The following is a 288,358-nucleotide window of genomic DNA, read 5'->3' as shown; positions in this document are numbered from 1 at the left end:
CCCACTTGGAATTACAGGAGGAAACATCATCTAAATTAAACTGCTGTTGAGGACACAAGCCATCAGGCTCCCTTGGTTGTTTCTACCCTGGACTCTATGCACCACTTTGTGCCTGAAAGTCTTATCATGGAAAAAAAAATCAAGTGCTAAATAATACAGCACGGGAACATGCACCATTACCAGCGCAGCCACAGCCTGGATGGAGAGATCTACCCATAAACAACAACAGAGGAAATAAACGTTTTGGCTCAGAGGATTCCCATGGGATGTAACTAAGGGCCATAGCACCAGGAGCCACGGTGCATGGTGACCAGCTGCGATTCCCAACAGAAGCCAATTCATTCTATCCAAAATCTTGCCAAGAGCCAGGCCCAGCTGCTCCAGAAAAGACAACTTACTGATGAGCAGAGAGCAATGACGGCGGCAGCTTTACCTGTGCAAGTGCATAGAGCCTGGCCAGCCAGCTGTGCTCAAAGGGATGCACCAATGTCTGGAAATTTACAAAACAAATGTTTGATCCAATAGACCTCATTATCAAATTTTCTACAGGAACGTGCAGGATTGTTACCTCCAGCCCTGAATGTTTGATGCTGAGAATTTGAGAGTAACTCATTTACACAACAAAACTTGCAAAACTCTTCTTTTCCTTTTTTTCAAAGGGGAAAAAACTATTATGATAAGAGTTCCTATATATTCACATTTTTTCATCTTACGCTGAAAACTCGTATTTTAAACTCCCTCTAAACTTCAAGAGTTTTTATACCTTAGCTAGAAATTTAATCCCCACTGCTGCAGAAAACCACCACAACAATTATATTCTCATATTCTCATCTTTTACACCAAGACATCTTTACTAAACCACATTTTAAAGTAAAGTTTTACTCTCCTCCAGGGATTAAAAAAAAAACCAATAACTTCAGTTGTGAAGCACTTAACAATTTTCTTTTCTGAAAAATTACCAGGCAACAAAAAATCAACTAGAAAAGTTTCACGCTAACTGCATTTTTAAGGAACGAAAGAACAATTCAGTATAAGCACATGTTATAATATCATCATAAGAACTCACCATCGATAGATGGAAAGAAGTATTTTTAGAAGAAATTGCTCTCCAGCTGTATAGTCATCCCATTCCCACAGGTCTTTCAATGGGAAATGGGTGTCACAACCCACAAACAGCTCTCACAGCCCTCCTTCCATCAGGAGACCCAGCAAGAGAGGCTCTTGTCTGCCATACAAGCTATTCATCCCATTACAGCCAAGCAGTTCTACATAGGTCACTCCAAAACTAATGCCTCCTATTTATTTCCGTGGAAACTACAACAGATACAAGGAGCACAATACCCCTATTTGATTGAGCACATTCTCAGCTACAAAAGACTATTTCTCAATGTAGCCACCATCACCAGCATGCATTTTCACCAGCGATGAACAAGAGCCTGTATGCTGCACTCACGAAATGCACCACCCAGCACCTCACCGTGCTCACATCCTCCGTTTGGTCTCCAGAAACATTCAGCAAGCGTTGATGAATGTCAGTGGGTGCCATTTTTTCCACATGGAGGAATTCAACGACACACTTTTGCTTCATACGCACTTTCACATCAGATGCCATTCAGTCAGAGTGCCCCCCTGCTGCCATCTGTCACACGGCAACAAAATGTAATGGAACATTGGTGGGAAGGTTCAACCTCTGCTGCCATATCACCAACATCTGCCCTGACATTGCAGGCCGACATAATAACATAGGAGGCATTACTTTTGGAGCAGCCTTGTGCAGTGAGAAGATAAATAGAAGCATCTGTGTTGCAAAAGGATTAAGGGTGGATCTAACACAAAAACCTTGAATCCATATCTGCCTCTGGACAGAAGATCTTTTACACTCGGGCATTTTCAGATTAAAGCTTTGTCAAAGCCACCTTCTCCCTGGCACGCAGTGCTGCAGGTGAACAGCAGCCTGGAATACCAGTACTCACTGGTGGCTCAATGTACTCAATGGCTGCCTGCATGCACACACACCCCTGAGCCCACATCTGCACATCCAGGAGGAGGAACATGGAGACACAGGCAGTAGCTCAAGTTTTGCTGGAAAAAGCTGCAATGCTTCAGATCTGTGAGCTGCTACAGAAGCACAGGGCTGCCCCGTCTCCTCCAGATGCCTTTGAAAATCCCATGCCGAACCTATTTCTTTTGGTCCATGACAGATACTTACAGCACAGTACTGCCCTTGGTTTCGGTGCTCCACTGTCTCAGTTTGCTGAGAACTTTGTGTTTCTTTCTTTCAGAAGCACCCAAATTCCCAGGAAAAGTCCTGAGCCCTCTGTAACACAAGCCTAAGTATTCGATATACTAATTTCTGCACCACTCATGCACTGATTTTTAACTTTTATCTTTTATCTCTAGACAACTTGTTTTGTTTTCTACTGTTCTTGGTGCCTCTGAATGAAAAAAGAAAAGCAAGTTTTAATTTCAATATAGAGAATTCCTTAAGTCCTTGCAGCTTTGACTGTTGATTATTTTATAAAGCCACAGAGAAGAGTTTACAAGGAACCAAGTGGGTAATCATTATCCCCATCAGCAATGAGCTGTGACTTGTGTAAATTGCATAATAAATTAGGTATTTTGAGATAAATGAATTTACAATAAACAATCACGGCCTGAAAAGCTTTACTTCTTGTCTCCAAAGGCACAAGCTCTGGTTAAAATCAGCCACAGGTAGTTAAGTGATTATAAACTGTAAAAATAAATCAACCTGATATAATTGCTCCAAGGAAAAAATTACCAACATATTTAAAATTTCAGCAGTGCACCTTTTCCCATATCCATTTGGCATTATCTAATTACCTTCACATTTCATTTCCATCAATGATATGACCTGTATTTTCCTTTTATAACTGTCAGGGAGGGGTGGGAGGGTGGAGTGAAGGACCACAGTGATAAATCAACCTCACCATTAGGACCGAAATGGCTCATCGCTGCAGCTCTAAATCCAGGATTTATAAAGATGTCTAGGCCATATAGCACACTTGTGGACACCATAATAAATTCATGAGCACATTGCCAAGGCAAACTACTTCATTATGTGGCAGGCTGCTAGCCATTAATCTAGCAGAGAGAGATTCCTGGGAAACTGAGACTGCCTGGAAATTTATGCAGGCCTAAAGTTACCCATTTCATTATGGATTTAATCTGCTCTTTCTGCCAGAGTGCATGAAAGGTTTTTACAGTTTAGATCAAGTGCTTGTAACTCCCTATTTTATATTATTTCTTCAACAATAATGTCCTAATTTTCTTCTCAAAAACTATTCAAACTGAATGCCTTCACGCTTGCCTTCCTCTAATATTACACTAGATAAAATATTTATACAATCAATTGACAAAGAGCAATTTTTTCCCTTAAATGTTCCATTAACATGTAAATTTTCATATGATCTTTATCTCATAGGCAAAATGTGCTCCGCAATGCCTACCTTCTTCCAGGCAGTTAACCCTTTTGTTGGCTGTAAAGAATCCAGATCAAAACAGATTCAGCGGCCTCATTTCTAAAGCCCCTAAAGAGGTCCTGTCTTTAAATTACTATTCATTGAAAAGAGATGTCGCTGCTCCTAAAGTAATTTGCTTTCCTTTGCTGGTGGCTCATTCTCTCCCACTCATACACATGCACAAGCAAAGACAGACAGATATGCATTTTAAGTCGAATTTCTTTAACTAAGGTATTTCAAATCACCATTTTCAACTTCATAATAGACTTTAATAAAAGTGCCACTAATAAAGTAGAGTACTCCAGATGATGCTGTGATTCTGACATATGGAATTAGATTAATGAGACCAACTATAAAAATATTTTATGCTGCACTGAGTAACTGCAGATTACCATCTTCTGTAAATAAAGATTTCTCCATGTTCCAGGTAGCCCTCATTAATTTATGGCCATCCTACTTATGCTACTGAGAGAAACTGAGGCCAAAACGTCTTCAGTGATTTGACTAACATAATGACTCACAATGAGAAGACCAAAACTAGAAGCTGGAATAATAAATGTGTGCAGAAAACTTTCTAGTACTCCATTTTCTTTTACCTTCAGTATTCTTCGCTGTTAGCTGATGAGAACTCCAAGCCATATATTTGGGAACACACTCTGATGCCTTGCTGGAAAGGGGTCTAAAAGGTTACGTTTGCTTGTCAGGGTGGTTCTCATTAAAGATCTGAAGCTAATTTTGATGGATCCTTTGAAACGATGATGGCGAACACTGTCTGTCATTCCTCTTACCAGCCCTGGTATCCTAAAAGCACACAAGATCTACTGGTTAATAAATCCATCACCAGCTGAGAGGCAACCAACTGCCATGATTTTAATAATACAACTTTATCTTCCACATCAATCTTAATATAAAAAAATATTATGGAGCAAGAAAACACGCGAGAACAAGTAACATATGTAATGTCTTCCTCTTACTGAAATTTTTCATCTTTCCCTTGTCCTGGGTCAGAAAAGTGGCAGGTTGTCTCACCCACTTCAGCAAAACAATTTTTTTCCCATCAGAAGCATGTGAGTTATAGGACAACTGCAACTCCAATATTAAACAGGTGTATTTTGGTGATGACTTACTTCCTAGTCTTTCAGATGTGCAGACTTCATGAATAAAACTTCCACCCACACTAACATATATCTCTGCTGAGATTTAGCATCTGTGGGATAAAACTTATATTTGGAATGGAAAACCTGTGAGATGCCTATTTAAAAAATGAAACAACAACAACAAAAGAAAACGGAAAGCACAAACACCTTATTTTTTCTCAGCAGATGAACTCAAGTCTACACTGCAGAAGGAAGACCAGATCCAATTTTTATACCTAATAAAGGGAAACTACCTTTTATATAATTCATTATTCTACTGCCAAAGAGAATACTGAACTCGAAAAGTGCATGATCTCCATATCACAGTGGGAAAAAGGTTCCAGTGCAAAGAGATAGAGGTTCAGATTCAGCAGCTCTTTACATCTCTCTGGCTTACTGAGACATCACAGCCTACCTGAGCTTGGTTTCCATGCCCGTGCTAATCTGCATATTCCTTTGACCCTTTCTTTCCCCCAGGTATTATCTGCTTTCCTCTGACAATGGAGGAGACATGTTTAACATGGGGACCAACTTTGTTGAACTCTGATACGAAACTCTCATATGGAATTACACTGATTGTAAAAATTCGATAAAACAGCATTAGTTATTCATTTAGTTACTAACTTAAAATTACATAATAGATATACAATGTAGGTGGTTGATCTGAGCACAAGAAACTGATTCGGGAACATGCAAGGGCCTAGATGATGGATTTCCACAGGTTAGTAAAATTTCACTGTTTTTCCAGTAGAAACGGAGAACAGCGTCAACCACGAGGTTAGGTCTAAAACTATTTTTACTATTTCTTTTATTAATATCATTAATAATACTTCCGGTTTCCTAAAAGTGAGGAAATTAAGACATCTTTCACAGAGTCACCCTCAATCTGAATCAGAAAAATCCTTAGAATCTGGCTGCATGGACCTTGACTGTGGTCTATCACATTAATAATCACAACATCACTGCGCTAGTGTCTCACAGACCTTTGCAGTTCCAGTCCCAACTTAGATACTTCAGACCTCCTAGAACAGCCAAGACCGTCTCCAAATGTCTCTAGAGGTACTCTTGGCACTGCTGACATGACAGCAGACATATTTTAGGAATGAACAATAATGGCATTCTTTTAAGATAAGAAGATTACTTTTTGCACTGCGGTCAGATCGTTCTCCATCTAATCAATCTACCTTGCACCTTGGGAAACAGTTCATATAAGCAACTGGGATGCATTAAACCTGAAGGAAATGACCCTTCCTTCAGATCCTCACTGCTGCAAAAATAGATCTGTAAGAAGCACAGAGGAGAGTTCCTCCTACAGATAATCACTTGGGAGAGAAACAGTTTGAAACGTTACATTTAGCGGAGCTAACGAGTGCCATATAATTGAATTAAGTCACTTCTCAAATAGGTTCTAACATGGAAGACCAGGGTTCTCAGCGTATAAGGAGGGCACTTTACCTCTGTAAGAAAAAAGTTAAATCGGTTCAGTGACTTTGCTTAGAAGTCAGTGAAGATCACCTGTTTCTGGGTACCTCTGTCTTTCATCATTTCCCTGTATTTTCTCTTTTATTTTTTTTTAAATAGAAATTTTCTAATATGCCTTATCTTGAGGGTAGTTGGTGAGGTGAGTGGGGGTAGATTTGATTGGTTTTCTGTCGTGTTTGTTTTGAAGTACAGCTTTAACTTACTGGAGGCAGGCACTAAGGCCCAGACTCAAATATACAGGTGCTGACTTCAGATCTGGCCCAAATCCAGCAGTCTCCCAATTAACTTCAGCAAGATTTGAGCACCCGTCTGAAGTGCACAGCAAGAACACCGACCAGATCTCTGAAACACACCCAGCAGCCAGCAGGTCCCCACTTCTCTGCAGGCTCCACCAGCCCTGAGACTAGATGGGACGGGATCTCACCAGAGCACAATGGTGTTCCCCTAAAGCCACAAACCATCGAGTTCACCGTGGGTGCAACTTCTCACACAAGCGTTTTAGAGGCTCTCAGAAACTCAAGTTAAATAGAAGGGTTTTCTTACAGCACTTGTAATTCTCATCTTCCGTACTTTTGTGGCTTTGGGCCTAGCTTCTGCAAAACCTTGTAACGCTGTGGTCTTTGTTGGATACTTTAAGCAAACAAGCAACCTATTCTCCACACCCTCTCTTTTTTTTTTTTTTTTCCAAGACTTCATATGTATCTGGCTATACAATAAAAATAAATTTCTACCAGAAAGCTGAACAAAATCCAAGGTTTTAGCTGAATTCAATCCACTTAGGCCAATGCAAATACAGGAAATATAATACAGCTAAGCAGTGTAAAAGCATATAAAAGCTACAAAATATTTCTGGAGGCAGTGATCCATGCCAAAATGCCAAGAATAATATGTCCAGTAATACACACACCAATTTTTAATGTAGACAACACAATCCATGAGAGTCACATTTGTATATCTAAATTGGTATCACCAGTACTGTCTATTCCAGAGCACAAAGGAGATTAGTTAGAAGCTATGACATATGTATACATCAACAGTGAATTACATCTGAGTAGAGCAAAGTGCTTGGCAATAAGATATGCCTGAAGACAGCCAACTCAATAAAAATCATGGGCCCAGATAGTGAAGGTTGTGAATGATTTCTTCAGTCTTACAACTTGATGAACATACCAATTGTAATCAGACTGCTGCCTACATTAGACAACCCATTAAATGGAAGGCCAAGAGCTCGAGTGCACTTTCAAGCTCCCAACAATGTGGCAGTCTTAGTAGATCAACAGTCGGATTATTTAACATTTTGGCTCATGCCTACCTTGTCCCTCACTTGCCCATTAGCTAGTAACACAAGCCCAGATGTAATAGGCACTAAGTAGGGGCCTACAGCTTCTTGTCCCTGTACAGCACAAGAAGTGTATCCATAGTACTTGCCAGCAACACGCTGAGTATATTCAAGATTTCTGTGATCAGGGTTATGTTCTTTCAACTAACACTGGTTAGCCAGATCTCTCTAACAGGGCAAGAAAATGTGAAACCGATGAGCCCACCAGCCTGGGGAGCTGCAAGCCTTGGCAGCAGAATCTGTAGAGTTGTGTGCGGAACCTGAGCTTGGTTAGTGCTGACTGGTACTGTTAGTTTCTTTGTTACACACTGACAAAAACAGCAAAAGACATGTGCTTTTAAAGCAAATAACCAAAGTCAAGCTAAAGCAGATGTCTGATGGCAACATCTTAATTGTGGTTATCCCATCTAAACTACTGGAGACTGCCAAAAGACATTTACAGAGATAGATTATACACAGAAAAAAAGAGATTTGATAAAAGTTCGTCTTTCCAGAAGCCCTATCATCCAGCAAGAAGTAAAAGAAGTAACTCTGATCAGCTCTACAGCAAAGGTACCTCAGGCATCGCTAGCCTTGCCTGTGCAACTTTGGGGAAATAAGAGTAGATGATCTGAGCTCCAAGGTGAAAGCTGCCAACACTTTCTTACCAGGGGGTAGAAAACCATACGAGCTTAAATACTTCATGTTCAATAAGAGCTATGCCTTTAAACTGTTGGCACAACTGATCCTTCAGGTTGCTGAAGTTAAACTACATTGGCATTGCCAGAAAGCAGCAGCAGAGTGTGCCAAGGAATCAGTCCCTGAGTAGGCTGATAAAATCTAGTGCATGCAAGCAGCAACACCAGCAGGAGCGAGGCCACTGAATGGACATGGCACTACAAAGAAGAGTAATAAGGCTAGAAAGAATGACTTCTATAATTTCAGGTAATTCTTGGAACAGAAGAAACAACTGAGCATATGAAATGGCTATGTATAATGTGATTGAATAGTATTACTGAGCTACAAAGCTTGAATGCCAAGGGGATTTGAAATTTGCACCAGATTCTGGTCTTGGGCAAAACGGCATGATTGCACAATGGCAAATCTTCCTGAGTATTTGGCCTCTTACATTTAGATCTGGATCATCACTTCATAATCATTTACCTCCTGTTGTTTGTGTATTAATGTTAGAGATAACCATTTTCTTCAAAGTATATTTTAAAATGCAAGAGAATTTAATTTAAAGAGCCAGAATTTAATCTGTAAATGCGTTCAGGCATCTAAGTCAATGCAAGTTGAGCAAGAACACATACCAAAAAGATTGTCACCCTCCTGCCTTTAAACTACCTGGTGTATTTTATTTTGTCTAGGAGGCAGCAATGCTACCATATATGTTCACGCATCACACTGTGTTGCAGACTCAGCTCATGAGGGGAATCCTTAAATGTGCTCATCAGAGCCCCATTTGGAATCTTCCATCAGCTACAGCATAGAATTATTAACTTTACTCAGATTTACACCGATCATAGCCTAGCAAATTTGTTAGAAAGAATGAAGGCCTGATCTTTCAGCCTTGACTTTTTTTAGTTGGGAGAGCATGGTTAGGTTCTCCCTGATACCATGTTTTCTTTTCAGTCACATCAGAGATCCTGGAAAGAGCCTTCCCTAAGAAAACCACCAGGAATGCACCAGGCCACAAACATTCAGTTCCCTCCATAAATGTTTTCTGTGAGGAGCAACCCAAAGCATCACTCCCAGCAACGTCTGTGGATGCTCCTCTCCCCGTTCACCAGGTGAGGTTTCCAAACCGTCCTTGAAGGCCCCGGACAGTGGCACGGCTGCGTGTGCTTTTCCAAGGCCATGGTGCCAGGAACTAATGATATGTGAAATGCTCCATCCCTGCAGGTTTTCCTGCTCAAACATCTTCTAAATAAATAAATAATTGAAGACAGTGGCGCGCGCTGCATTCCAGCCCCGAATTCCCGGAGCAGCTCAGGTCCTTAAACTGAGTAATTTGCCTCAGCTTGCGTATTGCAAAACCCATTCAGCAAAAGATTATGGGCCTTTAAGTGCCATCCAGGCCTGAAATATTACTCTAGGGCTTTAGGATGTCAGAATTGAGAATTGCTAGTGAATATTCTGTTCTGGCAGTACTAAAACTATCGTTATTTAGCAACATGGAAGCAGGCAAATGGGGGCAGGGGAGAGAGAATCTGACAGAAGGGAAAGACTATAACTTAACACAAACAGAGGTGCAGTTTTCATATGTGGCCACATGAATTCTTTATGGAATAAAATGCATTTGTGAATCAAAAAGCAGATGCAGATTTATATTCCCACTTAAATCTGCCAAAAGCGAGTAAATGAATACTGAGAGCTCATTTTAGTTCAGGAAACAATTTATGAGGATACACGGGTGGGTGCAGGTACTCTACATGAGCAGTCTCAAGGGGAATTAGCAGCTGCTTCTGCTCCTCGTAACGAAGAATAAATAGACTAAACTGAAAATTAGCAGCACCTCATTAAATGTAAAACCATCCACATGTAAAGCAACTAGGACTCAATCTTTAAAAAATTCAGAAGGTGCAGCATAACATGAAAGCCAAAGGAGCTTTTGTCTTTCCATCACAAATTATTTAGGCTTAGGCTGTGGCATCAAGCCGAAGCTCAGAGACCGAGCAGTTTGAGCCTTTTCCTGGTACAAGTTGCTTTCTGACCTCAGGTCTTTCAGCCCTCTTCAGCACTCCATAACCTCTGCCCCACCCTCCTTATCCTTGCTGCAGGTTCACATCCCTATCAAGGAGACCTGGTCCTGCAGACTCTGCCTGGGATCAGGCAGTGCTTTGGGTCCCCAGTTGCCTCCAAGAAAGCCCAGAAGCTCCCATGAAAGTTTCTGCAATGCATTTACAACTCTTCCTATAATTGATCATCACTGGAGCTCAGCTCAGGACCTAAATGCATCCATATACCTAACAGAAACCATTTCCCATGGTGCTGTGCATGTAAATGTTAATTTGGCACCAATTTGCAGCTTCCACTCTTACTCCACTTCCCCTTTTCTCCTGTTTCTTAGATGTTAAGGGCTGAATTACTTACGAGCCACTAGCAGAGCAGCTTGAGTTCAGAGCCATGCTGCAACAGCACCAGCACGCATGCAGTTTTAATGGTCTAGAGTCAGAACTTCTGCTCACATTCCCTCCTGTTCCTTTTCAGATGGATGGTAGACAAGGAAAGCCAAAGCAGTGGCAAAGGGCTGCCAATTCTCCTTCAGGGCTTTACAAATGGAAGTCTCTATTAAGCATGCTGTAGAGCTTCCCTTCCACCTACAAACCACACTTTTTGAACTTGTGGCAAGGATTATTGGTCTTCACAGCATACTAGATATCCTTCATGCATACTCTTAATGGACAGTGATTGTAATGGTTTTGTTGCATTATTGGAGTATTGATTATTCCGATACTATTGACCTTTAGAGGATATGTTTGATTTTTCATTATCATTAAGTCTTAATAAGGTTAATAAAAGGAATAACAAGTCAAAAAAAAACCAACAAAAAAAACCCAATAACCCACCAACAGCTCCATCTAAGATTCTATAGTAGAGCTGCCTCTTCTGCATATAAAATACCACATAAACATTCTGGTTATAAAGGAACTTCCCTATGCCTTTGGAATTTGCCTGTATGAGTGAGTGGTTTTATAAATGACTTTTTGGAGCATGAAACAACTGCATTTCTGAGTAAAAATTTCAAATTTGGACACTATCTTTCCTATCTGAAACTAGATGACCAGTTTCCAGTTATTTCTTTTTCTTTTTGAAAATGAGGATATTTTCCTCATTTTATCTTTAAGCTCCTTTATCCACCACATTTTCCAAAAGGAGTGGTGCAACCTTAATTGCCTCCATTTCGGAGACTTCAACCTAATGGTTACTCATTGGTTGGACTTCCAGTGATCTACAAACACACACTTCTACCATCAGGCCCATTTTCAGGACCTGCTTCAGTTTGGGTTTATGAACTATAACAGTCAGATTATTGCCAGGGTTGACAATCCAGACCTCCCAGGTGTTCACAAGGGCATAATACCCAGTTAGAAGGTAGCTATACCCTCCAGCATCACACATGCCTTACAAAAGCCACCTTTCCTAAAGCCTTGCCACAGCACAGATTGCTCCCTAGTCTAAAGAGCTCTACCAGGAAGGCATTTACTAAGTACAAACAGTGAGCTATGGGAGCCCCAGAGGAAGGGCAGTACCAGGAGAGACATCTTTGGTACTATTTCCTTTCTCATGTAGGTTTCCCTTGGAGAACCAATATCCAATCACGATGCTTAGCTTACGAGATTGGGTGGGAATTTCAACAATAAATGATTCCTGATCTACAAGTAATTATTAAGAGATTTATTCAGAAAAAAAAACCAGAAATACATACAACTATCAAGAAAACCTAAGGTAGAGAATACATTAGGGTTTACATCCAATCTTAAATTAATCTTCATAAGAGAACCAGTAGCTCTTAGTTTTATATGCTTACAAACAAGAAAGTCATTACATTGGCTCAGTTCTGACTGCATATTAAACTGAATCATAGAAGACAAGATCTGTTCCTCAACTTTTCTGTATTACTGTTGTTTTGAGTTTCCTTTCAACCCCTACAATAGGCTTTTCAGAAGATTGGTTTTTGACACTATTTCCTGACACTGATGCATCAAAGCAGCTAACCTAGGAGAGGCATCAAGGGAAAGGCACATCTTACAAACCCCTAGTCATTAGCAACATCCTCAGGTGACAGAGAGCTAGAACAGTGTCAGCTCCCTTGCGGAGCAGATCCAAGGCATGCAAGTGAAATACCACTCCAAAGCTCATGTTTTTACTGGGATAGGAGCAGCGGAGAATTAGATGTGAAAAATATTAGCTACTATCAAAACCTCCTCTCCCTTTAGTAACTGTTGGAAGTTGTAGATACAACATGTGAGATGACAGAGTACGAATGCCTTCGCTAACGGGCTGTAAAACAAGGCTGAGAGCCAGGGATTCACGTTGCAGCAGACAGAAAGTTTCTTGCATGTCCAAAGACATCTTCATTACATGGCTTCATGCTGCATTAACAGCACATGTCTAAATAGACACGATCAGGAGAATCAAGGAGTAACCTAAAACCACCCCTTACAAAAACCACATGTAAAAACTTTTGTACCTTTCTACTTTAGAAGTAAATATTTCTGTTTAAAGAAATAGGGATAGATATTTTGGGTTTGAATTTCCAAATATTTAGAGATATAACCTTACTGAGCCCTATGTTTAATGTTATTGAAGTCACCTACTGTATGCTAATACGCTCAGCTGCCTGAGTGTTTGCAGGATGAGACCCTTTGCTCGCTACATTCATAAATATGAAGGCCAGCAGGGACCATTACAGCCTGGGCTGACCTCCTGCATAAAACAGCCCTTCAAATTTCAGATGTAATATAATTAGGGTTCTCAGGTTTAACTGATAACAGCAGCAAATACCCCACGGACACTTTAAAAATGTGTCAGGCAAATTTACACATAGAAGGTATGCTTTGATGTGTGTCACCGAACATCACCAGAGCTCAGCTCATTCATGCCCAGAAGTTTGCCTTTCGTTTTTATTTTTAAAGCTATTCCTGACAGCCTTCCTGCTCCTGCTCCGGGGAAAGCTGCGAGGACTGTTTATTGTTCTTGTCTTTTCTTAATATTTTTAAGCCCCTCTCCAGGCAATGGCCTAAGATATTTTTCTCTTTGTTATTTACTTGCTGGGAATGACTGTGGATACGGTGCCTGAGGGTGCTGCAGGCTCTCCCAGGACAGAAACTGACACAGCATTTTTATTTTTTTAACTCTCACCAATGCCGATAGCCTCAATTATGTTGGTTTTTCTGTTTTAATTACTTATAGCTAAGCGGCCTTGAAAAATAAAAGCCCTCCAATTAACCCTTGCTAAACTATTTCATTTTTTATTAATATTCAAACCACTTAATCACTCATACCATTGCTCAGATTGGCTATATATTTCTCCCTAGTGAAAAAAGTTATTCCTCAATAATCATTAGTGCCAAATTGCAATTCCATGGAGAGACAGATCAGATGAATATACCACTGAGTACAAAAATATAAGAGATGACTGGCAAGCTGCCCCAGACTTGCATCTATTTTGGTGTATTTGTTCATGTAATGCTGAAGGGCATGTGCGATATTGGGGTAAGTGATGAATGTGATAGCATCACGAGACATGAGATACATGGTACTCCCACTGCAGAGGTATTGTGGGCAAGAATGTGGAAGCTGGTATAGGGAGTTGAAAGCAGCAAAACCATGTGAACTATATTAGCTCCCACCCATTACATATTCATGAATGGGGGCTGGTATTCATGAATTTGGCTCAGATCAAGCTGCTCTGACTGGATTCAGTCTTCCAGCCAAACATTTCTTACAACTAAACATTTTCCTAAATGTGACATGATTTATTTAAAGAGATGTTTTCAAAGTGATCCAGTTACTGAGACTCTATGTATCATATTGCAGCTTTAAAAACTTGGCACTCTCCCTTCTCCCCCAAAATCTGCCCTGGTTATGAACTCCAGGAAACATAGTTTATGGTGGCACTGCTGAAACACGGCTTCAATTAGGCTACAGTGGGGCTGTCAGGTGCTGCAGCCAATTATCTAAAATGTAAATGTTTTAAGAAAGGCCGCACTTTTTGTCAGGACCAAAATGATTTCCAGCCTCCAGTTCATTGTTTCAGAACCAGAGGCACATAACTCAGAGAAACATAAGGCGTACAGTAAAAACATCACATGTTGATTTACACACTGTATTGACCAATACTATCGGTGAAGTATTTATCTTAATCAATATTAAAAGATTACACCAATGATTTAAATGTTGTCTCAAATCCGTTGCTATTTTCATTCATAAACATGTGAATATCTGGGAGCTGTCCACTTTTCCAACCAACTTCACTCACCAAGGGAAGAACATTCCTACCAAACTTTCTCTTATCCCCAGTTACATTCAAGAGTACATTGTTTAAATTAGAATTCTAACTATTAACCTCTGCATATAGCCACCTATGCAAGTTTTACATAAAAAAAGCTTTCTTGGAATTCTGCTGAGGGTTAGACCCATGCCTAATGATGAAGAAACACAGCCTGCAAAAGGTTGTACCCAACCAATAGGGCTGGTTGGGTACAACCCAGGCCCCCAGTGAGTGAAGATTTCCACCTTACACCCTAATCCATCTCACCTCCGAGACCACTGCAATGGTGAGCTGCAATGCCAGAACTGCAGTGCCTAGTTTTAGGTGTACCTTCACCTTTCCTTCAGCTGAAACTCCACGCAAATCATCCATCTATATCATACCTGTTTCTGTAATGTTTTCCCTTCAGTATAAATGTTACCTAAGTTATCAGTCATCATAAATACTCTGCATGAGAAAGAACATATCTGAGTTTACTCAGTTTGTAACATTTAGTCAAAAATCAGTTTTAATTCTAAATCAGATGAGCATGTTACAGCTTCAGTTGCTGGACTGGACTATGACAATTATAAATACGCTAGTTAGTTATCAGAGTCATGTTGCTATTATTTACAACATGTGTTTAACAGATCCTTTTGTTGTTGTTTTTTTTTCCCCTACAGAGAAATATCTGCTTGCTTCATGCACATTTGTATATTTTCAAACATAACCACAACATAGAGGCAAATAATAACAAACTGAGAAAAGAATTTAATAGGATCTCTAGTCGCAAGTATGGCCAAAGCTTTAGCTGCTTTTCCTGATAACCTGCATACACAATTACATGCCCGGGTAACAGATGCAGTTCTTGTGGCCCAGCACAGAACCATAGCTGACTCTCCACTGGAAATACAAAGTTGTCATGCTAAATTCCCTACCTTCCCCCCACCCCCCAACTGTCTATGCTTTGCTTGGATGCCTATTTAAAGCTACCTAGTTTTGCTCTTGCTGAAATTTATACAAGGTAGACATTAACTGAACAGGCTGCTTTCAACACCACCATGTAGTTTCTTCTACTCTTTAACAAGCACAGATCAACACCATATCCACCTTATGCCTATTTTTTTTTTTTAAACATATATTGAATCCTGCTACTCCCACTGATGTTCTCATGAAAAATTAATCCGGTCTGTTTAGGAACCAAACATTCCCGAATACTTTGCAGCCCATACGCCTCACAGACACAGAGTCCTGTAGTTTCATGCTCTCTTCAGGGTTCAGCCTTATACTCCTGTCTCACTTACACAGCAGACATGAAGCCCTTGACCTTGGGCCATGAGGGCTCCCCATGCCTTCAAGCTAGGATTGCACAGTGGAGTTTCACGGCCTTGGCAAGTACCTCCTTCTTAGAGGAACTCAGAAAAATGAGGTCTTTTCTGCCTCCTCACTCCAACTTGACGTTATTGGGGATATTTTATAAGTCTCAACGTTATTAGATTTCTGGCTCCAAGCCCAACCAGGAATATCTTGCCAGGTAGTACCAGGGAAGTTGTTCAATCAAATAGCCTTACAGCATTTATCCAAGGAAAGGAGAAACAAGAAACAAAAACAAAGAAAACTTAATGTTTTCATGTCATTGCCAAGATGCCATCCTGAAATGCTGGAACCTCCTGGAACTCCAGCAAGTCAGGGACCCACTGCCTCTGAAAACATTTACTGGTGAATGTGACCTGGGAGCTCGTGACAAGAGCCAAGTAGGGAGCTGAAGTTTGAACACAACTATCTGGGACAACAGAGCAACTTTTTTGGAACAGTTAACCATTATGTGCATCCAAATTACAACGTACCACACTTCTTATAAAGCAAGCTACTTTCCTTGCATGAGCTCACTGGTGAGCCATGAGCTGCAGGATTTGATTCCACACTTTATGTTCTGTGGGCTTGTTTGTTATTTCTGACAGGCAACTTCTTTACAGGACCACTGTTAAGCCGTGTAGCTTTCCTGCTCAGACTTCCTCTCTTGGTGCTACTTCTTCTCCCAGCACATGCTGCCCACCACCTCAGAAGCATTGCTGCAGCAGCACGGGATGAGCCTGCCTCCACACGTCCCACCTGACACACAGGCACTAATGGCACAAACCTCACCCTATAATTGGAGCTCTTGGAAGCGGTGAGGATGCTGACATGAGTAGTGGTTTGTGGAACTGCCCCCTTAAACTTCTTCTTAATCTACTTTAACAAAGCTCCTTATTCTCCCTTGATTTAAGGGACTGTTACGCACTGCAGCTCTCAGATACATTAGCCTGTGAGCGAGGGGAGAGAAGACTGATAAATCACAAAAATGGATTTCACTGCAGGTAATTTACATGGGCGAGGGAAGCACGCTCCTTATTGTCCTGAAGGGAACGCAACAGGAACGAGTCATAAATCTTCAAAACATTTGATTGTGAATTAGGTTCCAACTTTAACTGACTTTACAACTGTAAAATGAAACTATTTATACATAATGAAATTAACTCTTGTAAAGGCAAGATTTACTTATTCCTAAATTAGAGTGTCCTTTCACTTTGCATTGCATTACTTGCAAATAAAGAGAATTTCCTGCTCAACTGCTATGTAGCAGCAGGGCTTGAAAATATCACCTATTTATTATAGACAGAGGCACAGTATATTATATAGCATACACAGCAACACAAATTATGGCCCAGATCTCAGTAAGCCTTTCAGGTGAGTTTTGGTAGAGAAAATTGGAGTTTTGCTGTTTTAGTGAGTAAACTTCACCCACATCTCCTTGCCAGGGACTTGTCACTTAAGTATCCTTGGATCTTTCCTCACTTTAGACCTAAAAGCAGAAAAATTGTCCAGATTTAGCAAAGCATACACCAAGAAAAACTAAATCATAGTTTAATTGGGTGCCTATGCTAGATACTTGGCAACACATCGACAAATCTGAGGTCTGAATCTTCAACATCTATACACATCATGAAATCATTCTGCCAGCAGTATGGAGTGAAAAGTGGCTATAAAACGCTCCCATATCACAAAGATAATAGCTCACAGCACAGCAGGTACTAAATTCAGTATTAACTACTTATTGCACAGGGGGAACAGGCTAAAAATATCTTTTAAAGAGGAACAGCATGTTTCCAGCCCCATACCGGCACACGGCTGCAAGTCAGCTCACTTACAGATCTAAGACAATCAGGCAGGAATGGGATGAAGTAAGCCATCTCCAATCATAAGGAGTAACCTCAAAAGTAGTTATGAGAAGGGAGGGCATAGGAGGTAATCTCAGGTAATCTTCAAGAAAGATTGGGAATATTTATTTCCATTCAGCACAGAAAGAGACCGCAGTACGGGCACCTGAACTGGATGGGAGGGTGCATTCACAGTAGAGTGTGCACATGTATACTTTCTCCTGGATTTGGACCCCAGCCCCATGCAGACTCAGCCACATCCCTGCAATTAGACAGTGGAAATAATCCTTTCTGACCCCAGTGAAGCTATGGCGCATGCAAATCTTTGAGGCCAGGCTGTGATCTGCTTGCTGGCACGCTCATCTCATTCCTGGAGATGTGGGAGTGGGAACTAGGAGACTTGGAAAGGACAATTAAAATTCTCCATAGTCAAAAGGCCTACTTTGTTGCTTGCAATTGCTGGAATTACTGTGGAAACATCTCAGCTGAAGAGCAGCCGGCCCCACAGCAGCTGGCTCTCCCAAGCCCCAAGCAGTGAGGCTGAAGCTCATGGCGTGCTCTGGGCACTGAGTCCCGCTTGCTGGAGCACCGTGAGCTTGGGGACATGGCTGCAGCTATGCACACCCTGCTGCTGCCCCAGGTATCTGGGAACTCCTCAGCTCAGAGGAGACGGATGTGGTCTCTAGACAGATGACTCCTTAATATGAATAATATACATGCACCCGTTTATAGCAGGTGTTTAACCCGCAAGGGCTTTTCTGGCCAGTGGAAATTCTATCGCATTCTTTCTTCCTTGTCACCGTTACAATACTTTTAAATGTTGTTTTTTCCTTCGCCCGTTAAAAGGAAAACATTTCTCAGAAACAGTAGTGGGCTGTTAGGGCTATAAAACAAGTTTGCACAGGCATGTAACACGTTGAGTTGCAAGACACGACAGAGCGTGTTTTATGGGGCAATTAATACTTGCCTTGGGAGCGCTGTGAGCTAAGAAGCACCATCAAACACACCCTGGTACATCCGAATGTAACTTGTAAGGCTGCATTTTGAGCCTTGGAAAATAATTGTGAATTAGTTGCTGATTTTTAACCTGCACTGGTTGAAGAGCAGCGCCTTCCCCAGGAGCCATGCTCAGCGCCAAGGGCAGGCAAGAGAACCAGCAGCAGACTGGCCTCACCTCCAACCCAGCCGCATCCCAAAAGCATCTCAGTGCAGGGCAACATCCATCTGCCAGGAACTGCAGCGCTGAACAACACATCATCACAACACAGAGCAGGAAAGTTGTAGCAACAGATTGACTGGCAAAGCACAAGGACCGTGTTCCTCCCCACATGTATTACAATGGGAGAAAGACAAATGAAGTGATAAGGTTGAGTTGCCAATGCCAGGTCTGCATAAGCAGCTCAGAGCTGGATCCTCACCTGGTGTAAATCAGCACCATCCTACAAAACTCATATTTACCTTGGAACTAATGTTCTGGGCTGTCACGCCTAGAGTCACGACCCTCACATACTAGTGTTTTAGACTGATCCTCCAGAGCTGTTAAAAAAAAAACTATTTTTTTCTTGGATTTCCTTTAAATTCTTGGATTGCATCTAAGTCTCTGCTAGTCTTATTTTTTGAAATCTAAAGTTTTGTTTTTTTTTTTAAATCTTTTTAATACAATGGTTCTTTAAAGCATTAGAAACAAGTATTAGAAGGCCTTTGATATGAGAAAACACACTACACTGTTTCCAACATTTCATCAAATGCAAAGAATTTTTCCCTTTAAAAGACGATTTGATGAGTATGAGAGGCAATACAAAAATGTTAATGTGCCAGTTGTAGCCATACCTACCAGTTTTAAGTTAACCAAGCCCTTCCCTAACTTGGTATTTTAGCAGGGACCTTACATTTGAAGTGAAGGTGGTTTGCAATGTAGTTCTATAACACTTTTCAGCAGCTCTAATTTCTTGTCTGGTTGCGAGAATGTCCTGCAGCATGTATTACTGCAAATGCTCTTATGCCAAAAGAAGTAGATACAGAGGTGCAAAAACAAAGGACCCGCACATAAGAATTGCTTTGTTTCTCTCTTAAATTGGAGATTTAATACCACCAATTCCACTTTTGAAAGGAACAATTGGGAGAAGCTGCTACTAACATTTCTTAGTTTTTTTCTCTTATCGAAGCAGCCTTAAAAATAGAGACTGCTGACTTGCTTCACGGCTGCGTTCATGACTCGGTTTGTAAACTACGATGTGTGCATATGTGACAGCTCCTGATACCTTCATTTTTTTCTGTCACATACTTCAGGAAAAGTTTCCTAAGAGCTCCTTGCAACTCTGACCTATCACGCTACATGCAAGTAGCTGTACAGCTCATTAAAGTACAGCAAAGCAAACAAAAAGCGAAAGTACATTTTATATTACTGTGTCAGTCCATAAAAGTGAGGTCTACTTTTCCAAAGAGAATAAGGTGAGTAGGGTTTGGGGACCTCAGCACCTCCCAGTTCCCACCATGATGCCAGTGGGCAGACTTCCCAGGGAAGTCTCTCCCAAGATTGGCTATCCTTTCAGTACTTAAAATTCAGTATTGACCAGCTATTCTTGCTTATTTCTATGGAACTTTTATTGATGTTTGAGACATTCTCTTTAGAAAATGCACCAAGGGGTACTATTACAGTAGCACAGGCAGAACTTTAAATGTGGCAGGGTCTCTTACGCTAAGTTCTCTCAATATCCACTTGAAGATAGGATGCTAGAGATGTTTGCTCTTAGTCATTTTATTTAACCAGTCCCCACCTTTATCTTATTTGAGGCCTGTACACTGACCTCTACAAGTAATAGCAAGGTTACGAAGACAGCAAGAGCTCCCAAATATAGGTATTTATCTCCATTAATCTGCCAGAACTGCTCACTAATCACGGTCCCGTTAAATAGATGTCAGAGAACATCAATTTCTTTGATTTCTGAGATCCAATTAAAACATAAGAAGTAGGCATAACAATTACAGTACTTTACATAATAACTTCGCATCTCCATTCCTCCTGTATCCTATTAAACATTTTAGCACCTATTAGGGATGACACACTGTGTACTAAGGAGGTCAAAAACTTAAAGGAATCCATCCAGAAGTCCAAGAGTACTGAAAACACTGGTGGCATTTGACATAATTTATAGTGCTAAAGAGCTGGGGAACAGGAAAAGGTTGATGTAGTAATAACATTAGCAGGAACTATACAGTCCATGCAAGGCAGCGCTAAATAAAGTGCCAATCAATAGCTCTTTTATTAGCAGGTACAATCAATGTACAGCAGGCAGGCCTGGCCAATTAAGCTTATCGACTGACCAGAGAGTAGCAGGAAGCATTCTTTCCTCGGTTTTGTTTTCCTTTCTGTAAGTGAGCAACGAGTTCCAGTTTTATCACTGGATTCCCACCAAGGCATCTCCAGGAGTTCCTGTGGAGTGGAAGCGCTGACAAAAAGCAGGCTAGAGCTATCTTGGTATCCTTTAACCTAGGGTCAGCCACCAGAGCCAACGTAGTCAAGGGTCACTTACAAAGTAACTTCTTTTTCCTAGTGACTGTATGAAGTAAAAATGTTGTTCGAGATGAAGGGGAGAGAACTGGTAAGGGAAAAAAGCACAGCCACCTAGCAAGGCTTAACTATTAACAGTCCTGAGAGACCTACGGAAATTAAGCCTATCTGTTTCCATTTCATGTATTCAGTGCACAAACTCGGTAAAATTCCAAGTGTAGAGAAACTTGAGTTACTTTTCTTGGAAGAAAAAACACCAAAACTACAGCTTCAGTAAAAATTAAACTGAATTTCCCTCTCACATTGTAAAGACTGCTGAAAATAACAAGGGCTTTACTATACAGCTGTGACAGATGCAAATAGGATACTTATCCCCAGTACCCCCCTCTCCCTCCCTACTCTGATCTCCTCTTCCTCTGTTATCTCTTTCAAAAGGAAAATGCTCGAAGACCCGATAAGCTGTGGGTTCTCAGTGTGCTCAAATAAACACTGTGCAGTGGTCACAAAAAAGAAAACACGTTGTAGGAACAAACGGTAAAGATTATGTTTTACGAAGACTCACATCCAAAATTAGCAGCCCCGATACCAGTTTCCCACTGATGGAAACTGGCTGGGATGGCTGGGGCCTGGCCTCCCAGCAGGCAGCACACAGCATCCATCCATCCCTGCAGTTGGGCAAGCTACATCAGTCTGCTCCTCCAGGGTTTGATCCTCCGGCTTGTTATTGGAAGTCAGTGAATACAGCCTAGTTCACCAGGCTTATAGCCCTCAAGGTCTGGCACATTCAGAGCTTCAGTTATTAACACCTTAAAAAATGCTGGGGGAGGAAGGGCGTTCTCAGCATGTTTGACCACAGGCAGATGGGCCCTGCAGGATAGGTCAGTCTTCAGCTTCATATCAAGCAGCTCCCTCAGCTGTATCCAATTCAGAAAATATTTTAGCAATCTGCAAAAGCTGCCTTAAGTGTCAAACAATCCACCACTAAAGCTACGGGGGAAGTATCCCACTTGTTATATTTATTCTGTTTGCTGGCATTATTTGCTCGCAGATGATAACATATAAGCCTAAAGAAAGCAAATCAAATAACTTCACGTCCTATCTAAGCATCACAAGCCCAGTCTTACCTGATGCAACTCAGAACAGCTCAGACTGCATCAACCGCACCGGGTGTTGTACAATCCTGCTTTTAGCGCATGGCCTCTGCTAAAATTCATTGTAGACCACATGGGCATGAGTTTTCTTCACAAGAGAAGCCAGCCTAGCAGTAACCCAGCTTTGTTCACCTACCTTCATAAGACATGAAATTCCGTAACTCTTGGCCCACTGTATTACGTCAATGAAACACAAAGCGCCGCGAAGTGAGAGACAAAAACAAAGCAGATATTTCATCGAACCATGGAATCAAATGGATTGGAAGGGACCTCTGGAGATCCCCAGGCCAAGCTCACTGCTAAAGCACGTTCCCCACAGCAGGTTGCACAGGAAAGCATCCAGGCAGGTTTGGAATATCTCAAGAGGAGATCCCACAACCTCTCTGGGCAGCTAATTCCAGTTTCCATTTGGCTTTCTTACATGGCAGTTCACAGAAGGTGATGGAAGACAGCACTAACAACCATAAGCAGTATAAAGGAACTGAATTTTTCAGAAGCATTTCGCACTCAGCCCTATGGTTCAGCTTTCCATGAGCTCAGAGGCCACAGGGCTTCCAAAAAAAGTAAATCACTTGCTTTTGGTTGAGGAAATGACTTAAAGACAAACTGAGAAACAGTCTCAGCGATTTTGTTCAAAAAACAGAATTTTGTTCAAGATCCTCTTCTTTAATCCCGTGTGGCTACCAGGCTCAAAGAGTTCAGCTCACCTTTCAGATAGAGGTGGTTTGCTCTCTGATGTGCTTCTGCAAGTGACAATTCAGGCCCACATTCTGCTCCAAAACAAGGACTAATTGACTGTCTCACTGCTTTAAGTCAAGCACAGCCCACACTCAGTGGAAAGCTTATAATCACTATTCAGCTCATCTGAGCATGGCTTTACTTCAGCGTTGCACTGTGCACATCCAAGCACTACAATACAAACCTAGACAACTATCTCTGGAAAGCCACAGGAGCAGGGGACAGCTGGCTCCAAACTTTACCCACCTTTCAGAGCTGCCCAGTGCTGCTTCCTTCTTGCTCAGCACGTGGTCACATCGCTGGTGGAGGCGTCCAGCCAAGCCACTTCACAGCATCATTTTCCACTGCTGCTCCCTCCTGTCCTCAGAGGTGGAGCTCATTCCTCTGTGAGTGTATCTGCAATGCAGAAGACAACCTTCAGTTGGGTTGAATGTCTAAACTAAGCTGAATCGAGATAAAATAAGCCAGAAGGCTTTGTCAAGGCAAAGCTTCCAATGAGATGCGTGGGAACTTCTGTCTTCCAAGTTTTTGAAAAAAATCACACCTTGAGGTCTTGGTGTGCTGCTAGTCTTTTGAGGCTCCAAGGATGAGCAAGTTATGACTCAAACTACCAGGACGGTCATCCTGGTGCTCCCTCGTAAATTTACAGGTTAGTCAGGGCTCTTCGTTTGTGGCAGTGTTGTTTGGTTACAAACCCCATCCTAAATATTGAACTAGAAAGAAGTTAACCTTCTCTGCTGAGTGGGAGGAATCAGTTTTGGTGGCAAGCAAGGCTTGGTAACATTACTGAGCAAGTGGGAGTTGAAGACATATCTCAGGTTTGGGGAGGGGGCTAACATATATCACATACCAGCACCAGAAACATCTTCAGAACTCCAATTTAGAAATCAGCCCCTTTGCCAAGGGGCAGCAAGTTCTAAGATGCAGGACTACATCTTTCCACTCAGCACGTTCTCAACTAAAATCCCCAAAGCAAAAGCAGGACACGTGCTATAAATAAATCCCACTTGGTTGCTCAGCAAAATCACTTTGAAATTCCCTTTTTATGAATCCATTTTAGTAGAGGGAAGAGAACCAAGAAGCCAAAGTTTCCCATGAAGACCCTCATGTGAGCACAGAGGTGGAGCCCATGGAGAACTCCTCATGCTCCCTGTGCCTCTTTTCCCATTGTGTTCCTTTCTCAATCATGCAACAGATGGCAGCAGATTGTTTTTTAAACATTTTCTGATTTCAATTTTTCATGTGCCATTTGAATCTAGCACAATACCATTCTCTAGCAAAGCAGACGTTATGTTAAGTCTAATTACCAAAGGCTGAAGCTCAGCAAGCAATCAATCATTTAGTGACATGCTCATGCTTTCACTGATTTGAAAAAATATTTTTTTGTGGCTATTGAAAAAAGAAAAACTGTCAGAGACAAAAACAGAGTCACTTACTCCGCAGTACATCAAAATATCAAGACTGTAGGGAGATGAGTGAAGAATGTTCATTTGTTTTCTCTGAAACCAAACCCAACTCCTTGGCACATGAGCCTGGAAGTCACATCAGATGCCTTTTATTGTAAATAATCTTTCTGCTGAGGTTTGCATTATAATTAAGGGTGATTTGAACTGTCACAAAACTGGCATTCCTAAACTACTTTTCTTAAGAATCAAAGTTCTTTAGTTTTCCTTACTTCCCCTCTTTTCTTTTCCTTTATTTTACTTTATTTTTTACTGCCAGATAAGTGCTCCAGCAGCCGCATTCCTGGGGAACACTGACATCCAGTGGAGAGCTGGGGTCATCCCCAGAGCCACTGAACTGGACCCCAAGTCAGCAGCTGGGAGAGCAGCGCCCCAGGAGCCCACCAGCCACAGGTTGCACTGCGAACCAAGCCAAGCCTCAGTAACAGCCTGGCTGACCTTGAGCCACAACGGTTATTTTGTCTTCTGCATTCTCATTAAGGTGATCACATTTCTACCCCTCTTATTTCTAGTGGTTTACTCGTGAAGCTCAGATGTGGGTTGGTTTCTTTTTTTTTTTTTTTTTGGTTGAGAAAATGTTGAAAGAAAAACCACTTATATCCACTGATTAGCAAATACACCATGCTTGCATCTGTTTTTTTCAGCGATACAGGATGATACGGCTTGTGTGTTTGGACAGCATTGTATTTCCAGTGATAGCAGAGAGTCAACGATTAACATTGTTTTCCTTGGGAGAAACAGAGCCTCTAAGGTCACTCATGTTATCACCTAGCATAGAGGCATCTGATAGCACCAGCTGGCTCCAACCACCACGGGGATGTGCTTGAGAGCTGGCTCAGTAAAAACCTACCTAAAGTCAAACATGCAGCCTGGTCTAGGAATTGGGTCCATAAAGCCCACGCTGAGATGTGACCATCTCCTGCTCCTTGGTAACAGCATCAATTTCCAGGAGTTCTCATTTTAAGACACTGCTTTGGCAGGAGCATAAGGGATACAGTAACAGTGAATGGCTACGAGAATCACAGTGCTGGTAACATTGCCTCCAAACCAGAGTAAGTAACATCTGAAGAAAGAAAACAGTTGTACTGCAAGCTACAAAACAAAAACTGTTTCATACGGAAACATTTGAGGTTTCTAAATTGGTTTTCAATCCAGACTGCAATCCAGGATGCAGCTTCAGAACATTACATCCTTCCATCCCCACGTGTGGCACATCCACCCCATCATAGCCACAAGCTCAACCACAAGCCTGATCTCAGAGGGACTGGGTTTTCCCAGTCCCACAGAGAGAACTGGAACCTGGGACACTCACATCCCAGGCGCTCTCCCCATGGCTGCTATGAATGACCAGCCCCAGCTTGCTCTCTCCTTTACCCTAGATCTGACATTCATCAGGCAGATTCATTTTTCATTAAGATTGTTTCATCACAACATTTCCAAAGAAGTCTTTGATCAGAAGTTACCAGCTACCTCCATTGGCTGTACTAACCTTCTGGCCAATAAGCCACACCATGCTCCATTTCACAACACATAGTTTTAAACCAACTCCAAAAGGTTTTTGTAAAGTTCCTACAGATTTGCACCAGAATAAATGATATCAAGTTGTTATACGTATTCCTTTGCTTGCAATAACACAAAACAATCCATTTAAAGGGACAATTATCCTTTACATCCTATTCAGTGTGTGCACTCAATCGCATCCATCAGTGCCTTACTATTGAGAGCAGCACCTCAGGGTGGTCAAACCTGAACCTTTGCTTCAGAAGGACTTGAGCACATATTCAAGAACAGCAGCAGGGAATGGAGATGCTCTGCCTTTGGAAGGATGCACCAAGGGCAATGCTAAGGCAAGCCTGTGCTCACATGCTTGCCACAGCTGGGACCAAAGACCATGCCCAACAGGCAACCTTTTTCTAGAGCCTCTGCTTCAAAGGTGAGCATGAGAAACCTGTTCACTTCACTCCTGATAACAAGATTTATAAATCTCCCTAAAGTTCATGCTATTTTAATCTATTTTTCAGAAGTATACATACAGATTGTAGTGCTATTAAAGAAAACGTTCCTTTTTCCCCTGTAGCTAACCGTGTTAGTCCTGTTTTAAGGCAGGATATCTCCTTACTGCCTGTTTGATTTTTGTTACACAGGTTAAGTAAAGAATATTTTTTTAAAAAAAAAAAGTTCTTAATGCATCCTTCCAAAGGAAATAATAGGGAATGGCTCTTGTTTCTACAGCTAGCAAACTATGTGGTTTCTTTTATGAGCTAAATGAAAGGAACATACAGAATAATCATTATGGATTTGTATGAAATTACTAGGTATGGAATGCAGTAAATCCCCAAACAAGCTTTAACTATAGGTTGTAAGATATAATAATCAGGTAAAACTGGAGACTATCCTTTTGTAAGATGCAGTAGAAACCTAATATTTTATCGGAAACCTTGATTTATGTTTAATAGCTCTGCTACCTACTAAAAAAGATCTTGTATTAGCAAATGGGTACAGATCCAGTCCATTAGCTTGGGACAACTGAAAAACTCAAGGGTTTTGTGAACTAATGCAATAAAATATCATTAAACACTGTAGCATGACAAGACAGACAGAAGGTTTGAGTTGAAAGTCAGGAGAAGTGTTTGAAATGAAGTAAAATGTACAATAGATATGTTTAGGTACATCTGGCTTACATTTGCAGTAGGTCGTCAGAGGACCTTAGTGTCTGTGATGTAAATGAATAACAGAGCCCTCAACAATTTAACTGTCATCAGTATAAATGCTTTAACTGGCACAGTAAAGCAAAGCTCTGGGCCTCTTTCTAAATCTCCATAAGCTCCTGGTCTGAATTATAAACTGGGGCTGCATTACCTGAAGATGAAAGCAGCCAGGTCAATTCACTTAAAACCAGAGAATTACCACGGCGAGGCTGTGATGAGCTGCACAGCAGCATGTGTGCGAGTGTGCACTTGGGGTTTCCATGTACAGCCTCATGAAGACAAGAGGAGCATCTGACTGGCTGGGCATTGCAAATCCAGATTTGCAACGGGAAGGAAATGTGTGTTTTCAACAAGTCAGCGTTTCCAAACAGTAAGGCCAAAGATAAACCTCCAGAATTAAGTCTCTGCTAAGAGGAGGAACGCTACTTAAAGGAACAAATAACTCCTATGTGATGTGTTGAGCCCATGGCTTGCAGGCAGCTCCCACCAGGATGCAACTACCACGCTTACAGCCAGGATGATGAGCCTGGCTACACAAGCTCTGCTGTTAGCTTTGGGGCCTTTAACCAGATCTTTTTCTCTCTTCTTGCTCACATTTCCTTACTTATCTTCCGTCAGCCTCGAGATCAGCAATTCTGGGCAGCAGAGGTTATCCCCTGAGTGCTGTATGCGTGTGACACAACAGATGGATTCCAAGGCTCCTAAACCAGACAAAACCCAGATACCACTGCTACGAAGCTTGACGAGTTGGAAATACTGAACAATTCGGCTGGGTAAGGGCAACCAAGCTCAGAAAGCTGCAAAAGCAGACTGAGCACGCTTACTGCGATGTGGCCAAGTTAGCGTCTCGTCACATAACCTTCTGGGCTCAAGATGAAATTATTTCCCTCCCCCTTCAACAATTGCATAGGATGTTCTCCTTTATAGTAAATTCCAAACAAATTAATGGATTCCAACATGCATCATCAAATTTATATTTCCTCTTCCACAGAGTCCTACCCCTGTAAGTAATCCTTAAAATTCGTCATGAAGCTTTCAAAACAATTTATGCAAACAAACATCAAGTGGAGCTATTTGTATTGGCAGCACATTTCACTTAACAACCTACAACAAGGAACAGATGGTCGGAGCTCTGGAAACAGCTACAAAGAGAACAGTAGGAGCAAGTCCATCAGAAGCACTTTTTTCCCTCAATTTTGTGAAGATTACAGACTTGTTCATGTTTATTTCTTTGATTAGGCTGTTATTTTATGTACTCATGAATCCTTCCCTTGCATTTCATGGAATAAATCCCCCAGAAGCACATTCCCCAACTGTGCCTAGTTTACAGAAGTGCTGTTTTATAAACCGAGCTATCTGTTCCTCACTGATCCAGCACGTTCTGAAGTGGTGGGGAAGGAAGCGAAACAACATGCAGATGTTATGACAAATTTAAGGCAAGCATCTTAACAATTCATATTTGTCTTTACCCCTTTGCCCAGCCCTGGGTCTCTGTATTAAAGCAATCAGAAGGAAATGAGCTGCACAGCTGCCTCTATCACACACACCACTTGTACCACTGCTGGTGCTGTAAGCAACAGAATTCTGAAAGACATCAGTGAAACATCATGAAAGTGAAGCAAAAGGGACTCTGATTCCATTTGTGATGGAATTGTAATTCTAATGTTTTCCCCTTGTCAAAATAAGGAAAAAAATTGTTAGAAGCAGAAACACTACTCAACTGTACAGATCTTTTAAAAAGAAGCAAGTCTGTCTCTGATGGCCAGTAATGAGGCACTGCTCATTATTACCACCAACATTAAAAATCGCTGTCAGCTCTACTAGTATCTGTGCTTAGTTCACAGGCTTTTTATCAGTTTATCTGCATGAAGACTCCCCCAGCCCTGGGCTTAATTTGAGCAGAGACAGCAGCCCTGCTGCCCAGCTCAGCCCCCTCACTGCCACACCTCAGGCAAACGCATGCCCTGGTGCTGCACAGGGACCGACATGGGCTGTGATGGTAAAAATGAAAACCAACAAGTCCTTTACTCCCAGAGAGGCCATCATGACGTCCTGAAGCAACAACCACCACAAAAAAATGTTTCTGAAGGGCATTAACCTGGGTAGGGACAGAGGTCAGTTCAGAAGGGGGCGGCTTTGAGAACTGAAACCATGTTAAATCCTGGTGCCGCACAGCCAAGGACAGAGCAGACTGGTCTGACAGCTTAATAGCACCTTTGAGCATCGCAGTAGAATAAACTTTGTTTGACACACCACCATGTAATTTCTGCTCTGCTAACAGTATGAAAGCAGCTGGATAGCAGGATGGCTGCAGAGCTGTTTTCACTGGCTGCCTTGGTGAGCCATGGCACCAGTCCTTACATACCCTGTGCTTCTGCCGTGCCATGTAACACAGCAAAGACTAAAATACTGCTCAGGGACAAACCCAGCACCGCAGAACAACACCCTGCCTTACACAGCACCACAGGTCCCAGTTTTCTCCTTGGGGCAAACTGCAGCTGGATGCAGCAGCAGAAACCCACACAGCCAACATACATACCTTCAACGCAGCATTTCCCAGAGCTCAGCTGCAGGAAAACAAACACACACACAATAAAGCTGAACTAACAGTGCTGCTGAGCAAAAGGCGCTTTGGGGAAATCAGGTGGAGCAGAAAATCTGGACAAGTTTTGTCATGTAGGTATTTCTCTAAAATTTTACTTGTAAATAAAAGTAAAAGTACACATGAAAGCCAGTTTTTCAGAACTTGAGCTATCTGACTGCAGTTTAAACCAATTTGAGTGTAGGTACAACTCTGAGTTCACGATCCGACCCCGTAACATGATATCCAAACCCAACAATCAGCCTGAAGTTCACTTCAGCTTTCTTCATTTGGAGGATTATGACGAAGCGTTTCCTGAGGTACCACACTCTAAGCAGCTAATGGCATGTGACAACCAAGTGCTCTTATGATGACATTCTAGAATTGCAAGCACTTGGCCTCTCTCCTGCGCAGAGCAGTGAGGAGCGGTGCCCATCAGCCTGATGCTGGGGCCATGCTCTTGCTCAGTGACTTTCTTCCTATGGTGCACAGGCAGTCACACAAACAAAGCCATGAGATGAACTCCCAAAGCACCAGGAGATATAGGTGCCCAAGCCCTCTTACATCTCTGGTGCCCACCCCGAGGGGTCTTCAGAGCAGACCACGTAAAATAGCATCATTCAACAACGAGTAAAGTTTTCTGTTTGCTTGAATCTTTCTCCATTTAGTTCCCAAACCTGCATGCATACTGCTGTTTAAATCAGGAGAATAACTTCTGAGCCACTGCAGCCTGAAGAGCCTGCTCTGCTGCTGCGGGCACCAAGCAGGAGGGGTCCCAGCATGCACCCTTTGCTGCAGGACAGTAGCAGCTTCCTGGGGGCAGTTGCACCATCCCAGCATTGCCCAAAGCCCCAACACAGCTGCTGAGGTTCAGTCTGAGTACTGGAGCCAGCACTATTCTCAAAAGCTGTTAAAAAAAAAAAAGAATCAGGATGCTTGTTATTAAGCTTCAAGTTCCCTTCTAGGGAAGAAATGCTGTTTCAGCTGAATTTGGTGGAATTACAGGAGCTGGTTAGGTTAAATGCTGACTGTGTTTCCTGGAGGGCACCTGAGACAATGCCCTGACCCAAATTATTTAATCTTGATCCAGACTTGAACCATTTAATTTTGAGCTTCACAACTCCAGGAAGCAAAAAATGTAACAGAGGCCTGAGAGCTGCTTTCAGGTCTGAGGGCTGGGAAGGGCACCACGACCCAAAGCCCAGAGAGACAAACCTTGACAGAAAGGGCTGCAGAGGGGGCAGGGGCTTCATGCCAGCTTGGCACCAGCTGGCTGCTCTGCACAGCGGTGCAACTTCTGTCAGGAATTTAGCTTCAGGACTCAGGTGAAATTTCTGCTCAAAAATGCAGAAAAGAGGCAAAGGAGCTGCTCTCTGGGCTCCCAGACTGGGGCGGCCTCTGGCATCACAGCCTTGCCCCTGCCACATCATTTACCCCCTGTGCAGCTCTGACTATGAACCCCAGCCTGGCCCTGAGATATTTCCCAATCAAAGCATCATTAAAAAAGTTTCCCCAATTACTTCTGCTCAGGACATTCATTTTTCAGACTGAAGGAAGCCAGCCACGCTTTGTCAATAATAATGAACTTATTAGCCTGGAAAAGATAAAGTATTGATCAACCTACTCACACCTTTCAAGAGCTTGCTGAGTAACAGCATTGGGAAATGAAATTAAAGGAAAATACCTCAACCTTTGCATGAAAGGGATTTAAAGAGTACACACGAAGCATACAAGAGTATTGCTGAACTGCACAGTGCAGCAGCATGCAAAGCTCTTATAGCTCCTCATCCAAAGCTCACCGAGGTACATGAAGCTGCACAGCTGCGTTAGTAGGACCCTGACACCTGCTAATTCACTCAGATGAGAAACAGCATTCATTAATTCAGACCAAAGGGCCCCATACCTCAGCTGGACCCAAGGCAATTTCATATACCTTCCAATTGCTCAGTGCTCTGCTACATGCTTTAAAAAAAAAAAATTGTCTCTGGAGTCAGCTCAGCACAGGACAACTTAGTCTGGGCATTTCACCACCAGCCACACAAGGGAAGGGTCATATGGGCAACAGCAAGAGTAGCACACACATCAGCAGCGTAGTCAGGGCACCTGGCATGGGATGCTGCAGCACGTCCCCAAGAGCACCATCTCCCTGCTGCTGGAGGAGGGCTCAGCAGAGCAGCACTGCCCCGTACCAGCCCCTCAACCCCTGCACAGCCTATTACAGCCCATGTCTAATTACACCTGGGCAGCACAGCACAAGTCCTGGGTACACAGGATGTGTTTCAGCAAGGGACAGTAATTTTCAGCCTTCCCTCTAACGTTTGCTGGGCAATTCCAAAAAAAGCATGTCCTGGAAGGGCAGCTGAGCCCTTCCCATACACTCCTGACCTACACACATGCTTAATATGTTAATTTTTGTTTTGGTTTCAGAACAAAACCTGCCTTTTAAAGAATATTTTAACAGATTTTAAACCAGAAACACTGCACTCCCCTGAGGCATTAAAAAATGCAAACTGAAGACTTCCCATGTGTCGAGGTTATTACTTATTTCCTTCCAAAAACAGAAGAAGTGTTGCAACAGTTGTAATGCTCCAGCTCACTAGGCCAAGAAGATGTTTTCTTTCTGCACACTCATTAACCATAGTGTGGAACTCAATAACTGGTCTAATTTCCTACTTTAAATGTTTTTCTTCCCTCCGGTTTTCATTTTATGTTTTACATTTACATAGAACTACACTCGACCACTTACCTTGAGAGTCTAGATGCTGTCAAAAACAATAAAAGGAAAGGAAAAGTGTCTGAAATCACAGAAGCTTTAGTGTTGAAAATCGTAATTTAATTTCTGTAAATGAATTTAAGCACTCAAAGCTTTCTTTGTCAGCCACAGATGAGAAACTGATAGGCTTTGAAGGCAGGCAATGTTTTTTTAGTCAAACCTCTGAAGTAAATATTTACATTAGATATAATAAGAGATGTTATTTCACACCACAAATTAAATTGCAGCTAGTTATTAAATCTGGTAGAAGGCTAGAGAGCTCCCCGCTCCTGCTGCCCACAATGGGTGCTCTGTCACTGGGCTGGGAGCCCCAGGACAGCTCCCGAGCTCCCTTCCCACCCCCAAGCATCCCTCAAGGTGCTTCCATGGCCTCAGCAGCCCTCACACCAACCCCAGCTGCTGTATGGCACAGGGGCAGTCACCTCACCTGGTTCCAGTGATCCATGTGGATCAGCAGGACTGTGGAACCCACAGTGCTAGCAGGGGCCCAAGGACAGGACCCTCACCCCAGCACCACAGCTGGGAGCAGCCCTGCCCACAGCCCCCATCCTCAGCTCCACCTGCATGCTCACCTCCTGCCAGAGGGCACGGAGCAGGAGTGGGCACAGAGGCTCTTTCCTTTATTTGGAAAGTGGCTATTCGCAAGAAAGTTTCAGAGCACACTGAGGAGCAGGATGACAACACCTCATAAGTGAAAAGATGCTTCATTTTTCCTTTTGCTCTAATAACTATCGAGGGCGCGTCACTCCTCCCATTCTGCCTGCCTTGCTGTGCCTTACTGCATGTACTTAACAAGACTGCTTGTTTAGGCATCCACTGTGCTGTACTTCTAAGGCAAGGTCATTAACTTTGGATGTCTCACCTCACCTTTCATTACTGCACCATTTCTGCCTGCTACCTCGCCGCAGCGTGAGGGCAGCAACCAGCAGACCCAGGGCAGCAGCATTCCTGCACCCGCTTCTCTGGTGCTGGTACAATGCAAAAGTTGCTTTGGCTTGGGTGGGCACATGTCATGCCAAAGCATCTGAAAGGGAAAGGTCTGTCTGCAAGGGGGAGAAGAATTAAACCCTCAGGTATCACCCTAACCCCAGCATGGTAAAGGTTCCCAGGCTGGTTAATGGAGCCAGGCACCTCCCTGAGCATATGCACAGCCACGCAGACCTGGCTTGGGGAGCCAGGGAAGGTACCAAGGTCAGAGGGCTCGTACAGCCTCCTCTCATCCCAAGTGCCACCAATCTGGGAGAACTTGTTAGCAAGATGATGCAATCCCATTAAATTCCAGGAGCACCAGGGAGAGGTGGAAAATAAGGCACGTTCTTACTACTGGCAGGCCACTGTAATATTTTCCTCTGCTCATCAGCGTAATAAAACAGAGGGTAAGGCTCTGCAAACAAAATTAAGCCAGAAACCTAGCTAAAAGGGACTAGGAATAGTACTGCACTTCACCAGATATCCACCAAAGAAGAATACAAACATGTAGTTTCCAGGAAAGAACACAACCACAGTATGCTAACTACAATAAATATTAATTAAATCATTATTAGCAATCAATCTAATTTCTGTCACTTTCTGATATCTTAACTAAAGGCGTATTTGCAATACTATTATAACAAGTTACAGCTCAAGCAATAGAGCTGCTTGCAATAATTCAGAAACATGTACACTTTCATATGAATATATCATGGCTAACTAATGAGATTGCTCATTTCATAACTTCAGTTCCATTTTTATTATTTCATAAAACTGGAAGTCCTTATCCATTTTATGAAAAACACCAAACCTTTGTGAAATTCATTAAATAAGCATAAAAAATTCATTAAACAAGTGAATTGCATTCATGGCTGCTTTGATGCAAATGCCCTTTAAGCAATGTAAAACTCCATATTGATTTAACCTTTCATGTTCTGATATTTTCATGTGGAGATATATATATATATAAATCTTTATTCAAGGAATGAAATTAAGTTCTGATCCCTTGATCTCCAGCCAGGGTGAGGTAGATTGGTCAATTTAAATAGTCGCTGCTGATCAGCAAACAGCTGAGTTTGTACTAAAACAGGGCACTAGTATTCCCGTACCTCCTCGCCAGCAGATAAATACACAGATAAGATCCAGGGCCGAATCAATAGACAAAACTTCAGGCATCCTATAGAAGAGAGGCAACACTCACCCCTGCTGGGCTGCCTATCGCAAGGCCAAAGTGACCTGCTGAAGGGTAGCTACCCATTCCCACTGAAAACTGCAGCAAGCTGCACAGCCAGCAGGCCAGGTTCTGACTCCACCTGCACCCAGGAGCCACACGGTTTTCCCAGGGTTACTCTGCACCCCTTTGCCCAGCAGATGCAATACTTCATTTTCTCATTTTCTGCCTTTGAACTCTGTGGAAACCACAACCCTCTCCAAACTTGAGGCAGATAGAAGGCACCGCAATCCCTAGTCTGGTAGAGTTATTTTCTTCAACGCGTTTACAGTGTGTAGCGCTACACAGGTGGCAATGCGATAAAGACGTTCCCACAGCCAATGCATGCACCCGGTACACAAAATGTGTCTGCTTAGACCTGGAGCTGCCATGGACCTGCAGTCCTCCAGCCATCCCCAAACCTTCGTTGATGGGAAGCAGCCATTTCCTCAGAGGGTTTGTAACAGTCTGACTGCAGCAAGCCAGGCAGAGGTGGAAGGACAGCGACCATGCACAGACACAGCCATGCCTACAGCTGGGATTTGTGCTCATCCCACCATGAAGGTACCAGCTTGGACAGCAATGAGCAAACTCACCACACTGAGCCTCACTGCAGCCCCAGGAAATCAATAGGACTTCAAGGGGATTCAAATGATGTGGTTAAATACCGTATCAAACGCTGCTGAACCGGGCCTGAGGTGCTCAGGTGCCAGAGGAGCAGAGCTCGGTGCCATCTCTTGATGCTCCCGCACCACGTCCCCTGCAGCCCTGCTGCCCTCCTTCCAGGTGCCTCTGCAGGATGTGTCCTTCTCCTCAGGCTCATTGAGATCCAGCAAACTGAGCCAGGAACAACTATTTCCATTTATAACCATTTAAATTATAAACAATAAATTTTACACACCAAAACAGGTCTTTAATCCTCATATTTCTCTCCAAAATACACCCAGACATCCTAATTCTCAGTTGGCTCAGCCAAACAAAACAAATTAAGTCTCTAGCCCAAGTTTTCCAGGAGTTAAAAATGAGCCCCAAAGCATTAAAATAAATTTTAAAAAGAAAATTACAGCTAACATATTCAAAGCATCATCACTTTTAAAGGCCTCCTCAATTTTTACCCAACTTCCCAGAAAAACACTGCTTCAAAAGGAAAGCAGAGGGTTTTTCAGAGAAAGACAGAGTGGCATCCAAAGAAGCTTTGTAGAAGGGACCCAGCCTCTAGCACACAGGCAGCTGGCAAGGCTGCCCTGCAGCAGGGAGGAAGGAGGGCACAGCCCAGCCACCTCCGTGCCTCCCAGCCTCACCCTACTGCAGAAGAGCCCAGGACGGGCAGCTGCCAGCCAACCAGCCCCAGAGAGCGCCCGGAGCCCTTCAACTTCATCATTAGGTTTTAGTTCAGGCTGCCCCTGGCACCACAGGACAACGATAGGGCCCATGGGGACCCTGCAGGTCCAGGAGCTGTGGGAGGGCACATTCCCAGCACAACAAAAACCTGGAACTGGCTTTGTCATAATTGTAGAAGGAGGGGAAAAAAAGTGATAAAAACCTAAGGAGCTTTTTCCATGATTACTAATTTAACATACAAACTATGTTTTATTGATAGTTCCAATAGCAAATATGCCTTCCGCACAGACTACAGCTGATGCCTAAAATAAGATGTGCAAGAAGAGAACCTTGTGCCTAAGGCTTTTTTTTTTTTTTTTTTTTTAGGGTAATACGCTATGAGAGCTCAAACAAGTCAAGCAGGAGATGTTCAGTAGGGAAGCGCTGGGCATGGCTGCCCATGTGCTCCCAGGCCCCACATGCTGCTGTGACCACGCGTTGGGTCACCAGTCAGGGTCCCAGTTAAATAAACTCTTGGTGCAACAGCACACCAACTTGTAACATTTGGCTCTGTACGTGTTATTAGAAATGGAGGTATAGACTCCAGAGAGTCCGCAGCACAAACATAGCTCATTTGTCTGGAGCAATATTATTTGGCAGGGAAGTAAAAATTAATACTGTATGTTTTGGAAAGAAAAATGATTTTCCCTAGATCTCACACATAAATAAATGAGGCACATGGAAGAGAAGGCACAGAGCAGCTCGAGGGTAGTGGGGCCACTGCAGCTGAGAATGTGGCCTGGGGGCTCCCCATGGCCCCACACTACAGTGTTACCTCCATTGGGCTGTGCTGCTGCCTGTCACCCAGCACAGCTCCCTTCCCAAGCACATGCTGCCCCATCAGCTGTCAGTGGAAAACTTACAGCAGCTGCAAATAACCACAGTGCTGTTAATGTGTAAACATAGCTTTCTGCAGCCTCTTCCTTGCATTTAAATCAGTTTCACTTGAGGAAAAAAAAATTATGTTTGTTTTAGCGAGGCTAACCAGTCAGTGATGTGTTTGGCTGGGAACTTGTTATGTTTTGCTACTTTATCATGTTGCTATTTCCATGTTCAAAGGCTAGTTAAATTATTTACACTACACTTCATATATTGTGTACAACACTTGCCTTGAAAAGAACAGCAACTGCAGAGCTGAGATCCTTGAGCCCATGCTTTGGAATGCAGTGCTGCACCTCTCGGGCGCAGGAAGCCCCAGCAGCAGCACTCCCCAGCTGGAGGGCCACATGGAAACAGATTTAATTCTTTAGGATATTAGAGGACGTGAGGTATAAGGGGAACAAACTGAGTGCTAGCTCTGCAATAGAAGCCGGCTGCAACTGAAGTCACCATGACATCATTATACGTAGGTCACTCCAAAAGTAACATCTCTTATTTTACCCATGGAAACTACAACAGATACAAGGAGCACAATGACACTATTTAATAGCGCGCATTGTCAGCTACAAAACATTTTTCAATGTAGTCAGCACCACCAGCTCCGCATTTCCACCAATGATAAACAAGAGACTGCATGCTGTGCTCATATAAACCTGCACCAGCAGAGGTGATCCACTGTCATTGTCACCACAGCTGAAACGCACCACCCACCTCCTCACTGTGCCCACATCCACTGGTTGGTCTCCATAAACGCCCAGCAAGCATCAATGAATGTCAGTGGGTGCCATTTCTGGCACACATGTAGGCGACAAGGTTCAGTTTCTACTGCCATACCACCAACATCTGCCTCTGACACCAGGGGCCAAAGTAATAAAATTGCTCATCAGCAACCAAACTGGACACAGAAGTCAGGCAGCCAGTTCTCCTTGCCAAGTATCAATGCTCTACAGCCTTAGCACTCATCCCAGTCTGAGGCCTCATCAGCACAGTGCACTCAACAGCATCATTTGCAAGAGCTAAAATAATTTGCGCTAGTAAGGCACTGACCCACGTAGTCTCTAATGACCTCTTAGCTTTGGCAATACTCTGCACCACTGTCGAGTCACCTGAAGTTGGGTTTTCCAGCAGAAGACCCTACATCAGATGGAGGACAACATGGTAACCCAATCACAAGGCTCAGAGTTTCACTCCATGTAAATTCATTCCAATTATATAAACTGCCAAATTAAGAAATGAGGTATTTAAAAACAAAGGGGTTATAACAGAGCCACAAATACACAAACAAACATCACAGAAATTCGTAATTCCATTTCTTGCCTTGCTTGCCTATTGAAGTGCCATATGCTGCTGCAAGCGCTGTAAAAATATCATAATAAGATCGTAATTATAAGGTTTGTTGAATTATAGAGTAAACAAACCACTTATTTACATTTAAATACAAACACTGGTAATTGAAATGTCACATGCTTCTCTGTTCTCGGCTCCAGGAAAATAGTTATCTGCTGACAGCTTGACGTGCCTCTCACCAGCAGCCCAGATCCATGATGCTATCCGTGTCAGCCCCTGCTTGCTTGTGTTATTCCATTTCTACCTTCCAGCCCCGGGGCTCAGCACCATGGTGCCAAGGGGCAGTACACAGCTGGCAGTCAGCGATCCCAGGGGCTGACACGGGAGAAGCCCCACAATAGCTTTGAGAAACCAATTTTAAGATTGGTTTAAGATTCATTGAAGTGATGCAAAATCCAACCACAGATGCAATGATACCAATCAGGTCTTGTTATGAGCCCAGCTCAGACTGAAGGTGAGCACAAATCTAGAGGGCCTAGAAGCCAGAGTCAGCTCTGCATAAGCACAAGAGACATACCAGAATTTTGTACATAGTTTCTGCTCCCACATACTTTATTTCTGGTAGCTCCCCACACCTGGATTGAGTCACAGCCTTGCCCCAAGACTGCTGCTCCCCTGTCTCATGTGGAAGCCAAGGTTGGGGGGGGGGGGGGGAGGGTGTGGAATGTACCAGCTTGGGTTAATAGCCTCATACTTCAGCATGAGTTAATGGTGAAGCTTGCAGTTAGCAACAGCAGCTCTAGGCTAATGCTAAACCAGAGGATCTCAGTCACCTGCTCTGCTTCCCTGCACCTTCCCCAAAACACTCCCCTTCTTCTGGTTTAATAATTAAATGTCCCAAGGAAAAACAACTCAGAATGCAGACAGGTGCCTGGAGTTCTGCGAGAACAAGCACCACTCACAGGGAAACACAAGAGAAGAAACTGCTCTGGGGCAATCACAGCTCAAGAGAAATTCCAAAACCCAATGGCAAGATGGGCTGCGTGGCTGGAGTGACAGCAGTACCTCTGCACTGGGCCAGCATCATGAGATGCAACAATCACTTCCTTTGTAGAATATACGTTAAAATTATTAGGGGAAAAGTGCTAATAACAAGGACAACATTTCCATAATTCCACTCTGTTGTAGGCCCTGGCTTCATACCAACCTAACAGTGGCAGCACCCTGCCACTGAGACCGGGCAAAGATCTCCCCTGCTGGGTTTGGGACCATGCAGATGCAACACCACAGTGCATTAATGACCAGGTCTGGTTCATGCAGGATCCTAGCTTTTGTGCTTTTTGGATCTCTTGGGTATCAAAGATCTTCCCAGCAACACTCAAGTGGATCCTAAAGACCCCAACAACACAGCTCCATTTCTTCACCATGCTGCAGATTGGGCTGGAAGAGCAAAGGAGGGACAAATCAGCAGCACAAGAGCAAACTCACCTGATTCTGTCTAAAATAAATAAAATGCCATCCTACAATACTGTGGGGCCTTGCTTCCTACACCAGTGCAAGACATCTCCTCTACAGCTCACATACTGTGCTTACAAACATGTTTTTTTGTTTGTTTTTAATCCAAGCTTTAGATCCTGCCCCAGCAGCCGCCCAACCCACTCCCAGAACCACAGTAGGCAGCAGTGGGAAGGCACCAGGCCCAGTCCTGGCTCCAGCAGGGCCACCTGAGCAGGCTGCTGCCACACTGCAAACCAATGGCATTAGACCCCGTCACTCCACAGACCACACAACTTCTCACAAAGGGGAAGAGACAGAGAAGAGCACCCCTTCCCTAGGAACTGCTAAAACAGGCAGAAAACACCTTCACATTAACCTCTCCCCTGAAAATAAGAAGTATAGCACATTCCCATCTTTGTTTCATTTTTGGATACTTTGCTTCATATCCTCTTTATAAATCATGAAGAATTCATAGGTGGATAACGGACTGAGAATAATGTGTGTGCGTATATAAAAATACATCAGCCAGCACAAGTCAAGACGAGGATAAACTCTTCCCCAGCACAGTAAATTAACAACTAAAGTAGTAAGTCAAATTAAAAATAACAACAACCAAGCCATATTGTTTGATATATAAAACTGTTCCCAGAGGCTCTGGTGAGCAGCCATCACAAGAAGCTTCACCACATTGTTGTCTGTGCAGCCTTCCCACTCAGTACAAGAAGAACACTTGAGGGAGTTTTCCCTGTGTCTCCAGAGGAGAACACACACAGTGTCACTCCTGCCTCTCCCCAAGCTGACACAGCACCACAGCACTCCCCAGCCAAGGAAGGCAGCAGCCCCTACCCTGGCTTCAAGCCCTCAGGAGGCATTCTCCACCTCCACTCCCAGGATGCACCCCAGGAACAGAGACACCCACCTTGAGCAGCCCATCTAAGAACCGCATGGTCCCACACTACTGCCTCCTAGCCCAAGTGCACCAACCCCTCCCCCCCCCAATCCAGCCCTCCTACAGGGTCTCCTCCCTTCTCCAACAGAGGTGGAATTGCCCTCACCTGAGGGCAATCTGCAGTTCAAGTGGCCTGGACCCACCTGTGGCTGCAATCACCCACATCACAGCTGCATGTAAACCTTATTTACAAAATCCACAGGGAAAACCCAGGCTCTTCTTTCTTAATTTTTGAGGACGAAAACAATCTTCTTTGGAAAACGCGAGTGCCATTGCTCTGGCATTGTGACCACCTCTGACACACAGTGCAGAGCAACCTCACGCACAAGTGATAAAGCTCTCAAAGCGTGGCCAAAGCTTTTATGTAACTCCACCTGGGTGACCACTTCACTCCTCCATAGATTCTCTACTGCTTTTTTTTCTTTCTTGTTTTTCTTCTAAAGCTCACCTGAAGACGCTATCGCTGCTGAGGTGTACGACCAAGGAACCCCAACCCCACTGGTGATGCAGGGAAGCCATTGGCCCACAGACACAGCGGGCTGCCAGGAATGAAACCACACAGAGGGCTCAGAAATTGTGCCCACAGATAGAGCTTTTAGAAAGGTCACTGCTGATTGTTGCTTCCTATTGGTCATAATGAACCACCTCAGTTTGAAAGTCACTTTGGGAAAACCAGCACCTTTGTATGAGTTGGACTGGCTGGAATAACTTTGAACTGTTACTCAACTCCTCTGAAATTTCTTTCATGGGATTGAAGGTTTTTCTCATATCAAATTATCTGGATTTCTCATGGATTATGCATTTCTCCAAAACTCGCTATTTGCAGATTAAAGAGAGAGAGGAAAGTTAGAAAGGACACAATAGAAAAAAGATCAGTAAAGAAAAATATTTTAAATATTAATGACCAAGGGGGAAATGGAAACACATTAAAGGCAAATGTGAGAGCTTTTAAATATGTTATTAAAATTGATTTATAAATGAGACTCTTCTTTAACCAAGCGCTTCAGCCTTCACTGCTTATTTCCTTCTGCTGTCTCTCCAAGCATTGGTGTCACCACCCAAAGCCCATGCATCAAGGAAAGATATCTGCAAAATAATTAGGCTGGCAATGACTGCGTGCTGTTCAAACGGGAAAACATCACCCTGTTTGGCTCCTCGGAGAGGAGGTGAAACGCTGCCTGCCACCAGCCACTGCAAGAGTACACGAAGGGCAGCACCCCGTGCCCCAGCGCTGCTCAGCACCAGCCCCAGGGGGAGCAGAGCAGGCAGGGCAGGGACCTGGCACGCCCACAGATGCAAGCACCTATTGGTTACAAAGGTAGAAAGAGACGTTTCCCGTTTTTATCCTCCTTGATGGACACAGCAGCAGATGCGCATTGCACAAACCATTCGATTAGCGTACCCCAAATAGTGGAAATTATCCTTGAAAGGAATAAATCTGTATAAATGCAGAGAAAGCACTGGTATATATTTAACAAATTAGTCTCTCTATATTTAATGTTCATATAGATGGGCAAAATGCTTTATTTTAGTGCTGCTATCTGCCATAAACCACCATAACGTTAGAGGTGAAAACTCCAAACAGAAATATAAAACATCACCGAGAACCACAGAGCTCGTAAGTTTGATTTTGTGGTGAGAATGGTCCACAGAACTCATTCTGAATGTGCTCGTAAGATCCTTTTTATAGCAGGTTATGAATCATCACATGATATCTTTAAATGGATGATCAATACTATATTTTCCCATAAAACGTTTGGTTTGAAATCCGATTTTAAGTGCATTAGAGTTTTTGTGCACTGAATGAGTGAGTGTCATAATAAATTGTCATCAGATACGAAAGAAATATAGCTTAGATTAATTGCCATATTTATTTATGAGTCTATAAAATACATTGTGAAAGTCCTGGCACATTTTTGGGATACCAGCTTGAACTTTCAAGAAAGTTAAAAGCATTAAGTGAGACTGAGAGTAGATTTATTATTGGAATGTTTTTAATTGCAGTTCCAACCAGACACAGGTATTAGAATGGTTGTGCCCTTAATGGCCACGTCTCATGTGTTTTTTCTTTAAAAATGATATACTTCCCATATTTTCATTGATTTTATGAGATTTATTGTAGATTAGCGCTGCCTGTGTGTGAACTCCCCAGCGGTCCCTGCCTCCCCAGGCACACCGCAGCTGGCCCGGCCCTCGGCATCCCAGAGCATGGCTGGAGGGGCCGGGGGCTGGGGGGCATGGGGACACGTCCTGCATGCATGGCACCGGGACCATCGAACCTCAGGGTGACAGCAGGGGTCCTGCTCACTGCTCCCTCCTCCAGGTGCACGGCAGAGCTGATTCAGACTCAATTGGACCAGGAGGCTGAGCCCTTCGCTCAGATTTGAACTAAGGGAGAGGCTCCTTGGGGACCGCTGATTTGATGGGTTGGGATGAGGTGTCCTAGGTTAAGTGCTTTTGTTGTTTGGTGTGAGCTCTCAGAGCAGCTCTTTCTAACGCGCAGCAAACACAGCCACGTTTCGGTAAATTACAAAATAAGGCGGCAGCTCCAATCCCCATGTTTAATGGCACACGTAAGCTGGTGATAACTCACGGAAAATAAGGCACCATCACACGTAACCGGCACACTAATTAAAGCATAGATCCTGGAAATTACAGCGAGCAGACTAGGAAATGGAATAAAACTGTCATTCACTGCCACAGAACAAAAATGACGAACGATACCTACGGTAACACGGATAAGAGCCTCCAGCTCGGAAGCAGCAGCTCGCCCTGGCAGCCCCTTCTCGCCAGCAGCACAGCAGCTGTGCAAAGGCCAAGGAGACACGGCACGGCGCGGAGCTCGGCAGCACCAGGTGAGCCTGGCATCCGGCTCAGCCGTGCCGAAGGAGCGTTGGGTCACCCTGCTGCTGAGCTCCTTTACCAAAGCAGCCTTTCCTCAGTGGACAAGCAAAGGACTCAAGGCCACCGCAGCGCCCATGGCTCCATTGGTTGTCACTGCCCCCCCTTCCTGTGCTCCCCATGACTGTCCCAGCACCGCGGCAGAGTCCAGGAGCATCCGACACCAGTGGAGCAAAACCATGCGGCTCCTCAGATTGCCATAGGTGCACGGCTCTCCCGGAAGCCAGTGACACCTTTTTGATGTTCCCTTTTGGAGGACGAGTGTCCAAAGATGACCAAAGTTATTCCCACCATATTTCAGAGGTGCTCTAGAAAAGCCCCCCTGCCCCTTGGGTTTCTCCCCCAGCTCACAGGGCAGCGTGTTATCCTGGCAATTACACCTCGCCCCACACCAGCATGTGTCCCACGCTTCGCTGGGCCAGTTCTCCCCTCCGTCCTGAAAACAGTTCTATTTTCTGCTTGTATGCTAAGCAATTAAAATGCTTTATCTCCAACAAGATATTAATCTTAATATTGTCCTAATTTGTTTCATCTTTTTCTGCCTCTCATGCAGAAATCGGTCTTGACAATAGCCACTGAGATAAGGACAGTGCCCAGCGAGCTGCACAATGCACCATCATATACACTATTTTAGTTTGTCAAAACAATTAGTGTTCATTTTGGCTTTATTCAGTTAAATCTACAATGACTGATCAGTATAAATTATGTATTAGGCTGCCCAGCTGTACTTGTTTATTCATGCATGGACTTGAAGAATTTTCATTTTCTCAGTACAAAAAAAGATGCGGCCAAAAGAATCCCCCCATATTCTAAAATATAAAGAGACTTTATTCTCCACCACATTTCTGCTGCATGTTTTTGAAGCTGCTTTGTTCCTGCCCCTCTCAGAACGTTATTCTTCCTTCCCAGAGCCGCTGCTCTAACGCTTATGTCAATTAACCTATTATTTCCTTCGCAGCTATCGGCGGCTGCGTTTGTGTTGCTGCAAAGCACGCACTGCTACTCTCACCCCTTCCAATTACCTCTAAGCAAAGCGGTATCACAGCTAAAACAAACGGTGCTGGTTGTAAAAGCACCAAAAAATCACACTGTGGGCTGCATGTGAACTCCTGCCTTGCTTCAAGAGGAACTGCTTGGGAAAATGTGTACTCCTGCGCTCCCTTCTTTCAAGAACAGAAGTCTGTGAATTGAGGGGATCGCTGTGGCACTGCCCATGCTCAAAGCCACAGTCCTGGCTGGGACGGCTCAGTAAAGGCACTGAGCTGGGCACTTGCGCGGACAGCTCCAGTGGGGCAGGGATGGCACGAGTTTGGATAAAGAGAAATCTGCAGTGATCACCTACAGCACCAGTTACGCTTCTCTGAGAGGCAGCAGAATGGAATCGAAGCTGTTTCCCTGCAATGAAAATAGCAAATTGCACAGTGCTTCCCAAAGCACTGAACCGGACTGGGCTCAAGACGCTGCTCACAGAGAGCTGGGGGGAGGCACAGCCCTCATTGCTGCCGGCAGCAGCCCGGGCCCCGGCGCCTAAGGGCAATTCATGAGGTGGCTCCTGCGCACAGGGAGGAACAAAGTGTGCGGCAAAACGCTTCCGCAGGGCCAAGCACTGCAGGGGCATGGCCACGGCTCAGAGCTGGGCTCAGCTGAGTGTACCCAGTGGTCAGAGACGCATTCCCAAGTTGGCTGCACACCTAAAGTCGGCGAATGCAATTGCCTGCTTCTTTGGCAGACATCACGAGACATGTGCTGGTAAAAAATTAAAAACTTTAAAAGACTCCCACAAATAAATAAATAAACAAATAAAGGAAAAAAGAGGGGGAAAAGAAAAAAGAAAAAAAAAACCCTCAATTTTGCTGAATTAAGTGCTTTAGAACAAGTGGTTTTATTACTTTATAATTAGCATAATTTCCCCCAGAGGGATTCTCGCAATTAAATAATTAGCAGTAATGTTCCCCAAAGGTGCTCCGTGAGGACGCTCCCAGCCACCCCCGCTCCCCGCGCCCCGCCCGGCCCGGCCCGGCGCGCAGCTCGGCAGCGCCACCCGTCGGGAGCGGGGCGGCACCGGGCGGCGGGACGGGCAGTGCGGCCGCCGCCCGCCGGGCGCAGCGCCGGAACGGGGAAAAGTTGTCGGGTTTTCTTTTTTTTTTTTTCTTTTCTTTTTTCCCCCCCCCCCCCTTTTTTTTTCCTCTTCCTTCCCTTTTTCTTTTCTCCCTTTTAATTTGTTTTCTTGTTTATTTCCCTCTGAAAGCAAATCGCACCCGGGCCCGCCGCAGGGGCATCCCCGTTTACCACCCGCGGATGTCGCCTCAAAGGCAAACCCGCGCTATGTCCGCTGCCGGTTACACGAGGGCACTGCCGTCAGTTGATCGGTGCCATTGGGCGCAGCGGCGCGGGCAGGGCCGGGCTGCGGGCGGCCGTCCGTCCTTGGCCGCCCCGACCCCTCCTGCTGCCGCCGGCAGGGAGGCACGACGCGGGGCCGGCTCCGCTCCGCCGCGGGGGTAATCGGGGACGGGGCGGCAATAGGATCCGCCCCGGGTGTCAGGAGGAGCAGCTTCCTCGCCGCCTGCCTTCCGCCCGGGCCCTGGGGGGACACGGTCGCTCAGTGCCGTGATTTTCCCCTTTCTCACTTTTTTCCCCCCGAGCCAAATTTGGATTGTTTAAAAAAGAAAAGGAGCGGGACCAACCGCTAAACACTCGCTGCCCGCCCCTGCCCCAACGGGACGGCACCGCGGGGCTGCGGGCGCTGCCGGTTCCTGCCCCGTCCCTTCCCCTACCCCTGTCGCTGCCTCTGCCCCTGGCCCTGCCCTGCCCTCCCCGCCGCTCCCTGTCCCTACCCCTGCGGCTGCCCCTGCCCCAGCCATTCCCCTGTCGCTGCCCCTACCCCTGCCCGGCCCTGCCCGCCGCTCCCTGCCCGCCGCTGCCCGCCGCTGCCGGCAGCCCGTGACGTCAGCCCGCCCGCTCCTCGCCCACCGCGGAACGCTCGAGACCTATAGAGCAGAAAATAATACAACAAGCGGGCTCCGTGTCTTGCAAGCCCGACGTGATTTCCCCCCTCCTTCAAAAAGAAAAAAAAAAAAAAAAAGCCCCTTTGCACTTAAACTCTTTATACATGTGGGGTGGCTTTTTAAACTCTCTCTATCCAAACATATTTATTCAGAGCGATGGGAAGCGGGGGGCGGCCGATTTTATTTTTGTTTAATCCAGGCAGGGAGCCCCCCCCGCCTCAGATGTCGGGCTGCTTTTCTTAAGTGCAATCATCTATAATTGAGCAAAAAAAAAAAAAAAAAAAAAAGCCATACGTGGAAATGTGTGTGTGAGAAGGTGCATCCTGAAGCGGGGTTTAGTTACAATCGATCTTGGGGGGAAAATATTGCCTATGGTCCAAAAATAAGGAGCAGCTATGTCTTTCTCCCAGTTCGGATACCCCTACAGCACCACTTCGCAGGTAAGGCGAGTGAGCAGCACTCACTTTTGTTCAGATTCCGCTGCTGCTGTCCAGATGTCTGTTCCCCCTCCCTTTTTTTCCTCCCTTTCCCTTACTTAGAGTCTTTTTTTAAAAGGGCACATCTGGAGCCTTTTTTTAAAAAATGTGCGTGTGTGTTTATGTCTCGTTCGTGTTGTGTTAGGCTTAAACAAATAGCTCGCAGTTCGCACAGCGAAAGGCGTTTGGGAAACCGGTGCTTCCTGCCCCCGCTCCCCTTCCACCGCTCACTCGGAACCAACAAACAAACACACGCGCGGGCAGCGCTCCGTCCCTCCGTGCCGGGCTCCCCGGGCGCTGCTCCCCGCGGAGCTTCCGACGGACCCCGCACCCCGGGGCGCCCCGCACCGCCGCCCCGCGCCGCGCCCCGGGTTGGGTGGGACGGTTCGGGCGCCGCAAGCACGGCGAGGTGCGTGTGCCTTCCCCGCTTGGGAAGTTCGCCGTCCCTTTCAACTTATTGAAATCAAGTGCCTTCGATTGCGTTAGCTGACATATTTACTGCTTTGTCTATTGTCGAATTAACTGTAATCGCAACTTCTTGCCTTGAAATCGATGCAAACGGACCGAGGGGGGCGGGCAGGGGGGAGCCGCGCGGATCTTTCGCCGTTTTCCAGAGCGACCGTTCCCTCCAAGTTCCGCCCGCTCCGCTCCGCGCGTCCCCGCTCCCCGCGCCGGGAGCTCCCCCGCCCCCGCCCGCCCCCGCCGCTCCGTCCGCGCCGGGGCTGCCCCGCGGCCGCTCAGCGCGCCCCGTCTCTCCGCCGCAGTTCCTGGTGCCCGGCAGCCCCGGCGCGTCCTGCTGCGAGCCCGCTCCCCGCTCCGGCCCGGATGCGTCCTCGGCGCCGGCCGCCGCCTCGCTGTGCTGCGCCCCGTACGAGAGCCGGCTGCTGGCGCCCGGCCGCGCCGAGCTCAATGCGGCGCTGGGCATGTACGGAGCCCCGTACGCCGCCGGCCAGGGCTACGGCAACTACCTGCCCTACAGCGCCGAGCCCGCCGCCATCTACACCGCGCTGGTGAGTGAGGGAACGAGGGAGCGCCCGACGGCCGCGGCGGCGCGGCTCAGCCCTGCGGGGCCGTCGAGGGCCGGGGATGGGGCTGGGGTCGGGCTCGGGGTCCCACCGCTGCCGCTTGCCTTGCAGAACCCCCAGTATGAGATCAAGGAGGGCGCCGGCACTCTGCACTCGGGGATCGCGCAGCCCGCCGCTTACTACTCGTACGAGCACTCCCTGGGGCAGTACCAGTACGACAGGTAACCGCGCTGCCGGAGCGCCCGGGGAGGCGGTCGGGAGCCGGGCGGGCAGGGCCGGGGTAGGGTCGGGCACCCCTCACGCCGCTCCCGCAGGTACGGGCCGGTGGATTTCACTGCCTCGGCCCGGCGCAAGAATGCCACTCGGGAGACGACGAGCACCCTGAAGACGTGGCTGTACGAGCACCGCAAAAACCCGTACCCCACCAAGGGCGAGAAGATCATGCTGGCCATCATCACCAAGATGACCCTCACCCAGGTCTCCACCTGGTTCGCCAACGCGCGGCGGAGGCTCAAGAAGGAGAACAAGATGACCTGGTCTCCTAAGAACAAAGCGGGGGAAGAGAGGAAGGAGGACAGCACGAGGCACGACGGGGAGTACGGCGCGGGGAGCGACGGCCGAGGTAGGGCAGGGCGGGACAGGACGGGTCGGGCAGCGCGGAGCGGCCCCGGGCCCAGCACCTGCCCTGAGGAACCGCCGCCCCCTCCCGCTGTGTGTTCGAGCAGAGCAGAAGAGCTGCAAGGAGGACAAGGAGCTGCGACTCAGCGACCTGGACGACCTGGAGGAGGAGGACGAGGAGGATGAGGACGAGGAGGAGGGGGGGAAGGCGGCGAAGGGCCGGCCCGGCTCTCTGCAGGAAGCCCCCGGCCCCGGCGCGGCTCTGCCCGGGGCCCCGCGGAGCGCCTGCAGCGTGCCCGGACCGTGCCGCGCCTTCGCCTGCGCACGGGCCCCCGCCGCGGCCCCGTCCCCCACCGCCCTCGCCCCGCCGCCCTACGCGTCCCAGGAGAAGCCGCGCATCTGGTCGCTGGCGCGCACGGCCGGGGCCAACGCGGCGCGCAGAGACAGCCCCGAGGGTCGCGGCACGGAGGAGGGCGGCGGGGCGGCTGGGGAGCTGCCCCCGGCCCCAGAAGCCCCGTTCCGGAGCTCCGCCTTCAGCCCCCAACCCGTCCCGCGGAGCTGCGCGTCCCACCGCGGCCTGGGGCAGCCGTGCCAGTACGCCGCGGGCGAAGGTACCCGCGCCGGCGGGGGCGGGGGGGACGGGGCGGACGGGGCTGCCGTCGCCGGCGCGACCGCGGCCCTGAATCGTGCCCGGTGCCCCGGGGAGCGGCGGGGCCGGGTCGGGCAGAGCCCCAGCGAGCTGCGTGTGTCTGTGCAGGCTTCGGGCGGGGCGGCGGGGGCGGCCCGGGAGGCGCCGAGCCGGGCGGGACGTGCCTGGAGCGGCTGCGGACGGCCTTCAGGCCAGTGCTGAAGAGGTGAGGTAGGTGAGGAGCCGCCCGCTCCGCCCCGCTCCCAAGCCGGGCCGGGCACGTCGCGGAGGTGCCCGTCCCGGGCTGCTCACTCCGCCTCTCCCCCCACCCCCCACCGCCCCTCCCGCAGGGCCGCCTGCCCCTTCCTGAGCGCCGGTGGCGGGGTTCGGGCTGCAGCCCGGTTCTCGCCCTGAAGCAGGACGCGGTACTGCCCAGCGCCGAGCCCCCGGCCCGGGCACGGCGGGCCCCGCTGCTCGCAGGGCGGGCGGAGAGGCCTCGGCCTCGCTGCCGCTCGTTAGACACCCGCGATTGATGTCTTTAGCAAAACCAAGACTCAGCTTTTCTCCCGTTTCCCCACGTCGTGCTTTTGTTGTTATTTCCCCCCCAAACCCGCTGTTTCCATTGCTCCGAGCAGCGGAGCGGCGGCGCACGACGCGCGGTCCCCGGCAGCACCGTCCCGGCCGCGCCGTGACCCCGCGGCACTCAGCGCTGCCCCGGGCCGGGACGGGGGCGGCGGCGGTCGGGCGTCCTCGGTGGGTCCCGGCCGCCGCCTCCGCCCCGGGCAGCGCTGCTCTCCGCGGGACAGCCGAGAAAGGGAAACCGCATCTCTGCATTCTTTCTGTTTAATTAAAAGTGTCATCAAACACTTTGTGTTCGGACTAATAAACCAAGCAGGGATGAGGAAAGAATGTTTCTTTGTTCCCGTTTCTAGAAGCAGTGGCAATAATTTAAATTAATAACTGCGGTAATTAAGAGGTCATCTATAGATCAAGCCGATACCTGCCATTTCCAAGTTCACCGGGGTCAGCATTTACATTCAGTCATTTGTGGTCAATAGAGTCCAATGAATTCTGCCTTAATAAATCAGGGAAATCAATCTTGAATATCGAGTACACTTCTCTATGTTTACCCAAGGTACCAAAGGCAGCGGAGGGAACTCCTGGGGGTGCGGGCTTGGGGCCCCGGGCAGCGGAGGCGCAGCGGGGCCGGCCCGGGCCGAGGCGGGGTGGGAGCGCGCGGCCGCGGGGCTCTGCGGTCCCGGGGCGGCCCCGAGCAGCGCGGAACCAGCGCGCTGCGCCGCAGTGACCCGCAGCTTAGGGTAGGGGAAATTAAGCTGCGAAAAGATAAACATTATTTCAAGTGGGATTTGGAGGATTAGGGCTTGTAATAAAGAGTATTAGGCCCTTTCGGAGGGTTCTCGCAAGGCGACTTGGCCGCTCCTCCTGTGCCACCGGCGGGGACAGGTGCCGCCCCGAGGAGCGCAGCGCGGGGTCCCCACGCGGGTCCATCCCTGGCTCTGCGGGGACGGAACGCCCGGAGCCGCCCGCGGGAGGCGAAGCCCCGGAGCCCTCCCGGCAGCGCCCCGAGGGTCGGCCGGGGCGAGGCGGGGCCGGGACTACATGGGCTTTGGGATCCTTCTAAGGCAGGCGCGAAGGTACCCTCCGGGAGCCTTAAGACTCGTGTTTTTTATTACTTTGCCTCCCTTTTTATTAAAGGTCAAGCGAGCGAGATGCAGATTATCCCGCCCGCCCAGGACTCCTCCGCAATCTGTCACGCCGGCAAGATATGTATCGCAAATCTCTCCAAATATAATCTCCCGGAATCATATTCCGAATACTGTTTTGATTAAAAACCAGAGCGCGGATTGACGGAGAACAAATACGGGGAGCGGAGCACGGAGCGGGGGAACGGGCTCCGTGGGCTCCAGAGGAGCGCACCGTCCCGGTGCGGCAAGGCCCGCAAGAACCGCCCGGAGCGAAGAGCGGATGCTACCGGCCTCCCCCCGGCAGCTCCCAGTGCCGCTGGCCCGGCCCGGCCGAGGCGGCGGGGGCCGCGCACACTCCGCTGCGCCCGCTCAAAGGCCGCGCCGCGCTCGCTAATGAACTTTTCTCCGAGACAATTAGAGGCTCGGCGGGGCGGGGGCCGATGAAAGGCCGCCTTTGTGCGGTGGAGACGGCGAGGCTCGGCCCGGCCCCCCCAAGCTTCCTGCGGCCCCGCGGTGACCCGCCCTGCGGCACGGCCCGGCCCGGCCCGGCGGGGCAGAGGCTCTCCCCGGGCGGTCCCTTCGCGCTGCAGCCCCGCAGATGAGGGCCGCTGTCCCGCTCCTTCCACCCGGGGGCCGCTGCGGTCAGCGAAAGCGAGGACTCGTTACGGGGCGGCCACCGGCGGAGAGAAAGCCGTAGAAAGGCGCTCCGGGGAGATGTGAACGAGGGCTCGAGCTCTGCGGCTGGGTGTAAAGGAGGTGGGGGAGAGCTGGGGAAGAGTAGAATCCCCAACCACTTCCCCCAGGTCCCCCCCCTCTGCCCTCGGGCATCTGCTCGCTGTGCTTCTGTCCCTCCTGTACCAGCAGCGCAGCACAAGCGCTCCTGTCGTCCTTAGGGTCGTGGCATGGCCCTGGGCACGAGGCACGGCCTGGCTCAGCGCCTCCTGGCCTCGTGCTTCCCCTTGCAGGAGGGTGGGAGAGGAAACCCTCCCTCACTCCTGCACCCCACACCAGGACAGTGGCTGTGACAAGGAGTGGGATGTCAGCCCTTGCCCCAGCTGGTGCCCTGCTGTCCCCTCCCTGAGGGGCAGAGCTGCCCAGGGCAGCAGGGACAATTCTGCCATCCTGTTCCACAGGATGGAGAAACCCAGCCCTTGGAGATCCCTCCTCAGAGGAGCAGAAGTTGTAGAACTACATGGCTACTGAGGTAATGAAGCAGTGGACTGCAGCAGTTGGTTCAACACAAAGGCAGCTTAAGAAGCTCTTGGGCCAAGTGCCATTTCTGGCCCAAAGCATCTGCTGGGGAAAGGCATTGTATTACTTGTGGCTTTTTTTTTTTCTTTTTCTTTTTTTTTTTTTTTTTACCTAATGTTCATCTGAAAATAAATTGCAGGCCAGAACAGGTGGATAACATTCTGGAATGATTTAATGATTTATTTAATCTGGATTCTCTTTCAATCTACTTAGCAGGATGAATACTTTTTTTAGCCCGAATCCAAAAGCTGGGTTTTTCATCTAAAGAAGAGAAAATACCCCAACAGTGCTCTGCTGCACCAAGGTGTACTCCCCAGCACTGCCAGCAGCACATCGGTCATGCTGGGGCTGCTGAGAGCCCTGAGAAAACCCGAAGATTTTCTTCCTTGCCATCTGCACAGTGCTTCAGATGCGATCTGTTCTTTGTGCAGCGTCTGGGCAATAAAGCAGCTGATCTTAGCACCAAGCACTGCGCCTTCAATCTGACTATGGGCAGGTTTCAGCCTGTGAAGACAGCCGCTCTCCAGCTCTCCCTCTCCCTAGGGCGGCCTGATGCACCAGCGACCAAAGAGTGACCGGAGTGCAAGTGCTGCAGCACAGCACCAGCAGACATGGAAGCAGAGTTTCCCACCTCCACGTGCTTGGTAGGGCCTGGGAGCCTGGCCAGGCTGAGGGACTTCCAGACCCTGCCGTCCTGGGGACAGCATGGTCACCTGCCACCTGCAGCAGCCTCCCAACTCCGGGAGTACACGGGAAGAAGCACAGGAGTTGAGTCATGCTTAACCCCAAGTCTAACACTGCAGCCACGAGCCCTCGCCTGGCTTGGATGAAACCATGCAAGTGGATTCACTCCTGCATTTTAAAGGCACACATCATCCATGTAAAACATCTACAAGATGCCCTCCATAGCTAGCTGCTTAATGGAACATCTTAAATTTATCCACCAGCCATGAAACAAGCAGTGCTCGAGCTCCCTGCTGCCACAACTGATCCCACTGCTGCTCATTATGGGTAGCAGAAAAATATAACCTCCACATCACTATGTTCAGGTCTTCCCTGCATGAACCACGAGAGGCACGCGAGGCACTGGGCAATGACACGGCAGGTAAAAGTTCACACAGACCAGGATAAGGTAGTGTCTATAAAGAGAAATAATTTCTCAATACCAAATGCCAAACGATGGATTTTTTTTTAATCAGACACTTGTATGCTAAATATTCCTGTGAGCCATCAGCACCCAGAGTACTTTAGGTAAAGCAGTGCTAGCTGCCTTAGCTGGGGAAGGCAGCTTCTGCCGGCAGGACTTCAATGTCCCACTCCTTAGCACCTGGCAGAAGGAGCTGACACACTCCTGTTCCCCCCGCATCGTGCCCTCACTGGGGCATCTCACAGAGGCACTGTATCTGGGGGCCCATCTGCCTATCAAGGGTTACAATTTACCTGTAGAAAAATCAATTGCCAGTAAAACTCCTCAAGTATCCTGTGGAATTCAGAAATGTAACATATATTACTATTCTCCCTGAACTTTCCCATAAAATATTGGCTTACTCAGTATTCTGTGGCAGGAAATTAATAAGACTTGTCCTAGTTCCTCTCAATTGCAGCAATAATATAACCTCACTTTCTCTTCACACACATTTAGAACTCGAGCTACAAATATAATACATGGTATTCCATAAATGAACCAGATGTAATTACAGAGTAAGAATGTAGTCGTAGGGGCAATTGTATTTGGAGCCCAACTCCAAAAGTTAGTAACAGTGATGGTCTCTCAATCCCTCTCTCACTCCACATCACAGACCCACACTGCAGGTCTGCGTTGCATTACGCGGTGCCCCAAGCATGGGGAGCTGTGTCCTTCAGCCTTTCCTGGCAGAAGATGCTGGGCCCAGGATTTGCTTTCAGAGTGCTCTGGGTTTTGTTGGGTGAACTAAAATTTGGGGCCAGATTCCTTGTGGAAACAGTGCTCCTATAGTCACAATGAGAGAACACGACCACCTGCCCACCATCTCCTGATTAGTTCAATTAAATGATGTATCTCAGCCAATTGCAAACACAAGTGTCCATGCTGCTGCCTCCTTGAATAAATGGCAAAAGAAGTCTGTGCCAACTGCAACCAGAGCAGCCCCAGAGCATCCTCCCCAGAGGCCCAGGGACTAAAATGGTTCTTCAACAAGTGTTCACATCAAAAGTAGAGGAGTAAGAAACGAAGCCCACGCACCAGAATGGTAAGGAAATTTCTGCTGCAGAGCTCTCTCACTCCTTTAGCTACCCAGACCCTGGCATGCCAACATGTCTGTAATGCTCCACTAGCAGCAGTTCTTAGCCCGCACCCTAGGTCACAACTTTACACTGTACAAAGTGAGCAGCAGACCCAGACCTCCTCCTCCATGGGGGATGCCCAGAGACACGAGCAGGAGCTGCAGGCTGCAGCTGGCTCGCAGCAAGCACTCGCACAGCCCGCTCCGTGCCAGCCGCACCGCCTGCCGGAACCTGCACTGCAGTCGTGTCCCTGTGCACAGCTGGCTTCCTTGGAGGGAGGGCTGGGCTTTGTGAAGGATATACCTGTTTAGTATGTTGATAAATTACACATTTTTTGTACTTGATTTGTTGGGGACTGAGTGACCTGGCAATAAAACTGACTTCATATTGCTGCTTAACTCTTATTGATGTCTTGTTCAGCTTCTATCTGCATACATGAGAAGCAGAATGCAAGCCCTGCTCCTGAGCAGATGCAGGGGATTGTCTCCTGAGCACTGATGGGTGCAGCCTGGGATGAACTGCTCACAGCTCTGTCCCTGCACGGTGACTGCTGCCGCGCTCCCATACCGCCAGGTCGCAGCTGGGGTTTGTCTCACTGCTGCAAAGATTGCAGCATCCCACAGCAGCACTTCACTTTACCATATTTTAAAATTAAAAACAAACAAACAAACAAAGCCACCGAACCTGAGGACCATTTTGTGTTGCTTAATTCCAGCAGGAGAAAACCCCAGTGAATACGTTGACAGGAACTTCCCCCACTCCTGCCTACTTCATGTAAGTGAAACTTCTGCCAGAGGGGGCTTTGCCAGGACCAGAAGAAAATCTCTGGAGACTCTTTCCCAGAAACCTGATCACTGCCATAAAGTCCTGGTAACTGACCCTGAATATCCAAATTTAAGACATTTCAGATCCAAATCCGTACTACTCACCCCATCTTTGCAGAAAAATCTGGTGCAATTAAATGGAGGAGAAGGATAACATTCATTTCTATTACACTTCAAGGCGCACTCTGCAGTGGTGTTTTATATTAGTCACATGTGTGTTATATATATATGCACATTTATATATTATATATATAAAAGAGAGAGAGATAGATTTACATTTATCAGGCACTTCCGAAATCTTAGAAGAAATTATTAGTGTCTTTGTCATTCAGTGGGGTTTTCCCGCAAGACAGCTCTTCTCCTTTTGTTTACGTGTTGGGAGGAAATGCCAGCAGTACAAAGAAACGGTGCTGCACAAAACAACCACCCCAACAGAGATGCTGCAGAACAACAAAAGAAATGAATACAACCAGGAGAGAGCTCTGTAAGGGGGTCCCTGGTGGAAGGAAAGTGAATGAATGGAGTTTTACATACACACACACACTCTCTTATCATTTTTGATAATCAGAAAGCTATTGTTTTATTCTTTCTTTCTATTCTCGTCTCATGCTGGCACCCACTTCAGGTGCCACCCAGCTTCTCCCATTCAGCAGCTCACCTGATTTAAAGACCGAACCAGGATTTAAAGAACAACATGAAGAAAAGAAACCCTAAGCTTACTCAAGTCTTCCTGTGACAATAGCTTTGCCTTGACCTACAAAAACTGCAAAAGATGGCTGAAAACACCTGCATTTACATTCAGACATATAAAAATTCCTATTTATGGATAAACTGTTATGGAAAGGACAGGGGCAGGCCGGGGGAGTTCTCACACAGCCAGCACCTGCAGCAGCCCGCCCTGCAGCACTCCGTGCCCAACCCTGCGCTGCCTCTGCCGCTTCTGTCCCCAAGCGGGCTGGGTGAAAGCCACCACAGACACACTGCATGCACTGACACCTCCTGCCAGGACTGACTTCTTGACACCTCCAAATCAAGACTGGGCATTTCTCTAGAAGACACATTGCAGCAGTTCCATCCAGTTCCACCTGGCCCGTGGCTGTCACAGGAAGCAGATACACAGGGTATGTGACGGTCCTTCCTTGGCTGAAAATAGCTTTAAAGCAGCCCCTCAGTGCCTTTGGGGAAGCCAACTGTCCTTAATCCTGAGATACAAACATTTTAGGATTTGTTTTTTTCTGATCTGTCATCCAGGAAGCTGCATGTACATTACAGAACACCGGCACTCCACACCCGTGTGAGTTAAGAAGAGATTACTTTGCAGGGCAAATATTGCAAGCACTTTCCACTTCGACCTGTGCATGCAGTCTGCTGGACGTTTCTGCAAGTGCTGCAGCAATCCCCAATAAATGGCAGGAACATCCGTGGGAAGAGCAGCACTCAAGCACATCATGAAAACCCCAACGGAAAGCAAGTTGTGAATGCATACTTTTGCCCATTAGCCCTGGAGTCACATTTAGCCATGCAGAGAACAACAACAAAAAAGATCTAAACCAATTGTTTACTGCTCAGATGACAGCCTATTAAAATGCCCCTCGTTACTGCAGCAATAACATGCGTTTCCAGGGATTGTGGCTGATTTTGATCAGTCATACCAAGCCATGCCTCAACCCATTTCAAAATGATTAGAGCCCGGTCATATTTTAAGTGTCTATGAAATTATGCAAATGGAATCTGTACCAGAAAATCAGATTGCCAGATAATTGACCATTAATCTTTGATAAAAGTTTAAAAAAATTAAAGCAATCAGAAATCAGCTTAGCATACAGTCTCTCGGGCCTTATTTTGGTCCAGTAAGTCTGTACACTAAGCTGATTTCTGATTGCTTTAAGTTGTAAAAATTGCTTTTTAACCCACGGATATCAATGAGATTGCACCTGGAGTAAGTCGGGGCTGCGCTTGATCCGCCGTGCGCCTTAATCACAGTATATTTTTGTTAAAACCCAGTATTTGTGTGGATCTGGGGATGCTGATTTGTTCGAGCGCATGATAATCTCCCCTAAGCCCGTCAGGATACAGCAGGTTAATAATGCCGTAAGGAGAATCCAATTTATTCATAAAGCGCAGCGCCTGAACCGAACTGTTCTTTTGTGGCCGCGCCGCTCCGCATTGGCGGCGGCAGACAAAAGGCTCCGTGGCAGCCAATGGCGATGGGAGCGATGGCACGGTCGGCCACGCGGCCGTGTGCCTGCAGCACGGTGCTGCCACTTGACGCGCTGCTGCCGGCACCCGGCTCCTCGTTAGTGACACCGTTCAATCGGCACACAGCTGTTTGTCAGAGTGTAGCGAGCACATGCTGTCAAACTTTCCTTCCTCTGTGACCAACGAAGTCGAGATAAATCTGGAAGTTAGGCTTGCTTTGTGAGAATGAAAACCCAGTGTTTCCTCCTTGAAGACCTCCTGTGCAAACCACCTGCGCCCCGCCACCTGTCTGCGCTCCTCTGCCTGCACCACGAACCTCTACCACCAGCCCCAGCTCCTGCACCAGCTGCTCTGGTGTCACCTCAGATGTGGAATGTCTGTAACAAGGGAAGAGTAAACCTATGCCGGCCAAAATGTCCAAACCAGATCAGTGCTGTAAAACTAGTCAAGTCAAAGGGGACAGCCAGGTTACTGGCCCATTAAGTCAGCAAGAGGGAGGTTTATGGGGAAACTTGGGTTTTTAATTAAGCTGGATTTTAGAAAATGAACCAAACGTAGATGTGCAGTCCTGAGCTGCTCATTCACATGCAGGGCTGTGGAGCTCTCATGAGCCACGTCCTGCAGAGGGTCCTTGCACATGTCTGTGGGCCATTCCCCGCTGTCGAGCACAGCACAGCTCCTCTTTCCAGAGCTCCCCTCTGCTGCCCTGCTCAGAACCATGGCGACAGGGTGGCAGGACGGATCCCTGCAGGGTGGGCACCCAGCGGGTCCACCCTTGCAGAACATCCCCACTGCTGCACAGGCCTTTCTGAGATCCCCAGGGAAGGGAAATGCAACAGCAGCCAACGCACAGCTTCAGATTCACCCATAACATAGGCGTCTGATAAAATTACTGGTGAAGATAATTAATATATTGAGCAGATTGCTGAGAAGGAGATCTGTCATCCGGCGTGCACCAGAATTCCTAGAAAATAAACCATTCAGCATGCTTCAGCTCAACTCAAAGCTGCAGGTGCAGCAGTAAAAAGATGAGACCCAAATCTACGTTTATGTTCCACAGGCGGCCAGTCTGGATGCTCTGAGCATTTCCTCCCAGGACAACAGTGACTTTGCTGATGCGATGGAATTTTTGCTAAAACCATAAGTGAAATCACCTTCATCTCCCCAGGATGCTGCAGTAATGAAGTCTGTCACGAGCTGGTAGGGATCCAAATGCTGTAACTGCTGCTAGGGCTGTGCCCACGGACACCAGCGCTGCAGGTCAGCATGCGTGAACACAGCACCCGAGAGCTGTTCGTGCTTCAAACAATTCCTAAAACAACGGCACTTTTACAGGTGCTTGCCAGAAGCGTTTTCTCATATGTGCAGCAGAGACTAACATGGAAAATGCTGTCAAACATTGCTGAGACCTCAACACCTCAGCACTGGCAACTGCCGATTTCAAACCACTTTCCACATTCTCACCAACACAGCAATCTTATTCCACCTCAGCTGGGTTGCTCCTTTCCCTTCCTTTGCAGAACTGTCGGGCAATCCTACAGCAGCAGGTCTGTGCACGGAACAGGAGGGGACTCCCTTGCTGCTGACCTGCAGGTGTTTCAGTGAACAAAGGCAGTACAAACTTGAGCAAAATTAGGCAATTCAGTGAAGAAGAAGGCAGCTCAGAATTGAAGTAGGAGTCAGAAGATCCCTCTGGTCCACCAACAGCAAAGCACCATATTCAGTAATGGCAACATCGGCTCACTGAGGCCAAGTGGGCCTTGACCTGCAGGACACAGGGTGATAAATTTGGACAGAACCCACGGTATCTTGTTTTATTTTTGCAGAAAAGCTTCTCTGCTTCACGAAAATCTTGAGGGACAAGTCATCTTGCCCTGGACAAAGCACGTATCTCATGGGTAGGTCCTACTGACAATTTGAAAACCGAGGTTATGAGAACACACAAGCCTTCGCACACCGAACATAAAAATAATTCTCCAAATGCACAGACATGGGGAAAATAGCCATATGAGGATGAGGTGAGGATGGAAACATTGCCACAACCACCTGGCCGTGTCTGTGTATCCTCAGGCATCTCTTGGCTAATTCCAGTGCTGGGCTTCAGCTTGCTGAGCGCAGCCACATGCCCACACTGCCATCCTGCACTGCAGTTCTCTTCTGCAAACTCTGATGGAGCAGTTCACCATTCTGCTCTTCCAGTTGTCTTAGAAGGGCAAAAAAAGCCTCTTCTAAAACTCGTTCCTGCTGATAAAAGAGTACAGGATGGCTGCGGGAAGGATTAAGGCACTTAGAAACATACTTCAGAATTGTCAGGGAGGCATTCCTGGATCAGCAATGCAATTTGACCCAAAAGTTTCAAACTGTCAGAATTTTCATAAGGAAGTTGCTTCTTTCTAGGTTGTTTGCCCATCCCCTGCCTTTGCCCGTGACCCAGGGGCTGTGGGACTGGTGGCTCTCCCTCTACCAGAGCAAACTCACACGAGCAGCATGGCTTTGATGGAAAGCTTTGTTAGAAGAGAGGCCATAAAGTGAAATTTTACAGGCAGAGGAAAGGGCTCCCTGGATTTACGTAAGCCTGCTTGGCAGCGAATATGTTAACAGCTGACCGTAAGGGTTTGGAGGGAAACAAGCTGCTAGGATGCTGGCAGCGAAAAGACGGCTTCATCCAATTCTGCCGTGCCAAGCTCCTCCGCCCTCTCTCAGAGCAGCATTTAGACAAATGCCAACATTTTAAAATTAAGTGGCCCCATCATTATTAATTCATTTGGTATTCATTGTAACAGCATTAATCATAGTAAACTGCGGCAGCTTTATTACACATGTAATGTGTACTTTCCCTGGATTTCCCTGTAAAATCTCTGACATTGCTAACAATGTAAAGACAATGAGACGTTACAACCAAGCAAAACAATAATAAACACACAACTTAATAAATCAGTATTCTGCCCGCAAGTATGTTAAAAAATAAACACGTTTCAAAACCAGGGGAAAAAAAACAACACGCAATAAGTGACATCAGTGAGTTTGAGGCTTTTGGTTGCAACAAAGAAACAAAACAGCATGCTAATATGACATTTACAAATAATACCTAACCGCAGCCTAATTAACTTATTGTGTGCTTACTAAACTAGCATACATATTATATTAAAGAAAAACACTTATTTGTTCTGTTGCTAAGAAACTTCAGACATTTGCATATTTAACAAATTGTTAGAGTGTTTTTAACCAGAACCCATCACTATTTATAAAAGACAAATTTAAACATGAGATCAAAGGCACAACATTAATTTTTCTTTTGTCAACTGTCTTTGTTCAGTGGCTCAAAGAAGCAGTTTTATAGCCAGCTGATACATAATGAAACATCTGGTATTATTCTGAATTACAGCGGAACCCACTAATAGTCAGGGGCTTCTCTTGATTTCTCGTACAGCAGCCAGCACCCTACAGGGAGCAAGCCGGCAGCTCTCACTTGAGGAACAGGCCTTTGAAATCTGGGCGCACTTTTTTTGAGCAGCGTACCAGGTATCACCACAACCATCAGCAGAGGGAAATCTCACAGCTCCGAGCCTTCCCTGCTGCTCACCGCTCCGCTCGCCTGCCTGGTGTTACAGCACTATCCCTGCCCTGTTCTACCAGTGCCCTGTGATACCAGGACAAGACTGAGGCCACCAGCCAGGCAGAGTGCTGCCCACAGCCTTCCCGTTCCCAGTAAGCAGCCGAAGCTCAGCTATGCTATAAGCAGTTGAAAATAGGGCATGGCACGGGTGGCGGGCAGCCCTAATGAGAAGCGGAGCCAACAGACTCCATAGTTAGAAAGCACACACAAACGTAAAGCTCTTGCTAAGAACACTGAGGCACAGTGCTCTGGCTGTAGCCAAAACTAGTTCTTCTGCTCTGTTGAGATGCGAGAGGGAGCTGGTGGAGGGAAGATCATCTAGGGGCATTCTGTTGAAAGTAATAACAGCAATGAAGTGTGGGTAGGTACAGATGCTCCCAGAAGGCAGCCCATAAACCATCCAAACTTCCAGTGCCACTGTGCCCACCACAGCCCTGGGCACTGCCTGGGTACAGGCAGGGAGCTCCGGAGCTAGCAGGCCCCACGTGCTTGGGCAGCACAGCCTGACCCCATCAGCCTGAAGCTCAGCAGGGGCTGCACACAGCCAGGCTCTGCCCTGTGCCCTGCGTGGCACTCTGCTTAATCCAGAAGGGATCAGCACACTGAGAATAGCTTCAAGAAGTTCCAAGCATTTCATTCCGGATTTTCAGTATACAGTATTGAACAACCTGACATGTTTTGAAAATAAAACAAAACAGCTCTATGTCAGATGTACAGGTACAGAAGTAAGCATCTCAGTCATTCTGGTAAAGAAAATGGGGTTTCAGTTTCCAAAGAGCTCTACTTCCCAATAACTCCTGAGCACTGGGAGCTCAGTGCAGCTCTCCACCCACTTGGCACCTTACATGGAAGGATAAATTTCCCTGCATAAGAACTTACAGGATCTGTATTAGTACAAAAAAAAAAAAAAAAAAAAAACAAGTACCCATTGACACTGAAGTAGCCTATGGCTTTCCCTGTCAATAATCCACTTTATCAGACCTTGAGTACAGAATATATTTTTCACAGAGCTCATAAGCATACATCCCCTAAACTGACCACTGTGGCTCCTTTATAATAGCCAATCTCAGGTGGGTCTACCTATTTTGTCAGGATTACAGTCTTCCACAGAGATTTTATTTTATTTTAGCCTTTTCTGAAGCTCCAGCCAGCCACAGTAAATGCAGAGCACCAGCACAGAGCGAGGTTTGGTAGGAGCAGCAGCACTTGGGGCCGAGCACTTGGGCTCGCTCTGTTCCTGTTGGCTTCCTGCAGGGCAGCCAGCTCTGCACGTGCTGCTGTTAACATCACTGCTTCAGTTTGAGGTGGAAAGCCTGAAAATGTGGCTCTGCAATTACTAGTAGAAAGGAGCTTTGTGGTATTTTCACTTGCACTCCTTCCCTTCAAATGATATTAGTATGATCCAAATCCACTTGCACAACAAATTTGCAGCTCCTTAGGACAAGCACAGTGAAATTCCTTTGTGAAAGCTGTATGGCTGTGGGTGCTGCTCGGATGCACCAACACAAGAGAAGGGACAACTGTCACCCAGAGTTCTCACTGACTATTTACAGCACCCTGCCCCATATACCATCCCATGCCAGCTAAGCCACATCCCTCTTGCAAGCCCCTAATTACTACGCACTAATTGGTATTAACCTACATGCCCCTTAATCAGACCAGTTCTGCAGTTGCTCCTGCAGTCTCAGGTGAGTACAACACCACAGCTGCAGCTGGAGGAGCTTGGAGATGAGATCTGCCCATGACAGCAGCACAGCTTATTGCTTCTCAGGAAAGGAATGGGATGACAAGCTGGATTTAATCAACTTTCAATAAAAGCCCAAAATCAAACATCTCTAAGATTAGCCCCAAATACTCAGGCCATTTCATCCTAACAAAATGCAGCATCCAGTAGAGAAAATCCCGCGGAGAAAAACAGAAATTCTGGGGTTGAATTCAGACAGCAATACTGGGATGCTCCTTGTCAACTTGGTGCTTCAGCAAAAAGTGCTCTGGGTCTGCTCCTCCACCAAGAACAAGAGCAAAAATGCACTAGCAACCCCGAGAGTGCACTGGGGCTGCTGCTCCATGGCTCTGCATACACGGCAGCACAGCTGGACTCAGCCCTCCGCTGCACAACCTAGAGCCATCTGGGGATTCATTTATCCCCTCAGTGTGAGCAATACATTTTGAAGAGGGGCTGCATCTCAGGGCAGCATGAGGCATTTCCTAGAAGCCTGCCTCTTTCCTAGAACCAGCTGTGCCCAGGCCTGCGTGCAGCAGAGTGCTGCTTGGACCTCCTTGTCCTGATGGCATGGGAAACTGGGTCGCCAGAGTCCTCCTAGCATGGGAGGGCAACATTTACAGCAGCACAGACAGTGGAGTGAGGGCACTTTTATATAGCACATATGGAAGAAGATTGAAGTGGAGAAAAAATTCCCTTGGGATACTGAGGAGAAAAGAAAGGTGAAAAACAGCAAGCAGGAAATAGAGTTGAGAATTGCAGGAGAATCCCTGGGCAATTTTGCAGGGGTCCCCATTGCTGTATGTTGCCACCAGCACAACACAGACAACAGGCGGGTACTGCGGTCGGCGATGGCTGCGGGGCAGGCGGGGACACATCCTCTGCACCCAGATTCCTGCATATAAGGATTAACCTTGTGCACACATGAGCAACCCCACATTCCAGCCACGTCTCCTGGCAGGACACTTTGGCTTAAAATCCCTTGTGACAAGCTTCCTGTGGCTCCCCATCAACCTAGACAGGTAATACGAGTAGAGTCGGCCAACGTTAGAAATGGAGATTCTGGAAAATTGCAAGTCATATATAAGGCACATGGAGTGTTTCTGCTCATTTATTGTTATTATGCATAAACAAGATACTGCATTTTTATTGCAATTGGGAAAAATCATTTTCATGGCATGCACAAAGAATCAAAGATTCCTGAGCCTCTTCTCCTCTTCCCACAGTAGCCATAAGATGACCAAGTTCCTCAAATGTGCCTGGGGTTTGGTGGTTTGGTTTTTCACTATGAGCAGCTTCTAAACATTCTTTACTCAAGCTTACTGTGAACATTTAAAATCAAAATGCTGTTGTTCTGTTGTTATTCTGCAATTAAAGGCCACTTGGCAAATCCCTGAGTTTCACCAATTCACCTGCGCCTTAATTCCCCATTCTGCTTGCACACTCATGTGCGCGTACACAGCTTGGAAAATTGCCCTCTGTGTTTGTCAGGACAACCCAACAGGCTGTTTGTAGGCACAGGGCAGCAGGGCATCAACACAACAAAGCCACGTCCATTAAAAATCTTGAAAATTTGAGAACAAGAGGTGCTGCTGATCATCCATCCCTAATCTCCTCACAACAGCCATTCCTTGTTTTTATTTATGCAGTTTATGATGTTCAGTTTTGTTGAAGCTTTGCATAAACCAGGAAGTAAATATAACTTTATATTAAATCAATATATTGAGAGGTTATTCAATCATTCCCTTTGGCAATATCATCCATACTGGGCCTAAAGAGCTACCAGCCAAGAGAATTACGCTTCTTGTTTGGAAATGAAGAGCCATGCTGCACATGTAAAAATATTCGTAATGAAACCTTCATTATAGAGGCACACATCTCACCATCCATCATCTCCAGGCATGCAAGCTTGGAAACGAAAACCTGCCTGCGCTTAACCTGATGCACGTACAGCGTTCCCATCCTATATCTGCGCACACATTTGAGCAGACCCAGGTGAACACAGGAGCATCAGGTCGTCTCCAGCCCCTGGGAGCACACCTCTGATGACAGCTGAGCCAGGCGCACTTGTTCCCTGCCATACCGAGGGCTCTGCTGCCCACTCCAAGCAGTGTGGCACCGCTGTGCTCCCCTTCCACACCCACTACGATGTTGTTTATTTCCTTTATTTATTTATTTTGAATGTATTTCCCCAATTTTGTTGCTAATTTGTTTCTTTGTGGTTTCCTGGAGTCCTTCTGACAAAGCCACATATTCTGTTCCTGTCCCCTATGGCACTGGAGGGCACTACAGAACACATGAAATTTGTTTCTAATTTTACATCTGCCAAAAAGCATTCCTGGGTTACGAATACACGCCTGCAAAATTGGTAGGGCCTATCCCACTAATGCCACAAGACAAACAAAGCCAAAAGGAAATCAAAAAGACTAAAATACAGCACAAATATTTTTGCACTTCTTTTAGCTTGTGAAACTTTTCCTTCTTCCCCTCCTCCCACATTTTACCCAAGTTAAGCTTTCCGGTATTACATATTTATCTGCTTATATTTAGAAACAAATAATTACAATACAAGAAAATGAGATGGAACATTCTGCTCTTCCTCTTCTGCAAGCCCCAGATGCAAGGGGAAAGCTGGAAACACCTTCAGCCCACAGCCAGCATAGGACAACTCCCCCCCCAGTACACCAGGCACTGAATGCTTCGGTTCCAAGGAACCCCAAGGCTTCAAAATCAGCTGCCATTTACATGCGCAACATGCTTCACAACAGCTATTTCTTTTCATCGTGGCAGTTCCTTAAATGATAATGTAGCTAGGTTGTCCCAGGCTTTGTAAGCGTGGTATGCAAGCAGCATCCCCAGTGAGACCAAGCCTGTCAGCAGCGCTGCCCAGGGCTTGCAGCAGGGCAGCCACAGCCCCAGTGATGTGCGTGGCAGGTTTGGAGCTCGGCTCCTCTGTCAGTGTCTGGCTGTATGCTGCAGCAAATTTACCTGTGCATAAGCAGCAGCTCCCAGCCCAGCTCAGGCTGCATGAGTAAATGTCAACAGAGCAAGGAACACAAGTCTGGGTTTATTTTCATTAGCAGTAGCACAGTGTCATGATATTTCAATGCTCTGTAAGTGCTAATTAAAGACCTTGCCATAAGGAACCCAAACATCTCAGAGCTGGGTCTAACTGCAGCTTGGGTTTTTTTGGATTGAATGCAATAGCACAGATACTTTAACACTCTATACAGTCCAAGGAGAGGATTCTCATTTTTCACCCTCACAGAATTTTGCACTAGATTAAAATTCTATAGTTTCCAACAGAGAGTATCTGCTCTTGCCAGTGGAGCCAGGGCCGCACACATGGGCATGGCCCCTCCAGCACAGAGAGGCTGTCAGGCAGCGAGAGGCAGGAGCCGAGTGGTCATCTCCATCACGGCCACTGAGGCCATGTCACAAAGACCCAGACCCTTTCACTGGAATGCAGTGAGAAACACCTTGCCCGAACTACACAAAATTCATCAGCTTGTGCACGATCTCCATTCACAACTTCAACCAGTCCTACCAAGTCTCCCCAGACACCGGCAGATGCGATCCAATGTCAATATTTAGGACCAGGTCGGAAAACTGCGTCATTTGCAGATTGCATTAGAGTAATTTTGCAAGCCCAAACTGAAAAACTTTTTCTTTTTTTTTCAGTTGCGTTTGTCCCTTCATGTTTTATATCCACTTCCCCAGCAGTTCCTCTTGGAGAGAAATTTCAGCTATGCAGACTGCTAGAGACTAACCCGCCTGCGTCCACACATGCACGGCATAGCTTGTACCGTACAAATGTCTTTTCCAATACGGATTATGGGCTAATAAGCTATATGGTTCTGCAAATCTTCCTGGCCTTTACTTTTTAGCTGTTCTATAAGAGTCGTATTTCCTAAAAGGAGAAACATATGGATTGTATCTACCCAGCACTAGATGATCACAGAGTCTGCTGTTAAAACGCATTTGGAGAAAAATGAAGCCATCTATAGGAGAAGTGTGAGAAGAATTGACTTCTTTTTGTTTTCTCCTGCTTCAAGAATACCGAAGAGTAAAAATTACAAAGGGTTTGTGCTGGAACAGACTGACCCTCCACATCCAACGTTAGGGGCTTTATACCCTTTTAGGAGCATTTTCACTGATCTTTCTAAGATTCCAAAGTGAAAGTGTTATTTCTAAATTCCTTGTTTGCAAAACACTCCAAGCTTCTGGGAAACAGAACTTCTTGCTCAAAGCGATCCAGCAGATCTCCCCTGCATTTTTACTGGGTTGGACTTTTCATACGAACTTTGATGCCAATTTCTGCCCTCCTGCTAACCGTTCCTCCCAGTTTTCGGGCCGGTGCTGCAGGGCTATCGATACAGGCTATCGATAAGGCTATCGATACAGGCTATCAATACAGGCTATGGATACAGGCTATCGGTGCGGCCGTGGAGCGGATCAGCCCGCACCGCGCCCCGCCCGGCCAAGCCCAGCTGAGGGCAGCGCGGTGCCCGGTCAGGACGGGGCTGCACGTCGGGAATACGCAGCGCGCAGTGCCATCTATTTGGCAAGGAAAACGTGACAAAGAAATGAGACCGTTTTTTAAAATTACGTTTCTTTCAACGCTTGCCTCCACATCCTACTCACTCCATCTCTTCTCTCACGACCCGCTAACAAATTTCATCGCGTTTTGTTATTTTTAACTAGCATCTAAGGGTATCTTAACAGCAGCCCCAGCCTCAGCGCCGGGTCGGCTTACTGCAGCCGCGAGCCCTGCAACAGACGCTTTTTTATTGACATAGATAAACGTGATTTGTAAGACGAGTCCAATTAACAATCGATTACGGCCTAATTTGGCTCTAATCGACACGCCCGCTGAACGAAGGCAAGGCGCGCCCGCTCCCGGGGGCCCTCCCGTGTCCCGCGTCCCGCGGGCGCCGCCCGGCCCCAGCCGCCATTGGCGCGTCCCGGCTGCGGCGCGGCGCGGAGCTCGGCTGCCCCCTGGCGGCGCGGCGGCGCGCGGCGGGCGGTGTGGGCCGCGTTCTCAGCGCCGCGCGCTGACGGTCGCTCCGAATGGGCGGCACTGATGCGGCTCTTACGCTGCTGCAAAACGGAGAGCGAGCGCTTACGTTCATTTAAAGCATTCGTGGAAAAAAAAAAAAAAAAAAACAAAAAAAAAACAGAACGTGCCGCGGTCTGAAAATGAGGCAGCAGGCCATCTGCCAGGGACCCAGCCCTTGGGCACCAGCCCCTGGGCACGCGTGGGTGCAAGGAGGGCGCGGAGGGGTGAGCGGCTCCGCCACCTGCTTCTGCTTGGAAGGACATGGCTCAAGGCCTGGTGCACATGCAGAGAGCACACAGGTCTCCATGCCCAGAACTTCAAGAAAACCCAAACAGAAGCGATGGAACTGTTGCAAGAATGCACAGTTTCTAAATCCTAGCAAAAAGTAGGAGAGAAGGCAGCAACTGCACATTTCAGATCGCAGTTTTGTAGGGAGAGTGCCTTGAAGGCACAGCAGAACATGAGTGGAGCTGCTCCCACTCACTAACCCTGACACCCAGGGCTCCAGTGACACAACAGCAACGTGCATGTCAAGGAGAGGGGCTGGATCACAGCACTCCTGGGCTCCTGGAAATGACTCCACTGAGTTGAGATCTGCTGCCTTCTGAAAGTAGTCCATAACAGCATTAAAAAATAGTAAAATACTATGATAAATGAAAAATATCTCTAGAAAGAGATCTGATCAGGCAAAGATGTGGCTGTGGGTTTCAGTGGAACCCAGTGATGAAGGCAGGGTCCCACCAGGTCAGGATGCCTGTGCCATCCCCAGCGTCAGGTGAGTGCCATTCTCCGGCCCTGCTCAGACACATCCCATGTGGCAGGACACCAGGCAGAGGGGCCAGGCAGCTCCTGCCAGAGAGCAGCATCCGTGAGAGCGGAGCTGGCACTGCCCATGGGGCAGCTCTGGCAACCAAAGAGTCGCTTATCTGATGTATGCTCCAAATCTGCTCTGTCTCAGGAAGCTTGCCCCAATACATGCATGACTGCTGGAAATGGATGCCTTCTTCCCTTATTACTTGCTTCAGAAAATACATAATCCCCTTGTCTGTGTTTATGGGCTTCCCACAACTACAGCGACAAGGCAACACTGCACAGAAAAGCAAATCTTATGTGAGTGTCAACCAGCACTCCTGCAGCTGGCACTTGGGAATGGGAAATCTGAAGATAGGTGACAAATTCTGCTCATGGGGGTGGTGGAGTGATTATGGTGATTAAAGTGCAGATATAGAAGACACTAGTTTGGTTGGGTGTAGCCACAGAATACTCACAAAAAAATTACATTTAAATTACTATGAAGGGCATTGCAACCCATAGAGACCTACAACTATGCAGGCAAAAACTGGTCACATTTATCATACCCCTGTTCTTGCTGGTGCTGGGCGATACCTGCCTCCTCCAGCTCCACTCTCTGGGCACGTTTTGCATACTGTTCTCATGGCTAAAAAGGTGAGAGCTTTGTAAGCTGGGAGCAGAAGCCTCTTGGCTCGTTTGCTTACTGCTGGACCTGCAGGATATTATTTTGATTTCTCTGGCAATGATAAACTTCAGTGATGTTGGTGAACTCTGAACCTGTGTGTACAAATATTTTCAAAAGACTCTCACTGTAAGGACAGGGAGGCCAATTAGGATCGAGCAGAACACTATGGCATAGAAGCAATGTGTCTATTAAAAAAGAAATCTTAAATTAGCAGGAGAAAACATTTACAATCTGCTGCATGAAAACATCTTACCAACGTAAGTTTAGAGAGAGTTAACTTTTTCTACAATACCATTTTATTTACTAATGTATCTTTTGTTTTGTGTTAACCCTAGGTACCTTGGCTAGCTACGTGGGATATGCCAATTACTTCCCAAATCAGTTAGTGCCGCATAACACCATTTTAGGACACTTTCTTCATTAATCCCTACAGGCAGCTGTCCTGCCTGGCCTGACCCCCCGTGCACTCTGTGAGCATTATCCCCGGGATAAAAGGCCTGCGAAGTGCTGGCGAGTGCTCATCTGTGGATCCTGGGGTCCCGCTGCAGGAAGGCTGTGTCCCCATGGCCCTGTTCTGCAGCCCCTCTGCTTGAAAAACAGAAAGAGCACCATGTGCTGCTGTAAGAAATGGGAAGTTCAGAGTTACAACTGACAGTTTGATCAAACTGATCTGAGAAATGAAGCCAAAGCTGAGTAGTGACATGACAGAAAGATGAAGAGTCAGACTGCAAAGCGCTGTTTTGTCAATCTCAGTCAAGCCCTTATGACGCTTAATCCCAAATTACTCATATTGAAGTAATAAATAAATAAATAAATAAAATGAAGAAATAATGATTTCATAAGTGTTTACATGGGAGCACATCTGTAATCGATCCATTTGAAGAAATCAGAGCACTGCAATCTTTACATGAGAGACACTTCTCTGGGAATGTGGCAATACCCGAGCAACGCCGCTTACACCCTTACCGAGGGATCACTCCTGCTCCATCCTGCCCTGAGCCTGCACAAACCCCACGGAGATCAGCCATGCCCCTTGCTGCCTGCCGCACACAGCCCATCGCTGCCACTGCTCCACCGCGCTGATCCCACCGTGAGCACAGGGGCTGGGTTGGGATTCCACCCAAATCATCGTGCTCACACTTCCTGAGAGCACAGCCACGGGCCCACGCATCTGATTTTGCTCTTTGATTTTCCAGAGGTAGTCCTTGGGCATTTCACAAGTATTTGGATCATGTGTTTATTACTTAGCAAATCATTCCGTTGCTGTATTGATGGGGGGAGATAAAGATCATCCCAGCTTTCATGCAGCTGCCTCTTTTTCACATGGTTAGAGGAACCTCCTGAAAGAGTCCATTCAGTTTCACCACTCAATGAATATTTGTATTGTTTTAAAGAGAAAGAAAACTTGAGAGCCTTGTTTTGCAAGATTAAGCAATAAATGTCTTATATTTCAAATGAACTGCTAAGACTTAATCCTGCAATTCTTTGCTAATCCGAGTAGTCCTAAGGACTACCATGAGATCAAGGACTCCTGACAGGGCTGTGTTTGTGGGGTCAGGGCTGTCGTTTGTGCAGAACGCATGCAGCTAGCCCCTAGGCGAACTCACTTTGCCTAATTTCTAATCCACTAGAGTATCATGAGTTTGAAAGTTCAGATAAAAATAAAATTAAAAAAAAAATCAAACTCTAATGAAGTTCCTTTCCACTTAGACAATGAAATAGCAACAGAGAAGATGAAACAAAAAGTATTCCATGAGAACGTGGTGGAGCATGCAGTAGGAACCACGACTGGTGGTGCTGCTCTTGAGAGTAAAGTGAGTACAAATTGACCCCTGTGCTATTCCTCCCAGAAAAGAACACAGGCACGCACCCATGGCTGCTCACACACGTTCAAAACTCAGAAGAGCTCTGCAGGAGCTGCCAGCAGTCCTGCTCCCTGCTCTCCTCCCCACCGTGCCACCACGGCTCCTCCTGCTCTGGCTACATAGCTGTACCCGTCTGTACCTTTGTAAGGGCTACTCCACCTGTGGAAGTTGACTGCAATTGGCCAGTCTTTTTTCCTTTTTGCCATTTCATATCAATTTTTTTTGTCCCAAACTTGTATTAAATCAACAGAATTGTGACAACCTGTGAGATGTTCATGTTCCTTGGTCTTTTGAAACATAAAGGAACACATAGGTGGCTCAGCCTGAGCCTGGCCCCGGAGTCACCCTGAGAGCACAGCTGGGTCACGGGAAATTCATTAATTAGAGTATGCAATAAATTGTTATTGATACTGTTCTGTTGTTTGTCACAGCCCCACATGGTCAATAATTGTCAACAACATTAAAAGGAACGTGGCAAAAGCCAACCAAAGCTCACATAAATTAATTGAGGAAAAAGAGCACTCGAAGATGGTTGCAGCCAGGGTGTGGACGAGGGGGAAGAAAAGAGGTGGGCAGAGGTTTGTGTGTCCTGAAGGCCTGCATCCAGCCATCACCTCAACTGGCACTTCCCGGGGCCCCACGTAGCAGCAGGAGATGGGTGCTGGCTCCATGCAGGTGCATGCAGGGCCTGGCCCCAGCAGCCTCCCCTCCTCACCCCACCTCCACCAGTGAGGCCAAAAGCACAGCAGCAAATTTTGCAGAAACAGACAACATCAGGGCCTGGTTCACTCGACTGAAAACCACTACAGCCAACGTGGGGATCAAACAATTTGATGTATGCATTTTAAGTTTACCAAGAAGCTTTTTTTTCCCCCATCAATTACATTCTTTACAGTTCCCAGAAGGAAATGATAGGCAGGAAATCATAGGCAGAAATAGAATAGCCTGTCATAATCACTCAAACCTAATGAAGAATATTTATTGCTGTCACCAGCGGCTTAAGGTCTAACTATCCCATCACATAAAAATAAAAAGAAGAATGTAATGGCTTAACTGATCTGTTGCTGTTAAATCTGAAGTACATGGAGAATTTGGACTAATTCACACATTAAAATTGATAAAGTATGTTGGACTGACCTCCATGGCTACAGTGTGGAACACTGGGAATACTGGATACATACACAAGCATGTACTTGAACATAATTTTTCTAACACACTGCCAGTTGACCTCAGTTTGTTCCCAGAAAACTTCCAAGCCGCAAGGTTCGTTCACTAGGCCGAGCAGCGCGCATTTGAAAATCCCGCCCATGCATTACAAACACAGCCACAGTTTTGAGGGGGCTGAAGTATTCTGATGGGTTTGTGTTTGGGGTTCTTGTTCTTGCTGTTGTTTTAAATGTACAATGGAAACTATTTACACAGATAAACAGTTCTGTCTTGCATCATTTTTTTCTTAGCAGTAGCAATACTTCTAAGGTGCCTATTTCTTCTGCTTTCACTTTTTTTTTGTCTCTGTCTTTCATCATCAGCGTTTGATCAATACTTTATTTGAGATGATAACTTATTTTGTCCTGTCAGATGCCCATATCTGTTTACGTAAAAAGCTTTAGCTTAGTTGTGTACATACACACACATAGAAGTACTAAGATTTTTTGTCCCCTGAGGTGTCAGGAAACCCAGAAGACCTTCTACACTCTTACCCTTGGCCAAGATTATCCACTCATTTGGAGAGTTTTGATGCATGGAAGTCAAAGCACATTTGATCAGAACAGTAAGTTACTTTACAGCTCAGAGCCTTTGGTGGACTTGCCTTCATTTTCCATTGGTCTCCTGTGATGCCAAGCTCTGAAATACATACACTGCTCTTGTTCTCTGTCATCTGTTCAGGAGCAGAGTGACACCTGAACTCTTTTCATCCTTTTACCATACATGTCATTCCCTTTTATCTCTATAAAAATATTTTCCTGTTATTTTTAGCTCAAATCACAGCTTATTTTAAAGGAAAAAAAAAAAAAGTCTATGCTGTTTTTAGTACTGCCCAAAACTTAATTTCCTGGGCTGAAAAAGGAGAAAACACCGTTGACTTTTGATCTGTTTTAGTTACAAGCCAGGCTTCCCAGCTGCGGCTGAAAGTCCTCCCTCTTTTAAGCACCTCGAGGTAAAGGATGCAAGTCCCAGCTATGTCAGAACACACTTTGCTCACCTCTTCTCCTCCCTCCTCCCCCAAACCATTTCTGACCCTGCTTTGGGGGACAATATTGAAAACAGTGAAAATATAACCCTGCTAAAAACATGAATCAAAAAGTCGCTGCTTGTGGACATGTTTTTAAAATTGCTTAGTTGCATGGAAGTCCCTTTAGTGCTTGAAGGACTTTAATAAAATTGATTTTCTGAGTATAGCCTTTTAGCAGCTACTGTATAAGCTTGAAATATGAACCCTTCATTGTTGAAAGTGTTTCATTTTTTCCCTGTAACTAATGATCAAGGGAAAGAATGTGTTCAGAATTCTCCATGGTTGCCATTTTCATAATTAAATCGTGCTAATAATAAAGCTTTGCAGACTTTAAACAAACTAGCACTGGAGTGGAATGTGGTTTGCGGTGTTTCATTTACAGACCTCTGCAATTAGCCCTTAATGAATAAGCATACCACAGTGATAAGTAAGACATCTCTGTGAACTGGTTATTTACCAAAGCACAAAACTGTGATATTCCCATTCCAGTGACTGAAAATTATTCTCCAGATTTCTTCTGAATGGCTCTTGAGTAATTTGGGAAGTTAAAGCCCATTAATTGTCTTTAATACCTGATGTGTAATGCAGCAGCAGTCTCTCCATTGTTCATCCTAAGTACAGTGGCTCAAAACTAAGCAGCCAAGCCAGCTGAACACGATGCACACATTGCTGCTGGTGCATGCCTACTATCGCTAAGCTGCTCAGAACTTAAAAACCCTAGAATTGCCTTCATTGCAGAAACAGCTGCAGGTTATGCCTTCCTCTCCTGCTCTGTATGCTTACATTAAAGACTGTTTCTTATATTTGCTTATTAATAAAACATCCCTTTTGAAAACAACCCAAGCCATACACATCTCACATTCTATGGCAGAACTGGAAGCTCTGCTGACTTCCAGCAGCGAGGAAGGGAGCCCTCTGTGACCAGATGCACAGAACTCGAGACTCAGAGCAGGCCTCTGCACATTTCTTACATGTGCAGGACATACTGCCTGTGGTAGGGACTCATCATTTGCTGGCAAAACTCATTTCAACATTGAACAAATCCAGAGCCTTCTCTTCTCTGGGCTAAACAAGCCCAACTCTCTCAAGCTTTCTTCACAGGAGAGGTGCTGCAGCCCTCTGATCATCTTCTTAGCCCTCTTCTGGACCCATTCCAACAGCTCTGCATCCTTCCCGTGCCAGGGGCCCCAGGCCTGGATGCAGTATTCTAGAAGGGGCCTCATGAGGGCAGAGTAGAAGGGGACAGTCCCCTCCCTGCCTGCTGCCACCCATCTGTTGATGCAGCCCAGGATACCTTTGGCCTTCTGGCCAGCATGCAAGTGCACACTGCTGTCTCATGCAGCTTTTTGTGCACCAGGACCACCAGGTCCTTCTCTGCAAGGCTGTTTCCAATGAGTTCTTCTAGTCTGGGATTGCCTTGCCCAAGTACAACGCCTTGCACTTAGCCTTGTTAAACCTCATTAGATTCTCATGTGCCCACTTTTCAAGCATGTCCAGGTCCCTCTGGATGGTTTCCCTCCCTTCCATTGTGTCAACTGCACCGCTTAACTTGCTGATGACACTCTTCTCCCTTTTCTCTGGTGTTTTTATTCCTAATATGTTTGAATTCAGTAAATGTAAACCACGTTTGTTAAATGCTGACTTTAGTTTAAAGCATTCAGGTATTAGAGCCTCTACTCAGAAACACACAGAAATGATGAACTGTAACTCAAATACCTCGAGTTATCACTGAAAAACTGGCAGTGCTGCAACTGATCAGTGTACTTTGTGACAAGGAGAGTCATAGCAGTGGGGATTGGGACAATGTCCTGGCTCCATTACTCCCCGGGCAACACATCCAGTGACCTCTTCATCCCTGTTATAATGTACAAGCACTTTTCTTTCTATTTAAACTTCATACGTCAGACTAAAATATTTAGCACACAGAAGTGGGCTGTGCAGAAGTGTTTTTCTTAACCAGAAACCTCACACACTTGTTCCTAAAGCAAATCAACTGTAGCCAGCACAGAGAATACACCTTCGATAGGCCCAAACACAAAAAGCAGAAGCAATACACAGTGTTCATTAAAGCAATCTTAAAATTAAATTTAATACAAAGTACCTGAGACAAAAACCCAAAACTATTAACCCCAAAGCCACTAACTATTCATTAGCCAACTCAATTTTGCATCCCATTATCATTCACAATGTGTAAATTCCCATTGAAATTGATTTAGTAAACCAGCCCTTTGATGGGTCTGAAATTAAAAGGATAGAAGAAAAGATACAACTAATTGAAGAACATAATTTGATGCTTGTACAGGGTGTGAAATTCACTGCGAGCGGACTGGAGCTTTAATTAAAGACAATGGCCCAAGCTCACATCTGGGATAGCACTGAGGGATTTTGCTGAGGTTAGACCTGCAGCCACGCGCAGTGGGCTGAAACTCAGCTGCTGGTGGTAGTCTGCTTTGAAAAGGAACAAGGATGCTCCTGCTTGAGCTTCCAAGCTGCTTGCACTGAGAAGACCAGCAGCTTTCCAGGAGGACCAGCAGGATAAATACGAGTCCTTTGCACTAGGACCAGAGAAATCAGAGCATGCACTAAGCCAGAGCCTCACAAACAGGGCTTGACATTCCCCTGCCTGCCACCTACACAACAGGGAAGTTCGAGCTGTTTGAAAAAATTCATAGCTCCTCTTTTGTCTTTAAAGCTGCCTGAGCATATCAAGTTTTGCAACTCCTTTGTGATGAACAGTTCTCAGAATATTCCTGCTTGGGAACCTGATATATTTACTGATTTGACATAATCCGGATGTTATCCTATGATTGATGTCACTGTTATGGAAAAAAAATACAGCTGAAGAAATGAGGATTTTCTGCACAGTTTTGTAAAAGAATATACATCAGGACATGAAGATACTTTACAAATATTTTCCAAAGAGTGGTAGGACCTAGGACAATACTACAACTAGCAATTATAGAGTATGAAGACTAGGATTAAATATTATATTTTGGTTGCTTCCTTACTGAGAAGGAGAGGCTTAAGCCACACTTGCTAATTTCAGTGTGTGGCTGTTTATACTATTCACTGCAGATGTAGATGAGGAATTCTACCTTTTTTCTTTTTGCAGATAGACTGTAAATAGGCCAACATTATCTCTTGACTTGTGAATGATAGATATTTTTTTAATGAAATAATGTACCTAAGTTCCAAATTAGTCCATATTAAAATGGTCATCAGCAGAAGTCGCTAATTATTAATTTCTGTGGCTGCTTGGCTGCTGAATTCTCAGGTACTGCTGTTCTCACAAATCAGCTCTGTTCTCAGGGAAGAAGTTGTGACCAACCAACCAGTGACAGCACCAAGAGGGAGAATCTGTGGCTGGCACAGCCTGTGTTATAGTAAAGCAAGATAGCACCATGTTGTTTGAAGTTAAACAGAAGATTTTAGCACTTGCCTTTTCCTGTGACTTGTCAGAATGAAGTTGAGGAGCGAGTGTCTAAAATGGCATAAGAAGAGCTAGGAGAGAAGCATGAAGTACTGTCCTGCCGACAGAAACGCTGTGTGTTGGTTCTTTGGCTCACTGTCTGCTACTTAACTGATATAACATTGAGCTTTCTCTTGCTTAAAGGCTGGTTACAGATTCCTCAGCTGGGTCTGTCTTGCCCAATGAACTGGAACGCTCCAGTAAAGACCTGTGTGATAATCTGCTTTAGAAGAAGGTTCTTTTAACAGTAATGGTACAGAAACAGAGGATTACAATGCTGAACCTAGAAATTTCAGGAGTAGTTAAAGGCTGAGATACTATCTGCAGCCACATCTCGGTTGCACAACGCTTGGACAGGTGGACTGGGGCAATGCAGAGACATGAGCTAAGTCCCTCCTCACACACATTTATTATGCAGGAATGGTGCAAGATGACCCGGATTCAGTTTTGCCCATACTGTTTTATAGATTATTATTTAATTGCCCCGTTGACACCAGAGGCCTTAATCACGTGCATGCTAAGCAGCAACCAGCAGTGGATCAAACAAGCTGTAACTGCCCTGTGTAGCTTCGAAATACCCAGCTACATTTTCAGGGATGCAGGCCCAGAAGTTGGAGTGGCTGGAGCACAGCTTGGGGGCCTGGGCCTTGCTGCACGGAGCTGTGGTGTCACGGGTGTGTTCGCACATTTATCTGCTGGCGGGGACTCATCTCCACAGTGAAAGAAGGCATTCTTACCCAGAAATTATTACCAAAGTTAGGAATGGGTTGAAAGGAAGTCAAATTCAGAACCAAGCAATGTCTGTTTGAGCTCTATCAACAACACCCGCATAAAAGCTGTTGTGCAGAAGTAAATAAGAAAAGTTGAATTCTTTGCCTAGTGTAATTCACTTCATTTATTGACTTTTTTTCCTTTCGTTTGCCAGTGGTTCTGAGATGCCTGGCATTCAGGATGATTTGTAATGTAAATTATATAATTGTACTTTCACATATTTTAACATCAAATGGAATGATTGACTACAGAATTTGAGCTGTCTACAGGTGGGGGTCAATTATCATCTGAATAATCACACTGCCACACAAGAATAGCATGGCCATGGAGTGTGACATATTTTTATCTCTATGCATTTCAATGAAGTCAGTCTGGTACATAAAAGGTTATCACCTAGGAAACATATTTTCCTAAGCACAAGTTAAACATGCAAGCGAGATCAGCATAGATATTCAATTTAGCCAGTCAACCCTAACCTATTAATATTTTAACAAAATCCAGTGAGGATAATTTTTTTTCTTTGATCCCATTTCATTTGAGCAGCCTGGAAAGGGAAGAAAAATTAAAAACAAAATAGTCAAGCATACAGAATGAGGTTATGTATTAAGTGGGCTATTTAATGTTTTTGGCATATTATAGCCCTAGGGAAAGTGTGGATGGATTTAACAATCAAGATCTGTGTTCCCTGGGCCCACAAAGTTCGAGAAACATAAAATAATCTATACTTCCGAGCTGACAAATCTTACCTGACACTCTTCTTCATCTCACTGGGACTCTCCAGCTCAGCATTAATCATATGTTACAGGGAGTAAAAAGAAAAGTAAATCACACTAAGCTGGAAAGTGAGATGGAAGGTCTTTGGGCAAAGCTTTTAATCAATAATATGTGGGATAATAACCAGGAGCTATTGTTTGAATCTTCAGATATGAAAAGGTAGCAATGCAAAACACAAAGCAGCTACAAACTGCTGCCGCTGCAGAGGGGTGCGATACAAACAACATCAGCTCACTTTGCCCCAAACCCACCTCTTCCCTTTCTTCCTCTTCCTGGTCCATTACAATATTCTGCATTCATCGTTCACTAGGATTTTGATCAAACTCCAAAACTGCAATTACAACTATCTATCTCATCCTAGAGATGGAGGATGGAGTGGTATCATATGCATTGAATTTGGGGTGTATAAACCAAGACACTTTGCTGGCCATTGAGACTCAGAGAACGTACCCCAGAAGATCCTATTGCTCATGTCAGACAAGTCCTCTCTTTCCACACCGGCCTCTCTTCATAGCTGCACTCCTAACACAGAGACAGGTATTATTCTGCCCTAATTCTCCCTCATTTCCCAAGTATGCACCTAACCTCCCCAGCTACTGCTTCCCTTCCCTCAGCTCATCCTCGTACATTAATGAAAGGGGGAGGAAAAAGAAGCGCTACTTGTCTATAAACACTGAAGAGCCCTTCACCGTGCGTGTTTCTTAACTAACTCATTCACTGGGTGGCTGAAAGGCAGCCCCGAGGGCTGGGAGCAGGCATGGGGCTGGCGTGGCCATGGCCGGCCTGACCCAAAGCTATTCATGCGGCTCAGTTCGCGACCTCTCACTTTCCTCACCCCCTCAGTAATGTATGTAATAATATTTGGTTTGCCGGGTTATGAACAGGAGGTGGAGACGCTAGTCCTATCTCATACTTTTGTAATTATTATTATTATTTTAGCAGAAGGAGAGCGAGAGTTACAGCTCGGGGTGAAACCTAACCCAAATCCAGTTCAGGCTGTTCATTAATGCAAAACAGCACTAAATCTGTGAATGGAGCTCCAGTAATTCCTGCGCTGCTGCTCAGCGGGAGCCCAGCGACACACAGCATGCACAGCCACACTAAAACAACGGGTCCTCGCCAGGCAGGCACTGCGGGGCTGTTTGCACAAGCAGCCCTATCGGCGAGGCTGTATTTTGGTACCGCTGAGTGTGTGGCCGCATTCTCTTCCTTTCACTTCGTCTCTTTTTCAGAATACAATAGATTTGTTCTCCCTTTGGTGTTTTTTGCATGTGAGTAAAATTAAAAGATACTCAGTCCCGCTCTGCCCCAAAATGAAGAAAATAGAAAAAGACTTTTTCTGCTTTAGACAGATCAATATTTGTAGAGTTTAGTTTTTTAATAGCTCTTTTATTGAAGTCCAAAAATATTTCAGTGTTATAATTTCAATACGTACTTAACCCCCCAACATCCTGAGAAATACTTGCTCAAAACAAATAAAACAATAACCAGAATTTTCAAAAACTGTTTAATCCATTGGCTTATTTCTGGAGGGGCTGCAGAAAGCACCTGCCTCCCCTTCGTGGGCTCTGGCTGGACACAGCCAAGCTTGTCACTCACTGCTTCTTAACCTGGAACCACCTCACTGGCCTACCCAGCCCACTTCTTTCTAGAGGGTGAAAGTAATTTCTAGCAAAGGGTTGGCTCTGGAGTTTTCTCTGCTCAGCATCAAACTGTACCAACTCTCGGGAGCTGCCCAGCTTCAGGAAAGATGTGGGATCCCAGTTGCTTTATTGTTCTCCCATCAAATAACAATCTCCTGCAAGGTCTTTTCTATTGATGGTGAGCAACACAAATCTGCACGCACACTGAAATGTTACCAGGTGAAACACACGTTACTAATTTTGGTAAATTAGAGCTAGACATGAAAATGTCAAAGGTGTTGGGGCAACGTAGAAGCCTGCAGTTCTCACCTGCTGCATGGCCCCGCAGCAGTGATGGCTTGGGTCAGAATGCCCCCCAAATGGGCAGCCAGCTTTTCCATTAATTGCAGAACAAGTTGCACACAGGGAGCCCAGTGGGAATGCACAGATACCTGTGGATGGGTCTACCCAGCACACGGCACTGCTGCCTGCCACTGCTCCACGAGCATCTCTGCAGCATCGCTGCTGCTGAGAGATTTTATTTAAAGACAATGCAAAAAGAATGCAGGCTTGAAATCAAACAGCAAGTTCCCAGCCATTTCTCCCTCTTGTATTTGTCCTACTGTGGTTCCTATTATAGAGTCATCGTTTCTTACCGGGTGCTACAGAAATCTGCTTTGACAAAAGGAGGTATCATTCTCTGAAGCTGCATTACAGTAAGAGCTGGTGTCTTCACAGCTGCTATATATTCAAAGCCACTATTTCTTAATTTGCTGATAGCCCAGTTGCATTTGTAAGGAAACTGCAGCCTGCAGCAAAGCAGTTGAGAGCACATGTAGGCAGCGGGTGTGGGCAGAAAACCCATCCAGGGTTTGGCAGGTTTTTATTCTGCAGAAAGGAATACCTAAAAATCACTGATGTCTCTAGAACCAGTGAGCTGCTTACAGTGAATGGATGCAAAAAAAAAAAATCATTTCTTTATATCACAAAGAGCTTTTGTATGACCCTTGAGGAAAGTGATAGCGCTGTCTGCCCTGGCTGCAGGTCCGGGAGACGCTGAAACAGTTAAATGTAATGGTGCTGCCTGCTCTGATCTCTGCAGAACTGGACTCGGTACGGACTAATGAACAACTCTTTGAACCTCCAGGTCTCACAAGGTTTAATTTGTTATTTCTGAGGAAAAAAAAAGCATGAATAAATAATGAGACTAAGGGACGTGGAAGCAGAGACAACTCACCAGTGTCATTTACATAGACGGCAGCGCTACCGAGTCCTAGCGTTACTCATTACCACAGTCCTACAGAAACAATCACCCCAAGTCCAGGAAGACAGCTAAACCCAGGGCTGCTCTGCCCAAGAGTTAAACAGAAAGGTTCCCAGTATCCTCTGATGCTATCTTAATTCTGTAAAATTCAGACCGTGGAGAGTTAACAGTGGGTGGGAAACCCAGACCCACACTGTGGCCCACAGTGTGTTAGGTCAGAGTTCACCTGGGTAGGAAAGGAACAGAACAACCCATCAGATTGCTCAGAAAATACCTCTATGCAGGAAATCAAACTTTCACAAGAACATAGCAGTTCTGGCTGTGCCTTTTGCAGGAGAGTTTTGTGAGGTGTTCAGCTGAATTTCTTTTCTCAGACCCAGAAAGCACATCAGTTGGAACAATTGCTCAAAGCGTGACAAATCCGGGTTTAAGTCCTCGATTCAGAGCAGGGACTTCAGCTCGGATCTCTCCCATCCTATACAACTGCACCAGCAATTAGGCTTCTGTGTATTCTGGGCTAGAATTAAGCTTCTCTTTTTTTGTTTTGGTTATTATTAATTTTATTATGTTTTTATTATGTGTCTTTGTTTCACTCTCATAAGAAATTCTTGCTATTTCAAAATTGTTTGAAGACGTGGAAAGCATTTCCCAGGAAGAGCGAGCAGCGTGGTAACGGCAGCACTGGAGCTTATTTTTCTTTTATTTAAATGCTCTGTGAGGCAGAGAAAAACCACAACATTACAATAATGTTGTAGGAAGTAGGCTTTGCACACAAAGCAAATTTTCTTCCTGAAGAGCAGTTTATTGCAATGTACAGAGCTCACTAATTGGATTTACGACAGGCAAGCAGCAGTGGCGAAAAGGAATAATGTGAACAGGGAAAAATAAATGGATATTAAATCTTACAGACACCCACACGTTCCCCGTGCTCTCCTGAAGAGATGCTAAGGAGCCAGTGCTCCCACACTTGCCCTGGTTCTTTGTTTGCTCAGCAAAGGGCTGCGGTTACACTGGAGGTAGGTAAGTGACACACAGAGCCACCCACCCTCAGCTCATCACTGAGCAGAGCTCCATGGAATGCGCCGTGCTGCGCTGCCTGGGCTGGAGCTCAAGCACACACTGAGCTGCTCTGCTGACCCAGGTGAAGTAAGGGGTGTAAGCAATCACTAATTGCAATACCTGCGCAGTCTTAACGAGGCTCTCCTCACAGTGTTCTGCCAGTCTGGTGTTCATTTGCTCCACGTGACAGCCATCTATACATTACACCCTCATTTATGCACCGCAGCAGAGGTGCATCACCTGCTGAAGTTGAGCTTTTCTTTTGAGGCTTCTGTGTTTCTCCTGCTCGGTGTGGGAACTACGGAGCAGCACAGGGCAGTTTGTTAGCTGGGGCTGCGCTATAACCTATCTAATCCTGACAGGCATAAATGTTTAAAGCACAGCTGAAATTCTGCAAAGTGTGCTACTGAGAGAGTGTTACTGCAACAGTCACCCCTGAAACCCCGCACTTATTTCTCACTTTCATTCAGCGTCATAAAAGACCTCAGCATCAATCATTAACAAGCTATTAACACATGCAGCTGATAAAAGTGCCCAAAGCCTGTGCAATAACAATGACGGAAATTCCTGCTTTGCAGCCGGTTTAATCGGAGCGCAAGGAGCCCACCTTGGTTATGTGCTTGGCTAAAGATCACTTCTTGGTGCCTTTGCTTTCATCTCTGCCTGTGTAACAGCCCCGGTGCTGTGTTTCCTCCCTGCCCTGCAAATGCAGCCGCTTCATCCCGGGAAGTGGCTGTGAGCGAAGTCAGGAAACCATTCCCTTCGATCACCAGGTGATTTTCATATGCCATTACCTTGTAGCGAAGGTGCTATCAAAACCCAAAGAATGAGGAATCTCAGCCCAGTTTGCAGTTTGTAAACACAGTAAATAGTGCCTATTAACAATGAGAACGGAGCAGGCTGGCGGTCAGACAGCATGCCGATACGGTGCCTCCTTCCCGTCCCCTAAATTGTACCATAACTTGGCCGAGCTGCCCTAAAGACTTCAGCCACCTGAACAGAAACATCTGAGCGTTCTGTGCCTCGCTCTGTGCGATGCGTGTATTCAGTGAATTCTGATGCCAAGGAACCTGAGCAGCTGCTGACAGGCGCACGCTGCAGCCGTCACCCGGGCTGTGGGCTGTGCACAGCGCTGCTGGGGTTGGCATCGCCCCACTGCCCCCAGCGCCCGCCAGTAATCGCATTCAGTCGGCAGCAGCTTCTCGTCCCTGTGCAAAGGGATTTAAGGATGGGATCGGTAGAAATGACTCCGTAGACCAAGTAAAGGCTTAGAAAAACACAGACACCCAGCCTCCTCCTGCTCCAGTGCCGTCCACTTCACAGCTCCCATTTCCCACGTAAAACAGAACATGATTTATAATTGATACTTTGTTGGTGCAGTCCTTCTTGGAGAAAAAAAAATTCTTTGATGAAATACTGGCTTTATGTTCTAAGGCTATGGAGAAAAATCACAGAACATTTGACAGTTTACCTCCACTACCACATCTCAAGTTTGGGTATTTATATCTCCCGCACTTTTTCAATAAGCTGTAGGTCTGAGCACAAGCACAGAGTCCGAGTGCGAGTCCGTGCTGAACCACAATGACAGCAAAGTACTGCAGGTATTTATGGACCTCCGGCAGCATTTCAGGCCCAGTCACAATCTGAACACGCTGTGTAGGGTGCAACTGCCGCGTTCCCCTGCTCCCTTTAGAACCTGTGGCACAGGAGCAGCTCGCAGAACAAAGGCAGTGCTGCTCAGGGCCCCGCGCTGCCCTCACCTGGGAGCTGTGGCTCTCTGTGAGGGGACACTCCCCGGCAGAACAACCATCCGAAGGCTGCAGTCGGACTGCGGCTGGCTCATGGGCCGACAGAAATTAAGGATTTCTGTGAAAAGCCACTTCAGACCTCCAGGACTATTTATTAACATAGAAGACCCAGAATCAAGGAGCAAGTGGGGATGCAGGGTGTGGAAATCTGCAAGGATCGCCCTCCTGAACGTGCAGCATAGCCACACGATCCTTTACTGAAATTGTGCTACTTCCAAGGCTCCTGCTCTGTGCTGTCTCTGCTCACGGTGGGTCCACCAGCACCACATGGCACAGCATGGCACGGCTGGCGCACGCCGCGCTCCCCACTTGCTCCAGCCCGTTCACCACATGCACTGCCCCGGTGCGATGCACTGTGCATGCACACATGAACTCCAGGGCTGTGCTGAGCATGCACCCACACTCAGAGAGGAGCGGGCTGGAGCGAGCTTCAGCTGTCTTGTCTTCTGCCTGTGACAGAAGGAGGCAGAAGAGCTATTTGGAAAATGTCACAATATTGCGGGTCGGTTGATTTGATGAAAAATGTTATTTTCATACAAATGGCACACTTGAAAAGCATGAATTAAATTTCCTTTAGTGGATCTGCAGATTTGTGATGAGATATCACCCTTTCATATAGCCACCGAATGAAGAGATGCGAATTTGCTTCCCTTCTGGACTGCCCAAACCAAACTGTTTATTTACAGTGAGGAAAATAAATACACAGTGTAAAAGGTCAAAAGCAAAATTCAAAAGATACCACTTGTTTTAGCCCGACTTCAGAGGAAATTTTAACTTTAGTTTGTTCATTTGTTTGTTTGGTTTAATTAAAAAATTAAAATTACATAAGCCCTTTAGACTGGGGGAGAAAACTTTGGAACGTGGATCTTCTGCAGCCCCGCTCTGCTGGCAGAGCCACAGCCCTTCCCTGCTCACCCAGCACCATGCAGGCCATGAGGGTGGGCTCCTGCAGCACTGCCGCTATGCTGCAAGGCTCTGGGCTGAGCCCAACATGGCTGAAGATGATTACATTCCTCTGACACTGTATCTTGCTCATATTTTACAATAACATCTCTTTATCAACACAAGGAGTTGGGAAGTAGATGAGGAAACCCTGCTCCATCTGGCAAGAGCTGGGTTTGCCCAGATGGATCCCAACTCTCATGTATGGGGTGGGATTTCCTAAGGGTCCCAGAGGACCTCCACACCCAAACAATGGTGTCTGCAGGCCTGGTCACAGCAAGCAACCAAACCAGTGTCCCGGGAATTCTGTACCCTTCATTTGGAAGCTGCCACCTGCTCAGCTGGGGGCCAGGGGCTGCTTTTCAGGCTTAGCCCATTGCTACGTGAAGTAAACCAGACTCACAAGTGCTTTCATTTTGCTTTGAAATCGCATCCGCAGTGCAACCTACTGCAGACCCTGTGAAATCGGTGAAACTCCTTGGAGCTGCAATAACCTGGTAGAATTAGGTGTGAGGAGGCCAGCCAGCCTGGAAAATGAGAAGGTGAGCAACTTCTGAAGCCAAGGATTTCATACGAAACCTTTCAGCTTTTGTTTTGTGGGCTGGCCACTGCTCTGCATAAAGATAAGACAAGGATAGGATTCTTGCTCTGCAAATGAGGAGATTTTGCAGCAAGGCACAGAAGCAATCCCTTGCCTAGTGAGACTGTGATGTTCACACACAAGCAAAAGCAATGTTGAATTTGTTAATTTGATGGGCAGCGCTAGAAGAAGAAAGAGTTAAGAGATAAGAAGAGGAAAGCAATAAGAAAATGCTGCCTGAACCTCTGCTTAACCTCAGGTGCTCAACCTCTACTGCCTTACCCAACACCCACCTCCAACACTGTGGGCCAACAAATAAAATAGGAGGCATTACTTTCAGAGCAGAGGGGAGGATGGCATGGAGGGTGGGCAGCCGCACTGCTGGGAGTCTTTTGGGCAGGTATAGAACTCATCAGCTGCAACACAGTTTTCTGTAGCTTTTTTTTTTTTTTAATTACCAATTCCATCTTTCATCTGCCTTCCTGCTCTGCTCAGCTGCTTTCTGTGGTCTTTTGAGAGCTTAAGCCAGAACCAAAGTCACAGGGAAATAAAGCAGCAGTACTTGAGCTGAGGTTGCCAGCCCTGCTCCGAGGCCATCACAGGGATTTTGTAGAAAAGCTGGGCAGCCCACTGTGCAGCAGGAGGAGAGCTTAGAGCTACCTACCCGAGCACTTTGAACTTCAAAGAGGTTTTGTTCAGGTGAAGAAGAGAGCAGCATTTCTGCCATTTGCTTCCTTTCAAAATAAATTCACTATCCGGGGTAAAAATGTAATTTTTCTTAAAAGCAAGGCGACATCTGAAAAATATTACTAGCCAAAGGCCAGATTCTTTAAATATTTTGTGAGAGCTAATACTATTATGGTTACTGATGTGGGTATCCTTGTCACAGGGGCGACAAGCTGAGCTCCTCCAGCTGCATCTCAGCCCACAGTTGCACCAGGCAGAAGCTAAAGCCCCAAACCTGCTCCCTCACACCTCCAGCTCTCCCCGATTTTAAACGGGTGCACTTGTAACTGAAGGCAGGGTTTGCTCCTAGCTGAGCACAACTATAATCCACGCTCTAAGATGCTTAACTCATTTGGATCTTGAGTGTAAGCGGTGGCTCTGCCCACACAAAGCCATGCTGCTCCTTTCGGAGCTGTCATTTCAAAGAGCAGTTCTCCTTTGTATCCATTCCAATGCCTCTAACTTTCTACATTCCCTTCTTTGCTTTCATTTTATCCTCCGCCTACACTGTACCTGGCAGGTTCTGTGACACAAACACCCTGCTAGAGCTGATTTCATATGCTTGGACAGGGAAACTAAATATTACCAAAAAAAAGAAAAAAAAATCTGAGAAACATCAGGCACGCATAAGCAAAGACAACTGATCTAAGTCAGTCCTTCTGATGCTAATCTGACTGAAAATAATATGCGGGGTACATGAGAAAATGTCAAATCCACGCTACCTCACAATCGCTGGCTTTTACTCCATCTTGAAACTAATCCAAACGCAAAAGGCTGAAAGTTATATCGTTACTTAGAGAGTTTAAAGGGAATAAAAATGTAGCTCCCATGAAACCCTGTTAGACAAATAATCTCACAAACTCCCAAAATAATATCGGTGTCTACGGCTATTAAAGTTTATAGGTGCGTAAAGAATGCGCTTAAAACAGGTTATATTGAAATCAAAACATTCCTTCCAATTTAAACGTGGAGAAATATCTTCTGCAACAGGGAATGCTCCGTGCAATTATTCTTCAAAACTGGAAGTCTGTGATTAATAAAATAAACGTAGACTTTCACTGAACACCAACCCCTTCTGACATGCATCAGACATGCATCCAAGCCCCTTGCCAAGCGCAGCATCATGTTTTTAACACAACCCCATTCCCCAGAACACAATGGAAGGCGAGTGTCTCGGTCAGAAAAATCATAGCACGTAAAACACTTTCAGTTTTAGCATCAAAGATGTGTTTGCTGCAAACACAGAAACGTAAGGGAAATGAAGTGGGGAGCAGGGCTGCAACAGAGTTCTAAGGATTTATTTTTAGAACTCGTGCACTGGAGCCCTACGACCCACGCCGGTTTCCTGCACGGCACACAGCACTCTTCCACCTCCCCTGCCAGCGGGATGCTCCTGCACATTCCCGGTCCCTAGGAAGTTTTACAGGGGCAATGTGAACCTTCTGCAGCTGCCCTGCTCTGCTGCCCCTGTGCAGGTCCCATCCTGCCCTGTGCTGCGCTCCTGCTGCTGCTGGGCAGGATGGGCCCCTAATCACTGCCAGCTGCCCTGGAACCCTAGCAGAGATAAAAAGTACAGAGACGCTGCTGGTTCCAGTCTTCTTATTGAATTTTCATTGCTCCTTTTATTGTAACTATGAATTCAGTCCATAATGTCACGTGCTCTTTGTTCTCCAGCATGACATACATTTTAATACACCGCGCAATATCTTTGTGCAGATGAAGTGCGTTCATGTGCAGGGGAGTTAACACTTTGCTACAAACATGGTTACAGTTAGAGATTAAAAGCAACACTTTCCATGGTTCTGGGCTCAGTACTTCCAGCTCCCCTCTCCTGCTGAAGGTCCTCCTCCCTGCAGAAATCTCCGCCAAGAACTGCTGAGCATACAAATTGTGTCACTGACATCTGGAAAGAGACACAACTACCTGAGTCAAAAATAACCCCGGCGGAGGTCAGGGCCGTACCAGGCTGTCGCTCTGTATTTAAACTGATTGATTCATACAAAGACAAAATTATGGAGAGCGTTGGAATCAGCAGCCTGGGACTGCAGGCACAGTCGTGTTTACGGGAAATGTACTTTAAAGGTTACATCTGCCATAAACTAATAGATGCACTGGATGTTACGATACACAACAATTTAAACTTAAATTGTGAATAACAGCTGCCCGTTTCCCTACCTAGATAGTAACAACTTTCTTTCCACTATACATGATCATGTATCATTTCTCAGGATATTCTTTGCATAAAATCTATTGGTTATGCAAATAAAAGGCTTTGGAGAATAATGTACAGTAACTAATTTGTATAATCAGTTTCCCTCAATTCAGCGTGATAATGATATGTAAAGCACATCACTACAGACTGTCTGTGAAATGAATTCTGTCTTAATATGCTAGTCAACTAGCCACTCGACCTTTGCACAGGCTCACTGTAAGAAGAGCAGAAAAACCCACACACATTCTTTCAATTTCTAAAGGGAAATTCGACTCTAGCCGTAGAACAAAGGAAGAAGAAATAGAAGTAAAAGAAAATCAAAGAAAAAGTGATTTGGATTCAAGGGGATCAGATGTTTCATTTATTGCAGGTTGGAGACCTTCAATCAGTCAAATGAAAGACACATTTGTATTAAAATACCTACAAGGCAGAGAGAAAGCCTTGATCAGGTGTATTAGATTTAAGTTACAGCTCTCTTGCCGAGAGATGTGAACCTACCTTCCAGCCTATCTGTTCTCAATATTGAAGGTTTTCTGTGTTACAAACACAAGATGAAAGGCACCTCGCTTGCCTTCCCACGTATCTGCAGGACGTGAATCGCGCGCCTGAAGCACGTGGAAGGGGGAGCAACGCGCTCGGGCTGTTCCCAACAAGGGACACCGGGATGCGACGTGGAGGAAGATCAGTTAGATCCAGAGCACGTTTTTTTGCATAGAGATGGAGGCACGGTCACTGCGGGTCACATCTCTCCTCTCAATTTGGGAAGCCCGAGGCTGAGCCTTGCCTTGCTTTACCTCAGCAAGGAGCCCCTGCTGCAGGGCCCACGGTCACTATCACTGCAGCACTGCCTCTGCTGGCAGGGCACCACCACCTCCTTCTCTTAGCAAAAAAATAAGTGGAATTCAGCACACCTCCATGCAGAATAACCAAACCCAAAACAGTTGCTCGTTTGCTGAAATGGAGCTCTGCTACTAGCCAGGGTTTTGGAGAAGCTAAAAGACAGACTGTAAGTGCAAGAAGAGACAACCTAGAAGAGGATGGGGTCACACTTCCATGTGAAGTCCCCAGTAAAGCCTGGAGGTTTCTCCCGCTCTGTTTGCTGGTGGGCATCTCTATATGCTACTTCAGCACGCCCTGTAGCAACTCTAACCTTGTCTGAATTTAAGGGACCTAAGCACAGTCCACACTGGAAGAACTGTCCCTCAGCCCGCGCCCACCCAGCCCCATGCCCCCAGCACCCAGCCACGGCCAGCACAGGCTCGCATGGGAGCTTCACCCTCACAGACTGCTCACCCCAACCCAAAAGCAAACCTTTTCTGCCACCATCCCGAGCATTTCAGGAACATAACAGCGAGCTGCCAAAGCCGGGCCCTTAGCAAGAGGAATGGCACAGATGCCACCAGAGCTTCCTGTGTCCCTGTGCTTTGAGGCAGCTGTGCTGGGCAGCCTGGGGTGTGCTGCTCCTCGGGCTTCATTGCCACGAACTACAGCTAAGCTCTGACAGACAGCCTGCACACACAGTGCTGGATCAACAGCAGCTCCTGGCGTCTGACTGCCCTTCGAAGCAAGCCTCAATAACACTGAGCTCTGCTTTCCTGTTCACATATCTGAAAAGGCTGTGCAGTGGTATGAGAATTTTAAAGCCCTTCTGCTTTTTAAATAAAAGCTGTCATTCTAAAGTTTAGCTGCTCTTTTCATTTATATATCCATAAATTCTCTGGTAGTACAGAAAAAAAAAAGTTATTTTCCTTTTGTTTTCTTACTTTTAATATTTTCTTTTGGAATAAAAATAAGTATGATGTTTCCAATAGCATTTGAATAACGCAGCTTATCAGTGCCATGTAGCCCCTCTTCTGGAGCTGGTCAAAGGGTGAGCAGGCATTAACAGACAGAGGACTGGAATAAAGTTCATTTTCCTTCTCTAACAGCTATATTTTTTTTATTAAATGAAGGCCTATAGCAGGGTGACTTCCTCAGCTGAATGAGGGAAATCCACCCAGATATTTGTATCCTCCTTTCGCAAGATAACACATCATACAATTGTCACAAGTGGATTACAAAGCAGCAGCTCGTACACAGCCGTACAGCTGATAGCCTGAGATAAATTCCACATCTCAGATGCCGTGTTTTATGTATAGTTAAAATCTGCTCGGAAGGAAAGCAGCTATAAGGCAAGCTCCCCTTTTAACAGGATGAACAAAAGGACCCAATATTGTGTCATGAATTCCTCTGGGGTTTCACTCTATTTATAGTGAAATCTCTTTCAGCGCACAGACATTTAGTGATTTAGCTTGATACATCTTTTTTTTCCCCCATTTACCCATTATCAAAACGTGCATTTCTCTGTCGGAAGAGCTTTGTGTTTGGGATGGGGGGATCGGCCACGAATGCAGAACACGGGAACCCTCGGAGGGGCGCAGGCACCTCGATTCAAGGGATAACATCAGCAGCAGTTCTGGAACTGCACACAACGTCCCGAAGCAGTCTTTCAGTTTCTCAAGCAGACGCATTATTTTCACTCAGGTTCACACACTGGGCAGAACGACATTTCCTGAATAACTTCCCCAAGTTGTCTGAAAGCCTTATGAGGCTGTTACCTGGAAAACACAAGGCCATCCGCCTGCCAGCCTCTGCTGCTAGCCTAGGAGCACCACAACCCCAGACAGCCCAGCAGCCCCAAGCCCTGACCAGCAGCCACGCTTAGCACACTGATAGAGAGCTCACTGCGCACGGGCAACACCACCTGTGTTCCAAGCACTTTGCACTGCACATAGGAAGCAACGCTTGCCTTCCGAGGGGGATCAACAAAGGCTGGAGATTAGTTAATGCAACAAGGAGAAGGTCTCCCTGCTGTAACTGTAATACAGATAAGCAGCAACCATCCTGCGACTGTTGAGATGTGTAAGGAGGGCTCTGAAAGCCCTGGTTTGGAGCTACCTGCAGGCAGCCCCCGCAGAGGAGCCCCAGCCAGTGACAGCTACTGAAGGCTGTAGGAGCTGTGTCCTCCCCTACCAGGCAGGAGAGCTGAAAAGCAGGTAAGAAGCGATTTCTAATGACCTTCTGGCTCTGAGCAAGGTCACTTAGACCTGTGTTAGGAGATCAGAGTTTTACTTGGCTCCTATGTTTTCAGCAGGGAGTATGAAATCCTGACTCAGGCTCCATTCAAAAAGCAAAGTGTAGAAGAAAGGGTTTGCCTGTAGGGGAACCTCAGATTTTCACTCCATTTGGACTTCTCTCAATTCACATTCGGTGCAGTGAAAGGAAGGCTGTTGTCAGGGTTTTCAGTGGCTCGAGTTTATCCCACCACCCGCTTCCCAGCTTCAGGAGCAGCAGAACGTGGGAAGGGGAAGATTGTGCATTTGGCAACTTTGCTTTACTTTCATCTCGAGGGGAAAATCTGCTTCAGTCCCATGTGGGCACTGATTGCTGGAAGGATGTTTTCACAAACAAAATGCTGGAGGCCATGTAATCTTCAGCCTCCCTTTCCTTCCCAGCTCTCAGCAAGCCAAATGTAACACATGAAACAGCAGGGATGTAAGCTGGCAAAATGTCCTCAAATACAAAGATGTGCAAAAACATATCATCTGGAGTAACATGATCAGCACTTCCTGCTAATCTGCCCTCATCGTTCCAGAATTCAGTGAGATGTTAAGCATGGAATAATGTTTTTCTAATCACAGGCTGCCAACACAGGACAGAATGACAGCTCAAACTGAATCCGTCATCTAATCTAAGGTGAATCCTTTTTTTCTTTCTTGTTTAGTGGAATATTTAAGACTTTTAGGAGCTTGTAACCTGCCCTGAAATATGCCTCCAATTTTTGGTATATAATCATAGTAATCTTTGCTTTGCCACATAGAGATACGTGATAAGTAAGAAATACTTTCCAATTCCACTTTGTTAAAGTAGAAACCAGACTTCCCACCATGTCAAATCGCTGTATCATATGATCATCTCAGAAATATCTGGAACTCCTTATAATGTAAGGGCTTTAGCTAGGCAAGGTTATCATCTCACTTGTGGTCATTTAAGAAACAGACTAAAATGAAAATTAAATAAAGGTATCAGAACTTATGACATAGGCAGTGTTAGACCTAAGGAAACTAATTTATATCTGAAAAAGAAATAAAAGTCCTACTGAGAAGTTGCAGGAGATCGTTGCCACCACTCAGAGCTGTCAGGTGCTGTCCTGTCACTGCCACTGCCACGTAGAATGTCACATCTCCTGTACATAAGAGATACATTGCATAATGTTACAGATGGCACAGCTCATAACAGCCAGGATTACATTTATTAAAATCAGTTGGGAAGGTTATTACTCAGATTCTACAGTTTTCTATGCAAGGTGACCTCAGCTTCCTTTTTTTTTTTTTTTTTTTTTTTTTTTTGAGCAGGACCACGATAAGATTTTCCTGCTGCAGAAAATAGCTGCAGGTAGACTGTAGCTGTGATTGTGCACTGATACCAACCACTGCAGACATCTGTTATAAAACTACATTCATAAAGATCTGAGCTTACTGACGGATTGGTTTCTCAGTGTCACTATTTTATTTACTCTCAGCACAATGACTCCTGCACTTTTGTTCATGTGAGGGCTGCAGCAATGGCTGCTAGTGTCACCAACCATTATTCACATCAGAAGCGTGACACCTGCGTGCCAGGGGTGGCCTTTGCCGTTACGTAATCTCCACTTAAAATAGCTGTGGACAAAAGGGTGGGGGGAACACTTACATAGCTGCGTTTTTATAACAGAGGGGTAAAGGCACAGAAGTGGTAAAGGTCTATATGCTGTGCAAAATAGCCTGCAAGGCTGAGACCGTGAGCATGCAGAACGGGATATTTTCCTCTGAAGACAGGAATGGCTGCTGCCCAGCCTTGTTAGGTGCATGAACATCAGTTCACTCCCATTGCTATGCACAGGAATGTGTGCCCCAAAACCACAGGCACCGCCCTGCCCGCAGCCTTAGGAGCTTACCCAGCCCCACCGCCCCAATAGCTGATACTTATTTCTCTCTCTTCTCCTTTGCAGTGGCTGTTGTAAATCTACCTTTCTTGAAATTCAATAAAAAATTAATTGGGGGAAAAAAAAAGGCCATTTCATCCCTAACAATAAAAGACCAATTGACTTCTCAATTTTCTAGTGGGCAGGCGAAGAAATCAGGCGTACAGGAGAGAGAAACTCAATTCTCCAAAGCTTCCCCCTTCAGGACTTCCAGAGCAGAAATCTCAAGGGTGCTGTGTCCCCTGCTGCTCACGGATCCCAGCCTGGTGTTATTTTCTCCGCTCTGAAGGCAGCAAGAATTCATTCTGCATTATTGATGACTTGGAGCTCAGCAGCTACAGCAGCCTTTGGAGGAGCGCTTTCTGCAGGTGCCACTCGCCTGCTCCCAAAGCTCCCATTGTGCCGAGGTGCACTGTTTGCTTTTGTCTCTCCCCCAGGCTCTCTCAGGCTCCCTTTTACTAAAAGCTGGACTGAGGGATGTGGCACGGTGGCGAAGCTCTCCCTGTGGAGCACTGGCTGTGTGAGCTCACAGGCCAGCCATGTTCAGGTGGCTGCCTCTGCTAGGATGGCAAATATAACACTGAGCACCAGCCAGAAACAAATGGGCCAAGGCAGCTGAGATCCCTAATCCTTCTGAAAGGACAAACCTGGCCCCAGAAACAGCACCCACTGGGATCAGGCACGTGGCAGGGCAGGGGTAGGAGGACATATGCTCCTGATGGACCTCCCTGCCTCTTTCCCTTCTTGTTGCAGAGCTCCACTTGCTTTCTGTCCTCTCTGTCATAAATAATTATTTCACGACCGTAACTTTTCCTTTGGGAATCTGAGCATGTAACAAGCGCAGAACCAGACTTCCCTACAGACAATGAGGCTGCCCTATGGTCATTAAGCCTCGGTGTGCCTCAAGCAGAAATTCTGGACACCAGTGGGACTTTGATTACTTCAGGGAGCAGCAGGAACTTTCATCTGTAGGCACTGATGGTGCAAAACACATGCACACATTTTGCAGGTCAGCTCTGTCCATCAGTGCAGAGTAGAGCTGCAGTGCAGTCGAAGCTTGGTTCCCAGGATTTCACAGATGGCCCCTGACCCCCCCATCCCATCCTGCCTAGCACAGCCTGCCTGCTGGCTCAGGCCTTTGATCCGCAAGTGTAGCTGTTTACAGCATATATGCCACTTTCCTTGGCTCTAAGAAAAACAAAACTAGCATTGTCAACACCTTTGAAGTATGAACAGGTTCACAACAAAGGAGCAACTGCAGTAACACACCTCATCTACTCGAATTGAGAGAAGTCTCAAGTTGATTTTGATGATATAGCGCTAGCGTGATGATTTTGGTGGTAGAGGTCTATGGGGTTTTTTTGCAGTCCTCAGAAATTTTAGGAAGATTGTCTTTAAAAAAAGGTATAGGAGCCCGCATTCATCATGTTAGATTGTAAGTTTCAGGTACCGCAGGAAGGAAATTAAGAATTTGTGTTCAGGTTCTTACTTTTCTCCTCCTCAGAGCTAGGGGCTTTGAGTCAGCAGCTCTGCTCCTCCTGTAGTAGTGCCAGAAAATGACTTTTAAGAGTTCCGTAGTTACGACTTTATTTCTGGGAGCATACCGTATCAGCTAAGACTCTCTCCGTTATTATTTACCATCACAAACATGGAGTGAGAATAACAGTAGAAGCCCTCCTGGTTGCCCAGTTTGGTGATGACGTACATAACTGGCTTCTAACTATTTGCGAGGGAATCCTCAGTAGAGCTGTGTGCACTTTTGCATTCCTACCCCCAGTGCACTCTTAGCGTCCTACACAACATCTGAGCAGCTTGGGACTAACCAACCTCTGAACCTCCCACCAAGCTTCTGGCGTCATCAGTTTTAACCCTCAAACATGGATAAAATGGGGAGAGGCAGGAGTTATCTGAGTGTTCGCTGAAAGACAGCAACCTAAACTTTACAGTGAAATTCAATCTCACTCCAACAGTTTCAACGATTGTGAAAATACACCTAAAAAAAAAAAAAAGTTAAGCAATTTCACACAGTGGAAAACAGCCCAGGGCACAAGCAAACTAAAACCAAACAGTTTGCCGTCAGTGCTTCAGACTGTGTTCAGTAAAAACAAAAGATCAAACAAGTTCTGTAATCATTATATAAAGCACATTTGCTATGGCATGTGAAGAAAACATACTTCCTTCCTAATACTAATTAACATTAGAGAGTTGTGGGCTGAAATGCAGGATAAAAATAGCTGTTTAAACTAATCACTCAGCAAGATGTAAATGTTACATACAAAGTATACCTAACGGGTTGGAATATTTATCCCAGAAGAAAGCTTTCACTACTTATGAATTATAAAAGTTTCTCTTCCTGTCTCACTGTGACAATATATGGACTCTTCAAAAATATGGGACTGCTCTTCTTACACTGTCTAAAATTGTCTTTAAGTGCTAAAATGTAGCAAAGTTGTGGGAAGCAAAGGGAAGTGTCCTAAGCAGAGGAGCTCTTACCAAATTGTTTTACATATAAACAGCACAAACATTTTCTAATGGAGTGAGCCGCATAAACCCCATCAAACAATGCACAAGTATAAGAGTCGCAGATGAGCAGAAAATGAGCCCCCAGCCCATTGTAGGACCACCACTTCCACCTGAGCAGCACTTACATGTTCCATCAAAGCACACCACCAACACAACTGGCTCTGCAGAACACGGATGGCATTTCAGGTTTACCTATTTTTTCCTGAGATTATTTCTCCTTCCGTATGTGCTCCACCCTAAGACAAATAAATCCAGGATTTGTTTATTTTATCTCAGGAGTTGGCGCTGAGTGCTCATGGTGCCAGGACACCAACCAGCCCACCACAGCCTCCAAGATATTCCTAGGCATAACCTGTATTTAAAAATTCAGGATGCCAAGAGTTCTTGAAATAACAATTCAACAACTTCCTAGCAATTACATTTTTAGTAATTTCCTCTAGCAAGAATTCAATACAGGATAACAACAGGAGAAAAGGCCTTGAAATGTGCAGTGCTAAAACCTCAAGATTTTTAGCCACTTGAGGAACTCCCCATCCAACACAGATACCAGTGTCAGGTACTCAGCAGGATTCAGCTGAAATCTGTGAGCAGAACACATGCAGACATTTCCATGACTCCTGCCCCTCCTGCTGAATGTTCCAGCTTCGGGCTGGATTCAAGAGCACAGCAGAAAATTCATCAGAGCAGGATGCACTAGGCATTGGTTACACCCACCAAATATGAAGCAAACCATCAGGAAGGCAAGGCTGTCCTTTGTGTGCTAGGCTAGTGAAGAAGAAAACTGACTTTTTTGTCAGACAGGGCAAAAAGAAAATTCTCTAAGCAACACTGTATAATCCCAAGCCAAAATCATATCCCAAACTGAAGCTACCTAGCACTCCAATGATGTACATCACACGAGTACAATTTCAGCCTATAAAGATTAAATAAAAGAAAACAATCCTTGGAGGACAGACAGTGCAACCCAGGAGAGCAGGATCTTACATCCTGCACCAGCACTTTTGTCAGCAGATGCCTCAGACCAAGGGCACGGAGGAGCAGGAGCTGTGATGGCAAAACTTCAGGACCGGAGTCGTAAACCTGTTAGAAAGGGAAAGCAATCCATGCAGCAGCACCGTGTTAGATTAAACCAACACGATAGCTCTAAAACAATCAGGTCATGTGGACTGAGTCACAAGGCTCCCAGACCAGCCACAAAATAATAATAATAAAAAAAATCACATCAAAAAGGCAATTAGTTATAGCGAGTCCAAACCTCCCCTATGACAGACTGTGCACTGCAATTGAACTGTTCAGGGCAACACAAATACCACCTCTGCTCCATCTTAGCACATGATTCATACCACTAAGTGCTTTGTTTCCCTCTTGTACATGTAATGTTTGGACTTCTTAAAAGGGTCATACTGAATTAACAGGTTCACCTTGAAACCACACAGCGAAACAAAAAGCTGTGTGCCAAACTACACTCCAGAAGAGACTGGCTTGCAAGAGTGCAGTTCTCTCCTGTTCAGTAAGGAGAGGAACAAGCATAATGACAAGATTTAAACATCCAGGCCCAAACCACAGAGCTCCTCCCAGGTCTATGCCTTGCAGGAGAGCATCCAAGGCATGCAGCACGTGGAGCATGGGGCAGGATTGCTGCGGGGAAGCGCAAGGAGAGCTGGCTATCTGACCACAGGCATGCTGCATGGATCAGCTCTCAGATGCTGGTTATACGGCTGTCACAGATCATAGGACTTCTTTGTCTTTATCCACTGTAAGCATTTAAAAGACAGCCCTGTGCTCCCGTGTCTAAAAGTATTCAGTAAAGCTCATATATCATTCAGCTTTGAAGTGGGAAGGAATTGGAAAGGAAACCAACAAAAATCCAACTTAAAATAGCATTAAATAGTAGTTTTCTTCACTTGAGAGCTGGTTGTGGAGAGGGTGACAGTGGTGTTAACATCTTAGAAGGACTGAACTTACACATGACCTTCCTGGTGCATTGTCTCAGCCATGCGGTGCGTGGGGAGCTGGAAGGATAACACTGCTAAAAAGCATCAGCCATTTCAGCCTCTCTGATACAGCTAGGAGCAGCTCATTGGGACTGCACGGGAAAATTTTTCACCAAAAGAAGCCTGAGCCAGAAAGCTGCGCCGAGGAGGAACTCTTCTCAAACTGTGATGCAGCGCATCACGTATGAAAACAGCCCCCGCATAGATGTTCTGCAGACCACAATGCTCAGCTCACTCCTGCAAATGCAGAGGAATCTAATGTGCCTCAATACTGATTTCTGACACTGAAGTCAGGCCCTCTGCTTCCTCACAGCAGGAAACACTCCGGATTCTTGAGTTTTTCTGCATGTTACAGGATAAAGAATAAATTAGAAGAAGCATTTCAGTGAGGAAGCGATCTGACTCAAAGGGCCTTGGCTTTTGGGCTTTCCCCTTGTGCACGCTTGTGCAAAATGTGCAGGTGCTTTAATGCACATCTTCTTTCCTGAAAGTTCAACAGATTGATGATAAATGTGTAGAGTCTCAAAGTTTCATCAGAGCCTGGGATTAAATGAATATGTGGTGCAGCAAGACTTCCCTAGTCATCTGCTTCTAGTTCCCCTTTCCATGTGCTCCAGCAGCACCTGTCTGTCATGGCCTCGTGCTCCCAGCAAACTTCCCAGAGCCGCCAGAGTGCACGCAGGCCCTGCATAGCGTGAAACCACGAGTGAGGGCTGGCTCTGTGATCTACATCAGCTCTCAGGTTCTGCCTTTGTCTGCAACCCAAAGTAAGGGTGTGTTAGTTGCTTGATTGCAGTGATTAGGAAGCACATAGTGCAAGAGGAGGTAGGAACGTGCAGACGCGAGCCCTTGCAAGATGGAAGAGCTTAAAGGGAGAAGAGAAGACAGATTTGCAGGCTTCCGAGGGAAATCCTCCTCACTGCAGCTAGTCTTCACTCCACAGCTATTTCTCCACTTCTGTCCTTCCGCCTTATTTTGCCCTTAATCTCACAGCACATTCTTCCTCCCAACTCAAAGAGCAAACCCACAAGGGAGCCAGATGTGCTGACCGTATGGATATAAAACAGCAATCTGCATAACAACAAGAACCATGTGAAATAATCTCATTTTTCCCATCTTGCTTCTATTTTTTTCCAGCAGAGAAAAATAAGTATCTACTTCATGGCTTGTTCTTTTCAAAGCAGTCTCATTTTCTTTAATTCTTTCCTCCACCTTTCAGGGTTTGGATGCAAAGTATGCCAATACAAATACTTCCCATCCACATACATGCATGCATTACTGTTCTGCAGCTATTTTGAAAAGTCCCTTTCTCTCCAAAGGATATAATCACTCGTGGAAGAAAAGTGTCCACCAGGACAAAGCAAACACCCTATTGCTCAGCCTATAGTTGTACTTCACAGAGTCCTACTGTTCCCATGGGGGACCACGGATAAACCCAAGAACCCAATCCTATAGTAGCAGCAGCAATTCATTTCTAGCAGTTTTGAAGAGAGACAATCTAGAAGGATGGAAAAAGAGAATTAAAGGTCTGTTAATTAATTGTAAAAAAGATAAGTCTGTTTTGATCTATGGTGCTAGAAGGCCATAGGAGAACCTAAGTAGGGAGAGATGTCTCTAAGTCATGATACATGGATATGGAAATGCAAATACTACTTTAACCTAGACCACACAATCTTAAAAATCATATTCTCTCCTATTACACAATGAATGGGGTCCACCAGCTTCCTACCCTCAAAAAGCTGAAACTAGGAGCAAAGGGAATCTCCTCTGAGGAGAGTTTCACCCAAGGTTGTTCTCTTCCCAAGAGAGGAAGGATGCTCAAGAGGCAGAACAAAAACTAGATGCTAAAGCCAGGTGCTGTGATTGGTCTCTGGAAGCTATTCTCTCTCTGCCTATTACAGACTGGGCTTTGCAAGTAACATCTGAGCAGCACCATGGACTGTTAAGGGCTGAGCATCTATAAAAATCCGGCCTCAGCTGTGGGTGTCAGAGACCTTCAAACTTATCCAAAGAAAATCTGGTCTGCTGGATCTGACCCAAAGCCAATTGAATCAAGCCTTGGACTGGGCTTTGAGAATTTTTGTTACAAGACGTAAGAAGCTGGACCTTCCCCTTGTGCTATGCACCGTGCAACACACCCCAAGATGCAGCCAGCTCTGCACAGAGCCAGCAGAGACTGAGGCACAGGGACAGGCAAGGAGCTACAGTCACAGCATGCTGGTTGCATGGCCATGGACGGGAGGGTGTATTCAAAAAAAGATGCTAAAACATTAGGCTTCAGTGCTTCTGAGCATTTTGCTGTTACAAATGTGCTGCTTCTACTTCCAGCCTATCACGCTGTTTGTTGCTCACAGCAGACCACCACTGAAGTTGTCATTTTAAAATATTTTCCACTGTGATTAAACAGCTGTTGTAGTGAAGTAGTTCCATCTTCTATCAAAGTTTGCAAATCACAGTATTTTAAAAGATGTGAGAAGCAAATAATCTGGTCTACAATAGTTATTTGATTTTTTACATATGTGTAGAGAAAATAAGCACATTAGATCTCTAGCCTTTAATTAAAAAATAGTTGGGGGGAGGGAGTAATATCTTAATAAGGAACATCTGACCAAAAACTATTTAGTAAATCATACCGTAAGCGTGGCCAAAAACGGTAAGATTTACTGCAAGTAAATCATTATTGCTATCTGAGTCTGAATAGCTTCCATCTGATTTCTATACAAAAATACACTCTGTGGAAGCACAGCCTTGAACTTCAAAGGATGTGCAGGATGCTACTAATTTCTGTGTCTGACAGTGTGATGCAACGTTTGGATTTGCATCTCGCACTTCAAAGTGTGGCACTCTCTAGATAAGGTCTCCATTTTTTTTGTCATGAATTCACAGAGGTGGACAAGAAGGCACCACCCCAAATGGACAGTAAAACGTCCGCAGAACAGAAACAACAACAACAAGAAATTTAAAAAGCTGCTCTGCTTGCTTCTTTCTAAATTCAGTAATGCCCTGGAGAACACGGATTACAGAAGAAGAGTACAAGTGATGGTTGCAGCACTTCAAGTAATCTCCAGTGTCCAAAACGCAGTGTCAACATATGGTACTCAAATGCAGATTTAGAACATCTTTGAAGTAATATTGAATCTGACTAATGGGTAAAATGTAGACCTAGCTGTCTTTTCTTTTTTTTCTCCCATACTGAGGTTGTCAAAATTTCAAGTAGGGCAGCCAGGGATTAGTGCATCTTTATCCTGTGAATTACACAAAATTTTGTCTAAAAATTACCACCAAGATGAATTCCGAATGTTTGCTTTACTTTCTGCCCACCTGGCAATGCTGGGATGCTATACTGTATCGATACAGAAGCACTAATGATGCTATAACGACATTTAAAAATTCATACTGGACATGAGCACGATTATATTATGTTATAGACCTAAAACATCTAAATGATGGAATACGATCACAATTGCAACACAAACCTCGTTCATTCCACCAGATATATATCAGAAAGTCTTATGCAGCTATAGCTCCTAGAACTGTGCACACTTCCCTTGTGGAAAACATCAAAGAATTTTCAATACCAACAGTTGCTGACCAGGAGCACGTATACCACTGTTATTTATCATTAATTAAGCAGTGAACATGCTCAGCCTTTGAGACAAAAACATATCTTAAAAATCTGAGGGAACAGAGATGTTGAGGGGCACAAGCATAAAACCTTCAAGATGAAAAGCCAGGAGGGAATGAGGGGCGCTCAGGAGCCGCCAGTAAGGCAGGTGGCAATGGCTGCACCTACAGCCGCATTATATAACATCGCACTGTCACCAAGGCTTCTAATTGAGGAGTAATTATCAAGTATCCCATACCCTAGCTATACGCTGTCCTTATAATTAAGTTTGCATAATATGCCACTACATTAAAAGGATTGCCTTTGTATTTAATTATCTTTGATTATTATTTTTTTACGAGAAAAAAAATCTATCAAAGCTAACAGGACTCAGAAGATTTGTGTAATAAATATCATATGCAGATTTTTATTTCCCAATTCAGCTGGAGACCAGTGTAGTATTTTGAAGTTTGATTAAGGCAGTTCAGCCTCTCCAAAGTTCCTCTTTCAACACTAAAAATAAGTTGTGCGGTACTATAGCATTAATTTTTTTAAAGGAATAGCAAGTTTCATTTGCTCCATTAAAAGACCAAAACCCAAATACCGTTCAAAGAAAGAATTCAAAATGAGTACGCTGCTGCTTGCTCACTGTTATTAGTTACCATTTGCTCAGTGCAACATTCACACATATAGCCAAATCCCTCAGTCCTTCCTCAGGCGAAAAAGGTCAGAGGGAGTTTTGACTAAGTCCTCCAGGATTTGGCCCATATTGAATTAGAAACCTATATAATTTCAAACATTTTATCTATTATATAGAATTCTTGCATACTTAAGCAACTTTGTATTTAGAATGAATCTCGGACCTTAAACGCAACTCGCATCTGGATTGTAGTTTGTGCTTTGTATTATACAATCTGCAGTTACTGGAAATGTTTGTATTCTTTACTGAGAAAGAATGATTCATTTCATAGAAATTTTCATCTGCTATTAATCTTCCAGGATATAGTTAGTGTTCTGATATTTTCAGATATTGTTTTATGGAGGGATTTAAAGTAGCTCTCCCTTGGCAGCCTGCAAGATTACTCAGTGATTATAAGCAACTCAATACTGTATGACAGCATTTCCATGCGAGGGACTTACAATCATGTTTCATTAATTCGGCTTGAATGAAGCCTCATTTCAGGCCTTGAGGAGCTTAAGATTTATGTGAAATTAATAACATAACAGATGTCTTCACAATTTGGTTCCTCTGAAAAAAACTGATTACTTTGAAAACTTCAATGCTTTAAAATGCAGACTGAGGGAGTTTTTACTCTAGGGTAAAGAGTTATTCGTTTATATCAACCGTATCTCAGAACTAAGTAGAATTTAAATGTCAGATTTATATTAAATAGTCATATTCACCATTATTACACGTAATAAACAAAAGCCTATTACTTTCATTAATAAGCCGTGTTGGACATTTAAACTAAAGCTTAGAGAGAGAGTCAGCACCTTTGCTAAGCAGTAGGAATAAGCGAGACACAAGGGAGGCAAAAGAAGAATATCCAGGAAGCCCTGTTATTTTATCTTTGTTTCTGATAATTTAATCATCTTTTCCTCATAGGAAAACAAAATGCATCTGTGCTCACACAAAACTCCCCACTTTATAAGAGTTGAAGCCGTCTCTTGTGGATGCACATGCCTAAGGCCAAATGCCTCCTTTCTTCCACAGGACACTTTAAACATCGGCTTCTCTTTTTTTCATTTTTTCAGAAATCCAATTCTTTTATCTGGGCTCCAGCCACATGAAGTGCCTTGCAAGCTGAATCTTAACGCATGCATGAGCAAGGGTTTATCTTTAAGGAAACTGTCTATGCGATTACTTCTCCAAGTCAAAAAAAATAATTGAAATAAAAATTATCTCTTAGCTTTGCTTTTTGATCCGATATGCTGAAGGGCAGAGGGAACAATGCATTTTTGATTCATAGACTCGAGTACAGCTGATAGGATAGTCACTGCGATGGCTCGATATGCAAATGTGCTACATTAAGGGTTGAAAAACTGACACCGAGCAGGATATTACAGCTAAGACACTATCGGCGAAATCATAACAATTAGCTGTTTGATTGCCGCAGACACGGTTCATGCACCAGCCTCCCATCTCTAATGAGGTAGTCCCGTTCCCTTTCTTGTCTCACCCCACCCTCAGCACCGTGTCCACACTGATACGATGCTTTGCCAAGAGGTAAGGGCGCCGAGATAAAGACGAAATATCAAAAGCATTAGTATAAATTACAATTGTACATTATTAGCTATTTAATTACATGAGATATCGGAGTGGAGCTTGCTGATTTCATGCTTGTGTTAAAAGTTACCATGGCAGTGTTCCTCCCCTGTGAGACAGCATAAGGAATTATTGGTAGCACATGCTAAAACAGACAAAGCAACGTATTCTCGCCACATTCTCTCCCTGTTTCTCCCTAAGTTTAATACCGAGGAATTCCTTAGGCCCATAAAAAAAAGCACACGTCTGGCATGGCGCTGGGAGCCAGGAGATGTGGATGCGGAGATAAAGTCGGCATCCTCGGCCCGGGGCAGGCGGTGCATACGGGGCTGGCTCTGCTTGCAGGGGAACGCCTGCACCCCGCGGCCAGCACTGCGCTGCTCTGCTGCCAGCTGCTTATCGGGGAAGGAGGGGCATCAACGGGAACCAGGAGAAGAAGGAATGAATGAGGATGATGGGGAAGAGGAGAGCTGAATGCTACCCAAACATTTATGTAGACAAAGACTGATGAGGAAGCACATTTGTAGCACTGATTTCTTCAAATGTACCAGTGTGTAAGATAATGCCCAAATATGCATATCAGTGTACCAGAGACAGAGGAAACCAAAATTTAGAGATGGTTTTTGGTGTCTTGCTTCTTTTGAATGGAGGGAAATCAAGATTTTATAATAAAAATCCAAAGAATTCCTCCAAGATGAACCATAACAAACACCGGAGCTGCAGAGTAAGTTTTTCCACCAAATACCCAGCTGGCACCAGCTTTACAAAGCCACCCTCAAAGGTGCTGGGAGCCTCCTAATCTGGCAATGGGGAACTATGTCAGTGAGCCTCAATGGTAAAGGCTTGAGTTAACATGAGGGTTTTACTTCTCATTGGTCTTCTGCAAGATGTTTCTATGGATGGTTTGGTAATGAGGACAGGCAACGACAGATGTTCTCATGTACCATGGCAGAAACGTTTCTGCTCAAAGATGGACATAAAGCCAAATTTGCAACATGAATGGAATTGGTTACTGAATCCAGAGGCTGTCCTTAGCCCTGTGCCAGTGAAGTATTCTTACCCCTTTCTGGGAGAACTGTGCTGAAGCACATTGAAAATCTCAACTGGAAAGGAATCATTTCATCCATCACTGGCCTGCAGACCAACGGACCTAAAGATTCAGTTCTCATTTTAACTCATCAGTTTATCAGTTTTTTTGAAGGTTCATATTGCATTAGGATGGGAACGGAGAGTAACATAAATATAGTAAGTGGTAAATTTTAACGTGGGAGTGACATGACCTCAGATTCCAGCTGTTTCATTAGGGACAAGGCAAGATCAAAGGGTTTGAAGCTGCTGCTGGGATCTGCCTGGTGCCTAAAAGGTTTGATCTTTACCTGAAGCCCTTGCCCATACAATGTGGCTGTAGGAGTACAGAACATTTCAAACCTAGTCCCAATAAAGGAAGAGAAACCTGCAAAAGGACAAGACAAGCTATATTCCTGTTTTGCAAGACCGAGGTCTAAGGGGAACAGCTTCACAGTTCCATGCCAGTGTCCTTCCTGGCCACTGAGGCAACAAGCATGGCCAATACTGAGGTGAGAATCAGCTCAAGATGGCCCTTTCATGCCCAGGTGATTCAGCATGCCCCCGGATATGGGTGTCAGAACTCTAGCTTCACAGAAGTGCTCATCTTGCTTTGTTGTTTGGAGATTGCTATCATGTTATGGAGGATGACTGCTTTTACTTCTTATTCTCATAAGAATAAGACTTCAACTCTGTCAACATCTGGTTTTGACTTGATCTGCTATACGGAAGCAGACTTGAATGTGAGAAGAATTCTATAATAATAATAATTACAACAATAATAATAATAGTAATAACGTGGGTACCAACGATCAGCTTGACTTCACAGCATGCTTTGGTGCTCCCACAAACTGCCTCCCACGACTGCAGTGAGCGGGGCAGGTCCTAGACACCAGGGCATCTCACCCTAGTGCTTTCCCACCTCAAACACATTAGAGCTGCCTCCATTTAGCCCTGGACTGCTATTCACGCTTTCTCGTGTTGCTCATGAGTGGGTTTACAACTTCGTGTTACTCCAAGTCTTCAAAACATCAGAGTTAGAAAGCATCATTAAACTACATTTGTCAGCCCTTTTGCACACAGTGCGGTTCCTGGGTCCAAAATGGGACAAATAATCTCCTCTCTCTTGGCTTGCTGGAGTCCCCAGATATTAATACTAGATGCCAACGTGTCTATTTAAAAAGAAAAATATCCACAGCTATATCAGTGGTGCAGTTAAATGGAAAAGAATCCATTCAGATCAATATTATCATGGGAACAACATCCTCTCAGCTCCAACAACTTTTATTAAAAAAAAAAAAAAACAACAGCAAACAACCACCCCAGCCCACTGTAAATGGAGCCAAGTGATTTCTTCATATAATGCTTGTTATATTCACTTTAAGGGGAAAAGTAAATGAAGACTATAATAGGAAAAACAAAAACAGGCAGATCTAACTGTACAATAAATACCAAACGTGCCCTATTTAATCTGCTTACAGTAAAATCCACTGAGCAAAATTATAATTTGATATGGCTCAGCTTAGCCAATAGAAACTCATAAAATGTCTTAACATCATAATACATTGTACAAAAGAATCACTAAGTACCATAAAACATATGGGAATATGGGTCTGTATTCATCCATTACTCTTTGCCAGTGTAGCATATTAAAATGGTTTCTATTTAAGTGCAGAGATCCCTGAAGTATACTACAGTCTTAATTAAAATGTCAATAAAATGCAAAAGTGCATTGGGGACCTTATCTGATTTTTTTTTTGTTAACTCTTTCAGAGAGTTATTTCTTAACGGCTTCATTACACTACCAAGGTTTGGAGCAATTAAAAATAAACACAAGTAAGCCATTTTTAATAATTAGCTGCCATGAAGTCTACAGATCTGAGCATGAATTGTATCCTTTCTCTCCAGCACAATTCCCCGCAGGAGTCGCTGGCAGGTTAAGTCAGGACTGAAAAAGTAGGTCCTTATCCGTGGCCAGAAAACAGCTCGCAGGGGATTCTCACTCCCAGATTTAATTTCATTTCTTTATATTTAAAAAAAAAAAGGAGCAAGATCTTTTGCAACCCTTCTCTGTGACCAGATACCTCCAGCAGGCAGCGAGTTGCCTGGCTTTTAGTGTTACATGACATGGGTGGCTTTCCCTGGGCTTGGCATACACTGACCTGTGCAGCAATTTGTCTCACAAGTTCCCATTGGGTATCAAACCACCATAAATTAAAAAAAAAAGATCTGCAGGTGGCCAAGGGGTGACTACTTTTTTTTCCTTTCAATGAATTTAAGATTTCATTAGAAAAAATTCTTCCCTTTTAAAAACCAAGGCAGTAAATGCAATGATATTTTTTCAAAACTTGAAACAAAATTCAGTTCTTGGAAGGAGAAGATTCCACCCTTACTTTTTTCATCATTGGAAGGATGATATTCCATACTGAAAGAATGTCAATGCAAAAAAGCTTTTTTTCTTTCCCTCTCTTCCATTCTCCCTACCTCTTTCACCAGAAGTATTTTCAAAGTTCATTTTCCCCACTTCCCCAACATGCTTAAATATTTCTCTAAAGTCTGCAATCCCATTTGGAAAGAAAGTGCATCTTTGGAATGGAGTTCTTCTAGTGCTAACACAGACCAAGACCTCTGCCAAAAAACCCACGACACTGGGAACGCAAGCCACCAGCAAGGACTGGGGTGCAGGATGGCTTTCCCGTGCAGGGTGAGCATGCCAAGGCTGCTTCTGTTTGGGTATATAATCTGCCCTAAAAATAAACGGAGGGATCACAGCCTGTTCTATGATCTTGTGGTACTTAAAGGCTGAATAAAATGCTATTGACTTGCTACTAGCTCTTTAGGCAGGAGCAGCACTTACCTTCCCCATATCAGGATAATACAGAAAATAAAACATGCTGCTGGTTTTGAAATCTCTGCTTAGTTTCTATATACATCACATTCCTATCTTTTTAGTAGGCTGAAGAGGCAAAGAAAGGAAAAAGAAAAAAAAAAAGAGAAAACCAGAAATAAGACAAAAATGTTTACCAGATAAACATGCCTTCAGACTGCATCACGATCTGTTTCTCTTTCTACTTCATCCCCCTCTAAATCCACTTTATGTTAAGTGACAAGCAGTTGGCAGGTTTTGCAGATATATTGACAACAGCAGACATATGATACAGCTGCGAAGATTTGTCTTACCAGGGTTTCAGCTGGTTTCTACTAGCTAACAGCCAACAGCCAGATTTTGGGGGTTATGACCTCTAGTTATTTGAAGGAACACAGGGGGAGGAGGCAGGCAACACATTCTATGCATTGCTGTGGTGTTCTTTTAATACTTTAGGACTTGCTCACATAAAACTAATTCCATATAATGGTTTAAAAAAAAAAAGTGATTGGAAAGGACTTATCTTGTGAACAGAATTAGGAAATTTAAGTAATTATGAGGCCCTGCCTTGTATGGTGCTGAGCAAGCACTTTGTGCAGCGTGCTGAATGTTCTTACCTGCTGGTGGGTTGTATGCAAGGAGAAGGTATTTAGCTCCATATATTGTATTCCATTTGGTAGGGGCAATCCATATTATGTTTCTCAGTTCCACCAGGATTTTTATTTTATTTTTAAGCTGAAATAATAAACAATTCGGGCTTTTAATAGCAGAGATGCTCTACTGTCTCTTTCCCATCCAGCTCATATGCACCACATACATTTCTTGGTGCATATATATTCTGCAGTCCTAATGGTCTCATTTGACATTACCATGGACATCTCTTTTATGTGATGTAGCTGTGACTGTTTGGTGGGCAGAGGGAGATGTTCTAGTATGTCCAATGACATCAGTCAAATTCTGAACCCAATTTGAGCTTAAAAATAAATCACATGATGAGTGATAAACACTTGTACAAGGTCCCACATCATGACTTGACTAGGTTACTCCTGAAAAGTGTAAAAGAGGTGGAAAACTTGAAAAATATATTAAGTGTCCAACAGATCATTTAGCTTTCAAATACTGGATTTAAACATTGGATTCGGCTCAATATAGCTTGCTTACCCACTTGGCTCTACCAGTGTAAAGGGAAAAATGTAATGGCTGTTGTAAGTATAATGGCAGAGGAAATCTTTCTAACAGCTTTAGCTCCTCTTCCTTGATTAACAACGTCTTCAGCCAAATGGAAATTCTACCTTCTTGTGTCACTGTCACATGCAAGGTTTTAGTTATTTTCTGCTATCTGTACCCACGCAGCAATGCCAAGTATTGTCCAGTGAAGCCCAGAGGCAACAACTTGGCAGGAAGGCAAGGGGAATGTAGCTCACTCTAAGGCACCGAGCAGGTTGCAGATGTTCCTTCCTAGCGTGGGAGCTGCTCTGGAAATGAAGTGCTGGATGCTGTGATGTGCACTTGCATTAGAGATGAGGAAATGCAAGACTCTAAATATACAAATAAGTGACAGACGTCAGAAAATCCCTCCTGAGTATAAGCTCCTGGGAATGGCAGTTTGAAGGCCTTACTGGTGGCTGCTTTGCAGAGGAGAGTTGGCAACTTGTGAAGCTGGTCACAGTCTTGTTTGATTAATAACAAAATACAAACGTATTCAATAGGAAGCATTTTTCTGGGACCTGCTGAGCTTTTAGAAGACAAGGGGGGAATTAAAACTGAACAAATGCAAAAAGGAGGAATCTCCTTGTTTTTCTACAAACCAGCCAACTTCTTGTTCCTTGTTAATGCCAAGAATTTTATTATTACTATAGGAGAAGCATACCAAAACAATTACAAATTTTCAACTGAATTAGACTTTTGGAGACTAGTCTACAGTAACAGATTTATATGATTGGCTTCTAATGTTGTAGTTAATAAAAAATAATTTGCTTGCAGCTAGCACATACACATCTATATTTAAATTTGACTTTTTGGCTTACTGAGAAGTGGATCAGCAAAGATAAAATTGCTGTTATATAATTTTTATTAACAAACAACCAAACTAAAAACAGTGCAAATTTGTTCTTGCATCTTTTAATACCCTGCAGTTGAAAGCATTATAGCTAGTATGTCATAACATTATTCAGGAATGGCTTATGTGCTAATTTATATCCCATTTATATCTGAATTAACACTCAACAGTAGATAAGTGACCAGAGACCTGTTCTGAAATCTCACAATCGTGAATGCCATCTTGCCATATGACAAAACAAACAGAGAGCCCAGCCACAAGAACCTGCCGCTAACATCCCACTGATGCTTATCCTGTCTTGAAAGACCTCCACAACAAACACCCAGCAGCAGCTGTTTGCTGCATGAAACACTGTCAACAGCCAGAGCTTTCCAGTCGGCACATTGCCGACTGGGAAACAAAAATAACCACTAGGAAACTAGACTCTTCTCCTGTGCTCTTCCTTCCCAAGTGCAGTAACAATTTCCTTCACTGAATTCCAACAGCAGATTTTAGGGACTTCGTGCTGATAAGTCTGAGGAAGGGATACTTGCACAAATGCTTGCCAAGACACACAGTACAGCTGCAGAAAAAGTTCTCACCCACTAACTGGAAAATATGTCACATGTTCCCCGGCCATATCAGATTTTTAGTAGGCTTTGATTTGAAAGGCAACATCTGTAAGTCAAACACTTCAACTTCTTAAGAAAACAGATGCATACATATCCCAGCAAAAATAAGGAAAACATTGTGAAGTTCAGAGGAAGAAAAAAGTTTGCGAGCATTTTGCCAGGGTGGAATTTTTAACATTTTAGAGTGCTTCAGAAGGTACGAATTGCCTTGATTTGCCCTTGATTTTTCTCCAGTACTCAAATAAATAATTGACAATTTCCCCAGAAGAGTATGCAATGCTCAGGAAAAATATATGTGAATTCCAGATTAAAAACAGAAATATTTCTTTTTCTTCCAGACCTGTTTCAGGAAGATAAGTATATTCATTCTTTGGTGGAACCTTTATGATGCCCCAAAGGATGATTCGCATCCTGGTCTCTGATACATGAAGGCTGGAGCCTCAAAGTCCTACTGAAATCAGTGGGACTCAAGTTTGGTACAAAGTCTAACTGCAACACGTAAATAGTCATGAGGGCAACTGTGACACATGTTTTTGGACTTAAAAAAAATTCTGTTACACACTATGATCTATTGTAGAGAAGTAAAGGTCTTAGCTTCATCAGAAAACTTAGCAAAAGAGTTTTCAAGGTTTTTGTTGTGTTTTTTGTTTTTTTTTAAATTGGTTTGAGAGTCTCAGCCTCAGGCTTTCAAAGAGTTTTTATCACATAACTGAAAGACAAAGTATCTTAAAAAGCCCAAAACAGTAATGCAAGATGAAGCTATGATGGGGACAGGAAAGAAACAGGAACTGGTGTAGAAGCACTAGTTGTAGAGACACAGAAGCACCTGATCTCAGGAACAGAATGCTGCAAGATGCTGAAGATCTTGTGAATATTACTGCAATTTGTAGGCATCCTCTGAAGCTGGAATGAAATCAAATGACTGGCAATTGCTCAAAGCACAGTGAATGTGGGGACTTTACTTCATTTACTGTGCTTTACCGAGAGCCCTTCACTGTTAAGTAGATCTCCTGTGTTATTGGTTTTTTTTAAGGCAAATTACAAAAGGAAAAGAGAAGAAAACAAACCAGAACCAGATAAGAAAGTCCCTAAGCAACTGCAGTGAGTCCTAGCAGTGATGATTACCTTATTTGTGCAAGTGAAAGAGATACTGTAAAACTCTCTGCTTCACCCCAGCCTGCAGGAAAGCTTGCACTCTATGCGGAGCGGCCGTCTCAGCTGGCACCCATACACATTCATGCCCAGGGAGCCAAAGTCTTTCAGTCACCTCAGCCACATGAACCTGCACACAGGCCGGTTTCCAGTATAGCTGTAAAACTGCTGACGTGCCTTGTCACAGTATCCTATACCCTTAGCAAGGTATACCTTAGCAGGCTGTCAAGTTTTGGAAGGGTGAGTCTCTGGAATTAAGTATTTGTATTTATATTCTATTGTGTTAGCATGCATCTTCAGGGAGATTGGCAAATTTTAAAATATTTACATATATTTGAGACACTGTCAAATGCATTTTGGTTGGTGGGTGGGGAAGGCACATCTGCAATCCATTTTCTGAAGCACGAACGCTTACAAGAGGAAAAATACATTTCTGTTGTTGCTGAGGAAAAAAGACTGCTTCAACAGATACAGCTATCTCCTCCATCCTGAGGCATTGCTAATGTGCATCAATTGCCCGGCTCCTGGGATGCGCGTGAGTTATTTGTTCTGTACTTTCTGAAAAATGCTGTTCTTCAGTGATATTCTTTTTTTTGGTAAAGCCAGATTAAGCAGCACAAAGCAAGCTATTAACACAGTATTTCCAACACATTTCTCGTATGAGAAAGATCTCAATGTCTTTTCAAGAAGCCAAGGCAGGTTTTGAGAATTTGGAAGGAAGAAAAAACCAAAACCACACAAGCCTTATAACAAATTTAGCACTATGATGTGATACATTATACGTTCAGAGAAAAAGAGAAGAAGAATGTGATCAAAAAGGAAGTAAAGCGATACGGCACTATCACAGACGAGACATAAATAAGGATGGATATGATCCCATCTCTATAATTTCCATACACACGTAACAATTCAAAGCTCACTGTATATTTGTGAGGCGAGAGCCGAGCGCTGATTCACCTATCAATCATCCCGTGCTTGCGTGGACTGGAGCAAGCAAGCACAGATAAACTGAGAAAATATATAGCTGCATCCTTCACAAGCCCCGCTGATACACATGAATTCCCAATTATTCACACCTTCATGGTTGTTTTTGGTGGTGGTGGTGTTTTTTTTGTTTTGTTTTTAAGACACCTGATTCTGCAGCTGTCTTGTGCACATCGCTTCCTCCTCAATCCCATCTCTTCTGATGGGAACAACTGCTCCAGGAGTTCAGGACTCCCCTTAGAAACCTCCTGAGCAGCAGCACCCACAGCTGTTAGTGCTTCTACAGAATGCTGTGGGATCTACGTGAACCGGCTCTCAAATTTACTTTATGTGGTATACTCCAGAAATAAAGCCTTATTTTAATTAAACCCATTGTCCAGGGACCATATTCCTTTGCCATATCTTTAGCTATAAAAATTAAGAACAATCTTATCATCCGTATAATAATTCACATTCAAAAACAAAGCAGAGGGCATGGCTCATTGCTCATTCATCACTCTACATTTTCCTGCATCTTGAAAGCAGAAGGCACAAAAATAGAACAATTTTCTGGCTGAAGGCTAAGCTGCCATCCCCCCAGCTGGCATGGCTGCACCACATCAAAGATGGGAAGGTGCCATATTCTGTTTCTGCCATCAGGTGACTGGGCAGGATGACAGGGACGGTCCAAACTGTAGATCTTAATAGTTGCCTTTCAGCTGTTGTAATGCCATCATGGTAATGCCTGTTTTTAGTAACGGCAACTGTATCTTCTAATGACACTTTCAGCTTCCTAATTGCAAGGACAGATTAACATAGATAAATATCCATTCTTTCAGAGGACTAATTAACACTTTCATCATGTGGGATGTGAATACACCCCAGCTAGAAGCTCTCCCAAGAAACGCAGCCTCAGGTGGACTGGCTCAAGTTTTTCCATCCATTTTTTGGTGAAAAATACTTTTTCAAAACTTGATTGACTACGAATAAATACCCCAGCACTTTCTACTGCTTATCCTGTTCCTTATCACTACAGGGTTATTGGCTAACCACGTAACTGATTTTGATTTTACTTACACTGCACAACGAGAGGTTTATTAATGTATGTCATTAGGATACAAACTCAAGACTGCACAGTGAACACAAGAACAAGCTGTCCCTAAATGACCTTGGTTTTCATCCACAGTTTTGCTTGCAGACCAGCATGCATTAATTTGGGATGCTCCATCGATCATTACAAATAGCCCCTGAATTATTTATTTACTGCATTTGGCTGCTGTCTATTCTCTCCCAGACTTTGAAGAAAGTAGCATGTGGAGGGGCTGGACAGTTCAGTACACGAGGATGGGCAGTTATAAATCCAGGATAACAGCTAATTTACCATGACACTTCGCACAGGTCCCTTTACTTCCCTGGGCCACAGTCTCACGTCTCACCTTCCAGCTTTTCTCTGTGGGGATTATAAATTCTTTAGGGCAAGGACTGTCCTTCAGCAGATGCCTGTCTCTACTCTCGTGCCAAAATAAGAAAACTACTGATCTTTGCTGTGGGTAGGGAAATCGTTCAGCATCATAGCTCAACTTTGAGCTTGGCATCTTCATGTAATGGGTCACAGGAGCACCCTTCTCTCTTCCTCTCCTGATCCTTCCTGGATCAATGCTTTCCATCTTCTCACTCTCTTAAGCACAACCCCCTCCGAGAAAGCATCCAGACCTAACAGGAGCAGTTTCTAACCCTGTTCCAATCCAGCTGCCTTTGCACCAAAGCACACCTAAGATTTCAGGCTTATTTTCAAGGAAAAAAAAAACCTTTTACATCCTTTTCAACTGGTAACACATTGAATTTTTTAATCATTTCTCATAGATCTCCAGTTTCCAGTTTGATTTGGCACAGTTCAACTGTCTCTTGCCCATTTTCTCTTTTACTACCTTCAGTTGGGGAGGCAAAATCAGACTGAAGGACATAATTTTACACGGAAGCAAAATGTTGCTACTTGCATAGGGGAACAGAAAGTTAAAGAACATTAGCTGAATGGCTTAAAATCTACCAAGGGGAGGTAGTTAAGTAAAGCTGTGGCCCTGCCCAGCCCAACAGCAGTTTCTGCACGTGAACAACCTGCTGTCACTGTAAAGGCTTCATAGCCAAGACTGTAGTTTCCCATTGGCTTTGGGCCATCCCACAAGCTTCGCAAGGGAAAGATGATCTGCACAGCTTCATACGTACTGATACAATTCGATACCTACATATACCAAAAACCACAGGGAATCAAGCCCACAGCCCAATAGCTAGATCACACTTATTCAAATGAGTTGTATAACTTAAAGTCTGCAGAAGGAGGATACTGGGAGGGACAGCCACTTGGTGAACATCCTTCCTGCTCTTACAGGTGAGCGGCGAGGAGCTGACCCACTGGCTTTAAAGCTAAAATTGTAAAGCCTGAGCTTCTGCTTTAGTGAAATAATAGCGCAGGTCTGATAATAATGGCAAGGAGTACATCAGGTTCTTAGGTGTCTTATTAATGAGAAACATTAAGCTGAATAAGTGATACACTTTAGCTTTTATTGAACCAACATCCACAAATAAATATACTCGTTCCCACAGAACCGGATTAATTCTTCAGTTGAATGAGCCTATAATTTAATCCATTGTTACATCCCAACCAGAGCCAATATTTAACATCTTTTCTAATCGAGCTATAATTTAATACTTTTTAATTTCTTTTAAATTAGTTGAAATCCTTTCATTTTTTCTTTTATGAAGGAAAGTTCTCCTTTTTGCCTATGATTGAGTTTGATCTGGCTTTGTTAGAGCTCTCTTAAGATATACAGTACATATTTTTGTTCTTCTTATCTAAGTTTCCAGGACTTGATCAATAGTGGAGCATATTTTTCTATCCAAGAACTAACCAAATTTATTCAACAGATTATACATTAATTTTACCATTAGAACATAATATGAACAGATAATCCACAAAAATGCTCCAGATTTTTTGAAAGTGAATTTAATTATAACTAGTAATGTGCATTTGAGAATTATAATTATGAAAAGTCATGTTCTATAAATCTGAAATGACAGATTATATTTCAAAGCCTTATTGCAGAGGAATTAGAGTACTGATTTATTAGTTGTAAATGTCTGATTATTGCAGCTTTGCTAAAAAACATGATCACAGCATATTCTAGCTGGATTTAACATGTTTAATCCTTCCGACAAGAATCATATTTTGAACAGAAAGCGGCACTGTGTTAATTTGTTTATGAGACAGATTTAGACAACTAATCTTTGTCTTACGATCCCCAAACAGTAATAATTTTAAAACACTTTACATACTTGTATTCTTTCAGCTGCAGACTACAGCTGATTATGAAATTTACGTTGCTGCATAAGCACCATGATTGTCATTTGCCATTAGGAGTGGTGCTTCACATTATTTGCAGTTTCTCTCTTACAAAGGGATAACCTGTACACACACGGCCTGAACCGCCTCTGCTAAGAATGATCTGGTCACTTGGAAAAAGCTGCGGAGAGCAGCCACAGTTTGGGATGCATCTCTCCTGCCCCATGGATGCACACTCCCACTTCCCAGCAAACCCAGAAGTGACAACAAACTTGGTGAGCTGGCATGGACCAAAAATAAGGCCCTGTGTTTAATTAACCAAGCGAAATGGGGTATGGTGTAGGACAGGTTTCCCTCAAATCCACTACTGTTACAGTTTCTAATCAGGTTCCCTCGAGGGAAAGTAGTGCTATGTTTTATAAAGAAAATTGTCAGTCCTGCATCTATCATCTAGGAAGGCTTTTAATGAGGAGAGCTACTGATCCAGAATGACTTGCTACTGAAATATATGATGTATATATAAGAAAACCTTCCTACTGGACTCAATGTTGATATCACACATTGTGGTTAAAATTGGATTTGTTTCATCATATATCTGAGGTGGGGGAGCCAACCGTTTTGTGAGATGCCCAACATCTGGATTTTTGTTAGGAACTGTAGTTCACGTCAAGAGATTTTTTTAATACATTTTGGGAACACCTCTCTGGCTATTTCCTGACAGTGCTGACATCACTTTGGGTATAACCTCTTTTCATTTGTGGGGAACTCCCCACCCTTAGGTGATCTACAGCCAGTGGGACCAGCTGCACTGGGCACTGCTGTCCAGGGCAGAAATTGGTGACTTGGTGGCACAGATCTCCTGCAGGCTCCCTGGCTACAAGAGATTCCCACCCACATGCAGGTCTCTGTGGTCCAAGTGGATGCAAATCAGGGGATGGAACCATGCTAACGTGGGTTTACAGATTTTCTGCCCTCTCCAGGCTGCTTTCAAATCCCCACTCAAAATGAATGGCCACAGAAATGCTGTACAAGTCCAGGTATATTCTAAATTCTGCTCCTTTCTGAAAACAGAAAGCACATTGCTACTGCAGCAACTAAAGTAGTAAAATATGCTGGTAAAATCAGAATTAAAAACAAATAAAAAATAAAACAAAACCACCAGACTTTATTCAGTGGCCATGCCACTCAGTTGTCTATCAGTCTGCTCTACATGGCACACATTCACTTACTCTTACATCGTATTTACAAATAGATGAATACATAAAAAATCTGATCAGACAACAGCCTGAACTTCAAATAAAATCTCACTGTAAGTAAAATCTGGCAGCACTTGGCAATCATCAATTCTGGTCATTTACCACGGGTGCCACAAACTGAACTTCCAGTGTAGTAAACTGACAGGAGGCTACAAGCAGTCCAGCAAGGTTTTTTTTTAGAAAAAACAATATTACAGTAGTTCATCAGTTAGCCATTCCCAGTGAAAAATCAGGAGCAACAGATCATTTACCCAGAGAGTGAAACAGAAAAGCCTGCATCCTTCTCTTTAACCAGTGTAAACCACTCTTCCCACTCAGAGGACTACCTTTTCAGGTTCTCCAGAACAGGATGAATATGAGAGCCTGACCTTTTTTCCTCTTAGCATAAAATTTCTTCAGCATCCTTTGGCAAAGACAAAGGCTGTACCCCCACACCTCGGCTGGCATAAAACAGCAAAACCAAGCTGTGAAGCCAGACAAGTAGTTTGCCCCGTGCTGAGCTGCATGAGGCCATGCTTACTCCCCCGATTTACCACTGGCCAGTTGAGTGTGTATGAAGTACAGCCCTGCATGGCTGTGCAGCCGTACCCAGAGGAACACACTGCGCTGCCTGAGAGTTGCCAGTCCAATTCCTGCTAACAAAGTCAAGGGTTTCACTAGCAAAAATATAACTGAAGTTGAGAAAGTGTTATAGACCCACTTTCTTTGCCAGCTTTAAGGGACGTGCTCACCTACCTTCATTCAGAGTCCAACCTTTTCTCATGCTGAAAAGTTTTAAATACTTGGTACGGTGTGAAACTAGTAAAAATGCAGTAAGTTGATGTTAACAAGGATTGTGTGTGATTCATATGTTATATTCAGCATCTCTCAGAGTAGAAAATAGGATGGAAAAGCTGTTACAGTTTTTCTCAATACATGCAATTGGGCTACTCTGCTTCTCTTCAGAGTCCAAATGTATGCATGGTAGGCCAAACTGCTCCCTGGGGTTGTTTTATTTGCTTCAAGGGACAAACTTGGCCAGGAATATCTTAGGACAGTCTCCAAGTACTCTAATTCTGCTTGCATTATGCTCCATTTGCTTATTTCTGCGTTTTCAGTATTCATTTCATCCTTCTCCAGCTTCTTTTTCCGGCTCAGCAGTTCTTACAATGAGCTGCTCAGTGTTTTGCTGTGGTACAAATATCCGTCCCCCGATCTCTTTCCGCAAGTCAAGAACTGAAAGAAGCAATGATGCCATGGCTTCATCCCTTCCGCAGGGGAATTCAAACAACTAAAGCCAGTTTTGTGTGGGAAAAGATGGAGCCTAAGGGGGAAGAGATCTTACGAGTGCCTCTTCCAGCCTTTGCATTTTGCCAAATAAGTGCCAATATGGTGCTAATGCTGGATGCTGTGTTGCCTTTTGTTATTCTGCTCTTACCAGGCACTCACTCCTCCCCAGCAGCAGGGTGCAGAAATATTTTTTTGCAGCACTGTCACAATGAGACTGTCCTCAGCTTGTAAGCAAACTAAATGGGAATATATTTTTGTATTATCATTTCCTTGAGATTAGGGATGGTTATCAAGGACCATTCTCTTGGTCCTTTTAGGCAGCTATTCAACTTGTGCAAACTGTCACAGTTCAACTACAACTACAGAGGCATCATGGTACTTTATACCCAGTGAGGGTCAGGCACTAGGCAAGTTAGCTGGTAAGCATTTCATAAAAAATGGCATGGAGCTTTCATACAAGACTTAGATTTGAGGTTGGTGGATTTTTTTTATTGTTTTTAATGAATCCAAAGAAAAAACTACAATTCAAATACACCTGAACATGTACGTGCGTTTCAAACAGCTTGGTGCTAGGATATGAGTAAGACTTATTCTACTCTGGGAGCTGGCATGAACACAGTTTTATTGTAGACTTGGTTTTCAAGACTTGAGAGGGAACTAGCTATCTCCACTGGACTTACTGCAACTACCAAAGGTCTCTGGGTATTTGGGGACCACTAAAGACTAGAAGAACGGATACAAAGAGTAGAAGACAGTCCTTTCTAGAAATTACTTAGGAATAAATAAATATGCTGCAGTATTGGCAATCTATCATGCATGCCTTTCCCTCCCCAACACTTTTGAGTAAAAGAAGGCGTGTCAGCATGGCTAAATCCACCGCTGCCTTTAGACACGTTGTGCATCCTGGTTCAAGAGCGGTTTTGATTACTTGATACATAATAAATTATCCAAAAGCAACCTTTGAAGACATACAACCCCTAACACTTTAAAATTAAGACTAAATTCAATTTAGAAAAATTGTAAAACAGTTTCCCTGAAATTAATCTTAAATGAAGTTTCTTGCTTGGCCTCTCGCTTACTGCAGATAATCAATCTCGACGTGGCTGCATGAGAAACCCAGGCTACGGAAAGGGAGGTGAAATTAAAGAGCTAGGCCAGCAACATGAAAAGAGATATCTAATTATCAGCATTTTATTAGAAACAATTAACTAATATTCAATTAGATGCTGTTCCCGGAGCAAAGTGACAGTTAGGAAAACAAAGAATGAACCTTGACAAGGTGTTCATTTGCTAATAAATGGGAGATGAGGGGAATCACTTATTGGTGGCTTACCCCTGGTCGAGCCTTGGGGCAACTCACCCAGCGAGCAGCAATGGGACTGGCTGGTTGCCAACATTAACTGTACTTATTACATTCATCCCATGCAGAACACATCCATCTCCTGCTCTGCCTTGACATCCCATTTATTCTGAGATTCATTTGTCATGTCCCCAATCACCAAAATGAATAGAAACTTTCCAGCATGATGGATTGTGGTTCTAATTAGGACTAAAGAAAAGATCCACACTCAAGTACAGCCCTTTTTCTTTTTCTTATTTTCCTAATAAAATAGTACTTCTAGCCAACTTTGTGACTAATATCCTTTTGTGGTGGTTGTCCACTGTAGGTCACCCAGACAAAAAGAAACAGTAGTCTTTCCAAGAGGGATTTTTCCTCCCCTAACGACTACACAAATTATTATAGAAAGAAATCAAGACACACTAAGGACCACGCACACACAGCTTGTTGATGTGCAGCAGATGTTCAGAATACCAAACTTCAGACAACATTTGTCTCCTGTTGGTCCCTGAGTTTCCTTTAACAAAATGCAGATGAACAGATTCAGGAATAACCATTTTACCCAGAATGAGGAAAAACCTGAAAAACATGATATTGATAAAGAAATCTAATTTTTGCTAACAGAGTTAAATTTAATGGCACAAAGTGCCATTATTTCAAACTCTAATCTAAGCGTAACATATACTGTGCTGTGTTGCCTCTCACTTATTATCAACACGTATCTCAGAAGAACAGGTCCTCATATAACAGAGATTTTTTTTAAGTGTCCTCTGAGATCTATGTCATATTTCTCACATATTAGCTTACACTTTCAATAAATGTGATGTTAAAATTACTGACTTTAATATGATAAAAATGCAATTCCTTTTCATATCAGTCTTAGCTTATTTTCTCTTCATTCATACATCTTGCCTTTGGAATAATCCCGAACTGTGACACCACAACCGGTTGGGAGTCAATGGAGTGCAGTAATAACAGTTTTGCTTGAAAGACTTTTTAAGTTAAGGATAGTATCTTAGCTAGATGTGAGTAAAGCAGAAGTGGTAATGCCACAAGCAGAGGATCCTAACTAATACAGGGATTTGCATGCACCAAAAAATTACCCATGCTAATTTGCATTAAAAAGACAGAAGAAAGCAGACTGCAACTTACAAAAGCATTCAGGAATTCACAAACGCATAAAGAATACCCCAAATTGTTAGAATCACTTCACAACTACTTAAAATTACCATGAAGAATGGAAAAGAATTCCACGTGCTTGTGTAGAGACACTCACTACACGACAGAGTGTAAGTATTAAGTACCAACAACCCGCCACAAGATTTCTCATATTTTAGAAGTTGAATATTCTGTCCAATTTTTTTTTGCTATCTGTACTTCTTCATGTAGCAGAACATAACACTTCCATTAGAAACAACAGAAACATTTCATAAATAATCTATTTTAATATATAGTATTTATATTATTTTTGGATAGGAAAAAGAGCAATTTCCTAACACTCCAAAGTAAAACATTTCCACTTATCCTGAAATTTAATTTAGCTTTCTCTGTAAAGTTGAAATAAGCTAGATGCTGAAAGAAATTTCAGTGCAAAAAAGCCTCCTTTCAATCTGAAGAAGGCTTGATGGCAGAGAATGAATTTCTTTTCGCAGATTTCATCATGGAAGCATTACAGCCTGTAATATGTCTAATTTCTCATGGTCTTGTTCAGAAGTGCTATTCCTATGCAAACACACCTAGTCAAATTAACTTGGAGCATACAGCAACCCAAATCCTCACTGCAAGTAGAGCTATGCTGCTGTTATTTGTATAAGTGGTAACCTTTAGCTTGATGCAATCATGATTAACATAATGTGCTGGACATAGTCTGATTTTTTCAACCATAAAAAACCTCCCTATAAGAATGCAGTTATCTTCCTCCTCTAGTACTAGAGGATACACACCAGGAGTGTACATATGCAGTCACAGCCACCGAGTTTGCTATGGAAAGCAATCGCCTGGTCACAAGGCAAATAGGTGATCACACAACTGTTTAATTTTGTTTTATAGGAAAGCTACCTACGAACTTGGCTAGGTGTTTTAAAATGTCCGCTCTAAAAGCACACACTATTATAAATGCATAGGAAATGACAAGGTTATTGGGTTTCGCTAAAACTCCAGTAATTTAAATGATGCTTCCAGTAACATGTGGATCCTTTTTCCATAGTTGCTTGAACTCATAATGGACTGAACTGTTTTCCACTGAAGAACCCTCCTGAATCAGGATTTTATTCTTTCAATTTCTTTTCAATTACTCTGTGTAATTTTGTGAATATGTCATAAACTTATGGCAGTTACCTAGTATGCCGCTAGTTACTGCATCATGCAACACAACACCAAAATTTTTCCAGAGACAGTAAAGCAGTCTGACTTTACATGCTTTTCAAATACAAAAATATTAATGAATTTTATCCTAAGAGCATGGAAGAATACCTCAGAGGGACTGTAGTAGTCCTTCTCTTCTGAGAACCAGGTATATCCACTATATGATGTTATGATGTGGAATACCAATAACCAATAACCGAAAATCACAAAACCATGACAATAGGCCATTGATCTGATGTGTCCTATGTTGCAGTTTCAGTAGATCCACAGAAACATGGCATACCCTGCCTCAGACCAAGATTAAACAAAGGAAACCCATATGCAGGCTGTCTGTACCCCTCAAAAGTTTTGTGCCTTTGGCACTCAGATTAACACAGCAGGCAAGAGACAAAAACAGGCAGTTTCTTTTCTTTTTGACTAAAAATCTTTCGGAAAGAAACTCAAAGCTTTTCTGATTTCTGACCTTTCCTTTCAATGAAGAACAAGCCATCTGCAATCTCTTGCTAAAATTGATCGTGTTTAAAATGAACAAATTGTAGATTAATATAATATACTTGGGCTAGAAAAGCAAGATCTCGAAGAGCACTCTTCGAAGCAGATCCCTCGCTTCCACAAAGATGGATAATTTAATCTTTGTCATTGGCCTGTCTCTGTCACAGAGAACAATGGATAGTCTACCTGCAATTGATGACTATATAGAAATTAATATTAGTAAAAGGTGTCCATTTAGTGTCTCACCTTCTGCGCTAAAGGTGACATCCATGATGGATGCATCCCAAGACAATGGATTTATCTTTAAAATGGAGTAATTACACAGTGGATGCATGGGTGACATAATGACACCGTGGTTTTATATTAATAAAAGAAAGAAATATTCCTTCTAAAGAATGAAAAAAATATGACTAACACGGTCATTTGTGAGATTTTGGCAGCTACTCTGTAGCTGCAAGAAGCACATTTGTTTAATTACAAATGAGAGTCCTACATGGTTTAAGTAACTCATGATTAACTTTCACGACAAACTCCAGTTTACAAAATTGAAGGTACTGACGGACTCCTGAACGTCCCACCTTTGTCTTCGGGCCTTAAAAAAAGGTGGTCCCAAGCTATAGAAGTGAGAGGTGAGGAAGACAAGATTAGAGGGCAGGAGTAAAGGGACACGACTTCACTTCCAGCATTATCACAGCCCACCAGCCCCTCAGAGCCACCACTTTTCTTATTAGGCAGCAAACAACCCAGTGCTCCCTCTGCTGTCCTGCAGATCCCAGCCTTGTCTCAAAGAAGTGTTTACAGAACGACTGATCATTGCAGAAACCGCTAGGAGATGAATTTGCCATGGTCACTCTGGAACGGGCCTCAGGTGATGAATTCAGCATCCCAACAGCATTGAACAGCACCCAGGGGCAGTAGTGGTTGTTCCGGCGTCGTGCTAACGCATGGGGCTGCCCCCATGTGAGAGGCTGCAGCTGAACTCAGTAATGTTTGCACGTGACTTTTTTCCTCTTATCAAAATGCATTATTTCCCCTCATAATCAAAAAGAAAACTTGAGGTTAGCTTGTTTTGAAGCTTACTTTAAAATTGAAAGCTAAACTTTGAACTCAAACTAGTCATTTTTTTAATGCTGGCACCATAAAATATTTAGTTTGACCTAAATAATTCCTGCAAATTTCCCCACCTTTGCCTTTAAGAATAACCAACAAATTGAAACAAAACAAAACACAGAATTACTTACAGAGATGAAAGAATCTGTACATTCCCCAGTAATTTCTGGCACTTCAAGCAGTTTCAAATGTCATCTTCAGCAGATGCTTTCACCATGAGAACAATTACAATTTAGGGTTTGACGGGGAGGTTTTGTTTTATACATATTAAAAGAAGTCCATTTTATTGTTTTAAAATCTTAAATAACCAAGGGCAAACAAAAATGAGCGCTCCTGTTAGAACTGATTAAATTTTGTTTAAATTTAGCATTTATTTAAAAGCTAGTAAAATGTCACATCGTATTAAACAAGAACCCAAAATTCACTCTCTGTAACTTTACTGGTTTTCAGTGAGAATTAAGAGCAAATTTTAGATGCCAAAATCATGCTATTCTGAAGAATGAGAAACAATATAAAGTTTCTTTTCAATAGTAGAGCATGTTTCTTGGGTTAGTTTTCATTTATACACCAAACTGTAATAATAGATAAAGACTGGATAGTAGCACGCAAAGAAAGAAATTGATTTTTCACTGTACGGTACAGCAGAAAGAAACATCACGTATCTCATGAAAATCACACATTTTGTGCACGTCAGTCAAACTGATTGATGCTGCTTAATCAAGCCACTGTTCAATTGGGAAGGTTTATTTAAGAAGTCAGTCTTTACACCGAACTTCTGAAATTGTTTTCTCTGGGGAACTCCCATTTCCAGCTCCTAAGTTCTATCAAAAAGGCAGCTACAAACACTAAATACTTCCCAAGTTCCACTTTTCTATTAATCCACAGCTAGATCCGCCACAGGGATTTTAAGAGTTATGCAGTGAGATGGGAGGGGACCACGAAAGACTGCTTTACAATGCAGTCCACAGTTTGAAGGTATTTGAAGTCCCAGTTTAAGAAAAGAACAAACACTGGCTTTGAGTTTAAAGCAAAGATTCAACACCATTTCTCCTTTTAATTTGAATTAATTTGCTGATCCATGCCTCATATACTTTCCTTTCAAGGCTAACTGTTAATTTAGCAAAGGACACACCTTCAACTGCTCCGAAAGGAAACGTTTCCAACACCGGTTAGACATTCAGCCACCTCTTCCCAGGCCACTGGGCTGGAAGTGGATGACTACACCCATCAACTTACTCTGGCATTAGGGCTGGGTGAGCTGCAGAAATTTCTCGAAGGTGTTTCCTGAAACACAGCTCAGGAAGCAAAACATAACACAAGGACCGGCAAGAGTGACGTGGTGTTTTTCCAAACAAGCTTTCACTTTCTTCATGCAAGCAAATTTAAGTAAGATTTTCAAATATTATTCATAGACATCTCTTTTACTTTCAATCCATGAATAATCCTATTAATGCCAGTTATTTAAATTCCAAGAAGCATTTCAGGTCTTTAAAGGAGACATTCAGTGACAGCAACTAGGAAGCAATTTGCAAAGACAATTCTGTTAATATTATGAAGATTATAAACTACAAAATACACCCAAATGAGATGGATTGTACAGCTGTAAGTAATAACTAACAAGACCATAACAAAGGTATACAAGAGGCATTGCGTTATCTGACAGAATACATGAACAGCTTATGAATTCTGGTTCAAATTACGCTGCTCTTGTGATGAAAGCGATGTCTAATGATTCAGCACAAGAAAAAGTACGCCATTAAGCAAGAAGAGAGGGACAAAGCTTGTACAGTAGAGAGAAATCAACTTATCGGCTGGATCTGCCAACGCTGAACTAATGCAACTGCAGGAAAACTAAGAGATGAAATCCAGGACTGGATTATTAACAGCTTCAGATATTTCTCACGCCCCGAGTTTCTCTCTCCCCAGAAAATGAAGAATTCTGCTCCCAGATCCCAACCACACATGTTTTCAGAAGCAGCCTGTTTTTTGAAGAGGTACCACAACTTGGAGAGGTACTAGCAATTCCACACAACTGTTTTTTCTATATGAAGTTTTATATGTCCGGAGTCAAAGGCAAGGTTTTAGCAATTAGAAAGTGGAAGCAAGGTCAAGGAAAGGGTTTTGAGACTTAAGGGACCTAGCTTTAAAGTTCAATTTATCAAATTAAATTCAATGGCAACGGAATCCACCTCAAAACCTCTTCAGATAATTAAGACTTTTACCTGAAAACTACTTTATCCCATTTTAAGCACTCTGACCAGAAGGCACCACTTCAGTGTAAGTATTTCAGATATTCCTTATTTTTGCACCACACTTTTATGCAAGGATCTGACGCTGCTGCCTCCAATGTTTAATGTTTAATGGGCTTATTGTTTGTTCCCCCCATTTACAGTCACTTCAGGAGAACATGGAAACCTCTAGGGAAAAAGATTTAACTGTGGTATTCTGGGTTTTAATGAATTAGCTTGTTTATTTACATGTCTTGCTTAACTGATGTGTTTCTGCAGACGTATCTGGCACAGCTGGCAGGATGCAAAAGGCCTAGGAGACTTTGCCCTTTGCATACAGTTGGACTATAAAATGCTACGACTTTTCCACAATCTGAAACAGCTTTGTTTTATTTGCAAAATAAATCTTTCAAAACAGGCTGGAATTTAGCTCATCTTTTTACTGGACTTTATTCTTAGCCTTTTTACATTGCAAAAGGAAAAAAGTGGTACTGCGGTACCCTTAAAGCTTGGGGTGAAGACTACAGCGTTGGGTCTCCTCTCTGAGCTTTTGGAGCCTGGCAGGATGCACTAGCCCAGGGAGAGGGCGGTGACTTCATTTCAGCTGTCACGCTCCAAGGCCACTCACTGCACTCCAGGTGGACCAAAAAGGGCCTGGTATTTGAGGAACCTTTCCAGTGCTGACCATGCACAGATCGTGCTCCTGCTGCTGCTGCTTCTTTGGCAAACTCCTTGTATGTGGCCAATACACTTCCATTAAGGATGAAGGCAACAGAGTGCAGAAGTCTCCTACACTAAGTTCACTCTTTTGGAGCTTACGCCTGGTACACAGAGAGCCCGGTTGCGGTTCCCTGTAACATAAGGGTCTTGGGCAAATGCGACTGGAAAAGTAGCAACTTGAGTCACACACCTGGCTCCAGCTGCCTCAGTATGTTCAGAGCACATGCACCCACCCGGTTTTATATCACACTCAGTCCCCTGTAACAGTACAAAGCACTAAACCAAAATGGTAACAATTTACACTCACTTTATCCTAGTGTAATCAATGAAATGAGGTTTAACACTATGAAAAACCGGGGCCTGGCTCTTTTTAAATTCCATTTTCAGCCAAAAAGACAACCACTGGGAAAAACTCAGTCACTGATGAAGTTCTGCAGTCTCATTTTACTCACTCCCTTCAAAAGTTTTAATAAAGTTGTAGTTATCACAAACATTTGCCCCCACAGAGACTTTTCTCCTTTGAAAAAAAGCAGAGTGCTCCCAGGCTGACTCTTATCCTGATATTTCATATAAACATACAAAGTGCAATCTGTGACACAGCACCAAGGGTCATTTAGAGGTCTTGTGCCATGTTGAACTAATTATAAGAAAAATTGGCAAGAAAGTAACACATGACAGGCTTGTATATTTCAGATACCTTCTGCAGAACACTGAGAAAAAGTCCAAAAACAAACAAAGAGCACTATAACATAAGTCTATAATGAAAATCTGACTTTTTTCTCAAATTCTCGTAGCGATTGTTTTTCACTGTCAGGAACACAACATACTTTTGGGTAGCTTCTGATCTAAGCAGCGTGAGTTTATTATCATTAACAGAAAGCCAAACCCACTCCACCACCAATTCCCGGCACACTGGGTGTAATTGGAAACAATTTGCACTGACTTCACTGCAGGAAAGCTCCAGGTAGAAAGAAAAGAACTGGACTTTGCTGATTTCCAAGTCTACCAGCACCCCACCTCTCAGTCCATTACTAGAAAAATTAGAAGTGTGGAAGCCTGGCTGCATCTAATGAGAAGCTCCATGCTGTTGTTTTTGTTTCCTGCCTAGAAAAACAACCTTTTCACAAGTCAGGGCTTTGCAAGGCAAATTCTGCTTGTCGAAATACAGAGTTTTGCCTACTTGCTTTGTCTTACTCTTATTTTAAAACTCTTTCCTCAAAGCAAGCATCACACAAAAAGCTACAGTTTTAACCAGGCATCCCATCTCATGTGTAAAACGCACCCAGCTGTATATCTCCCATACAGTTACTGTCAAAAGAATTGAGGGGCCCTGGTGTCAGGTTTTATGTTAACATCTTCCTAGACAGATGACCTCTGGGTTATGAACAGCACAGCTCTGGTCTGCAGGGCTCCAGTGCCTGATACAAAGCACCTGTCCATTTAAGGAAGCCTCCCTGTGCCAGAGGAAGGCTTCAAAACTTCGGCTGCTGCTCGTCATTCAGTATGTCACTGCAGAAGAAATGAGTATTTGGATAATAGGCACGGACAGATGCTTTTTCTAGGCAATTGCAAACAGATTAGTTCAATGGTCGCCAACATTCTGATTTGCAAACATCAATGTATTTTTCAATGGAGATCCAGATCCTAGAAAAATTACACTCTGAATTTTTTACTTGAGTTATCCTATGTGAGCACCCTAAAGGGGACCCACACTGTTCCGAAAGCTGCCAACTAGATCGTATTTACTACTGAATACTTTCAGATAATGGACTTCAAATGAGAACAGCCCAACCAGCCTGTCTCAAAAACAAAAGTAGCTGTAATTAGCGTGGCCTAGACATTGTCACCTAAGATTCTAATTCCTAAGAACAGAAATAGAAACTTAATCTCTCATACTCCTTTCGGTAAAAAGAAGCTTGGTTCAAAAGTTAAAGTACTAGCTAGCTGGGAACATAGATCTCTTAAAATGTCTGAACTTTTCAACACAAATATTCATGAAACTGTAAATGCCTTACCAGCTTTGCAGTTATACAGTTTGAAACCAAGAAGTGAACACTGTATGATGGAAGGAAAAATAAGGTATTTTATCCAAGACAGATGTTAAGACATTGCTTTTTTGGCAGCCTTTCCTCTTGTGATCATGTTTGCTTTCATACCGACAGCCAGGCAAGCCAGCCTTTCTGAACACCGCTCAAAGCCCCTGCTAGCCCTACTGCTACATCTGCCATCCAGAACAGTCAGCACCTCGGCAACCATCCATCCTAATCATAAAAATTCACATATTTCACATTTTCAGTCCTACCAGAACGAACAAGTTACATACAGATGGTTAGAGGAACCCAACAAATGAGACACTTGGGTCAATAAAACAAAAAGCAAACAAACCCCCTGAGAGGAACGTTTCTTTTCACCACTTTCATAGCAATTTCTCTATTCTCTGTATTTTGAATGGATGTGATTATATGCATAACGTGAAGCCATACATTGATAAGTGAAGTAATGTTCATAGAAAGATGATACCAGGATTACTGATAGGCATTAAGAAAATGGATAGTTTTTTGGATATCCATTTATCTCCTCATGGTTTATATGTCTGACGTTGAAATATAACACTCCTGATACACAGGTAAAGAGTGTGTTGAACTCAGGGTGAAATGCTTATGGCAAGAACTCTGCTGATCAGAGCAGCAAAGACCCACAACTGCCCTTCTCAGCCTTCTTCACTATTTGGACTCAGATCAGTGTTTGGATACAGAGCCTAAAGAAGGTTTACTCACCACTCTAATACAAATGTGATTTGCAGAAAGATCAACATCATATATATATTGTCTCCTGACAAATAATGTTAGCAATAGCAATCCAAAATTTATGAATGCACATGCCTTACAACTGCACTCCAACCAACCACATACTAGCTGAACTGCTTTGCACTATGGCATGGACAGTGGAGTGAACAGAAGCTGCCGTGACACAAAGCCCACACTGAGGTCACTTTCCTGCTCCAAAGCCGAAAGGCCATGCTTTTCTTGGGTCCTTGTTCAAACTACACCTGAGTTGCTGGATTTCGCTCACACTAAAGCAGTATCTGGACAGCCTTTAGTCCTTACCTTTTCATGAAAATTTTAATTATGAAAGATTCTATGATAACTGAGATTGTCCTTACTTAATTCCAGTTTGTTATTATATAGAAAGCCTTTTGGTTTACTTGATGGAGATTTCTTGATACAGCATTTGCACAGCACAGAGAGGCCAAACGGAATGGTACCTTCGTGAAATTAGTGAAAATCCTCCTAACATTGAAGAGAGAGCAAGCACTCACTTCAGTCAAACCTTCAACTTACAGCCAATTTTATTTTTTCTACTTTATTGTCTTAGGGTGCAAAACGGAGAGACTGCAGGTAGGAAGGAAAGAAAAAAGCCTTGATCTTATGTGGAAATGAAAGAGGTGCAAATAGACTGAAGAAAACATTAAGATATGTAGCGTTCAGGGACAGGACCATTTCAACTTACTGATACTTTCCAACTAGTCTGCCTGTACAGACACCAAGCAAGGGAACCTTGGGAAGAGATACAGACCTGAGCAGTCAAAGTGCAGAGGTAACTCAGCTGAAAGTGAGAGCTTCGTGCAAATATTCAAAGCTGCAATGGGCAAATGAGGTTTGCTTACAGATGATCCCATAAAAAACAAAAGGTTTTCCTCTGAGGACTGGATGTCCATCTTTAAGTTATACTCGTTAATAAAAAGTACTATAGGCTTTGTGTTACTATCAGTTGTAAGCAAACTGAAGCAGTTAACATTCAACTGTATGTATGAGACATGACCTGAATGCTATCACAGTCATGTCACCTGAATGTTATCACAGTCAACTCTTTTATGTTTCCATTTTCATTCAACTTTGATACAGAATAAAAGACATCATCATGCAAATACGTATTACGCTCACTTTTTGCTGGATAACATCATGTGCAAAGCTACAGAAATTGAATTAAGACAAATTTGAAATGCTCTTTGTTTTCCTGTTGTTTTAATTTCCATTTTTCATGTTTTTTTCCAGAGGCTGGCTTTAGCCTATTACGTACAGTACCTGTCAGTTTCTTGCCTTGTCAATCATTTGGCCAGACATTTTACTGTTCGTTGATGCTTGCAGATCTTAAGGCTTTGTATTCTGAAGCAAGCAATATGAAATAGATTTGTTGATCTTACAAAATAAGTCTTTCATAGACATGTGCTCTAGTTAAATCAGAGATACAGTATTAAAATTTCTGCTAGCTTTGTGCAGCAGGGTACAGCATGGGAGTTTTTCAGACACTAATGGGAAGCCGGTGGCAAGCCCTGCAACCATTATCCTCAGCAGATCAAGATTTTTAAACACATCACTTCTTTCTCAGTCATTAGTGTCTTCTTAAAACAACATCATGCTTTGTTTTCTTGATCAAAGCCCCAGACTTAGGAGTTTGGAAATAAATTTCACTTTGGTGTTTTCCTTTCAAAACACATCAGTCTTATAGGCAGGCTAATCTTTGGTGATCTGTTATGATGGATTGCACTCGATAGACAGTTTGCCACTCACAAAAAGGGGTTGTTCTCCCCTACACACCAGCACCACATGCGTGCCCACATCCAAGCGAGAGCTGGACAGACATAAGTGCTCCCAGATGAATCTGGAGGAAAAGCTGCTTTCTGGGACCAGCCCGGTTCGGAGGGTGCCTTGCACCATGCTTCCATCCTACACGTCACACACCAGGGACAACTCCAGTGCCTCCGATATGGAAGTACTGAATGATGGCAATGGCAAATCTGGGATCTCAGGGACAATCTCTGCAACCCATTGCTGCATCCATGTGATAACTCTCCTACCTCAGTAGCTGCTTTATAACAGCTGTACAAACAGATTATTATCCACTAGTTTGCTAAAGCATTTCTTGTCATTTCTAGGGCATGAACAGTTGCTTCTGGACTTTGGTGGGAGGTTTGCATGAGCCAAGACAAAAATAAGCAGGAAGGCTTAAAACACCCCTGTATTCATATAATTTAAAATTACTTTGTTTAATTTATTCCCTATTTGCTTCCTCTCTTCTATGATACACACACACAAAAAGACTATGTAATGTAAATTAGGGCAGAGTTTGATTTTCTAGGAAAAGGTGGAATCCTTCAGCTGGAGAAGGAAAAAAGCTATCAGTGAAATTACTAAGCATTGCTGATCTCCTGCTAAATCCTTATGCAGCCATACTAGAACAAATAGCCGATTAATTATATTCTCGTGCACTGAGATCCAGAATACTTCATTTATTGCCTTAAACTGCATCTACTGCCAGACATCTAATGAGCAGTAGCTTTTCCCGGTAATACAGATAATCTCTTCGGAGAGAATTAGTTCTTGGAAAGTAGAAGTGCACCTTTCCTCAAATTCCATTTTATGCTTTCAATTCCTGAGGGAATGCGGAGTGGATCATAAGGAAGGAAGGGAAGAAGGAAAGACAGATTAAGGATGTTACAGTAATATTCTTTTGTTCAACATCTGCATGCTAGAGAGATTACACAATCTTCAGCAGATCAGCAAAAGAAGATTTGAAGCGACTACTGTTAAATCTTTGAAGCTGCAATACTCCTCACCACCCACCCAACATCTCCATGTCCACAGCTATAACAAACATTCCAAATCTCACCCAACTTTTAGACTTTTCTTTCCAAACTTCTTTTAAAAAAAAAAAACAACACAAAAATGCACAAAAAATGCTCCACATCCATGAGCTTGGGATAAACACAGTGGCAGCAGTACAAAGTCTCAAGAAGACCCACATATGCTTCTTTCCCTGCAAGATCTCAGGTGAAATTCTAGGAGGAACATTAAGCACTACAAAGCACAACTAGCATGTTTTACCATGTTAAGGAAAATAAAAAAAGCAGAATAGTCAACACAGAAACTTTAACAGAGAAGTACAAGTCTCCATGCTTCTAATCAGGCTGCATAGGCGATGCATTAAAGACAGCAAGGCTTCCAGACTGCAACTCAGTGGCACTGTTCATCCAAGGCATGAAAAACGGCTCAGCTGGAAATCACTGGCTGTGGGTGAAAGGTGATCACCCACTTAACTTTAGCACTTTAGTGAAGTACAGACATACAGAATACATTCCAAATGTCCAGACAAAGAAAAATGAGGGAAAATTACTGTATGAGCAGCAGTAAATCTTTTCTCTTGCTTGCACTGGTGTTAAGAACTTCTAACAAAACAATTTCTGGTTGAGCTGGGCACAGAGCGCTCACCTGCATGCTGAGGTCATAAGGACATCAGTGAAGAAAATTCGTGTTCTAGGAGAAAACTGAGGTTCCAAGGCTGATGCTCTTTCTGTCTAACTCAGGACAGAAGCCTCTTACAACACAGACCCTGCAGGAGGCTGCCCCAGGGATCACTTTCTCTCCTTTGCAGCCTGTGAATGCTGCAGCCCCAGCAGCAGGAACGCTGTGCAGAGATCTTCATGGTTCCAGCTGTGTGGGATGATCCCCAGTAATGCACTGCTGCAGGAGCTCAGGCCATAAAGCATCAGTGCAGTGACTCCACTGTCCTCAACATCAAAAAGGGCCCAAGCCTTCTAAAAATCCTGCCGGGCTTGCCCTAAAGATGTGCAAGACTGATTTTACTACTTGTCTCAGAATCCATTGATTATATTCTTAAAGGATATTAATAAATTATTGCTCTACCAAGAAGAAATGCCTGAAGATCTACCTTGGAAATAGCTTTTCCACTAAATTTCTGGTGATTTTAATATTTGCCACCTAACACTTCGCATCCGATCAGAAAAAAAAAACTGCGTAACTTTGACCTGATGCATAGTAATGTAGTGTGAAGCAACGAGAGTCAATTTGCTGGGCATCGCTGAGACATAATGCGCTGGAATACAATGCTGATTTGCAGAGTGGATCAAAACGCCTCAGCTTTCTCTTCTGTGGTATCTGCAAATCGCTGAATAATGTGGTTCACTGACCAAGTGAATTATTTTTGAGGAGTTTGGCACATCTTTAATTACAAGATATGTAAAGATGTAATGGAAACATGCTGTGCATATTTCTTTATGGCTGCTGAACTTTTCTTATAGAAAAGCACCTGTTTTTATTAAACTGTCTCTAGAGAGCATAAAATGTACAGGGTATAGGTTGACAATATATTTCTCAATGCATATTACTCAGCAGCTAAGCAACCTTATAGGATATGGATCACCTGTGTATACAGATTGTACCTACACACACAAAGCTACAGATCAGTAAAAACACAAACGTGCAGAAAATAGATTTACTCCTATTATGAGTATGTTTAAATTTCAGCAGCATATCAACAATATTATAATGTTCCTTTTGCAACCGAGGAAGACCCAAAAAAAAAATGCACATCAGGTCCCCGTCACTAAACATTGATGTGCCCTTTATGCTTCAAAAATCAGGAATTTGCATGCTGACAATGATTATGTAAATGCCTTGTTTTGAGAACCAAGTCCCAGAGGATTCCCCAGCTGAAAGCAATTCTCCTTTAAAGGTTTCATCATGGTCCAAATCAATGGTTCTTAAAACACCATTTTTAGTAACGCAATAAATAGCCTGTAAGATGATTGCCATTTGCTTTCCTCCCAAACTGTGAGCCTTCTTGCTCTGCAGCAGCAGCCCCAGTAGCTTCTCTTTTTCTGCTGATTTTCAGGGGCTGTGGCAGATGGCAGTCATGCTTTAAAGCTTGCAATCTTTACTCAGCTGACCAAAATTCAGAGCTGACCCTGCTTGGAGCACACAGTGAGTCTAGATGATCTCCAGAAGTCCCTTTTAACCTGAATTATCCTGTGATCCTTCAGCCCTCAATAACTGAGTTTCCAGGCTCAGCAAGGCACGCTACAGAATTCCCTCCCAGTGCAGGGACAGAGCAGGCCCGGTGCATCTAGCTGCAGAGTGGAGCAGCCATGCTCAGTGTGCAGCCCAGCGTGCTCATCCCAGGACGTAAACAAGAGTGCACCAGCTCCTACTGTTGCAATTTTTCTCCAAGAGCAACCAATGTGCAGAGAGGCAGGAAATCACAAGACGCTCCCGGCAGTGCTGCAGAGAGGATGAGCAGAGCACCAAGACTGCAGGGCTTAGCTGGGAGCTGCCGCTCCCCCAGCATAGGCACCAGCACATGGATGTGGTGCTATTGCAAGGAATCCTTTTATTCCACCAGCTGCTACCGCTGAGATCTGAAACTGAGACCCAGTATGTGATCTCATGGATGAGTGCAAAGCTCACAAGCTCTCATGTCTTAACAGAGGAGAAGAAAGGCTCTGTTTAGTTGTGCCAGAATAAATGAACGGTGAAGGTAGCTTGGATGTGTCTTGAAGCTGTTCAGGGCTGGCATTCAATTTGAATCACTCTGAAGCGGAGCTTAAGATTTCTTTGGGAAAATACAATGCCTCAGTGACTTTAAACTCTCTTTGTGCTTCTGTGATCCTAGGCTGCTCTGTATTATGGGAGCAGAGACGGCTGTGTGTTTCCTCTTGAGTGTTTGCTGCACACCTCAGCTAGAAGACCTTTCCCTGAATGCCTGCAGGGCATTCAAGCTCTCTGCTTTTTCTAGAGCCCATGAGCAGTCTGCAAGGACAGGAGAAGAGGCTGAGAGGCTCATCCAAGGTATTTTATGGGAGATTTTCAAAAGGATGGTCTGGAAACATCACTCAAACTGTGCTGCAGCAGCTGTGTTCTGTCTTGGGAAAAAAGAAAGGAAAAACCTAGCAGCCCTGTGGGACGGTGACCTGGTGTCCACACTAATTAAGCAGTTAGGGATATTTTTTTTTCAAAATTGTTTCAACATTTACCTGCTAGGAAGCCAAAAGGAACTGGAGAATACAGCTGGCCTACGAGTTAAAATTCAGAGTTACAACAAATAACCAAGACCCACTAGAATACAAGCTTGTAGCTCTTCATTTAACAAATTAATCCACATATACTTTTTAAACAAATTCATCTGCGCAAAACCTCTGCCTTTGGGACCTGCCAGCTACATGCTAGATTCAACGAGACTGGAGCACGACGACTTTGAAATAGCATCAGCAGACACTAAAAGAAGTAACCATCTCTCCCTCTGCCTCTTGCAGTCCACACACACTACAGGAATTTCCTTAGGACATGATGCAAAAGCAACTGACATAGGAGAACGCTACAAAATCCTACATCTCACCTTCCAGGGTGAGCAATGATAACTACAAAAACACATCCTCCCCTCCTCACAAACCAGTGGAGGACTGGGAAAAATAAATTCCTTCACAGATAGTAATCCATCATCCATGCTTCTTTCTTTCTTTCTTTCTTTCTGTAATTTATTTGTAAAATTAACAGCACCACATACGTAACGTCCTAGAGAAATAATTGATCCCACTGCCCTGGAGAGGAGCCACTTTACTGGATGCTGGCAAGGATTACAATGTCACTCGTGTTACTTCTGTGTGCAGAAGGCTGACGCCAGCGCACACATGCAGGCTTATGTGAGAAGTTCCAGTGGAAAAAAAAGAACAAATGAAAACAAACCATAAAAGTTATCATACAACGTAAGGCTTGTTGATTTCCTTGCCACCTTTTGTGCTAAAGAAAATAAACCATTTACTCAGACAACATGTGCTACCAATAAGTTGGTCTAATTAATGACAGACTGCTACGAAACTGAGAAGCTTAGGGAAGAAGCACGAGTTGGCTCCCGATGTTTAAAGTTACTTGTAGGAAGTACTGCCTGTACATGCCAGGCAGAGCTGCAAACCCTGCTTGTCACTGAGAAAGAGGAAAAAGTAGGTGACAGTAGCTTTACTTCACCCCATGCCAGGACACATAAGCAGCTATGGTAAGAGCATTTGTGTGCAAGAAGCATGACACCTCCACTTCTCTGAAACAGGCTCCCTCCCCAGCAATGACTGCTATCAGGAAAAAGAGTAATAAATAAAAGAAAAAAGGAAAAAAAAAAAGATTAATTAGGAGGACAAAAATAAAAAGACATTTTGTATAGAGATTTTAAGCATTCTGCCACTCAGCATTCCAGTGTTGCCTAAAAACTGTACTTTTGTAGATGAGTCACAGTCTGGTACGATAGCTGCCCTGTCAATTGCAGGTTATGTACAGCTAGGGCTATCCTGCCCTTATGAGCTGATAAACCTCTTGCAAAAAATAAAAAACAAAAACAGTACAAAAAGTCATTTAATTAAAACGATTGTGTCCTATCATCCAGAATCTCAGGTTTACAAAGAAAGATTAAAACCAAATTAATGGAGCCTTACAACTGGTTTGCCTTCGCATTGTCTGTCAGTGCTGCTATTGGACATCTCTCCCTGAAAGAAAATGCTTTTTTCCCAGCTCCGACATCTGGATTTTTGATACAGAACACCATGTTATCAGCACTGCATACATCCCTGCTGAAGACACTCGCTGTCATACCAAGATGTTGCAGGCATTTAAAAACTTGTTTGGGACATTCTTTTTTTAAATTTTATTTCTTTGAAGAGGGAGAGCGGCAAGAATTTCAGAAAAAACGTCCGCTGACATAGATTAGCCTCCATCAAATCATCAAGTATCGAAGGCTGCTGTTTCCTCTGGCTTTCAGTGGGAATACAGAATCAACTCCTTGGTTTTGCCTTTCTCCTAAAACAGTCACACTAACAAAACTGGAACTGTCACTCTGGAGTGCAAGGAAGTAAAGCAATATTAGAACCAGCTTTCTCTCCACAAGGTAATGCAGCTGACTTCTTTCAGGGGAGGATTAACTTCTTCATGTTCAAAGAAAACTAGGGTAAGCAGAAATGCAAGCACCTAAATCTAAAAATTTTCTCTTAGTTCACAGAAAAGTAATTCTATACAGAACCCAAGAGATGAGAATTAGAACACCTCCAAAAGAAACTTTCACACATCAGACACAAGGGAAGAAATATTCTTTTAACACTGAATTGTGGCTTGAAATCCACAGCTCCATTACTTTAAAATAAATATATATTGTTTTGTCTGAGTAAAATACTACGTTGAAGGATACTAGATAGCTTTCCACACCCTACACATGCACTGATGCTATTGATCAGGGAATGCATCCAGCGCTGAGCTGAAGCATGCAGACATTTTAAGCCTAAAGTGGAAGGAAGAGTTGGTGAGCACATTTTTTCAGGGGCTGAAGGAAAAGAAGGATATGAAATGACAGGAAACTTCTTTAAAACTGAATCTTCGGTGGAGATGAGAAGACAAAGTTCATAACATTCAAAGACTCATATCATTCTAGACAATGACTGGAAAAGGAATGGATAATAGATTTCTATCTTTGCAGCTGACATACTGGGGAAAACAAACTACTCAAGAAAGAGCAGCGTCAGATGGAACTTCTCACTAGAACCAATATCTCCCCCTGGTAATAACCAGCTTCACACCACACCACTGTTCCTGTGGGCAGACAGTGTGATGCAGGGTGAAGTGAGGAGGGAGGGAGGGGTCTCACCACCACCAGCTCTGATTAACTTGGAGCTTTATGCAACTCAAGACCGAGTTTTGTCACAAAGGAAAGCAGCGATCTGGTTTTAATATCTGTCTAATTTCTAGTTTAATAGTTTTCCCCTTGAAATAACTTTTCAGTAGATTCCTGGAGCAGGTGTTACCTTCCCTCCATAAACCTTGAGATAATGTAACTATAATGATTTTCCAAATAAAAAGTGAAAGGCTATCAGGACAAATGTCTCCATTTTTATTCCATTGAGATATTATTATGATGATGGTAATAATCCCACAGAGAAATTACTTAGAATACACACTCAGCTCTGACCTGACCCAGCTATAACTCAGATGATACCTTTCCTAACTTGGAAGAATTTATTTTCATTTTCAACTGAGCTCATCTAATCAAAATGCTTCAACGTGACAAAGAGTTCATTGTTCCCGTGCAAATTGCAGTTACCAATAAACCTTGCTATTAAGAACCAGGCACCGCCACAGCAAATTCAGCCAATGTGAAGCTTAGGTTGGGAAGAGAATCCTCAAATGAATAAAACAAATAGCACGCTGTAGTTTGTTAGTAACAACACATACATTTAACACCATCTTTTGGTAATTGCAGCTGTGGACATAAAATTTTGAAGTAGGTCGGCGTTTACTCTTAAATGCTGCCTGTCATAGACTGCTGTAGCCTAGGTGGTGAAGGGACGCAAGGCAAAACTGGTGAACAGCAGACGAGTAGTTTTGAGGTCAGTTTCAGGAACGCAAGGTTTTTTTCAATGTTAGGACTTCTGCTTTATTCATGTATTTAGTCTGAAGCTTTGTATGTATTCTGCAACTATACTACCAGATTTAACAAGGCACTACACTTTCCTATAAGCACCAACTTATTTAGGTTGCTACCACACAGGTGCCCAGGAAGTGAACACTGTTCTCATCACTGCCTTGTGTCATTTGGGCCAAGGCATTTCATACTGCTTGGGCACCAACAGCCTGTCCACACAGGACAACATGTTTCCCTTCACAAAATGCCACCTAGTAAGTGAGCAGCTATCATTCTGATAAGTCTTATGGAGAAGACTACATACTTCTTATATCATCTGGCAATGACAATAGAAATGCAAGCAACACGTGGGACTAGGAAAAGAACAGCTATTTAGGGGGGGGAAAGAAAAAAAAAACAAGAAAGAAAAAGAAATAAAGAAAAATTACATATTTTCTGAATTCTTTTTCTGCTCTTGACTGATCAGAACTGACCTATTCAGCTGTATCCAAGCAAACAAAACTGTGCTTGCCTCTGTAAGACAGCATATATACAGGCACCCATAGACAAGCCAGCAGAGGTATACTACACACATACACAGCTACAGGTAAGACTAACACACAAATAATGTTTTTCTGGTCAGGGTATCTGAGCCACATTCTCATACTACAGAAATTTGTGCATAAAGCTTTGCAGCACTGAAGTTATGATTTGAGCAAAACCTTTTGTTCACCCATATAACCACATAGCTATTGGAAAATGATGCCATGCACTTACACATTTAGAACTTGATTTCTTTTCTATCCCTCTGGAAGACAAGGATGTTAGCTGCAAAACAATACTCAATAATTGCAGAAAGAAAAAAGGTGAAGTGGTACGTCCAAAACTGTAAATCACGTGAGCAGCACAGGATGCGTTCTGCATTCTCTGCTTATTCAATTTTTGGTATGTAATTGCTTGCTGGGTAGGTCAGAGCTGCTTTGTCCTCATTCCAGAGGAGACAGGAATGTCACTGGACTGAGATCACTCCGACAAGGCGACTCACTCCTTCAGATCTGATCAGTCCAAAGGGACTAATTCAGACAATAAGAATCAGTTTTCAAATTTTAGTATAGGTCCTCACCATGTCCTCACCAAACAAAGTCCCAAACCAAACAAGGTATGGATAATTTTCAGTTTTGTAGTTTTTCATTGATTATTTTTAAACAAAATAATGGGAAACACTCATTTCTCCCTTGGCACAAGAAAGTCAGTGAGAAATGTCCATTCTTCTGTCCTGCTTGCCTGCATTAGTTAGTGCAGGCCACTGGCGTTATGGCAACTCTGAGTGCAGCTTCCCCTTGTAATTCCCCTGCACAACCCTTGTCACAGATATGTAACAAAGGACTCATAGACATGCTAGATCAGAGCCTAGAGGAACAGCGATTAGATTCACCATGAATTATATTCCTGTAATTGCTGCCTATTAAGTGGATGCTCTGATGAACCTGCTGGAGCCTAAAGCTCCTGGTGCCACCTCCTTGGCTCCTGCCAGATGGGGTTTTTCACTCATCTGCCACCTGCTGCTTCCAAGCTCTATGCTGTGCCAGCAAGCGGTCCCAGTTCCTGGGTGGTGATCCCAGGAGCACAGAATACTCTCCAGCCCCAAATCGAGCTCATTTTCTACCCTCTGCTCCAGCAGATACACTTCTAAATGAATACTGCTGTGTTTGCTGATTGTTTTACGGTTTGTTTATTTCTCAAGTATGTAATATCGTTGGGGAAATGTTGTTTTTAATTAGTTGGAAGAACTATTGTTTCAAAAGACTGAATGCATTTGCCAGCAAGGGGTCTTTATAAACACAATGAATGCTACTGGTTATGCCTCCGTAGATGGGTACTGATAGCTGCCAGCAGGCTCTGTCCATGCCTGGGCTGCACAGGCCCCACACCAGCTCCAGTTCAGGAGCCATAGGAGTTGCATGAGCACAGTACAGGACCCCAGGACCTCTTGGAAAAATATCATCTGAAGAAAGGAAGAGTTTCATTTCTTCAAAAGCTCATTTGTTCTAAGTTATCCAACAACAGTGACCCAAATTTTCATCACTGAACCCCTGTACAAAGTGGCAGAACCCACAAAAAAAGCCATGTAATGAAGGAAGAACCAAATTATCAAAATGTTAACTCAGCACTATCTACAGATGAAGATATGCTGTAAGTGGAGCCAGGAAGGGTGGTCACATAGAAATAACATGATAACGTGACTAACCCTACTGGGCCCCCCGTCAGTCAGCAAAGGACTGACCCTTTGGATTTAGGGATGGATGGCCTAGGAAAAATACAGGGATGCTGTCCAGATGTGTTGGGATGGGATCAGGAAAGCTAAGGCAAAGATGGAACTGAACTTGACGAGGGATGTGAAAAACAACAAGAAGGGTTTCCTTAGATACACTGGGCAGAAGAGACAGGCAAAGGAGAGTGTACTCCCTCCGATAAATTAAAAGAGAGAGCTGACCTCCTAAGATGTGGAGAAGGCTGAGGTACTTAATGAGATCTTAACCTCGTTCTTCAAGGCCTGACAGGATTCTCACGTCTCCCATGTCCCTGAACTTCTAAGCAGGGGTCAGGGGAGCAAAATCCCTCCCCATATGAGAGTGGAAAAGTCCAAGACCACTTCACGTGGCTGAATTTGTACGAGTCTGTGGGACCAGATGACAGGCATCCCAGGGTTCTAAAGGAACTGTCTGATGTTGTTGCCAAGCTACTCTCCGTCTTATTTGAAAAACTGGCTGTCAGGTAAAGTTCCCAGTGACTGGAAAAAGGGAAACATCACTCCCATATTAAATAAAGGGAGAAAAGAAGACCAGGGGAATTACATGCTGGTGAGCCTCGTGTCTGTGCCTAGGAAGGTCATGGAGGGGATCCTCCTGGAAGAGATGTTAAGGCACACGCAGGATGAGGACGTGATCCAAGAGAGCCAGCATGGCTTCACCAAGGGCAGATCATGCCTGACCAACCTGGTGGCTTTCTATGATGGAGTGATAGGACTGATGGACAAAGGAAGGGCAACTGAAGTCATCTACCTGGACTTGTGCAAAGCCTTTGACATTGTCCTGCACCACATCCTTATCTCTGAATTGGAAGATATAGATTTGAAGCCTGGACTATTCAGTGGATAAAGAATTGGTTGGATGGTTATAGCCAGAGGATTTTTGTCAGTGGCTATACATCCAGGTGGAAGCCAGTCATGACTGGTGTCCCACAGGGGTCCATCTTGGAACTGGTGCTCTTCAACATCTTTATCAATAACATAGACGTGGGAGAGTAAAACCTCAGCAATTTTGCTGATGATACTAAGCTGAGTGGTGCAGTTGACACAATAGAAGGGAGGGAAACAATTCAGAGGGATCTGGACACGCTTGAAAAGTGAGCACATGAGAATCTAATGAGGTTTAACAAGGCCAAGTGCAAGGTGCTGTACTTGGGTAGAGGTAATCCCAGGTAAGAGTACAGACTAGGAAAAGAACTCATTGAAAGCAACCCTGCAGAGATGGACCTGGGGGTCCTGATGGATGAAAAGCTGGATATGAGACAGCAGTGTGCCTTCGCAGCCCAGAAGGCCAACAGTATCCTGGGCTGCATCAAAAGTGAAGTGGTCAACAGGGCAAGGGAGGTGATTGTTCCCTTCTACTCTGCCCTCGTGAGGCCGCAAATGGAATACTGCATCCAGGCCTGGGGCCCCCAGCACAAGAAAGATGGTGAGCTGCTGGAGCAGGTCCAGAGGATGGCTACAAAGATGATTAGAGTGCTGGAGCACCTCTCCTGCAAAGAAAGGTTGAGATAGCTGGGTGTGTTCAGCCTAGAGAAGAGAAGGCTCCAGGGAGACCTCACTGCAGCCTTCCAGTACTTGAATGGAGCTTCCAAGCAGGAGGGGAACCAACTTTTTACACAGTCTGATAGTTGATAGGACTAGGGGGAATGGCTTTAAACTTAAAGAGGGAAGATTTAGGTTAGATAATAGGAAGAAATTTTTTACTCAGAGTTTGGTGAGGTGCTGGAATGGGTTGCCCAGAGAGGCTATGGATACCCTATCTCTGGAGGCGTTCAAGGCCAGGTTGGATGAGATCCTGGGCAGTCTGATCCAGTGGCTGGCAACCTTACCAATGGCAGGGGTATTGGAACTAGATGATCCTTAAGGTCTTCTCCAACCTAAGCCACTTTATGATTCTATGACCCAGGCTGATGGCCCGTCACTGGCCAGGACAGCGTTCGGTGGGCATGCACCTCCAGCACGTCCAAGGGGTTAAATGGAGCTCGTGAGGAGGAGAAGGCAACTGCAAGAGCACCACAGGCTACACACGTCCCCTGAGAGTACCACGCTGCCCTTCTTCTCCTGCAGGTGGAGCAAGGAAATGTGATGCAATCAATATTTCCTTCCTCCTGGGTTCATGTTGCAGGCTTGCCTATAAATACTGCTTTGATCTGGCTCTTGGAGCAGTTGAGCTGAATCTCAGTGCCTGGTGTCATTTTCAGTGAGAATCTAGGCAGCAGGAGACTGAAGCACATGTGTTTTCTTCAGCTCCCAGAGTTGTAACCTCTACTTGTTCTGCCCTAGCGTATTTTATATCTACAGAAGTGTAGATTATTATGAATAAATACAGACCAGGATAAACTGTCCCATGCATGTGTCTACTCAATTCTCTCTCAGTAAGGAAATAACCCACTGCTGGAGTCCAGACTTTCCTGGCAGCTTGGAAGCCATGATAATGCAAATTCTGTCTAAAGGCAATCATCTGGTATTTTCATTATACGGGGCTTACACTTTTCTACAAAGAACAAGGAGGCAGAAATACATCTCCATGAGAGAAAGGAACTATGACCACACAGCAGCTGACTCTCTGCAGGTCACAGTACAGAACTCCATGCCAGGACTAGTTCTCAGAGAACATGTTCAGTCAGCAAGAAAGAGCATAGGCATCATCAGAAGAAACTACTGACATTGGAGAAAACAAAGGAAGTGGGTGGAATTCCATTCTTGAAAACACTGTTACACAGATCAGAGTATACATCAACAGCATTCATGTAGTATCTTCAGGTCTTCTCTTCCCCCCGTCATTTTCTGTGCAAATATAAATTAAAAGGATACCTGCTATTTTTCAAGAAGTCAGCATTATAAGCATCTGGTTCAGGGCATTTACGTAATATTTGCAGCCCAGGAAGCATTACATTACTGTGGGTGGTTGCCTGGAACACGTTTCTTCGCCTATCTCTCTGCTAGAATGCTAGTATGGCTATTAAATTCTTGGCATAGTATTTCCCCAAATCAGAAATGCAAGTGGAGATAACACAAAGGCGAGTTTCATGAACACATTCTTTAAGAAAAGCAGTATCCTACAAATCCCCTAGCAAGCACTTATTGGCACTTCTACTAATGTAAATAAAATCTACTGGGTTCTCGGAAAAACAATCACTTCAGTCTTGTTATCAGAGGACAGAATCTGGGTCAACAGATGCATTTTGGATATGTACCAATTCTTAAATGATTTAGTATTCTGATCTGTGGATACAAAAAGCAATTTCCTACATCAGCAGTACCCTTTGCACAATGTGCAATTTCATCCTACCACCTACACTGTTGTAATCATTAAATGTTATAAAACAACTCTGATAAAAAGAAAGAAAGATTCTGATATATGACTATAATGTAAATCAGTGCTTTGGATTATGGTGTGATACTAGTTCAGTTATTTATATGTGTTTCAACTAAAAACATCCTACTGGATTTCAACTATCACAAGATTAATCTCACTAATACTTTATATATACAGATGGTCAGACAAGAAAAATTAGACAAATATGAAAAATTAATATATTCTTCTTGTATAATATAAAATATGATTTGTCTCCTAGAAGATTATAGCTGGAGCTTTTAGTACCAAGAATAACCAGACTGTCTAATATGGGCTCCATGCTCTGTGGGAAGTTTTTTGTTCCGTCCCACCTCAAAAGTCACTGTAAGGCACTGGAGAGCTACAAAGCATGCAAACACAAAAAAACCCACAAAATATGCGTTTGACTTCTGCGATGATATATCTTAGCAACTACTCAGAGTTGTTTATAGCTGGAGACTTATTCACCCAACAAGTCCCAGAGAAGCAGCAGGACAGTTCCATGAATTACATATCTCAGCACTGTAAGCTGATACCTGAAAACACACTGTGTCAGCACACCCCAGTCACTGCATTTAATTAACATTATACATCCAGAAGTACTCACAGTGCCAAGTGGAGTGTCATCACTGAGCAAAGGCAGAGGACCTGCATTTGGGTTCTACATGGACCACCTACTGTTGTGCTTTACAAATTGATTTACATGTGTAAAAACACAGGGAGGTCTCTGCAGAAACAAGTGTCTAAGAGATGTACGCTCTAAAGTTCATCAAATGCAAGACTTTGATTCTCACAACTTGCGGATAAATCGCTGATCTGCTAGGAAGAAAAACATGGCCAGAGCAAACATCTCTGGCAGCATGAGAATCAAAGGGGTCTCAGATAGCCAGAAAAAATAAAGGATGCTGACATCAAAATATTGGCAGCTTTCATTGTTGCTTTTCTTTCCAAATAAAATGGGCAAAGAAACAGACTAGCTTTCCCATCCAAGCTCAATTCTCCAGTGAGCAGCATTCTGTAGCAGTAATTATAATCCTGTATTTGTGTGCACACTAACTAATTTCCCGGGCAAGTTACATTTCAGCTGGAACATGTTGGCATATAGAGACCAACCTCAATAACAAAAATAGCTGCTGAGTTCAGCAACCTGCAGCTTTTATAGTTGACCTTGCAGTTCTGCACGACAGTGGCTCTGGGCCACTTCGCTATTTCAAAGAAGAACGTGTGGCTCTGGGAGTCTCACGGGGACTAACGAGACCCAAAAGATAAGTGGTTTCCTGGCTCAGTTTTTATTGTTTAACTTGGTTGTTCTCATTTTAAAACTATTCTGGTCCTCTTAATATTCTGCATTCCGCCTCTGATTGGTGGAGCTAATCTCGTTTGTGCAGTTTAATGCACTCCTTGGACTTTTCCTTAGTTTATGCAGTTTATGTATTTGAACTCTCTTCCTTTTTGCACTCCAGCCACAGCAAGCAACTATCAGTGCAATTAATCACAATTCAATACCCCAATTTACTACAGAAATAAAATTACATAGACTAAGAACAATGAATAAATGCTAAGCGGTTTCAAGCCAGTCTGAAGCTCTAAGTCTGCTTATCTGCTCAACTGTGTGATTCTGGCTATTAGCGTACCCAGCTGGCTGTAAACGTGCAATGGCAAAGGAGCACAAACGCTTTGGAACAGATCCTTCTCATTTTCTTTTGAGTAAGGAGAAATTTCAAGAGAACTTTTTACTCAGTCTGACTGCAGCCAGAGCTGGAGCTACTTGCTATTACACTGCTCCTCTCCATTAGCAGAAACTTTGGAAAAAGTGGCAAGCTGCAGGATGCTCACACACTTGCACACAGTCGTTTACTCATTTCCACCCCATTTCTTCTGCATTGTTTAAAATACCCTTCAAAACAACATCAAAAAAGAAAAGCTTTCCAGTTGTTGATGGCATAAGGAATCACATTCCCAGCCACATAAATACAGAATTTGCTACTCTCACAAAACATTCACATGACAGCATGCTCATGTTTATAAAAATTCTCAATTTGTCCACACTAGACAGCACAAGGAAAGAACAAGGAGCAGCATCTTCATTGCTTTTTGCAAATACAGTAATTACAAACCATTGCTGCCACAGACCCCAGACCCGCTGGCAAAAGATTAATTATGGACATACCATACAACACATGCAGAGGGCTAACTTATTGGAAAATAACATATCTGCATGTTCTCTTCAAAGATTACCATTACAGGAGTCCCAGCTTGGACTAATGTTTATCCAGTGTGCTCTCTGCCTCCAGAAGAGGGGCTGCCCAGCGAGCGGGGATGTGGAAAAGCATATTGCCATTGTCCAAGCTCACAGTGTTTCATTTGTGTAACACTGAATCCCAACTTAATTAAAAAGCTCCAGAGACCAGGAAAATCTCAATATACACGGGCAAGTGGTCGAACAGCCCCATTTACATGTGTCACAGCTCGCCGGTATTGCTCCAAAAGGCATCTGCTTCAACAGTCTCATCTGATTCTTACAAACAAGCTACACTTTGCATTTTTGAATTTAACAAAGATCACACAGCTGCCAACATACTATCAAAGCCTAAAGACCAAATAAATGTTTGGCTCCCCTCCAACCGTCCTTGCTGTGGTATTATTACTGACAATAGAGCCAGAGCAGCAAAAGCAATGAGATGGCAAATTTACACATGTGCCATGTTTTCATACATTGTCTACATTTGCTGCTACAAGACTATAAGCAGAACACTGGAGAGCATCTTTCAGCTGCAAAACATGACCTATTTTAGGGCTTTATGAAAGCTGTATAATGTTGTTAGCATTTAAAAAAACTGCAGATGGGGAAAATTATCTAAGAAAAACAATTCAGAGGTGTTTTGTTTATTTTCCCATGTGGGTATTAGAAATAGATCACAACTATTTTCTTAGGGCTGCATTTTGCACTTTTTGAAAACATACTGTAACATCCATATAAACTGGAGACCTGACAGCTGATGCTTCCCTTGGTGTCTGCCCATTCCACTTTAATACACACATTCTCTGGCTGTTGCAACAGCAGCAGCATGAATACGTCCGAGGGTAGAATCTGCATTTGACCTGGGCAGAGGAGCTCTGCCACATTTAACAGTGCAGTTAATATCCCTGCTACCCTCTCATCGAAAGTCAACTGCACCTGCAGATAAGGAGACCTCCCCAAGGTACAGTAATAGAACTTTTTGATCTGTCTCAGATGACAAGGACAGTGAAGGAGGACAACTTCTCCTTTAGTACCTCTCCCATTTGGTGCATTTCCACCATATACAGGTCCACAAGAAGCAAACAGCAAGAAAACAAAACCAGAGCTCGGAGGGAACTCATGACACTACCTGCAATGGAGTCCAGATGCGGTCTTAAAAAATGCACCACACTGGAGGAATGAGAAGCATATAGCACCTTGCTGCTCTGACTTATGCTATCACAAACAGCTGTCCTGTCTCCTTCCTTTCCTCTAAATTCAGTCTGTATGTAGAGAGAGGGTGAAGACAAGATGCAGAAACAGCCTGAGAAGGGAATAAAGTTGGCATTCCCACTTCCAATCTCCTGCTGCCAAAGCAAAACCAAGCAGTGAACAGCACTTGCAATTGTTAGGCTCCCATGGCACAGGGCGAGCCTTTGACACTGCCCCTGCACCGCGGCCTCTCCAGCTCCAGGGCACACCTGAGTCTTCGACCAACCTCAGCCTTTGGCCAGGCCACAACTGGCACCCAGCCTCCAGCTCTGGGAAGGGGCATGCTTCTGTTCACCCCTGCTCTGATTTCCTGACTTGTCCGGCCTTCCTCAGCTCTTCTCACTTGCACATTCTCCGCTGATTTAAAGCAAGCTTGCCTTAGGCTTGCAAGACTGTAAGGACACTCACCCCAGAAAGAAAGAAAAAGCAGGAACAGTGCTCCTGCTCACAAGACAGCATTACTCCACGCTTCAGTTTGATTTCATTGCATTTTAGGAGAGACTGTCCTTAGAAAGAAAGGCAAACGGAGCAAAAACTGAGACCTGGATGTTGTTGGAAATGTTTGCTTCCAACATCCAATTGTCTCTCAACATTTTCAGGCTCAGGATTTATTTTCCTTCAAGGGTTCTTTTAACGTATTCTTTCTTCAGTGTTTGAGGTATCTGTATAATTTTTGAATTGAGGATTAGAGAGGATTAAGCCCTTGCTGGGCTGCCTCTCCCAGGAAGCGCTGCCTTCATATGCATGCCTCACGCACACTGCCAGTGCAAGTGCTCACACTCATTGCAATAGAGATGAATAGCAGCTTATGTTACATGCTATAGGATATAGTCAGGACCTACCCAATTATATATTTAGCTCCTCCCTGCTCTGTCCTTCACGTCCTTTACCTTTCTTGTGTTGTGTTACATTAAAAGCACTTCATGAAGTAACTGCCTTCCTTCTAGTTACCTCAGACACAAGGGTGATTTCCCTCCAACACTGAACCCCAGCTGCAGCAAGGTCTCCCGGGCCACCACATTTCTACACCAGAAGGAAATTCCCCATCTCTTCCAGGTTTGTGGATGCAGCAAGTCTACTTGCTCCTGTTTGGCTCAGGTCATTCTCCTCCTCACATGCACATTTGCAAAGAATAACAACAATAAAAAAACTATTTTGTTTTACCTATTTGCTCTATTAGATTTGTGGAAATTCAATTCTGTTCTTAAGTAATACGGAAATAAAGAGCAAAGAATATTTACCTGAGTAAATTCATCTTCACTTGTATCAGGCCACACCTCCAGCTAAGTATGCAGCTCTGCTAGCTATGTTCACACTAACTTCAGCCAGCCAAAATCACTAACACTGTTAGTGACAAGGCAGTCAAAACATCTGATCCAAGCCCACCAGAGTTGTTGGAGATATCCTCTAGCTGTAAGTTTGCATGGACTTCTGTCCTGATATTCCTGCACTGTTCTGGTTAGCCATGATGTCTAGATTAAACCTAATGAATCTGTATCTGCAGCTATACCCACATTCTCCATTTCCCCGAGTATATTTTATATTTCATATCTACCATAGTCATACTTAGCAGGAGACTGTTCATTAGGTGCAAACAAAACTGCATTTGCTTGTTATTGCCCATCCTGACTAGATGAGTATGTACCATTCCTGGACAGGTTTACTTCACATGGAAAACTGCAACAACAAATTAAACAAATGTTTACTGGAAATGACTAAATATTAGAACGGCCAAAATTAATTCCATGTATTCATGAAAATATTTGTGTTCACTCATCTATGGAAGAAAGAGCGTCGATGTGACTGAAAAAGACTAGCTTCCAGAAAAACAAAGATGTATGGACAGTAACAGTGCTAGCAGGAACTGATGGTTGTGTAACTCTTCAAAGCTTCTCTATAAATTAACATAAATATTAATTCAAGAACATGATGTTTTTAATAGTGCAGGAAAAAAATACTAGTTTAGATCATAAATGAGGGGGGTAAGTTGCTCTGGTTATGTTGCCCAGACTTGAATTCCTTTATCATTTGAGATCCTTATTAAGTCACTTGCATGGTATAGATTACAGTTCAATCCTAAAATTCCTCTACATTTATGTTTCTTATGTTTTTTACTTTGATATCCTGCCTGTTTTAATGAAGAACAGGATGTGCAATAGCTTGTTACTTACGGCAGTACTTTGACAAGGAACCTGGATCTTAATAAAAAACAGGAAATAAAATCCTTCATATTAAATCAATTCTTTAAAAAATAAGCATGTGAATGTCATATTTAAGATTAAAGGTATTTCTCTTTCCAGGAAAGGATCATAATAAGGTGGGCATGTGGCTATTTCAGAAACTGCACACATTTGGTAAAGAGCTTATAGAAAACAGTGTCAAATCCCATATTGAACCCAGCTGCTGGTACTTACTTTTTGATGTAAGGCTTACTTCCTGCAGATATACATCAAATTAAATTCTTTACTAAGCTCACAATGGTGTTTTCCCTTTAAGCAGAAAGGCAATACTTACCTGAATGAAATATTATCTCTCTTTAATGGGTTTCTACAGTGAAGCCACATTTTACATTTAAAAAGGTGCAGTGACAGTAAGAATGGAGAAGGAAACTTGCTGCCTATTAAATCAGTTTATTTTCTCAAAAATAGCTTTAATGAAGCAAATTGGTTGCTGTTACACTGATGACATACTGGTGTCCTAACAGGAATTTTGACAAGACTACAGTGTAACTTGGCTAACATCTCATAACTAGTGCCTCTGAAGATATTAAGATGCTTCTCTAAACAGAAGTGTGGATTGTTGCAATAGCAGATGCACCTCAAAAATAAGGGGAACGGATAGTAAGAGTGAGGCAAAAGAAATGGATAGATTTATACAGTTACATAGTTTTTCAGGCTTTGTTTTGAGCACTTGAAATACTCGGCGTTTTTGACCATAAGAAATGACTTCCACTAGATATAAAACAGCAAGATATAGCTTCTAATTTTGATTCAGTGACATCTGAAGAAGTCTGTTTGGAGTGATAATTCAGTGTCTCCTATCAAGAAAACAAACGAGTGAGGCATACTGGAGCAGAGTCAACAAAGAGATGCAGTATGTTCTATATTAAGCTCCCTTATATTCTGCCAGCCTCCTTGCCTTTTAGATATATTTAATAGGATACAGGGCTCTTAGTAGACATCAAAAAATTCTAAGACTATTCAAGTGCAAGTTAAAATACTGAACAGCACCTCTTGATCACTGCTTTACTTAATACACACTCTTCCTGTGGTCCTTATTTCAGGTAACAGTCCATTTAAGGCTCCAGATATTCAGCTAAAATGCTGTGGAGCATTTTATGTGGGGGGAAGCACATAAGCAGTACAAGGGATAGCTATGAGCTCAACCACTATAAGCTTATTTTCCAAAATTCCCACCTCAGCCTTACAAGTGTGAGGAAGGTACGGGACAGAGGTCCCAGTAACTCCATTTCACAACAATGTTTGCCTGAACTTTTTCCAGATGTGGTAATTCAGAAAGAAGATGGCTGGCTGGTGCTAAGAGCCTTCAACACTGCTGTGTAACTATTAGAAGAAAAAAAAATGAAAAAAGGAAATGAGAAGGACAGTGCTTCCACCAGGTCTCCTTCATGTTGAAAGATTTTAAAAGTTTAAAGGCATATTCATTCTTAAAATAGAGTTGATCTTCTACAAAAAGCAAAATAAAGTCATTTGGGAGATTTCTACTTAGTAGTTGCTGGTCATTTCTGTTTCTAACAGGCAGGTATGGGTGCAACGCTGTTATGTGGGCCATTCCTAAGTTGAAACCTGACTTGGAAACTCTCACGAAAAACCATTTTTGGGTTCCAAATTAATAACTTTGGAACAAAATTACCTCATTGTGAAAATGCTTATTTTTGGCATTAAGTATGCACATCTGGATATTTTATCAACACATATTGCCTCTACGAATCAATGAACATTCACTTGTTAGTGATGTTAACCTTCTGCTAATTCTATCCTTTGGGATAGTTCCTGCTCAAGGCCAGCTGATAGGACCATGCTGCATTTGATGGACTCTCCAGGATCTTGCCTGCTTTCACGCCTAACTCCAAGTCCCTGCTCTTAGCCTTTTGAATAGCTCATTTCAGAAGTAACCTTCCTGAAGCACTCAGGCCAAGTTTTAAATGAAGGTCTCAGTAGGTATAAGTAGTTCATTTTTATCTAGCACTGACAAAAAGTCTGTAAGATCAGACCAAAACAGAAATGAATATTCTGCAAAGCTCTTGATGCTAATACCCCCGAAAAGCCACAGCAAAACACAGTAATGATTATAACTATCAGCAATGATTTCAAGCAAAGAAGCAAAACTGAAAACCTCACATAACAAGAACTTTTATTGTGAATTTTCCTATTCTGAACCCAAAGTATCATCATGCTATTTAGATCCCAGAATTTGACTTGAACTCTTCAGATCTCAGCAAACAAATGCAGCCCTCCCAGTAGTTTTGAGGATGGACTCAAGCCTGCTCTCCTTCAGAGACTGTATTACATGGACAGCCCGCACCAGAGTGTGAAGTGCAGCCGAGGCTTTCCCAATAAACCCTCGGTAGTTTCAACTATTGAAGCACTCATTCTTCTGTAGTGCAGGCTACCAGCTGCAGCAGAGATGAATGCTAGCTTGGTATAAGCCCGCACGTGGAGCCAGGTGGATTTATAAGGGCCTGAGGGCTTTTTGTGGATGAGCAGTTCTTACTGTAAGCCAGCATCTCCCCTCCTTTCTCTGCACAAATTGCTTTGCCCAAGCTGCCGGGTTCAGTTGCATTACTTTACAGTACACAGCTGGGGAGGAGGCTGAGATCTGGCAAAACTGAACATTGGCTTCACTGCACAATTTTCTTGGGTTAGTTTGATGGGTAGAGCAGACTCCTCTTGGCCCTAGGGGTGTTCGGCTGCTTTGCCTAGAGGATTGCTGATAAGACTTTCCCAGTCACTACTTATCTGCTTCAGCCAGCCATTTTTCACTCTCACAGCTTCTCTCTCTTGTCTATTTTCTTTCAACAGATTGACATATCTTCTACAATGTCAAATACACTTGAGCATTTTTTAATATGTATGTGTATATATACACACGTATATAAACTACTACGCATGTATTTATGGACTAGTGTTAAAACAAATGCCTTCTCAAGGTGGTATACATCTGGTTCCCCATCTTCATCCCAACTTGTAGCGCTTCCATTAAAGCAAGACTCGGCTGCTTGAGCTAATCTCATTTCATATCCTCCAGATAGGCTGCTTGCCATGCACATGTCCGGGCAATGGCGAAACTTAAAGCTTCTTGTTTCTCCCAGGATTGTAGACAAAACCCTACGCCAGAGCCCCAAAGGGCAGTATTAGGCACCATTTCATAGGAGAAGCCTGATTAATTCAATGTTGCCAAGAAAAAAACCCTGGGGAGGATCTGCAGTGAAATTCATCTACTCCCCTCCCAACCCGTTATCACCCCCTCCCCAGAAAAATAGAAGAAAGAAAAGGAAAAAGCATGATCAAGAAGAGAACGGGGCAAAATAGAGCACAAACAGAAGTGCAAGTCCCTGCAAAACTACTTACACACTTCAGAATACTGGAGGAGATTTAAAATTTTTTAGAAGTTTGACTTGATCAAAGAGGTATCAACCAGCTCTGGCAATTCTTACTTGTGCTGCCCTTTATAATCACTAATTTTAGCCATGTACTTACAGCTTTTGTGCCTAAGAATACTTTCTAAGCAAGAGAGGCTTTGAACACATCATAAAAGCCCTCAGCACAACAGGACACTTGTACCAGTACAGCACTCGGAGACCAGTGGCTGACAGTGAAATCTTTGAGCACGAGCCTCAGCACAACACCAGCACATTTACAGCATCTTGCTGGGATAACCGAGCCCCTGCACAAGAGGTTGCCCAGCAGTGACAGAGCAGCTGCAAGCTCCTCAGATCACTTCTCCACAGCAGTCCAGGAGGCAGACTGAGAAACTGCGTAACCTGATCAGAAATCCCTTAGAGTGGGCACTGCGGTATGGATAATGCAATTATCCATTTCAACTGATTTCAGACACGGCAAAAAAGAGAGGAGAGAATTTCACCCAGGCACGGATTTTACAGGGCAGAAGCTAAAAAAACAGCCCCTAGTACAGCACCACACACTCCTCGGCACCTCCCGTCCCATAGCTGCGTCCACCCACACACAACAAGGGCTGCCTGTGAGGCACCACATGTGAAGCTTCTAAGCTCTGGAGTAGAACCGTGTGTGAAGCTGCTTCTGCAACGTAAGGGTTTGCAGAAATGTTTTTCCTTCGGTTCCAATGCATTCAATATGGGCTCGACATCCTGACATTTCACGCTGAAATGAATCTAGACACCCAAAGCTGAGCCTTTGAGAGAAGAGCTCAGCCCAGAGTCACGCAAAGCAGGAACAGTCATGTAGCTCATGTAAAATGTAATGTTTTCTCTTAGACAACAAAGTGTGCAAAACAGGTACCACAACTTCTTTGTTCACCAGAGAGCACACTGCACACGGTGCTCTGAACACCAGTTGACCAGATTCAGCAAACTTGGAGCCACAGCAAAAATGAAGAGCCAAACACACAGCTTGATCACCAAATACCCTCCTCAATGCTACTACCACGTAACTGCTCAACAGCCACTACAGAAAATAAAAATAGAGAGGGTGCCTCGGCAACATTTCAGAAAGAGTCATTTGTGTTTGTAACAAAACCACTGCTATCAAGGCAAAACTTGAAGAAACAAGAGGTTTAGTTCTCAACAGCCCACTGCAGAGCCAGCCTGAGGACACCTCCAGACTCTTACAGCCTCAGGATGGCAAGGAGAGTCTGCTACTGAGACAACATATGCAGCAGTAGCTTTGGTCGGATCCACCCAATTCCCCCTTCCCACAAACCCATATAAAACCAGAACAACAGCAACAATCAGCCCCCATCCCTGCGGAGCCTGTGAAAAGGAAGACAAAGATCTTCATAAAACAATGAACAACAAAAAATGTAGGTCAGATAAACTGAACATTTTCTACATTAAATATTTCATTTCGATACTTCCTTACTAATCTGAATTTCCAACTCAAAAGTTATTGTAAACCTAGAAAAGACAGGGAAATATTGGTGGTAGGTGGACGGTTGGACTAGATGATCTTGGAGGTATTGTCCAACCTTGGTGATTCTGTGATTCTATTCTATGATTCTATACATATATTCTAATTCCATTTTTTCCTCAGAAACTACTGGGGTGAAGCACATTGCATTATAACATCTGAGATTCCTTCTGTTCCCAGAATGCTTTACTAAAAAGAAAAAAAAAAAAAAACTTTGCTAAGCCAGAGTTCTCTGTACCACTGCACCATGTGAGATACGTGTTGTCAAACAAAGGCCATCTTCTCAGAGTATACTGGTCTCTGTTTCTGCATGAGGCCAGGTATGCTAGAGTGTACCTGCTTCTGATTAAAAGATTTTATGAACACAGAATGAGCTTGATTGATTTTCTTTGTGTAAACACCACCAGTTCATGTCTGATACACAATTTGGCAAAGATGTAAGCAATATTAATTTGATGAAACTTTTTCTTTTCTCTGGATAAATTTGTGATATACACACATTTCCTTAACTATATCCTTCAAAGGAAAGTGCAGAAAACAATAGTGCACAGCATGTGTAAGACAAGAACTAGAACACTGGCTTCACTTTGGTCTTTGCTTTTCCTGAAGAGGAATAAAACCCTTTATATGATCAAGTTTCAACCATAACCATTGACTTGTTACCCAGACTGGCTCTAAGATACTCTACATTGTGGTAGCATAAATACTTTACATAGTTTGTTATTTTAGTAACATGCAGAGCACTTGCTTGAGCTTCTTTCACACTGAATTCAAGACAGAAATTTACTCAAATACTAAATCAATTACTTCTGTTTGTTGCGGTTGGTTTTTTTTTTTGACTAAAAGATACATTGAATGTTCAATGCTACTTTTCTAGGAAAGACGCAGACATGACAGTTAAGAGAGGGCAGCAGAATTACAGAAAGTATAGTAACTGCTTCATTTGAAAAGCATGTGATGATCCCTAGAAGAAAGACACTACTTTAAATTATAGCAAATCATGGAAAGGAACAATGGTTATAGATAGTTGTCAAATGTAAATGAAGCCTAACCTTTGTTTAGGGAAGAAAAAAAAAGCCCATGCTTCCCCCAGAATCTCTACTTTTACATGCTAATACAGGTCAAACTTGTTAACTGTATTTCAACATGTTCACTAACCTAAGTGACATATGTGATTGCACTAACTTCATTCTTATCTGTCTGCATATCAACAACAGCGAATCACCACGTTGCATCAGGAAGCCCACCTATCATCATAAACAGGCAGATATAATTAAAATGTTCTTCTACCATTGTCTCATACAAAGTCCCATTCGAAGGGAGAATCTGTTTCCCGTACTGCAGGACGCTGGCGTTTGGTGTCTCAGAACTCACTGTTCCCACAATCAGCATTTTGTGGAAAACAATTTATGAATTTGTATTTTGAATTTCCTCAGGTTCCTGGCAAACGAGGCGATACCTAAGTTAGAAGGGGTGATAGGCAGTTCCAGTATGTGGGTGTATTTGGCCACTAGATGGTGCAATGAAATAAAAATAAGGGCGTGAAACTCCACTGCTTAGTGTTCATAGCATGGAAAAGCCTGTTGTACTCATTTTAGCAGATAAACATAATAAATATTGCATAATTATGCATCTCCATACTGTAATTGCTGAGTTGTTTTCAAAATCCTGCAGTCAGAATAAGTGAAGTTCTAATATTCCTTCAGTGTGGACACTACAAAGGCTTCTTTTGCCTGTATTGAGGATCCCACATAGTGAGCACTTGGGGTCTGAGCTTTCAGTATTAAAAGACAGTTCTCTAACAGCAAACATGCCAGTAGTTCTTAAAGTAAGCACTGCATTACCAGGATGAGCAGTACATCACAGAATGTTTCCATAGCTGAAGCCTGGCACGTACACTGCCTGCACCTGTCATATATGACAACATCCAAGTGTGGCTCAAGGCAGAACACCAGAAATGAGAGAAATGTCTATAACTCTGTTACTGGCACATAGTTCAAGCTGCTCAGTGTTTCTCTCTCTGCCTCCTCGAACTGAAAGTCATCCACCATATACAATAATATATCTGGATGTGTCTTTGCTTTGTAAAGCATCCCAGCCACCATCAGTTTTTATTGTGCTAACAACTAGTATGTGAGAAAACAAGGCTCTTTTGGCATCTTTTTAATGAAAAGTGAGAATACATTTTATTTTACTGTTCAGAATGTTTTCTTTATCTGAGCATGCATTAGTTAGAAGCATGGGACCCACATGAGCAACCACCCTAAAGCCCCATCTCTCAGAAGTTTTTTAAAAGGCAGTACAAACTTCAGAGGGGATAACTGGAGGCCTGTTCTGGCACCACTGTCCACAGTGAGAAATGCAGCTCTCCCTCTATGATCCATTCAATTCACTGGTGTCATTTCTTGACAAAATACCTTCACTAGATTGTCCTGAAGCCACAGCTCTCTTAAGCTGATGCAGTAACAATATCCGCTCTCAGAGCTGACCTTGCAACTATGACCTATTAAAAACATGCTCTGGTTTTATGCTAACCAGGGGCATGATTCCCCGCAGCAGCACGTGGCTTTACGGCAGGCTGGGAGCCATTCTCCACTAAGCACAGTGCCACACCGCAGTACCTACCCCAGTCTGACATCAAACTTCTTATGCAAATCAAAGCAGTATCTTTCTAAACCACACCAGCTGAGAAAGTGACAGATGCAACTTTCACTTGCAAACTCCTCCACTGAGTCAGAACCTGCACATGGGAAGTGAAGCCTTGGCACCCCTAGTTGCAAAATTTTGCTTTGGATTGGATCTAATGGTACAAATTCCTTTAGCTGCGTCTTTTCAGGTTATTTCCTTACATTCTCAAAATTCACTAGAAGAATACACAGTAAACATTAGCTCATCCTGACGTATCTGTGCTGCGATACACTAGGGCAAAAGAGACCTAAGTCATTCTCAGAGAGCAACCAAGCTTTGTGGCTGATTTCAAGGTGCTTCAACCAAAACACTGTTTGTCACTAGAGGGCACTCAAACCAAGCTGTCCTTTCAAATTAACACAATTTATAAATAGAGGGTTATACCAGGCCTAGAAAAAAGTTGCTTTAGTACCTAGTAAATATGTACTGCATATCTAATATAATTTTTCTGCCATAAGACAAACGCCAGTTATAATTCAAGGTTTTGTATATTTGGAGAGTCAGTCTGGGTCCATACTGTTTTGTTGCAAGTGTAGAACGAGGCTGTGGGTAGTATATAACAGTTTATTTAAAATAATTTTCAGGAAAGCAAAAACCAAACCTTTCTAATCACTGTCACCTAACAGACCCAGTCTTACTACAGTAGAGGAGCAGTGCTTTGCCCTACCCAAGGGCTGTCACAGTCAAAAGCTAAAACATGGGGAAAGCAATTTCAAAGTCTGGTTGACATTTGACTTCTTGCTACATAAACAAGCAGTTGATTAGTAAAATGGTGGAGCAGACAGATTACCTGCCAGTCCTACAGAAGTGGGAGTGACCAGCTCCCTGTGGTTTAGTAATATAAACAGTAGTTGCCCAGTGGGCTGGAAATATTAAGTAGGCTGGGTCTTATTTCTTAAGGAAGGAGAGAAATAAAAAAAAAAAAAAAGGAAGAAAAAAGTGTTTTTCTCCTGAAAATTTTTTTTCAGAATCAGCAAGTAGCGTTGGAATTTCAACTTGAGTAAAATGGAGAACACTGTAAAATACACTTAAGTAAAACTCTGGTACAAGCACAACTGAGAAGCTAGCAACCAGCATTGTTACCTAACTTGCTTTATTTTTATAGAGGGAACCACCACATTGTCTAAGATCTAAACACAGAACTGGGAAGTGTTCAGTTATTGCTGCTTCTCAATACTGCAAATTTTGACATGACACCGTTATAAAAACATGGGGCTGAAAAGGAAACCACTGAAATTGCAGTGACAATTTTTCTAAAGTGAATTATGATGCCCTCAGGTCCCTCTAAAGTGAGTTATTTTCTGAGTGAGGTGCCTTACCTTGGTAGAGCATATTTTTTTCTCAACAGCGTATCACTGACGTGCCAGTGCCGATCAAAATGCAGGTATACAACAAAACTTGTATGTTACTTGAGAATATGCTATGTGTTTTCAGGCCTTATCCAGAGAATCCTGTTCCCTAGAAAGAAAAACACAAAGCTTTTAGATCTAAAAAATATGCAAAGCACACATGGTAATTTTATCTATGGAAATATTTTATACCTACTGTAAATACGCTCCAAATGGTCGTTAATGTTTACTAAATCAATTTCATTTTAAAAAGCTCAATCAGCAAAACAGTACAACTACAAAGCATATGGAGAAGCACAAATTGGATTTCAAGAAGTTATTTGCATTTTAATAATCTGGAATGCTAGGAATTTTAACAATGTGTTGCGCTGTTCAACCTCAGTGAATTCCAAAATTAGACTGGAGGCCAGTGAGTAAAACTGACCAGCACCAACAAATCCGGGCTGAGCAAATGAATAATCAACCCTGAAGATGAATAGTTAATTGGAACTGAAAATTAATTCAAATATTTCATGGCTTAGTTTATTTGGCTTGTCATTTGAAGGAAGCCTGCTCATTTAATTGCCAATGTAAAATTTGATTGTCACTATTAAAATGTTGTCACAATACTTTTTCTAAAGTACATGAGGCTCTTTTTTTTTCCAGCTGGTGTTGTTTTCAAGGCAATTAAATGTTAATATTTGCAAAAAGCATGAAAAATGCATTGCGAATGCTTAAACCTGGAAACAAGTTACAAGACATAAACCTTTATTACTTTCAAAACCCTGTAATTTTAGATGGCCATGTCACCATTTGTGAATGTTCTGGGTTGGCAATATCTACTCCACCACAATGTTTTGTGCTTCTGAGCAATTTGTCCCAGATTCACCCACTGTGGAGACAAGAGATGTGATCAAACTTCGGAGCAGACTAAATTCCTTAAGGATATCTGAATGACTGCTCAGTATCTAACTTAGAGAATCTATTCTTCCTAGTAGTACTTACAGTTAGGAGCATATATGTACATATATAACTATGTTTAGATTTCAGATACATTTCTACAACATGCTGCCTACCTACATGCCTTTCATCAAACTCAAAAATACTTCAACTTCCCACTTTCTGACAGTGCCCGTTTAAATAAGCACAGTCTGGTAACAAATGAGAAACAATGAGCAATCACAGGCAAGGAGCTGGGGACACCACACAGCTGCCTCTTCTCCTGTTCCAGGAGTAACAGAGGGCCCAAGGGCAGAGGCAGCTTGGGCAGAGTCACTGATTTCTGAGGCCTCGAAGGTCTGTACATAAGGTTGAATGTAAGGAACAGTGAAGGTCCCTTCACCTGAAAAAACATCCAGAAACAGAAGTTTAATTTTTTTTTTCCCTCCCACAGATTACTTCTGGAGAAGATCTCTTAACAAACTCGCAGTATGGGATCACCCATAAATGTTTGTTTCCGTGCATTTTTGGTGCATCCCACCTCACAACAGTGGGCTCCTTGCACTGAGTCTGGCCCACTGCTGCTAGTTGAAGAAACATTTCACACAGAGCCAGGAAATTCATGTTTCTTCTCCACATATATGGGAATCACAGACTGTCTTGTTTAACAGCAAGGGCATCATAACATACCCCACTTTTTCTATTTCAGCTACGGGTGCTAGAGTTGAGTGGAGGCGAGTGCTCTCACATTAGCAAACAACGAACTCTGGGACTGAAGCGAGCTAAGGGTGGCTGCTTGCCAGGACTAACATGGACACATGGGGCGTTGCTTCAGCTTCATCACGTGCAGATATTACCACAGACACTAAAACAACAGTATTGTGCAGCCCTACAGAGATTGGGCTTGCCTTGCAGAAATCTTTACAACAGTAGAAGACACTTAGGGCTGGCAAAAACATTGCTGCACACATTTAAAGACACATCAGTTTCTTGGCCAAAGGCCACAAACAAGACAATTGTTAAACATGGTGGAAATTGTAATGCTAGGAAAGACCCAAGCTCAGTAAGGTCTGTCCAGCTCTGAAATCTTAGTAACAAATAGCAGGATTTGGAACTAAACACTTGTATCATCTTTATGAACACAGCATTTAGCAAAGGTTTCCTGGGCAGCACCAATTCTCCTCCTTTATTCCCTTTGCTTCTGTAATTACATACCCATGCAGTGTCTCTCTTTTTTTTTAATGTCTTATTCTATCCTGCAACCCAAAACAGTGTGCTAACAGCTAACCACAGCGTGCTTTCAGACCCTAAGTAAGATGATTGCAACGTGACATCGTAGAGCTGTTGAATATCCCAAGTTGGAAGGTTCTCACAAGAACTGAGTCCATCTCCTGGCTTCACACAGGACTGCTCAACAATCAAACTGTATTTCTGAGAGCACTGTCCAAACGCTTCTTGAACTCTGGCAGCTCAGGGTCATGCCCACTGCCCTCTGGTGCAGAATCGTTTCCCACACAGCTCTACTAATCAATAGATTAGTAGACTAATCATTAGATTAATCGGTCTACTGTGCCCAAGTTTCTTATTTTTCCTAAATTTAGAAGAATCTTGTACCAGACGCTATACACTCAATTGACCAGACAGACTTTGCTACACGTGCATCAGGGATGTCCAGATGACACTGACCTGCTGGTCACTGAGCTACCTACATATTTAACAAACACTCCTGCAGGTCACCTCTAAGTACAATACTTTGCAGCTTCTGCTACTTCTGATGCTTCTGGTTTTGTGATCATCAAAGAAGCAGATGACTTTCTTTTCTCATCTATAGTATGAGACTCAAACTGTGCCTGAACAGTATAACCAACATCTGCATTTATGTTAATAATTTTTAAAAGATTAATAAAGAAGACAGATACTTTAGGACCCCTACCCATGTTTCTATCACACATACACCGGTAGTTGTGATCTTTCTGTGAAACCTCTAGGTAACACCACAGTCTCTATTCAGGTATATTTATTGCTTCAAAGGAAGCAGTTTTTGAAGCTATTTCCTATAATCTCAACAAAAAGAGAACAAGCAGAAATGAATAGTCAAAAATTTTCATCCAAAGTTGAGCCAGACCTTATCGGCAACTTGAAATTGTTTCAACAACTGCACTCTTTAATTTCTCATCCTGGTTGTGGCTAACTCTGTGAGAAAGAATATCAGGACTGTCTTGGGAAATACTAGCAGGAGATAGAAGATAATGGCACATTTCAATGAAAAATCCCAAATGCTATCGCCAGAGAAAATCTGATATCTACTTCAGCTGAACATGAGAATTACTAAGTCCTTAACTTTTGGAAGGAAATCAAGGAAGAATCAAATTGATTTAGAGATATAAATACTGGAAGAAAAGCCTTCATGTGATGTCTGACCTCCTGACAAACTACTGCCAAATGATTCTTAGTTTCAGAGCAGTGACAGTGGGGTTTGGTAAGTGGGCGAATACTTCTGTACCATACCCATGGGTAAAATCATTTATTCACTACTTATCACACTTGAGAGGGAGAATGTAGACAAAAAAGAGATACATTTCATACACTTTGTGTCTGCATCCACCCCATCAGAGGATGCCATGATTCCTCTGATGTGACTTAATGACAAATCCAACTGGTTTTATTCCTTGAAAATTTATCTTAACAAAATCCCAAGTTACTAGCCTTTTTTTTTTTTCAACAATGCTATCACATCCATTGTGGCATACTACATAAAGACAATTTAGAGTCTCATGCAAGGTGGGTTCCATCCTGTCTACTACAGTGTCTGCATCATTCTTCTTGACAGCATCAGAGAGAAAGAGGTTAGAATTTCCTTGACAAGAAAAAAAAGTAAGAAAAAATAAATTGATTTAAGCTAAAAAAAAAGGGGTTGGGGGGGAGGTGAGGGGAGCCTACTATGAAAATGCAAGTCAGATGGCATCTGAACAGAAGAAACTGGGAGCTCAAGAGTGTCACGCCTGAAGAATTAGGACACAGGACCAGTAACTCTAGGGTTTATTATTTCCTTCAGATTCATAGAACTAGTACTTTTATATTGCCAGAAAGCCAAAAGCACTACTGTCAAGTATAAAAATACCACTTCCAATGGGGAATTAAGTTCAGGAAGAAATTTCAGTCCTACAATTCAGCAGAGCACAGAGTGTGAATTCTGAAGCAAACAGGACACCCACCTAGGTCTCCTGTGCCACCAAATCCCTTTACAAGCCTGCTATGGAGCACATTTTCTATGCGCATACAGATGGAAACACCCTGTCAGGATGAATTTCTGGATAGAAAATTCCCAACAGGCCAGTGAGAGCAGCATTGAGGCCAAACGACTTCCTCCTTCCCAGGTTATTTTGATTTCTACCTATTTCAGCACGTTCCGCATAAGGATCTTATGTCTTTTGTTCCCCAAACTCCATTTAAGAGCCAAATTCCAATTTATTTCAACAAGAACTCTCAAAAGAAAATGTAATTTATCCAAATGAGAAGCAGCAGAAACAATCCCAAAAATACACCTTAAAGATTCCCAAATATTCTCTTCTGAAGGTCATATAATAAAACTAGAGCAGTAGGTATTTCATGCTTTTAAAACTCCTCTCTAACGGCTGACCAAAGTTATCAGTTTGAGACTGTATATTCTGAGGTTTGTGGAACTCCTAGAGAACATGCAAAGAAGGAAATGGAATCATTAAAAAAAAAAGTGAAACATGGGCAATTAACCTTTGATCAAATGCTAAAAAAGCTCAATTTCACGATGCTGTCTGAGGAATTACAGCACTTGACATGTGCACGCATCCAATTTTATTCCTTAAGTTGAATGACTTTAATATCGAGTTTTACAAATGTTGGGAAGACAAAGTTATGCCATGCTTTGATGTATCTCTTTGTTATAATAAATTCCCTGGATTGATTTAGATGACCTTGATTTCTTTCATCTATAAAAAGGCAAAAGCATCATCCCCAGTTCCATCCCCCTCATCTTTTAGCCACAGCACATCACAGTGTTACATGATGTCATTTCAGTTGAGAATCCTCAGAATGCCAAAAATTTCAGTAAAAAAAAATTCAGGATGCCCTGACCAATTGCTCTGCTCCTTTGTGGCGGGATTTAATTAGACAATACTCCTCAGCAAGAGCAACTTAGTAAGCACTTTAGAGAAGAGTTTTCTCCCCTCGTCTTCATAATGTCTGGACACAACATACTTGAGAACTGATAGGAGGCCAAATCCTTCTTCCTTTATTTCATTCAGGATAAAGCAGATTTGTCAAATTGTAATGAAGCTTTCAACATAGCTCAGTTAATTAAGGCTAAGCATGAACCTAACAAAGAGGAAGGTAAGACCAATCCTAACATTCTCCCCATGTTCACAAGCAGCTCTCAGACTCTTTGCCACAGTACACAGCAATGTAATGAGAGCTCCACCAGGTCTTTTAGGGGTGACAAGTGCCAGCCAGTGCCAACCCATGACAAAGCAAAATGTCTCACGACACATCTGCCCAAACACATGAGCACTGCAGTGCTCTTTGGGCTTTTGAGGTCACTAGCTCTGCCCCACACTAGCAGAGCCATATGGAGTTACTGACTACCACAGCAAGCACAGAGGAAAAAAAGCTTTTGCTGGTATCTGTGAGGTCAGGTATCTCACATAGAGGTGATCTAAAGAACGTGAAATTCACCCTACAATCCCTAATTCTGTTAAGAGCTGAAATCTCACTGACATTTTGGGGACAGGCAAATGTTTATACACTTTTACACCAAAACACAATGTTGGATCACATTCATACTTGACATCAAAAGTTCTCCTAGAACTCTGCTGGTCTGGTCAAGCTGTTCGCTTTTTGCATGTGCTTATTGGTGAAGTCTAAAGAGTGGCCAAGGAAGAACCGGCCACCCACAGGGAAGAGTTGCCCTGTCACTCTGGGGCTGGGAATGCTCCATCCTGCTGGCATCCCGGCCATAAACACAGGAGTATCTCTATCTCAGTGAGCCCCAACATTACAGCCACCCACTGGTTGCAGAAATGATCAACCACCACTTCAAATGCAACATCCAAACCAGGACTTAATGTAAGATTCATGGACACTGCCATCAGCTGTAGCCAGCTGGCAGTCTGAAAGCCATGCTCATACTGAGTTAATGCAGCCCCAATGCAGGAGCACATCACTGTCACTGGGAGCGGTGATGAACTGGGGCTACCAAGCACTCTCAAAATCAGCCTTTGTTTTCCATGCTTATTCTGTCAGAATGTTTGTGAAATATCACTGCAGAGTTTACTGCAGGTATCTGACCTTGGAAAGGGCATTTCAGAGTGTTTATGATGTGTTAAATAACACTGTTCAGACCTGACAAGCCATAGTTTTGCTGTGCTATGCTAGCAAGAGAACTCCAAGTCAAATGGCAAAGCATCAGCTCTGCTTCTTCCTCTCCCATCTGCCTGCAATTCTTATTGAGAGGCTTGTGAAGCAGAAAGCAACCATCATGACAAGAGCAAGGGAGAAACTGCTGCATTTCAACATTTCAAATGTTTCTTTTTTGTTTTTCTTTTGCTTTTAAACTGAGAACAAATATGCACTAAGGCTCTTTGCTTTTAAAGATGAAATAAACACACACAAAGGCTCTTTGAAGGTCTCAGGAAAAGACCCAAACAGCAAACAACTCTGGATCATAAATATTTACTGAAACAACTCTGTGGCTATCTAATGTCTTTAAGCCTGGAATTTGAAAGCACTGGTTCCAGCAGTAGGCATATCTGCTGAGTTTTTTTTTTCTTGCCTAACAGCAACCTGTTTTGAGGTTCCCAGCTTGCACCAAAAAGTACCTTAAGTTTAAAATGACCTCATATTTGCTTTTACACTTTGGCTGTTTTTTTTTTTTTTAAATTATTATTTTTGTTTTTTAAATAGAAGCAGAGAAGTTATCACAACTGCTTCAAGTAACAAGGCAACACTCAAGTACAGAGCCCCTTGAATTTTTACTTTCATTGTAACTGTTACACCAAATCTTTTCCTCTGCATTGTAATAAAATATTTAAGGATGGTCCATGTTTAAAGTCAAGGAAGAGAAGTGTGTAAAATAATCTTGGAGATAAACCTAATGCCTCTATCCTGTGATAGCTTTACAACACAAAAAGCCACATCCAACTTGAGCTGTCTGAAAGACTAAAATGACAAACTCCAGAAGCCTAAGGACAGGCCTAAATCACACAGTTTGGACTGATGTTAAACAGAGCCAAGGTTTCAGGTGTCTGTTATGGGACCCTGAACTGTCAGACACTGACCTGTATTTCAGAGAAAAGAGTTGTGGTTGTACTGGCCAATTACTGAAAATATACAAGTATTCTAAGACAGCTCAATTCCTCTGTCTCCTTCATGTGTGAACAGTCAAGGAAAAGTGCCATTTAATTTCCTTCACGCCTCCTTTTGTTGCTCCTGATAATAGAAACTTTTAACATTTTCCCAGCTTTGCAGAGGTGCGTTAATCTGCATTCCAGTTTTGGCAAGCATGCCGCAACTTACTGAGCTAGCCATTTGTCGCACAGTGCTTGAAGCAGTTCACAACGAGTCATTCTTTCCCAATGAAATACAGCCTTACGCCTCCCACCCCAAAAGGCAGAGTGCAGAGTAGATTTGTGCTTCAGAGCATGACCACTGTGTTCAAGGAATTGCACCACAACCTATTTCTAGTATGCAAGAACACTGGCATATGGTATGGAATGTACGTGTTTTGTTAACTGAAATCAAACGTCCACACAACAAAGCTATAAATAACAAGACAGTGAGAAAAGTAATCACCAGCAGTTACTGAATTTCACATTAAGGTATCTGTAATTCCTCTGTGCTGGAGTGTACCAAATTTGTTAGGTGTAAGAAACATGTGACCACATGCATATAGTTCCCATAGTTCCCATTCAGTCCTGAATGATCATGTAGCGCCTAACAAATAAATAAAATAAAAACAACAACAAAACCCATCTATTGATTGATTCCATTGCTATAAGGCCGGACCACTTACTGCCTTGAAGGAGCCAAATAAATAAATTTCCTCAGGCTCAGAAAGCTTAGTTTGCGACTACCAGCTTTCATTACTTGGACAACTCCATTTGCCAAACTTTCTCCCTCTCCATCAACCTACTTTCATAATTTCTAATTTAAGGGAAAATCACTTTAAATGGTTGATGAGCTGTGCATCACGTTCTAGTGCTCCTAATGCATTTTGCATCTGCTATAAAACCCACACACAAAATACTCTTCAGTCAGTTAAACCAAGCAAAGTTCTATCCTTACATAGAAATCTGCACCCCAAGTTTAGCAGATTACTACTCCTGCACTGTAAATAGCAAGGGTAGTGGTAACACAACTTCCAGGAAAGTTTCCAAGACACCGCCAGAAGTACTCTCAAAACTCTGTTTTTCAAACAGAGCCAACACCAAAAGATTTGTTTCAGCTCTGCAAGGTAGATATACATTTACTGGCAGTGGTTTAGGTGAAGTTACCTTCATGCATGAATACGTCTTCCCTTGCAGGCATACTGAAAAACTGAAAATACGGTCAGAAATTCTCTCACTTAGCAATGTCCATTTCACTTCGAGAATTTATGCACTTAGTGCCATTAAGAAACCCACATTAAATTTATGCTTCTCAAAATCCTCAGGTAATTTATTACAGTTTTCCCTCAACAGAGACCTAATCCCAGAAAGCAAAGCTGGCTCCTAAAGATCCAATGAGCTGAAGGCAGAGGAGTCTACACTAAGGCTTGTAGCAGTGGGGAAATAACATTAATCACGCTTAAGAGGCACTTCTGTTGCCCACATAACCAGCCTAGTGCTGATACTCCTAGCTAATTAAAGGTAACCCAAATAAACTCCATAGAGGAACTGAGCGATAATTGCAATTCAGAACACATGGGTTTAGAATCAGCTGCTTTGACTAAAGTCTGACCTTAGCATTAAGGTTGATTACATTAATCCTTGACAGAAGATACAATTTTTAAACAGTAAAAAAACCCATCACTTGAGACATTATATTTTGTTGAGAAACATTCCATTCCACACATTTGTTTTCTTCTCAGATGCTGAGAAGCCCAGCTAGTGTCTGCAGTACCTCTGGGGTCTCCAGGCAGAAGTACAGTCTGTGATAATAATCAGCCCAGAATCAATTGTATTTAAAAAAAAAAATTAAAAATTGCAAAATTTCAATTTTCAAGATTACCACATCAGATTTTTTCCCTTATTTTCTGAGGTTAGTTTCAGGTCACCCAATGGTCAGCTACTTGCTCTTGTCTCACAGTTTTGTCTAAGACCTGCTAGGTAAGAGAAGGATGCAAGATACCTACAAATCCAGCAACCCACAGAAAATGCTTCTTTTTGATAGAGTGACAATTGCTACCAGGTTCCATAAAGTCCCTAACATGGTTTATAAGTCAATGGCCTTAAATTAGTTACCATACACTTCATTTTAGAACTTTTATCCATAAGATGTATTACATCTCATTTAAAGAAACATATTTACTTCATTTCTGTATCTGCGGCACTTGTTAGAGACTGGAATTTTAACCGGTATAAACTAGCTGCTGCCATTAATGAAGGCATGCTAGCTGGTTTCACTTTCGTAATGATTTTCATTAAATAATCCCAATTATAAAGAAAACTTTTTTCCAAAACATTTTCCAACTGAAGAACTAGTTTCTATTTAAAACTAGAGACCAGACATGAAGATCACTTCTGCTTAAAATGAAATTTTATTTTAGATATGTGTAGAAGTTTTTTGTTCTCTAATGGGAGAAACATAGAGCAAAACCACTCTGAAAAATTCTACATTACTCATGTTGTCTTTGAAACACATAGGAAAAGTCACACTAAAAATAACTATTATTGAGTTAAACTCTATAGCAGACTTTTTTTTTTTTTTCCAACAAGGACTCCAAGGCACTACTACAGCATTCATAAGAACTAGCTCCACCCAAGCAAAAGCAATCTTTCTGGAGTAAAGGAAAAGAAAGTTCAGCTCTGCTAAGCTTATTACTTATCTGCTAAGATTATCCCTTAGATTTTCAGCTGCTTCAAATGTAGGTAGCTCAAGTCATTTCAATTTTCTTTGACTTTAATGGAGCTCATTTTGAGTTACATCAAATGAGAACATCCCTGTAGATGTCCTTACTCATGAAGGCCTACTGCTACAAATCATTTAGGGAATGATGGTCTTGTCTGATCAGTTTTGAGTCAGCACAGCACCACTGCAAGTCAGAAGCCTATCAGCTGCCATAGGGATGCTCAGGAACTGGAGTCATTTGTGTAGTTCAGTTCTTGGTCGTATTTGGTTTATAAGTGTCCTGCATGCTAAAAAATCAAAGCTTTGTTGCTTTGTAAGAAAACTGTTTTACTTCTCCAGAGAATGAGATAAGCAAAAGAATTTTTAAATACATCTCCCTCCTCGCTGATTACTAAGAACAAATAGCACAAAAGACACAAAAGAGAGTTCTTGGAGACATAAAGCCTCTGTATGCCTCTGTGAGGTACTATGATAAAGTTTCATCCATCTAGCCAAAAGTCATCATTAGGAACATAGCTGTTGTAGGCTTTCTATGTTTGACGTGACTCCAAAAGTGTTTGGGTTGCTTTATCGAACAGTTCTGCTGTCCTTTACTTGGAAAATAGCTCTATTGTTTTCTTAAGATACTTGAATAATACCTAAAACATCTAGATGGACTTAATGATTATTTGAAAACTATAGCAATAAAGCTATCAGAGAAGGCGTTTTGTTACATTTCAATGAATAAGAGACACCCAAGGCTGAGCAATAACTTCTGCCCACAATTACCCTGATGTAAATGAAGGAGTTGGGATGTTTGTATGATATGACTAAAAGCTAGCCTTGATCTCATCAGATGTAACTGAGAATATAATTTAGCCTAAAGCTACAAAATGTCCAAGTTAAAAAATAATAATAATAACTTCAGCCTCAGAAGCAGTCTGCACAGCACAGACAAATGCAATAACATGTAGATTTGGCAAACAACGTACTACTAGAGAGGGGAGTGTCCCAGAGCAGCCCATAACAACAAATTGTCACTGTTCAGGCTAATAAGAACAAGCACTTAGCAAAGTTGATGCAGAAAACTGGAGTGATCTTTACATGGTAGCAAGTGACTGCAGCGACAGAGACATTCATGAAATTTGGAACAGTACACAGAACAAGGGGACCGCCGTCCTCCCACTGTGAGTGCCTTAGGCTGTACACAGAAGCATCAGGCTTTAATCTTCTCTGTATTGCTCAGAACTGAGACCATCAACAGTATTAGATAAAGAGGCATTTTCATATTTATGTATGTTCTGGATGGCATAGAAATACATGTCATCATTTGAAGCCTTAGAAATCAGATGTACTAGGAGTTTTGTGCATGTGTCACCGAGCATTAAAGAAAAGGGTCTCTCACTAATTTACTAAAAGCTATGCTAGGCAGTTATAAAACAATTCATAATCATCTGTTTCTGGTGATTGTTTTTTTTCCTCTTTGATGTTGCAGCCCAGATAGTACCCAACAGCAGAATACCTATTGGGATCGTCATTCTGCTGCTTACCTAGAGCTTGTTTGCTTGCTTTACTCTTGCAGATATTTATAAGCTGTAAGGCAAGCCTTTGTTTCATTCATCTCTTGCCCAGCTGGTGCAATATGCCCCTCTCCAACTAATATATTATTCCATCTAACCTCTCATGTCTGCTTCCAATTTACTGACTGCTATAACAGAAAATGATCTCAATCTGAAAAGATTAGAGTGGTGGATTTCTGCTAAGTTTGAGAAACTGAATCTCCCTCCAAAGTAGTGTCACTCCCAATGAAATTCACCAGGATATATGCAAAAATGTTCCCAAGCTCATGCCAAGAGACATTTCCAGTTTCCCAGCCCTTGTATTCGCATCCCTTCTTGGACCTGAAGTTTAGTCGGTGCCTGTAGCTTAACAATATAAGAAAGGCTATGATAGTTCAAAGAAAAAAATCCCATTTATCTCTATTGTGGCTCTCTCTGGTGGTCAAAAATAAACATTTAAAAAATAATATACAAGATGAGAAATGTATAGACTGATTTTTCCTTGTATAAACCTTACAGGCTTCTTAAAGACAGAGCTTCAGGGGCTGCCAGAGCTAGAGGATGCATTCAGACTACTTTGACAGCAACTTATTGATTTGTTTGATATGAATTCAATAAGTTTAATACTGGAGTTACGATCTTATCTGGCATTATTCTTCTTGGCTCTATGTATATTAATTAACACAAACATTTCTTATCTTATCTGTGGGCTGTGAACACCAACCACAGAGATTGTATTTCACTGCTCAATGCAAGTGAATGATATACATTTAGCCAGCTCACCTTGACAACCTGATTTTGAGGTAGTTCATAATCTTGCTCATAAGAGCTTGCATGTAAGAACTGTAGTATAAGAGCTTTCATCACCACATGCACTCTTAATGAGTGACTCTAGCACCTGAGAAAACAGCCTACAGTTCTCTACAGCCATCACTCTTGCATTTTCTTCTCATGGTTCAGTGAGGCATTATTTGCACACTCACCATAACACAGTCTAAGGAAACAGAATTTTCAGTGCAGTTTTTGGGTCACAAGAGAGCCTGCAAGGCTGAGGGGCAGTACTAAGTTACTCGCTGCTCTCTTAATGTGTTCCCTTTGCCATTTACAGCCTACCTATGAGACTGTTCTAAGTATTTCTGCTGCCAGTGTAAGTGGAGTACAGGTCTTGTTTGTTTTGGACTCATTTTGAGTTTTTAGCAAGGAGAAAAAGTTGCAATTTCCTTCTATTCCCCTATTCAGTTGTGTCACCATCTCATGTACATTTGTTTACCCAGTCTGATAGCACTACCATGGTTCCTTTCTCCTGACACTTCAGCAAAGAACCTTTTCAGAAGAAAGCCTGACTCAGATACCTCCTACGAGGGAAAGCATTCATGTTTTTCCCTTACATAGAGTTCCAGCCGATGTGCAATAGACTAGAGTTGGCAGAAGAGGTGGTAGGTGCCTGAAAGTCCCCCACATTTGGCTGTAACAAAGTGTGAGAGATTGCAGTATCTATCACTTCAGACATTAGTGACTCCTTCATTACTTGCTGTCTGCAGAGTGAAAACTATGCTGAGCTGCTCAACATAGAGGACACAAAATAGATTACAACCTCAAATCTTTAGAACGTCTCTTTTTCTTTTTTCTGTATAAATGATCTCTGAGTAAATACAAGTCTATAAAATATATATTAACAGTAACTTCAGCAAATTCTGGTAAGAGAATGGAGAAATTCGCTTTTACCTTTTTTACTTGCCAACTAACTTCACCCATGTGTTGGAAGTATTTAGATGAATTTAACATTCTTGAATTATTTGGGCTCCATATTCGTATAAATATTTATATTCAGTATGAATCCAAGACAGTGTCTCCATCTAAAAATAGCACTCTGATTTGTGGTTTTGCAAACACGAGATGAGAAGTCAGAGCATTACAAACTACATACAGTAAGCGTATGTGATTATACCCATTGAAAAACTTCTAAGTGGAAAAATTTTCATTACCCTGGGATACAAGAGAAGCAGGGCAGACACCCCCTTGGATACTAGTTGCAAGCAAATTTTGCCAAGATCATGTAATCCCTGTTTGCTTGGACTGTCAGGGACCTCTTCAAGCCCTGAAGCTAGAGCCTGGCTGCACAAAGCTGGGGCAGATGCACTGCCATTTCCTGACTAAATCCCCGTAAAATTATTCAGTGGGTTTCAGGAAAGCTGATGGGGGAATTCTGGTCTGAACTTGTAAGAGAGTTTGAAAAATGCTATGGAAAAGCTCTAAGCAGGACATTCTGAGTCCCATTCTTTCAAGACTTTATTGTTTGCAAAGCAACTTGCTTGGCTGTAGATGGAGGATTAGTGTCTGAGTATTAAGTGTTGCCACTCTACACCTAAGAGAGCTTCTAGAAGCAGAAGTATAAATGAAAACTTCACCATCCCATAATTGCTATCTGTCTGATATTCTACAGCTGTCTTCATTAGAGTAGACATTTTGTTTTCATTCTACTGGTGTCTGGTTTAATTTTAAAAGCATGTCTCTTCAACATACATTTCCTCTCCCACACATTTAAACTTCCTCTTTTTCCCCTCCAAACACCTTCACAATCACCCAGTGATCCCAGTATGATTCTGCTCTACAGAACAAGGGGCACCATGAGCCTTCATACTTCTCCAAAGCATAGCAGGAAGAACTCCTGCAGTAATGTTTATTCAGCTGTAAAACAGACTTCCAAAGGAAGTAGCAGAATTGCTAACACCTGAGTCACTTTTATCACAGAGTGATTCAAAGTATTGCAGAATGCATGTTCTCTACTAGCAGGGGCAGAGCTGATCCTGTACTATCAAAAACACTTGGTGAAATCTGTAACCCCACGCTCACTGGCCTGGAGAATGCAAAATAAGATACAAACCCATAAAAAGAGGTTGTGCATCAATTTTTCTTAGCAGGTAACAAATACTTCATCAAGCTTCTGAGTCTTGTTCTTTTCCAACTGACATGGCATGGAAATGGATTCAGTTAAATGTCTTCCCTCTTGATAGGTGACTGTGCATAGCCAGCAGAAAATGGACACACTGGAGAACACATACGTACAGAGTGTCTAAGAACAATGAATGACTGGAATTTAACACTAAATTTAATCCCCCAACATATTTTCCCTCTAAGTACTTAGTTATAAACTTATTCCTCTTGGTAAACTACTCTCCCATTTCTCAAGGAGTTAGATACATTTTCAAGATCTACTCATTTCACAGGCACAGGTATGTATCTAGAACAAACATGACATCTACAGTGAAAATACTCATAGTCCTAGTACGTGTGTTGACTGCAGTGCTTCTGCTGTATCAAAAGTATAATTCTTTGGCTGGAGCAGACGAAGAGAGAAAAGATGGCAAATGAGGAACCAGATGGCTCCATACGGCTCCTTGCCAGAAAGTTTCTCAAGATCTCAGTCATTTGCTGCACATGCATGACGCAGGAGCATGCACTTACGGTCAACCCGTAGATGATGATGACTTGCATTATTGGATTGCATGAACATAAGATTTTGGTCATTAAAATGTTTTATTTTTTTAATTTGTTTTATGTCGGTGTAAGTGTAGAAACTTTAGATTATGTCTGATTTTTTCCAGTTTGAATCCTCAGAGTGAGAAACATCACCCACAGTTGCAGAACAAATTCAGGCTCCAAATAGTTAACCTCTTCCAATAGGGGAAAAACAACAACAACAACAACAAAAACCAAGCCTCTGGGCTTCCTCACTACAGCAGAAACTGAAAACAGAAGTGCCAGAGTACCACAATAAAGGCTGTTCTTACTGTATTTTTTAACTGACTAAAAGAGGGGAAAAAAAAAATCAAGAAACCCTGTGAGAGATAATGAAAGACAAGCACTTGAAAACTGAATTGTGATGTGGCCACCAGAAATACCACTCTCAGAAGCAAAATTACTTGAAAGTGCATCCCCAGAGAATAGACTGCCAAGCCCTGGCTCAGCAGCTCTCCTCTTTTTTTGAGCTAGATTATGCAAGAATCTTCTGCGAGAGCCTGGAAGGAGAAAAGCAGCAGTGGCTTTTGTCAAGCAGCAAGCTATCATGAAAATCTAGGAATTACCATATTAGATTAGGCTATGCCCCCTATCAAGTTCCTCTTAGCAGTCATCAGCACCAGATGCTCCTGAGAAACCGAGACAGCTCTGGTATATCGTATTCCCCAGCAGACATTCCCCTCCTGTTTCCTGTAGTCAGCATTTGGATAAAGCACTGAAGCATCAGGGAAGTACTGCCTCCCTCTGTGCTCAAAAGAGCTCAGAGGAAATGCATATAACTTGGCCCCTGGCTGGTAGGTCTCTGGATCCTTTCAGAGTAATTCAGGGTTAGCTCTAGTCCAAAGAAGATTTCATTTGTAAATGTTTTTAATAAAGCGATGGAAACCACCCACATTCTGCTGGGACAGTAGAGTTTGTGTTTCTGAGCTTTTGAACCATTCCAGTGAGGCACTTCTCTTGCAAAAAATGGGCGCACGCTAGGATCCTTTTAAATGTTGTATCAAGCAGTAAGGGGTATCTTGCATGGTGAGCTAATACATTTTTGATAAAAAGGAGCTATGTTTTTGCTACAGAAACACATAACGGTAGCCCTAGCTCAAATGTTTATGCAGGATGAGTACACAGCCCACTTCTTTCCCTATTAGCTCTTAAGAGGCAGCAAGACAGCCTCAGGCAGGCCCCTGTCTCCTTGGGAACGTCACTGGGGAGCTGTACCACTTCAGACTTCTTCAAAATAAGAAAACATTTCAAAACCAACCACATACTTCAATTACTGGCAATTAGAAATTCCTGTTTTTGTGTGTTTACAGCTCAAAAATGTTAATGTGTGCCAGTTGTGTCAAAAAGTTTGATTAAGCTTTTTAAACTGAGTTTGAAAAACTTAAAACACTCCAACCACTCTATGATCAGAGTATCTTGGGAGCCTTTCCAAAGTGACTTGTGGAAGTCAGAACCACTTTAATAGTCTCTTCACTGTTCCCAGAGGACCACAGCTTGTCTTACAAAGACACACACCCAACATATTTTGCAAAAGACATTTCTCTCTGGCAGTTTTACAGAGACTGGGCAAAAACTTAATCATGGTTAAGGCCACTTCTGAATGGCAAACTGGAGTTACAGCTGAGGTTTAAATGAATATACCTGGTATGTAACGAGAGATAAGCTGCTAGCAAATGAGATAAAGGCAGGCTGTAAAGGTTATTTTCTTCTTTTACTAATCTTAGAAAATCAAAGTTTGAAAGAAACAGCATCAATAAGAAATTGATGCTACACTAAGTTCATAAGCAAAATACAAGGAGAACACAAGGTGCTTTTGCTGGCCTAACAGGGATGCTATTTCCATAGATAGGTAAGGCTGATGATGAATGCTTGCTGAAGAGCTCTGCATGTGTCATAAAATATGAGCAGTAAAATTAAGTCAAATAATTGAAAAGACAAATGACAAGCCTCTGTGCATCATTGATGAGTGATGAGGGTAGAAAGACAGAAGATAACCCTCCATGCATATAATAATGATGTCTTTGACTGGTGGTGCTTCTCTATGCTTGCACGTTTAATAAGATGTGTTAGAATTAAAAATTTAAAAATCAAGTCCATGTGCCCCATAAAATATGAGGAAAGTAGCAACTCTACCCTAAGTTAAGATCTTAGCATTCCACACCCTATTAATGAGTGAGATGTGTTGATTTATGCAAATACTCGTAAGTGTGAAGCATGGCAGTATTCTATGCTGGTAACAAAACAAGTCACACAGTCAGTAACCTCACATCTCATTACAGGAAGAATTTTGATATGTAGCAAAGAGTTGGTAGTTTACGGGAATCTATCCATTGTGTTATCCACTGACATTTTGCTAGCTGCTTTATACCTAAAGTGCTACAGACACCAGGGTGACTATCAGGGTACCTATTTTTTCCTGAATATCATGCATTATAGAAAGGCCACTAAGAGTTCATATTTTCATTGTGGCGCTGTCCATTGCAAAGGAACTGAACATGCTTGATTTAACAAGCAAAACCAAATGGCGCAACTCTTTTGGTATCACATATACTTCCTAGAGGACAAAGGAAAGCAATGAGTGACAGCTTACTTTTTTCACAACTTTAGGAAGTGTTTTTATGCTGTGCTCTATACCCCTCCGAATTACAGCATAATGCTATCCAATCCAATATGTCTTAAGTTGGAGTCAGTACTGCATTTCAAACTTTCTCCAGGATTAACGATGTATTCACTATGTTCCCACTGGCACCTTCAGACAGATACACATAGAATAGCCTTCCGCTTGTCAATGTTTGGGAGACTTCTGAAAAGTAAGACCCAGAATGGAGATGCCAATAAACTGGTGGAGCAGCAGGTGGACCCTTCAGCCCTGGCCTCAGAAAGCAAGGAGACATCAGCCATGGGAGATGCGCTGGGGCTCCGGCTAAGAGCCGCAACTAAGAGCAGCTCTGTGCTGCTGGCTGCAGGGGATCCAAAGACAGAGTCAGGTTGCGTCTAGATCAGATCACAGCTTGGTAAAAGGGATAAAGACCTGCCCACTTGCCTGCATTTTGTCTAGCACAGTGAGGAAACAGCAGTATATTTGAGTCATAGAGCCTATAAAACTGTGGTTTTAGGGGGATAATTGTACCTCTGTAACATCCAGTTTGAGAGTGATCACCAACAGTCACTCTTCCATGCCACAGTGTTAGCTCCACAACTTACAAACGTAGCGAAACAATTTCTTACACATCAAACACGCCACAGGAGCACAAAAATATTTTATCAACCAATTAACCACATATTTAGTTTTCCCAAATGCTGCCTCTTAGACCAAATCAAACTATACCCGATATTATCCTAATTACATCCGGACCGTCCCGCATTGTTTCTGAAAAATCCAGCACCACTGTATGTGGGTTTTTTTTCCATGTTATTATTATTATGGGTCTGTTCAAAAATGTTGTGTTTCACATTCTTCCCTCTCTCTGTCTTGTTCATTTCCGCACACAGCTGGAGAGCCATCTCCTAACCTTGCCTTTGCTGTCATATTACTAACCTCCATGTGTCTTGTTCATTCAACTACTGAAAGTCCAGGAAGGAGCAGGCAGCAATCTCCAGTAAAAAATGTACTGTTTCCTGTACTGTAGATATAGGGACACAAATAAGGGTGTCAGTATTGCTCTCTGGGACAGACGCCACCAGCCTTGGCTGCTCCGTCACCATAACCTCAGCTGAACTGGCTGACTAAACAGCGCTGACAATTGTTTTGCATTACCAGGCAGGAAAAAAAAAAACAAAAAAACCTTCCGGCTCTAGCTCTTTACTAGCTCTGTGTATTTAAAGTCGAGCTGAACAGCAAAGACATGGCAGATATTTCATGTTCAGAATCTCAGAATGGCTCAGCTCCCCTCGAAGTTCATTTGATGCTATGTTTTCAGATGTAGCACAGTTATTTTGCAAAGCAATGCAGCAGTGTTGGCTTCCTGCAGACTGGGTCTTCCAAGTACTGTATATATTTGACGAAGAAGAAAGGGAATTTTGGAATGTCTCATCTGATTGAAACAGTTCGTACAGGTTTTTTAAAAGTCTGTAATGTGGCTCAACCAAGGAGTGGGAGGCCCCTGACTCACCTGAGCAACCATTTAGCAAGCATCTTTGACTTGAACCCAGTGGTTAAGCCACAACAGCTCAGGCTTATTACAGCTGGTGCAAAGCGTTCTTACCAAACTCCCTGAAACAACCAATCATTTTCTGAAAAGGGCTGCTAATAGAAGTCTCCTGTATTAAACAGAAGTAGGCACTGCATGATCGCGGTGGCACTCAGAGATAGCACTACATTGAGTTTTACACTGAATGCCAACCATGAACTGTGCCTCTATATAGTATGCTGGAGGGGCAGAAGGAGCAGCATCTTTGTGCAGCCAGATGACTGGATGAGGATGAAGTCCTAGAGAAACACATCACAAAATAGCTAACAGAGTAAAAGCATATCATATTTTTTAAAAAAGAATGACCCACCGTCCACCACAGTTTCTCTCATACCTTGATGTATATTTCTACAATCACCATAAGCAAATCTTTTTATTTTCTTCCCTTCAAACTCCATTTGAACTTAAAAATAATGAAAATGTGCTTTAATGATTAGTCTTCCACAATATCTTCCAGGCTAAGACTAGTCAATTTACAAAGCAAGTAGTTTTCTTTTTTTTCCACTCTGCCAGCAGTTCAGACATAACCTATAACCTGATGTCTTATCCTAAGAGCTCAAGTATCATCACCAAAAATAAAATCTGGTAACTGAAATTTACCTGACAGTGATGCTGTTGATGTTCTAAACAGAGTAGAAAACCAACTCACTTTCCCACTATATAGAATCATAGAATTGCTCAGCTTGGAAAAGACCTTCAAGATCATCAAGTCCAACTGCAACCTAACCATACTACTCCAACTCTAACAACCCACCACTAAATCATGTTCCCGAGCACCACATCCAAATGGTTTTTAACACATTCAGGGATGGTGACTCAACCACCTCCCTGGGGAGCCTGTCCCAGTGCTTAACAACCCCTTCTGTAAAGAAGTTTTTCCTGATATCCAACCTAAACCTCCCCTGGTGCAACTTGAGGCCATTTCCCCTTGTCCGGTCACCAGTGAGAAGAGACCAGCCCTGCTCTCACTGCAATCACCTTTCGGGTGTTTGAAGAGAGCAATGAGGTCTCCCCTCAGCCTGCTGTTCCCCAGACTAAGCAGCCCCAGTTCCTTCAGTCGCTTTTCATAGGGCATAGTCTCAAAGCCCTTCACAAGCCTTGTTGCCCTTCTTTGGACCTGCTCCAGCACCTCAATGTCCTTTCTGTATTAAAGTGCCCAAAAGTGAACACAGTACTCGAGGTGGGACCTCATGAGTGCCAAGTACAGGAGTAGAATGAGTTCCCTAGTCCTGCTCACCGCACCATTCCCGATAAAAGCCAGGATGCCATTGGCCTTCTTGGCCACCTGGGCACACTGCTGGCTCATATTGTCTCCTAATCATTAGCAACAACAAAAACTCATCTCTGTTAAGTCAGCAGATGTGTCAGACATATGAGGAGCAGGTCTATGGGGTATATGCCATTGTTTTACAGTCATTTCCTTCGCTGTTACGGCATTTGAGAAAGTTATGTAAACTAGAAGTGGGATATGCATGTAGAGCTCATGTGAGAGACAGCTAGGCTAAGAAAAGCATCTGGCTTCTACACGATAGAAATCTTAAACCTTAAAATAATGAAAAGTCTTTAAAGTAAGAGACCCTGTCATCCTCCCCAGAGAAATGAATGGTCAACCTTCCAAGGTCTGCAAAAAGAAGAGTCCGCCATCAGAACTGTGAAAAGCAAACAACAAGCTAAGTGTTTTACCATGTTTGGAAAGTTCTTGATCATAATACAAAGATTGGTATTGTAAAGAACTCATAACATCAAGGTTCTTAGTTACGGAATTTTCCTTGAGAAATAAAAATTGCAGAGGTTACTACATGATGAGAAGAGTATTTCTAGTAGTATATTCTACATGTGAAGAACTGTTAAAAATCCATTCTCAGAAAGGGGAGAGAGGACAGGTAGCATCTTTAGCATACAGAGGCTGGGAAAAAGAGGACTGTCCCTGATCTGTATGACAGAAGGTCCTGCCCATGCTTCAGGGGAGAACTGTATGAAGAAACATGGCTGCATAACTCTCCAAATGGGAAGCAAGTAACAGAATTCACAGCTAGACATACTAGAAAGAAATAAATGACTTTCCAAAGTCATATATTTATTTTAGCAGTGTGAACTAGTTGACTAGGCCTGCCTTGTTCAATCAAAGTTAAGACCAGAATTAATGCAATAAAATTTAGCTCCACAGCTTGGTGTCATAGGGGAGGAAAAGGAAAACTTATTGTAAAACAAACAAACAAAAAACAGCAACAATAAATCTGGAGAATGATGAGAATTGTACAGAAATCATACTTAAAAATTATCTTTATCCAGCTGAATGGCAGAGCTTGTTACTTCTATATAGTATAAATGACTGAGTAGTTGGGATGAGCAATAATACCATGGCAGGCTGAGCCAAGCCACGATTTGATTCTAAGCTCTGCTACCAATTCATGCAGATAAATCATTCAAAGTCTTTGTGCTTTGACTTTCCCATCTGAGAAAGCAGATATTCAGCTTAGTTCACAGAGCTGTTGAAATGTTGATCATCTTTATTCATACAGCAGTGTGAACCCACTGGGTGAAAGGTGCTCTGAAGGTATTAAGTATTCATCTTGCTATTATGCCTGCTTTCCTCTTCACACTGTTTATGAGTAGTACTATTCTTTTGACTGAACTTCAGCCCGTTAGAAGTTGATAGTATAGGATTTAAGTTATTTGCAATGATAAATGCATTTAATTTTCTTCCCCTGAATAAATTCTAATCCGCCATTTAAACATATGAATGATCTCTTTAGTTTCATGTCACTTTTGAGTAAAAACAAGTGCTTAAGTGCTTCGTCAAACTGAGGCTATAGAATAAACTGCCTTTGGCATTTGAACCCTATGATTTGAAAACAAAATGTCTTTCAAATCTTGAGTAAACTATTAATAATTTGGTTACCATTCCATAGGAATGGCGACGTTGTACTATCTGGCATATATAGGTTTAAAATAAAAAAAGAAAAAGACATTTCCAGTCAATCACAATCTTGATTCTTCTCCTAGACCTGCAACATTCCCTGTTACAGATTGCTCCAGCTTTGGAGGTAAGAGAAGCACTGACTGCACTAATAACGTAAGAAAGTTTGAGGCAATAGACAGACTCTTCCCTTCATTACCCTTACAGGGATTTGATTTTCTTTCATAGTTACCTAAGGTGTGGTGCATTTCATAAAACTAGGAGAATCAAATACACCAACAATTTTGTTTGCCATCTCTGCTGTCTTTATATAAGAAAGCTAAATACTACTATTGGGTAAAGCAATCAAAAAGCTGATCAAGGGTGTAAGGTTTGTGCAATCACTGAGGTGAAAATCAGTGAACTCTTCTGGAGCATATGCAGTGAAATATGCTATATCCATACATGTTTTATTGATTCATATTAGTTTATTCAAATTAATTATGAAAAATTGCTATGAATCAATTCTAATTATATCTGCAATAAACCAGAAAGCAATGGAAACAATGCTAAGACTCATTTTCCTGAAACACTGTATTAGGTCAGAGATGCACTGTGATGAGGTCAGGATCTTGTAATCTGCAACACTTCAGGTTTTTTCATTTGAACCAATGAAAATAGGTTTCCTTGACTAGAATTAAACGTCAAGTATTACTGTGCTCAGAAAGAGATGGTGGAAAGGAAGGCATGGGTCTGGGACCAACAGTTTCCAAACAGAAAAAAAGTAAACTTCCATTTAGATTTCAGAGTAAAACCTTATGCACTTTACACCTATTAAACGGAAAAAAAATGTGATCTAGATTTTGTGTGGAGCAGTATCAGTAGTATTTAAAATTACCTTAAAATAAGGAATAAAAATGTGTGCAAATGGCCCAAGAATCAGTCTCTCTGACAGGAAAACGTAGACTACTCTATGGCCTATCAAGTTGCCTCTGGAAGTAGTTTAGCCATTTATTTGCCCCCTAATAATAATGGTCAAGCATGAAAGAAATGAACAGCCCATGAAAACCATCGGAAGAATAATAAAAATGTTGAAAAACAAAAAGTTGGAATTTAATCTATTTATAGAAACAGTCTTATTGACCATTAAAATGCTGCCTTTATTCCGTTATTCCTATTAAGAGCCAACACAGACCACTGAAAGACAGGCAGGTGGTGCTGCTGGTTCAGGCTTTCACTCTAATGGAGATTTCCGTTGCACTCAATAGCTCCCTCGTCACCATGGAGGGCTGTTAGGCTTTCCTCATCTCTCCTTTGGGATTCTCACTGTTCCCTTATATTTTCTCCTTTTTGGCATCTTTGAGGTTGTGGCTCTGTTCCTGAGAGCTCTGAGATGGACCAATGATCTAGTACATCTCTTTAAATGAAAATAAGCTGACCTTGATATCTAATAATACAAAGAAGGTAAGTTGCTAAATAAAAGCCATGAGACTGATGTATCTAGTAGCCTTTTAAAACAGTTCCTGCAACACATGCAGTGCCTGTAACCACCAGAACTACCTTGGTATAGACACTAAACATACTTCTGCACATCTTATCTTGAAAGTAATCTAAAGATTTTCTAATATGATGCCACAAAATGCTGCTCAGTAAGTAAATAATCTGGAGTTGGATTGCATTTTCTTGTGTTTATCATCCTGAAATAGACCCAAGCAAAGCTGCAGGTGTAACAACAGCTGGCTTGCAGCAACAACCCAGTGGTATTAATATTCACATACAGATATATATGCCAGCCAAACAACCTCATGTAAGCAAATATGAGCAACATCTTACTGTAGCAAGCTGACAATATAAACAAAAGAATAATTCCGGGTAAGTCTTTTGCCCCATGACTGTGCCCAGGAATTCAATTTTAACAGTTCACAAAATGCAGTTTTAGCAGCTGACTGAATGATCAATTGAAGAGTTAGTCATATACAATGAATGCTCTGAAAATATTATTTCCTTTTTTATTATGTTGGGCAGCGGTGTCAGATGTTGGTGGTACGGCAGCAGAGGTCAAACCGTCCTGCCAATATTCCATTCTATTTTGTGGCCGTGTGACAGATGGCAGCAGAGGGGCACTCTGACCAAGTGGTGTCTGACATGGAAGTGTGTAGGAAGCAAAGGTGTGTCACTGAATTCCTCCATGTGGAAAAAATGGCACCCACTGACATTCACTGATGTTTGCTGAATGCTTATGGAGCTAACACTGGTGACTATGTTGAAAAATAGCGTTATTGTTCTCTTTGTACCTGTTGTAGTTTCCATGGAAATAAATAGGAGGCATTACTTTCGGAGCAACAATTACAAATTGTCTTCAATATGCAGGATGTGGAAATTCAGCAACGCCAAACAATCAACTATTGCCACAGAAAGGAAGACCCACCTCTCAGGAATCCAGAAAGCAATTCTTAAAATACAGCCCACAGCTGTATCAAATGAAATCAAAGCCACAAGCATCCTCTACACCTTTACCCTAAGAAGGCAGAGGGACCAGCAAGACAACAAAGTCCATGCAGAGGACTTCATGGAAGTCAGTACAATAACAGGACAACAGTACAAGGCCCCTAGATCAAAATCTATTTGAGAAGAAATTTAGGTGGCTCATGGGATACAGTAAGATCAAACTGAAACAAATCAAATTGCCCTAAGAAAGGTAGAGCTAACATAACACAGTTGAGAAAAAGACATTATTGATCACTGCACCACTCTGAGCTCTTCAAAATTATATTAATTTCCCCTTCATTGCCTGAAAGCAGTGCCTCAGTTTCCCTTTGTGTAAAATAAGAATTTGCCTATTGCCTTGACAAGTCTTTGAGTGAGTCCCTGATACATACACAGCATTTTTACACACCGTCTGTATAAATTATGAGTAGATAAGCATCACACAAATTTCTGTAATTTTATCTTTTTTCTACTAAAACAGACATAAAATATATGAGCATTTTAGAAGGAGAAAAGAGGAACGGAAGGAGGAATCAAATGACTACAGGGCATTTTGCCCTTACCATTTTCCAGAGTCTATAACAACGGGGACTGTTTCAAAAAAAGCCCATCCTGTTCTCTGAATCTGTTGTAATGAAATGGAATTTGCATTCAGCATATGGCACTGGTGGTCAGAGGGAATCACTTTCTCTATCAAAGATTGTGCACTTTAAATCCTTTGCTAGTTCAACTGCTATATATTTGATTTTAACTAAAGTTCTGTCATGAATTATAAAAGACCAGATCTTCAAAGTCATTAATTAAGGCCCGTTGGTGTCTGAATACTAACATTATAATGACAAGTGAGATGTACAGTGCCTATCAACAAGTGGCTGCTCAGCAGCAGCAGCAAAGCAAGCAGAACTATTATTCTGACATGTCTGGGACTGCATAGCTGGTTGTTCCAACTAAGGTATCTCCCATGAAGACAAACAGCAGAGCAGTGGGAATAGCCCAGTTTGGCATGGCCCTGTCTCTCCCTTCAAGTAGCCTCATTTATTTTTGAGACACTTCACAAAGTGAAATACAAATGAACACACAATTGCTAGCAGTTACAAAGCATAAACTCACTTGTAAATTATTGTGTAATTGGATGCTTGAAAATAAGGGGAGAGCTAATAGGTAAAAATGGAGAAATAGTAGTATAGTATCAGGTACTAATAGTCAAGAAGTTCTCTTTGAAACACTACAAACTGATACCCATTTGTTTCAAGTGGAGTGCTCATGCATACACTGGAAATAACTCAATTTTTCTCTGCACTTCACAGACGCATTGACTTCAGAGAATCCTGATAACTCAAAACTAAACCAAAAAAATCCTTACACAAAATTAGCTTGACTCAGTTTCCAAAAAAAGGGTTTCTTCATACTCCTCTACAACTGAAAACTTGACACTAAAACCTTGTTCTTGCCTCACTGCTGAGGAGCAGTTGAACTCTGTTTTCTCTTTACACACCAGAGGGTGCAGGGACAGGCCGGACCTGCAGGAGCTGGCAAACAAGGCTCTCGATGAAGCCAGAGACAACTTCTCACCGAGCTTGGCTTTCCTTGAGCAGCTCATCTTGACCAATCTGATTTTCTTTACATTCAACATCTCTACAAGCTACAAGGGCATTACTTGAATTTGTGCTAAAATCATATCAATACACTATTTCACAATAAGCCAGTCTCTAAACAGGCGCACCTGAAATTCAGAGGGGATAAGCAGGTAATGATCAGCTTTTAACACAAGTGTTTGAAATTACATAGTTTCTGACCCAATTCATGAAGGCTTTCAAATTCTGAACTAACTAGCTAGCAGAATGCTCAACAACAATATTTAATTGTAATGCTTCAAATTCAAGTTAAAGAAAAAAACAAAAAACAAAAAACCCTCATCAAATGTCAATTTATGCTAGGAAATACTTGAAACAAATATAGTTTAAGTGGGTCAGAATTACATTGGGCTGATGTGTAGGGATAGAAGAAACTTATCAAGGAAGTTGGTGTTTTAAACCTGAACATCTGGCAGTGTTAAGTAGGAGCAATATAGTTTCTAGTGGCAACACATGCAAACTTGGGCTGGGGTTTGATTGAAGTTTTTCAGCATATTTCCGCTGAACTAATTCACCCAACAGAAGTTTTGAAATGACAATTAACACCAGCTGAAGACACAAGCAGGAATTTCTGGGTCAGGCAGAAGTACAGTGAACAAATGCAGTGAAATATACCTTGTCTAGAGGTAACAGATTTACTAAAAATTCATTTCTAATTTAGTAGCTAGCTAACAAACAAAATCCATGTGTCAAAGGAACTTCACATCCTTGGAACCTAACTTCCTAAAATGGAAGGGATAAAAGAAACAAAAGCAAGAATATAGCTGATACCTTAAATACTGAAACTCATGTCTGCTACCAACTGTTGACCATTTTTTTTTTAATCCCTCTCTTCTCTGCACACACACATACATGCACGCAGAGATTTTGAAAGTTTAAAGACTCCCTCATATGGTGGTCAGATATGGTGAGTTGGATCACAGGAGTCTAAGCAAGCTGCTGAGAAGGCATATCCAGATAAATTATATGAATATTTAAGGCTTGTGCTATGTTAGGATCAACCCTTCACAACATGTGTCTTAGATCAGCTCACTTGACTGCAATGCAAATGAGTTCTTGCTAAAGTCATTAATCCTAAACTCAAATGGACACTGCTATGACTAATCATTGCTTTCTGAAGACAAGTTTACTAAAACAGATAAACTGCTAATACTGCATTTCTCTGTCCCTACAGAGGCACACAGCTCCATCAGTCAAGAGCAGCAAACACCCACTACTTCTGTTACAGGTGCAGAATGACAGATACTTGGAGCATAGTGCCTTGCCAGCACAAAAAAAACCAGGAAGAATCTATTCCCCTAGTACATTAATACAATTACTTGCATAGACAGTCCATCTTCAGCAGAGGTACCATTAGCAAATAGTAGTGAGCAGATAATCGAGTCATATGCCCTCAGGTTCAGTGGAGCTTCGGTCTGGAAGGAGTATGGGAGCTTTTCTACTTTCTACTGCAGCACCCTGCAAGTCAGACATGTGGCAAAAAGTAATTTAAAACATGAAACCCCGCTATGAGTAATAAAAAATTCACTAAGAATAAATCCATCATCCTCCCATGGACTGTGTTCACTGACATTCTGCCTAATATAGTTCTCTGGAACCACCAGGTAATCATCAGTTTTTGATATAATTTTGGAATTGACAGTATGAATGACAGTAGGAATTGCTACAGTATATTTCTGGAGGGTTGGCTACTGTGTCAGCAAATTACCCAGGACATCATCTGAAGTCTAATCCTGAAACTGTTGAGTGTTCCCGAATCATTTAAAAATATTTTTTTGGAAACATAAAAATCCTTTGATAAAAACAGCATGTTAATACATATTCGTGTGTCTTATCACAGTCAGATCTACTAAGAAATGTAGCTTACGTCTCAATAACACAAGACAACATGATTCCCTTTTTACTGTTATTACTGAAGTACGTCCCAAAAAGAGGCATTTGTCATCTCAGAATGTGTGGTTTCTGCCATACAGTTCTTATTAATGCATAAAAATAGGCAGCTGGAATGCAAATCTGGTATCATACTTCTTAAAATAGATGGTTTTAAAGCCTCAGTATAGAGTAATTCCGACCTGAAACTAACCTAATAACCAGAGAGCAACTTTCTATGATTCAGGAGAGATAATTTAATATGGATATTACATAAATGTCTTAAATAATATGGAGTTTATGTGCAACATTGAAATATTTTTTTCCACAAATAGATAAAGTATGTAGTTGTGGTTACAACCACATTCACTTTATGTAGCTAATCCAGAGGTAACAACTGTTTGCACAGACAAAAGTGTTTTGCAGAGTGTGTACTAAGGTAAGAGGAAGGAGGTCTACGTTACACTTTCACCTCTTCCATGAAGGAGGTAGATGGCCTTACATTACTTTCTCAGGGAGTCTTATTCCTCTTCCTCTATTTGCTTTTTTTGTTTTCTCCCTTCATTTTTAACTGATTTTGAGCTCATCTAATCTGAGAACAAAACACATCACACCATGTTATTTCCAGTTCAGCAGGACTGGCAGGACCATGATATGATTCAGCCTAGCCATGGGCTCAGAGCAAGGCTGGCCCTGAGGCCCAAGAGCAGCAGTGGTTCCCCACTCCCAGGATTTAGCACCACTGCAGTCCTAGCACCTGCACAGCACATTGAGTACAGGATGGTCCCATGGAACTCAAAGAGAAGTCTATGAAAACAAGAAACATTTTGACCCAAATTGAATCATACTATGATAGGACTTCTACTCTCAGCTAGGATCTCATAAACTGTTACTACCTGCAGACAATGTATGTGTTCACCCAGTAACCATCAGTCCAATATTCCTTTGCATTTCTTAACTGAATATAACTGCTCACTAGCTGAAGTAGCACCAGGAAAGCAGTTTACCAGCAAAATTGCCATCAAAATCAAGAAACAATGTTCCACTGCAGGTCTGTATGCTTCTGCTGCAGATTCTTTGAGGAAATGTATCTAAAAGGTTACCTACAGGGACTCTCACTGCCAGCAAGGATAAGAAGCAAAATACAGTGCAAGTCTCAAACTGCAGGAACCTCACAGCCCATTCACAGGCTTCCTCATCCATTGATGATGCTTTGTTCATTAGGACACACAGAGAATGCCTGAGTATTCATTAGATTTCAGTGAGGTTTATAAACACAACAGAAATAAGCTAGGACACATTTGGCTTTAAATGGCTTCACTGCAGTACCCTTCCGAACAAAAGTGACTAAGCCATCGTATAAGACATGACAATTCTTACAAAAATGATGCAGTTCATATGCTTTAAGATTTACAGCAGCCCTTGACCTACTATATAACTGCAAAATCTTTAATATAGCATGTAATATTCTTACTTGTTTAATTAAGGATAAGAGTAATTTGGAACATCGAGTGAAGTCTCTCTTAGCTTTTGTTCTCTTACAGTTTTGTGTAGCCAGACACAAACAAGAGTGGTCATCACAAAGCAGGAGAGCCATTCTCCACAACCAAGTGCAGGCTGTGGAAAAACTTGATCAGACTTTTAGAACTGCCAGCAACTCTTGGAAAAGAAGAGGTAATCTCAAAGCTGAGCCATGAGGGGCTCATTGTAACTCAAGTGCCACTGGAATCACACATGGAAGGGTTGGAGAGCTACTTGTTTGCAAAGAAAGCCCTGCTCACACACAAAGTTACTACAACTCCTTTTTGTTCCTCAAACACTAAGGGCTGCTTCCCATGGTAATTCAGCCAGTGGCTGAGCATAAAACTGCCGTGCTTCTCAGTCAAACTCTATGGACAGCAAAAACTCCTGTGAATGTTTTTCCCTGAAGGGCTTGGCCCACAGTTTGCAACCCCTGTCTTTTTATAAGGTTCTTCAGTTCACAGGCAATGGGCTTCAGTTAGCAAAACAACTCTACATTAGCGTAAGACAATGAACTGTCAATGCCAAATATTCCCAATTAAATATCAAAGTATTTTGAATAAATACCAAATATCAGGAAAGTATTTACTTTTCATTAACAGCACTATCTGGTAACAAGAGTTATATCCAGAAACCCTTCGTTTAGAAACATTCACTGGAAAGCTGTCACGGCCTCACTGCCGACATATGGCTCAAAGGAACCCTGACGGCTGGACTCACCTTGAATAGAAACTGTTCTGTGACATTTGGCTGGCCAGAACACAGTTTGCATTCATGCAGAATTGCCAGTCTCCTGTCTTAAAAAGTCATGAGCCAAGCCCCTAGATTAAGGCTATTCAGCTAAAATAATATTCAGCTTGTATTAACACCTCAAAGCTGGCAGTATTATGAAGGAATAAAAAGGCCAGCCATGATGAAGGCAATATTTGCACCAGAATTTCAGACATACAGCTGCACCAATGGACCAAACTCACAGTACAAGCAAACCTGGAATTTTGTACAAAGTTACCCAAATTGCTGAGCATAGTTCCTATTTGGTGAATCTGCCAGATTCTAACTCCACAGAAAACCGAAAGTGACCCACCATGCCTATTGGTGGCAAAGCTTTAAGTTGTTATAAAAGCTGCACCAAGGCCCAGGAATCTTGCTCAGAGCTCTGCACATCCTCTGCACAGAGCAGGGCTGGAGTGCTGGTGAGCCCCATGAACACAGACACCAATTTGTGCAGCCCGGGCAGGAGACAGACATGAAGCCTCTGCCACTGCACCAGCCCATGGAGGGTCTGCCTCCAACTATGTCATCAAAATGGTTACCAAGAGGCACTGTGCAGGACTGTAACCACATCTGGCTAAAGCAATCTGTGGCAAGAAAATAGGCTAAAGAATAATACAAATACTTAGGAAGGAAAATAATGTTTAGGGGTTGTTGTTTGTTTTAATTTAAAAAGTACAAGAGACACTTCATCTTCAGTATTAAGTCAGGTCTTGCCCTTTGCTGCTCTCTGGCACAACTAAATGCCTTAGTATATGCAGATGAGGAGAAAATGTGGCTTCTTTCAGCAGTAATAAGTATCTGCCCGTTGCTACCTTAAAATCACAGCAATCACATCTGGTAACTGCCCTTTTCTCATGTTTCCACTAGTTTTCAGACTTCCTCTTGTGGTAGCTTGAGACTGCGCATCTGGATGTTTTAAACATACAAAGGAATTGCTAGAGCAAGCAAAAGAGAAAACGGTGCAGAGAGTTAAGATGTGCAGATAAGCAACTAGTGCACTGTGCAGCTAAAGTAACTGACAGCCAGTTAGAAAAATCTTTTTCCAAAGAGGATTGCAAAAATATAGGCAGAATGAAGACTCACAGTGTATTTGGCTTCGTTTTTAAAGTACTATTAATCCAAGTGTATCTTTTTAACAAAACTTTAGCTGCACCGTCACCAATCATTAAGTTCCCTGGAGACAGCACTCCAAAAACAGACAAAGAGCTAGCAGTGGTAAGTGTTGGTTTCATCTTTGCTTCAGATTTGGTTTTTTTTTGTTTTGTTTTTTTTTCATAAGCAGATGTTTCTTTCTTCTTTCAGCTGAGGCTAGGAAATGACTGTAGCATTCTCTCTATAGTCTCTGGAAGTGCTCGCTAGCTAGCAAAGGTATCAGCTTTCAGAAGTAAAAACTAGAGCCAAGTAATGTTTTTCCTCTCTTAAAAATTTTAAAGGCAGCAAAATCTTTTTCTTTTTCCTTAAGGCTGAGTGTACAAAATAATTTCATTAAATCATCGCAACTGTAATCAACAGATTCCAATGGTAAGAGAGGAAAAGGGCAAATAGAGATGTCTAATTTTTGACTTATATCAAATAGAACTGTGGGCTCTCAAGATTCACTTACAGAAATCTGGGCTTAATGCATGTATCACACAGCTTTCAGGATCTTGTTTTCCAGATTGTTTATTGTGCACTGCATAAACACAGCTTTAAGGGACAATTACAATTGAAAGCTGGCTCGAGTTTCACAAGCCATCATGACTAGTTCTGACTTCAAAAAAAACCTCAGAGGTTTAAAGAAATATTCTTCTCCAAATTAAAAAAAAAGTTTGGATTTCTGAATGTGACATTAGCAAATTATAGCTATAATTCTACAGCATTTTATTTGAACCTCATTTTAGCCGTGTGCACCTTCATAAAAATGACATTCTATGGGGAAGTCCATTTAAGGGGAGATTGAGATGGATCATTCTAATTTTAGCATGTAAATTATAGACATTTCTCTTCTTCAGCAGTAACTCCATTTTAAGGAAGATTGAGATAAATTATTCTTATTTTAGAATATAGAGGGTTGGAAGTTGGTCACTGTTCTTTCAGAGCCGGTGTGCATCTTGGGAAAGCTTGCCAGGTTAACGGTCTGGGGGAGGGTAGAGAGAGAAATTCCAGATGGGAGCTGTGGTGGAAAGTTGAGGGAAAACAGATAAACTGACCCCAAAAGGGCACTCCCCAGCCTATAACAGGACAAATTCACCAGAGCTTTTGTCTTGGCAGCACAGCAGCCAGGGGGTGGGGGCAGCACGTGTGGGAAGGGAAAGGGGAGTCATACATGTCTAATGGTAATTTAAGTATCCTTAAATAATCTATTTTTCTTAGACACAGTCAGGCTTTTAGTAAATAGCAGCAATCCACATCTCCCCTCATCTCTGCTTCTTTAGAACAACCTATTTATTATGTGTACTCAGAGGAAAATTACAAGCTGGTTTAACACTGCAGTTCTTCTTTGTCTTTCTGGTAGTATTCTTGGGCAAGGTTAACTGGCTGCATTTCTCTCACACCCTCTATCTGTACAGCCCCAACACTCAGAATCAGAACACAAATTGCTATGTTGCAGCTGGACCCTGTTTCATTAATGGGCTGGATCAAAATTCCAGATCACCACAGCTCCCTGCTGACTCTGGGGAAACTGAATTTTGCAGTCTAGGCCAAGATGTGGTTTACACAGACACTGCATTTTCTTCAAGATTCTCTCCTCACAGAACAGCTGGTTATGTTCATTTCTCATCTTCAGTGAAATCTCCATTTTAGGAAAAACTGAGAGGGGGTTTAGCTTTTTATTTAGAAACTTAACCAAATAAAATTCTTTACTGTGCCTTATTTTCTACTTTTTTCATTGTCTATCATACTTGTAAATCTAAAATGGAAAAAGCAGCATCCTCTTTCCTCAGTAAAGTTCAGTTCTGATGTACAGTCTGTGTTATACCATGGTATGTTACTGGCAGATACATACAGAAGTGTAAGACAATGGATCAAACCACATAAACATTATAATTAGGATAAGAACAGATGCTCCAAACTGTCTTATGTCCTTAGTGCATTTCACATAAAGCCACTAGGCCCAATTTCCTCTGAGTAGACAGAAACTTGCTAGTAGCAAAGGTGAAACCATTGTGTGCCCATTACTTGCCAGTGTTGCATTCTCCTCTGGAGAAATACCACATCAGAATATTATGTTACAAAAATTATAAAAACTGATCAGAGTCTGTGCTTAGTCAGTAGGTAGATGGAGGACCTCCGGAAGGAAATGGTGTAACATCTTGATTAAATTCTTTTCTGATTCAGCTATGAACTATTTCCTATACGGGGTAAAATGAGGTACTCCTGGACTTAGTATTGATGAAATCCAGGTCTGGACAAACTGCAGTCATCAAATAACATTTCCTATGTTTTGCTGATGTAGAGGTCTTAACCCTCATCTTTTGGGTGAAATTCAGTTAACTGATTAGATACATAAAGTAAGGTTACCCTCAGGAATATTTAATGGCACAAGGACTTAAATGCACAGTTGTTTTGTCAAGCTTCTTAGAATCCTTGGTAAAAAATAATTCTGATATTTCTGATATAATTACCTTTACCTTATTTATTTGGGTTTCCTTCTTACCTTGGATTTGTAGTTAGTCGTTTAGATAAAATACCTGAAGGAGTCTTCTTCCTCTGCTAAAGACAGTTTTACTAGAAAGATCGGTAATCTACAACCTTTCCATCTACCAGCATCACTGGGAATGGTGTCTCTCAGCTCTGTGCCATGCTAAACACCAGTCCAGCTGGCCTACGCACCAGTTTGGGAACACTTGCTGTTTGACATGGCTCTAGCACTTCTTTTAGAGCTAGATGTAGAATAGTGATAACCCACACTGCAGTATGGAATTCCTGAAATCTCTGCACAAGCAGAAGAGAACTGCAAGGTTCACTATATTGGATAAAGCCTACAAATTCAGATTGCCAGATTGTTAGTCAAGCTGTGAATGAATGATAGGTAATTATCATTCAAAATGTTCCCAACTTAGCATATTCATCAATTAATTTATCTATTCTTCGTAGAGAATGTAAATTTAGCAATCTAAAGCTGTACCTAGCCTGAACAGTGCAACTGAGCCTACCTTTGTAATAGTCCAAGCTAAGGCAGCAGCTTGAAAAACAGGTTTTCTCAAATTCAGTTTGGAACCAAACACTGAATCCAAATCTTCAAAATAGCCAGCTGTCTTTGTTTTGGATCTGTTAATTCCCAGATAGGAATAGGGTTGATTGATTAAGATTTTACACAGTTGAAGATAACTGAAAGTTTTATTGTCTGACTCTTATGAGAGGTCACACTTTTCTTTTGACAACAGTGCTGTCATGACAGGTTTCACCACGTGCTACAGACTGCCAGACTACCAGACATTCTCAGAGGGTTGGTGTCTGCCCAAAGAAGTTCAGTTATTCTGGCACTCAACACTGAATTTAAAAGGAAAAAATACTAAATCCTAAACTGCTTATGTGAGCTTACTTGTGTTCTGTAGAGAAGGTGGAGACCATGAACAGATACTCAGGACAACAGCTATTTATCTACAGTTTAGTTTAACATAAATATACAACTTATTAACACACATTTGAAAGACAAGTTGCTTAACTGAAACAATTGCCAGGGAACAGGCTAACCCACTGGTCCCCTGGGACACAGGGAGCAGATCACAGCAGGCTAATTTAATACACTGAAGTGAAACCACAGTGGTGTGTCTGCAAATTTCATCCAGTGGGTCAAAGGTATGAACTGATGATGTATCACATGCTGTTTGCCTCATTTATTCCTTTTTTCTCTTTTTTTTCCACTCATCCAATTGGCCTTTTAAGTATGTACACACCGTTCAGATACGGTGTTCAGCCAACTGAGATGTATCAGACTCTTCCTCAGGTCTTTGCAATGGTTGACTCAAAAACAAACATACGTGACATTCAAATAGCTGTCTGTGGTATGAATTAATGACTTTGTGTGTGTGCGTGTGTGTGGTTGCTTTGATACCCTAACTTGACAAGTTTCTCAATAATCCACAGGGTCTTCCAGGAAAAATGTACTCGCAATCTAAGACTGTAAGCAGATTTCTACATCACGAAGAAACTAAAAGATAAACTCATTTTCACTTTGTAGTTCAACATTAAAGCTCTTTGCTCTACTTATTAATAAAGCAATTCCTTAAGCAAAGGTGATAGCTAATAGTGGAAATGACTGCTTAATTAGTAATATTGTGTGATCAAGGATGGTTTGTGTCAATTGAGGAGATTCTGCTGGTCTCTGAGCTACTAATAATAGTAATTTTGAAAAGAAAACTTGCAAATTTCAGATGGAAAGCTAACATGGAATTACAGTGTTTATTTCTAATTATTACTTATCTCTTTTATGAATTTTAAAGTCTTTGTTCTGTGCTTTTTTTTTTTTTCCCAAGCAATACCTGAATAAATATTATGGATGCCCAAAAGACAATTGCAATTTATTTGTACTGAAAGATACTTTGAAGAAAATGCAGAAGTTTTTTGGGCTGCCTGAAACAGGAGATTTGGATCAAAACACAATTGAGACAATGAAGAAACCCCGCTGTGGTAACCCAGATGTGGCCAATTACAACTTCTTTCCAAGAAAGCCAAAATGGGAAAAGAATCATATAACATACAGGTACTGGCTGGGTTTTGCTCATACATGACCTGAACACTTTTAAGGACCAACCAAACAAGGCACTTCAAAGTGGGGTAGTTGCTCAGTGGGTTAGACAGTATTTCTTGAATTACAGTCTGTGTTTGGATGACTACTAGATGTTTAAACAAACATCAGAAATTTCCAATTAAAAATTTTCAGGAACAATTATCTAAAGCTCAGTTTTAGGATTCAAGTTGGGCCCAAAGAGATTTTTGTTTTGTTCTTTCTCTGCTGCAAGCATCCTATGGGATCTGGAGCAGCAGCACATTACTTGCCCATCTCCTCGGTGGAGACCAAAGGACTTACTGACTGCAGAAGACAGGTAGGAAGACAAAGCCCTCTGCAGTCAGCAGTAATAAAAACTGCTCATCAAATAAATTTTAAAGTAAAACAAATAAACATATTTATTATTTATCGGCTTATAATCTTCAACAGTCAGGAATCCAATGAAATAAAATTCAGATTCAGCAGCCAGTTAGTGAGGAAAAAGATGTAGGCAATAAAGGGAACAAGCTACTAAATAAGGTGTAGGATGAGTATCTATCTGTGCTAAACAGATGACGTAACAACATAAGGAACATGAAAACTCAAAAATATATTAAATAATATGTCAATTTCTCTATTGTTTCTAACAGTTTAAGAACACTTGTTTATTACCACCAAATTTTCTAATGGCTAAGATGCAATCAAGTTACCACAGTTTGGTAAAGCACCACACTTTTCTGCATGTTTCCATACCTTGGCCAGTAGCAAATGCAAGAGATTTCAGCCCTGATGAAAGAAGGCTGCAGTATCATACCATTGTTTGGGCAACTACACTGCTTCAAAGTTACCCTGCAGTTGTCACAAACCAGGTACATACATATGACCAGCAGCTATTGTCAGGTGAAATTATTTAAAGCAAGACTATTTCAATAGATTTGGCATATTTTCATTTTTTACACTTAAAGAGTTATGAACCAATATAGTTCTTATTAAATTCAAAAATAAAAACATCCCAGCGGCTCAGGTGGTCTGGGACAAAATATTTAGCAGCAGCAATAAAAAACAGCAGATTTATCTTAAGTGCTTGACTTGGTCTGCTGCTTCCTCACTAGATACAGTTAGACATACTACTCATTTTCTGACTACCTAACGAATGCTGGAAAAATGCGTGGCAGCGCACAAACCCTGCATTGCTGATATGCTTCCTCTGATAATGTTATCCCTAGGCAGAGAGTCGTTTCACCTGTTATGCACAGCAACAGCAGCAAAGAATCGGAAACTTCTCTTTATGAAGAAGTTGGATGGCTGTAATACAGAGCACTGAGAAATTCAATTAGAATATACAAACAAACAAAAACACACACACACACACACAAAAAACAACCACATTTGAGGTCTAGGGCTTTATCCTATATGCTTTTACTCTGTGCATCTCCATACATCCCATCCTATCCTACTTTCAAGGTAACCAACACACTGGTGAAGATATAGCATTCAATTGGCATAAAACAATATATAGCTAACTAGCAAAGTGAGAGAGAAGGGCTGCTTTTTTCTTGTTATTAAAGAGCAAAACAATCCAGTCTTGAAACCATATAGAATAATATTAAGCTTTTTTTCTGGCACATCTTACAAAACAGGGATGCATTGGCATGTTCGTGTCTAAAGTGACAGCATGACTTACAAGCTTGCTAAGTAGTTTACAAAACACAAATCTCAAATGTAATGGAGGGAAAGAACGTAAGGTATTGTCTTGACAGCAGCCCAGCACTGATGCAAAACTGCATATCTTGTGCAAGGCCCACCACCACGCAAGTTTTACAGCCTCTGGCTATATAATTAATGACGCTGTGTCAATTCCAAAGAAAAAATAAGTAGTAACTACCACCTCTGAACACACTTGAATTAGCATAAAGTCTGTACCTCATGTGGAGTAGCGTTACCTCTTAACTCATTTCAAAGTCTTTTCAGCATTTTGATTAGTAAGCCACAAATACTAGGAGGGAAGGTATGTGTTTCTTAATTCTTCTTTTTATGTCTAAGGATTATAGGTTATACCCCGGATTTGGATCCTGAGACAGTAGATGATGCCTTTGCCCGAGCCTTTAAAGTCTGGAGTGATGTCACACCACTGAGATTTAACCGAATAAACGATGGAGAAGCAGACATTATGATTAATTTTGGCCGATGGGGTATATTTTCTATTTTTACATATGTTTTTGGTTTTGTTCCTTTCTTTAATCTATCATGTTGGAATGAGTTACCCTCAATAAGCAGACTCATAAGCCTTTCTGGCAAATCTTGTCCTGGCTTGCACTTGGCTTATAAAGGCTACGATCTAATTTCACTAAGATTTTTTTCCTAAAATATATACGTATTAGAGATAGAAAAAAAAAATTATAGAGTATCCTTATTCTATATTTATCTTTGAAAAAGAGAATTAATAGGAGTAACATTTTATTTTTAAACTTACAAATCAGAAATGGAAATGGGAAATATTGATACAGATCTTCAGATGCAAGATGGCTTTTCGCAACAGAAGACTATGTAATGCCATCATCATCTTCATTTACACCTCCATGCTTGTTTTTCCAGTGGTAGTGCCAGAGGTCCTAACACACAGGGGGGCTTAAAAATGTATTTAAGACTTTAAATTTATCTCCATAACTGGTCTCTGTTCTTTAGCATAGCAGACTGGAGGCTTTCAACACGTTCTTTGGTCTTGAAGAATTTCTAAGTATGGCTCTTAAGCTGAATTCTGGTTTTAGTCCTGCTGATGATAAGCAACTTGATTCATTTCAGTTGCACATGCCTTCTCAATTTATTTACGTTTCCTCTAAAAGAACACAATTTTCAGTGTATACCTGGGGCATTTTAATTTCTTACAGTCACAGAATTTTTAATACTAATGAAGACATTTCTGAAGCCAGTCACTTGGGAGGTAGACTTTGGAAGTGAAGCAAACAGTTTAAAGAATAACTGAGCTCTTTGTAAAAGCCTCCATTTCAAGTTGGTTTTCTTTGCTTTAGCTACTGATGAGTTGACTTCAAAAGCTTCAGAGATTCTTTACAGAACCCAAACCTTTAGATCCTCATCCAGGCTGGCTTGGTTCACAAGACAAGCCTTACAAAAGCAGAAGTGTTCCTGCTGATTTTAGGACTTGCAGATTACACTCAGCTCAGAAACAGTGGGAGAATTTTTCCCACATTCATTCATTCTCATCACCTTACTGCCTACAAATTCACAGGAGTTGGGACATCCACAAAGTTGTTCATTTTTAAGCTTCTCTTAAGCAAAATAAAGGAGTAAAGCTTCTAAATTCATATCAAAATCTTGCTCCCTGAACAAATGACACACTAGTCTACTGAAATGAATTAACTGAACTAGTATTAAGAGGCTGACAGCAGCATGAAATCAGTGCAACAGAGCAGAGATTCAAGCCTGTGTATTGAGGGTTTATGTTAAATGGAAAGACATCAGACCAAAAAGCTTGAAATGATGCAACTGGAGATGCTGGCAGCCAGCTTTGCTGCACAGGTCAGTGTGGTGGGAAAGCTATGAATACCAGGGTTATGCCCTTGCCAGCCTGCCTTACCCACACGCAGTGTACTTCCAAGAAAAGCCTACAGTGCAATAACAGGAGAGTTAAACAAACTGCTGTTGTCCTGTGAGCAGCCTGCATCTCAGAGTGGTTGATGTGGAGGAGGGATAGGCTCATTCACAGGACTCCAGGCATTGAATAAGAGCTAGCTTTCCAGAGAGTCCCAACTGAGAAGCACTCAGATGATTTGATTTCCCCAGTATCCTATGCAAAGCAAAGAACACAGCAATCTGAAGTGTAACAGACAAAAGAATCCTGCAAAAAAGAAATCTACCTTTACTTTCAAATCTGTGTTTGGGACTGATGCAAATTCTCTGAAAAATACCTCTCATTTGCAATGTTCATTTTACAGCTCCTGCTGGTGTCCATTGAGAAATAACAGCGTGCATGCAGTCATACATCCAATGTAAAACATTTCATTGCTCTTCACAGTCTGATTCCCTTTCACAACGCTTTTGGTATATAAAATAACATGCTGTGACAACTGCAAGACTGTTGCTTGAAGTTCTTTGTAAGAATTGGCTTCCTCTCTTCCAGTTCAGTCTTGCCAGCCCACCCCATACCACTCACTAGAATATTCTGTTGCTGTCTTGGATGAGAAAGTACACATAATAATCATCATTCATGCATACATTCTGACAGTTGAGGTCATTAGAAACTGCTAACTGCTTTTTTTTGGTCTGATTTCTCCTGCAGAACATGGTGATGGCTATCCATTTGATGGCAAGGATGGTCTCCTGGCTCACGCTTTTGCGCCGGGGCCAGGAATTGGAGGAGACTCCCATTTTGATGATGATGAACTGTGGACTCTTGGAGAAGGACAAGGTACCAAACTTTTTAATGTTTCAGAACATATGGTCTGCTAACTGCTTCAGGATGTTGATTCAGGAACTGCACTAAATGTTTTCATTGACATGTCAATAAGTTTTAGAGGAAAATATTACTATAGATGAAAATAAGTTCATACAATTTAAATTGTTCTCTACAAAATGTAACTCCTTAGTGTTTTGTAGAATCTCCATTCCTGTTCCTCTACCATTACCCCTTGAGAAACCAAACTGATAAAAGGCCTGATGCCTCACAGCCTTGCTGAAGGGTGGGAAAAGTACACAGCTATGACTGATTTTGAATGCTTCAGTTTTCAGGTGCCCAAGATGCAATATCACTATTAAGAGGCAGTCTGTCCAGTCCTTTTCTGCTGGCATTCTCTTTTTAGAGGACCTAAGCTATGATTCCAGTCTTGAAAAATTGAATCATCCACCTGAATTAGAATTTATATACTTATGGTATCTGTCAAAAACAAATGAAACATAAACCCCTCATGCATAGTGGGTTAAGAACAACTTCAAGAATCTTTAGTAGGCAGGAATATTTGTAAGGAAGCAACCAAAGAGACTATGGGATGACCTCAGACAAGTAAGACGAAGCATTAATAGTTTGGAACATGTTTTATCTGCTTAAGCTTCACCACAATTATATATTACTAATTATAATTCTTTCACTGTGGAATAAATTGGAAAACTAGGAATAAGAATGCAAACTCATGTTAGCTTTTCATTTCAAAATCTAGTTTTCTCAGCTGTCCTCCCACTCAAAGAAAACAATTAAACTTTAATATCAAAATAGCCAGGACCCTTCTCTTTGGCTTTATTTTATCTCCAGCAGAAGCACTGACTGGTAGCTGTAGTAACTGGTAAGCATCCCTGCCTCAGAGCGACAACAATGAACAGGAGGAAACTGTTTTCCATAAAAGTAGATATACTACGCAGGCATCCAATTAGTCACTGCCATTAAAAGAAATACTATAGATATGCAGGTTGTTTGTACACAAACATGTGTCAGAGCACCAGTAGTGTAGATTTAAGAAAAGTGTTTACATGTGACAAACAGAAATAAAACCCAGGATGTGTGTGTGCCTGCATTACCACCAAATCGCTCAGTGCAGCAGTAGATCTCCTTTAAGTCAAACTGCAAATACCAAATGAACATGCTGCCTGGAAACTTTCAAAATATACTGAACATTTTAGACCACATTACCAAAGAAACTCAATTACTAAACATATTAACAGCATGTATATAAGTTTGCATTGCCAAAGTAACAACAACATATGCATTTTTCTGGGCTGATTTTAATGACTGTTCATTCTAACACTTCACCATGAGTAATAATTATGTAATTCTTCCAAAGTTACCAGTTATTACTTCAGCTATGATCACCTTGCCAATAGAGAGACCAACAACATATAGAATTTCAAAGCAGAAATCCACACTACATTTACACCAATATCCTCCAGTCAGTGACTCATTTCACTATTGCATGTTCTCTTTGCAGTGGTTAGAGTAAAGTATGGAAATGCAGATGGTGAATACTGCAAATTTCCCTTCTGGTTCAATGGTAAGGAATACAACAGCTGCACAGATGCAGGACGGAATGATGGATTCCTCTGGTGTTCCACAACCAAAGACTTTGATGCAGATGGCAAATATGGCTTTTGTCCCCATGAGTGTAAGTAGAAAATTGTTTCTAGTGTTTTCTTCCTCCTAGATTGTTCCCTTATTTGATTAATCTATTCATTCTCCTTGTACTTTTTCCCACTTCTTCAGATTTACTGGTCTTTAATATCTCCACTGTACCTGAGCAGAATCCCTTGGTGGAGAAGATTTTGTAATTGATAATGACCCAGGCCAATTCCTTTCTCTAAACACAAGAGCATACTGAAAATACGCCTGAAGCAATGCAGGCCCCATATGTACATCAAAGATACAAACGTTCAATTTCACAATCCAGGAACAAGCTACATTTTAGTATAAGGTCAAATTCAGAGAAGGAGTGCACTAAATGACAGAAATCTCTCCCTAAATTGCAGGCCATTCCACTAACAATTGTACTATCTCCTTCAAGAGCAGCAACTGCAAAAGTCTGGCAGTTAGGGATGAAACCCATTAAGGCAGATTTCTAACATCACATATCCATGTACTGATTTTAGCAACTGGTAGCCCAGGTCATCCCAGTCTGGGAGCCCTTTTCATGCACCATGACATTATTGTCACGAATCATCTATAAATGCCCTGTTACTGCTTTTCAAAATAAAAACAATTGAATTTCAAGTGGTTATCAATGCTGGTAAAAAGTTATTTATATATCAGTACATTACAAATTACTAGCCAGGATAGCATGCACATTTGTAAGTTTAGATTTTTATTTTAATGTATACCTTAGGACTCTTAATGAAGTAGTTCCAATTGCTTGCTTTACATATAGGATCAACACTATTTCAGTAATCATAACTGTGTCATCATCTATGCAAAAATGTTAGTGGGTCTAGGACAGCTAGGATCATACTTAATTTCTAGCTTTTTAGAGAATCCTTGGCTTTACAAGTAATTTGTTTCATGTTTGGACTTCTAGGCAACACTCATTAACAGACAGGACAACTTGTATCATGCTGTCATGCAGCCATTACTTCTTTTACAATACACATAGTTTGATTATGATATTTAAAATGAAAGTATATAACAACTTGTTCTCCAGTAAACATTGGGAATGTACTCATGTGCTTGAAATTCTTGATTAATCTACTAGATACAAGATTTTAGATAATTCATTACTGTACAAGTGTTAATTTGATCTCCTGTATATCACACAGCAGGGAAATTTTAGAGAAGCGATTAAGTATAACTGGCTGTAGCTTTGATAAATCAACTGGCGTTGATTTACCAGAAGAGAAAAGAACAGAGAAAATAAGGAGCTTTTAACCACTTACTTCGTTCCAGTACTACAGTTTCCCACATTCATTTTTGCCCTTTGTACATAACCAATTGCCATCAACTTTTGGGAGCAGGCAGTGTTTCATCATTCCTGTTACCTGACATCTAAGCAATGGACTCACAGCACCACTGTAACTGCTACAGCTACTGCTATGACATAGCCAATAATAGCAGTTATGAAAGAGAACAAAACAGAAAATAACGGAACTTTTGTTGGACTCGTGATAATCCTGCTTGGAACAACAGCACAAAGTTCATTTTCAAGACTGTACGCTTCCCAATAGAAGATAATATTTCTGTATTACCAAGCTAGCAGCTGTCAGAGAAAATCAGTTGTAGGCTATAAGCAGTCTTTTAGCACTTTTTTTAGCTTTTATTTCCGAAAACCTAATTGCCCATTATATATCATATCTAGAGCTAGGATCTACCATAGCGACAACTATTTATATGGGCATAGCAGATGAAGAAGGAAGAGTATGAACTTTATTAGTAGACTACAGTTAATCAAAAGAGAAATTACAGTTAGCTACACTCCTTTCAGAACTAGCCTCTTTAGTCTAACATTTCCTTCAGTAAATGGCATGCACACACACACACAGAACTGCACAATCATTCTTTCCTCAAACTTTGCCATCTCTTTTTCTCTCCCCACCTTTCCTCCAGTCTCCCCTCTCATAGGTTAATCTTTCCAGCTGGAAAAGAGCGGAATTGGGTTAATTTTTTTAAGATGCCTGAAATGCTCAGAGACTGTATGAAGTAGGCCTATATTACAGGGAGCCAGACAAACAGACATCTGCGTAGCATGACTGATACCTTGGTAAAATCCTAAAACCATACAAGACAGAAAATGCGAGCAGTGAAGCACTCTCAGTAAGAGTTGGTTCTGGAATTTGGTGTTCCTGGAAATGCTTGTATCAAGGTTTCTGAAACGGAACAGACGATTTCAGCCTTTTGTTTCTGATGTAATTGTTTTGCAAGATCCTTGAGCAGTTCTGCACAGATGTTTCTTATTAAATTCAGAGCAGTATTGTTCACTCATTATTCCAAGACTCCATTTGCTAAACCCTGCTAATAAATTCAGATAGGGAAGGATTTACATCATATAGCTTGCGTTGGAGGCAACATTCCTAGTTGTCAGTGTTTGTTTCTCTGTCTTTTAATTCACCAAAGTTAGGTTCAATTCACCTCAATATGCCACAGTGCTCATTTGGAAACATTTTTCTTGAACCTGTCGTACTGCACTATGCCTTTCTAAAGTTCATCTCAAATCTGTACCCTCATTTTCTAGGCTGATTCAGAAACCACTTTTTAAAGGAAAATAAGGGAAAGCAGAAAGTTATCTATGTACTACACAAATTTTATACAGTTGTGTAAAACCACTTTTTTTTTTTGCCATATGGGATCAAGGGACGTTGAATCACCCTCCCTACCAAAGTCCACTTACACTACAAGGAGTAAAGACTCCTAACATTGGCCCTCCAATACCTAACATTACTGCTATGTGTCTTACTCCAGAGCTTCCCACATCAGTGAAAGACACGTGTACTAACCAGCTGGTCACACGTCACAGTTTGTAGGCTTGGGGTTTAACCCAACAGTGTCTTCACTGTTATGCCATCTTTAATACCAAGATCTTGATTCAAGGCAGCAGTGTCAGTGTCAGTCCAACTCAGAAAACTGGACAATGTCCTGAGTAGGAGAAACAGAACAAAACAGGTTTCCTCTGCAAGTCCCACAAGCTTAATACCACTCCTTGCACCAGTCACCAATCCTGTAGGCTGTCGCTGCAGCTTGACTGCTCTCCCAGGCCGTGCCCTCATCTCCTGTAGCTGCAGCCACCTCCACCTTGGGTCTGTGCCACACGGTTTTAGCAGCCTTCCAGCCTGAGGTTTCCTTACGTCACTAGTGGCTGATTTTTCTGGGAAGAACTAACAGCACTGTGCAGCTCACAGATTAGTTACGTCCAGCCTAAATCTGCTGTTGCAGCTGTAGAACTTGACAAATTTTTAAATTGTTGAATTTTCTATAATGCAGAACAAGAGTCAGACCCTTTTAAGATCTTACAATCCACTACGCTCTTTGTTTGTTTTGGGGGAACTAGTCCCTTTAATTTTCATTTACATCAAAGCAAATACTTTTCTAGTAATTGTTGGGGGTGGAGGGAGGGAATCCTTGGAAACTTAAACCTCTGATGTTACCATCACATGTTGTTACCTCAAACAAAATGAAAAACTGTCTTTTGGCTGTGACTCAGAAGGACTCCATGAAAAGCTGTACAAGACTGACTTTCTATATATTTTTTGCAATTAAGCCATGTTTTAACATTTTTTTTTAAATAAAAAGATATTAAAATGGAATTTGCCAGATCTAGATTTGGAAGCAGCTCATGTGGTAAATGAGTCATTTCAAAAACTCATCTTAATTTTGCTTTCCAAATCTATCATTAAAAAAAAAAAAAAGATTTCTCCAATCAATATAGACACAGTCCTAGTTAATGTGTTTCCTATTTTATTGCAGAATATTAAAAAAATACAAACATTTGCAGCTTTCTCTTTTGGGGAGGCACAGTGTGTGTTGCCATTACACTGATGAGCATCCTTTGCCTGGAGATAGGAACTCTGTGGCTGCCTCCATTGCAAAGAGGCAGAAGGACCTAGAGAAAAGCTTGGCCAGATCTGAAGTTCAGAACACTCTCCCACGTCAGCCAGGCCCACAAGGTCCAAGTCCTCTCTTTACTGGAATGGGAATTGACTTCAGTAATGTAGTGGTTCATAACCTCGATTCTGCGGCCAGTTGGTGATTTAAATGGACAAAGCAAAATGAATCATTTGTGTCACAATATCCCATCATCAGAACCCTTCTCAGTTGTCCTTCAGCCAGAAAAAAAAATCTTAGCTTTTTATTTATTCCTATTCTAAAAGGTAAAGCCTGCTCATAAACAATGTCTCTTCCCAGCAGTGTATCAGACTAAGTAAAGACATAAACCCTCACAACCTACACAAAGACACTGGGGCTACAAGAGCTATTTGGTCATCAGAAATGATAGCAGCAAAGTTATAAACAACTTGGTAAGCCTTCCTGCATAATGTTTGGGTTTTAGCTTTGGATTTATAGTGGGGGAGGAGGAGAAAGACGTCCTCCTGGGGATCTTAAAAAGGCCAAGTCATGCATTCGTTACACAGAGAATTCACACAGTTGTTTCATTCCGAGGTGCTGTACTTAAATTTCAAGGAGAAACGGTATATGGCAGCTTGGAGGATGTTTTTGTCTCAGTTTGGTGCAAGTCTGGCCCAGGCTGTTGCCCTGAGGTTTCCTCCCACCAGCACAGGACACTCTCAGGACAGCAGTGCCACTGAGGATTTCTGCCGATAGAGGCCCAGAGAGAAGACAGGCAGATTCAAATCTTTTGAATCCTCTGAGCCATCTGTATTTTCAGTTTGGACACAATTGCAGAAATTTTACTCAAATCCTAAAACAGGTCCCAGAACTCATGACTCAGTTTAACCTACTCTCCTTCATCTGTGTGAGAGTCTTGTAGTTCTCACAAATGAGCCATGGGGATCTGTTTGTGTATGTGCACAGACAACATCAGTCCCTACAAGATCAGCTTGGGAGCACTGACAATGCTTGTCCAGGGAGTGCCTGAGCACAGCTGTGTGGATGCTTGGAAAAGAGAAGCAAAGCCTAAGGGAAATGCCTCCAGGATATACCATCTAACTAACTCTACCACAAGCCAGCATCTTAAAGAAGCATGAAACTTAAACAAAGAGCCGTTAGGAAAACTGTCCTTGGCTCTGTACAAAGTTGACCATCCTACCTATCAGCTAACATTTTTAATGAAAGGTAAACTAATCAGCAAAGCACTAAGGAACATGAATGACTTTATGAGAACTGTTTTTAGAAACACTGTTTGAAGAAGATATATTAAACATTTAATGTAATGGGACAGGCTACAAAGGATTCATACAATTCACACCACACTCCAACACCTTAGTAGAGTTTTCTTCATTCCCAGTTTATTTATAGAGTTATTCCTTTCTGTTCTTCATTCCCCCACTAGTGAGACTATAACGCACCCATCTCTCTTGTCAAAGTATTTTTGGTGTAAAATAGAGGCTTTAAGTGAACACTGCACACAGTGCATACCTAACCACTGTCAAGACCTCAAATGTCACCATTGGCACATTATAATTTTTCATGGATTCTGAGCGCTGTGTTTTAATATTTTCCTCTTCTGCTTTCCCAACAGCACTTTTTACAATGGGTGGCAATGGTGATGGACAGCCCTGCAAGTTTCCCTTTAAATTTCAAGGCCAGTCCTATGAGCAGTGTACAACAGAAGGCAGGACAGATGGATACCGATGGTGTGGAACCACTGAAGACTATGATAGAGATAAGAAATATGGATTCTGCCCAGAAACTGGTATGAGGAACATGTTTGCATAACAGTATAATTTGTCACCATTTTAAGTAACAAAAACATTTTTTACACCTTTACCAGAGTGTATAGAAGTCAATGAGCAAGGTACAATTTCAGTACTGGTGGCCAAAGAAGTAACTAAAATGAGCAATCTGTGTAAAGGATACTGTATGTGGCACACAGTAGTACACCAGATTTATCCAGGATACACAAAAGTCATTGAACCGTAGGACTACATGTCTACCACTGCATGATAATTAAGAGCAGATCACTATTTGTTAATGGCCCTGAAAGAGAAATCTCGTGACAGAATAAAGCATGAGCAATATTTTAGCTTATAACTGTCAGTAAGCAATATTTAGACATTTACACATGGGGAAAAAGTAAATCCTGTTTAGTATGGTAAACTTGAGCTAATGGATCTTTTTAGCAGCTCAGGAGAACTGAGGAAAATGTTTTATCCAGGAAAATAAATCTTTGCTTTCTTTACAATTTTTAAAGTATTTTTTTTAACTTGAATTACTTGAACTTTGCTACACAAAACAACAAAAAAATTGTAGCTTTTTGTTTTCACTTTTAGTATACAGGCTACAGATACAGTTTTTTACACTTAATGAGTTAGTAGTTGCAGTTCTAAAATCTCAGCCTTTTACTAGAGGCAAGGTGAAGCTATGCTCATGCACAGTGGGCCATAAACCTCCATCCACAGCTGGAACAACTGCCAGCTGAGAGCACACATGTACCCTGCTTTTCCAGTCTTTTGAAAATGCCCTAGTCGTTTGAAATACAGACTTGTATCAGTGTTTGGTTTCCTGATACTTCTAATATTCAGGTGCAACCCTTCAATTTTACCTTACAAATGATTTAAAAAGGAAAAAATTAAAATTAAAGAAAGGATCAAATTCTTTGTAACGTGCTACATAGTTAAGAAGATAAAAATCTGAAGCATGGTTCAACAAGCAAAAGAAGCAATAGAATCCACAGCTTAATGAGTAGAAAAAACTAGAATCTATATGTCAAAACTCCTAGATAATAGAGTCTATTACCAAAACAATGAAATACATGTAGTTTAAGCTTTTTTTTTCTTTTTTTCTTTTTCTTTTTCTAGTTATACATTGTCATATATTTTAGAGATGAAAAGAATTTTAGGGGAAATTTTTGCAAGTTTTTGCATCTGTATTGTAAAAAAAAATTCATTCAATTAGAGAAAGTTTGAAGCCATATGCTTACAAAATGCATCCTGCTGTCAACATGAAGCAATTCCTTAATTTATTAGATATGACCCTTTGACTTCTCTACTGGACCTTTTATCTTTGAAAGCTTATATTTCAGTGGGACAACTAACAACCAGCTGATGCTCAATAGCCCTTTGAGTTTCCTGACACTAAGCCTACTGCAGATCTTCCTGAGATGCATTAAAACATCAAGAGGAAACGCATTATCAAAAGGACAACACAAAGATAATTACTATGCAATCTTCTTCCACAAAACACTGCTACCCATTTCTTTCTCAAAGCTGTACACATGGGTCCAGCACTTCTCCTTCCCACCAAAACTAATGACAAGTTCATAGCAATGACAATAGCTCGACCTTTCCCTGTTACTGTATCAGAGGATTTTCTTCTTAAATATTACTTTTAATTTTATTCTTGACATTGTTAAGAGTATTTCAGATTTTCTGCTCGTTTTGTCTTTTTAATGTCTAGCTTCAGAAAAGATACATCAGAGTAAGCTTACAAATGGGATTCCCTTCTCACAGTGTTTTTCTATCGATTTTCACAGCCATGTCAACAGTTGGCGGAAATTCTGAGGGAGCTCCTTGTGTATTCCCCTTCATCTTCCTTGGGAATAAATACGACTCCTGTACAAGTGCAGGTCGCAATGATGGCAAGCTGTGGTGTGCTTCTACCAGTAGCTATGATGATGACCGCAAGTGGGGCTTTTGTCCAGATCAAGGTAACAGTGTCAGAGCCATACAATGGTAACAACATTCTGAGCTGGTGACACTGACGACATAACACTTGTGAAGATTTCACTCTCATACATCACTCCTGTCTGGTTAGAATACTTTTCCCCCACCCAGTATCTGAGCAAAACTCTTACACTAAAATCTGAGAGAAATCTTAGGAAGTTCCACAGTTGATCTGTCTGAAACACTGATTTCCTAAAATTGCAGTGAGAAAGTATATTTCTAAAATATAATAACAAAAAAACATGAAAAAAACCAACACAAAAGTTTTCCCTCCATGACCAATTTTTCCCTCAAATTTAATATCCACATGTGCTATAGTATTTTTCTTGTTGTATAGGAATGAGACTCCAATGTTAGTCAAATCAGGAACAAATGTTAAATGTAAAAAATGAATACATTTGGAACAGATATTGCCAGATATTGAAAGGAAAAAAAAAAAAAAGGGCACAGGAAGTTGGAAGGCCCTACTAAGTTTATATAGTGAATACAAGTATTTAACGTTAGTTTGGTTAATCCTTGCCCTTAATTGTAACATTGATAAAATTAAATAATCTAAAATGTGTTTTACACATCTACAAACAAGTGCTAGATTCAGGTTTTTGATTATTTCCCCTTTTTCTTTTAGAAGGAAAACATATGCCATATTTTAGAGACTGTTTGGACATAACTGATACTAAAAAAAATGTTCCTATGACAAAAGAATTTTTTTAAAACTTAGTCTTTGGCACAACAGTGCTGATTCAGGCTTTGTTTAGAGACACAACTATTCAGACCTGTCTAACACTTTCATGACTTGAGATCTAGACTGCAAATTTCATTCTTCTGTGCTTAAAAAAAAATCTACAATTTTGTTTATTACACTTCCTTGTTTCACTGAAGTATTAAGACTGTTCAAAGTTACAAGTGAGACTCCGGCAGCATCACCTATAGAAGAGGTTTTAGACTGATGAAATACCATTCTGTATCTATGTATGACATACATAACCGGAGGCTGTAAATACTAATTATTTTGTTTAGAATTGGGAGACTTTTGATGAATGGCAAGGAAAATGAAACAGTGACTAACCTGCATGGTGCCTTTTTATATAGATACAAGGCAGCTGATACTAACTTGCTGTGTTATCCAGGATACAGTCTCTTCTTGGTTGCTGCCCATGAATTTGGCCACGCTATGGGATTAGAGCACTCCGAGGACCCAGGAGCTCTCATGGCCCCGATCTACACCTACACCAAGAACTTCCGACTTTCTCAGGATGACATTAAGGGGATCCAGGAGCTATATGGTAAAGTTCTCCCTCATCAGCAGGATTCACCAGAAAAGTATGGAGTACAGGTTGAGTTTTGTGACTCAGAACTCACAAGTGATGTCATAGTGCACAGTGTCACAAACACCAGAAACATGCTCTGTTTCTTTCCCTAGTTGCCCCACGTTACTACCAGGGACCTTACTTTAAACAAATATCACAATTTAAGGATGAGGATTCATTAAATTTATTGCAATAACAAGAGCCTCCAAACCCCCCTGACAAATGCTCAGCTTTTACATTAAACTTTCTAGTGCCTTTACTGGGACAAGGAAATGCTATGTTTTCCTCTATCTTGAAATATCTGATGTGGGCGTTTTTGTCACACAGCTCTGATCTTCCCAGCTCACAACTCCCTGCAAGAGGGGAAGGGGTTTGTTTCCTGTCCCAGCTGGAAAAGAGTTCACATTGACCTCCCACTATTCAAGTTGTATAGTCACAATAACATTTGCAGATAATGTGTGGGAGATAATAGTTGTGTGTAAACAAATTTGGCAAGCTCCTGGATAAGTACTTTTATGCTGGTATATATTTAAAAGTCATTACTTTTTCCACAGACACTTAGTAGAATGCATAGAGATAATTATGATTGAAGGCCCTTCTGTTTATCCATTTTCCACCTTGTGGAGGCACAAATATTCTACAGTCAATTAAGTAGCCTAGAAAAATCCGTACCGTTTCTCTTTCTGCACTTTATGCTTTTCTACCGGGGTATCTTCCTAATTTTAAGTGGCTATATGCCACATTTTCTTCTATTACTATTACCTCAAATCAGCTACTTGCACATAGTGTTTAACAAAGTAAATCAGTCTCATGTCTAATATAAGCCTCATAACAACTGAAAAACAAAGCATAATAAACCACGCAGCAAAGAACATGTTCTGAAAAGCACGCTTTGATTAAAGACACAAGGACCATACACAAATTGCTCAAAATTCATCGTTATAATCTGCAAAATATTAGCACTTATAAAAAGAAGAAAAATCCATTCTGATGTCTCTCTCAGCTGAGTTGCAGATAATTCTGAGTAGAAGGACTTCAAAGTGCATTTTTCTTCATTCTACAAATCACTATAATAAAAATTGTAATGTTAACATTCAAATCCCATATAGTCAACCCTGGATCTTTCACTTAAATAGACAGCTAAACACGATAGACACAACTAGGTGTAGTGTCTCAGATGACATCACAGCAGATTCAGGCAGGACTGGAAGCTAAGGCCTTCTCAGCTGGACACAGCCACCCCTTTATAAGACTTCATTAGAATTTTTTCCTCTTCAAGAACTTTCTCAAAGCTATTCCCCTTGTATAAATTACAATCATTCACACTCTCTGTTATGGATGCAGCACTGTATTTCAGCATAACAGAATACCCAGAATCCCTCTGTTCACTCTTGCAGAAGTATCACCCGATGTGGAACCTGGACCAGGGCCAGGACCAGGGCCAGGACCACGTCCTACCCTCGGACCTGTCACTCCAGAGCTCTGCAAGCATGACATTGTATTTGATGGAGTCGCACAAATTAGAGGAGAAATATTTTTCTTCAAAGACAGGTAAGTGAGATAAATTGTTTACTGATGGGGTCTGAAGTATCAAACCTGTTCATCAGAGTCTAGGAAGTTATAATCAAATACAAACTCTTCTTTGTTCTGTGCACTTAGAGATAGCAAGAAATGGCACATTCTCTTGTTATGGTTAGATTATGTAGCCTCCTGCACATTGGTGGCTCACTGTCAGACTGGCGTTCACCAGGACCTCACCTCACCAGCAAGTAGTGGTGCGTGGGGCTGTTACACATTCCAGTGTGCAGGACTTCCCAGCCCATTGTGTAACTGCATGAGGCACCTGTCAGCCTGCTTCTGCTGCCTGCTGAGTGAGGTCCTCCTGGACGGAAGCACAATCCTCTGCAGCGCCAGGTACTCCTCTCAGTTTTCTACCTCAGCACACTTGCTGAGGACACACTGTCCCTTTATCCAGGCCATTAACAAAGATGTCAAACAGTACTAGATTCAGTACTGTCCCCTGAGGTACATCCCGAGTGTCTGGCCTCCAAGCGGACATCATACTACTGATCACACCCTCTGGGGCCTGCTCTTCAGCCAGTCTTCAGTCCACCTCACTGACTGCTTATCTAGCTCATGCTTCACCAGCTTCTTTATGAGAAACTTAATGGAGACAGTGCCAAAAACCTTTATCTTCTACCCTCATCTGCCAAGCCAGTCATCTCATCACAGAAGGTTATCAGGTCAGTCCATGCTGACTACTCCCAGTCACCTTCATGTCCAAAAGACTGTAATTACAGGCAAGTGAGGTGGTTCACTTGAGCAAAGATTTTGAAATAAATTCATCTTCTCTTTGAGCTACTCTCAAACAACTTTGAGATTCTGGAACATTCAACCTCAGTTGTTTTAGGCAGCTTTGTGGTGGTTTTTAACTTCTGGCTTCTATCTGCACTAGGAATGTTCGTGCCAAGATGGGACGATGACAGCTGAGCCATGACAGCTGGGCTGGTACTAGTTATAATCAAAATCTGAACAAAATGCTAGTAACCTCAGGGAAAAAAAAATCTTGTTCTCATGGTATCTTCAGCCCAATTTTACAAACTGGAGAGCTAAAATTAACCTTGGTGTCACTCTGCAGGCTTCTACAGAGTTGCACAAGGGTTGCAACCAGCTCAAAAGTGTCAAATAGCTGGGAAATGTATCCCAGCTTCTAAATGTTTACACAAAGATCTGACCCCCTCCCACATCTTAAAAAGATTTACCAATCTGTAATGTTAATCACAAAATTAGCAATGGAAGAGATGCATTACACAGTCTAATACCTGCCAAAGAAGGATTCACTCCCTATAAAATATTTCCAAATGTTTTTTGTAGCAAAAACTACAAGGATAGTAACTCAGCACTGGAAATCCCATTACTTTCTGTTGAGTACAGTTCTGGAGGCACCATCCTTCCTTACTTCATTCCATATAAGCTGCACTCCAGAGGAAAGATTCAGATCTGATTGCAGGAAGATTTCCAATCTGAACCTCTAAAAACACATCTCAACAGAAGTACTCTATCCAAATTGTGGTGACAATAAACTCCAACGCCTCTTCTATCACAGAGACAATGTTGTAGCAAAACTTGAGTGTAGGCATTACCACGGCCTGGTCCAAAGAGGGTCTGTTTTTCTCAAAAGACACAGTTACGGAAATCTGCCAGGAAATCTGTCCTTGAATGGTTTAATCTAGGTTTAGTCCAAAATCATTAAATAATATTATTATGCGGCACACAGCTGCCATAATTACACATCAAAGACACTGATGATTAGGACAGGCTGCATGAGTGCAAAGGCTCCAAAGCAGAAGACACAAGAGGCCTTTTTGGTCCAAAAGAACACATTCCTGATAAAACAAGGCAGCTGCACAGCTGCAGCTTCCACTGCCTTTGCCAGGCCCTGTATTACCCAGCTGCTCAGCAATGAAGAGCATCTCCTAAAGACTATGAGACTTGGCATCACCATGCTTGAGGTACTCTAAAGCTCTATTTTCCCTTCCATAAATCAATGCCTGGTTTTAAATCATTCATTCTCAGTTGCTGTGAACATTCTCCCAAAGCAATTGAAGACCATGTATTTTCAGTGTGTATGCCCAAATCAAACATCATCTCCTAGCATACATAAATATACAAGTATCTAAATCTGACATACTGAAACACACCTTTTCTTTGCTCCTTGACAGATTATCAACAAATCAAAAATAATCTTTATTGAATGCTTTAAGTTTCAGCAATGCAGAGGCTGTGATTATATTATTATAACTGGTAATTTTTAATGTTCTCCATTTGTATTACAACTACTATAAGCAAAAAGGATTTGCTCAGTATGTCCAGGGGGCCTAGTGTAATACCTCCCGTACTGTTCCTCTGCCCCAGCAGCAGCAGGATCAGACTCCTTACAAGCCAGTCATCTGTAACGGCTAGAAATAGCCCCTGCTTGGCCAAGAAATGGTCCCACTCTACCAACAGTCCAGCTTTACAGAAAGGCAGCTCTAGACCCTTCCTCCAGTAAGCTGCAGAGCTGGCCTCAGCACCATGGCCTAACAAGTCTGCCAAAAACAGTGTCCACTTCTGCTAGCATACTCAGAGAGCTGAAGTATTCACCTCATCTCAGTGCTTTCAAAAAGAAAAACACATTCTCAGAGCAGTAAAAATCCTTACAAGTTCCACAGTGTTCACAGCATCCTTACTCTTTTTGGCTCACCTGTGGGCTTTGGCTTTCAGCCAGGACCTCCACCTCACTTCTGCTTTTGTGAAGCAGTAACCACATAAGGCTTGATTCAGCAAGGAACAATTTTAAATCAACTTCTAAATCAGCAGAGCAATTCACTATTCTTTGTAATCTGAACAAACTAGAAGTATTTTGCATTCAGATCCAGTCGCTCAAAGAACTATGCAGATACTAAGACAATCTGTTCATCTGCCTCACTCCTTATCTAACATTCAGCAAAAGCAGACAATTGTTTAATTGTTTTGCTCTGGAACAGATTTGCCTGTCAGTCTTGCAGCTTTCCAAATATCAGGCAAGCAACATTATGACTCACTTTTGGAATTCAAAAAACAAAATGTCTATTTTGTCGTGTGACTTCTATGATTCATGAAAATGATCCCAGCATCCAACTGTCACATTACATAGGCAGGAGGAGCAAGTAGCAAAAAAGGAGGTCAGATCAGATGAATTCTCTCAAAAAATAATTTTTCCTTTTCCTTCAAATCACATCCCAAACCAAAGAAATAAATGGGAATACAGAGAACCGTTGAGCCTTTTCCTGGGACAGTATTTTCAAAGCAACCAGAATGTTTTACTACAACCCACTAATGTGGTCCCTCTATATAACTACATGTAATATTAATACTACAAATAATAATGGCAAATATTATGTTAAAATAGAATGTAAATTTCCGAGCATAAAGAAGTATGAAATGTCTATATAACTAATATTAAAATTTAACCTGAATGAGTTTAAACATTTCAACATTTTCAAAGAGAAATGAGAAAGCCAAATCATTATTTTCACCATTTCCTCAATAAGGGGAGAAGAAATAAAAATCCTCCTTACTCAGTCCAAAAACAAAAGGAAATACAACTTCAACAAAGATCCCCTTTCCAAGAGAAAACTTCACCATTTCAACAAGTCCCTCAAAACGTGTGCTTTAATAAAAACTCCTGTGTTCAAGTCTCCATTGGCTCTAAAAAGTTTAGAACTTGTGCAGATAGCAATTATTAGTGCTGACTCAGCCATAAATCAGTTCCAAATTTGACTAAGAATCCTATAACCTGCATTTTTAAAGGAGCTACTTTTATGAATGCAGTGTTGGAAAGATTTGTTAGGTGGATTTCCATTTTATATCATATTCAATCTACTTTTCTGTCTAAAACGAGATGCACAAAATACATTTTATCATTATCTTTTACAGCATTTTGCATACACTTTAAAACTGTCCTAAGAGTAATTAGCTAAACACCTTATTTTTTGCCTCTTTTCTAAACAGAAAATTATGTGATATGCTGATACATTTTTGTACACATTAAAAATGCATTTGTGCGTGCAAAATGAGAGTGAATTAACTTACCACTACATTAATTACTAGTACCATATGTCTGATTTAATTAATATATATTTTTAATTGAGAAAAAAACAATGCACTTTGCCAGTTGCACTGTTCCTCATTTCAAACACTATCTTAATACAGTACATGGCAGCTAATTATACTTGCAAATGCATTTCAAAATGATTTATTTGTCCTAATACTGTTTGTTCACAGTCAAAAGTCTATAAAGAAAAACACAGGAATTTATTCTATGAATTTAGGACTGATCCTCCAAATTTTGGATTAAAATATACAAATAAATCACTTTCAGCTCCTCGGTTTCTGAGAAGTTTAATTATTCTAGTTAGGAGTGGGTAATGACAACTTATTCCCTGCAAAAAAAGAATATGCCAGTAGCAACTTGATCTTCAGCAGAGTAACTGTGAAAGCTGCTTGACCTGAGAATTTAATAGCGACAAGCTTGGTGCAAGAATGATTCCACTAGCCTGCTGATTTTTCATTTTATGACACTGGCAAAACTTTTATTCTGCTGAGGAAAAAAGTTGATTGTTCTGTAGAGGAGGAAATAGCAGTGCCATTTTGAGTACCAAAGGCCCTCAGCACAAAGCTTTGCCATTTGAAGATAATTACAGCTTTTTTAAGTTTAAGTCAAATGATGATCCTACTAACACATAAAATATCCACTAAATTATCCTTTGCATTTCTCTAACGAGCATTTTTAGAGCTAGCAGTTTCTTTTACAGCCAAGCTCACTTCCAAGCAGATTGATATACTGTTGTTAAATTTGAACCTCTACTCACTACAGTAGTAATTGCAAGAGCAATCTATGGAATACAGATCTCTGCTCTTGTCAAACGCTCATCCATCTGCTCTACTCACAACAGCAGGAGAGCTCTAATAGTTTAAACGCTCTGTAAATGAGTTTATTTGTATAATCAAAGCACAGAGTACATTTTGCTCTGATGCAAAAAGCAACATGAACTCCAAAGCAATCAGCATAAGCAATTTAATCCGCAGTCCAGCATGCAACTTATTATGCAACTGTTTTAACAATACATTTCTAAATGAGTTGGTTTTGCAGTCACTGTAGGAAAACAGTTATAAGTGTGTGTTGCTGCTAATGTGTGTGCATGCACATGTATACATGCACATGTGGCCTTTGCCAGAAATGATGAGAAACAGATGTGCTGGTGAATTAGTTCATTGTAAACCTCGTACTATTTTGTGTTCTGCTCAGATTCATGTGGAGGACTGTAAACCCTCGAGGAAAACCCACAGGTCCTCTTCTTGTTGCTACGTTCTGGCCTGATCTGCCGGAGAAGATTGATGCTGTCTACGAGTCCCCTCAGGATGAGAAGGCTGTATTTTTTGCAGGTACTGTTTTTAGTTTTAAAATGTAATTAGGCATTTGCATAAGTGCTGTATTCAAGCTCAGGTTCCTCTGAGTTGTAACTGGGCCAGGGAACAATCTGCCTGAGAGTGAGAATAGCCAGTGGGTGTGAGTGGCAGATATCAAACATCCCATGCTGAGGGCATTGCAACAAAGGCTGGATCTGAAAGGCTCTGAACAGCATACAGCCCCCATTACAGCAAAGGGGAGACAGTAGCACCTGGAAAGATGCATTTAACAATAAGCAGGACTAAACAAGAGTTATTACTTAATACACAAAGCAACACAACATCCGTTCCTGCACTATTTCTTTCTGTTTCCTCTCATGATAAGCTACTGTCTCTGTGCATGTTGCTTGGGAATATTACATCTTTTGTTCCCGTGCCTCTCCTCATCTTCTCCTTTGTCAAAGACTGACTTCTACTCTGGCATCCAAGGACCTGCCTTGGTGGCTCACCAGCAGAGGACAAAGGGGCCGTGCTCACTGCCTGCACTGGAGGGAGGAGATTAGGTAGTGCTGCTCTGGCCATCCAGAGTCACACATATGGTTCAGCTGTACCAGCCAACTTAGCAGAGCTGGGAGGCTGTTTTCAACATGAAAAACTGAGCCAGCAAAAACTAGGCTCCAGTATCTACCAAAAACATGACTAAACACCTCCAATCACATAAAAACCACATGGCCCACGCTCCTGTACATTTTCTTACAGGACGGAAAAGACTAATGGTAATCTATTCCATATGCCTCAAAGGCTATTGCCTTTAGTTTACATGGGAGAAAAAAAGCTTTAAGATGTTTTATTTCAGCCAAGTCAAAACACTTTAGAAGTTACATAAACTATAAATAATCCTATTACATGTGCATCTCTCTCCCTTTCTTTATATTTTCCAGAAAAAAAATATAACTAACCTGCTTTAAATAAGAACTATTCAGACCATCAAAGACTGGTTTGAAAGTTGCCTGTAACTTAGCTATCTCAAAATACTTGCTAGTGAGAACCACCCTTTGCTTCTGAAAGGTGAAGTGGCAACTTCTCAGGAACTCAAGTGCTGCACTTCATAGCTTTTTCATATTAAATACTTTCCTTCCTACTACCTGTACTGCAGAATCCAGGAAATATCCTTTCACGAACAAGTCTTTCCATGGCTTTCAGTGAATCTAATTAGTTGTTTACTAAGTTACAAATCCGTGTAAGGAATGCAGAAACAGATCTCTTCCACCACAACGTATTTGGAGAGAAATTAGAAAATGTCATATGACAAAAAAGACAATACAAATATGAATTCTGGGCAAAAACTTCTTGGTAACAGCTCAATAAAGTTGCTGAAGAAAACAAACCAAGGAGACAAATTGCTGAATAAAGTCTGAGCATGAATTTCTGCATTTGACCCATGTCTGGTTTCAGACCATCTTTATCATACAAAAAATTACCAAATATTAACTATTGGTTTTACAATACCCAAACTATACTTTTTTCTTTCTTTCTTTTTTAAAGAGCTGTACATTGGGCAATCTCTTTTGCTCGGAGTTCAGAAAAACAAAACAGACAAGAAATAGGAAGCAAAAGCACATTGAAATGATGTATTTTCCTGAGAGGCAAAAACAGAAATTGTGATCTCAGTACATCTGCACTCTAATTTAGTATGTAACAGACAGAAAAATACTAGAAAGACTGGTAGTACAATTAGTACAATAAAAACTTCCATATCCAAGTATAGAAGAAGAAATACTCCTCTGTACCTGATTAATAAGCAGTTTGTTTTTTCCCTGTCTTAGGAAATGAGTACTGGGTTTATACAGCCAGCAACCTGGATAGGGGCTATCCAAAGAAACTCACCAGCCTGGGACTACCCCCCGATGTGCAACGCGTCGATGCAGTTTTCAACTGGGGCAGAAACAAGAAGACATATATTTTTTCTGGAGACAGATACTGGAAGTAAGAGACATGGAAGAGGTGGTATGCTGTTAGACAAGTGCTGAATGCACATTCTGGTTTGGGAGGCAAGAATCAAGCTCAGGGTTTTCATCCCTGGCCAACTCAAAATGCAGGCTGCTGGGACAGCACTGACACTGGTGCTGAGCAAGGGTGGTGAGAGAGTATCCCGACCTGAGGGATATGGCCAAGAGAAAGCTTCCATATGGTCACAGGAGATTAGCATGTATTTGAGGTAACAGCTTCCAAGAGAAGAGGAGATCTGGGTGTCCATATCAAACTGCCCACCACTAACAACTCATCCCCCTCAAGTCGTGTGTCTCAGCAACCATCCTGAGTAAGTCCCAGGCTTTCAAGAGGGGCATGCTGTCTCTATTGTCAGCTCAAAATTGCTGGGAGAAAGTTCTGAAAGGACTTCCTAAACACTGGGGTGATCACCAGTCATCTGATGCTAAAAATTGGATTGCTTTGAAATTCTCGCACTAAGCCAACAGGTTTGAAGGTGCTGCATGCAAAAGAAACAACAACCTGTGACTAATAACGCATACTGCAGATGACTGTGATCCCATTGGCAGTTGATGTACCAGCCACTAACACATTTGTTTACTAACAGAGTTGGCACTGAGGAGATCTGAACAAAGCGCAGTAAGTCTGTTAGTACTTTGGGAAAAATCTAGGCTTTTATTTGTTTAGACAATCTTTGCAATCCTTTTCATGTTTCCAGTACATCTCAGGGAAGTTTTGTTGCAAGTAAGACCACAAATATTCACAAAGGTCTGTACATGTATATTTGGGGTAAGGTTCCTGTTCAAAAGACTGTCTAAAATGCAAAATATGATGTAACAATCAACTAAACTCATGCCATTTTAGTACCTAAAGAATTCTTAGACTGCAATGGAGACTAAACACCCTAATCAGTATGGGATCTAATTGTGTTAGTATAACCATCAACAATTTCACCAAAGGCTTTATGTTTTAGATAAGTAAGGCTAGCAAGGGCCTATAACTAAAGAAGGAGATAAGATGTATGGACTTGCCTAAGGCTATGCAGAAACCTGTGGCAGAGTTGGGTACTGAACTGCATATATCTAAGTTAATTTCAAGGCATTCAGACTGCAGTCAAGCTGGCCAGTAACCTGCTGCAAAAACACACTGTGCAGGAAAGATATCAGACAGAGCTGAGGAAAGAAATGTCTTGAAAACACGTGAAGACGGCTGCCCAGAGAGGTTGTGGAGTTTCTCTCTACAGAGATATTCAAGACCTGGCTGGATGTCCACCTCCGCAACCTATTGCAGGGAACTGCTTTAGCAGGGAGATTGGACACAGTGATCTCTTGAGATTGCTTCCAACCCCTGCAATTCCATGCCTCTGTGATTACTTTGAAGATTGTATGCCTACCCATTATCTCTAGGAAAAATGAAAACTTAAAATCTAAAGAATTTTACTCACTTTATAGCGTCACAGAGATCAAGTATGAACAAGATGTTGATACTTTGTTATTATATTATTATTATCATATCATGAATTCAAGTAGTTTTGATACAGTCATTTGCAATACTTGTGATTCCTACCAAAAGCTACAGACTATGAGTTAACATAACTGCTGGTCTGTACCAAATATTGTTTTGATTAACTGCATTCCAGGGCCCCCAAGTAATTCATCATTCTAGCTACAGACCGTATTCCTATCAAAGTACCTTATCAACTGCAGTCACTGCAGAATGCATAATTTATTAAGAAATAAAAATAATCTGAAGTGATTTTTATCTGTTTAAAGACAAAATCAAAATATTTGAAGAAAAAATACATATAACACAGATGCAATAACATTTGAGTCTGTATTATTTTATAGAAGGACTCTGCCACAGAATCAAAATAGTTACATACCACAATACTCTCCTTGCTATTATCACACTTGCTTTAAAAGGATTTTCTGGAAGTCTTCTTCTCTCCCTTCCTCCAGCCTCAAGCTATTTTAGTGTTATTATAACAATATTATTAAGCAAAGTGAAGTTGTGTGAGAGAGAGGAAGAGGAGCTGGCTCAGATTCCGCATCTGAAGTTTTAAAGCTACATAGCAAGTAACTAGATTTTCTTTAAATATCCAAAGAAAACTTAGGAAGCAATTTAAATTAATTATATAAATCAATTTTAACCAACATGCTGCTCATTTGTACCAGTTTACTTTAGGATACAATACAAGTACTTCCTACGGTAATGAGGGAAAGGTAACCAAAAACAGAAAGACAGACCATAAACACTTCCCTCCCTCCAGCATTAGTCACAGAAGACCTCTCTGAAATCTGCTGGGTTTTAAGAGATGCTGCTAGAGTGACTGAGGCTTCATGTGTGTTGGAAGCCAAACTACATCCTGTGTCACTGCTCCTTGGGGCGTCTCCACCTTTCCAACTCAGTGCTGACTCTAAACTTTAGTCAGAAAAAGGGGAAGCATCTTCCACAGAACCACTGATCATCTGGAGCTGTAGATACAGGCAGGTCTACTCACTTTCGAAGCACACTGCAAAGTAGCTACAGATTTCTTGAAGTTGTAGTTGTGTAGATTTGCTTCAGATGAGGTTTTATCTTCAAAGCACAGTACGAAAACCATTGTGTTTTCAAAGAAATGAATATATTTTTAACATGGCCTTTATCATTTGACTGTCACAAAAAGAACTGTGTAAAAATAGAGTTTTGAAATGAAAAGCTAAGGAAAATAATTTGTAATTTAGTAACAATCCATCAATGAAGTGGGCCACATGCATAAAATTTCAAGTAAGATTTTTTTTTTAAAAAGTCATTCATTCCACATTAAAATCTAACACCTTCATATGTTGGTTGCTGCTTGAAAACAGTCACCTCTCCTAGAATTTGGAATTTTGAAGCTACACTTGTGAAAAATGTTTTGCTAAGTAAAGTCTCAGTTCAGTGAGAACTGCATTTCCAGAAGAAGAGATTTCACAGGGTATAAGATTTATCAGGAATAAGAACAATGAAAAGGAAACAATGTTACAATCTCAGTTATCTTTTGTATTTGATTGCTTTACACGATCACATGAGAACTCCTTAAAAAATGAAGTTAAATTTTTACATTAAATACAGATTTGTAATGTGTGGATACAATTCATTTCAGGTACAATGAAGAAAAGAAAAAAATGGAGCTTGCATCCCCAAAATTCATTGCAGATTCTTGGAATGGAGTTCCAGATAACCTCGATGCTGTCCTGGGTCTTACTGACAGTGGTAAGCTATGATCTGATTTAAGTCACTAACTCTTTTATTTGTCTCCTGTGACACATACTGGATACTTTAATTTCTTGTGGTCCATGCATAAGAGCCAAATTGCCATTCAGATTTGCAAGCTACTAGTTCAAACAAACTTTGTATTTATCTTTCCACTGAACATCAGTTGATAACTACACCCTACTGATCACAGCTTAAGCTTTTTGAAATGAAACATTTACAGAACACAACATGTCCTGGAATATTTTTATCCAGAAAAATAATAATAGATTCCCTAATATCTCTTTTCACAAAGCTTACTTAATTTCAATTTGCTGCTCTTGTGTATCAGTTACTTCCATGATACTGAACACTTTGCAAATATTAACAAGGTGAGAAACAGTCACTGGTAGAATTTTACCCCTTTTCTTTCCTGCTATTTTCTTAAAAATAGTAACAGCAAAAATAAGGCCATATATGTCTTGTTTAAATGTCTTAACACAACTTGGTGCTTTCTGTTGCTACGTTGTACTGATCTAGAAACCTGCTACACAAATGTCAGGCTGTTACATAAATGAAGAAGAGTTACCCATGATGCAGTCACTTTGAAAAACTAAAGAAAACCTGCATCTGAATCTGTGACAATTTGACATCAGTTTTGGCATGGGGAAAATCAGCCTGCTGGAGAACTCTTTATCTCACACAGCCTGAGAGAGCAATTAAGTGGCTTCTGCCATCCAGCACCTAAGGCACAGGATGTCTTAATACCAAGGGGCATGATCAGGCCAGGACCAGTTACTTGAAAGTTTCCCAACTTCTTGACTACCCTTCAGGCATGCAGACTCAGTGCCATTTCTGCATCATCCTCTTCTGGCACAGCCAGAACTAGAGTATGATATTCCCTTGATCTCAGGCACAAACAGGTGGTATTTTCCTCCCCCCACTTCCGCCTCTTATTTCTTTCTTTCTTTTATCCTAGCAACTGCAGCTGAGAGCTTGGCCCAAGGTTTGACATGGCCTCTTATGTTGCACAGATAAGTGTAACTATCTGGAAACATCACTAATGACACAAGTCCCCACTTGATTACAGTTTCAACATCAATTTTGCCAGCAAATATTTCTGCCCAGAAAGTTCTGGCTCACAAAATGGTTTAAAAAACAAAACAAAACACATTTTTAATGTGTGTAAATATTTCGGGAAATAATTCTCGTAGTTCATTAAGATTTGTGAAATCAAACAACAGAGCTTTGATCAAAGATTTTGTGCGCTATAATTGATGGAGTATATTGTTTTGTTTACCTTCACAGGGTACACCTACTTTTTCAAAGACCAGTACTACCTACAAATGGAAGACAAGAGTTTGAAGATTGTTAAAATTGGCAAGATAAGTTCTGACTGGTTGGGTTGCTGAACTGTAGAACATATTAATAACCAAATATTTACTTTTTTGTTATATACCTTATCTGTAATTAGAAATAGATCTGAATGTCAATTACTGGACCAGTCTGGTACTGGCACCAAAACATTAAGTACCAGTACTGTACACATCTGATAATTTAAAAAAGCGTTTGCCTCCTCAGCATACAAAAGATGTTTACGTATATATTCTGGTACAATATTTCAGTTTTTGTGCTAGTCATAGTAATGCTAGTAACAGAACACGCACGGTTCTTCATTTCCTTGGTGCTTGAAGAAAGCACTGAAATCATTGGAGACTGGATCAGGCCCCTGTGTTATATACATCTCAAATAGCCTCAAGTAAGATGTACCAGCAGTGCACTTTGATTTTTTTTTTTGATTTTTTTTTAAATACAACTCTTTTATAAATAGATGGTTTGTCTTAATGTTTTTAACCCTCTTGCAAGTTTGATCATTACTTCCATTTATTTACATAATGATACGGAAAGACTGTCAAAGGCACAGGTTGCCTCGGGATTTGATTTGTATTGATGCATGATGGAATCATGGCAAGAAACTGTATTAAAGTATTGTTTTAAAGTACTTTTTATTTTAATACCTTAGTTCAACTTAGCAATTTGCTTCCTGCACTTTGTTACTACTCTATTACTTGTCTCTATGGACAGAACAACTCAGATTTTTTAAGTCAGTGCATTATACACAGAAGTCAAGTATTATTGTTTAACTTGTTCTATTGTTCTGTTCTTTATAATATTGAGTTTTTGTTTGGTTATGTTTTCTGCTTATGCATTGGGCAACAGAAGGTGTTCTGTTCACATTTGATGGAATTTTTCTCATTTAAAAAAGTTAAAAAAATCCAGAAAACAATGTCCCAGACATGAAATGTCAATGATACAAATAAAATTAAATTACACTGTCAACACTTCTCATGGCCATGTTTCCTTGTATCATTTGGAATCAGAAATCCGGTAGTACAGTACAGAGAACTACCTGTCAGTGGATGGGCAATACTACTCCAGGATATAACGGTGTACTGGATTTATTTAGAAACCAAGGTTAATTTTTCTATCACTTCTATGATAGAACTGCAGCAACTGACATTAAAGAGATGTTACGGCCCCGTGCTCCTACAAAGCCCTTTGCCTTTTCAGAACAGTACAGTTTACAGCCTATTATCCACACTTTTCTTCCTTATCAGCAGGCTACCCCATCACAATGCAGAAAGATACATTCAGAATACAAATCGTGTATGTATCTTACAGTGAGCATAAATTTGAGAAATGGAGACTTAAACCTTCACTCCTGCACACGGACCTAACACTGTTTGGCCAAGGAGCTTATTTAGCTTCATGAACACGAAGCGCTTCATGCAGCTGCAGGCTGTATCATGCATGTGGTCAACCCAGATCCTTCTCAACACACCTGTCACTGAGTTCACAGGTCATAAAACTGGCTAGTTTTAAAACAGCTAATACTTGAACCAATGATTAGCTGATAGCTGATGTCCTCTTCACGTTTACACTCAGTGCTTCCCTTTTATAACCAAAGGGGATTTTTGCTGTTGTTTTGTGGGTGTTTTTTTTTCTGGCTTTTTTTTTTTTTTTAAACAACAGTATTCTGAAAAGATACTGCTGCTAAAGTGGCTGCATTTGCCAAATAATCTGCACTGCATACTCTCTAGACATAAACTACTACAGAGAACTGTCACCTGGATGAACCAGTACTATTTTCACCCATGCCAAAAGCAAAGATGGCTACCTCCTTCTCAGAATCCTTGTTCTCTGGAGCAATCACTGCCTCCCCAATTAGTACTGCACCAGAGTCAATAGCTCTTGTTCCTTGAGCTGAAGGAAATTCTCTATCAGTTACTCACAGGACAGTTCCAATTCAGTGGAGTAAAGGGCAGTGGTTTAGTAACCGCTCTGTCACAACACATAAAAGGCAGCCAATGCTATAATGAAATGTCACAGTTCAAACAACAGCCTGAACTAAGAATCATGCTTAACATTTTGTATCTCACTTACACTGTTTTTGTTTAAAATGTACTTTCTTCCTGCTATTCTGTCATGATTTTACAAGGCAGTAGTCATCCATAAATTTAAGCAATTGACAGCAACTGTGCTATTCTGTAAATCAGGAGAAAGCACATCCTTTGTGTTGATTTCAGACAAATTATTTCTACTTACAAACATAAACATGCATGTTTTTTTAGCAGCAAAGAGAGAACATTGTTCCGAGTTTGGAAGAGACTAAGCCAACAAACGAGCAAGCACTGGGCTCTGTGGGATCTCAGCAAGTGCAGAGATTTATACCTGCAGAAGAAGTCTGTTCCGGACTAGTTATGTATAAAGCTCGAAGTACTAAGGTATTTCAAGGCAGCACATTGTAGTCAGGACAGAAATACTAACTTGAAACTATCCTCCCAGAACAACAAAAAATCAATGACTCTGAGATTGTCAGCAATATAAGGCAGGGTCAAGCAGAACTGGAAGCATCCCAAAAGCTGCAAAGAAAGTTTCTGAAATAGCAGAGCTTGCCTCATATGCTGTAATTTATAATGTATCTCCCTCTGGCACTACCATTTAAAACAGAAGTGAGAGCAAAAATGGCATAACAATCTGAAGGTGGGGAAAAAAAATTATCTGAATGCCAATCAACCTTATTAACCTGCTTAGCACATAAAAACAGTTTTAACTCTTCATAAAATACACTATATTCTGTGCAAAGGAAAATGTATTCATAAAAGCAGAAGTATTTGGTCTGCAGTAAGGTGTTCTTCCTTGGTAGCACTGGTGGAGATAACAAACAAGAATTTCAGATTTCACGACTCGCTAGTTTATTTGTCCATAGCTGCAGTAGTTGAGTGTGTAACCACTCAGCAGGTCATAGCAGATTCTACATCAGCCTAACAAACACTAGGAAAGCTTTATCCTCATTGCCTGCTGACAGAAACTCTGGGTCATCCTTTCACCTCTTTTTGCAAATCCCAAGATTCCTGTTATACTTCTAACACTGCAGCCAACTTGCCCATGCCCATGCTCAGACTAACAGACAATCAACAAGCCACTCTGAAAAAGAAAGATAAGAATGAAAGGCTGCACTACAGTTCCACATTGCCCTTGCTAACACTGTTGCAGACTGTCTGCACAATGAACTAGATGATGACAAAACAGACATCTCGTGAGCTTTCTGCTCTCTGTTGTTGCCCAGTGCTTTCCCCTATGTCTTCTCAGAATTGCTCCTGAGTGACTAAGTCACTTGGCAGTTAAAAACCTCTGAGTATGGCCAAAATAAACTTAAAAAATTAAGAGGATAATTGTTTTAATCTGTATTAGCCTGGAGCTTGGCAGCATGCCCCTGTAGTTATTTGGAGGTGGTCTCCCCTTATACCAGACAGAAATTTACAATATTAAGCTATCTGAGTGGGTTTTTTTTTATTTGGGGGGTTTTTAAACACTGCTTTAACCATGGACTGCCTCACAGCCTTATTCTGTCTTCCCCATGCCCATTACAACCACCATATCACTGCTGCCAAAAGGACCGAAGCTAGAAAGCAGCTCTGCATTCTGTATTTGGACTCTAGACAACTAAGAAGAGTGGGCATCTCTACTGTGTCAAGTTTCTGATCACCGCTAGCCAAGCAACTAGGAAATTCAACCACAGGTCTTCTACCCAGCATCACACCACAGTCAGTTAAGTCACGGAGACGTTATTTCTCCTGTGGCTGCATTTATAACAGACAATTTGGCCACTGTCTCTCTCCACTGTTCTCCTTTTTAAGACCCTCAATTTGTCACACACTGAATCTCACCACAGTAGAGCCCACTGCCACAGGACAGCAGCTGACTATTGCATTAGGCAAGTCAGAGTAATTTTCAGAGAAGCAAGCCTTGAGTGCAGAAGGAAGAAACCCAGTCTGCTTTATCACTGTGGTCAATGCTCTAAATGTTCAACTTCTCAAGAAAGAGGGTGATTTCTCGCTATTTGTGGACTAGACAAGGCTCATTAAATTCTCCCACCTTGCATTTTCATTATGTTATTTTTTTTTTCCATTACAAAACATGCCCTTTCCAAGGCCACTGACAATTCTCTAAAATGGCTCAAAAGTATGAAATAGGACAACCTACCTTCTGTTGATTCCCCTGTGGTCAAAGAGGTTTGTTTTCATGTCCTTTTAAAATCCTCTCTGTACTACTCTGTATCGCTCTTTTTTTTTTTTCCCGAATAGTTATTCAGGAAATATAATAATTTCGTCCATTTTTACAATTTGATGTCCTCCCTCTCTCAAATCACTGATTATGAAGGTATAATTATGACTTATTCTATGGTCAGACAAATAAGTTCCAGTTCCTCTCACTTTCTTGCAGCGTTTTTGAAGCTAAGAACACCCTGAAGCTGAAGAAGTATGTTTCGAGCCCAAAGGTAGGACACCAACACAGATCCTGTTTCCAGGTGTTGCTTTGGCTCTTGTTTTAAACAAATCCTCTGAGGAAATGCATACTATATCAAAGCACTTCTAACCTTTACAGATTTTGTTTTGGTTTCACTGCACTTTTATCTCCTCTTTACTCTTCTGCTCTTTCAGCTTTGTTTCTCAACTAAACATCCAGACCAAAAAGAGAAGCTGGCTGAGAGGAGGAGTTAGTCATTACCTGCAACTTAGGAGTTCAAACTCACTCTAGAAAACAACACTATATCACTTTAGGGAACAAGGCACATCACCATCAAGAATTGTTTACATATGCTCTATTTTTACATGGATATTCTGTATTATGGACAGAAAAAATGGGAAATTGGTAGCAAGACTGGTAGGGTCTGTGCTTGATTTGCTGTATTTGTATCTTAAGAGAAATCACAACATTATTAAATAGAGCTTTTTCACTTTTATCTCAGTACTTCCTTGGCTATCAATAAATGCTACACAGCCTCTTCCACCTTTCAGTGACTGTTCAGTATAGAGGAGTTTTACCTGAAAGCATTTGAGCTGGAAAGTCATGTAATCATTTTAATTATAACTTCATTTATGATATATTTCTCTTACTAAATATATATAGACATTTATATAAATATTTATTTAATATATGCAGTATTAATTTAAACATTGTGTAATCACAGTAAGCAGAAGTTCAAAATTGTAAGTGAACATGCAATGTCTGGTAAACAGGCAGCAAGAAATGTCAGTGTGTCAGAAATACTAGCATCTAAAATAACCGAGATAGTGCTGCAGAGAACAGAGAAATGAGGTGTAGTAGGGCTTAGATACTTATTTTATCTAAATCTCACAGAAAATCTGCTGCAGGCATAGGAAATCAATAGCACATCAGGATTTAGGTCACATGTTCTAAAATATTTAGGAGCCAAAAACCTGCAGATTAGCCTGAACTAGACCACATAATCACTTCCTGCTTAACCCATAAAGCATTTTATAAAATGCACAGCAGGTATCTATCCACGTTATTTTGCCACATTATTTTTTTCTAGTTTTGTACTTAATCACACATACTGATGAGGTTATATTAAACTGAAGACTTCAAAACAAGTCTACTTTATATCCTTTTAAAAACCATTTACTCTTCAGCATACACTGATGCTTTTCACCATAGAGTCCAGCTCCCAGCAGGTACTCGTCCCTTTATCTACAATAAACACAGCATATTGTGCAAATGATTTTGAGGTAAGCATGATTTTTTAAAACATAAACAAGTATTAAAAAAACCTCAAGCAAAATTTAAACCCTGAAATCTACAAAGTCATCATATGAAATCATAGATTAAGTCACCGATGAACTGACAACTTCAGAGCTTCTGATATCCCATTCAAGATCTGAATCTGCATTTCTTCTGCAATCCCAACTGACTTTTAGAGGTGAGAATACAGTAAAGAGCTGGATTCACCATTCCTCATATTTGGGATCTGAAGAGGTGCAAACACTTCCAAATAAAGATGACAACAGTATGTATGAGCTGATTTTAGCAGGGAAGTGCAAAGCAAATTCTCTTTTCCTAGTAAATACTTTCAAATTTGGAGCACTATGAACATTTCATCATAAACCTTTTATTTGGGATCTCTGCAATCATAGGTAATAACTATGCACCAGTCTCATAGACACTTGCAGATGGCATTATTATCAGATTACCTTCAATACAATAAACACAATTGATTTTTCTGCTGTGAAAGCAATCCTTCACATTACATTATTGAAAGCCCCACTCACCAATACATCCAGAAAGCCAGTAAACATGGACTGTGATAATACTATCAGATCTTTATTCTCCCATGAAATAAACACTGCAGTGGATTTTAACCTGTTGAAGCTTTCAGCAATATAGGGCTAATAATCAAGCCATGCAAAAACATTTCATCAGTTTTCATAACAGATTAAAATAGGAAACAGAACTGGACACAAAAGGTAACACTGCAGGCAAACTCTCGTCCACAGTGGGAAGCTTGCCTGGCAAATCTGACATCGCTCTGCGCACTTGTCTACACCATCATTTTTCCAACTGATAGCTCCTTACCCAGCACCCTTTAGTGAAGGCAGCACCAGCAGTTCTGAGCACAAGTGGTTTTGCAGTTGTGCAATACTAACCTCCCACAACATAAAAGACAATTTTTTTCCCCTCTTTGAGAAGAGTTTTTCCATCAAGTCAGGCTTGGGACTGCACATTTGAAGTCCACTTTTCTTAAAACAGGAAGAAATCAAACAAACAAAACAAAACAAAACCCCAGTAGCTGTGAAGTTGGCCCAGAGAACTGGCCAAGGAACCCTCTGTGGAATGATGGTGTCAAACAACCCAAGCAACCATGGCTTCTCCAGGCTGCATGTGCACAAGAATCCTATCATGCTACCAAGAAAGAAACACATCCTTTTGGAGAAAAGGGCTCCATATAACTTGTTCCCAACCTCCCAGAAGAGATCGTGTCCCTGAGAAACACTTCCAAACCACAGAGATCTCTGGAGAGCAGGCCCCAAGTTACAGAACAGACTGCCTTGGTCCAGCCACAGCTTCTACCAGCACTGCGTCATCTACTAGGAGCCATGCAATGGGGAACCCCAAGAAACAAAAAGTTACGCAATTACTTCTGTTACTAAACCACCATTCAAAAAGCAACCTGAAAACCACTTAAGCTGAACTGCTGACTGATACTTTGCAATTAACACAGGAGCATTTCTTGGAAACGTGACTTTCTTGGAAACTTAGACACATGAAAGTCCCAGCACCCTTTGCTTGCGTATGACAAAATACACTGGAGACACAGCACTACAGACAGCGCTAAATAAAACTATTTGCACTCACTAAATAACTTCAGAGGACATATTTGCACTAATTGACAGAATACATAACTCCAGAGTTAAGTCTGGATTCAATTAGGAGAAAAATCCCGTAACTGGATTCAGGAATGTGAAAAGTTCCTGCAAGCACAGGAAAGAATACTCTCAAAATTGAAAGGTTTGTGGATTTTGTAACCTCACAGGGCCTCTGTGTGTGAAAAATGAAAACATTTCTTTTTAAATAATTCTAGTCCTTGAAAAGTTCTGCTCCATAAATTCCAGCCATGCAAAACTGGATGTGGCCTCTGGAAATTAAAACTATAATCATAACAAATATCACTAAAATATGTTATATTTCTGGGGCACACTGGCAGCTTTTAGTGTTCCTGAGAAAACTCTGTGTCTATTCAAAGGCCGCTGCACAAAGGCAGTGATGTTCTGAATTCATGGGGATTTTTTCTTTTCTTTTATGAACCTGAAGTGGTCAAGAGTCAGGGCACACATCCTTTCTCACCTTTTAAAACCTTACAAGTAAACACTAAGACTAATTCGCCTTCCTCATCTCTTTTTGGAATACTGAATTCCTCCTCATTAGTATTTTAATCACTGATGGCAAAGGCTATGCTATACAGAACCTGAAGGGCTTAACAACATAAAAGTTACAACATCAAATTAGTTGTTCATTTTTGAAATTAACCAGTTTTTTCACATGTTGAACTGGTCCTAATTTCTCTACTTCAGAAATTAAAGATAATGATTAATACCTTCTCTGTGAGTATATCATGAATCCTAACTAAATACTTTGCTATCTACGTGCATAGGTCTCTCAAGGCAGTAAAAGAATTCCAGACTGCAAGCTCCATATTCCTTTCTCAGCACAATGCAGCCTCATAGGAAAACCACCTTCCCACATTTCCTAATCAAAATTTTATGAGAAAGAGGACCCTCTTGAGTTTCATACTCTTTGTGGGAATAAATGTTAGTATTGCAAAAAAGAAAAATCACCCCAGACCAATAAAAAAAAATGTACTGCTGTTTTCAGGTATACATGGAATGTCGTATATACCACACATAGTTAGCAAGCTATTCAAAATTTCTACTTTTCTCCTTGAGAAGATATATCAGTAAAATAACTGCAGCGGGTAAAGAAGTAGCCCCCAGAAACAGCCACAATGATCTAACACCTGTATGCTTACAGAAAATGTAGCTCCCTTTCTTGACAATGCTAAAATTCTTAAGGATCATATTTAATTAACAGAGAATGACCTGAATAACTGTGGCACGAGCTGACCTTAACATAGCCACCACATGGCCCACTGTGAAAATACCATAGGAACTGCCGCAGAAGTTACAGAGGAATGAATATAACTGAAGTTCGTTCAACTTAAAGAGCCCTACTTTTCTGAAGTTTGGAAACAGGCAGCATCATCCTAGACCCCTACATATAATCCCAAGGCAGGCAGCTCATTCAGAAGGGCACTTGTGAAATGTAAACGTAAACTGGGTGCGTTCCTGAAGTTCAATGAGAGAAAAGCTTTTGCAGTGCAGAGAAGCATCTTTACAATAATTGATGGGTTTAGAGCAAACCGATGGAGAGTTACTGCACTTGACACAGCATTGCTTCTAGCTTGATTTTATATCCGCAATCAGCATACATGCTGCCATATACAAGCATTCGGAAAAACAAGAGCGATGCTGAAATATTTCAGTTTACGCGCGGCTTCCAGCTAAGCCCGGCTCCGAGGCCGGTCCCCGGACGAACGCTGCCGCTCGCAGGATGCAGCGGGTCACTGCGGCAGGCACGGAGCCGCCCGCAGCACGGCCAGCACGCCGCCTGCACGTTCCGAGCGCGCTCAGAGGCAGCCCAGGAAACAGCCGCATCCCTCCTGCACCGCAAGGGGCTGCCAAGCGGGAGGCTTCCAGGATTTTGTTCTTTGTTTCAGTGATTTCGGGGTAGTACCAAGCTATTCAGGAAGATAAAAGGTATTTAGAACATCAAAAGGAAAGCATATTTGGTTGGGAGTAAGTGTGAAAACGCGTTTACAAAGACGTCCCTTTAAAGGGAGGGAAAACGATCACACTGTTTTCCACGACTCTCCCATACACCCACTATATATCTCCATACCCGTGCAGGGGAAGCGTTTTCCCCTAGCTCGCTCGTCTCCCTGCCCATTTCAGCGACCGGCCCCTCCAGCCAAAGCAGGAACGGCATCCAAAGCCGCGCAGCCTCCAGCCAGGAGAGGGCGGGGAGGGGCTGAGACCGGCTGAAGGCATTTCCTCCTTGCAGGAGGTAGGCTCCCGCAGCAACGCCTGCCAGTCTGAGGAGCAAGGAGCGTCTGCAGAGCAGCACAGTGTGCTGCCAGTAAACCTCTGCGCTGGCCCGCGTCTCAGCAGTGTCTCAGCCATGAACTATTTATATTCCAACCCATTGTCTCTATTTGTTCTTCCAAACATGAACGTTGTTAAACTACGTTTTAAACAGACACCACCTATATGTAATTTTAACTGGCCATCTACTCTAGCATAATTCAACATATGAAACTGATTATTTCACTCTAGAATTTGCCTTGCAAAGCTTGTTGGGTTTTGGGTTTTGTTTGTTTGTTTAATAGAGATTTTGGCACATGACTAGCGTGACAAATTCTCAGCCTGGAGAAGGGAGATTTAAGCAGGCCATGCCTTGGAATGGGGTAGCTGCAGTGATGTGATGACTGCTGCACATTCACTTACACCCCTACACACATCTTGGAGAACAACAAATGAGCCAATACAGTTTTGGATTAACAACAAAACTCCAGAGCTACAGGCCAGTCGCTTCACGGGATTAACCGAAATGTATAGAGGCCATAAGTGAGGATACTGTAAATGGCGGAGTAAATCCATGTCCTAGAGAAGCAGCTCTTCCTCTGAATCCAAGCAGCTGTCCCTGCACTTAGGTAGATTGCAACGCTTGAAGCATCACAGAAATACCAAGATTAATAAATTATTGACAGGATAACATAAATACTCAAGCAGAACAAAACTTCAAGATGAACTACCTTACCATTAGAGGAGAAAAGCAAAGATCATCTTTCTGCTGTTATTTGCAAGAAGAGAAAATCACCAGAAGAAAAATCATAGACAAGGTAACAGGTAACGTACTATAGACTGAACTACTGAATTCCACTCCAGCACTTGGGCATGTTTCACACTACTGTGGAAAGCTATCGAGATATAAAATCAATTCAAAACATGCTCCTGGTAGGCTCATTACTGTAGCAGATGTTTGTCAGTGAACAGAAACTTAACTGTGCTTCTATGGCATTATTTGGAGCTGAAGAATACCACTAAATAGTTCCCTTTCGTATAGATTAATCTATTCTCTCTTAGTTTCTAAAATCCATCATGACTTAATCTACATCAGTAAGACTCCTTTGTTTCCCAGATGAAATGGGTACATTCTGTTAACATGAAGTTTTTCTGTATCCCAGTCCCGGTGGCTATTTGCAAACATACTTACAGTTTATCAGTATGCAAGGTTCCCTTCTTTATTAGGGGAAAAAACACTGACACTGACTTTGAATTAAACACCACAGCCTTACATTATAGAAAAAGGTAGACGTTCTTTTCTTCCTTTCCATTTGCATGGCACTTTAAAACAACTCAGTCTTCATGATGGCTTTGGGGAAGGAAGGGTTAAAGTGAAGGTGTTTCCCCTACCAAGTCCTTTAGAATAGCACATACCTATTTCAACATAAATGTGCTTCATGAAATTCTTACTGTACTTACTCTGAGTATCGGTTTTGTTGCTTTTGCTCGTGAAGGAACATTGAGATATTTTAGCCTGAACTCCTTAACTGACTCCTCAAATTTCAGCCACCGATTACTACATCACTGTCACTTTTAGATAAGGGATAACTCTTGATTTAAAGGCTATAAAGTGTCGAGAATTTACCACATCCCATGACTGTTCTTTTAAGTAGCTCTATTTTCACAATGCCATGAACAACTGCTTATTTTTTTATCCAGCATAAAGGATATGAAGAAACCACAGGACGTGACTGGGTTCCAAGTCATGCTGTTTACAAAGTATGTGTAAACACACAAACCCGAGTAGCTGAGCATCTGTCCAAAGCCCTGGATCAGATCTCAGCAGCTTAAGAGTTATGCTGCTTATAGAGAATTTCATTTTCAGCATAGACTTTGCTTCCAGTGAATTCCTCTGTAACACTCTTTTTACCCTTCCATATAATTGACAGCAGATGCATCTCAAAACACACATTAGTTGGCAACTTTGTTTTATAGTATTGGCTAACTCAGGTTTTCAGTGGTGCCTTAAGCAGAAGCTACATCTTCCTGGAACCAAAGACTGAACAAAGCTAACTTCACATTCTCAGCGCAGGGAGTGGGGGGGAATGGAAAGAGGGGTGTGAAAAGGAGAAAAGAACATCGTCACCACAATTACCAAACTACAGAGCTTCTTTCTCCCCTTTATGTGCAGCTTGACTTCTGGCAGCTGAGCTGCGCTCTCAGACCACAAAGTAATTGCATTCTGGTGCATGATGTACATGTTAGATAGGCTGCAGCACACCATTATGTTTTATGGCATCGTGCTCTCTGTTATTCAGATTTAATTTATGCTAATTTAGCAATACTACCACTGATAGTTAAAAAGGGGAAAAATGTGCTTCCACAAGATCACTATGTCTACCTTTTCAGGCAAAGGCATGTATGAGGTCTAGACTTGCCAGCCTTCAGTGAGAGTCAAGTTCAAGGAAACGAGTCCTCATTAGAGGAAGAAACAAAAAGCTCTGCATTCATCAACATTCAGTATAGCATATGATCAACGGAGAGTAGGATAAATAATTTCAAATCTGATGGATTGTCAAATACTCCATATTAATCCATATTCCTTTTATGAGTTACATAATGTGTCTACAGCAAAGCTTATTTCTAACCCTTACAAGGCTTCCAATTCAAAGCAATAGAAAAAGTCAGAAACAATTACTTGGAGAAATATGTATTTGAAGGCTGGACTATTTGGTAGATAAAGAATTGGTTGGATGGTTGCAGCCAGAGGGTTGTGGTCAATAGCTCTATATCCAGGTGGAGGCCAGTGATGAGTGGTGTACTCCAGGGGTCTTTCTTGGGACCAGTACTCTTCAATATCAACAACAGTGGGATTGAGCGCACCCTCAGCAAGTTTGCTGATGACACCAAGCTAAGTGTGCAGTTGACAGAATAGAAGGGAGGGATGCCATGCAGATGAACATGGACATGCTTGAAAAGTGGGCCCACATGAACCTAATGAGGTTCAACAAGGCCAAGTGCAAGGCACTGCACTTCAGTCGGGGTAATCCCAGATATATGTACATACTGGGAGAAGAACTCATTGAAAGCAGCCATGCAGAGAAGGACCTGGGGGTCCTGATGGGTGAAAAGCTGGACATGAGACAGCAGTGCGCTCTTGCAGCCCTGAAGGCCAGAGGTATCCTGAGTTGCATGAGAAGAGGAGTGGTCAGCAGAGCAAGGGAGGTGATTGTCCCCTTCTACTCTGCCCTCATGAAGCCCCATCTGGAATACTGCATCCAGGCCCGGGGCATGGGTTTCGTCAGTCTAAATATTTTCAAAGCAGCTCTGCATGCAATTAAAACCAGGATAAATACAAGCACTTTAACATCGAGCAATATCCATTCATTAAAAAAAAAAAAAACATATGTTCTTAGGAGTCATCTGGATGGCAACAGGAAACCATGAGGTCCTTTTCAACCCAGGCCATTCTATGATTCTATGAAGAGAAACTCACTGTAGTTCAGATAACGGCATTGTGTTTCTCAGCATCCATAGTTTTTGTAATTAAAACTTAATAGTCTTGCATCTTGATACCAAGTAGTAGTTCAAGAGCTTTAAGTAATAACAACAACAGTTCCTATTATAAGGCACAATATACATGAACTAATTAATCCTCAGGGCATGTGGGGAGTTTGCTGTGGAGCTGAGGAGTCTGAGACATCTGCTAATCTTGAAGACTTGTGTGGCAAGCCATGGGCAAGGCATGGTAGAAGGGGTTGCAATCATCACCTCTACAGAAACTGATGGGAACTTCAGCATCTGTGGCAATATGTTCTAGCTTACTGCACAAGACATTCCCAAGTGGATGACAATCAATTCAGCATGCAACGGTGCAGCTCAAAATAGCAGTCAGCTTCTTTATTTCAGCAAGAATTCTACCCATTTTGTACCACAGAAATACTTAGTGGCATTTGATCAGAGTGCTGTGTCACAGGACATCGGCAGTTATTCACATTGATTATTATTTTTTTTTTAAATGAAGCACAATAAGCTGGAATGTTATTGCACAACTGCATGCTAAGATCCCTGACTTTTCTTGTAAAAGTTCCTTAAACATGATCATTTCCCCCTCTTTGGTATTTTAAACCTGGCCAGAAACCTCATGCTCAGCTTTGCTATGACAGAGCAATCTCCTTATACTTGGGGGAGGCTCTTCAGTTCAGGCTATCCAAGCATATTTAGAGGTCCCAACATACAATTCAATTTATACATGCAAAGACAAAATGTTTGCTTTGAGACAGAGAACAAGAAGTCAAAATCTCAAAAAATAACCTGAGACTTCTCCAGTGTTTCCATTCCACCTTCACTCAACTACCTTCTTCTACAGTTATATCCAATCTGCCTTAGGTCTGTGTGAAAAAACAAGCCACTTTGCTTTCATGGATAAGCATTGCCACAATGAAATAGATTTACTAAACCAGCTTGGGAGTCAACCCAACCTCTTTGAAAAAAATACCATCATATTTTAGAAAATGACAACTATTAGTCCCTGAATAACTAAGCCATCAACATAACACTGAACGCATAACACAGGTAGCCATGTTATTATTATTATTATTATACTAGCTTAGTATTTTTATTTGGAAAGAATAAGGAGGGAAAGAGAGCTCTGCTTAACAGATAATGGTTGTCTTACCTGCAAAATTACACAAAAGCTCTCAGATGCTATGCAGAGGAGGGTAGTACAAAACCACAAGCTGAATATAAAACTGAAATTGAGACTGCGCCCTTCATTCTGAAAGTATTATTCAAGTGATATTTCTGCAAAGGAAGGAGTCACAAATTAGCCCTGTTAAACTCTGTCCTCTTTACTTCTCATCCCACTTGCTTCCTAATTTGACCCTTAGGAGATCTAAGTGAAGCACGTTGAAATGATTGCCAGAGAAAACTAGTTATATTTGCAAACATTTAAAATATATCTGCAACTGTTCTACAAACGTTGCAAGCTTGTAAGCCTGATTTCTTGGGAAACCAAAAGCTGTGACTGAGAAAGTTCAGTAGAGTTATTGAGGGAGATTTTAGACAAGGACAATGCTGGCCTTGCATTTAGAAAAGGAGGTCCTTTGACACCAGAGACAGCTAGCACTGAAACACAACTGGCACTAAAGCATTAACACCTCCAGCACCCAACTTGAATGCATTAATGATTACACTAACCCTTGGCAACCTCTGAGCAGCGTTCTAAGTGATAGTTCGCGTAAAGCAAGTGGATAAAAACGCTATCAAGGAAAACGTGAATAGAAAGCATTCTAATGGAAAAACTTAAATGCCTTTTACTAAGGTGTGATAAGCACTCAGACGTAAATCTTGTGCCATACCACATCTGCTAAAAGTGAAGCTATAAAATCTAGAGTAAGACATAAAAAAAAGGAGGTGGCTAAATGAGCTTATTAGTGTCCTTTAGAAGGTTTTGGCTTCCTCCCTTCTCTCACTGTCAAACCTTGACGGTACATAAAAACTTAGTGAAGATAATTCTCTACGGCATTTTTGCTCTGTGGCCATGAATGGCAATCCAACAAGCACAGAGAGAGGTTTCAGCTATTTAATTCCATATCTGATGGCCTAAACTGTGTTTTAGTCTGCTCGTAGGGTTTACCACTGTGCTGAGAATACATTTTTTAAAGAAAAGGCAAACATTGCTATTTACATATAAAACATATTTCCCTGCCTACTGAAACGCAAGCTCTTAAGAAAACTGTTTATTGAAATTTAAATATAATAAGGCAGGGGTTGAGTAGATTTCAGATATTCATGGCAGCATGTTTTCCCTGAGAGGTTCTTTGTTTTGCTTTATCATTTTTGACATTTCATACAGCAATTTATGAGCTTTTGCAGAGGAACACCACTTTTACCAGAGCAGCACAAATCACAAGGGTGGGGGAGGTTCATGCTAAACATTATTAAAAGATCTTCCTTTCCAAAATAAGAAATGAATGCAAAGGTATAAATCCACCTGGAAACACAAATCCTTTAAAAAACCATCTGAAACAAGGGATACTCTGATATTTAATAAGAAAGTCACCTGTACACCAGTCCTAGTTCTACTTACTACATGGGTCTTCAATGGTCAGACAAGACACCACATCCTGATATAACAAGACAGTACACAGAGTTTAGAAAAACTTTCTGGATTTCCATCAGTCATTTGTATGTCAAAAGAATCCAGCTGACATTGTTAAGTACAGCTTTGCAGGTCCAATTCCAAGGAGTTGGAAGCCCCCATACCAAAATCAAAATCAGATTATATTTTAAATATATACAATAATAATCACTTTCATAGCAACACTGAGATGAACGTTACTTTTAAATCATGAGAAAGGCAGCTTCTGGAAGTGATTTGTTGCTCTGCCTCTCTAGCCCATTTGGTGACTGCTTTGATATATAAATTGTTCGCAGATCTGCATACCTTGAAATTCTTCAGAGCAAAAGCCATGCTTCTTGTTTGACTTAACTGTCAGAGACATATCCCAAATATCAATACATATTAAACTACACTTATGTTGAGATAAGTTTCTACAGATTGTATTGTTGTTGTTTTTATTATTATTATTTCCTCTCCTTTTCTTTCTTTTTGTTGGGTTTCTCCCCATCTACCATTGCTTTGAATTTCCACATCAGTGTTACACAGTATTTGTAATTCCTTTCATGGATCATATGATATATTTTAACTGCATACATCCTTCTAAATTTCCCTTTCCTTTGCTCAATTAACATACTTTATCTTATGTTCACTTACTGCCAAAATCTCTATAGGCTGTTCAAGTGTTCTTCACTTTGCGTGTTTTTATTTGTAGACAGCACTAAAGATAGCAGTTTCCTTAAAATTCTAACTTAATAAAACCCTGAGTAATTAACTGACATATTGAGCCACACTGCACCATTGGACTGCTGGAGTGAGGACTGGCACTGCATAATGTAGCTTTTCAGAAATCCTAGATCTCTTGCTTTGGAAACTCTTTTATTTACCTAAAGCTTCCTGATTAATGGCTGGATCATCTTCAAGCTGAAATCAGTGACAGAATTGCCTCTGACTGTGCTAAGAACAAGGATCCAACACCACCAACCCAAGGCTTTATGATTTTCAATGGTTTCTGTACAAATCACAGGCATTAAGAAATGTGTCTCCACTTCAAAATTAAATCCTTTGGGTGTGCAGCAGTAGATAAAACCACTTTGCACTGAGATAGCACTTTCTATTTCAATGCATTTTACAATTGATTATGTCTTTGAATCCCTTCTGAAAGATAGCCACATCATACTGGAAAACCAGCACAGAGTTGCTGTCATTTACCCGGTGAAGCATGGGTGAAATTCCAACACCCAACCCCTGTGGGTCTGCGCCCCTCTGCTGCTGGGAAGAAGTAAGCTCACAAGTCTCTGTAACTAATCACCATTTTTCTTTATGACAACGGAGCTACAGCTCCATAATCCTTTGTTAACATCCACATTTGTGATCTGATTCTACTGGAGAAAAAGATGTTGTTGCTTTATTGTTCAAGACCCAATCCCAGGCTGTTGAATGTGCCTCATATCTCAGCCTCCAAAGCCATCATATCTCAGCTTTTCAAAGCCATCTGGAGAGAGTTTAAGCAGTGTTTCTAATCTAAGAGAATAATTCCAAGCTGAAGCCTTATTTGAAATAAGAAGCACCAATGCAAAGCACCTGCAATCAGTATCTGTAATTTCTCCACCACCTGCACACTCTTCGTCAGAGCTTCTCCTGGCTTTCAGCATGCCACAAGCTTCAGTTACATTCAACAACAAGCAAAATCTTGCTGTCAACCTAGTAACAGGTTCCTGAAAGCCAGCAAGTTCTACCAAGCTCTTTCTCTAGTCTTCACACCTTCTTTCTTGAAAGAAATACCCCAGTATTAACAACACCCCTCTATTATGTGCTTCATAGCAAAATTCTAGCCTGGACCCTATGTAACACATCTTCCTTTCCTCCCTTAATTGTAGTTACAGTATCTTATTCTTCTAGATGTCTCAAGTGAGTTGGTTGGAAATACTTGTTCTTGCTTTTTCCTCTCTCAACTACTAAAATTCAGTCAAATATACAAAAAGAACTGGCCTATTTGCATACTCGGTCCCCTACGATCACAGTACACTTCGAACTTTAAATATGCCAGAAATATGTATCTTTCTGACATATGGATGGAGTTCTGGAGGGCGTAGAGTTGTGGTAAAAGGGGTTTGTTTGCCTTAGCTGGATACACACAAGCTATACATTACTGTGAGGCATGTTATATTTACAAGTGAACTTGCCTTATTTGGACTTCCATATCCTCAGATGCAGAGCAGAATTGTGACTGTGTGATGAAGCACACAGAACTCTGCTGCTGTCTGGAGGAAAGCTGCTGGTAAACCAAGAGGCAGTCACATATTTCTGTTGTATAATTTTGGTTTTAACTAAAATGGCCAAGATGCTTGACTGTACCGAGAGAATCTCTGTGAAGCAGCTCATGTTTAAAGTGGAGTTTATGAACTTTTGTCTGTGACAAGACAGCCATTAAAACCCTTTGGCTCTGGAGTCAAGAAAACACAATGAAGAGGCCATATCCTCTGCCTGGTGAATAGGAAAGAAAAAGGGAAGACTATTTTCACTTAAGTTGAGCGAGTGAGGCCAGAGTTTTCTCCCCAGGACTCCTCTCTGCTTCTCTTCCAAGCCCTGCTCATTGCGTAGGCAATTATCTTTTGCATTGCAGTTATCAGCAGTGCAGAATTGGTGCTATGCTCAAGGACAACTCTGCCCTTGCAGTAGTGCAGCCCCTGCAGAAACCAGGAGTGAGGATGGGGGAGACAGTCAAGAGAGGTTTTTACAGGCAGGATAATAACAAAAGAAATAAGGTAAGAGTTAGCCCCACTTCTTAGTAGCTCCCTCCTAACACATTCCTGAAGTAATCAGACTGAGCAAGGGGCCAGACAAGTCTCTGGATTCCTGCAACCAAAGACTACTAAAAGCTGTTGAAAGACAGTATAAAGGTGTCTTAGTTTCAGCCCTCTGAGACAGACTTAGAACTCCATTCAGATTGTAGTCTCAAGAGCCATGGATTTGTCTTATCATTTAAAGGATATATTGGAAGTCACATCATCTGAGGCACTGAAACTCAGTTGGACACTACTAACATCTCAAGCAAATGCCTCCACATGTTGCTAGAGACATTGGACGTTTATTTATTTTTCACATTAGGACACAGTGAGAGTACTCTTCAGAGGCCATACTGTACCATAAATTATTAAGAATTCGTTCTAATACTGACAGCTTAAAAGTTGCATGAGCTGGGTTGTTGGAACTGAAATCCAGCTCCTTCACATAAAGGAGCTGGAGGAAACACTCCAGTAACATCAACAGAGGCACTAAGTAATTGAGTATACTGAACCAATTCTTTTTTTTTTTTTTCCCATTATTCCTTATTCTACATAAAATTCCCAAATCTATTCCACTATATAGCATAAAACAGAAACTACTGCAGGGAGGTAAAGTGAATAAATCTACATATTTAAAAGGATAATAACGTGTTAATAAAATTCTCTACATAAAAAGAGAAATCATGGAGCTTATGGCAGTTTTCCATACCAATATTTTCAACATATTCAGGCTTAAAGTTGTGGCCCTTGCATTTAGGTGAAATATCTCTGCATTTAAATGAGAGTTTTAACAGAAGAGATACTTTGATTGAGGCAAAGGAGCGAAGTTAATAAACTGAAAATTCTGATTTCCAAAGACTGTTTCACTGTGAGGAAGAAATAAGCAAACTCAACAAGGTTTAGGGTATGAGAAACTCTCAGAATATACTGAAAATCGCATTATTTGAGGCATTTGACATTAATCTGAATGTAATCCTTGTAAGCGTACCACGAAGAAGACGTTTGTAGGGGGGTCAGTCCTCCAAATAACCTTTCCACATCTAGTTTCTACTGCCAGTAGGATCTACAGTGGCATGGAATGAACTGAGCCTAGCCTGAACTTCCCATAAAACAAGAGAAAAGGTGTCACAGTGTTTTATACATGTCTCTCTATATATCAAGTTATCAGACAGCAAACTGCTTTTGATGACATTTCGCAGTAACTACTGATCACTTCACACAGAGGCTGAGTAACGATGACTGGGGATTTATCGCCCTCTTGTGAATAGGAAAAAAGCTGCAGTCTTTCAGAAAATGCATGTGCAGTTCTTACTGTTAATGAATCCTGTGGTAAAAATATATCTGTACATTAAAAAAAAAATTGGGGTAGACAACCAGGCTTACCTTTAACAATTAAAAGAAGTTTATCAGAAAAGGATACGTTAAAAAATTAAAGATCAAATTTAGATCAGACAAAACCAGGTATTTTTTTTTCCATTTAAGTAGGAAGACAACAAATTAATTTCCCCAAATCTCTGCCCACAACACTGATTTCAAAATGCACAGCTAGTTCAAAGGTGTTTTAACCCTCCCTGATTGCAATTGTAAAATATCCTTCAGTTTCAAAGGGAACAGGATGAAAAAACATCTATTTTGCCATGCATAAGAAGAGGTGGTCTTTCAGCTGCAACAAATGGCATCGGCCTGAGTGCAACTTTACTTGCAGCTCCCACTGAAGTCCCCAGATTGAGGACTCAGCATGGCTTGGCCCAGCACCCCAGAGCAGCTCCTGGAGAAAACAGGCTACCTCAATACTGGGAAGCTGTCATACCTCTACTGAGCAATTTTTAAGGATCTTCATCTTGTGCCACTTCTTTATTCACTGCCACTGTGCATCCACTCAAGGTATTGCTGTTCTTTTCCTTCTCCTGCTGCCTCCGCTATCCTTCTCCTTTCTAAGGAGAATATTGAAATGATGGTAGAAGCCACAAAATATTCAGGCAATGCCACTGTCCCTAATTCTCCAAAACTCCAAGATGAGAGGAAGCGAGAGCCCGCAGCAGCTGTCAGACACCAGAGTTTCCATTTCACACCTTGCCCTAAAGCTCTGGCCAGCTACACCTTTACTCCCCTCTGATTTGCTGTTGTTCATGCACCTTCCATCATATGGAAGACTGCACTGAACGATCTCAAGAGATCCCTTCTAACTGAAACAATTCTGTGATTTCATAACTCCATGTGCTTCTCTATGTTCCTTTGTAAAATTAAGTGGCTGCTATCAGCTTCCTCTTAAACTTGGTCTGTAATGTAACTGTAAGCTTTCCCAGGTAGGCACAGGCCCTTCTTAAGTGCATGCACAGCACATGCCCTGTGTTAATACAAATTAATTCCACTTTTCTATCACCACACCTAATAGCAAGATAGCTTTTTCCTGTAATTCTTCAACAAAGGAATCCTACCAAAACTTTCTCCTGAGATTATTATCAAGCTCTAGTATCAATAGGCCAACAGCCATTTGATCATGAATAACAGAGGTCTGTATTTATACAGAAGCAGGATTAACACTGTTTTACAGTAATTTAAGATCTCCTGACTTGGTAACGCTGCCTTCTTTAATTTATATTAAACAAAGCATAAACCCTATCCAAATGAAGGCATCCACAAGTCCTACTAGCACAACGTATTAACTACTTCCACAGAAAGCTCTGTATTGCTACCACTTAGCATAATAAGTATTTAAAGCAATACTGCAACAAAGAATACAAATTCACCTATGACTTTCCTGTTCTTCATATTGACACTTAACAAACACAGCTTTATAGCTACTATATTTAAATGCAATTAGTTCCATACATTTCCAGCCTAATAAGAAATAATACATATTCATTTCTGCTCATTAACAGTCAGTATATAATTCTTAGCTAATGAACATTCAATTATGTTCCCTGAATACATTGTGGGATAAATTCTCTTTTTGTTGCTCATATCAGTTCACTTCAATTCAGTTGCTTCTAATTAAAATTCTTTTGCCTCATGTAGACAAAACTGGGTTTTTTTAGTCCCAGGAGACTTCTTTAAGAGTTGTTTTATCTTTATGTACAGTCAGCTCCCTAATTAATGCTTTAAATAGGGTAAACTTTACTGAGGCTCCTGGGTTCAGTTCAAAGGGAAAAAAACCAGTTAATTTTATATCTCATTCTCACGCAATTCACTGGAGTCTCTCTTTTTCTTGTAAATCTACTTTTTTCTTTTGTTTTCAAGTCAATTCAATAATCAGGGAAGGTACTAGTTTGAGAGCACTGGGAGTTGGAGATCCCCCATCATTAGTCCAGAGCTTTCCTTACCCAGAGAAACAGAAGAGAAATTCTTGTCAAGTTGTCCAGTTTTGCAGCCACCACAGGTGAGGAAATTTTACAGAAGGATTCTCCAAGGAGACAGCCCCAGTGGATTCTCTGAGATAAATACTACCTTTATTTTCAGACAGCATCAGCAAGACACAATGTTAATGTATTTTTTCCTAGACTTGTTAACTGAGCTAGCTCAGCAATCTATCTGCCCGTCTAGGACCTAAAATCTAACACAAGTGCTACTTACTCCACCAGGACGAACAACACGCAAGTTAAGCATTTATTCAAGTGCTTGCCTTTCTGGAGGACATTATCAAGGATGACTCGCAAACTGAAGTGGCTAGGTTCTTGCCCATGATATTACTTGTCTTCCATCAGTTAAGCAATGCAAAAAGAAAGGAACTCAGTAGAAGCAGCTTCAGGGAACTCTTAGCATGAAGTTTCTCTCTCTGGTATAGCACGCCAGGACATACTCTTGGATTATTTTATGAATATTAAGGAATGGGCTGCACTCCCATACTTAAGACTGGGGACAGCAACTTCCCTTTAATAAAAACAGCTATAAACAACTCTCAAATGTAATGAATCATTTGAAAACTTATCAGACAAACATTGTATGAATGCTACATGCACCAGTATAAGGGATATAAAACAAGCGCACAAAGTCTAACATTTAAGGAACAAGGGGAAATGGAAGAGAAAGGAATTCCTGTAAGAGAATACATCAAGTAATATCCAGAAGGTACTTCAGCCTTAGAGGTGTTTCAGTTATATTTAACATTAAACAAAAACCCCAAGATAGATTTATCTCTGCAATTGACTTGAAAAGAGAAAAAGCACAGGGTGATTGTGTACACATCTATGCACATGCATGCATGCATGCGTGTGCTTGCTCAGATGGATTATGCATGCCTGTCAGTGCATCTTCTGCTCCACAATTACTTGAGCACTGTGAAGGAACAGGCCAGAACTGCTTCCATTGTTTACAGTGACACAGAAACAATAAATTCTACTGAGAGACATGTAGAGCTAGATTCTCAGCAGTCTGAAATCGATTGATGGAGCCCTAACAAATTACACTGTCTGTTATCTGGCCCATTGAACATTCCCGTGAATGACATTTTTTTACTGAGTATTAAATAGGTATTAGTTAAAGACTGTTAGGTAATGTTTGTTTCAGTTCCCTTCTACAATCAAATCTCATTTTCACTACAGTATACCATTTAATTAGTCCTTTATCAGTACTGAACTTGAAAGAGTGATTTTGATTCCTCTTCCATGGTAAGTATGTTGCTTACTATTGCAGCTGCTATTGACTGCACGACAGGCCACGTTTACCCCTGTGGACATCACTGGGGAGACAAGTGTGTCACACTGTTAAGTTTGAGTCTCCTTGGCGACTCACACTGACTTTCTGATTCTGAGATACAATTATCAGAAAACTCTGTGTCTTTTTAGTTTAAAATATCTGTGGCAGCCTGCCACAGTGCTATTAACATAAGCACATTACAGAGGTTGTGTGTTGTATGACTAAGGTATGAAGACCTCTGAGGATGGATGTCTTACCAGGATGACACTGGAATCCTGTCCCAGGTGAAGAAAGACGAACTTGATGCGACTTGCTATTCATGCTATTTGGCTTCACTGGACTCTGGAGAAAACATCTGCCACCTGCACCCAGGTGTTCTCTTGGAAGCAATCGGTAGGCATTGCTCCAGGAGGGAAGCAAAGAATGAACTGGCATTAGTGGATCATGACCTGCAAAGAAAGGAAGGATAAGTTAAACTGACAATGAAAACATACTAGGAACCTATTTCTGATTTCATACCCATTACGTAAAAGTAGCTCACAGTTAATAACACAGAAAGTAAGACAATAATCAGGACACTTTGCATGAAGAAGTTCTGTAGCTATTCCTTGACGAAGGGTCGTGCTTTTCCTCACACGTAGTTCAGATACTGCCCTCAATTTTCTGTGCAGCGGCATTACACTACCGCGGCCACAAGAGGGGGGAATGTTTGTCTAAAGCAAGCAGGGAGCAACTCAAACATGAGGGGGGATTTTGATTTCTATGTAAAAAAAAACAAAAATGCCTTCGTGAGAGTTTTAAAAATTAAGACAACAGGTCCAATTGAAGAATTAAATATGAAAATGCTAAGAAGGGAAAGTTCTTTTAGCTTCTGGCTCGATTTGGGATTGGTAGTGGAAGATTTAAATAGTTCTCAAGGAGTTCATTCTGCAATGGATGATTTTGTTTAATTCACATTTTATAAAACCTATAAATATTAAAATTACTTATAAATTACTTAAGTTTTATTAAAATAATTATGATAAGAAATTTTGGAGTTTGTTTTTGCAAATGACAGGAAGAGAGAGTAGATTGCCCAAAGGCAGCTATGATGAAGTAAAGGTCTTAGTTCAATTTAAACTGCATATGTAATTTGTACTAAAAACTTTAAAGCCCCATAAACTTTTAAAAACTGTGTAAGTTTATCTGAAAGAGGAATTCATGTCCTACACAGTGGAAATTTTTACTGGGTCTTTGTGTATCACTGAAAGAAGTCACCTAGATTGCATGCTGAAGCTACACCTGCTCTAGAGCCTCATTTTACAGAACAAGACAATACAGGGTAAAGCTCCTTAGGGAGAGCATATGCCTTGCTAGGGACCTGCAGAAATAAAGGTGGGTGTAGGTTCAAACATAAAAAAACTAATTGGCAGCAAGCTAATGCTATTGCTCCCATCTTGCCAGTCTATAGTATCGGATGCACGTTCTGTTGAAGTAATGGTACTGAAACGATTATAGAAATCAGTTTCTTAATACTTTTAGTTGTGTTTTGTATTAGAGGAACATGAACCAAGTTCATTCTACCATAGACTGGCAGATCAAAAAGGAATTATTCAGGAGTCACTGATGTCAGTTTAACCAAAGGATCACACCTTCACACATTCTGAACATTAAAACATTTTCCTTGCACTATTTGTACCTCATCATTAGTGAAGTTAATCCTTTTTGATGATGCTATGGCTAATCAGCCTTAGATAAGTAAATATTTGTAATCATTACCACTGTTTTTTAACAAACATTCAATTACCAGGAACAGATTCTTCTACATAATAAAAGCATCATGTCTGTAAAACTAGATGCTTTAGAATTCCCAGGTTCTAGAAGTAAGCTCATTATCACCATTTATAAGAACAAATGTAGTGTTTTATTCTTAGAACTTCACGTTTTAAACGACAAGTAATTGTGCAGAAATTTAAGTGTTATCATGAATCACAGGGTGAGTCACAGAGCCAGAGTGGTGAGATAAAAGCAGATATGTATGATGATATATAAACATGTCAGAAAGCAATCCTTCCTGCCCAACCACTTGCACTGGTCAGTCCTCCTGGGGAGAAGTACTTCCAGCTTAGGCACTTCAAGAAAGGTTTGGAGAAAAGCATTAGGAACAGTCAGATCTTTAGAAACTATGAACTGGGAAAGAAAACCTGAAAGCACTCAACTGCTGAGCGTAGTGAAAGCTTGAGAGAATCATGAAAGCACTGTAAGGGCGTGCAAAAAGTAGCTGCAAAGAAGAAAGGGAACAGTTCACATCCACCAAGAACGGATATAAACTGCAAAGAGAAAGGCTCAGATCAGGAAAATATATATATATATATATATATCTATGTATATAAATAGGAACAGACTGGCCAGGAAAGCTGTGGGATTTTAGAAAGAGCTTGTACAATGTCCTGTTGAGGATAATGGAGGCAGAACTGAGCTTTTTTCTCTGGGGTTTCCCCGGCCTTACTTTCCATACTGGTTCCAAGGACCAGTGGTTACAGGGTGACCCTGGAAGCCTACCAAGGGAAATCCTCCACTCATCACATTTCTGTGATACACAGGCTCCAGTTAACCCAAGGATATCATTAGGACTACTCCTTCAGCACATGCAATTCAAACCACAAATTTTTTTTTTTAACGTTTACTAATCCTATATTTTGTGGAAGCCGCCATGCCAAACCAGGAACTGAACTATGAGACTTCTGTGATGTTTTTGCAGCAACATGAACAGTTCAGCAACAGAGGGAGGAAGTGTCAATATTTTCACTGAAGAACAGATGTGAGATAGAACAGAGCACCACAGCACAAAAAAAAAAAAAAAAAAAAAGTGCCTGAATAGATAATAGATGCCATTTACAAGGCCAGGAGCTGTGGGTCTGAGAGCAGTGCTCTGCAGACCAACAGCCTGGTGGCTCACCCCCAGCAGCAGATCAGCGTGAGAGCCCAAGCGCTTGTTTCCTAACCGTGGTCAGGCTGGAAGTTCCTTTAACAGAGGAAGCAGAAGCAACGTAGGGTGCAAAGGCATGTGGTGGGAAAGAAGGCTCTGGGCAGCAGGGCTCTTGCACAGCTTCTGAGCCTAAATCAACCTCGCTGCCAGCCCTGCCCCTGGGCCGGGCCTGCAGGTGTTGCTCATGGCGTGATCTGGGACAGGTGTGTGAGCCGAGCTCCTGCACGAATCGCCCTCGGCGGATCTCCACACCTTACGTCTCACAGCTACGGCTCCAGAACGGCTTTCGCAGCACAGAAGTACGTCCTTCACTTCCACTGGACACCGTGAAATGTGAATCTGCCTCTCATCTCTCACATAACAGCTCTCGTGGATGCTGAACACCACTCGTGCACACGAACAGGGAACGCCCGGGCTTACCCTGCGGCAATCGCCCCCTCGGCACCCAGCGCGGCGATGCCGACAGCCCGAACGAGGACCGAGGGGAAGGCGGGTGCCGGGCTAGAGCGCCACGCCCGTTCCGAACCCGGGGGCAGCGAACGGCGAGGGGAGAACGCCGAGCGCTCCCGGTAGCCGCCCAGCAGCTCGCGCCTCAGGAGACGGGCGGCAAGGCGGGATCGCGCGCGTGCCCAACGGCTCCTCGGGCGCGTGCCCAACGGCTCTCCGGGCGCGAGCGGTTGCGAGCGGCGCGTAGCGCCTGAGAGCGCGCCTCGCGCCGCGCCCGAGCTGGGCGGGGCAGGGCCGTGCAGCACCGCGCCCGGCCGTGGCGCCCCCCCGCCGCCGGCTCATGCGCAATCGCCCGCGGTGGCGGCGCGGCGGTGTCGCTGCGATCGGCGCGGGCATGGCGCAGCGGACGCTGCCGCTGCCCAGGCAGCAGTCCTTCTGCCCGCCCGTCGTTCCCAACCCCTTCGTCTACCGGGGCCGCCTGAGCGCAGGGGACAAGCTGCGGGTAAGGCTGGCGGCGCGGCGCGGAGCCGGGACCCGGGCTGCCCGGCGCTGCGAGCCCGCGGCCGAGAGGCTGTCACCGGCGGGCCTCCTGCCGCAGCCTCGCCGCGTCTCAGAGCCCGGAGATTGTCACCGGCAGGGTGGGCGAAGGCCGGAGGCCAGAGACCGCTTTACGAGGGCGTCCCGCGGCGAAGCGGCGCTCGGTGCCGCTGTGCCGTGGATGCGGGCAGGGCCGGGCCCGGCAGTGCGGAACTTGCGCGGGACCGAGGGCGCTGCCTGGCGCCGTGCTGTGACCGCGGCCGGCGCCGAGATGCTGAGGGCGCCGAGCTAACGAAGCCGCCGCTGTCCCGTTACCGTGTGTGCAGCTGTCAGCCCGCTGTTCGCTCTGCACGCGTGCGCAGGCTGCAAGCTTAGACTTGCGGTGCGAGATCTGCGACAAACTCCGGCAAGGTTTGCGCTATCATTGCAAGGAGCTCGTTCCTTTTAGAGAAAACACAACTCCTGCACCCTGCGTCACAAGAATGAGTCGCTCTCCATAGTGACGGGTACCTGTGCACTAGTGAGGATGGTAACAACTTCTGTCTCAAATGACAAGCTACAACAGAAAGTGTTTTTTCTCCATTTACAGTACCACCACTAAAACACTTAGCTAGCTCTGGGATGACTTAAGCCTGCTTTTTGGGGGAAGCCCCTTCTTGCTGGTTTCATACTGCTGCAGAGGGGACAGTGGTGCACCACAGTGTTCCTGACTGGTGCCCGCCCTGAGCAGCTGGGCTGCGGCAGTCCCCGTGCAGTGCTGGCACACACGAGGCTTTAAGGGTGCTTTTACAATTAAGGAAGCAAGCTGCTTCTGGGCATTGATTTTTAAACAGCTTCACTTTTAAAAACTGTACTGATGAACCAAATACGAGCGGACATCTCAGTGAGGACGATGAGCACATGGGTGTGTAGGGAACTTACAGCAATTTCTGCTGATTGTTATGAATAAATATTTTATATTTCGTATAGCTCTTCCGCAAGTTATAAACAACGTTTGCCCTGAAGGTAGCTGGGGAGAGGAAATCTGAGAAACCTGGAAAACAATTTCAAATCTGTTTATCCCTATGTTTTACTGGCGGCCTAAGACGCAGCTCAAGTGCATCCAAACCAGTAGCTGCAGGCATGAACCCCAGGGTACAGATAGCAGTTTCCTAATGAGGTTCCAGACACGGCCAGTTTTCTCTGCTGGCTGCAGAGGGGTGCACAGACTGCTCGCAGGTACAAGCTCCGAGTACCATTTTGGCTATAACAAATATATCTTTTCCTTCAGGAGGAAGAGATAAAAAACACAGCACATTTTAAAGCAAAGTACATTCCATACATAACTCCACAGTGCACCAGGAAGGAAAAGCACTCTGCTGGGGCAGGGACTGGAACTAGTGAGCTTCAAAGCAAAACTGCAGTCATCGCTACTGAGTGCAGCAGTGAAAGGCTATGCAGTTACAGGCACCTCATGTAGAAAGTACCTAGGTGGTTCCTAATTTGGGGAATCGTTCTTCAGATGACTCAGGATAGTTCTGTCTTTGTGACTACTGCATAGAGAAATGAGTGACTCAGATCCTATTTAATAGTTACTAAACTTTGTACCTGTATTCTGTACATTTTTCTCTAGCACTTTTCTAACCTACCTTGACCTTTCTCTTTTCTGTCCTTTTTTTTTTTACACTCCTCTGCAGCTGATGGAGCAGAAATCAACTCTGCCTCATTACACAGTGACCTAGAAAGCCAATAGCCTGCATCAGCACATCAGCACCACCTGTGCATCTGCCTAAAATAGATTAATGAATTTATTAAAGTTTTGAGGGAGGAATTCTTTTGCTTTTGCTACTGCATCCTTGTTTTTCATTGTAGGTCAGTGCACATACAGTCCTTTTTTTCATAAAGAAAAAAGATCTTTTAAGTGAAAACACACTAATTCATGCTTGCACCTCCTATTTCACATTTACAGAATACAACTGAACTGTTGAACTAATTGTATAGATCCCATTACAAGTGGATGAATATGGTAGAAAAGATCTGATTTTGAGAGACTTGCTACCTGAGTTCTTCAGGGTCATCAGCAATAAATCCCCAGGGCCAAATCTCTCAAGCCCAGCTACTGAATCTATTCCTTTTGTTATCGTCCATCAAGTTACTATTATAATTCCTTGACTACATATATACAACTGTAATGTTAGAATAATTGTATGCTTCAAGAAGGAAATAATGATACCTGAATATCCATCTGCCCTGGGAACACATTTATGTGGCAGTGCTTACAGATCTTAAACTGCAGCACCTACTTCTTATCCTAATTTACACCCTGTATCCACTGTCAAGTTTGATACGTTGTCACTGTGCCTTTTGCAACACATAAGAGAGCCCCAAAGGCCCAAAATTCCTGTTAGCCCCTGTCATTACAATTGGGTTTAGGAGACGAAGGCCAGAGCCTCTTCTGGATATTGACAAGAGAACACTGGAAGGACACAAGAATAGAAGAGTAAAGAAGTTGGGGGACAGAACTGTGGGGAAGAACTGTGCTGATGAAAGGAAAATTAGATCCCAGCTACTATATTCAAGAATTGGATTAATAACACTTAAAGATGCTTATACTGCAAACGTACTAGAATAATTTGTTGCTTTTGAAAAAAAAGAGGTAAATTAAAATCAACAGTATTATTTAGTAACCATAGTTCAAATATTTAAGCTGCAAACTATTTTGTAAAGCTTAATATTCAAAGGCTTGCTTTTCCTATACAGTAAGTAGTCATTTCTGAAAAGCCAACTAGAAAGGCTGATTTTGAAAGAGGAGCACTGTTGTTCAGTTGTGGTAAAGCTCACAAATTAATTATCTGATCTGGTATGACATACAGAAACCCGTGTGTTCCTTCACCATGTTGAAATCCACTGGCCAGTTGTTGGCAGTTTGTGACTACAGATCATTCAGATTTTAAAAAGGGAACATAACAGATCACTCACAATAATTATTTGAATAGAACTGTTGTAAAACTTAAGGTTAAAAGTGATGAATCAAATTATTTTTGTAGTTTTATATAGGCTGATACCTTACCCAAAAAGAGTTGAATACCAGTGCAGACTTTTTGGATGAATTCACAAGGTATGTTACAGCATCAGAAGTTCTGCAGAACAGTAGATGTTACTGCAGAATTGCAAGCTGAATGCTTATCAAAATCTGTAAGCTGAAACTCGCATACTTACTGAATAACTTGTACCATACTTCTGAATTGATGGAGCTGTCAGTCAGTGACCACTGACACAGCCATATACTATGTTTTGAGGAACACTGTGCAAATGAAAAAAAATACCCACTCTGACAGTTCTGCATGGGTATGTATTGTTTTGTGCCATGTACACACACACAGCAGCACCTCAGCACTGAGCATGTCAGAGCTGGTTGGGTGCCAGGAGCAGTGCACTCACCTGCCTGCCAGGAATGCTGCACTGGCTTCCCCAGGCTAAGGCAGCTCACGTTCCGCCCAAGCTGCTCTTGCTCAATCTGCGTAGTGCTGCTGTTGTGCCACAAAGGACAGCCTTCAGGATATAGTTTCTAGAGTAAGTTACTGGGGTACAAGAATAAAGAATTTCTTCCTGTTGTGCCCAGTATTACAACAGGCTGTTAACAACCTTGTGCCAATACACCTGTTTCCTGGAGGTGTGCCTGGAAAAAATGCAAGATAAAAAATCCTTACTGAGGGCTTTGGCTAGTATTTGAGGATTATTTGCAACCAGGGCATGTGAGTGGCTCTCGTGCGCCCACTCACAGTATCATTGTATTTAGAGAACTGACCAGCAGTGTCAGCCTGGGTCTTTCTAGGCTGGCGTTGGTACCTAGCTTGGCAGGCTCCAAGTGTAGTAAAACTCTCCCAAAAATTTGCCTTAAGTTAAAAACAGTCTCCTGATTGCAGGAAGAAAAGGGAACTATGATTTTTCTGCTTATTCTGAAAGATTCAAGGAGTGCTAGTGCAGAGGTTAACAGCCAGGATGCTTCACGCAGACGGGAAGCAAGAAGTTAGTCTTCATAACTAACATAGCAGGGTTCTCCTGTCTGTGTAGTGCACGCTGTGAGCAAACCACTTCTTTGGAATCAATCAGACTAGAGCTGCTGCTGCAGCTCCTGCAGTACTGTAAGGTCTGAACTCATGCCTTACAACGATTTTACTGAAAATGCCTTTTTGCCTAATGAGAGGAAATGAAGTTGTGTTGCCTCTGCGCTGCTGCAAACAGTAGTAGTGAGAATCACTCACAGCAGTAGCGTGGCTCAAGACAAGATTATTTTAAAAAGGTTGAAGTACATTGTGATCATCTTAGCAATCCCACTTGGCTTGTAGACAGATGGCAGCTGGTGATAGAAGCTCTGTAGTGGAGATACACAGCAGCTGATCAGACTCATCTGACCTTGTTGTATGCTGCAGACCAAGTCTAAGTATAAACTACAGCAAGCAAACTCTGATTACCCTCTCTGTCTAACAACATCCAAGCCAAAAACCCAAATAGTCAGATGTTCCACTTCCAACTGAAATGGTAATCCAAAAATATATTTTGAAATGCTATGAGTGACTAAGTTCCCCATATGAAAACTGGACTCATTAGTACTGTCATACATGAAGACATATAATAGTAATTTAAGTATTTTTAAATTCATAAAATGTAACTGCATAGATAGTGGTTATTTGTTTTGATGCTATTTCTTGAGAATTTCCTCTCTCTTTTTCCAGCTTGTTCTTCTGGGGATTATTTTGCTACCTCTTCGTGCCATATGTGTGCTGGTCCTTTTACTGCTATCCTGGCTATCTGCATCAGCTGCAACTTTCTGTCACACTGGAGGAACATCAGTGCCGCTTGAGGGATGGAGAAGGTAACAAGTGACCAGTATTTGTTGAACTCTGTGGGGTTTTTTTAGTAACACAACGCCAGTGTCTGAAGTATTTTTTCCTCCCACTCTTTTCTTCATTTTGATTAAAGAGGAGTCCTCTGTTGAATTTTAATTTTACTACTGCAGTGAAGCAATTTTTTGATGAGAGTATTTTACAACAATAGTGAAGCTTTTGAATAAATAACTTCTCAAGTTCCTTGAGACTGAGATACATCTTTATAAAAATCGTTATAAAATGACTGTCGGTAAGCCAGGACTTATTTTAGTAATGATGCAAGTAGGAATATTCAAGAAAGGAAGCTATTTTAAAAAGTACTTGGTAATGTTTCTTAGCTGAATGAAGTTTTGCTAAGTTATCATTCGGGATGAAATTAGCTTTGATGGCTTCTTTCTTAGCTGTGATTCTCTTGGAGGAGTGTTCTGAAGCTGCCTTTGTGTGTTCTGGGGTTAGTCACTCAGCTTCTGGGTCTCTTCTTGTTGCGATACTTTGCAGCTACGTGCAGGAAGAGGAGACACATGAAGTGAACAGTAACAAGGCCAAGAGATTATTCTCCCACTGAGAGAACTTGTCCCATTTATGTTAGCGTTGTTTAATCTTACGTGATTAAAAATGATAGAAAAAGAACAGTATTGGAGTGATATACGTTCTTACAAAAAATGATGCTGAATCTGCTAAGCACTTATCCTGCCCTCCCAACAGCGTCGTGCTAAAGTGCTATAAAATATGGCAAGAGAAATAGCATCCCTGGGGAGTAGGGGGGAACAGCATACTGGAGAAGGTGCTTTACGTTGCCTTCTCTTTAAAATTGTAAATATAACATTGTAAATGCCAACACACACACACAAAAAACTCCAGCACTCTCCTTGTGAGTAGTATTGCTGTGCTGTGCCTGGCCACAGTGCTGGTGAGAGCTAGGTATTTGTTCAGAATACTGGCTGTAACATGGATGATGTTTTTGTGTTTCTGTTCACAAGGAGGATGATCCAGACAACCCTTTCATGCCTAACCCGGACCTTGTTCTGTGTAATGGGTTTCCGAGTTAAAGTAAAAGGGAAAGTGGCAAGTCTACAGGAAGCCCCAATCATTGTTGCAGCTCCTCATTCAAGCTTTTTTGATGCCGTTGTTTCTGCCTTAACGGGAATGCCGTCAATAGTATCTCGAGCAGAGAACCTTTCAACTCCGGTATTTGGCAGTAAGTATTTATGAAAAAATAAAACGTTGTCTTATCTCTGAAACGGAGTAACGGGCAGGCTTTTTAAATCCTTAAATTCCAAAGATACCGACAGATTATTTTCAGTGAAATCACTGGGACAGTTTGTCTTTCTGAGTTGGTCAAAGTATTTGAGAGTATGCTGTTTCCTTCCAGGCATGGAATATAATACCATTTTAAATTCTCTTGACATTGAAAACATGTTTCATAGCATCTCAGACTAGAAACTTGCTCTGAAAGTCTCCCAGTAGGTAGCTTGAATAATCAATACTGTTAGCTGCTGTTTGCTAACAGTATTGCCCACAAATGTAGAATATGGATTGGTGAAGATTGTTTCAAAACATACTGGAACTACATGGGACTACTGGGACTATGTGGAACTACTGGAAAATATCACACTCGTAACCTTACACTTACAGGCACTGTTCATTGGTTTTTTTTGTTTGTTTTTTAATGGTAGTCAAACGAGGAAGGAACAAAAGAGAAGTTACTCAAAAAGGAAATGCAGAGAATGGAAAAGATCAGATGAATCATGCTTCTGCTATTTTCTCCTCCTTCTGGAACACAAAGGAATCCCAGTTTGCATTATTACTAGAATCAGCATCAGACTTTCTGCTGGCTATATCTCTCTTAGGGCTTTTCAAATAAGAAGCCAACAGTAACCCCAAACTGAACTCAGTAGGCAACATAGACAAGTGTCTTGGTAGGAGATGAACTGATCATATATTTATCTTTTTTTAAAAAGCACAGGAGTGCAGGAGTGGGACACAGAAGATAATTCTTTCCCAACTTTCTCACCGCACCTTCTGATATAGACCTTCAGATTAAATTAGTTGTGTTTAACTGGTCATTTTTTTTGTTTTCTTGTGGGCTTTTTTTCCATTTACACACAAGTTGTGTATGCTTTGTAACTGCAAAGGGACTTCCCAGTTCTTCAGTGCGTGCTCAGACTGCTTCTTTGCTGCAGTCTGGATGATGTAGGCCCAAGTGTGGCCCATGAGCAGATAGCTGATCAGGTCTGTTGCTTAGAACTGTAGGGAAATGCTCAGTGAAAAATAACAGCCATATTAGTAGAACATGCTTCAGTGAATTTGACATATTTATACCTACTCCCAAGCTCCTCAGCTTACAGTATATGTCTTCTGTGTCTTACTCTTTTGCAGAATAAGGACACTAATACTTATCTATTTAGTCTGAAAGCTGTTTGTGCACAGTCTGTCTCCTAGTATGAGAATAACAAGTTTTTGTTACAAGGGTGCCTTTAATATGTGTTTTATAGGCACTAGTGTAAAACAAATAAAAATTTGGATCTCTTTTGCAGCAATTTTGAGTTCCCTTCAGCCTGTAGCAGTTTCTCGTCAAGACCCTGATTCACGAAAGAAAACAGTCACTGAGATAACCAATCGGGCATTATCAAGAGGCCAGTGGCCACAGGTAATAAATATACTACTACTCTTCTGTAATATATTCATATACACTGTGCATCGTAGTATCGAGCAGTGCCTAGCTGAATAGCATCTCAGGTCAGCTCTCAGGTCTATGACAGGTTTAGGAAAGGAAGAAGAGAGGCTGGTGCCTAGTATTTTTTAAATACTATTCTTAGAAACTACACTTACGCTTATGATTTGTTAAACTGTTATGGATGAGATGATTCCAGCAAATACCTAATCTCTGCTGAAAGCAGCATGGGAAGGAAAGAGGAGCTGGCTTTGCACTAATTCTGCCTCTGTGTTATGGCACTAATAGCATATGAGTCGATATCCAAGGTTGTTTTTTTTTTTTTAGTAAGTTGATCACAAGATGATATCTGTGATATCCTCCTCAGAGTGACTGGTCTGCATTCTCTTAGCACAATAGAAAAGGAGGAGTAGCTGTGTTCCCAATTCCTTTTTCCTAAAACCAAAACACAACAGGCTAGACAACACTCATGCTTATTAATAGCATGAAGTCCTGACTACTGCTTCTCCCAACCCTGTAGCAAAACAAAACGGGAAGGAGAGTATAATTGTTCAGTCACTAATTTGTTTTCTGGGGTTTATGATATATTCTGAACAGAAACATGCCCGTTTTTGTGTCCATAGCACCAGCAAACAATTTCTGGTTATGGAACATACAGTGGAGGACTAACTGTAAAACAGGATGTGCAGCTGTGTCTGTTGTACCTTAGAACAGCCAGTGCCTCTTGAGTAATGATGCTGTCTTTCCTTTAGCCATGACCTGTTCGTTCATACTGAAGTGGGAATAGACCTTCAATAGTTTTGATCCAGACCAGTTCTTGTGCTGAGATTTTTTAGAATGCTGCTTATGATCGATCCTATATTGATATAAGGAATATAAAGCTTCTTTGTATTCCATAGGGAGTTGAATTCAGTGTGTCACACTGTAGCTTGCTACACATTTAATCTACTATCTTTCTGAATCTAATTCAGATTCCTTCTGGGTGTTTAGTGTGTCTGAGTCATTCAGAGGCCGTGCAGGGTGTGATACTATAATAGCTCTGCTTAAGAGATACGCCTACGCTCTGCCTTTTGCTACTACCCTTTAAGCCATGATCTTCTCATCACGGCTGGCATCCTCACTCATGTTGATAGCATCTGTACCTGTAAATGCTTGAGTGCCTCGTGCACTTCATGTCAGCCCAGATCCTTGATGTTTATATGGTAAGAAACTGCTGGCAAAGAAACAATTCTCATATTATTAGCAACACTAAACATTTAAAGTCAAACACTGGAAGCTTTTTGTACCACAATTCTGAACTGATAAAGGCCTTTCCCCAAAATTTCTCTCTTTAAAAAAAGCATTTGTTTCCAAATCAAGATAAATCAGATTGTTATTACTGTGGGCATCCTTCACTAATTCATTCTGTTCTTGTTGAAACAGTAATGGTAATCTTGTGATGCAGTGTAACATGTCACAGAGCTTGTGTAAAATTCAGCCTTCCCGTAACTGATGCTGAAGTATAATCCTTTTATGATGTGTATATATTTGCTTTCTTTCTCTTTAAATCCAAGATACTGATTTTCCCAGAAGGCACCTGCACAAACCGATCTTGTCTGATCACATTTAAACAAGGTGAGAGATTTTGTCGTATCTTTGTTGGAAAATAATATATGAAATATTAATCTGGTAGCTCTAGTAAGGCCTGTACTTCAGCAGATACATCACAACAGCACTTTACTGATGTCTTATATTGTTAAAGCTTCAGTATTGTAGTAATGTCTTACATCATTGACATTTCGGTGGCACTAAGCCCACTGTTTTGTACTGTCATTTTACTTTTCTCCTTTTTGCTATTTTATAGGATGCAAAATATCTGTGATGCATTTTTAACTATGAAATATGCTTGACAGCATCACTGACCATTGTGCATCACCGATAGTTGTGCTGCGCTTCAGTTAAAGCCACAGTGCTCTTTCTTACTGTTGTACAGTTTCTTTGGTAGCAAAGATACAAAACCAGTGCTGCACGCTGAGATCCACATCACCAGGAAATGCTCAACAGTTTTATGATAATCTAATCTTCTTAAACAAATGATAATCAATGGGGAGAAAAACATAGAAAATCAGTTTAAACATTCCAGGAATCTGAGGCAGCTTTCTCCTTTAAATGGGGAGTAGCTGTTTTCTGTTTTGACATCTTGCTAATTGCAGTGATGGTTTTATGGGAAGAAGAAAATTTTTTTTCTAAAAAAAGGAAAAAAAACTCTTTCCATTCTGGCCTTTTCAAAAATTTCTCCTTCCAGATACCATGACTTATGTAAATCTGTTAAAACTTCCAACTGCTGTATGAAGCTCAGTCTCAACAACCAATACCAATTTGTGGTTGCAGGTGCATTCATTCCAGGAGTTCCTGTGCAACCTGTTTTGCTCCGATATCCCAACAAGCTGGTATGCAGCATGCTTTGGTACTAATCTGGAGGTCACAATACTGACTTCTAATGTATCTAAGTTAAATATTTTGCTTCGGCACTGAAGAATTTATCATCTGAGTTTTAACGCTGGAGGATTCCGGGCTTCCCAAGAATCATCATGGTGTAGTTGCTATTCTGATTGTGAAAACGTTACTTCTGGGCTTCTCAGCTGCAGGGAAAATAAGAGGAAGTGCAGAGAAGTATTGCAGCGGAAGTTAGAAACTTCCTACAAAGCCACAGAGCTGGTACTTTGAAGTCTGAAATGCGTGCAGCTTCCTTACCAGTCATCCTTTTTTGGCTTAAGCTTAAAATACTCTTATTGCAAACAGGTTTTCTGAACACAAGCGAAGCTGAACCTTGCAGTACTTTCAATGCCCCTTCCTTCAGGCTGCTGAGGAGGGCAGCTTTGCAGATGGTTCTTTTTGTGCAACTTTCTCTGGTTTTGCTGAATAAATGTTTCCAGTCTGCCAAGTATAGGAGTTGAGCCATGTGGCTCTGTTTCACTGGCAGGTGTAATACCAGGACATGAGTCTAGCAGACTGCTAACATGTTTTTTTATTTCTTCTTCATCCAAAAAACCCAGACCTGACCAAAAGAACAAAAAGACCAAAGTTTTCATTCCTAATGTTTTTTTATGATGAAAAACAAGTGATTATTTTTATTTACATTGACTCCTTTGTAAAATCCTTTTGCAGTTCTGTTTCTAAACAGTGAACCACTAAAGGGGATTGATGCATTTCACTGATAGGTTTTAAGGGTCTGCAGTATACATTGTAAAAATAATATCTAAGAAGTAATAAACATAGAACAAGAAGAAAAAAAAGCCAAAAAAGCACAGAAAAAGCATGATAGATTACCCATGCAAAGATTTCCCTGAAAACTATATCCGAAGTATTTATGAGGGTGCCTTTTGAAATGGACTGGTGAAGTTTTCTGAAGAAGTCTTATTAGATACTCTTTTTCTACTTTTCTGCTCTCTCAATTAGAATGAACAATTTAAAATGTCTAAGTAACCACTTAATTTTTCTTCCCAATTGTTGATAGATCAACAGTCTGCCATTCTTATTTCCAGTTTTTTAAGGCAAGGAATTTCAGTCGTATTTACACCTCTATTTTCTCTACAGGACTATAAAGCCATCATCTGCTTTTACTAAGCTTATGCTTGTTTTATACTGCAACCTATCTGCTTTCTAACTTTCATCTGTTTTGTCAGACATTTCTGTTTTATTGTTTTCCTTAGGACACTGTGACCTGGACATGGCAAGGCTATTCACTGTAAGTTTCTTAATCCTACTGAAAATGGCAAGTATGATTTTTTCCCCATTACTAAACAGTCTGCCAGACAGATTGGGCTTAGCCAAGGCACGTGATCTTCTAGATCTCTTTTTCTGGGGTAAAATAACTGGGGTAATGCTATAGGTATCATACCTGAATGGACAGAAGAAGAGTTTGCAAGTGGAAAGTATTATTTCTAGTTCTGCCACTGTTTTGTTCAATTTTCTCTTATGTTTTGTGCATCACAACAGGAAAGATTTGAAATGATTTTTCTTTTGGGAACAAACAATAGTCATCAAAACCCACAGAAGGTAACAGTTTACTGCATGATATACAAACAAGAAAAAAAAATGTAATTTTATACCCTCATTTCATTCCTCCACCTTATTTGAAGAGTCACGCGATAGAAAGTCACTATGGGCAAATTATTACATTTCCCCATCTTTCTATTCTGATGCCTAGGACTCTTCAGATTTTGATTTTTGCCTGACTCAACAAAAGCAATTGCTGTTTTGGAATGTCAGTGAAGAAGCTAAATATATAATATCTGTCATGGAAACTAAGAAAAATGTCTCAATAGATCATTTAGGCTGTGTATCTGTGAGGTTTTTTCTCAACACGGGTGGCCTTCTAATGTGCTAAAATATTTTATTTTAAAAAACTTTTATAAACTTTACAGAATATATTAAAACTACTGTCTGGGAAACACTTCTCAGCTTACAAACGCTAAACGTTATGTGGATTTGCAGAATTCATACACCATATTTTCGTGTGGAATATGTAATGTATCTACGTGCAGTAATACTGATTTATTAAGTGATCAGAATTTTAAGGCATATAATTTTGAGGCATATCTCAACTGGTAGAGTGGATCATAAATGCCTTGTAAGGCATCATTAGTTATTCCTAGCACCTGCAAAATCGGACATTTTGAAAAGTTGACCTACATGAAAATGTCCATCTTCTTGAATTTCCCAAGATATTTTTTTAATCATTTTTGTTGCTGTTACACTTATCAGCATGCTGATTTGAATATTGCAAATTCAGTAGCGTACTATTGATTACTCCTATGAAGCATTTATGGTGGAAGATTGAAAAGGAGCTATGTCTTTAGCTGTAGAGAAAATGCAGAACTGTCACAGCCTTTGTAAAACTTCTTGGATGTTGTACCCAGGATGGACAGCACCAGGCTCCTTCATGGAAACCTCCTGACCCATTTCTGCTTTCCCTTATTACTTCTTTCCTCCTTTTGTGTCTTACTGAGAGGTGTGTCTAAAGTTATGTAAAAGGAAATCAAGCATTAAGGTATTCCAGCAGAGTAGAACAGATCACTTAAATTTTCCCCTTCTCCTCTTTATTTTTTCAAATGCACAAACAAAAGACTTCCTGAAAGTTTCCTACTGTAATTTACATGATGTAGAGAGCAAGTGTGCACTTCTGCTTAAAAATCATGGTGAACAAAGCAGAAATGGAAGTGATTATGCTTACCCTTTTCCCAAGCAGATTCTTCTTCCCCTTAGCTCTTAATATTAAAATTTCACCTCACTGGAGACCTCGGACATACTGACACTTTGTTAACACATTTGGGCAAACGTTATTATAATTTGCAAAATGGCCAGCAGATATTTACAGATCCATGCTTTAGTTCTGTAGAAGGAAGTTACTGGTTGTTTTGCAGATGTGAGAATGAAGGACACAGATGTAAAGCCACTTCTCAGAATCAAAGCTCTTAAAGCTTCAGAATGCATTGTGTCTTCACATCCTTAAAGATTAAGTAACATATACATTTTGCTGCTCAAAAAATTGTGCAGTATTGTTAATAAACATGACAACTGGTAATAAGTTGCCTGCCCAGTGAGCAAGCAGCAAGTATATGCAGAAGCCTTATAGAAGAAACATCAAATGCAACATTTCAGGAAACTCCTACGTACTTAATATCCTTGTCCAGTATTGGCTGTGTTTCACCTGCTGATGTGCAAATACTTTTTAAAAAATAATTTAAAATTCTTCCTTCCTTTCTTCCTCTCCTGCAGAAAAGAGCTTTGCATAATGACACTGTGTCAGCTCTTCACAAGAGTGGAGGTTGAGGTAAGAATCAGAAATATCTTTCTACTATGATTCAGTAGCCACAGGGTTTATACTTTAATATAAACACCTAACTCACATTATTAATCACTGTTAGTGAACAGTAAACAACTGTCTCAGCAAGGAGAAGAGTATCATAGTGAGAATATTTTTAGATTTGTTGTCTATACTATGTATCACTCAACCTGATGAGTTCCTAAATGAAAGCTGTCAGAAATACCTTTATTTTTAAAGCACCGTAAAATCATTGCCAACTCACTAGTTACAAATTTACAAACTAAAAATTGTAATACGTTCTATTAAAGGTAACTTCACATTTTTTACCCTACCTTCTCATTTCCCCGCTCCCTTGAAAGTATCCTTGTCTTACCACCTTCCCAGACTGAACTCTAAAAGGTTGCTGCAAGTAAGAACTTACTTAACGACCCTAGCGTTTGTACTGGGGAGAAAGCTGAGCCTTGTATAATGAGCCAGTTTCCTTGATCATTAAAATTGGCTGCACAGTGCAAAGACAGACAAATGACAACTGACACAACATATGCACTTCATATATCAGTACACTTACTCTAACAGCTTGCTTCCTGTCAAAGAGTCAGCATTCAAAACGCAGTAGCGAGGAGAGAGATAACCGAGGTATGATCAGTTTGTTGTACTTCACGTTCCGTAGCAGACCACAAAGATTATCAGGATGGATTATATCAGTTTAGGGACTTGAGTAATGGGAGACATTCAGATAGGTTTTGCTGTTTATTTGCAAAACACAGAATTCAGTAAAGTTGTGCTCTGTGAGCACAAGCTGTGTTACTGCTACTAAAAATTAGCAGTAAAGTCTTTGTTGTGAAACAATGAAAATCATTTCAAGGGAACATCTTGTATACTATAATACATGCAGTAGGCACATCAACAGAATATGTACTAAAGATATAATTCTCTTTATGATTTTGTACAGAAGGATACATCTATGTCATTCATACAAGCGAGAGCAAGAAACAAATAATGGAGCCCTTCTGTTCGAATGTTTATTTCCCCCTGCTTCAGAATGGAACTCAAACTTGTCTGTTAGGAAATTGCATTCCCAAAGTGAAACTGAAACATAAAGATGCAGCTTTCACAGCAGCATGTATCACCAGAGAGGAAATAATTGCTTAGCATCAATGCAAATGTTTCCTAAAGCCCAAAAAAGAAGGGACAGATTTACCCAGAGAGGGAGAAAATCTGACTATTAGTAGTCACTAAATAGTTCACTTTTTAGCAGTGAACACTTCAGTTACTACCAAATACTGTGAACAAGCAGCCTCTCTTCCTATTGGTGTTGTTTTGCCTCTACCTACAGTGCATGGACAGTGATGCTCCTGTAGTCCAGGGAGGAGTTGTGTGTGTTTCTAGACTTATTCTAAATAATTATGTATATTAATGATTAAGTGGTAAAACTGGCAGTGAGTTTTATGTCTGCAAAAGGTATGGTATTTGGCAGATGGCCATAGAAAGAGAGACTAAGCCAAAAGCAGATCGGAGAAGTGTTTCTGCTACTGAAAGTGCTGGGAAGAATTGTCGTTCCAGGACTGCATTTTGACAGCAAAGGTATACTTACTAGTCATCAGCAGATAAGCAGCTGGGTGTGTGTGAGATCATGCATGCCACCTCGGGAGGACAGCAGACCAAATTCATCACCTGCTGCTGTAGTTTCTGACAAACTGGTTTTATCATTATTGTTAAGCAGGTTTCTTGAAAAAGGAGATGTTGTTTCAGCTACCAAAAATCTAAATTGCGGGCTGAGGAAGACCTCAGCCTCTACTGACATAATGACCACCTTCAAGACCAGGAACCATGTTTGCATAGATAAACTTCGCAGAGTCATGATTTCATCTCAGCCAATGATAACACGGTTCTCTATGTTTGTACAGAGTGCCTGTGCTTCCTCAACCTAAGAGTTACATGACTTCTGCAGGGAAGTTGTAATAAGCAGGGATGTGTGTTCAATTTGAACAGACCTGGAAGCTGCTTGTGGAAGGAGTGAAATCTCAGAACTTCATGTGAGCAGCTGGGCCCCTGCTGTCCTTGCCAGAGAGAAAACTCCCAACTATAAACAGAAAATTGTTATGGCTATTTGACAGATAACTTATTCCATAAACTTCTGGATTTGGACATAAAGAGGCAGCATTCCTTGAAGTCAAAGACAAAGGCTGTTCAGGATGGACTGTATTTACATAGGACATAGTTACCAATATATTAATACATCACCAACAGCTAATATATAACTAAAGAATTTGACACATACTGTGTCTTCCACTAAACAGTGTGCAACATCTTAGGATTCTAGAATAGCTATATTCTAGGATTTAAGGGCAAGACTGCAGGGTGAGAAGTAACAGAATTGAAATAACTGATAATCATAACTGAGAGGAGTTATGGGAAACGGAGCTGCAGGCAAACACTACACTGACTGAAGCAGAAAGAACAGAATACGTGTCCACACTATACTTTGCAGACAGATGCCATTCACGTCATGGCAGATAATAATTCACTTACAGTACATTTCTAGCATAATGCTACTCCAACTTCTTATATAGCAACATAGCAAATCCTGAACAGTAAATGTGTTATGTAGTTATCTGGGGTAGATATCTTGGTTTGCTAGGCTTGTAAAATTCTGTACCAATTTAGTGTTCTTATAATTTAGAGCTAAGATTCCTTAGAGAATCTAAGAACACATTATAAATCCTATATACATTTTTATAGTATTCATCAATTACAAAGAATCTTTGAAAAGAATTTCAGACTCTCATTCTTACAGACATAGTGTTTACACTTCCTATGATATATGCATTTACTTTCTTTCTTTGGAGTTTTGATTTCTATTTTTTATAGCTGCTTCTATCAATCTTTAAGAGGCAGTTTGGACTAAAATCTCACTTGTGTGGCTAGTGCAGAAGAGCTTGAGTTGTTCCTAAGGCTGCTGAGACCTCTAGTGTCCAGCTCCATCATTGCATGGCTGATTTTTTCCTCCTGTTTTTCTCATGGCAAAGACTAACAAGAAATTGTCTGTTTTGTTAATGAAGTTGTGACTACTGAATTGATTGGATTACTCCTCTCTTTCAGTTTCTGCCTGTTCATGTTCCTACTGAGGAAGAAAGAAATAATCCCAGTCTTTTTGCCAGTAGAGTACGACAAACCATGGCAACGTATGTAATGTCATGAATAAAATCTTTGAGAACTTTGCTTTCATACCTATCCATCTGTCCTCTTATAGATATCCATATACATTCCAGCCATAAAGTATGCCAAGTACCCTGCCCCACAGCTCACTTAGGTCCTAGGTTCTGCATGTAGGCATCAAATTCCTGTACCAAAACACCCTTGGGTTGGTCTTATGTGGAGCATAAAGAAGGCTGCCTTACATTGGAACATAGTATGTTTGATACTTGGAATGCTGGACTAAATGGTTCCCTTACTTGCTTGACAAGAGTAAGTAGGTGGTTTGTTCTCTGAGGCTACTGGGTTGCATTTACAAGACTGTAAATCTTAAAACATCATGACACTACTATAATGTCATTTCACAGTATTGCTTCCCAGAATGCATTCCTCTACCCTACCTGCATCAGGAAAAGAACAGATTATCACTTGTTTGTATATTAGCATTAAAGCAAGTTGAGGTGGTGAAAACAGAAACAGTCAACAGTTATTGTAATGTAAGAAGGTGATTGTCTTTTTCCTTAATTTCCTTAATTTTGTTTCAGTGCTTTGAAGGTGCCAGTCACTGATCATACTTTTGAAGATTGCAGACTGATGATTTCAGCAGGACAGCTAACTTTACCCATGGAAGCAGGGCTGGTGGAATTCACCAAAATCAGCAATAAGCTCAAGTAAGGGAAGTTAAGCTGCTGATAAGGGAAATGCTGCAGTTGATAGCCATCTACAAAAAGACACATTACCTGACAGGTGACCTGGTGTGGCTGTGGTCAAATCTGAAGTCTGTGCACAGTGCATCTAGACTTGTTACATATGTGCCACACATCCATTTATACAACTCTGTCTGGAAAAATCTTCAATAGTTACATGGCAATCTTAATTATTCCAGCCAAGGTGCAGAGCTGTATTTCTGCAGAGATCAGATGCTTTCCAGGTTGCAGCAATAATAGTGTTTGCACAGAGAGTTAGCTAATAGAGCTGACATATATTCCATGCTGCTAAGCATAGAATACCACACTAGAGCACGATGCATAAAAATAACGCTACACCTGAATTTATGCCAATGAAAACCTCTTTACTGGACTAACCTGATGATAATAGATTTGGCAAGTGACTTCAAGAAATTCTGATATACCCAAGCATAGAACTGCCTACTTTTAATATTAATAACCATGGGGGGGCAGTCCTTAATTGCATCCATCAGCCCGGACGTACAGCATTTCCAGTACTGTAAACACATGCTCTGTGTCTTTGAACACTCATAATTCCTGCTGAAATTCCATCTGTTCATGATGTACTGTATAGAAATACCTCCTCTCCTTCATGTTTACATAGCCTAAAATGGAACCATGTGAGAGAGCAGTTGGATACCTTTGCTGCTATTGCAAGTGCTTCTAAAGGGGGAAGAATTGGAATTGAGGAGTTTGCAGGGTACTTGAAGCTGCCTATTTCAGATGTCCTCAGAGAGCTGTTTCTACTCTTTGACAGAGTAAGTAGTCTGTTAACTGACTAGAAGTCTTGTTGGCAATGTTTTGTTAAGAATTACATACAAAAAGAATATTTGGTTTGTTATGCTTTGTAGTTAGCTTCGTAAACACTTCTTGGCTAGGAATTCGTATAGGCTAGATAGTTGACTCATACAGTTACCTTCTTAAGTTTTGATGGAAAGAAGTTGGTCAGTTTGTAGTTTGTGAGATGACAGTTATCTCTTGGAATAAGTTGCTGCACTGTGAAGATGGTAATCTTCATGCTGCTAGTGGCTGAATATTCCTATTCCAAATTTTGAGCTCATTTACATTCTGACTGCTTAATTATGTGATATAGTTCTAAGTTGATAACTTAAGGCAGATTGAAGCTAAATAGACTGTATATTTCTCCTGTGGTTGTGAAAGGTTCTATTAGACATTCTGAAGACTCCTACTGCCTGTCTCCAGCCATAAAGAAAGAATGTACAGGTGCTCATCTGATTATTTAGGCTTTTCTCCAGAGTCAGTAGTGATCTGCTTCATTTTTTATTTCTCCCTGAAAGATAGGAAAAATTGCTGTGTGAATGTGCCCCTCTGACTACACCAGCAGCCCCAGTGACTAGAGCTAGTGTAGAATTCGTCTTACTTTATGCATCCAATATGTGCTACAGTGCAAGCAGCATGTTTTACTGGAAGTGCTTATAAACTTAAGTTTTCTTCTTGTCTTTGGAGCTTTCCTTAACACAGTATCATTCTTCCCAATCAAGTTAACTTTAGCAGTACAGTTGGCCCTAGGAGGGCATTTTGTTGTATATGTTGATTTAAACTTGCAGGATTTTTCCAAATGTAAAGGATTTATAGACTCTAAAACAGAGATATGTAAAAGCATATTCCTGTATTTGCTGAAGGCATAGAAGCTCTAGCAGATAAGGTGCTCATCCTTTCCTCATTCCTATCTCCTCACTTTGGGCCATTGGCTCCTATCAACACAAAACTGAGTCCTGAAGCACAGCATGAATACAAGAGAAATACAGAGTGGCAACCAACATAATTGAAGGCAGTGAAGACTCCTTTCACTTCACCTATCTGGCACAACTGCTTCAGTGACTAGAATTAGCAGTATAATACACAATTCATTAGGAAGCTGAAGGCATAAAAGTTTGCAGTCACAGTCAGGGCTTTAGTAAGTTTTCTTGGTGTTCATCTTTAGGGACACCTGCTTCACTGAGAAGCAGTCATGCTGATGTGGCAGGAGTCTTTTCAAATTATTTCAATGATAATTTCTGCTTTGTGGCTTTCAGCGTCCTCTTTTTTTTTCAACAAAGATTTATCAAATGCCAGAAAGCTAATTATGCAGAGAAGAAGACAAACAGGAATGTCAACAACAGAAACTACAAAGATCTGCAGTATTTCTGGCAGCTGGAGTCATGCACAGACATGATGAAGCACGTAGTTTAAGCTGTGTTTTGTCCACACCCAGCTCATACACAACGCAGCTTCGGAGAGCTACAGAAGCACTAGATCTCTGAGTAACTCCCTTCAAAAATATTTGTGATGTTCCTTGCTAAGGCTTTGCTGAGTGGAGGAAGTGGTGGTGGTCAAGGAGAGAGCCTTGTACGTGGCCTAGGAGGTCTCCTAACAGGAGGTGGCCATGGAGGAAATCTTGGAGGACTTGTTGGAGGTCTTGTGAATCTGATAAGTGAAGCAGCAGCTCAGTATAATCCGGAGCCACCACCACCTCGCAACCATTTTACAAACGTGGAAGCTTATGAGAGTGAGGAAATTAGACAGTTCCGTCGCCTTTTTGTCCAGCTGGCTGGAGATGATATGGAAGTGTCTGCTACAGAGCTAAGGAACATCCTGAACAAAGTGCTTTCCCGACATCAAGACTTGAAGACGGATGGCTTCAGCTTAGACACATGCCGCAGCATGGTAGCTGTCATGGATACCGACACAAATGGCAAACTGGGCTTTGAAGAGTTCAAGTATCTGTGGAACAACATCAAGAAATGGCAATGTGTGTACAAGCAACACGATACCAATCAGTCGGGCACTGTTGGGAGAGCTCAGCTGCCGGCAGCCTTGCGGGCTGCAGGGTTCCAGCTGAACGAACAGTTCTGTCAAGTAATTGTGCGCAGGTATGCCAGCGAGGATGGTAGCATGGATTTTAACAACTTCATTAGCTGCTTGGTGCGACTGGACAGCATGTTTCGGGCCTTCAAGTCCCTGGACAGCAATGGAAATGGGCAGATCAAAATGACCATTGAAGACTGGCTGCAGCTGACCATGTATTCGTGAAAGCAAAGCAGAGAAGAATAAGCTTCATCTGAAAGATATGCATGGAAGACTACAATGCTGTATTATAGAACTGTAGCCATTTCTTTATTCTAAGGCAGATGTAGCTAAAGATACTTTGCTTAGCTGGGATTCCTCTTGTACATGCATTAGTCTGCTTTTCTGAAGAGTTTGTGTAAGTTGTCAGTTGTACAAATGCATCAGTCAGTCTAAGAAAATTATCTCTAGACTCTGAAATGAGAGAGTATGTTGAAGGATCAAAGCTTAGTTACTTCTTCACGTAATGTGGGTTTATATAGGAGTTTAAGTATTATATAAAAAACTCTATGTTTGGTAGTGTTTTGTGATGTTACAGTGCCAATTTGTCAGCATTCACTAAGCTGAAATAAAGCTCTGCTTGCGTGAAGGCAGTCACTGGTAAAGATGAATAGATTCCTAAATGGTGTTGTTATTTCTAACCAAGGGGATAAATGTTAAAGTTGCAATGACTATAATGACCAATTAATATTTTGCTTCCTTCCTACTACTTCTTTTTCATGCTGGTCTGCTGAAATAAAATCTGAGTGGTATTGTCAGTTCTACTTGCTGGCCGGAACAAAATTAAAGACATAACAGGCTACCTTAGCAACCTTTTTCTCCTTCCTACAACTCTATTACTAGTCTTCTCTCTCTACTTGAAGCCTTAATATAGTTATAATGAAAACAGCTTAAAATATTGCATTTATATTTAGAGAAGCTTGCTGTAACAGTGCAGTCACACAGCAGCCAGCCAACCAAAATCAATTTGTAGCTATCAGAGGTAACTTTCATCAGAGTGCAGCGTCCCACTTGAGCTAAGTATGCCGTTTTAAGATGTCAATTTTTGAGTAATAGAACAAGGAATAACATGAACTGTCAAAAGCATGTTATTTTTGAATTAAGGATTACATAGCTGATGACAAGCAGCTCTTTCACTGCAGAGTGGCAAGGAAGGTTTCTCTGCAGGGCTCTGCAGCTTTAAAAGAAAATTGTCTAGGGTGTGTGCTGGCTGACTGGAATGTGAAATGAGGAGTGGAGCAGCACAGCCTGCTCAGAGACTCCAGATGTAAGAGCCTCTTCCCCTCCTCACAGAGGTATCAGTGACTAATGGAGAAATACCACACAATATCTGCAGGGCAACTGAATACTAAAATGGGGTTCTGTGGTTTGGTTTTGTTTCTGAATTTCCATAGCTTTGATTTCTAAATCTTATACTCAGCAATTAATATTTTCCAAACTGATGAAATCTCCTCACTGCTATGCTTGCAAAAGCCCTTTACTTGTAATTTTGGAAAAAATAACAACTCTTGCTTAGATTTTTTTCCTCCTGCACCGTGCTCAATATCAAGCTGGGTAACACAAAGTAAAAATGTTAATGTTGGCTCAAACTGTGATTAGAAAGGTCGGTTCCTACCTAACAACATTCACCTTTCTCCTGTATATTCAATGGAAAAGCACACAGTTGTCCTCAGAGTAAGAGAGGGCATGAGGGAAAGTGTGATAGCTCCACACGAGCACAAACCTACCAGGTTTGCGTCAGAATTTCCCTTTTGTTACTGGTTACAACTTGCATGTAGCAAGAGGCAGCTGAAATTTTTGAGTTACAGCAATAGCTTCTTACATAATGAGCCTGGATAGGAACATGAGACATGCAACTGCAGTTCCTCTCCAGGTGTTCCAGTTGTAGCATCTCTGTGGTAGCCCTGTAAGCAACTCAGGGTTACTTGGCTAATCAGAACAGGAATGAGTCACACACACATTGAAACTAAGAAGAGGAAACTAGTTTCCTTTAAGAAAACAAGGTCTGTTGAGGCTACACTATCCTTTGGCTGTTTTATAACGTACATACAAATTTATGAATGTTAATGTTCAGCTTTGGTATTTAGAGAATTGGAACTTAGCTCACACGTGTTGTGTTTCCTCAACATATACTTGGGTGCATAGGGTACAAACACGGCTAGACATGTGTAGAACAACTATTGCAAGTGTTCTCTGCATTGGTGCTACAGAAACACGAAGGATTTTCTAGTGTTTTCAGTTTAACACCCATCTGTTCGCAGCAACCCTATTGTTTCCCCTTAACCAAAACACCAGAGCATCTGGAAGTTAGCCAACACCTTAGGACTTGGTAGAGCTAGTCACAACACGATCTTACAAGTAAAGTAACTGCGTTCTCAAATGGCTGGAGTTCTCTGTGTCAGACTGCACTCAGTTTTGATTATTGGATTTTAACGCTTCAACAGAAGTAGCATGAGCCTTATTAGCTCTTGTCATCTTTCTGTATGTAGCCAAATCTGTGTTAACTGGCTTCAGCAGTAGTTTCTGAATGAAAACAGCATTTATGAGAGAATGTTGCCCTCTTCTAATGATTAAAAGCTGACCAAAGTTATATATCCTTTGACGTGCACCAAGATAACTTAAAACTATTCCTATTTTTTGCTAAAACATTTCCTTAAAATTAATAGGTCTTTAAAATATAGGATGTTCAAGTGTTAGATGCCTTGAAAAAGATTGATTAGACCATCAGTGTAAAGAAAAAAACAGTTACCTGTGCAAACCAGTTCTGAATTGTTATTGAAGGCTAAATAAAATTGAATCTTAGCAGTTTAAAATCCTGCCAAATGTATAGCTTCATAAAGGACTGAACACATTATCATGTATACTTGCTGATCAAGGACTATGCTAAGATCTAAGCTCAATATCAAAAATCCCTGTTTCTTAGGAAGCAAGACTTCCAAAGCACTCTACAGAGCAGTCTTAGCATTTCTCCACTGGGGAGCTCCATATTCCACTATTTAGTAGGAGGAAACTACGAACAGAAAGGTTAAGATTGGTATGCTAACGTGGGCATTAGAAGCTGGTGGGAGAGCCAGGAATAGGCTCAAGATCTGGCTGCACAACACAGATTCACCCAGGAGGCTGCCCCTCTTTCACTTGTCTTGTTTGTGCTGTTCTCAGACTTAGCGAGCCCACTCTTTCAATAAAGAAGAAATTCTTCTTGAAATGTACAGCACATTATGCACTGAAGGAAATCTGCTTTACGTTTTTGTTTGATTTTAGAATGTTTTTGGTAAGTGTCCTTATGGTGAATGTTCCAAACTATGGGCTACCAGTCGTCACAGCTATGCTTTCATTAACTGTGTCCCATCACCTAACGCTTACGTATGGCTTCTTCCCTAGACTGGATGTTTCCCAAAACCCTTAAGTAACTTTCAGTGTGGTCACAGAAACATGACTGACTTAAACGTATATTTCAGTGGGTATATGCAGTTTTCCCTATCTGGAAATATGATGCAGCTTACATAGAATTAATCACAAATCCCATCAAAGAAAACTTCAAATGTTTTGTTGGAAGTGCTTTGTAGTGAACACATTGAAATGTTCTTTCAGATCAAAACTGCAATTATCAAACAGGCTGCTACAATTAATTAATTGCATTTCTGGTTTATAAAGTAGGACAATGTATTTGCCTCAAAATAGCATGTAGGGCAATGCATTTGCTTCAAAGAAAAGCCTAAGAGAGACCATGTGCATCATCAGGCTGTACTTTTGCTGGCATATGTTTTATTGCTGAAGGTTCTTAGGAAGAATTAACTCAAGACAACAGTCTTATTGTTGGCATCTTTATTCTGGGATGCTGCACTAGCCCCCTGAGTTTTACTGAGTGCCAGAGCTACGCGAACTGTTACATTTACTTTAAGCTGGTGTATTCTGTTCTTGTTCAGAAGTTTCTTGGAGGCCGTGTGCTAATGAAAGTCTCATAAGTTGTATCCAATCTTTTTTTGTTTGGGTGTTTATAAGATGTTGGAAATACATATGTTACTACTTCATCCCTAGTAATACACAAATTTAGAAAGCTGTTAGTATTTTCTGCAGGAAGAAATGATAATTTAATGTTGCAATCTGCCTTAGTGCACGTTACATATTTGATTTGTACAACATCTTTTAAAGTGATATGCACTATTAACTGTGACTCCTGCCATACATTTTTTGGTTACAGAATGGAGATGGCACCATTGACTTCAGAGAATATGTAATCGGTTTATCTATCCTTTGTAATCCAGCCAACACAGAAGAGACTATTCACATGGCATTTAAGGTAAGTTCAATTTAGTGTAAATCTACAAGCCTGACAAATCAAGACTGACTGTAAATCTGTTAGTTTTCAAATCATAAGTTTATAGCTTCAATCTGATATGCAAATGTGAGTAATTCTCTTAAACCAATTGACATTTAGACTGTGAAGGGGAGGTGGAGAATTGCAGACATCAGCTTCATAGAAAAGGGTTTGAAAAGCCATGTGAAGGCACTAATGAATATGTAACTTGGCAGGCTAACTCCAAAAAATGATTCAGCAGCACTTGCAGGTTTTTGCCTGAGGATTTTTCCAGTGCCAGATGTAGACAATAGATGGAGCAATATCCTCTGTAAGTCAAACACTCAATAGAGTCACTTTCTACGGAAACGAAGAGGAGGGGGGGGAATCAAAAAGGGTTATTCAGGACAGGCACATCCAAATTTCAGCTGCATCTGAGATCATCTATTGCTTGTCCCATGGTTTTCTGATAGTTTGAGCAGTCATGGAGCAGTACCATCTTTCAGATGCCAAGTACAGGCATGCAGTATGCAGTCAGGGATGCCCATGTTTTGAATCCCTGAACACTCAAATGCCCAAGTAACGTTTTTTCAGTAGATATTTGACACAGACTCAGATATTTTACCCACTAGTCTGTTCTTACGAACAGCATTGAATAATGTAGTAAGGTATGAACCATGTTCATCTTAAACTGGATACATTTTAGTATTGATGCTTATTCAAGAAGTATCAGTATTTTCACAGCAATCCAGCAATTTCATTGGCTGCTTTACAGGTAAGTGCCTCAAAGTAGTTTGTATTTCTAGGGGTGTTTTATTACTATAGATTCCTCTGAAGAAGCAAGCCTAGCAGGTATCTTTGGTGTTTTATTATTTTGCTTTCTAGACTATACTCTTCAGTACTGTAACAGTTGCATTGATTATAAAATGTGTAATCTGCTACAGTTCCGACTTCACCAGGAAATGATTAGCTCAGCTGGTAAAAAGTCCATTTTGGTGAACTGCGGGCTTTCTTTTCCTACTTGTTTTCTTTGCCACTGAATGCACTCTCCTTCACAATGGGACTCTTTGCCCGTAGCAATTACTTAAGAATTACAGTCATCCATTCCCTGTATTTCTCAAGGGGGTGATTCTTAGCAGCTGCTAACTGCCACTGTGCTGGGAAGGATGGTATGATCAGCATACATCTACTGCCCGCATTCCAGTCACCAAAATCCCTTTTCTAATGACAGTAATTCCTTAGTGGGTGACAGGTCACATATACTAAAAGTTAGGTATTTTATGTCAGAAGATAAACTGTAGCAAGTTTATCAGATGCCAGGTATGCCGTAACTTAATGAAAAGGAGGACTAAAACCTAAGGTATGCTTGTATAGAGTGCCATAGCTCAAGGTGACAAATAACATAAACCTTTGTTTATAAGCATTGTATAAGTTTTATTACTGAGCTAATGTTGTGAGCTTTTTTTGCTGTTGCAGGTTTTCTGCATACTTTTCCTAGTACAGAATATTCTGATCCTGACTACAGCATGTACATCGCTCTGCTAAATTTCTGCATAGTCATATTCCATAGAAAGTGCATAAAAGCTCTGTAGCTGAGATAGAGCCCCACTGTTCAAATACCAGTCGTTTGCAATTCACCTTTTGAATAGTAAAAACCTAATATGGGTGGCTGTTTTGCACATAGAAGGTTCAGAAATAATGTTTCTGAGCGTATGTCTTTTGCAGCTCTTTGACCAGGACAATGATGGCACTATAACGGAGAATGAGTTTGCTTGTATCATTCAATCAGCTCTGGGGCTGCCTGACCTTGATGTTTCTAACCTCTTTAAAGAAATAGATAAAGATGAAACTGGAAAACTGTCCTATGGTAAGTTACATCCTTTTATAACAGAGTACTCTTGATAGTCATACTGACAAGTGAGAGTTCCCTGTGTCTTTTCTCCTCAAAAATATCTGATGGCTCTCATACACTGTTTCTGAGGAAAACTGTTGTAGCACAGACGTAGATACTTTGCATGAGATGCCTGAGATGCTTTTGAAAAGCTTAGCTGGAGATCACCTTCATTAAAAGGAGCAGGCTCCAAAGTTTTCTTTGATTCTACTGCTGCACTGCACTATCTGTGTTTTTTGTTATTTTTCAGATGAGTTCAAGAACTTTGCACTTGAACACCCAGAATACGCCAAGTTGTTTACTACGTACTTAGAGTTACAGAGACACCAGCTGGGTATGCCAGAGGAAGGTGATAACATTCAGTCACCTGAAGCCAAACACACTCCAATTAGAAAGAGCACAGTCCCAGTCTCAGAAACAAGATCAACTGCAAGAAATAAAGTCTGTCCTGCAGACTATGAAGAAGATAACTCTAGTACCTCAGACAAAAAGGATGACTGAGAACAGTCAAAGAATTCATCTCTTGAATTCTGCGGGAATATTTTCCCAACCTATTCATAAGCACAACTGATACAAAATAGAGATGAAAATTACAGTTTAAAAAAAATTGTTTCATGGTGTTTTTTTTGTTTGTTTGTTTTTTACTTTCATGTTTGGAGGAGTTATTCCTGTTTGAACGTAAGGGAACAATCACTGTCCTTGTTGCCAGTATCACACTACTGGGAATGTTGCTTAATGTCTTCCAAGTTCATGCTTCCACAGAAGTAACAGATGTGTGCTACGAGGCTCCAGGAATGACATGACCTCTCAGTACACAGACTGAGGAGACCTCTTGTCTAAAAACAGGTGAAATTTTTTGTGGTCCTCAATTCCTCTGCATCCCTAACATGTCTTAAGGGAAAAAATATTTATTCCAGAGTGTTTTAATTTGCAAATATCCCTTAGGCTTTCTGAAGCTTCAGAGAGACAGAATTTAATTACAGGAAGCTGAAAGCTGAAGCTTTACTTTAGTTGTCCTTAGATTTCCCTTAACTAAGTATGAACTATAAAGCCTAAGCTTCTGAACAGGGCATGCTGATTCACTGATGTTAACAGAAACACCTGTAGGCTTATCAATTAGTTAAAGATGGAAATGGCTGCATTTCTATGTAACAAAAGGCTGCTCAGAACTCCAAGATAGCAGCTCACAGTCCACAGGAAAACGTGAACAAAAAGACTCAAGAATAAGCGGACTATTTCAAAACAAATAGAATGTTGCTTACAATAATAAATGCTCAGGACCACTTAGGAGGAGCATTTCAAACTTCAGCTTATTTATATTCTAGTAGTTATCAATAGAGGAATGTGACCTTGCTCTGCAAAACTTGAAAAGATAAATATGCTGTCAAACCACAGTTCTAGTAGTTCATATCTACTCTAAAATTATCTCCTAAAAGCCATATTTGTATTAATGTGCCATCACTCGTTGTCTTAGGGTCTGATTCCAAACCAACTTCTTTCTAGTTAATGATTTGAGTACGTTTTGCCTCCGTCCCCTGTAGTGCACTGGAAATTGAGCCTTTACCTTTTTTCTATCCTTCATTTGAACGCACTTTATACAATATTTTAAGTATATATATATTTATGCTAGTAACCACAAAATAAAATCTCAGAAAGTCTGGAAGGACAGAATATTTTTAAAATAAAACTGAGACGAGTAAAGTCTAGAATGTCTAGTACCAAAAAGAACCAATTTTCAGCTGGTTTTCATATGTGAAATGTTAACCTCTGCCTCTAAACTACTGCTTGTGTTGTCTGGCTGTAAGTGCATTGCCATGTTTAATTTTTTCTGTATTTATAACTGTGCCTATCCTGATGTTTCACATGCTTAAAATAAACCTATATTTTTAAAAGACTTCACTTGAAGAATGAAAGTCTTTTTGGTATAGTCCTAAGGGTATTCTGTCTACCATCAGGAGCTCAGGGGATTCCAGAAAATCTTTTCTGTGATACCTTCCCTCAACAAACACATGCAACTTGAATTCAGTATTTTTAGTTTTGAGTGTGATGGCGCTTTTCTTTATGGCATAGCTAGAAAAATAGGGCAGGACTGATGTTCTTCTAAAGAGATACTTCTGCTCACTACCTCAGCAAGAGGGAATATGATACAAAGGACTTGCAGTTATCTGGAGAGATATCTCTCTTTTCTGGCAGAAAATAAAGCACTACCATTTACATGTAAAATGAGTGACTCCAACCACAGCTGATGTATAACAATCCTGGCTTTGTGTGATTTGAACGTTAAGAAAGAATGAGAAGCAGGGTTTACAGTAATCTGGCTGTACAGTTAAGTGAAATAGATGTTAATTCCTTGGCAAGGATCTTTTTGCCTATCCTGTTAATTCCTCAGCTTTCCAGCCAAGAGCAAGCTTTACAAAGAAGGCTTCTGTTCCAACCGGTAAGAAGAAGATGGATGGCAAAGATGACAAGAACAACTACTTCGGGTCTTTGACTGCCAAGGGTCCCTTACACATATTGCTGTTAAATTCAGCCAGCCTTCACAACTGGAACACTATGCTGCCCACTAGTGTAACACATTTAGGACGAGTGATTTTATAAATACATGCAAGTCACACAAATGCTTGGCAATTAAAGCCAAAATACTGTGTTTATATATCTACCTATCCCAATAGTTTTATGGGTTCGGCATGTAGCAGTGATTCAACTATGGCCTGAAAAGAAATCAGCTAAATGTTAGGACACTAACTCAATATACACAGATCTGCTTGATTTGCGGGAAGGGAATACATTAATATCTAGGCATCATTGCGCCTCAGGGAGCTTTTAAAAGGACCAAACTAAAAGCAGGCTGCAACAAACGGGCATTACATTAAGTGGCAGAGCAGGAACTAAACGGAAAGAGAAGCCTAAAAAAACTAAATAGAAAATGGTTCTCAGTCGGGCATTGAGGGATGACACCTTTCAGCTCCTGCACAGAGCACTGCCGCACTGCCTGCACAGAGCACTGACACTCCCTGACGTGTGGGATCCTAAGCCTAAGCTGCCCTGTTTAAGGACCATTTAGAGTAGCGCACAGCAGAGCTACGAAGGTATCTTTGGTGTCGAGTAACCATCAGAAATATCATTTATTTAATTGGTACTTCTCTGTCCTGCTGTAAAAAGGATTTGATAATACCTTCTCAGATACCAAAGTAAGACGTTGAACCCCACAGAAACTCTACCAGTCTTAACAAGGGTGAGAACAAGGGTGAGGACAACAGTCCATTGCAAGAGGAAAACACAACTAACTCTCAAGAACAGATGCAAATGGGCTGCTGCTGTTCTTTATGTTTTCCGATAAACGTGTACATGCAATACAATCAGTATGAATAGATCTTATGTACATTTTTTAAAAGCCGGGTTTCTGTTTCTCAACACATGAAAGGCAGTGGTTCGTGGTTCATCACCTAGAAAACTGGACCTTCCTTGTTCACCTGGGAATGGGGAAGATGCTAATACCATAAGTCCTGACCAACTTGTTTAAGGAAGGAGAATCAGTACAGTCTCCACTGGCCATTCCAGTGGCTGATTTCTGAGGGAGAGTTCTTCTGGTCTGAGAAAATGAAAAGTGAAGGGTTGTGTTGTGCGACAAGCCTAACAATGACCTTTCCTAGACTGCTGTTGCTTGTACTGCAAAAGGTAGGGCTGCTTGGCCAGATCTGTCATCTGCCCTAGCAATTCCTGTCTAAAACAAAGCATTCCCTGGGTATCAAATGTTTGAGAAACATCTGCTGAGATGTTTTTTTCTATGATAGCCAACACACCATGGCCCTATTTCTGGGTAATTCCTCAGGCACTATGCCAATGTAAATAAATACACCATTCTGCCTGAGTAGGTTTCTGGTGGTGCTTGCGTAGGTGCCGAGTGCTGCTCAAGGTAAATGGATTTGAAAAATCAGAACATGACAAATGCATGAATGCACCTGCACCCCTCCATGGACACTGCCTGTGAACTGCCTGACCACAGCAAGCAAAGCAGCCTCCAGTTTCATGCTGAGAACTACAAAGCTCTCACTTCCAGAATGCCACAGGAAAAAAAAAAGAGGTTTTTATGAAAGACTTGGGAGGTTTGTAGTTACACTGCACAAGCTGCTTGGAAGACTGGACTATGTTCACAGTGGCCTTCGGCTTACCTTTTTCCTATCAGTTTTGCATCCCTTGGAGTAGCCTACCTTTCCCTCTTCTTTCTCCCTCCACATCTCCTGCCCAAAATACAGGCACCACTGCTGAAAGCTGTATTCCACAGGGACTGAAGTAAGAAATCTAAGATTAAAACATAAACATTACTGAATTGGCTGGGATTCTGGAGGCACTTACAAAGAATTCATGAACTACCTCTACTGGTCTGCAGCAAGATCAAACTTGTCAAAGGTTGTAAGGGATTTTAATGACATTTAATTAATTAATTTCAAATCTTTACTCAATGAAATAACATTTATAAGACCGACTAGCAGTAGGGAGACGTTTGTCAGCAGTGCTTAAGTTGGCAGACTGGCTGTTACTATACATAGCCAGAGAGGCAGAAAGTAAACATCTTATGGGATTAGCAGCTATGTTCATAGCTGAGATGAAATTTGGACATTTCATTAGTATAAGATTGATTCTGACATTTCATAAAGCCAAAAAGCAAACAAGAAATGTGTCTGATATAAATACAGTATGCAGCACTTATTCAGATAAAGTTCAAGAAGTGCAGCAGGTTTAGTGCCATGACAAAGGAAATACAGAAGGGTCATTTAAGGACTCAACTTCTGCTAAGCACTTGCATGTATGCTTAATCCTGAGGGCATCAATCACATATTTTATGCTTACTAAAAGCACACAAGAATATTAATAATTAGAAAACATGAAAAATTTCCAGGGTAAGTCATTGCTAATGGTGGTAAGAATTACAACCCCTCACCAAGGAAAACAACACTACAGTTGATTAAACTTTATGAAAGTTTTCCTTTTTTGCACCATCTTCTTAATTTGAGATAGTTGGTAACAACCACAGCCTGACTAGAGAGACTTAGAAACAAGTGACAGCCTTGCAAACGGAAATAATTCACTACTCAACTTGATAATATCTAACGTTCTCTTTTTTAATATGCACTCCAATGCAATAGGTCTAAAAAAAATATACATCCTTCCTCTGTTCTCACATTACAATTATTCTACACTTTCATACTATTATTACATGCAGAAAATAATGATATTAATTGCTGTTCAGCAGATGTTTTTTTTAACTTATCCATAAAACATTCTGTTGAAAATCATCTTTGACATGTTAAAATCAGATTTAAGTGAACGTATCTTTAAAACTACGCCTGCCTACACACTACTTTGTTCTAAACCAGGCACACGTAACAGCATGCTCCTCTGGTCTCCTTAAGCCTGCTCTCTCTCAAGGTCTTACAACAGCTGCACAAGACTCATTCCAGTGGTGGGACCGTTCTGCAGCTACATCAGGAGCCCTTCAAACATCGTGGGGTTTGTACAGGAGTTCAGGGAATTCATGTTTCCTAAGAATTACAAGCAAAACTGAGGCGTTTTACGAATGCTACTTTGCTTACTTTTCACTGTGAACTTAGAATAGGTAAGAGCATCCAATTAACACATAAAAAATCATTCTCTACCTATAACCCAGCAAACAGAACTTGGCCGCAAAGTGAGAATTCACTAGATTAAACCCAAAGGCCACCGCAGGGGATGACTGCACTGTCACACCAGACACCCAATGCTTAACTTTTTCAGCTGCTAGAAACATTTTCTCAAGATCTGATATGAACACACCTGTATCTGAAGCCACTAAGTCTTGTTCACATCTCGCTCAAAGAGAACTATTTCTTTGCAGAGCATCTTCATTTCTACCTGTACACCCACATGCTGAGATATCAGCATGCCTGGTTCACTCTTGTCTCTCCCAGCCTTCCCTTTGTAGGCCAAGAAGTAGAAGTTCTTTCGCTCCTTCCTCACAGATTGCACTTTCTGGACTTGTGGAGCTTTGCATTCAGGCTCTCTGGAGACAGACTTCTGCTTCAGCCCTACCACTGCTGAGCACACTACAAGGATTTCTGTACATAGTTTGTAGCCAACATTCCTGCCTCTGCGTGCCCAGTGTGAGGTTTGGCTTTTTCAAGCCCCATGGCATTACCCACTCGCATGCAGCTCTCAGCAGCCTGTCAGCCCCAGCTCCTCTCTGAAGGAGCTGCTATTTAATCAGCTTCCCCCTCTCTTTCTTCCTACAACTCCTTGTTCCTGCTTAACTGCCATCTCTTAGCTTTGTCCTTAACAAGTATAAAGATCAGCTTAGCAAGAACACTCTGATCAGCTCAGATTATTGATAAAATGAGGGTTTTTTTCTAACAAATAAATAAATTCCTTTTGTTAAGGACATTATCTTCTTAAAACTTCACGAAGCATCTGACAGTGCACTAGAAGAAAAGCACTATGAATTAGAAAGACATGATGAAAGCTTTGAGTATATAATTGTTCAAAAAGAATAATTTCCTTTTCAAAGGTAAACACCAGCCTTGCAGACAAAGATAAGGCCAAGTGCACAATTAGATACACAAGTCTGTGTTTCTGCTCATATCTCCTGATATCAAAGATTGCAGGAAAATTCAACATGTTTTCTTAAAACGTAAAAAAGAAACGAACAGGAAAAAGTGCAGGAGACCAGAAGGAGTCACAGCAGAACTGCCAGCAGCTTTTAGGAGAGTTGTTTCCCCCAGCGCCGGAAGTCTTTGTGAACCTGGAGATAACCAGCCATGAACTACAGCAGCTATTCAAAGCAGAAATCGTTTAAATGTTTAGATTTTGTACGCTGCTCTTTTGAATGAAAGCATGCCAACCTCTATAATGTTTAATTACATTTCTTTGACAGCCTGTCTCTTGTAAGCAGAAAAGTATATTGTCTATAGGCATAGAGGAGAGAGAAAATGGAGCACATTCACCCACCCAGGACGAATGCAAGTTTGGACTACTACAAACTCAAAACAACACTAATCCTAAACCAGCCCTGGAAATTAACACCAGTGGGAGCTGCTTTTTCTACCTTTCCTACTGCCAATTTTAAACACAAAATTCTATGTTTCATATAGCGGAAACGTCTCTTTTAGTAGAAAAGTTACCCTGTGGAGCAAATCAAACCAGCCCTTCTGAAAATGCCTTTAACAAAACTCTTTTATTATTCATTTTATTACAGTGAGATTTAGCAGATGGAACAGCCAATGAACTAAGTATCGTATAAAACACGGAACAGGAATTTTGACTTTTCCTGAATATTTAACAGTTTATAAATAGACACGGCAAAAGGAAAGAGACTACCTTGCCTAACGCTACACGAGAGAGGACTGGTGGAGTGCAGACAGAAATCCAAGTGCTCTGACTCCTGATAAAAACCCATGAGAGCTCATGGTGTCCCAAACCCGGTCACTTAATTTGACGTTCTTTGCCTTAATACTCCCACTGATTTTTTTTGTTTGCTTGTTGTTCTGTTGTATTTTTTTCTGTTCAGATGCAAAAATGTCAATTCAGCATCTAATCATGAAAGAACAAATGAAATAGATTTGATCATTTGTGGCAAAACTGCAGAATCACAGAATCATTAAGGATGGAAAGGACCGCTAAGATCATCTAGTCCAACCCCAACCCCTCCCCACCATGCCCACTAACCATGTCCTTCAGTGCCACCTCTACTCTCTTCCTGAAAACCTCCAGGAACAGTGCCTCCATGCCCTCCCTGGGATGGTGGATTCAGATGGTGCATTTAGATTCCTTCAGCATCTTTCTGCACGCTGAAATACTTGCACTTCTTACGTGCAGCACTCTGACTTGCTTGGTATCACGAAGTATTTTGAGTGATATCAAGCTTAATTCTTTCTTCCATCACTGCGGTGCACACTCATATTCAACAGAAAGCTCTCAGGTCTCCATAGGGTTATCGTGGGTGCAGAGACAAGCCCTGCTCCAGCAGACACAGGCCGGCCAGCGCCCGTCAGTGTCTGACCTTCTGCTGGAGTCAGTCAGTCTCGATTTACTCTTCTTCCAGCCTGATGTGAATAATTTCACAGTAGACAAGAAAAACCCCTCCCCTCCACCTAATCTCTTATTATTTTCCAAGTGGAGTCCATCTAGCTTACATCAAAGAATTGCTCTCGTTAAACCATTGTTTTATAAGTCTGTTAATATTTTTCCTGTCCATAAGACAGAAGACGCTGCTGATAGAAATATGTCAACAGGAAAACAAACAGGCAGCATTTGACATGCTATTAGTCCAAGTCTGAGCAGATAAATAAATCATAGATCAAATATTAATGAGGAGGAGAAGCAGTGTTTATTTCTACTAGGTTCATTACGCACACATCTCCCATACGACACAGCACATCTCTGTAAAGGATGTCACAGTGTACCCAAGGAAGGATCGTTAATGCCGTCAGGACAATGTATTCCCTCCTTAGAAAGCACTTCAGTTTCTTGGGACAACGTCACAGCGGCCATACAGAACAAAGCCAGCTAGAAGTGTATTTCACTCCATCACAGTGTAAGGCCAGGGCTGCAGGAAGAAAGGCACTCTGCCCCGATCGCCGTCCCTCGGCAGTCTGCTTGGCACACACACGCAGGCTGTGGGACTCTCCTCTGCTTCTGTCATTGCATGACCAGAGTGCTGGGTCTGCTCTATCTTTAATTACTGCCTTGCCTGTTGTGAAGAGCCCAGCTCAAAGATAAAGACCTGACCAGGCCCTGCAGTGCAGAAACCCAAAACAAAATTACAGCATGGCCCAATTCAAACAAATAAAGAGCACAAACTCAATATATGGAGACAGTCAGAGTTCAAAGTAACAGCAAAAGGCACATGGGGGAAGGCATTGCCAGAGATGCATCTGTTATGTTGCACAACATGACAAATTATGCTTTCTGAAGTAACATGCAGATATGAAGGAGGAAAGGAGTTGGGTCCAACAGGCTGTGGAGGAGACTGAGACCAGCACCTGGTTACCGAGAAGAAAGTGAACGCTGCCTGCTGCCAGCACTCCCCAGCTGGTTCCGCACTGGCTGAACTCGATGGCCAGCTAGAAGCAGCATCTTTCACTCATCCACATATAACATTAAATTTTTAGCCATCTATGTATGTTTTAGCTTACAATGCTCTCCATTACATATGGTACTGATGCAGCAAAATTGAACACAGTTTGTTTTGGTGATGCTTTGTAATTCAAAATAAATCAGTAAGGAAACCACCTTGACATTTGTGTTTTAGATGCAATCTTAACTATAATAAAGGCAGGGTGATAAGGTTAGCAACTCTTCTCTCCCAAAAATGCAGTACAAATGCAATCAGCTCGTGCAAACAAACTCTAAGGAACAGAGCACATCTAGATGTGGAGTCTTCAGCTACTGGACCTCAGTGTAGCTCACGTCTTTGGGTGCACAGTGAAGCATCAAATGAGAACATTCATTTGGGTTAGAAGATGCCTGTGATCACTGGTGGCATCCACTTTCAGACAGTGGGGAATGATAAAAAAAAACACAATATCTTTTTTCTGTTTCTTCAGAAGCTGTTCTTTCAGAGGACTCATCTTTGATAGGTAAAGATTTACCTGGATCTCTAGATAAACACTGTATGGAAGGGAGTAGAGACAGAAGGTCATTTTTTGTAAAGCTCAAAGGTGCCTCTGTGCATAAAGCACCATTTTCCAAAAGCCACCTTTAGCTTAGAAGACCAAGTATTGCTAAAATGCACTTTTACTTTGTTTTTGTTTTTCTTTTTTTTTCTTTTCAGAAAACACAGTCCAATAAAATGCAGGGCACAAAGAGGGTGAGATGGAAAAGGGAAATCCCTATTAACACAATTTCCATTGCAAAAATCAGCTCTCCAGAGGATCTAAGCACAGAACTGGCAGAATAGCACAAGCCGCTCTTTCCCACTGCTCTTCTGTAGCAAAGATCTAAGAGAAGCCAGGCAGCATCCACAGCATTAGTGGAAGAGCAAAACTAGTCCTGGCAATGAGGCACAGCAGCAGTGTGACACAGCCTTTTCTGGCTTGCAGGTACCTCCTCTTGCCAACTGCTATGTAATTTCCAGTCAGCCTTGATATGGGAATAATGGAAGGTGTTTGCCAGCCAGTGCAACAAAGCCAATGTATTTTCTGCACTGAAAGCCTCATTTCTTCACGATGAAGCTCATCTCATTTCTAGCACAGCAGCACACTGACTTAGCTATTGCCACTGCAAGCTGGTGCCTGCTAGGAAGGCAGGTCTGTCTATGTAGGCATGTTTCCAGCAATAGCAGTTTCTCTTTGATTCCTTTATTACTCAGCTCTGGGTGAGGGAACACAGCTGCAGTGCCATATTTTGCTCTGGCCTCTTCCTGCTTATGGGCTCCTACTGTAACTGGCCAATGTTCATCATCATATTCATTACAATCTTGGTCTCTCAATAATTTATGAGTAGTTCAAAAGGCAGTGCTTATTTTCTCTAAATCCACCTATTATTACAAGGTATCTAATGAATACTTTCAATGAAATACATGCAGCCCTGGTTAACCCACAGACCTTCCTCCACACGTTCAGCCTTGTTTACCACTCCTACCACGTGGTCCTAATTGTTTCAGCTACTCCTTGACCAGACAAAACCATTTTTAAAAATGCAGACCACCCCAAAAGAGGAGGGAGTACAAACCACCAGCCAAAA

The 288,358-nt window shown here is 42.0% G+C and overlaps 5 protein-coding genes and 2 long non-coding RNA genes across 8 annotated transcripts; 4 read left to right on the top strand and 3 right to left on the bottom strand.

Annotated features, from left to right (window-relative positions):
- LOC110404304 lies at nucleotides 17,033–40,743 on the bottom strand. The gene is made up of 3 exons (XR_002442150.1): nucleotides 40,658–40,743; nucleotides 23,238–23,387; nucleotides 17,033–17,236 (listed from the first exon to the last, which is right to left on the bottom strand). It is a non-coding gene; the product is annotated as an uncharacterized LOC110404304 (long non-coding RNA).
- LOC110404519 (zinc finger X-linked protein ZXDB-like) lies at nucleotides 45,765–46,846 on the bottom strand. Its single transcript, XM_021408885.1, has 3 exons — nucleotides 46,811–46,846; nucleotides 46,470–46,643; nucleotides 45,765–46,169 (listed from the first exon to the last, which is right to left on the bottom strand). The coding sequence occupies exons 1-3, from the start codon at nucleotides 46,844–46,846 to the stop codon at nucleotides 45,912–45,914; spliced, it is 468 nt and encodes a 155-aa protein (XP_021264560.1). The 3' UTR covers nucleotides 45,765–45,911.
- Nucleotides 46,989–49,562, top strand: IRX6 (iroquois homeobox 6). The gene is made up of 5 exons (XM_021408884.1): nucleotides 46,989–47,033; nucleotides 47,684–48,079; nucleotides 48,206–48,315; nucleotides 48,409–48,716; nucleotides 48,820–49,562. The coding sequence occupies exons 1-5, from the start codon at nucleotides 46,989–46,991 to the stop codon at nucleotides 49,560–49,562; spliced, it is 1,602 nt and encodes a 533-aa protein (XP_021264559.1).
- LOC110404302 lies at nucleotides 88,165–251,002 on the bottom strand. The gene is made up of 5 exons (XR_002442149.1): nucleotides 250,770–251,002; nucleotides 247,639–247,830; nucleotides 159,506–159,644; nucleotides 92,921–93,007; nucleotides 88,165–88,473 (listed from the first exon to the last, which is right to left on the bottom strand). It is a non-coding gene; the product is annotated as an uncharacterized LOC110404302 (long non-coding RNA).
- MMP2 (matrix metallopeptidase 2) lies at nucleotides 190,850–225,199 on the top strand. Its single transcript, XM_021408436.1, has 13 exons — nucleotides 190,850–191,177; nucleotides 195,422–195,648; nucleotides 197,698–197,846; nucleotides 199,952–200,080; nucleotides 201,588–201,761; nucleotides 207,273–207,446; nucleotides 209,226–209,399; nucleotides 210,543–210,698; nucleotides 212,120–212,273; nucleotides 217,552–217,688; nucleotides 219,479–219,638; nucleotides 222,766–222,875; nucleotides 224,163–225,199. The coding sequence occupies exons 1-13, from the start codon at nucleotides 191,034–191,036 to the stop codon at nucleotides 224,264–224,266; spliced, it is 1,992 nt and encodes a 663-aa protein (XP_021264111.1). The 5' UTR covers nucleotides 190,850–191,033; the 3' UTR covers nucleotides 224,267–225,199.
- LPCAT2 (lysophosphatidylcholine acyltransferase 2) lies at nucleotides 251,106–279,537 on the top strand. Of its 2 annotated transcripts, none has more exons than XM_021408437.1 (14): nucleotides 251,106–251,298; nucleotides 256,049–256,188; nucleotides 257,182–257,399; nucleotides 258,739–258,851; nucleotides 260,429–260,489; nucleotides 261,246–261,304; nucleotides 262,568–262,602; nucleotides 264,636–264,690; nucleotides 267,787–267,869; nucleotides 268,425–268,550; nucleotides 269,212–269,365; nucleotides 275,656–275,754; nucleotides 277,477–277,618; nucleotides 277,893–279,537. In XM_021408437.1, exons 1-14 carry the CDS (start codon nucleotides 251,137–251,139, stop codon nucleotides 278,141–278,143), a joined length of 1,698 nt encoding a protein of 565 aa, XP_021264112.1. In that variant the 5' UTR covers nucleotides 251,106–251,136; the 3' UTR covers nucleotides 278,144–279,537. The 2 variants fall into 2 exon arrangements, with proteins under 2 accessions (XP_021264112.1, XP_021264113.1); XM_021408438.1 differs by lacking the exon at nucleotides 251,106–251,298 and adding an exon at nucleotides 252,211–252,237.
- On the top strand, nucleotides 269,372–275,648 carry CAPNS2 (calpain small subunit 2). Its single transcript, XM_021408439.1, has one exon. It carries the CDS (start codon nucleotides 270,897–270,899, stop codon nucleotides 271,638–271,640), a length of 744 nt encoding a protein of 247 aa, XP_021264114.1. The 5' UTR covers nucleotides 269,372–270,896; the 3' UTR covers nucleotides 271,641–275,648.

Source organism: Numida meleagris, chromosome 10 (assembly GCF_002078875.1).
Source record: "Numida meleagris isolate 19003 breed g44 Domestic line chromosome 10, NumMel1.0, whole genome shotgun sequence".
NCBI lineage: Eukaryota > Metazoa > Chordata > Aves > Galliformes > Numididae > Numida > Numida meleagris.
Note: the sequence above shows the minus strand (reverse complement) of the source record. Positions and strands in the feature narration are given on the sequence as shown.

Excerpts from the sequence above, each read along its gene's own strand:
- IRX6 (XM_021408884.1), top strand. The coding sequence starts at position 46,989 with ATGTCTTTCTCCCAGTTCGGATACCCCTACAGCACCACTTCGCAG. Across the intron at positions 47,034-47,683 it reads CCTACAGCACCACTTCGCAG|AGCGACCGTTCCCTCCAAGT; the intron begins GTAAGGCGAGTG and ends GCCGTTTTCCAG. Across the intron at positions 48,717-48,819 it reads CGCGGGGAGCGACGGCCGAG|AGCAGAAGAGCTGCAAGGAG; the intron begins GTAGGGCAGGGC and ends GTGTTCGAGCAG.
- LOC110404519 (XM_021408885.1), bottom strand. The coding sequence starts at position 46,846 with ATGATTGCACTTAAGAAAAGCAGCCCGACATCTGAG. Across the intron at positions 46,644-46,810 it reads AAAGCAGCCCGACATCTGAG|GAGGGGGGAAATCACGTCGG; the intron begins GCGGGGGGGGCT and ends TTCTTTTTGAAG. Across the intron at positions 46,170-46,469 it reads GCGGGCAGGGCCGGGCAGGG|GGCCCGGGCGGAAGGCAGGC; the intron begins GTAGGGGCAGCG and ends GTGTCCCCCCAG.
- MMP2 (XM_021408436.1), top strand. The coding sequence starts at position 191,034 with ATGAAGACTCACAGTGTATTTGGCTTCGTTTTTAAAGTACTATTAATC. Across the intron at positions 209,400-210,542 it reads GGGCTTTTGTCCAGATCAAG|GATACAGTCTCTTCTTGGTT; the intron begins GTAACAGTGTCA and ends TGTGTTATCCAG. Across the intron at positions 217,689-219,478 it reads GAAGGCTGTATTTTTTGCAG|GAAATGAGTACTGGGTTTAT; the intron begins GTACTGTTTTTA and ends TCCCTGTCTTAG.
- CAPNS2 (XM_021408439.1), top strand. The coding sequence starts at position 270,897 with ATGTTCCTTGCTAAGGCTTTGCTGAGTGGAGGAAGTGGTGGTGGTCAA.
- LPCAT2 (XM_021408437.1), top strand. The coding sequence starts at position 251,137 with ATGCGCAATCGCCCGCGGTGGCGGCGCGGCGGTGTCGCTGCGATCGGC. Across the intron at positions 251,299-256,048 it reads GCGCAGGGGACAAGCTGCGG|CTTGTTCTTCTGGGGATTAT; the intron begins GTAAGGCTGGCG and ends CTCTTTTTCCAG. Across the intron at positions 256,189-257,181 it reads CCGCTTGAGGGATGGAGAAG|GAGGATGATCCAGACAACCC; the intron begins GTAACAAGTGAC and ends TCTGTTCACAAG.